General features: G+C 43.3%; 12 protein-coding genes across 12 annotated transcripts; 8 read left to right on the top strand and 4 right to left on the bottom strand.

The window, feature by feature from the left end:
* Positions 1-59309: 59309 nt before the first annotated feature.
* tanc2b (tetratricopeptide repeat, ankyrin repeat and coiled-coil containing 2b) lies at positions 59310-128563 on the top strand (the record flags this gene model as incomplete). The annotated part of the gene is made up of 29 exons (XM_079237514.1): positions 59310-59616; positions 63441-63620; positions 85554-85670; positions 91221-91369; positions 94957-95128; positions 95783-96031; positions 101163-101294; positions 107333-107371; positions 108525-108806; positions 109005-109129; positions 110957-111188; positions 112180-112349; positions 112565-112843; positions 113676-113843; positions 114981-115141; positions 116059-116167; positions 116289-116411; positions 116822-117058; positions 117163-117372; positions 118198-118291; positions 120549-120682; positions 120900-121023; positions 121379-121554; positions 122795-122927; positions 123806-123835; positions 125148-125239; positions 125945-126091; positions 126215-126315; positions 126455-128563. 29 exons carry the CDS (start codon positions 59310-59312, stop codon positions 128520-128522), a joined length of 6540 nt encoding a protein of 2179 aa, XP_079093640.1. The 3' UTR covers positions 128523-128563.
* A 4076-nt stretch (positions 128564-132639) lies between these two features.
* g6pc3 (glucose-6-phosphatase catalytic subunit 3) lies at positions 132640-135163 on the bottom strand (the record flags this gene model as incomplete). The annotated part of the gene is made up of 6 exons (XM_079237515.1): positions 132640-132982; positions 133142-133283; positions 133599-133717; positions 133802-133892; positions 133972-134078; positions 134946-135163. The coding sequence occupies 6 exons, from the start codon at positions 135161-135163 to the stop codon at positions 132640-132642; spliced, it is 1020 nt and encodes a 339-aa protein (XP_079093641.1).
* Positions 135164-135545: 382 nt separating this feature from the next.
* On the top strand, positions 135546-141960 carry lsm12b (LSM12 homolog b). The gene is made up of 5 exons (XM_079214216.1): positions 135546-135693; positions 137663-137796; positions 138884-138993; positions 140127-140253; positions 141327-141960. Exons 1-5 carry the CDS (start codon positions 135567-135569, stop codon positions 141417-141419), a joined length of 591 nt encoding a protein of 196 aa, XP_079070342.1. The 5' UTR covers positions 135546-135566; the 3' UTR covers positions 141420-141960.
* Positions 141961-143070: 1110 nt separating this feature from the next.
* Positions 143071-145325, top strand: LOC306753384 (uncharacterized protein; the record flags this gene model as incomplete). Its single annotated transcript, XM_079237253.1, has 2 exons — positions 143071-143361; positions 144552-145325. The coding sequence occupies 2 exons, from the start codon at positions 143071-143073 to the stop codon at positions 145323-145325; spliced, it is 1065 nt and encodes a 354-aa protein (XP_079093379.1).
* Positions 145326-146310: 985 nt separating this feature from the next.
* Positions 146311-149393, bottom strand: tmem101 (transmembrane protein 101; the record flags this gene model as incomplete). The annotated part of the gene is made up of 4 exons (XM_079214338.1): positions 146311-147041; positions 147536-147682; positions 148271-148451; positions 149263-149393. 4 exons carry the CDS (start codon positions 149391-149393, stop codon positions 146733-146735), a joined length of 768 nt encoding a protein of 255 aa, XP_079070464.1. The 3' UTR covers positions 146311-146732.
* Positions 149394-152200: 2807 nt separating this feature from the next.
* gngt2b (guanine nucleotide binding protein (G protein), gamma transducing activity polypeptide 2b) lies at positions 152201-152610 on the top strand (the record flags this gene model as incomplete). The annotated part of the gene is made up of 2 exons (XM_079237254.1): positions 152201-152284; positions 152482-152610. 2 exons carry the CDS (start codon positions 152201-152203, stop codon positions 152608-152610), a joined length of 213 nt encoding a protein of 70 aa, XP_079093380.1.
* Positions 152611-155083: 2473 nt separating this feature from the next.
* Positions 155084-161997, top strand: LOC306753622 (inactive all-trans-retinol 13,14-reductase; the record flags this gene model as incomplete). Its single annotated transcript, XM_079237510.1, has 11 exons — positions 155084-155240; positions 156905-157087; positions 158037-158278; positions 158364-158559; positions 159621-159818; positions 159904-160023; positions 160114-160252; positions 160644-160753; positions 161010-161176; positions 161326-161485; positions 161828-161997. The coding sequence occupies 11 exons, from the start codon at positions 155084-155086 to the stop codon at positions 161995-161997; spliced, it is 1842 nt and encodes a 613-aa protein (XP_079093636.1).
* A 29921-nt stretch (positions 161998-191918) lies between these two features.
* Positions 191919-209552, top strand: col1a1b (collagen, type I, alpha 1b). Its single transcript, XM_079237293.1, has 51 exons — positions 191919-192117; positions 193707-193901; positions 194438-194463; positions 194641-194676; positions 195414-195506; positions 195940-196008; positions 196116-196160; positions 196305-196358; positions 196629-196682; positions 196846-196899; positions 196999-197052; positions 197159-197212; positions 197317-197361; positions 197483-197536; positions 197650-197694; positions 197857-197910; positions 198707-198805; positions 198911-198955; positions 199046-199144; positions 199455-199508; positions 199606-199713; positions 199985-200038; positions 200211-200309; positions 200431-200484; positions 200594-200692; positions 200912-200965; positions 201091-201144; positions 201233-201286; positions 201384-201437; positions 201548-201592; positions 201705-201803; positions 202666-202773; positions 203268-203375; positions 203590-203643; positions 203773-203826; positions 203920-204027; positions 204224-204277; positions 204396-204449; positions 204543-204704; positions 204818-204925; positions 205689-205796; positions 205906-205959; positions 206075-206182; positions 206277-206330; positions 206456-206563; positions 206685-206738; positions 206955-207062; positions 207152-207437; positions 207522-207712; positions 207841-208083; positions 208230-209552. Exons 1-51 carry the CDS (start codon positions 192036-192038, stop codon positions 208374-208376), a joined length of 4356 nt encoding a protein of 1451 aa, XP_079093419.1. The 5' UTR covers positions 191919-192035; the 3' UTR covers positions 208377-209552.
* On the bottom strand, positions 208988-215412 carry sgca (sarcoglycan, alpha; the record flags this gene model as incomplete). The annotated part of the gene is made up of 11 exons (XM_079237255.1): positions 208988-210720; positions 210825-210851; positions 210935-211114; positions 211901-211927; positions 212126-212334; positions 213203-213371; positions 213452-213650; positions 213737-213803; positions 214764-214915; positions 215004-215132; positions 215376-215412. 11 exons carry the CDS (start codon positions 215410-215412, stop codon positions 210714-210716), a joined length of 1203 nt encoding a protein of 400 aa, XP_079093381.1. The 3' UTR covers positions 208988-210713.
* Positions 215413-218815: 3403 nt separating this feature from the next.
* On the top strand, positions 218816-237043 carry LOC306733357 (neurabin-2-like; the record flags this gene model as incomplete). The annotated part of the gene is made up of 10 exons (XM_079214580.1): positions 218816-220240; positions 228273-228405; positions 230312-230432; positions 230730-230834; positions 232858-232990; positions 234437-234589; positions 234696-234749; positions 234840-235069; positions 235159-235255; positions 236869-237043. The coding sequence occupies 10 exons, from the start codon at positions 218816-218818 to the stop codon at positions 236917-236919; spliced, it is 2502 nt and encodes an 833-aa protein (XP_079070706.1). The 3' UTR covers positions 236920-237043.
* Positions 237044-238301: 1258 nt separating this feature from the next.
* On the bottom strand, positions 238302-241813 carry LOC306754174 (histone-lysine N-methyltransferase PRDM9-like; the record flags this gene model as incomplete). Its single annotated transcript, XM_079238093.1, has 5 exons — positions 238302-240603; positions 240698-240888; positions 240976-241411; positions 241525-241611; positions 241726-241813. The coding sequence occupies 5 exons, from the start codon at positions 241811-241813 to the stop codon at positions 238562-238564; spliced, it is 2844 nt and encodes a 947-aa protein (XP_079094219.1). The 3' UTR covers positions 238302-238561.
* fbxw10 (F-box and WD repeat domain containing 10) lies at positions 241812-255287 on the top strand (the record flags this gene model as incomplete). Its single annotated transcript, XM_079237256.1, has 15 exons — positions 241812-241897; positions 243430-243562; positions 249541-249598; positions 250562-251026; positions 251229-251390; positions 251783-251913; positions 252049-252156; positions 252255-252364; positions 252470-252673; positions 252760-252881; positions 253052-253206; positions 253301-253443; positions 254124-254282; positions 254375-254631; positions 254707-255287. 15 exons carry the CDS (start codon positions 241812-241814, stop codon positions 255285-255287), a joined length of 2874 nt encoding a protein of 957 aa, XP_079093382.1.
* Between the last annotated feature and the right edge of the window lie 33071 nt (positions 255288-288358).

A 288358-nucleotide genomic window follows, 5' to 3' on the forward strand; every position in this document is an offset into this window, starting at 1 on the left:
TATAATTTGCCAGGCGTTTCTGTGTCTGTGGAGCATAGTGGACACGTTGTTTTTAACGGCACAGCTGCTTCCAGCGGCTTTGTGTGCAGAAACAGGGTGTGACGACGAGTGTGGGAGAAGAAGACTTGAGACCTAGCATTGTTTTGAGTCTGGGCCAGCACCGTTTTCAATGATAGCCTTTGTATTAAGGAAACACCAAAACATATTCCAACAGCTGGAGTGGATACATATCCAACCTCAACCATCCATTTAGTAAGATGAGTTTCTCCAGATACAGAAAACAGAATTGAAATGCTAAAATGCACGTTTGTATTTATCAGCTCAACACTTTATTTCTGATTAGAAAGTAACAATTGTTATCATTAATCCACAAAGTTCAATGGTCTAACTACATATTAAACAGATTGCCAGTATTTCTCCAATTTATATCATGAACTGAATCACTGAGTTTTTATTTTTTTAAGTATCCGGCTTTACACACTTTCCAGTGACATTTGTCGATATTTTGTGACAATTTATTCTATTTCATACTAAAATCAGTAAATAACATAATCCACATATTATCATAACAAAATCGTCAAATTTTTTAAGACATTCTTATTCAATTTGTGTCATTTGAATAGAAGATGGAAATGCAAATACTGATTTGTCAGCTTTTGTAGAATTTGCTCTTCAGTGCATTCAAATGTGTGTAGCTGCTTTAGCTTTAAAGCACAAACAAGTATTCTAAAAACGAGTAAAACTAAATAGATGCTTGAATAGAAGCACTATTACGCTGTGCTTTATTAAACATACTGAATTCATTGCCCGCGAGCAACACATTTTGATCAAACGAACCAGATCTGAGTAAAGTGGCCCTCTGTCAGTCTGGAGGCCGGTAACGCTACGTGGCTCAGTGCGCGGGCTATTTTTAAGAACTATTGTGTTTCTCTCAGGCCACCATGGTTTTACTCAAGCATGTACATTTCAAAGAGAACTGCAGATCACAGAGATGCACTCAGTTTTCTCAGTTCAACCGAATGTTAGATTACTAACCACGGTGCTTGCAGCTGCATGGTGGTTTCTTTTCATTATTTTTTTTTTTGCAAGTGAAAAGTCTCCATTGTAGCTTTCCTGTGGGATCTGTCGTATTGTGCTGTACTTAGTGGCACTTAGTGTGAATGCATTTTGTCTAAAGTTCCCGTATTTCTGTCTAAATGCAGGATATTCAGTATGAGATTCGCTTCAACATGCATTAAAACCTTTTTTTAAGGTCAGATCAGTTTTCTCTGATATTAAAAGATTAAAAGCGTCGTTGATGGAGTTCATACGCGAGCGGCACCAGGGTTTACTTTGGTTAGTGTGTGGCTTTTCTTCAGCAGTGGTTTGCTTTGAAAGGTATAGGGGGAGTGGTCAACCGCTTAGCCTGCAGCCACCAAAATACGACCTTGTTCAGGCACGAGAGTTCATTGTGTTAGTCGGGACATGAAGTCCCCTCTGAGTCCGGCTAAAAATACTCCGTACCATCTCTGCCCCCAAACTGCACACCGAGGGGCAAGAATAAAGAAGGGCTGCACGCATTTCTCTGCAAATACGAAGAACTTACTGAGCTCATAACTCTGTGGCAGTTTGGTTCTCCCGTGCAAAAGGGCAGCTTGTATTGTGCATCATCTTTTAAATATAAACTGTACCCTCTTTATCTACGGCACCTTTGCTTGGACCTCACCCATCTCCAACTACTGCCCTCATCTGTCCACAGACATTTAAACAGTTTGCTAAAGTACTCAACACCTCCTCTGTGGTAGTTCCCGCTACAGTAGGCGTCTCCATATTTGGACACTTTCTCTCTTGAGTGACTCCGCTTTATCGGACTCACCTTTTGAACTTTTTCTCAAACTGAGTTGCAGAAATGACTCTTTTACAGAAACATGCACAGACAGCTCGGTCTGTTCTCGCCCAAAGCGGATTCATCCGCTTCAACATCCAAGTGTCTGTTCTTGTGACGCCCAGAAATATTTTAAAGTACCACATTTTAAAAGTGGTCATTTTGCAGAATGGCTCCTTATAGTATCACTGGATTATAATTAGCAATGCAATAGTGTGTCACTCATGTTGAAGCTGTTACATTTTAATTTTTGCTTAGTCCATGCAACTAAATTGGTTAGTCGATGAATATTTTATATTGATAATCTGAATCATAAAAATGATCTATAGCTGTCATATAAATGTAGTGGAGTAAAAAGTGCAATATTAGCTTCCAAAATATAGAAGTATAAAATGTAAATACTAAGTCAATCAGAATCAGCTTTAATGGCCATGTGCGTTTACATATACATGGAATTTGACTCTGGTTTCTTCGTACTTATACACAATATACAATAAACGAGATAAATATAAAAAAAGACATTAAAGACAACAGTAGTCAGTGCAGTCAAGTGCAGATGGAGGTGTCTGATTAATTGTTCATCAGAGTGACAAAGTACCTCAAACTAGTTCTCAAGAGCAGTACTGTATGTTACGTGCAACCTCCGATTAGTGATGTAAGTTCCATCCATTAACTGTTTCGCTCTCCCTCTTTACCGCCCATGGCCTTATGTTCTTCTCAATAAATTATCGTTGAACAATGTGTTTTCCGCAGCCGAAGGAGGCATGACTAACACAAAGAGCGGCCAGCCTTCGCTCAAGGTCGGGGTCAGCCAGCTTCACAGCGGGCGACAGGAAGCCAGAGGGGACTGCCATCTCTAAAAAGCCTAATGAGCCTCTAATTGATATCCAGCTGAAAACCCCACAGAGTGTTAATGCCAGGTCCGAGGAAGCTGTGCGATGCTCAGTCTTAATTTAGCCCAGAAGACATGGGAGGCCCTGAAGCATTCATTTTTAACACAGTCTAGTGGCGGTAACGACGGCGCACAGGGTCAGTCGGTGAAACGGTTTATTTGATGTCAAAGCAGGAGAGAAATTAAACCTGATCTTTTATTTCCATGTTCTTCTTTTGGTCAGTTGCCTCCACGCAGACGCCGTTATGTTTTCAGCTTGTCCCGTCCATCTGTTACCGTCCCCGTCCGTTAGATTTTGGCGGTCAAAGGTCAAAGGTCACCGTGACCCCAACGTCCACCCCCATTTCGAGTGATATCTCAGAAACGCCTCGAGCAAGATGTTTTCAAATCTGACACAAACATCCACTTAGACTTCATTAACTAATTCAGAATTTGGTGGTCAAAGGTCACCGTGACCTCACAAAGCAGGTTTTGGGCCATAACTCAAGAATTCATAATTCTAATCATGATTAATTTCCCACAAATGGAGTAATGACATGACCAAAAATGTCTTCATAGCAATATTATTATTAATAATGGTATTGGTGCTTTCACAAGATATTTATTTTTGATAAATAATCATCAGTAATGTGGATATAATGGCTGAGTGGGTAAAGGCAGATGATAGAACAGCAAGTTTAGAAAATGACATCAACAACATTTACTGTAATGCAGCCTTTAAAACCCGGACAACACAATACAATATCCAAAAGATGATGTATAGTCTTTTATCACGATAATGTCATAATATTGATATATTGTCCAGCCCCAACACACATGGATGTAAACTGCAACATGACTGGTTGAAGTCTAGTTCTACCTCCTGTCGCTGTATCTTTGGGATCTATAGACGTAAAGAGAATAAGAGAAAATCACATTTCACTTGAAGTCGTGCTCTGCAGCCGCAGCATGAAGGGCTGAGTAGTATTCCCACCCTTTGATGAGATGTAACTGCTGTTAGAGATGGATTTTAAGAAAGGGGCTAATCTTAAGGAATGCTTTAAACCAGCTCCCTAACCATATCCCATTCTCCACGCTTTGAAGGCTCCAGCCCCTCTGCCAGGGCGGCTCTCGCACTGTAAAGGCCTACATGTCTTGATCAACACTGAATGAGCTCAAGCTGAAAATAGCAGACTGCAGACTTTCTCCAACCGGCAGATGGCGCGTGTGTTTTGTTAGCATTGTTTAAAGTCGATCCTCGTTAATAACGGGAAAACGGCTCCGACGCGGCGGCATTCGATCCCGACGCTTAAAGCTCAGACGCTGCTCAAATGTTCAGTTTCATTTATTATGCAGAGTTTTTGCTGCATCAGAGATTTACGAGGCGTCAACTTTCATCCCGCCTCCAGCTTTCGCCAAAACTCCTTGACGGGTTTCATCGCGCAAACAAGCGTTGTCGCACTTGGTGCATTTCTGTCGTTTGGTGAATGCAATTGCAGTTTACACCGACGTGTTGGAGCGGTATCGTCATCACCGGGAGCAAAAGCAAACTTATTTGATGAAGCAGCAAAAAATAAAGAAAGAAAACAAAGCTCCACGTCCCTGCATTCTGCACTAAGAAAATAATTCCCTATTTTTTTTCTTCTATCAACTTTTCCCCCCACTTTATCGAAGTACAAAATTTCAAACAGCCATGGTAAAACTCAATATTTGTTCATTATAATAGCGGACATGACTCCCACATACAGGCTACTACTGCTAAAAGCAAACAATTTTAATTCGGAAGTAAAATAAGCAAAATAAGGAGGATTACATAAAAGGTACATTTATTTTTGTCTTATTCTTCTAGGAGTCTCGATTCTTGTGTACATTTTTTTTTGCCATCAGAATTAAGACATTTAACATATCAGTATTGTGATATGTTTAAAAAACAATATTATGTGGACAAGAAGAATATTAGATGAACATTTGAAATCCAGGAATTCACTTTATAGACACCCTGTTATGAAGAAATATTTGACGTTGTATAAGAAGTATAAGCAGGTGTTGGAGGTGGTTGTTGGAGCTGTCGCTCTGTTTATAACGTGACCTCAAGCCTTTGCGTTTCTCTCCAATCACGGCAACATTAGCAACATGCTTTAATGAGACCAGGTCTCAGCTGCACCTTTTGGACCCAAGGATGAAAGGGCACCTGTGCTTAAAGGATGCTGAAGCAGGTGGTGGGGAGAAAAAAATAAAAAGAGTGTTGCGTTGGTTTTGGGGGTAAAGGCCAGACTGTCACATTGGAAATTACATTTCGGTGGTGGAAGAGTAATGGGACGAGCAGCTCAGCAGTACTTGCACGTCCATTTTCGGGAAAATGTCTTGTGTGCGCTGATGAGCAGACCTGTGCTGTGGCTAATGGACTAATGGGCACTGTCACCTCAGCAAGAGTCATTTCCAATATGCTGAACAGGTGAAAAAGTGAACTCCGCACTTGCGTTACGCCGCCTGCAGAGCAAGAGCGAGGAGCCGCTGAACGCGACGCAAAGCGCTCATGTCATCATCATCATCATTATTTGTATGTTTTAGATTAGATATTACTTTATTTGACTGAGAGAACAAAAAGGAGTTTAGCATCCAACTAGGGCAGTGAAGTGCAGAGCAATGTGTTGTGTATGTATGTATGTATGTGTGTGTGTATGTATGTATGTATGTATGTATGTATATATATATATATATATATATATATATATATATATATATATATATATATATATATATATATATATATATATATATATATATATATATATATATATATACAGGACAGATATAAGAACAATAATGGCAATTGTGTTGTTGAACTATGTATATTATCAGAGATCGTCTGTTACAGTCAATTTAACAATTATAGCGCACAGTTCACACTGAAAATTGAATTGTGATGGAGAATACTTTTAAGTAAAACAATGAGCAAAAACTAGATTTTTGGAAATGTTTTGGAACCGACAGATATTCAAATAAATATTAAATCTTGACACGATGAATGAATTGGATACAAACATTTTCAGAATATACATTCAGAATATAGATGACACATCATGATATATATTTATATACATATATATCTCGTGTATATAATCAACATCTCCCATCCTCTGTCTGTTTTACTTTACAGAACAGTATCTTCATGAAGGAGATTATTAAATAGTGTTTATTTTTTAATAAATAAAGATATTGATTTTCATTCTCATTCATCTACACTACACAGTTAAAGGAGACACCTTATTAGCCACAAATGTATCTCTGCCGGCTCTCCTGATATCCTCTCTTGGCCAATGCAACTTCAATTAATTGCTGATGACAATGGTCGGTGATTTTTCTTTCCTTTTTTTGTTGTGTAAGTAATTGGTCCGCAGTGCCATGTGTTTTATTTCCCAGACCTTTTTTGGCAAACCCGCAAAAAATATGGCCAGGGGAGAACTCGACCTCGACACCTCGCTCTGAGCGGAGAGTCTGGCCTAAGCAGCCAATTTGTCTGAGAAACCATTTCTCAAACTGGCAGAAAGAGTCCGAGACAGAGGAGGGGTTTCTTCATGATGTGAAAAAAAAGGGCAAACATGGACTGCTAGCCTTTACACAGAGGCATTTGTATTACATAAGAGCTTAACCACTCTTGGCCTCTGAGAAGACGATGAGACGGGGAAGCTAAATGCCATATTTATCAGTGAAATGGCGACTTAGAGTGTTCATCGCATAATTTTTTTTGATCTTATTTCTGGCCTTTTCAGTTAATAATACAGAACCCCAGTGGACAAAGAGGAATAATGTCACGTGGTTGAGATTTTAGATGGTCGTTGTTTTCTTTCTCCACATTGTGCACCAGATTTAGTTTCAGCCGTCCGTATCGCGGTAAAGCAGGCGAGCTGCACGGGGAAGCGTTCGGCCCTCGCTTCTCCTCTAATCATCGTCCGCTGGGCGGACAGCTGCCCGGCCTTTGTGACCCTTCTGGCTTCCAGTGACAAGGGGAGTCGACCTTGGAGCCATTTGTGCACGTCTTTCTGTTTTTAACTCCAAACCGTGAGCTTTATCTTCTCTATTTAGAAGCAAACCATGAATAAAAAGTTGCATTACAAAGTGTTTTTATACACATTTCACAAACATTTTAATCACTTTAAATAAAAAATAAAAAATCTGCCAAATGTTGCTCCCGAGCAAGGCTTCCCAGAAGCCATTTAAATTTAAATTCACCCTCAAAAGCCCCGAACGAAACACATTTCTTCCAATGACGGAGATATGACTTCTTACAGTTCCTTATTAATATTGCTGTAACTTCTTTAGACGCCCCATTGGTCGGCTCAGCTTGATTAATGTGTTGGCAAGTCGGTGTGAAATTCAGATTAAGTCGTATAACGTGTTCCCCACAGAGAGAAATGTGCAAACTAATTATGAAATGAAAAATAGTATAAAGTCCATGTGACACCCTTGGGGGAAGTTGATTATTGCGTTGCTGTTTTTGTTCAGTTTTGTGCAGAAATGACATTATGCGTCCTTTCAGACTCTGTCTCGGCTCGCCTTTTATGAATATGAGCAAATCTGCTGCATCGACACTTGAGGATGTTTGAGGGTTGGAGCAAGGACTCTTGGAGCTTGAATGAATTCCTTGAATTACACTGGGAGAGTTTTATTTAGGTGTTTGTGTGTTCAAAGGATTACTTCACCGACAAAATGACCATTTGTTTATCAGTTACTCGCCACGAGTCACCTTGAATTCTTGAAGAAAACCCTTTTCCGCATGCGTACACGGTTCACTGAGAACCCTGAAAAAGGAGTAAATCCTTGATGAAGTGAAGTAGAACAACAGCAAAACTACATAATTTAAGTCTCATTTATCAGTTTTTTATTATACACTCACTACCTCCTGAATGCATGCATCTTCGCCCAAATCCTACTATCTGAAAACACTTCAGCCGCTGGAGGAACTGTTTTAAAATCGTAACATTTTAATAAAAATGCTCAGTTGTTGCCATGTTGAGAGCCATATGGTTTCAACCCCTCTGCTTTGACTATCGTATTTAGAACATTTTAATGGCCACGTGTCTATAATTGCTTGAAAACTTATGTTTCTGTGTGCAAATGCTCATAAATTCAGTGGAAATAAAAAAAAAACGTAACATTTTACCGTAAAAGTCAGGTTACGAGCCGACACTACATTCGGTCAGTGTCCCCGTTAGCTTCCCGCTGTAGCCAGCTGGGGCTCCTGCTAGCGCTCCGCTACTTCCCCGCTAACTTCCGCTAGCGCTCCGCTAACTTCCGCTTGCGCTCCGCTAACTTCCGCTAACTTCCGCTAGCGCTCCGCTAGTGCTCCACTAACTTCCGCTAGCGCTCCGCTAGCTCCCCGACAACCACCGAAGGTAGCGGGACCAGGCCCGGCTCGACACCCGACCAGAGGGGACGCGGGGAGCTAGCAGCAGCAGCGCTAGCTAGCTAAAAAAATCCAATCAATGAATTTCACTGTATCTTTATCTCAAAATCCAATCATCTTTTCTTTCCGTGAAACGAGATGAAGTTATGTGAGCCAGTAATTGTTGATGACGAGGGAGATAAGTGAGTGAGACTTAGCCCTCTTGCCCGCTGTATAGCAGTCCACTAAAATGCAAAGGTTGATTGAAATCCTTCTTGTAACTGTTCACCGCTCAAATATTCTGTTTCACCGTCAAACATGTCGCATTACAGAAGCTGAAGGCGCTCTAACTCCCGTTTCACTGGGACTTTTGATGAAGCAACCAAACAAGAAATATTTTCATCTCCCACACAGAAATGTCACCCCCCCTCTCCCCCCTTCTCCCTCTTACGAGAACTATGACATAATGACACATTGGGTCAGAGTGTTTATGGAGCTGCGTGGCTCTCCATCACAACTCTGAATGGCAGCACTTTATGTCAGATCCTCCCACCGCAGAGGGTGACAACTGTCTGCTGTCTCCCCGTCGCCAAACCCCAAACCCGCCACCTTGTTGCTCCCCCCAAACGGCGTTGTTTGCATCGCCAGCCGCTGTTTGTGTTCCCCGTTGGAAAAAAATCATCGACGGTAAACGGAGCGAGCGGTGACAGGCCGCTGCATCGACTCGCCACGCCGCTGAGCCGGATGTCAAATTGCATCTGCTGCTTCTGCTGCGTGTCAATACAAGGCTCTTTTAGTCCGCTGCTCGCTTTTTTGAGTTACATTTTTATTCTTTTTTTGCGTGTCACCTTTTGTAGAGAGCTGTTGGGTGTCCTCACTGGAGAGGGATCGGGACTGCGGTTCAGTCCAGCGAAATGTAGCGCCTCACTGCCCTCGAAGCCGGATTTGGAGACCTGCCTGCTGTCTGCTCATGGTGAGTCACCTCTCAAGTTTCATGCCACTTGAACCGGCGACTGTAGCCGGGACCTTTTTTTTCACCTATTGATGCATCGCGCCAAGGTCATCATGGGAAGATAACAATAGATTCATTGTCAACCTTGTCTTTTTGCAAGTGGGCCACGGGAAAGAATACATTTACATTCTTTAACATTCTTTTCCAGAAAGGGATTCAGTGAAAGCCCATTTGTTATTTGTGAGGTTATTCTGGTGCATGCACGGGTAAACATGCAGGACCTTTTTGTTTGTTTCTATGTATGTTTACTTCTCTTTTCTTTTTTTTTAACCACTGAAATTCAAACAGTAGTTTTGTCCGTCTTGGAATTTAATCTTGCATTTTAGGAGGACATTTCTGGGCCTTATACTTGTTTTAAATATGTCATATAAAACAAGTTCTGCCAAAGCGGCAGTGCCTTAAACCTGCATTCTTTCTAATGGCCACCAGTGGGCAACTCCTTTGGTTGTATAGAAGTCGATGAGAAAATGACTTCTCTCTTGATTTATTCCCTCAGTAAACATTGTAAACATGAGTTTATGTCTCAATCTCTAGTTTCAAGTCTTCTTCACTACAGCATGATGTTCATTTGGAGTCAAACAGACCATAAAGCAGGGGATGCTTTAGGGCGGGGCTACAAGGCGATTGACAGGTTGTTACCAAGGCGTTGTGCAGTGTGGGAGTGGTCTGTGTTTTTGTCTCGCAACTTTAAACCATTCACAGAGTGAACATTTTGGTCGCCTAAAAATGACGTATTCAGCGCTCCATTGTACTTAACGCTCATGTCACTTCAGGTTGCAAAAAAACAAGATGGCGACGGGCAAAATGTTTGGCCTCAAAAGAGCAGTCGACAAACCAATGGGCGACACCACGTCTGTGGTTCCGGCGTATTCATATCTCATCACTTGTTTACGTTACTGGATGTAATTAAACCAAAGAAACTGTTGTTAGCATGATGGGCAAGAAATAACTTTTTCCAATTTTTTTCTAATTAATTTAAGCTCAACCTTTTTATTGTTCAAGATGATTACGATTTTAAAAGAGAACTTTTTTTTGGAACAGGTCAGCTCGTGTCCTGACAAGCTTCTAACTGCTCAACCTTGGAGAAAGTGACCTCCTACACACACACACACACCTAATAATAGAAAAGCATCTTTATGGGAGAGGAGGCTTTGTGCTGCAGAATAACTCGGCCATTTGTCCGGTAAAATCTTTCGTCAGAAAATAAATTCATGTTGCCCGTTTCAATTGACATTGTGAATTTTCACAATATGTGCGGTGTGGAGGTGCTGTCGTCTCTTCAAGAAGCTGTCAGTCAGAAAAAGTCTTATTCTTAAGTCCCGAGTACTGATCGATGTGCCGGCTCGGGGCCATATGTAATTACTCTTTGACTGGCCAGCCATGAAATTGTTGTTTGGCTCTGAAATGGATCCAAAGTCATTTTATAAGAAGTTTTTTTAGAGCAGTGTTTCCCAAACTTCTTTTCTGGAGACCTACTTTAAAAACTACTGCATTTAATATGCTATGTATTGAGACTTACTGAATATTTTTCGAGCATACAAAGTAGTACTGTACCCTGGGTATTGTTGAATAACTGCTTTTAGAGCGAGGGGCCTTCTGGTGCAGAAAAGAATATGACCTTGGCTGCACCGGGAGTTGGACAGATAAGTTCCTTGGCCAGCAAATACGGTAACGAGAGTGACCTCTGCAGTCTCCTCCGCACACATTGGGGCCTGTAGTCTGTTTGTGTGTCTGAAGATGAACAACTTCTGTCAGCTGCTAAAGGGACCGTGGAGCTCGCAGGCTGCAGAGAGGTATGCGGAGTGACAGTCGCTGGCTCACGAATGCAGCTGTGGCCCGTGAGATGCGTGCCGCCAAATGGAGTGGAAGAGTAGTCCCATTAAACCCTGTCTCTCCTCTGAGAAGGAGGCTAACAGCTCTGAACGCTGGCCTCTCGCTCCCCGGCAGAAAGTGCTGACACTATTATTATTTTTTTTTGTCTGACTAAAACGCCTTCTGACCGCATGACACTGGCTCTTTTCTTCCTCTGGGATTCCACCGCCGCAAAGCCGGCGCTACACAAAAGAGACACAGTGTGCGAATGCTGCTTCGGAGGTGGCATAAATTATAATCATACCATAAACTGCCGCAAAAGGTCTGCATTAGTCACATTTCAGAGGGCGAGGAAGGAATCTTCTTTGTTTGAGCAGTTAATTGGGTTTATATGTGCAAAAGCTTTCGTTTTTTCCCTCATCTCTTACACATAAAACATCCTGGGAAGCAAATTAATTTAGTCCTGCAAGCCCCTCTGTCGAGCTTTAGCTCGCTATGCAGCTTCACATGCACGGCATGTTCCTCGACATCTATTCAAAGATGCTCAAAATCTGTGATTCGCAAGTTGTCCTGGACCAGAGAACGGCTGCCTTGTCCCTGTTGGCGTGCAGCGTGGACGCGTCGGCTCGTGACTGACGGGGCACGGCTCCTGTGTTGGTCGCTGCTGAAGAGATGAAACGTGACAGTGTCTCCAGGCACTTTAAGCACTAGACTTCTGTTTTTTTTTTCTCCATAGAGGAGCCGTCGATGCTAATTCCTACATGCCTCGTGTTCCTGTTACGGTAAAACTGCTGCATTTATTTCTTCTCAAAGCTTTCTTCCGATAGCATAGGCTTTGACCAATCAGACGCTCCAGGCTGTAAATCTCCGCTGGGTGCTGGAGGGCACGATGATGAAAGAGTGATCAGCGTTGTCGAGTTGTTGAAGGGGATCTGAAGAAGACGGTTGCTCCCCAGCAGGGGTGTGTGGGTGGCGAGCTACAGCCCACAGCTACTGAAGGGGAGCTGTGTCAAATCTGACACACTGAAACCCACAAACGCCAACACTGACAGCCAGTTGTGACGAAAAACCAATTTACCAGGCAGGAGGAATTCTGTTTGAGTTGTGGGGGAGCTGTCCTCCTTTTGCTTGATCTGGTTGCTTTAGTTTGTTATACTCATCCATGTATGGTGGTAGGTAGGATGGTTCCTGTTAGGACTTGTGGTCACAAATCAGAGATTTAGAGCAAGATGAAAGAGTTTATTTTAGCTGGAGTAGCTGGAATGTACAAGGACCATAATGCAGGTAGGATGCATATTCTTCTGAAGCACAGAAGCCGCAATATTGGATCTCTGAGTGGCCCGTTTGTTTTTACGATAGATGGATAAAGGACTGAGGAATGCTTGAGAACCTTTTCGAGCCGCTCTGATTGTCAACAAGGCGTGTGCGGTGTAGTGTTGTCGAATGTAAAACACTCAGACAGACCTACACGTGTAGCACATAAAACGCTCCCCCACAGAGACCCTGCAGTTCCCGGCAGGGCGATACCTCCGGCTTAGTCATGCATTCCAGCGAACACGGTTGTGTTCTTGTCACTGCACTCCAGTCTGAATGATCCGGTAGCATCTCAACCTCCACAGGAAGTAAGTAGTGGCTGGTGACAGTATGATGTTTTTCTGGGCAATGTGATCTCATCCCTAGGCAGCAATCATTAAACTGTAGCGGCTTGCAGTAGACCACAAAACACTTAATAACACTTCAATCACTTTGGCCACTTTAATTACTTTCAACTGGTGCAATATAAATACATTTAAACACTTTTATTCCGTCTGTATATATAATATTGCTATTGTGGAATATTGTTCTTCTTTACTGTTTTTATTACTGTTTTTACTGTTTATATTACTTGACTTTTATTTTACTATGTGTCTCTTGTGTGCACTGCTGCTGTAATCCTGCAATTTCCCCACTGCGGGACTAATAAAGGATTATCTTATTTTAAGGTTGGTTTCATAAGGGACACTCATGCCGCTCCACTGATTTAATAGTTCTGCTTAGTGTTGTCACTATGAAAGTTATGGCTTTGATACCCTTCCTAAATATCTTGATACCAATTCTGAAACGATTCCACGGCAAATACACATCAGGAAAAGTAATGGAAGTTTTTTGTTAGTAAACTATGGAAAACTATGTTTCCAACCAGATATTACTTCTTAAACAGCGTTTCACAGTGTTTCTTTGTTTTGGTAAAACAGCGCCACCATTCGCGCATCAGAAATGGTTCAGGTGGAGAGTGGTACTGCAGCCCAAGAGACGGCGAAAAAGCTTCCAAAAACAAAACCCCACAAAAAAGATGATTAATTCAGATGAAGTTCTATGAGAAATTGAGGTGTAAAAAGCTGCTAAAATCAGAAAAAACACACCACAGTAACTAAAGACAGCACTGTGTGGTGTTTGTAGAGAGAGTCACTGTCACTGACTTCCCTTTCCGTCCATTTCACGTTACTAAGAAACACGGAAAAGTAATTATTTAGCACTTTGGTGGCTTATGCGTTTGCCAGATTACGGGATATGTTTAGACAGATTCAGGAAAAAAAGGTGAATCTAATTTTAACCGTCCATTTGCTCTGTAATTAGAGCCGCGTTGTTATTGTCTGCTCAGAGCAGCACTGTGCAGGCGGCGAGAGGTTCATGGCCTGCTTCATCTTCATATTGGCTTCATTTGATGACTCCATCCTTCATGTTGGGGCTCGATAATCCAAGGACCCGCAGTTTATATTTTTGACCGCTTGCGTTGGTATCAAGACGCCGATGGCTACTGCCCAAGCTTCCTAATTTGACGCCCTGGGAGTGAACCCAGCCAGCACAACTAATCAACCAACTGGGTTTTTGTTTTACTCACTATGCCGCTGGTTTAAAAATAAATACTCTGCAGAGCTTTCTGGCTTGTCTGCTCAACGCTAGCAGCTAGTCTAATTGTCATTTAGAGGCTCAGTGGCTTGAGATGGGAGGCTGAGAATCGCTCTTTCGCTGGGAAATATTATAATATATTTATATATATATTATGTTGTACATGAAAGGCCTTTGAGAGGCTTTTTATTCTGCCGCTTGTCATATGAGGAGCTTTCTTTATGTTTGTCTTGTCAGTAGTTATGTTTTTTTTTTTTCAAGTGGAGAAGGCTATTGTGTAAATGGATCCAGAATTGTCATTTGGAGATGTTTGCAGACCGACATACAGTAATCAGGAACTTTGCCATTGCTAATGATGAAAACGGGGGAGAGAATATATCCAGCAGGCTTCAATTGTCCGACGTGAAGCCACCTGAAGAATAACACTCCCTGACTTCCACAGGATGCCATTCAGGCTCCAGCACAGGAAATGAAAGGCGCGGAAATCAGTGGGTGCTAATGCATGCGGTTTGAGAAATAACACGGCGTGAACGGCATGAAAGAAGCGAATCTGCAATGTAGTTTAGACGGAGCCGCACTCCAATTTCCTTCACACACTTTTCCCGTTTCACTTTCATGAATAATAATTGTGTGTGAGTGAGAGAAAGATATGGCTGCAAAATTGTTGTGAATACATTTTCATTCTGTCGAGATTGGGACTTTTATTCCCCCACTCTACTCCAGGAGCCCCACCTCCAATGTGTTTTGTGTTTGGAGGTAATGCAACGAGACCACGGCAGCTTGTCTCTTGTAAATGGACTTTGTCGAGGTTGTTTGGTGGGACCCAAGTCTTCGTAAACTCCTGCAGCAATTTGCAAACTATTAAGACACAGTTTCTTGATCTCCATCACGGTATTTATCATAATTAACGTGTGCAAGGGATTGTAAGTCCGCCGCAGACTCGGAGGCAAACAGAGACATCCAGCTATCATCTGGGCTTCTTTTAAAGTGACGCTCCTCTGGGACCTTGTATGCACAGGTTTGTTCAAAAGCATCTCCTCCCCTCTCATCTCTGCCAGCCGTCATTGACAGCTGCTCCCCGCTAACAGCTGCCTCCCCCTCCCCCAGAATCTAATGCGCTCAAAAAACTAAAAGAGTTGCCTGCAAGCATGCTTCGTGGGAGAGGTAATTACTTTGTAAAGCCACAGTGAGTTTGTGGGTGGTCCCTGGTTAAGGGCTTCATTTTCATTATCAATTAATCTGCCAATTATTTGCTAGATTAATCGTTTTGTTTGTAAAACGTTGATGACTTGTTCAATTAGCTTGTTATGTCCAACTAATGGCAAAACACCCTGAAAGATATCAAGAAAACTATCCAAAAAATTATAATATATACAAATAAAGTTCAAGAAAATCATCAAATCTTCATCATTGATAAGCTTTAACTCGGTAATTGACTATCAAAACTGATTAATTATCCATCGGTTGACTAATTGATTAATCATTTTAGCTCTAGTCAGGTTCACAAGGGGTAGATTGACCTTTCAGTTCCTTACAGGTCATTACAGGTTGTTGTTTTTAAACAAAAAAAACGACAAACACACATAAATGATCGCCTGATGATGATAAAATGATTTGGTTCAGTGGATGAAGATTGACTTGAGTCCAGACTTCCGTGACATTCACCTCAGTGACACACGTGACTTCTGAAGCCACCCACATACACGGCAGACATACATGTGGCGGCCGCTGCCAATTACTGTGTGAACGGAGAACCTGGCAGGGGTCCATTAGGAGGCCGTTCTTTCCTGGGCAGCCGGCCTCTTCAAAGCTCGGTAATGAAACCAGACCACGAGCCGACAACAGAACTTAACTTGTTGTTTAAAAAAAAAAGTTTTTAGTTGGTGTGATTGAGATTACATGATCACTTTCTATTCTGAGACTCGTTTCAAAGACATGATTGGTGATTTGTGGAAAAGGGAAATGTAAAAACAATACCATATGAGTTTGTTTTTACAGGTGCTTTGTTCCATATTCAGAGCATTACTATAGCAGCAAACAACTATACATATAGAACACATTTAAACGTATTTATGATCATGGGTTTTGGTTCCTGCTGATCAGTGAAACCAAAACAGATCGAAGTATCACCTGCAGTATAAACTCCACTGGCTAAGATCAGCAGCTCATGACTCTCATGAATTAAACATGCACGCTTTTGGCTATTTCCCCTTTCTATTTCCATCCAGTTTCCACAATCCCTCCCCACGGTCCCTCTGTTTTTGCGCTATTTACTCTCCGTGTAGATAGTGAGCGTAAGGCGGACTCGTTCCATCTCAAGAGGGCAATAACACCTTTTTCCTTTTGCTGACGCTGGTGAGGCTCGGCTCAGCTTACTAATGTGGGCGATCGGACGGCCCGACGAACGGCAGAACTCATCTGAAGCCGTGTGACCTTCAGCGAAGCGAGGCAAAGGACTGGAGGTGACCCCGCATGTTTCCATCCGTCTCCGCAACCCCTCGGCTGATGAGGTTCTTCAACTGAACGGAAACTCGCCGCTTAATCATTCTCTATCTGATCGACGGGTGCACATGCGTGAGGACTCTCGTATGCACACGCGTACGGACACGTGCCTCCTTGAAGACGCACGGCGACTGCTGTTCTGCAGACGTCATCACCCGGGAGAGGATGTAGTGTTCCTGCGAGGAATACGTTTAACATCGTTTAAGTGAAATGACTAAGGCCTATAGACAGAATGAAGGTGACCTTTCTCGTACGTGTAGCTCATTAATATTCGAAATAGAGCCTCATCAGCCCAACACTCTGGATTACTCATAATAATAACATGAGACAAATAATTGCAATGGGACATGAAAACAAAGTAATTTGATGAAATAACTTGATAAGTATCTTTCAATTAAACGGCGTTGCTGTTGAAGTGAAAACGGCATTGGATGAGTGCCAACATCAGTATGAGAGACTTCTAATCATCTTCACGCATTCCTTTTTCCAAATTTCTTCAAAGCCAAGCTCCTGGTACGATGCGAGTGTGGGAAGGAACTACCGCTCCATCACTCTGTGCCAGAGCCGCGTGATTGACACGTGCCGCTACGGTGGCAGGGATCTAACAAGACATTTATTGGTGGTCATCAAATCGCCATCAGAGGTCAGCGGCCAGCTAACGCGCTAATTGGGTCTCCGTTTCCCGCGGTGCTGTCTGCGCTTTCAATCAAACGTCAGTCCGGGCCTGACAGCAATCTGGTGGTGGGCTGAACTGGAAGAGCAAGTAATTTAAGATGTTTTCTCCCGACTCCCGCCCACGCTGCCTCCTTTCCTTTTATACCGTCTTCTCAGATACAGATATTCATAGTCACAAATAGCAACCCTGAAGGTATCATTGCCCTTGTGAGGCACTCTAATGTGATCTTTTCTTTGTAATATTGTATCGCTGGCTCAGGAATTAATAGTGAGTCTGGATGAAAAAAATGAAAAGTACGTTTTTAGAGCTGGAGAAACTTGTCAAAAAGCACTTAACATTTATAACGACAAAGTTGGTTGTAGACCGAATCCTTTTTTCCTTCCACAAGCAAAGCTGTAAAAAAAACCAGTACACTGCAGTAGAACTGCAAAAAAAGCAGTACACTCAGAAATAAAGGTGCTAACTAGAGCTATATAGGGTTTTTCGGACAAAAAAGGAAACCCCTTCTTGGTTCCACACAGGACCTCTACAGAGGGTTCTACCTAGAATCCAACATAAGGGGTTATACCTCCAACCATATTTTAAAGGGGCCCTGCAGACAACCCCTTCTTTCGTGTACTGGTTCCACCCAGAACCCTCTGGAGGTTCTATCTAGAACCTTTTTTTCGCCTTTTAAGGGGGCTAACAAGAATCCGCCATGGGGGTTCTATCGAGAACCATTTTGTATTCCAACGGAACCCTTTTATATCCCAGAGGTTTCATATAGAACCCAACCAGGGGGTTCAATCGAGAAAATGTTTATTTTCTCATCAGCGAACCCACCCAAGGGATTTCATCTAGAACCCTAAAGGGCTGGGTCTGATGTGGTGCTGTGTAAGCCACAAAAATCACAGTTCACAATCCTGTGTTGTGGGCGATCCCTTGGGCTTGAGCTTTCAACACTCCTTGAAGATTTATTTCTTCTAAAAAGGGTTCTTTGTATAGAAAAGGGTTCTTCTTAGCACTCGTAGTCTTACAAAGATGCCTTGAAAAGACCCTTTCTTTAAAAATAGCATTCGTTAGAAGCAAATGGTTGTGAGTGGAGCCTGTGCCCTTTTCGGAAGAACCTGTTTGGGCTCTTATTTCTAAGAGAGAAGGAGAAAACATTCACCTGTCAGCGCTTCATTTTACCTGAAGTCGTTTGCAGGCTGAAGGCACACACGTCTCCCGTAGAAACTGTCTGTGGACGAGATGAAAAGAGATGTGCTGCTAATTCACGGTGGACAATGAAGTTCTTCAGAGTGAACGTGAACACGGTGATGGTACATGGTAATACAGGACTGAACCAATGCATAATTTATGGGGGAACAGATTCATCTCTTTTCTCAGTCAGGTCGCCTCTGCTCCAGTGAAACCACGTTTTATAGCCGTGCGCATGTAATTCACACACTTATTTCCCCAGACATGAGCAGAACCGAGGCAGTTGTCAACAATCACTTTTGACAATTGGAGCGTTTTTTTAAATTTATTTACGAGGCCCATTTGAGGGCAGAAACTCATTTGCTCAGCACCAAATGCCATTAGAGGTGCCCCTTTGCCATACCTAAGCCACTCCGTCTCTTCCTGGCTTTCTCTCTGGCTGTACCGTATTGATCTGTTCTGTTCTTGTCCTGCGGTGTTGAAACCATACCCGCCCTCTGAACGTCTGATGACTCTCTACCTTTGGGGTATGCTCTGTACACGGACTCCTTGTGGGCTCGCTTGACGTCACCGGCGCTATCTGTGGATGTCATAAATAGAAAGCATCAACTCGTGACCTCTTTGAGAAGAAATTTGACCCTCGTCGTCAGAGATAACTATTTCAGTTTATTTTGTATTACACAGCAGTCAATGGAGAATTGAATACCTAGAGAAAGAGACGAGATCCAGATGTGAGACTAATGGGGACAACTATTTTCTTAATTGGTCCAGTATTGAGCGAGAACGCTGCAGACGACAGCCACTAAATGAGCTGCGACGTGATGTACGTCCACTCATTGTGTTTGTTTTTCGTCCGACAACATTATGGAAAGGACCCTACAGAGGTATAAAACCTTTTTCTATACCTTTTGCTTAAATCTGATCTGCATAGTGGCCGCCGTCCCTCAATACTGGACCAATATGTTGTTTCCTTGACTTACTTGGACACAAAAACATGGGAAAAAGGGCTCCAGGTTAGAAATGCTGAAATTACCCTTCAACAAAACAGATAATGTAGATGTCATTTTAGAAATGCCGGCATTGAATTAATTCAGATTTTTTACAAAACGGACATATCTACATTTTTGTCTGAAGAACCCTGACGTGTGCTAGTGACCAGCAACAGTTAACTAAAATCTTTGCTTGCCATAATATCATGGCTGACCTTTTCACTAACTAGGTTTTACTGTTACACCATATGCATAAGTTGTTGTCAATGATTGTCTGGTTGCATTGCTGCAGTGCAACATAAAAAGAAAATACTTCATTTGCAGCAGCAATGCAAGTTTAAGCTTTGACTTGTGGTCTGCAATTCATTTCAGCTGCTAATGCCTGTGCAGAGGGTTAAATATTGTCTTTGCTCTAGCGCTCTTTTAAGTTGGTTTAAGTTCATTTCAGATGAGGACTTTTGTGGATTCATGGAGGAAACCAAACCAGGAGTCCCCACCCCATGGCTTTATTTCCACTTAGAAGCCATGCTAAGCCTATCAACCACTCAGCTGCACTTGATACACAATACCCCCAGGCAAAGAAGTCCAACGCTCTATCTGGCTCTGCTGCTCAGAGATACAAAGTCACTACAAGCCCTCGACAGGCCTCTGGCTGAGTGTTGTGTGGTCAAGCATTTTAAGGAAATGAACCAAACTGGGACGCACACATGGACATGAAATATGAGCAAATGGGAGCTTGTGCTAGTTGGTTATTCAGTGCGTCCCTTGAAGTGGTCAAATCAACCCGTCTGGATTTCATCTGAGGGCTAAGTTACGTGAGGCAGGCGGAACCGACGGCGCAGAGGGAAGGAGTGGCCGTTACAATTCTGTGTGAAAGCAGCTTCAGGCTGGCGCTGGATCCGTGTGACCGCTGAGCCGGGACGAGATGTGTGGGGATGTTACGAGAAGTTATCACAGCCATGCCATGCTTCAGTGTAGAGGGAAGAAAACGTTATTCACATCTCTTTGACTCTCTATTGTTTTTTGTTTTGTTTTTTACACTGAATGTAAGGATGTTTAACAAAATGTTCTTGGTTCATTATAAGAGATTGTCTTTCTCCTTTTTATCCCCAATTTGTAGAGTCATCTTCCCCTGGAAATACCTTAAACAACATATTATCAAAGGCTTTAAATTGTAGGGTTGTTAATTATTTTTTCAAAAACATTTTTGAAAAAAATGCAATCACGGAATCAAATGCCCAGACAAAAAATGAAGAATCGGTGGCGGTCACAGGACTGTAATAACTCCATCCAATCATTTAATTTGGCGCGAATGGAAAGATTGGACTGGAGCCTCACAGCTGTGAGTACTAACAATAACCATGTTGGTCGTTAACGTTCAATCATGATCATTTTGGGCAGTGGTTTCGGGAGGCCTAAAGGGACGACGGGCTGTCAGTGCAATTTTTTGGAGCTAGTGCCGCCTGCGACTTTTATTGGAAACAAATTGGCAGCATTGGGCGGGGTTTGTCGGGTGAATAATTTAAAAGTTCTAGCTAATTTCCAACCCTGCCTTTTTTAAAACTGAATTTTGAAGGCAAGAATATGAGACGATAAAACAGGATCCAGTAGAAAGTCAGATATTGTGTTTTAGTTTTGCATATTATAAAGGAAGATTTCAGCTAATTAGAGGCCCCGGAAGTTCTTGAGCCGTGGGGCAGATGCCCGCTTTTGACTTGTTGGGGCTCCAGCCTTAATGCAAAAAAAAGCCAATTATCTTTAAATAAACACAATCAAGAGATACAGAAAACACAAATAAATAGTCCAGGGCCTCTGCAGTGTTGCCCTTTTCTGTTAATTAAATGAGGAACCCTTTTTTTGTTGCTCAATTAAATGTAACTTCATAGAAATTGTCATTTATTTAACCCTGTGACCCTGTTGTCTCATGGAGTGCGATTACAGCGAATAAAATGTGAGGCAGCATCTACCAAATGTCACCGGCAGTGCACAAGAAGAGTGAGGTCACTCCTCAAGTGGAGGCGAACAGGAGAGACGCTGCAGGCATTTTTAATTCAAAGAATTTCCGCACCTGCTCGGAGACACCGGCTGATTTTTAAATGCCTCCGTCTCAAAGCAAATGTGCGCCTCTGCCGACGTTGATTACCCGCGGTTAGTGGCCTTCTGCAGAATGACCTTCCCTCCTCATGTCACGACTCTATTTGCCCCTCTAAGCTGCCTGTCAAACGCCGACCCATTCTTCTTCCTGGAGCTCTGCTCTATTTGTTTGAACCGGATCGGGGAGCGAGAGGCATACCAATGGCAGCCCCTCGAGGAGGATTTATGCAAAACAACATTTTTTTTTTCTCCCCCGTGTGTTCCACAGACCCGATGATGGGCATGTCCGTGTCATATGTCGACAACGGAGATGAAGGGCTATTATTTAGATTAGGTTTTAGATTCATCGTTTTTTATTAATACCACTCCTGGCACCTCTGCTCGGACTGTCAATGCAGATGGTGCAGAAGCACTTCCAAATGGCCAGCAGGTGTAGCAGTGAGGTCTCTGCATGAAGAGGATGCAGGAGGAGGGAGTGGAAGGGAAGCAGCAGTCAGTGGGATTAATGGAACTGTCTTACTAAACCATCCTCCTCCCTGGGCAATATTTAACAGCGTTTGACCTTTCACATCATCGTCATCCAGCTCCATTTGTTGTTTAAATGGTAATCTTATACGTGTTAACTCGGTTAATGCTCCATCAGTAGAAGAGTCCCAATACTTCACTCCTCCTCCACTGTGTGTCTCTTTCTACCGGCTCTGGTGCAAAGCTGGGAGAGGTTTTACTACTGCTCATCCATGCACTGTGTTGTTGCTGCTATTGTTCACAGCAGCGACCAAACCGGAGCGAGGGAGCGTTAAAGCAGCACATTCACAACACATTAAAATCAGAGCTTGGCTGCTGTTGTCATTTTGGTGCCTGCAGGGGGGTGGAGAAAAAAAAAAGAACCATTAATCACTGACAAATGCCGACATATGCGGTGTCTGCCATTGAGGAGATTATGAAGAAGACGTGCAACTGAACTTTAACAGAAAGGAAAAAAAAAAACTGTGGACACACAGCTCTGGGAGAGTGAATAGGTTTTGTTTATTTAGATAATTTATTTCCCGCCTCAATTTGGCCGCACCTGCATTCACGGCTCTCAGTATTTCATCCCATTATTTGGTCTTGCCCAGACATTTACTAAAACAAACAGGGGGGAATAAAAGGCAATGAATCATGCCCTCCTTCATTTGGCTCTCTTTGACTCTGATGAAGGTTGACACGCTATTTCAGTCGCTTCCTTTGAGTAGATTTGAACGAGAGGTTGAGACGGGTCTAAGCTGGTTTAAACTGGGCATAGATTTGGTCACAATTTGTGCCAGTTGGCCTGTATAGGAGGACTTCTGTTTCCCTACAGGGAGACGACACAACCGAAGCACATCATCCATCCCTTGGCTACATGTGGGCCGTGTTAGAGAAGAAACACATCAAGCCCAACTTGAGCCGTGTGGACTAATGAAGGGCATACCTACGTTAAAGTGGTGGCCTTTTAACTTCGACGCACCAAAAAAGCAGTGTTCACTCGCATAGCAAAGAGATTGAAATATTGTTTGTGCAAGTCTTGTTTTCAAGTGCTCTTGTGACGAACGTCGTCTTTGCTCTTTAGCATTGGACTCTCAAAGCTTGAGGTCGCAGATGGCGCGCTGACACCAGGTCTAAATAACAGCTCATGTGTCAACGGAGAGCACACGAGTACCTGCTGTTAGGTTTGGGTGTTCACAGCCGTAGACTTCAAATCCCCCATCTTAAAGTTGTGTCGTGGGGCGCTTCTAAACGAAATACTAAACATTCAGCAGTTTAAATCAGATAAATTCCCGATTACGGGACTATTTTGGAAACTGTAGCACGACAAATAGAACTTAATACGACTCTGATTGGCTTTTTTCCATAGCAAAGGTGCGTGAGGCTCATGGGTATTGCACTATTTTAGAGCCATGAAACAAAGTTTTTAATAGGTTAAGCTGAAACAGCCATAACATAAACCCACAATATCATTTATCGGTGCTCATTATGAAATTCAGAGCATGACAGTTGTCTCCACACGGCTCCCAACATGATGATGGCTGAGCCGGCGGCTAGCAGCTAACAGCGCTAACAGTATACAACCTTAAATTATCCTCATTTGCTTCTCATTTGAATATTAAGGATACAGACCAACACTTTTAACTTTAATACTATTTTAAGTTCTATATTTCACAATAGGGGTCTTACTCATAGTTGATATCAAAATGCCAAATCAAACACACTTATTTTTGGTTGAAAAACATTTCCATTCTTTGGACAAATAAAGCTTTTATACTTAAATATGTGACGATACTTTGAAGCCGGATTTGAACACATCTTATGCTCCACGTAGATCTAGTAATAGAAAGCCGAGGAGCTTTTAGACAACAATCTTGGCCACCCTGGGATCCAAAACTGTCACACCTGTGACTGATCGTCCCCACGCATGCGGTGCATCGTGATACAGACATCACCGCCTTCCCCCTGCAAAGCAATGAGCGCAGGGGCATTCATCTAGATTTATAAATAATCTATCGCGGGGCAGGAGCGAAACTTTGTTACCAGCCAGCTTAAGTGGTTTCTGCATCGCCCTGTGCAGCTCTCACCTTGCCAGCCGGGCCCTGACACTTCCCCTTATTGATATCAGTGTGATTTATGGAGCTCTGCTCCCCCGGCCATCCTCAAACTGGAGATGGGCGTGTGATTTATCCCCGTCTGATGCGGCAAGGCGTGAGGGCGGAGGCTCCGATTTTTTTAATCTTTTTTTGTGTATCTGTTTTTTTTTCCAGGAAGAATATTTGTATGTATTAAGAGATAAAGCAGGATTTTTGTAGTTTTTTTAATGAGCAACTCCATTTGCCTCCATCTCCTCACTTCCCTCTTCCTCCATGAAAGCGAACACAGAACAAGTGCATAGAAACAAGTGGAGGAAATCAATGGCTCGTGGATGACTCGGCTTCAATTATACTGCCGTTTCAAGATAAATATTCTCTAACTATGCTTCGTCTGGCTCTGTTCTTATTTGATTACGGTCTGACATTCATGCTTTCCAGACTCGTTGCCGGATTCAAATATAATTGCTCTCAGAAACGTGCGTCCCTCAGGGCAGAGTCCATTTGTCGCTCTCAAACTGTTGATGCTTCATTGTGCTGAGGGATTTTCACTCTTGCGACGACAATATTGAGCTGTATTTCTTCCTGCGGTGAATCATAATGACCCTTTTAAAGACGGATTGTTATTATATCTTTTATGAAAACTTAGATTTTACTCACAAATGTCCCTAGTCATTCACCTCCCTTTATATTTTAATGGTGGGAGCTCTGAAATTGCACCCGTTGAAATAACACAATTTTCCTCTATTTCGGGTTTAAAAACCTCCCTCTGCTGTAACATCTGTGTTGTAGGTAATCGCAGTAAGAGCGCTCCCCTGGGAGACCCTCCTCGCTAATTCCATGACTGTGTCTGTGTGGCTTCCTCTCAGATGTTTTTTATTTATTATTTTAAGGCCACGAGTAACACGAGATAAATCCTATTGGCCGCCCTGCAACACTGGCCCCTGCCATGGCAAGCCCCATTAAAGGATACTTTATTGATTGTAAATAAGCTTTGTAATTAATGGAGGGTCACGTCGGCTCTCGGTCCAGGCTCAGACTCAGAGGGGCACGCCTGCTGCCAGCGGGGTTTCTTTTATGTTTAAAAATGTAGATGGAGCTTAGTGATTAAAAGTTTAATTCATTCTACAGGAGGGTCACAGCATGAAGGAGACCTAAGATAATCCTCTCTTATTTGCTTCATAATACCATGACCAAGCAATTCTTTTTTAAGGACTAAAGCTAGGTGATGGAGTGGAAGGTTTAAAGCATTTTACGCCAGTTTTCTGTCATATGTATATTTTAGACTTATTTTAAATGTTAATTCAGACTTTGCGAAGCTTACATATAGCTAACATTTTTAATTTCATATCTCGATAATGATGATCACAATATAGTGTTCTGGTAATTCAATAAATAGATATGTATGTATGAGATAACCACATGGGAAAGCCTATTTTTTGCATACTCCTTTGTAAAAAATTAAAAGTATTGAGTATTTTGTTTTCTTTAATTAAGAACTTTGGTGCTAAATGAACAGTTTCAGCTTAGAGAGAGAGGAAAATGTACAGCTCAAAGTGCTTTAACAGCCTACAGGAGCAATGTAGGCTTAAATGAGCCCGAGGACACGTTGATATGTCTCCCTATTTATTTATTACTTCTATGCAATATATTAGTTGCATTGGTCACAGTAAATACATCTTCTTTTGTATTCTGTATTATTAATATTATTATTATTATTATTACTGTTAGATGTATGTGTATGCACTGTCAGGACTGCTACTTAATGTGTTTGTACTTAATGCAATAACAATGAAAGATTTCTATTTTCTATTCTAGTCTGTACATGCACACAATTATGCAAAGTAATCAGATGAAGACATTAGTTTGTATTTAACTGCACTAAGTTGCTCCCATAAGCAGAATCACTCATTTGAGTTAGTATATGCTTGTTGTTAATAATCTAGACGACGTAAATGTGCAGTATCTGGATGATTGATTTAATTGCGATAACGATTCCGTTGAAAAGCCATAAATCGTCATATTGAATCGTCGCTCCCAGTTCCTGCTTACAACTGTACTGTGCATGCGTCTCATATTTCATCAGAACAAACAAGTGCGCCGCTTCCGGGCCGATGAAAGCGTCTCATCCCGCCGGGGGCCGGTGAATGTGCCTTTAAGTGTTTTTTAACACACCGGAGGAGCATCATTGCCCGAGCTGTGGAAGAAGCCCGAGATGGTGCTGCATCCGCTTACGCACATCATCCGCGAGAGCGTGCTGCTTTCTTGGCATTCCCCTTCACAAAGGCCGGTACACGGGGTCAGAGCGAGTGGGAATGAGAGCTGTGTGTGCTCACACCCTCGGATGAAGCGTCGCTCGTGTAGCGGGTGCATTCCTGAGCCCGTCTCTCTCTCTCTCCGTGGCGACCGGTCTGCATCACTTGCCTACTCAGTATCCTGTCCTCTAAGATTTCATACATCGATCGCCTCCTCAAGAAACAGACAGCGATATCCCTCCTTATGTTCTGCTCTTGCAGTCGCTAAGCTGCTGCAGCCCGAGCCCTAGTTAGCTCACCGCAAGCAGATTTATCGTGGCTCGGGTTTGAAAGCCCTCCGTATTTCATCCCCAGTCCTCTCAGCTGCTCTGACATGCAGCTACAATATGCACTTACTGAGTCAGGACTTTGTTTGTTGAGATTATGATTTAGTATTATAATCACAGAATGCCTTCTGGCCTGTGCGCTAACCAAACCGGACCTAATAAGCTGCTCCCCGCTCATATTTTATGCTGAGGTGAAGTTGCGGTGACTCGCGCGGATTCTCGCTCAGCTGCCCCCGTCTCTGGAGACGATGCACGCCGAGATCTGACCCCGTTGTCACCTTACACCCCGCTACCGCTGTCTACACCTTGTCATGGGACGGCATGTGACTCATACCAATGGATCGGTTCCAGACGGAGGGAAGGGCTTCGACATGAGAAAACTAGCAAAAGGAAATCTACTAAGTTGGTAATGAACGGTGTGAAAATGGCTCCCGATCAATAAGCTCGGATTGTAAAGACATATTGGACCGTTCCAGGCAGCCCACACACACACACACACACACACACACGATGACGTATCGCCGCTCATGCACCACGACGAACTAGCACTGCATGATGTGACTAATGCTCTTCATCCGGCCCTCCTGCAGGCGTGAGCATCACTGGAGTCGCCGTATCATGACGCAGCCGTAATGACACTCTGAACTCGTCCTTTCCCGCGGCCGATCTAGGCGAAGTTGACCGTGGCACCTTTTTTTTTTAAATTCTGCGTCAGCCGACATTTACACTCAAGAAGATTTGCAATGGTGACGCAGAAAATATTAGGATATCATGAGTATGAGGTAGTTAAGAGACTGCCTCAGTCTTACATTGGTACAGAAGTCTAATCTATGCGGTGGTTCAACACCCATTTATACGGACAGATCTAGAGACACGGGGGCAACCTGGCCGAGGTTGTAGGCAGCTGGTCTGCATCCTCTTGATTGTGGGGAGGGACGTCTCGGCGTTGGGGTGCGATCTCACACGGGGGGGCCACACGTTGTACTTTAGATACATGCAAAAACAATTGTTTGTAACATGGGAATACAGGTGGAAAGGAACCTTTTTGGGATTTGCAGACCTTTTTGTTAATGAGAAACCCTGATGCCGCTTTCTTCTTTTCATTATGAAACATTGAATGTTGTGCCCTTTCTGGCACTATTCACACATTCACACAAGCTAAATTCGAGATGTGTTTTGAGGGAATATTTGCCTGAAGCTTCAGTTAACTCGCTTGCCAAGACAATCGTATCAGCTGCTGATACGACGTTTATAATCGACAGCCCCGTGGGATCCTCTTCTCTTTACTGCACCGGAGAATAGCTGCCGCATCAGACGCCAAAGTTAGAGGGAAAGATGTCCGCCTTTCCTCTCGGACCCACTGATTCACATCGGGGCTCATTTTTGATTTACTGTAGGGGAACCTGTCACAGTAGCAAATGAGGTCAAACATATTAAAACTTGCTGTCAGCGATGCCTCTAAATCAGAGGAGATGAGACATGTTTTTATGAGCTGTGGAATTATTAGCCCCCCCCGATACAAACTGAACCAGATACATCAAACGTTAAAACACTATAAAAATGCCATAACCTCCATTTGAATCGGCCTTGATCGGCGCCGCTATTGACCGGGGGAGAGCAATGATACCGGCTGTCAACACGTGTCACGTGTCATAAGAGGACGGCCATATTGTCTTCCCAGAGAGTTGTTTTCTGACGCAAAGTACAAAAACACACTGCTGTTCTTTCGTCATGTATTTGTCTTGTTTGGCCGCGATCGCATTGCACTGTGCAACCCTGTTGTTGCATAATACAATATATACAATACATTATCCTTCAAACAATCACATTAGACATGAGGATCCTGTGCACACAATGGGAATGAGTCAATTCTGCTTTTTGTTTCTTGTAATGCAAAAACAGAATACTTAAGTGTCACCACTCTGCTTCTCTCAAAACACAAAACAGCTGGATTTCTCCAGAAACGCCTCCGAGTCAATCTGTGGCTCGGGCTGGTCTCTTTTTGGCAGCTACAGTGGCTCCCCCTCAATTTCCACCTGGCATATTGTTGTTGACTTGAGACTTACTGTGAACAACTTCACTCTACAAGAGGACGGAGGATAGATCGACAGCATATACTTTAAAAAGGAAAACTTCACACATCATTACATCAATCACTCACCCCATGTGACTTTGAGAAAGTAGATGTTCTCCCATGCTCCTATTGAAGAATCAAAAAACAGAGAAAAGTCTGAATGAATTCAAGTAAACTACATCAAAACAAAGCTCTCATGCAGTATAATCCAATTCTCATTTATCCAGTCGTATGATCGCTGCTTCACAAACGCATGCTTCTTCAGCAGAGTTTTACTATTTAAAACACTTTTGCATCAACAGTCTCTGCGAGCAGGCTACACGTACGTGTGAGCCAAAATGTAAATTGTAAAAATGTACTTCCATTCATCAAGAACGGTCTCAGTTTTTCTTTGATACTTGCCGAAGAGGCGCGCAAGTAAAACAAAGTATTCTTCAAGATTGCAAGGTAACACTGGGGTGAGTGAATTATTACTTAAAAAAAAATGCGAGTCAAAGGTTCAATTTGAATTTAATTATCGAGTGTTTTAGGCCTTCCCCTACAGCTGTTGTCTAGAGATACCATTAGTCCATTTGGGCTTAAATTTAAGCGAGATTACACCTCCAAAAACACTCTCAGAAATAAAAAGGAAAGAATTCATAAATAAATCAGTCAAGCAAAAGATGGATTTGGCGTGGCTCAGTTTCATCCCACCTGACTATAAACATCATGTGTTGTCTCGTTGTCATTGCCTTGTCCCCAGTGCGCCCCTCAGTGTCTGCAGCCTTTTAGACCCTCCCTGACGGTCTGGGGGGGATTGTGAAAAACATTAGTTAAGCAGGGTTGGGGGGAGGCAGTGGGCTTTTTGAGAGCTTTTCCATGTCTTCCTCTTTGAGTTTTTTTTCTTAATTGTTTGGGTCCAAAGCTGGCTTCTCAGCTGGAGTTTGTCTGTGGGGCTCTGCTGAGTCACTCCCACCTAATGGGGAACATCTGCTGCCATGCTTTTTACTACTCACAGCAGAGCTATCTGTTCCTGTATGATGGAGGGAGGGATGGAGGGAGGGATGGAGGAATTAGCGGGATAGAACAAGCTGCGGGCAAGAAATGAAGTCAATGTTATTGTTTAAGTTGGGCTTATTGTAGCTCCTTATTTGTTCTGAAACATCATCCTCCTTACTTTTATGATACATATCAAATATGACATTGTCCTTCGAAAGGCAAAGCACATTTTCTTCCGCACTTTATTTGCACAAATGAATGTTTTTGCAGTCTACGTTTATTTATCATAAGCTGCCGATGTAATGTCACCCGCTACAGAGAGAGACGTCGGCTATGTAGCTTTAAGCTAGTCGGCATGTGTATCTGTATGATAACCCTGGATGGATGAAGAGAAATGGATATGCTGTCGGAGGCGGGTTCGGTTCAGTCCGGGCTCATTCACAAAATAATTCTGTGTTTGGCTAATAGTGCATTTTACAACTTTTAGGATCTAATTATTTAAATAGGGGCTATTTTAAGTGTTTATACTGAGAATTAAGTTTACCTAAACACATTTTTGGTTGTTTTCCCAATGTAAGTCAATGGGGAAAAGCCTTTTGGGGCCCCGTGGCATCACTTGACGAACATTGTAGTTCCACCATTTGGCCACCACGTAAAATGAGCTCTTTATGGGGCTTTTATAATGAACTGATTTTGTTATTTTTCTTCAGACCCTCAACTTTTTCCTCTTGTCCCAGTACGAATAGTAAAATAGTCGTACAGCTTTGGTATGAGCGTTACATTTCTCACTTTTAACTCTATTCACCAGCAGTATTGGCAACATATTTTTAAGCCAATATTTGTAAAACAACACAATACATTGACATTCATAGCTTTTCTGATACCAGTCCTGCTTCATATCAGAATGCAATAATTAATTCACGAGTAATAGGATGTGGCGGTAAAAGCACTGTGTAGTTTTATTGTGTTGCTCTGATTTCTCCAACGATGCCTTCAGCTGCTGAATTATATCGTCAACAATGTCTGTTCTCACAGGAATATTCATGTTTATTGTCCCCTCTTTCTTCCAACAGATTGTTCTGTAGTCTGGCCCAGGGCATCTGCTGCAGTCATGTTTCGGAACAGCTTGAAGATGTTGCTGACGGGAGGGAAGGCCAACCGCAAGAGTCGCAGCAGCGGTGAGTCTGTCTTCTGACGCCGCATCATCCTGTCAGCGCACAGACGGTGTTCGCTACTTCTGTGGGTGTATTTTAGGAAGCAGGGACACGCGGCTCAGAAGTGGAAATGTATTTTGGTTCTTAAAGAGCAATCTATGACTGCTGAGGACCCTTTTTTCTGCCTAAAATAGATCCAAACCAACTGCTTCGATAGCTTCACCTCCTGGTGTGAGAATCTAAAATCTTCCACTTCATGTCGTACTGTAAAGAGTTTTGTTTCCATCAGTTGCTTTCCTGATTGTGAAGCCTTGCTCCGACGTGACCAGCTCACCCAAACTCTCCTCCCATCACATCCAGTCGCTCTGCAGCACCTGCTTAATGTAGGTTTCACTGTTTTGTCGCTGGAGGTTTGTTTCGCTACGCGATTCTTGCCTCCTTCATCTAACATATAGGAACCCTACTGTTTAACGATCGCGTTTCCTTTGCTGTGCCATCAAAGCTGTAATAAAGGCACAGCTTTAATCTTCCTCGCAAAGCAAACTCAACAGTTCCTGCAGCTGTTTCACAGTAAAAGCTCCCCAGCAGAGCAACAACTTTTCCGCAGCTCGGGTGAGCCTCAAGTTTTCAAGGTCAAGCTATGCATTGGGGTTTTTGTGGTGTTAAAACATGGCTCTATCATGCATAACAGGGGGCGGGTATCCGGCCTAATGCTCAGGTCACCTGGAGGCCTCGACAAGTCGTTAAAGGCTCACAAATCAGAGCATATCTTTAATTGAGGGATTGCTTCCACCTGGCTCTCAACATGGCGGCCAGCTCACAGAAAAGCATGCTAACAGCGCTAACATTTGCGTCAATGCCTGAAGCTGCTCAGTCCTTTTAGCAGACGCATAGCAAACACTGTCATTACTATTCATCAACTCGTAAAGCATTTATTTTTGTGAGAATATGAAATAACTCAAAGTATGAACTATCCTCTACTTGTTTTTTCTGGCCAATGGTTGATGCACTTTCTTTTTCCCGTAAATTGAGCCTTTTGTTTTACTGGCAGACAGGACTGTTTCGTGAAAGCGAGGCTTTCAAGAAACAAATCTAATCACTGACGGTGTCATCATCCTACAGCCATTACATCCTGCGATCAACATTTACTTCATAATGATAAGTTGTAGCAACATTTTAATGTAATCGGTTAATCCAGCCATTCATTTTCTGCCACTTATTTGGGTCCAGATTCATCGATTTTATTACGAGGAATTGTTGTTATATACAGCTGCGAACTACCGACAACAAATGTATACAAATGTCAATACAATCTACTACTTAATGAATAATAGTCTGCCTTATTTCCCTACTGCTTTTCAATCATTCTTTGATATAATCTCGATGATCAAGGGTTAAATTGAACTTCATGTGGCATTAAAAAGGTCTTTCATCCAGTGCAGGAACGGCCAAAGCAAAGCTCTTTTTCTGTGTGGTTCACAGGCCGACCTTTTAGTCCCGTTTCCTCCACAGTCAGGTGAAATAACACAGTGGCCATGTCGCTCTGAGGTCCTTGGCGAAACCACACGAAAAGCTCTTGTTCCTACACGTGCATTACTGTCACTCAAGCCTTATAAAGCCCTCACTTAGAGGAACGGGGCCGTGGATGTGGTAGATGCTCCCAGCCAAAAACAACAGGAGTGATCATGTTGTTCCATTGCAGTTGCTCTTATCCTAATCGAATAAGTTTCGGGTTATTGCCGAAGCGACGGAAAACACACCACTACTCTCTTAACTGTCTCCACAAAATAGGATCTTTATTATGGTAGGAGAATGTGATATCTGAGGGCTTTCGTCCTGCCGCCAACTCAATTTGCACAGATGAATTAATTTAGTAAAGCTTCAAATATCCCACAACTTTTTTTCTTTTTTTTGGCAATGGTTTTGGAGGCTTTTGCTGTGATGTATTGATGCAGAGGATTCAACCATATAGCCCGCTGAATGTGTTATTATTATTAGATTACTTGTTTTTAAAAAGATGTTTTTGCTGGTTGTCATATGACAAATTTTTAAAGCGATCGTTTTTTGTGGCAACGGTTTCGAGTATAAGATGCTTAATAGCTGCACCTTTCCAAATACCCAGTTTTTTAGTAAGTAATTAATTTCTTCTCGACTTCAGGAAGCCAGGTCTCATTTCAGGACAACAACAAAACCCTCATTTGACATTTAACTTCCTGGTTGTAATCGATCATACTTGATTTAAAAAGCTTTTTTGTTCAAGGCTGTTGTTATCCATTCGCTGCTTGTTGAATAAAACTTGCTGCTCTAAAGGTTTAGGGTTAAAGATAATACAGTATTGTAATCGTCAGTGAAATCCCTTTTTTCCCTGCTCTTCAGGTGATTCACATAAACGCAGTACACATTGCGTCTGTGTATTCATCCTCTTACATTGTTCTGTCCTTCCCGTCAAGGCTGAAGTGAACTAAACCTGCCTCCTCCTCTGCCGTCATTATGTTTGTGTGTTTGTGTGTGAAGTGGAGAGCAGACCGAGCGGCGGCGCGTGACTGGAGTACCCTCCGGTGTTTTGATATCCGTCGCTGTCACTTTGCCGGGAATTCGCTCCTCCCGGCAGACGAGCGCTGATCTTACAATCTGGCTCCTCCGCTGAAACATCTGCATCCGGCAGTTTCCTGCAGTTTGCAGAACGCAGAGGACGTTTAAGACACAATTTAAATGTATCAGTTACGCATACGGAGATTTTCTCTTAGCTGCTCTACAAGGACATAGGACTGGTTTGAGCATCCCTGACTTATCAGCTTATGACAGACAGGGAGCGCTAGTAAGCTACATCCTGCTGCTGCGGCCGTGGGAGGAGGAGCACTTGGCTCAAAGAGACGACAAAAAAAATAATAACTGTGGATGCGCCGGCTGCAGAAATGGGTCTTTTGGTTCAAGTGTGAGATTGCGTGATAAGCTGAGCGTCCTCTGCGCGTTTGATGCAGCTTCAAGTGAGCGTCCGGCTTCAGGAACGCTCGAGATCTGAAGGGTGGAACACACCCTCTAATCTGCAGACAACAGACGAGCCAGCTGTCCCTTGATCTGCACCGGAGACGCTGTGTGCGAGCCCCGAGTTACTAAGCTGGAATGAATGGCGTTTTTTTAATTGAATAACACAGATTAGCTGCTCCGATTGCAATGATGCTGTGTAAATCTCTATTGTGACACACTCGGGGAACAGGCTGTTATCTGCTGGATCTACATTGTGCACACTGTTTTGTCCTCATACTGCTATTTATAAAGATATAATACTCAAATATAATAGCCCACTAGGACGCTGCTTCACTACTTTATCCTTTCGGGGCACATTCTCGCACCTGTGGCTTGTTTTATTTGTCACCATTGTTGCCTTTTCAGCTCTCCTCTGGTTTGTTATCAGACTTTTTTTGATTTTTTTTTTATAACCAAAAGCATTACGCCACGCGGAGCGAGTGCTGATTGGTTGGTCAGTTTATGCCGACTGTCGAATGAAAATCAAATTATCATTAGTTTTATTTATCCCCGGGATGAAGGAGTGTCCTCAGACACTGTCAGAATTCGTCCAGTCAGTCTGGATCTTGCCACCATTCCTCTCACTCCAACCACTTCGGCATTAATCAGACGCCTTCTTAAATCTGAAGTGAATGTTCACTCGAGAGCACGCGTGAATAATCTCACACCCTGAGACTCTGAATAGTTTAAGCAAAAAGGACAAATGTCTTGCAGTGTTTCTGTATCTGTTGAGTCTTTTTATTAAGACGCTGATCAGACTAGTGTACTGTATGTATTTAAGGCTGTCTTTGTGGCAGAGAGGCCCCCTGTTACTGTTGCCAGCGGCAGTTTCATTTAAGTACAGCCGCCTGGAAAGCCCAAAAAAAAGTGAGTGAGAAGGTCTCGGATGTGACATTGCGCCTCCATAGTTTTCTCGTCGAAAATGGAGCAGAGTGGAGGCGTTTTGTTTTTATTTTTGTGATGCAACGGGTGAAATTCTGACTGCCTTGTCCTTCTTGCCCCCATGAAGTGGGTCTAGACTTGAAACAAAGTCAACAGCCTGACACTGCAATTACAGTTCATGGCAGTGGCTGATTGGAAAATGAGAAATGGGGTTGAAAGGTCGGGGTGTCTGGACCGGGAGTTGTTGCATGACTAATAAGCTCTGAGAGCGATGGGCTTGAGCGTGACAGCTGTGCAGACGAGGTGTAGCTCGCACACATTCGCACGTGCTCACACCGGGAGTTAAAATTCTTCTATTCTCTCACCTGAAAAGAGACTAGCAGCAAGTCGTGTGGGTTATACGGCGCCTTGTGTTTCACTTAGAAGAGGATTGTAGACATGGATGTCGTGTGTCATCAATAGTGGCCAACTGACAGAAAAGGAACAAGGAGGATGTTACGACACCAGAAATGTAGTCAATGACAACATTAATCAAAGTCCATTACTTCTAATGCTAATTTATTATTAACCCCCGATGAGTTGCCGCAAGTTTTTCAACAAAAACTAAATCTTACAAGATGATATTTTGAATATTTTGAACATATTGTAATGACCCTTGGTCAGGAAAGCTACGAGACGTTGTCTTGTTTATTGTGTCATTTATTACGGGACACTACACAGGCTGCACTGTGGGCCGCAGCCGACGCCAACACAACAGTACACACCGTGGAAACCTCTTAACATGCTCCACACTCTGCTCCGCACACAACAACATCCCACCTCACTCACTCTGCCAATCACAGGCGACCCCAAGTGTCCCACCCACTCTCATAGGTAGCCACGATGATTGACAGGCCACACAGCTCATGAGACCTTCACTGACCCTCTGAACACAGTGATTGCAATAACTGATCTTCAACAACTTCTTCCTGTAAACAATAACACTTATAGCATAACAGGTTCACATTACATGTCCCTCAGTCCGTTACAATATTGTTAAAATCACGTCGCTACTATCACGGAGTCCTGTTTTTTTTTTTTTATAGTCTGCACTTGAGGTCAAACGGCAGCTTTTTTACACCGATCCAATTGAACCAAACTAAATAGAAAATCCCACTGGAGTTTGATTGAATTGGACCAAAGTGAGGTGTGAAAGCAACCATGGCTTCTGTTCAGAATTATCAGTTTCATTTACTAGCGAGATGGACGGTTGACGGGTCCAAACTGGCTCCTGTGGATTGGGGAAGGAACTCTTGTCCACCTGTTCTAGCTCTGCGACAGGAGAAAGATGCTAGCTAGTTCGGTAGAAGCATTCATTAAGAAATGGATAAACTAACTTCATTTTTTTCTCCATTTCCCATAAAGGGGGGTGGGGGGAGTCTGTTATCGTAAAATGCCGGTACACGGCGTTTTAATTTCCTCCACGTTTCCTCCCTTCAGCGAGACGAGGAACGAGTCTGACAGGCAGCAGGTGCTTGACAGGAATCAAATCGGTCCCTCTTATCACGACACTCTAATTGATGGCTCGTTTCCCACAGTGGTGGAGAAATCTAATTAGAGATCATCAGATCAGCAAACACGCTTTGAGCTCTAAGGCACGAGGAGTGACACAACAGCCAGACACGATGCCGAGTAATTATCGTCAATCCTAAAAACCGCAGATAAGCCCATCTGCAGCGGGCGAATCTCGCGAAGCCATAGATTTATTTTCCACAAATGTTACTTTAAGATTGGGATGAGACTTTGCACGAGTTGATTTCAAGCACACTGGCCAATATTAAGCTTGCCGAGGAGGTGATGTTCTCCTCTTGGTTTTTCCAGCAGGATTACCGCTGACGTAAATTTTCACTCAACATGTTTGAAGCATGTGCCGAGGAAGAAGCCATTAAATTATGCATCATCCTCCACTGATGGAAACGACCTTGGCGAAGGGCTGCGCTCTCTCCGAGTGCCCTTCTGGTTTTATTTATCTGTTCCCTTCACATGGCGAGGGTTGATCCGGTTGAGCGTAACCGGCGCTGCTGCTTTCTGGTATTTTCAAAATGATTTAATAATGTGATAAACTTGCAGTTGGATACAAGGTGAAATGTTAAACATGCCTAAAGCTGTTCATAATAGAGACAGGTTTTTTTTCGTCTTCTAAATAAACTGGATGGGTTATTGAAAAGAAATACATTAATTTAAAGCCAAATAATTGCTATATTTGAGTAATTCTTTAAAAAAACAATTAGCCAGGGATTAAAACAACTTTTAGGTTCCCTTTCTATGGAAAGTCTAATATTAAACTCTCACTCTCTAGACCCCAAAGTCAACAGTTATATCCAGACTTGCACCTGTTATTGAGTTCATCTTATGCTTATGTATTCATGACTGATTTCATCTGTTCGTTCGTCGGCGTGCTGTAAAATCTAACGAATGCAGCGGAGGGACATGTATATGCAGATGTTCCACATTTACATATATATTGCTACTACTTGCATACAAAGCAAGCCGTGGAATATCCAGTGAACATCAGTGACTGTGCATAGAAATGAATCATTCCACCTATCGGAGAGATGAATGAGGCTACAGGAGCAGCAGCGGCTTAATGTGAGCTGATTCTGGCTGATCTCCACAGAGCGACAGATTGGCACCTACTGCTCCACAGAATGTCCTCTTCCGTCCTGTATTAATGAGCCCAGGGGAGGGGAGGGGGGGAAATGCATGAATGGAGGGATTTCAGCGTAAAAGGTTTTTAAAAGTCCTGCAGAGGGATATCATATTCAAGCATTCATTTTTTTCCTCATTCACTGCAGACGTTTACCCAAATAACAGATTATTTAAAAGTTCTTTTCATTTGGACATTGGCGGAAATAATTGATGCTCTAATGCAGGGTTACAACTAGCGATTACTTTCTTTTTCATTTGATCTGCCTCAAAAGGAAGCAGCACATTGAATAAGCTAATATCAGAGAGGGGGGTTAGATAGATACCTTATTCATCCCCAGGGGGAACTTTGTTTGTGACAGCAGCAAGAGGAGACATACAAATATAAAGTATGAAAAATACTCAATATATACAATACAATTAAATAGCAGAGCATATTCAATCTAAGAAAATGTAATAATAAAGAAAGTGCAAGAAAGCAAAGTATATGAAGTGTATATACTTTAAATAGAAGTATGTACAGTGACTAAGTAAACGACAAAACACATTAGTAAACGCATTACTTAAACAATATATCATATTTCATAATAGTTGCAGATACATTTTCCGTCATTGCTTGACTTGATTTGCTCTCCGCTCAGGTTTGTTTGTATCATTCTTTTGTTGTCGAGCATAATTAATCTGTAAACTCCTCTTTATCTCCGCACTGGGCATCAGAAATCTTAATTCCCCTTTTAAACGTGAACATTAGGACGCCGTGTAAACACAGACTGTAGACGGGCGAAGCAGACAATGGATCAGTGAATCAATATGGCGCACAGCTGTCGAGAGGAGCCGTGACCTTTGGTTACTAAGGACAGCAGCCTGACGTCGGCAACCTCTTTGAGCTTCGCTGCAATGTGTCGCTTAGCTTTCTTCCTTCAGCTGTTGACATTTATTTCTGGGGTGCCTTTAATGTGTTGGTGACTAAGCGACGGTGCAGCACCAGGAGCCGTCTAAGTAAAGTTTTTACATTGATGAATGCACGAGCATCATCCGTTTCCCTCATCAGAGCTCCACAGATGAATTCATCCGCAGTTGATCTCTCTCCTCCCGGAGGACCGTCGTCTGTATTCTCCTCCTCTCTCTTGAAACCTTATTTGCGCCATGGACCGGTTTGGTGTCAGAAAATATTTTCACTGACCGGCCTTCAAGGTGAGGGGGATAAATATGACCAAATAAAATGATACCACCGGCATGAAAACAAATATAAAGTACATACAAAATACAACCCACCATTACGCTGATTTATCGCCATATTATGCAGAGCGGGCGCGTGAGAATCACCTGTAGCGATAAATCAATATTTTAATTAGGACTCCTGATATTGTCTTTTAAATACAGCTTTCTTTTTCTTGGAAGTCGTACGCTCCTCTTCTTCTTCTTCTTCTTCTTCTTCTGCTTCTGCTTCTTCTGCTTCTGCCTCCCCATTTGGCCTTTTCCCCTTTCCGAAGACTGTTTTCTTTTAAAACTTTTTTTTGCTACTTTTTGGGGTACACTATCACGTGACTGAGACAAACGCACAGACTTTCATAATAAAACATCTTTTCGGACGGCGATAATAAATCCAATACTTTTTTCATTCATTCTTTCTATGCGGCCCGGTATGAAAGGACCAACGGACCGGTACCGGTCCGCAGCCCGACGGTTGGAGACCACTGTCTTAGACAACTCCAGAGTGCAGTCGGTCTGCAACATTTTTTTTTTCCAAGAGTGCTGCCATGAAGGGCCACGAGGTACGAAGACCTCGTCATCCTCCTCGCTGAAATAAACACAGAGGAACGGGAGAAGTTGCTCCCGGCGGCGGTGTCACAGTCAATATAACGAGTGGGCGACGCGGCTCCCCGGGAAGAAGCCGCCGACCTCATCGGCGGGCCACCTGTGGCTTAGTCACCTGGTAGCCGTGGCAACAAGGCTGTAGCGAAAAATGAAAGTGCGCTGAAGGTCAGAGACTGTTCAGACGGGCTGCGGCGGGCCTGAGAGACGACTTGACCGGAGTGTCGGCGCTGGCACTCTGCTATCTCGCGGAGTGTGGGAGGCACTTACAGGGGCCGTCATTACGGTTCAGTGGGGCCACTTGACGCGCAGACCGCCCTTGTCAAAGCCACCCATGGGCCTCGAGTGAAATGCCTCCTTTGAGTCCTGCAGGGTCAAGAATGTGACGGCCCCGAAAAACCTCTTCTGCCATCCTTTCTGAGAGTCGTATTTTAGGCCCAGGAGATGTGGCTGAAATCAATATCGTGGTATTAAAGAGTAATTTAACTCTGATAGGGTTAGAGTCACTTTGTTATACTTTAAATTGATAATGTTGCTGGACTACAGTGTTCACTGAAGCAGCAGTTCTTTTAAAATTTAGAGCAATGGACCCTTCGCTAAACCCCGCTGCTGCGCCATCAATCCATCACAGCTACGTTATCATGAAGCCCACACTGTCACTAACTACACTCCCGTAATAGATATCTCATTTTTGGAAAAAGCTATTTCAGAGAGAAGCAGACCGAAGCCGACAATGTGTGTTTGAAGGAAACATCCGGGATGTCAAACAGATCCAGCTAGCCGACCAGATCAACAACTGCTTCCGTACCCGAAAGGCATTCCTGGCAATCGGCTAGGCTAAAAAAACAACCAAGCCATTTTGCAAGCCTTTTGCAAGCCTTTGATACGGAAGCCAAGTATCGATCTTTTTTTTACAGCTGCTGCACGGCGCACAGGACAAAGTCCGCGAAACGGCGCTGGTCAAAGACGTTAACTCAAGCAACCGTGTTAGCTGGTGACTTCCGGCCGAAAGTCACCAGTTAACACGGCCGCCTGTTAATCCGTAACACCGTCACCGCGACGCAGTTCCTGGAATAATAGTAATAGTAATATTATGAACCCAGACACGACGGCGTTTGATGCTCCGACCTCTTTGGGATTTCCACAACAAGTATAACGCAGAAATAGTAGTTATTTTCATGGTGGACGGCAGAAATGGAAACTCTTTGCGCGCCGATAAACCACAGAGATAAGCCCCGCCCCCTCTCTGGCGCGTCCAGCTCGAATGACGCGACTATGCAGACTGTAACACAAGCAGTTCAGTTTGTCAGCTGCAACGTTTATGAAAGTGTTGGTCAGATTGTCTGCTTGACAGTCACATTTTGCTGCAATGAAAAATTCTTGAAGTGAGATGAACAGACTGAAAACGTTATCTATCTTCTTACATACAATATGTTGACAAAGTTTTCCTTTGGGGACAATTTGCGGTGAAAAAAAGGGAATATAATCGCAATACTCAATATATCGTGATAGTATCGAATCGGGACCCAAGTATCGTGATAAAATCGAATCCTCTGGTGATTCCCACCCCTATGAGATTATGGCCGCCATCTTAACTGTAAGGCAGCGAGAGGACTCTTCTTTGTTTGGGTGCACTTTTCTAGTGAAGAAAGAAAAGGTAGTCGTGTACAGCTGTCAAATATCTTTATTCGTGTCTTTTCTCTGTTCTATATCGTTTATATCGTAAGTTTTATATCTGTAGGTTTCAAACTGTTTGTTGGACAAGACAACAAATTTAAAGACGTAACCTTGGGCTCTGGCAATGTGTTGGTTGGCCTTTTCCACAATGGTTTGACATTTTTATAGACTAAAATATTAACTGGTTGATTATGATATGAGTCTAGAGATGAAACGACAATGAAAACAATTATTAGTTGCAGCCCGAGGTAATAATTTTCACACTCTTCACACTCAAAGAGCCAAATCGTGATGAATTAAAAGGTGTTCAGTGGAATTGAAACATGGCGACTGAAGGCTGTCGCATCTGAATCCCATCATTTTTATAAAAACATTCAGTTTGACGTCTTCACGCGTCGGCATCTTGCATCTGAAGAGTCACAGCAGGAAAAGCACCGGCGTAAATGATACCAAATTAACGCTGAATTCCATTTCCATCGTTCACTGGGACACTTGTTGATGTCGTTCTGCTTTTCCTGAAGCGTTCATTTTGGCAGCTATTTTAGATTTAGTCTTAATCTTTATATAGGAAATGCTCATTTGTTTCAGTCGGCGACCCAAAACGTCGACAAAAAGTAATTGCATTTTTATCACATTTTTGTTTAGTTTGTATTTGGTTCTCTCTTCATTTTTTGGGTTATTATTTCACATTTCGTCATACTTTTTGTTCATGCAATTAACACGGTGACGATGCAATTAACACTATGATGAATCAAAATGTCTGCTGTGAAAAAAAACTAACTAATTTGTCATCTGTACATGCAGTACTTTGATAAAAGCTTTCAAGACATACAGGTATTGTTAAAAAAAGAATAAAAGAAAACCCCCCTGGAAAAAAACCCAATACTGTCAAGTGCATTCTTTTCTGTAATAGCACGTACTCACTGCTGTCGATTGTACTCAGCTGCACGCTGTTCCTTTCTGTAACAATCACAGTGAAGCACATCCTCTTGTGCTTTTTAGCTGCTACAGCACACTCCGATGTGTGAAAGATGGCGTGAATCATGCCTCGGTTTGTCGAGCCATCAGTCCGCCTCCTGCGTTCAGCAGTTTCTGGTTTGATTGCTGTCATAAATCTGTATGAAGGGCCTGATGCGTGTCTGGGATCGGAACAGTTCGCGTAAGACTCGACCCGTCAGCCATCAGACTGCCCACAGCGGGGCTCCTGAATATCACATCGGCAGGTGGTTTCCGACGACTCTTTTTTCCACAATGTTCTAAGTAATTTATCTCGCTTTTGTGGCAGCACTGTGACATTTTAAATGGAGGCCGGCTGCCTCTCTCCCATGCGGCTCCTTTGTGAAGAGGGACGCGGCGTTCCAGTTCTACCAGTAGGGAGTGGGCAGCACTATGCGTGGGTTTAAGAAGCGTCAGGTCTAACCTCTCCTCCGCTCTCTGATCACAACGTCAATAGTGGGAAGTCTCACTCCTGTCTCGATGCGTCCCGAACCTCTCGCTCGACTCACTTCCCCGCTGTCCCTCTTTGGCCTTTTCCTCTTCATCATTTCCTCTCGGTACATTTCCTTACGGTCTTTCAAGCTGGATCCAGGCAGGAAGTCCGTAAATCGCAATGTGAGAGGTGCGCGTGCTGCAATCCCTCCATCTGATAATTTATCCTGGATCTGAGTCAGCGCTTTACTCTGTGTTCATGTTGACAGCTTGATTAAAGGGGAGGCGTGGCGGATATTCAGCAGTTGGTGTTACTGTGACCTAGATATGGTGTTTTTTCTTAGGTGGTGACTGAGCAGAGATAATGCCGGCAGTTTGGTCCATGGTCATGGAAAGCGATAGGCCTTGAACATGCGAACACTGTCGAGACCATTCAGCGTCTTACTGGAGCAGGACCCACATTGTCTTATCTGTGGCTATTTTTAAATTGCTGACTGTTCAATTTAGGGCTGCTTTATCAACACATCTCTGGATTAGTGTTTTGAATAATTGAAAAGAGCTTGTTAAGAGCTAGTGTTGTCCATCACAATTATAACGAGGTCCCCTTCAAATGTCTTTCCTTGTCCTGAAGATATTCAGCAACAAGGCAATAGACAGTTTCTCTTTTGGTCAAGCTGCAGAATTAACAAATGTGGTCTCTTTAACTGGCGAGATCAATGCTTTCCGACTTAAAAGTTCACCTCCTAGAGCTTGACAAGTAACTGATTACGTGTAATATGAACGGGTCGTCTCGGTGGTTGTCTAAGTGACAAACCCACAGAAAATGATCAGCGAACGCGTCCGTTCTGGTGAGCTTTTTAGCATCTTTCAGCTAGTGGGTTTGGTTTTACGGCCCGATACTGTTGTGTTTTGGTTCATTCGGGCCGCTGTTTACACCGGCGAACAAAGCGTAGCACTTAGCAGCTAACGAGCCAGATATTTCCCCCGGAGAGTCGGTGGAGACCAAAAGGAGAGCGATATTTGTACTTAGACGAACGCTAACGTTGCTCCACGTGATGAATAAATAGGCAACTTCTTGCTAACGCGTTCGCCATATAAACTTTGTGTTTACAGCTTATTTCCACTGCCCCAAGGTAGCAAAAAGAAGATGGTTCAAGCAGCGCGATATTCGCAGTTTCTTTGCGATCCAGGAGTCCAATTATCACGAGTTGAAGAAGAAAGAGCGATCATGGTTGGAGATCACTGGCTTTGAAAGAGTTAAGTCATTCTGTCCTGGCTGAAAGAAGAGAGAGAGGAGGAGGAAGAGGAGGAGGAGGAAGAGGAAGAAGAGGAAGAGGGAGAGGGAGAGTTATTGCTGCCAGAGAGTGAGAGGAGGGGGATGTGGGGAGGAAGAGAGCGATAGAGAGGGGTGTGTGTGTGTGTGTGTGTGTGTGTGTGTGTGTGTGTGCGCGGCTCAGTGAGTGTATGCGTACTGACACCTGGCGCTCGCCCTCCCTCGCTGCTCACATTGTGGAGAGCTCTCTGCCTGTCTGGGTCATTCTTTACCTCTCTCTTCCCTTATATTCCCCTCCCTCTATCTTTCATCCTCTTTTCTTTTTTCTTTTTTTTTTTTATCCCCGAGTTGTTGTTTTTTCCCCTCCTCTCCGGGCCCCTACGATCTCCTCCTTTTGTTTAGGATCTCCCTCACTATGGTGCAGGATTTTTATTGCCCGGGCAGACGCGGCACTCGACTGACAAAGGTGAGCCGGATGAATCTGGGCGGGTGGATGGATGGATGGATGGATGGATGGATGGATGGATGGATGGATGGATGGATGGGTGGGTGCAGATGTGGAAGTATCTGCATGTGAATGTAGGGAGTGGTGGAAACCGGCTTTGGAAAGAGACTCTATTCATCAAGCTTCACCAGTTAATTGTCTTCTCCGGATTTGTTTTACGCCTTTTTTTTTTTCATAGTGCAAGTCTGAGCAGCTCTACTGTGTAGGCGTCTCAATGTGTATTTTATTTTCAAAGGTGGAGGGTTTCAAGTATAGAGCACCGTTGACTGTCTACGTTTTTTTTCCACTGGTGTCAGCAGCACGTGTCAAACCCACTCTGATTTGTTTGCTCTGTTGTGGCTGCTGTGCTCAGTGTCACCTTGACCCAGGTAGTAGCGGGCTCATCTGCGCCACACCTGTGTGTGTATGTGTGTGTGTGTGTGTGTGTGTGTGTGTGTGCGTGTGTGTGTGTGTGTGTGTGTGTGTGTGTGTGTGCAGACAGTCAGACTATAAGAGAAGCAGAGACGCCATGGTGTGTGACAGATTGCTATAAGAAAAAGGAAATTGTGTGACGGACTGAAATAAAAGACTCCACTCTGTTCTTCAGGTAACATCAGTCGCTCTTTTTGTCTTCCAAGTTTATTAATAGCGACAAGTATCTCTGCTTGCTGATTGGTTTCCACAAAATAATGTCACTGTTTTTTTATTTTCTCCATGTAACTCTAGATCTTCGTGTCAAACCTTAATTCCTTAATCAGATTTAAATCAGATTGTATTTATTTTGTGTGCGGCTTCTGTTTGCATCACGTTTTAAATGTGAGAACTTTGGCTCCAAATATTCAGAGCTATATGATTTATATTCTGCAAATCAAGCTATCAGGAAAGTATTTGCTTTGGTTTTGTACCGACACTCAGATTTTGTTCTGCAAATAGAATCAAACTAAAAAACTCTAAATGCTCCTTGAACTTGTCACCAAACACTTCATCACAATCATAGTCTTACTTTCTTGTTCTTTCAATCAGATATTTCTCGATTTCAAACCTAATGTTGTAACGGATGTCTCTACTTCTCTTCATTTCTTAGTTCAACTCATAGCTGTTATTATGACGTTGTACACATTGAGTTAATTGCTGAGCTGAGAAGACAGTAGCACCTCTAAAAAGAAGTCAGAAGTGGCAAAAATCACAAGTAGTGAGACAATCCGACAAAGAATTTTCCAAGTTAACCAAATAACTGTATTTAAAGTTTATGCTGGAAATGAGCTAAACTCAAATGATGTAAGTAACTCCTCATTGCACAGGAATAAAGGAACATTCAGATTAGTTTCCTTATCGACTAATCTGATGATCGTTTTATCAATTAATCAATTAATCGTTGTAAAATGTAAACTGTTGGAAAATAGTGACAAATACGAATACAACAACCCAAAACAAGAAAAAGAGCAAATCAAATATCCAGATAGTAAATCTTCGATGAATCATGTCAGCGCTACTGATTAATGTTTACAGCTGACTTTTGCGTGATAATTTCACCCATATTTTCATCAAATATTTGGCGTTTTCTTTGGGATTTTTCACCGCCGGCCATTTCCCCTGAAGCTTAATGAGCCTATTAATACATTTCATAATAATATATATATTTTTTAAAGGCATGAATTCTTCTGACGTTCGCGAAGAAATAACTAAAGCGCCGCCTGAAACCCTCTTGAGGTGTTCTTGAATGCCACACTGTGTATTTAGTTGTGAGCTTATGGTTCGCGTGACATGAAGAGAGATCAGGTGTCTATTGAAGGTTTCTCTATAGATGCCTGCTCACTTCTCATCTGCTTCCTCTGTCGCTGTTGTTCCTTCTCTCTCCCCCTCACTCTGTCATCACTTCACTTACTGTAACTCTCTCTCTCTCTCTCTCTCTCCCCCACCCACTCAGATATTTCTGTAGAACAAAAGGAGGAGAGAGGGAGATAAAACGGTCGAGCGGGGACGGCTTAATGTTCCAGCCTTACGTGGGCTAATGAGTCCTCGCCGCTCCGTCCTCCTCCTTCTCATCCACATCATCTCATGACCAAACTTGTCCTCCTCCCTCCTTCCTTTCAGGATCTCCCTCCTCCAGAGTCGGTTCCCCATTCCTCTCCGTCTCCTCCGTTCATCACGGCCGCTTCCTCCTCCTCTTCCTCCTCCGTCTGTCCTCATCAATCCTTATTCACGCTAACGTTTTCATCGCGGCGTCACAGCTTCTCGTTGCATCCGTCCGACTGTTCCTCATTTCTTTTCATTCCTCCCGGAGTGGTTGTTTTTTTTGCCGACACCCCCGCATCTTCCTTTATTTGGTCAAGTCCCACTCATTCCACCCCTTCATCATCCATTTATTCTCGTTATTACAGGTGCTAACCATTGGCCATCGCTCAGCCTTTTCTTCTTTTCCGACGTCAAATCCTTTCCATCTCTATTCATCCTTCTTCATTTATCCATCTTTTCTCCTCTCCTCCACCCAAAATCCTGCATAAACAAAACGTCCCGCTTGAATTGTGCGTTCGGCCGTGAGAAATATGAAACAACATGAACCATTTAAATGTTTTATGCCAAGCAGGACTTGTCAGCCCTTCTTTTTCTTCAGCGGCGTCCTGTTGTGTTTTGCCAGTCGGGTGAAACCGGGCTTTCATTGTGCCTCTTGATGTGGATGGGCTCATTATTGCCGCTCAACGCCGTGTGCCTTTGAATGGCAGGAAGTGCCCCTGCTAGCCGGAGCATACTGAGGGATATTGTGTCGCTTTACACCGCATGATGAACGCAGCACAACACGAGGTTGCGTAAGGGAGCGAGCGGCGTCGGTTCAATCCGCAAAAAGCGAGGCGTGGACGGAAAACCCTCGGCAGCTGTGTGTCCAAATGCGTCCCGCCGCCTGTCTTCGTTGGAAGGCAGTTAACGCGCCATCTCTGAATTTTGAGCCCACAGTCTGTCTATGTCTGTACTCGTCTGTCTCACTGTCTGGTGCCCCTCTCCCCTCTCCTCCTCCTCCTCTCTAGTCTGTGGCAGCCATGTTTTTCACTCTGTCGCTGTGACTCCTACTGACAGAGGAAGTAGATTTCTCAGGCCTCCGGATGAATCCATGAGCTTCGACAGGTCCGGTGATCGTGCCACACGTATGAAGACACGTGCGCCGCCACAGGTGCATCCCCCACCAGAGCGTAAATCCGTCGCTGACTGACAGAAAACTAATCGCGTATACAAATTTGATAATCAATTAGTCGGATGGTTTGTCAATGTTCACTGACTCCAGCTTCTAAAAATGCTTTAATCTGTTTTGTGTCATTATACGTTTAATATCTTTGGGGTTTTGGACTGCTGGGGAGACGAAACCTTTTTTTTTATATATATATATGTTGGGATCTGGGAAGATTTCCTAGACTAAACAATTGATCTACCTTAATTGATCTACCTGGTCAACAACAGATCATTAATAGATGGAGCTTAAACAGTCAATTAACGGAGTTATCAAGCGAGAGAAACTTACTCGGAGTGCAAATTATAATGATAATCTTTCAGTCACCTTTCAAACAAAACATTCATCAGCTTCTTAAATACTGTATGAAACTTATTTTCAGTTTTTATCTCATTACAAGTTGGATATCTTTGTGTTTTAGACTGTTGCTTTGCAGATGTCACCTCGAGTTTGAAGAAAACTGTCTTATGTATTCTGACGTTTTATAGACAGACAATCAAACAATTGATTCAAACAAAAATCTTTAGTTTCAGCCTTGCATTCATATCCAACTCATCCCACCATCATTTTAATTATCAGCTGCACCCGATAAACATAAGGTGCTAAAAGAATCCGATGTCTTCAGCTCGCTGCAGGAATTGTGGTTTCATGTTGTGATTGTTTTGCCCTTTTGCTGGGCGTGGTTTTCAGAGTGTGACGCGTTGGTCTTTGTCTCTATCGATGGTAACAATGGTACTTTGACTTGTATTCGCGTCGCATGCAATTCACCCGTTCGCACATGCACACATCTGATTGGACGACAGAGCTACACAATATGAGGCAGAATAAAGTGCCCATCTGAAGGCTGCACATGAAAAATTGATGTAAGACCTCCTCAATGGAGACTGAAAAACAATACACACACACACACACTGACCCATATTCTGGAGATTGTGACATTGTTTGCACCACTTTTTGTTACATCTTTAGGTGAAAACAAAATGCGTCGTCTGAAATGTAAAATTCTCCTTGTTCAGTTGGACATCAGTTAGGAGGAGAGGTTGTTGCATACAAGCTGTACACTATTCTAAATACATACTCGCCGTATTATAGGCTGTAGCTGTCATGTTAATGATGAAAGACATCCAGCCACATACTGTAGCCTACTTTCTCCCCCGCCATGTGTAAGTGTTGGTGTCTGCTGTGGCGCTGCAGACTCTACAATCCCCCAGTCTATTTTATATTTAATGTGTATTTCATTATTCAGGCCTGCTTGTTTGGAGTTGTAGCTCCATTGCAATTGAGATGGTGTGTGTGTGTGTATAATATATATATGTGTGTGTGGCTTTCTCTCTCTCTCTTATCGTCACAATGACACTGAGAACGGAGTGAATTATTGCACTGCTGTAGGCAAGTAAAGGATAAGAATAACATGAGAGGTCGCAGTAGCAAGGGCAGTCTCTGTCTTTCTATTTCACCTCTTTCCGTCTGTTACTATGGCCACCTCTCTTTCTCTTCCTCTCTCTCTCTCTCTCTCTCTCTCTCTCTCTGAATGCCTAATTGCTGGACGCTTTGCGCTCTGATTGGAACGAGGAGAAAAAACAAAATGACACTTGTCTCCATTGCCGCGGGGCTTTTTTTCCTTTCCAGCACCCTTTTTTTTTACGCTTTTGTTTTTTGTGCTTGTGGCTATTTTGGAGACACTGTACGCTGCGCTTTTAAAACGCGTTTGGCATTTAGCTGGTTGTTCCACAAGGAGATGTTCACGATGCAGCCCGAATAAAAGGGTACCGAGCATTAAATCATTCTAGAAATAGATAAACGAGTCATTCTGATATTTTGGAGCAGCTTTTGTGTTTGTTGTTATTCTCTTTCTTCCTTTTCTCCCCTTTGTGGCTCTATTGTGCAGTACTCCTCAATTAGGTGGAATTCTTTCAAAAACATTACTCATTTCAGAGTCGTCGCTCTTCAAAACGAATATCAGCAAATGGACACTCCACAGAATGATTTACATTAGTCATACGGCCGGCAGGCAGTCTGTGAAAAGTTAAATTAACTTCTGTCTGAACCGGCGAGAGAGGATTTTGTCCGCAAATGTGGCTTCGTAAACTAATCTACTGCCTGGAGTTGTGTCGTTGACACTGAACACAGCGCTGCCCTTCGCTGTTGTTTGTCTGAATTTCTAAATTTAGCTTTAGAAATTCGAAATTCGAAATCTAATTTTCGTCTTTATGAAAGGAAGAGGTAAACAGGGAAAATAATTGTTGCCGCTGGCATCGTTACAGAAAGCAAACTAATGCATAACTTTGCAGAAAGTAATGGCTGCAAACAGAATAGCAGTGGCAGTGTGTACCCATCGTATTCAATGGTTTCAGCATAACAAAACAGCCTTCAAATATTTTTGCTTTTATTGGGTTTTATTATGGTAATTTTCACCAACACAACATATAAAGATCAAACTCCACAAAACACGGATAGAAATGAATAAATCAAAACAGGCAGGTAACAAAACAGACTCTTTTTAATATCAGTTTTGTCCCTAAAAAAGAAACAATCTTAGCAATATGATCCCATTCTGAACATATTTTAAATTGACGAACTTTCCCGCACAAGGGAAAAACCCAAAGGCGTTCCCATAATGCATTCTGTTTACCGTATCCAACACATACTGTCTTAATTGGACCCATTTTATTGGGTCTGGTTGGGGTGTAATAACATATTTTGAGTGTGAGAAAACATCCTTGAATGATCTTCGAAGAATGAGCTCGTCATCAGTGGAGCTGGCAAAGACGAGATTAGGGCGCGGTACAAACCTCTCGCTCCATATTTCAGGTTTTGTCGTGAGGCTTACAAATCCTCGCAGTACGGAGAGGGCCCTGAGCAACGGGAAGAAGGATCAAATATTCCTCCTTAAGCTGCGGTACGGTAGCAGCACAGCCTGTCATTCACCGAGGCAGCGATTTAAAAGGCAGTCAATATCTTCCACCGTAATGAACAAGCAGGAGCTCCTTTTTTCCTCTTCTTTCCTCCTCTCCGCCTCCCCTTTGTGAATTCATCAGGTTCCCAACCTTTCCTCATTAAACACTCTTCGTCGGTGCAGAGAGAGACATCTGCAACCTTAGCAGGAGTCGCACGCGCTCCTCCTCTCGCCGTCGACAGCCGGAGGTCAAAGGCAACCCGGAGGTGGCGCTCCGCTGTGTGCTGCGGACGGAGACGTGCACATTAACTGGGAAACACAAATACTGTGTACTCGACAGCAGACGTAGCGGGACCGTGTTGGTCCACATGTATGTGGTCCCACAACGTCAGCCTCTTTCTACTTCATTTACCACTTAGTTAATGATCCTAAGCCTGTCAAACTTCCATTTATGTAGTTATTTACCGCTCTAAATCACCGGCAGAAGATTGTGTATTTGTTCTCTATGTGCGAGGGGTTGCGTCTGTCTGTCTGTCTGTCTGTCTGTCTGTCTGTCTGTCTGTCTGTCTGTCCACGGTGAATCTCTCATTCTACTGGACCGGTCTCTTTTATATTATTTATGCGCTTCATGACGTGTGTGTGTTCAAGGACCTTTCGTGGTCGCAGTGATTCACACTTTTCCACTGCCGATGACGAATTGTTCCCCTCTTGATTCTCACGCCTACGGAAAGACAATTGCACGTATGTACATGTAACTTAAACTTTAAACTTCATTTTATTTGTCATATCATTATTATTTTTTACATAAATACATGAAATAGGTCGAACTATCGCGTAGCAAATGGCACACTGAGCCGAGCGCTGACTGTAACAGCTCGCTTCTGTAGGAGAGCTAGTTAGCTAACAGCTAACCGGGTTAATCCAGCTAATGCAGTTGTGTTTTGAGTTTGTATTGTTCGTTGGTTTGTCAGCAGGATTACGGGAAAAATACTTCCACGATGTTCATGAAACTTGTTGGAAGGGTTGTTGCATATGATGTTAAATGCATATGGGTTTTTGAGTGTTTGGAGTGTTTTCGAATAAAAGAAGAAATTGGAAGACATAACCATTGGCTCTAAGAGATTGTGTTGAGAAACGTGTGTATTTCTTGTCATTTAAACGACTAAACGATTGATCTTAACTTATTAATGTTCAAAGAGGGGCCGACACCAAAGAGACGTTAGTAGTATGGAGAAACCATACGAGAGGGGAGAAACGAGGAGGGAGGTGGCGCAGGTGGGACGTCTGCTCATCACTTCTTTTGTGGTGTGTGTGTGTGTGTGTGTGTGTGTGTGTGTGTGTGTGTGTGTGTGTGTGTGTGTGTGTGTGTGATTGTGTGATTGTCGGGGATTAAAAATGGATAGAAACAAAGTCATCCCTCTTCACTGGATCGCCTGGAGGCAGACCAGGAGCCATACCAGCTTTTTGTTTCTCCCACTGAGTCTCAAGGCAGTCAAAGCAAAAATCCCTTATAACGCTTACATTTCCGTTTGGTTATTTTTTGCTGCCTGCATTTCACTTGTGATGTAACCCCAGTGGTGTGTCAGACTGAAGGTAGGAGATGCTTTTTTTTTTTTTTTCCAGACTCTTCTCCACTAGCTTTTATTTGTATTCCTTTTCTTTTTTTTCAAATGAAGCCCACCCACTCAGTGCTGCGACACAGCTTTTCTCAGCTTCGGATGGCAGTGTAGGAGTCAGGGCACATCACTCTTTTTCTCTCTCTCGCGCACACACACATTCTCTACTCCTCCCTACTTCCTCCATCATAACACCTCCATCCATCCAGGACACTGCTGAGTTGTGGTGCTGTCGGCCAGAGCCTGACGCACTCAGCTGCTCACATGTGCGTCACCTCTCTGGCCCGGCGCCACCATCATGCTGCTCGGCTGTCCTCCACATATACCTCGGTGGCCGGGGTCACGGGCTCTGGGCCTTTCTGGAGAGTGGGAGGGAGAAGAAGTGTTATTTCAAGCCAAGGAAACACTTTTTATTGAGTCATGTTTGGGTCAGGTACACAACCATACAGGTATATCTTATATATCAGTTAAAAACCTTGGAGGTATTTTTATTTGTTATACTGTTTTTGAGGTCAGTACCAATATTGATGTTTGATATGTTGGCCAATATTTCTTTTTCTTTTTTTACATATAAGAAATAGATGCCACATGTAAGAAATACTTACACATATTCTTGATTAGGATGCCTGCATATATATGTACATTTGTCTATCTGTAATCTAAAAAGCAAATATCGGCCAATATATATATCATATCTCTTTATTCAATGTAAATTACTCTATTATGTCACTACATATCGTTGATACATTTCCTTTCTGTAATTTGAACATCTTGACACAAAATATATATATATATATATATTTTTTTTTTATTACAGTGCATGCATAAACAACAAAAACAAGGAAAAAATAGATATTAAGATATATATATATATATATATATATATATATATATATATATATATATATATAAGCCACTACTGCTGCTACGGTTTTATGTATAATACTAATAAACATCCTCACAAAACTTGATCTGTTTAATATTTCATCGATAGTCACCTACCACCTGAATTTAAAGAAGACCCATCGATTTTTCCCAAAACTTTTCATTGTATTTATTTTATGAATATATTATTTTAAAGTTTCAGAGAATAATTAATTTCTCTCATATATTTCAAAGACAAAGTTAAAGATTCAACTGTGTTCACCCATTGATTGGCTACAATGAAATGTCTTGTTTATTTTGCTTTTATTGCAGTTTATATCAAGTGACTTGTTATGAATAAAGAAATCAGAAATCATCTTTAAAAAACACCCTTATGGGCGCAAGATATCTGACATTTTCCAAGAACAAGTAATTGTATATTGGGAGTTTTATGGCTTAATCTCGATGGACTTTTTTTTTAACACAGATCTCATATTAAGATCTTAAACCTTGACTTACAATATTGAAACCTTTAAACTAGCCAACGTAAACCCGCCAGTCAAACCCTGGAAGCATGTTGTGTAATGTAGGTCGTATTACAGCTCGGAATAACGTGCGGTTAAAACAAAGGAGCAGCAACAGCAGTAGTACGAGCTAAAAAAAGACCTGCGCTGGGATTTGTCATTGCCACTGGATAATCAACAGTTATGTAAGAACAGGACAAACAGAGGGAGATACCCCTGAAGTGCTTTGGGCATGACTGGGATATTTCTTCTTTTATTGCATCCGCAGTCGCTTGGCAAATTAGAAGAGGCTCTCGGCCCGTAAACCAACACAGAAAGAACAAATGAGCCTACACAACAAAGATTCATCTCAATTGTTTTTGCAGTGTTATATTATCTTAAATACTCTCTGTTTACGCTGTGACTCGGGTGTTTTTGCCTCTTTAAATAGGTATTTTGCCCACATTATTGGTATAGAGCGTGTACCGGCTCGGCTTATAGGACTTATATTGAGGACTCGAGCAAAATAAGCCAAAACGTATAAACCGCACCATATGGTTGTGTGTGTTGGCTGTTTCGTGAGCACATTTTTTAATCCCATGCGCAGGTGTGCCATGAAATCTTGTCATTTCACAAATATGGAGCGCTGACCATGGTGCATTATGTTTGTATTTGCTGGAAATCTCGTGGCTCTTGGGAGAAAATATCATTAAAATCCATCCTATCGAATACTTTACTATCATTCCCCGGCTTGTCCTGTCTATAGTGCTCTTAATTGAAACTAAGCATTCTTTGATTTAAGTGGTGTTCAGCGCACTCACTCCTAATAAACAGACTTGAGTAAAAAGGAAAATCCGTCCAAACAAGTCCAGGTCGTTGTGCTTTAAATTCATTTTATTTCCGTGTATGATTAAACTGTTCCGCAGGCAGTGGGCACTAGAAAACATTCACAAGTGTCTGCTTCCCACACAGTACATCAGTTCCTTTGCTCTCCTGCTGGCTGGCTGTTGTTTTTTTTCTTCTCTCGCTTGTAAAAGAGTAGGATACACACATTTTAAATCAAAGCTGAAATGAGCATTGTCCTAAACGCACATTAACAGCTCGTGAAACTGCCAGCTCTGCTGCCCTCCCGCCTCCCTCCCTCGGTCTCCTTCCTGCTATTCCACTCAGCACACCTGCATTACGCTCTCCCCACAGACTCGTAACATCTACGGTCCATAACGGTGTGGTCCCTCTCCGGGGATCCCTCTAACTGGTGCAGTTGGTCCTCCCCTCAAAGCAGCTTTAGCTTGAGAGTCGACACGATTATCTTTTGTTCAATCTCAGCCTCTCGCCTCCTTCCACACGAGCACGAAACCGTCTTGGTCGAACCACGTGAGAGGCTTTACTGTTGTGTTTCCTGCTGGTTTCAGGTGTTTGGCAATATTTAAATCAAAATGTGATTATACTTGTGGAGGTGATCAATCTACACAGTCTTGATGAAGCAGCAGATTTTTCACCGTTTAACTTTAATTGTGGTACATTTGGTCATTCATATTTAACGTTATGAAGTAATACCCTTTCAAAACAGAGGTCCAACTTTGTTAAATGTTATATCTGCAGGTATAAATTGATCCATAATTTGTCAATATAATTGTTCAGAAGATGCAAATGAAAGTGCAGATAAACTGTTTAAGAACATAAGAAGTGTGTGTGTGTGTGAGAGATATACAGTACATAATGTGTGTGTGCTGTGGTTTTGGATGAAAGTGGTTCCCTATTATTTTACATTGAAAGGATGTCAGAACCTGCCACTTCCTGTGGTGGACCAGTGCTGAGGCACTTGACCAAGCTCTTCGTGTGTGTGTGTGTGTGTGTGTGTCAGCGTACACTGAGGCGGATGCTAATAAAGATGTACTCCAACTTTACAACTGAACAGATGTCTGCGCTCCCGTGCGGCTCGCTGCGGCCTTGTGACTCATGAGGATGCTCCACTTTGTTGAGAATCTGATTGAATGCAACATTAATGAGCGTCAACGCAGAGGAGCACGGTGTGTTCGCCTGAGACCAAACTCAAGCGCACACCGCACACATTCTTTGAGGATTAATTGATAGTTTGGTGATTGTCAGTGCTGCCACCTTGGGCTTGTGATCACAATTTTTTCATTGTTTTCTGATCTGTTTTTTTCTCTCTGAATGAATGGTCAATGATTTAATCAAAGTCGTCATTAGACGGAGCCCTTCTGCACACGTAAACGTCATGCTGAAAGGCACGGTCGTATCCCAGCAGCCTCTTCTCTCGTGTCGGAGTAGAAAGTTGCCGTTTGGCTGCAGCGATCGTTGCTCTCTCCAGGAGTCAGCGCTGATTCACTCCTTGGCATTTACCTTTTCCAATTTCAAACTTTTCTTTTTAAATCAATCTCTATTTTGGTAAATTGCCCGAGACCGTACATCTGCTCACACACAACAACTCCATGTGATGTATGGCACGCACGCTCGTTTTATTTGTGTGTGGGCTACCGTGTGCTGAATAAATGTCAGCGTGTTTTATTATCCTGGCTCGCACATGATCCCTCTGTTTCTACATCAGATTTATAGGGATTTGAGATAGTTTAACATTTAGCTCTCTTGAGAATGACAACGTATAATAGGATTCCAGGATAATGCAGAGGATGGTATGCACTTCATTTGAAATGTGTCATTTATTGCACCAAACATGGACATTTATTTATTGTTCTGTCACGCTGTAAAAGTATGCAAAAAAGGATTTCTGTGCCCAGGTGTAGTGCATTCAAAAGAAACCGTGACAAAACAGAACAAAGTCATTGAAGAAAGTGAGAATCACTTTCTTTCTAGCCTGGAATATTATTTTGATGAATGGTGATAGAAAGCTGCTGTGACATGGAGCACAGTTTAATTAGGCGTCTTAGTTTGCTTTCTGGTGGGATCTCCTGGGATTGACAACAAGTTGGCAACACAGCAACATTAGGGCTTTACGGAGGCAATCAGCAAAGGTAAGAAATAAAGTACCTGAACTTTACACAAAAGCCCTTCGCTGCCACTGAGTGAAGTCATTGAGCCGAAGGATATAATTCTCCTCCTAATATCCGGGATGTGTCTCAGGTACATAGCAATCTTTTTCCCTTCCCGTCGTGGGCTCCTTTTTTTTTTTTAAGAAAAAAGACGGGCATCGATTGCACTCTGGTGCGAGGTTATTGGTTCGTTTTGAGTGCGACGCGATCGATCAGTCACGGAAAAAGGAACCGAGTCCGTTTCAAATCGTGATTTGGTCCATCTGCTCTCCTCTCGATTAGTTATGCTGAGTTATTTCCGGACATCCAGCGTAAAGATCAAAACCCTGAATGATGACTTCGCTTTCTGTCTCTTCGTCTTTTATACCAAAGGTGATCACACAAAAGAGCACGATTTATAGTAATCACCCTGAGATGGTACCTTGGGAACAGTAGCCTCATTTTAGAGCGGAGGTCACATTGAACACTGTGAACGCCGGCAGGTTCTTTAAAGTCAGTCTGAACGGTAATGATAGCGGAGTCCTCCGCCATGCTCCACGGGATCACTTTCAGATGTCACGCTGACTTCTCCCCGTAATGACTCTTTGTCCAAGTGCGAAATTGGCTTGCTCCTTTGACATCCTAACACGCCACCGCGGCGTTGCGACCCCAACAGAGCGAGCGCGTCGTTCTTCCTTTGGTTTCAGAGATGGTCTTTTAGCTTCAGAGAGAGCAACGCTTTGATTTTACAGCTGAATAGGATGTGGTTATTGTCTGTTTGGGACTCTGACTCTGATACTGAGATACTTCTCACGTCGGTGTCGACCGAGCGGTTGACGGATGTTCTCCAAGGAACTAGAATGATGTCCACTGTTTGTCTCCGAGGTCGGAAAAGAAAACACGTCTCTGTCTCCTGTCAACCACTGGTCCTCCCCTTTCATGTTCCCTCGCTTAATAGGCCATTGATCCGTGCGGCAGGACATTGTAGCGTGATCACTGGTAACAAGAGAGCAATCTGTACTGAAGAAAAGAAGCTTTCAGTGCAGAATGAAAGAGGTACAAAGATGTGTTTGCCAAGCCTCTAAAGAAATGGTAGCGGAGAAAAGAAAGAAAGGAGAAAAAAAGGTAGCGCCACATTGATGCTCAGTTCCAATGTAGACTAGATCGAAGGTTTAACGTAGCCTTGTCACGTAATGGCTGCAATTTAACTGAACCGGAATAAAGGTAGTTTGACCGCATGTGTCACAAGCAGAAGTACTGTACGTCCATGTATCCATTACACGCATTGTCCTCCGCTCGTTTAAATTATTAACGCCTCGAATGTGACATTTCGAGCGACTGGACTCGTCTGAGGAGAAAGGAGCTGCTCAAAACGTCACCTGAGGTGTTAATCAGATCCGCTGCAGGAGCGTAGCAAGTGTGCAAAATCAGTAACCGTGTACCGCGTAGCTTTCTCCGCTCGCAGCATCACACTCCTCATACGCGCACGCCGCGTGTTGTCATGGCGTGTGTGTGTGTGTGTGTGTGTGTGTGTGTGTGTGTGTGTGTGTAAGCGTCACTTGTAGCTGTGGCGCATCGTTATTTTCAAAGGCCGTATTGATTTTCACGCCATTGATTTTACTCGATGATACGGCTCATCAGGCAGATGTGGTGAGAAGCTATTTTTGGTGGGTTTGTAGGCAAGAAATGTAGGCTTTGGCAGCAGGGTATGGGTTTTTTTTGTGAGTGAGTGAGGGAAAAGAATACACTTCACTAGACATGTCAATGAAGGTGTTTGGATATATATACCTATATATTTTGCGCAAGAATATAAATAGAGGGATGCTGCAGGGATGATGTTTTTTCTAGGCCAACAGGAAGTTCTCATCTCACGAGTTTACTGATGGACCATTTGATTTTGGATTATTGCAGAAAATAAGCTCTGTGGCAAACAAAAGTTTATGACATTTATATGTTTTGTTCAGCAAGATAATCTTCACAAATAAACGCCACTTAATCGCCAGAAGTATAAAGCTAACGTTAGACATGACTAGTTGACAGTAGTTTATTTTCATTTAGCTACTTGTTAGCAACCACCTTTTTAAAGACGCGTAGGAGCTTCAAAATTCACAATTTGTGGCATTTATGGACACATTTTAAATCGTAGATACACCGCCTCTCGAATGTGAGACTGTCACGTGTGTGCGTGAGTGATTTGAAGTCGGATGATGCCGGTTAAACATGGAGAAAGACAACATTAAGTGAACCTTCAGCTACGCCTGGAAAATGTAAATTCCAGCACTCGTGGCTCACCCAAGACATTTGCAAAGACTGGCTCCATATGGTCGCTCACACTCGATTCATGACTCAAACTATAGAGGAAGTCCTGGAATGTGATGTTTAAGAAGTTGTGGAAACCCTGTAAATGGTTTGGAATTGCTGAAATGTTCTCCAAATCACTCCCAAATTACATGTTTTGATTTGCGATTTCCACATTCCTGTGTGAACACTGTAAATCCTCTGCTAGAGGACTCCCCTCCACAATCAGTGTCAATCTCAAGTCGGCCCAGTTCTCACACGATCACGTCCCACGGCTTATTCTATCCGTCCATCGACAGGCTTGATCTGTCCACCAGCGGGTCTCTCTAGCCTGCTGCGTGGCTACCGGCTCACAGTGTGTGGATCTGCGATGGGAGAGATACAACTTGAGTATTTGTTTGGGTTTTCTGGGCTGACGGTGAGCTCTGTGATTGGAACACAATCGGATGAAACGCCTGCATGCTTTTCTCCTCAACAATCTTTCATCAATCCACAGACAGAAAATAAGAAAAAAGAATCAGACTTCATTGCAGTTCGGGGTTTTATTAATAGCTCACTTAATTCCAGTGGGACGTATTTATTCTGAGCATAAATCATTTGTTTCCTCCTCCGCTGGCCTGTCGTGCTTTACAGTAGATCCATCCGCACTCGAACAGGATTATGAAACAATCCCCCGGTGACACTGCCCAGTGATGCCGCCCGCCCACCCGCCCTCCTCATCTCAGCTCCGTCCACTGTGGCTAATTCTGCCTGCCTGCTCCCTTGGGCGTAATTGATCCTCATATCATTAACCAAGTGCGGATCTGTGCCGGGAAACGCCCATTGGTTTGCAGCTAGTCCGCGCTCATTGAACCATGGAGCCCAGTGAGGTCTGTGATCGTGGCTCAAACGCACAGGGCTCTCTGCACGCAACAGTGGCTGTGATGTAGACGTTTTTGTTTGTTTTATCTGCATGAGCAGGCCCTCGAGATAGAGGCTTGTTTAATCTTAACCATGGGGAGGCGGAAGGCGTGGAGCTTGGCGGCGCGGTCCCCCTTCGCCACCATAGGGGGCCGCTTAGGCCCCAGGAGGAAGGGCGTGGAGGGCCTGTGCATGAGCAGCTTGCTGGGGGTGCTGCGCTCCCACACTTGGCTGATCGGAGACGAGGAGGTGGCCCTGCTGCTGGCCTCCTCGCCACGCCACCGCCGAGCTCACTCCTTGTCTTTGTCTTTCTGCTCCTCCTCTGCAGATGGCGGGAACGAGGACTACGCAGACCCCCGCTCGCCCGGTCTAGACTCTCACCTGAGCCACGTTGGCCAAGGTAAGCAAACATACTGCATGTCGAGAAGGAGGAAAGTTACCTCACAGATTCATGGCACATAGCTTATCCTTGAAAAGGGCCTCTGAGCCCACCAGCGGGTCCTCTCTTCTACCGCCTATATGATGGAGCTGAGCGGCTCCCAGGCGGGGATGTGTACTATTATGTGAGTGAATGACATGCCGAGTTGCTGAGAAACAGTGTGCAAGCTTTTTCCCCACCTTTTACCTTCTCATTTCCTGCAACACTTCTCTCTTGGCGGCCTTTTTCCAAGCCTCAATTTCTTCCCCCTTAATGTTTCCACAGCAGAAACCCACAGAGGCCCCTGTTCAGCAAGTTGTATTTTATTTGACTTCATAGCTAAAAACTTTACGACTGCTGGGAGTCAAATTTACAGGGGAGAACTGAATGAATGATATGTAATTCGTACTATAAATTCGAGTTGCTTCGGGGGGAAAGAGGCTGTACACAACGATAGAGGTTTATCAACAAGGGGAAGGTGCTTGGCAGGAAATGTTTAGGGCAATTATAATTTTATGTTTTATTTTTTTCTGTCCTCGTGAATGTTTTGAGCCGAACACCTCGACGAGTAGGTGTTTGTGTTTATTTCGAGGCATGGAGTGGCCCTTAAAGATGTCTCTCCTCACAGTTTAAAATTAAACACCATCATTTCCCTCTCAACGCTTTTGTTCTCTGGATTTTCACCACTAAAGTGTGGCTTTTCCTCCCTCTCCGCCCGCCATCTTTTGCCTAAAATCACACCTTTTGGAGTTAGTGCTGAGTATTATAGGCATGGTTTCATAATCTCGCAGTAGCAAAAGTAAATCTAAAAAATAAAAACAACTAGATTCCTCCAGTCTACATTTGTAATTGCTTAAATTGCATACAATCATGTCAAAACTAGCTTAGTGCATTTAAGTGACGTTAAACTGATCACAATTCCTTCTCTAAAATCTCATTAAAAATGTCCTTCAAACAACTGTATTTATTCAAACTACATTTTACCACATTACATTTAAACACATCATAATAACGTTATAATTTTCCTTTGCCCAATATTTTAGTGAATGAAGCTTGAACGCATAATAATGAAACTCAATGGGACCTCCAGTAGCGTTAGCTGTTAGCTCCGTTATTTAGCCGAGCCGGACTCTGCTGCCCACCGCTAGAAGCTAACAGCCAGGAGCTAACAGCCAGGAGCTAACAGCCAGGAGCTGGAAGCTAACAGCCGGAAGCTAACAGCCGGGAGCTAACAGCCGGGAGCTAACAGCCGGGAGCTAACAGCCGGGAGCTAACAGCTATGAGCTAACGTTAACTAGCTCCTCCTGCTGATTTCAATAAAGATTTGTTGTTCAATTCTGAGCACCGTTGCGAAGCGGCAGTGCAAATCCTCCTGGAGACACTGTGGACGAGGGGGTAAATGGAGGAGGAGTTTCTCGAGTAATCGCTTCAGAACATTGTTTTTATTTATACTTCAACATATCCTACTTTACCTGAAACTGAAGGATTGTGCACCATTTAATGGTAACTTTAAGATAGTTTTTCACTTAAGATGTTACCAATTTCTTCAGCAGCTTCATGGTGGAATAATTGATTTATGCTTGTATAATTGTGTGTTTCCATTCAATATTGGAATGCATTTGAATTGAGCAATAATCACTACCAGAACACCAAGTCCCCCCGGTTGGTATTCACACCAGGCTCTGCATACACAGGGAGAATTTCCATGCTTGGGGATGTAACCGCTGCTCTGGCGGTTGTTTTTGCTGTGTGTGTGTGTGTGTGTGTGTGTGTGTGTGTGTGTTAGTGTTAGTGTTATTTCTATACTATATCTGCATTACAACAGCCGATGTGACCCCCATCCTAACCGTCACACGGACTTCCTCTGGGACTTGTCACGGATTAGTGTGCGATAATGGCTAACAGTGGCGGCTGCTGGCGGACGCGAGACTGTCGCTTGACCAGTTTTTTTTTTTTCACAGCTCTGTCTGCAGGGACGTGAGCCAGAGCTGATTCACAAAATGGATGTTGTGTTTACGGACAGCTGGCAGGGTTTTGCGCACTGGGGAGTGTGTGTCTGTGTGTGTGTGAACTAAAAAGTAGAAGAAGAAGAAGAAAATGAAAGAGGAAATAAATTGCCCCAAAAGTTCTCATAATTTGTGGTTTTTGGAGGAACAGAGGAAAAAGAGGTGGGTGAGTGATGGAGAGTGGTGGTTTGGGCTCCGTCTGTAATTACTGCTCATTGTGAGAGCTTTTTGTTGTTGTTGTAAGTAATATGCTCTGCCATGAATCATGACTGCCCTTTTTTTTCTTCTTTTTTTTTGGCATAGAAACACATATAATATGGTTAGATTATGCTACAATTGTGGGATATTGTGTTGCTCTGGGGCTGGCAGAGGTCAGGCGGGCTGCCGTGTATTACAGTGAACGTAAACAGCACGTGTTGCCTTCAGGGCTGTTCTCTCTTCTGGGTCACGCCAATCTTGTTCCACTCGATACTGGTGCTGCGATCCAGGGACCCGGCTGAGGTGCTGACAGAGTGCTCGTACGTGCGTCGTACACTTTCTACATGTGCGGGGACGAATATAAACAGGATGAGATTTGAATGCAGTCCAACACAGTGCAGTACACACTGAGACGGACTGAACATTGTCTTTGTTTTGATGATCAATAAGTTGTTTGTCATCTGCCGCTATTAATTGTTTTGTCGTTAGAAAATGTCTAAAATACACATTTTAGTCTTTATTTTACAACTTTGTTTATTTGCATCTGTAGTTTTCTCTTCACCTGTAAGACAACGCATGATTGTCATAATATAAGAATTCATCTGAGGTAGTTTCATGGTGATATCTTGTAGTTAAACATTTTTAATCTATTCATCTGTAGAGTCTTTAAGATGTATGTATGTAATTATAAAACATATCTTCAAAGCGTGAGCCAGGAATCTCCAATTCCGTATCACTCCAAACCTTCCAGGTTCATTCCTCTCTTTATTCTGACGTTTTTTACTGAGGGGCTAGTTAATATATTTCTATTTATAGCCGGATTTATACAACATTTTATTCCTGAAAACATGGTAAAAAATGCAAAAATGGTTTGTTTTTCAGTTAGTTTTATGGCTGTTGACAGTATTATCTGTTTAATGGAGTGATACAAAGACCTATGACTCTTAATGTGTCTACAATTTTGTATGCTAATGAGCACAAATTTCATATTAAGATCGTGGCTCATTTGCATATTTAATCGTAGGTCATTAATCATTAGGAAACTAAAAATAATAAAAAGTAAATAAAAGTTTCTTGGTGCAATCTATTAGTTAACCCTGTTCACCTTTTGTCTCCCTTTTAACTGTCAAACTGTAGATTTGTCTGTTGCTGAAAAATAAACACAGCCTTGGGAAATGGAATTTTTCTTGCTCATTTCTCATGTGTTTTGTGAGATCTAAATGACAAATAACCGATCAATTAATTGAGAAAATATATACTCGGCAAGGCAATTGATAATGGAAAGAATTGTTAGGTGAAGCCCAAAACATAAAATATGTTGTCAGGATTGTCAGAGAGGACTTGTCATTGTCATGTGTTTCTGTCATTACATTGAGCAGAATATCATTCAATAGAAACTGAAATCATGTCCATTCATTAATTCCTCCACAGACTCAGTGTCATTTAAGAAATGTTGTATCAGTTTCAGTTATATACTATCTCCTTGCATTCTTTGCAGAATCTGACTCCAAACATTATTAGCAGCTCATCCGATGTAATGCACACGGAGATAAGCGTCTCATTCTGTTGTTTATTCTTTCTCCTCCCACTCCCACCCTGCAGGTGGCAGCATAGACAGCGACTGTGCCTTTGAAGGAGACTACGGCGTGCCCCCGCTCTCCATCACCGAGGGCATGCAGCACATTCGCATAATGGAGGGCGTGTCGCGCTCGCTGCCCTCCTCCCCGCTGCTCACCCACCAGACCATCAGTGTCAGGCTGCAGCCCTTGAAGAAGCTCACAGGTAAACGGCACTGGCAGCAAAGTTGGAGACACACACACACAAACCCACACACACACACACAGCTGGCAGAGCTGGTCTTGCACTCACACTCTTTCTTGTGGCTGTCCTCCCCCATGGACTCATTGTGCTCACTCAGCCTCCCTTAACCCTTCCCCGTAGCCGTTGTCGGCAGAGCAATCCCGCTCGGTGAAATAAAACAAACATCACGAGACAAAGTGAAGAGGAGTGGGTTTGTCCTCTGACCCTGACGGTTGCCGATAATCGGTAATCACTTACCGCATTACTCAACCACTCGCCCTCTGGCACCGCGGCAAACGTTGCAATTTCCAACTCTTGTAATGACCAAAGTCCTGACGGGCTGCGAGCCGCCGCGGCCTCTTCATCTCTCTAATCGCTTCCCCTCCACACTCATCCCCTGACATTCAGGGAATGTGGGGAAACTCCCCTAGTCCTCCTCCTCCGTCTCCCCCATTAACTGGGTTCTGAGTCTGTGCCATGTTCCCTCTGCGTTTATTATACAAGCGGAGGGGGCTTTGTGGTTTGGTACACAGGGGCAGCGTGACATCACTGCCGGTGTAAGAAAAATGAGCAATTAAATATTGACATTGCAGCTTCAACCCAATATCGGTGCGGCCCCCACATAGGAGTGGGAGTGGAGGACTTGATTTCAGGAGTCACCACTAGGGTGCACCAGCCTCTCAGCTACTTTAGGTCATTAGTCGTTTCTGATATGTAGGGAGGCATCACACAGAAGGATGTATGCTCTCTCCCAGAGAAGCACAAACACATAAACTGATTTTCTTTATTTTTTTACCTGGGGTGCTCTGTGTGGGTGACGGGACTCAGCAGTTTGGGAGATCACTTTTGTTTTTCTTTCTCTCTGCTGTTCGAGGAGCCACCTTTGCTCCATGTGTTTTTCTTCCAACTTCCTGTTTCCCTGGCAGCCTAATTTGATGTTTACACTTTCATCTGCTTGAATCAAAGTGAATTTTTTAGATCGGGATGTGAATCCCGATGTGTGTGTATATGTGCGTGATCAAGAGCAGCTTGATTGATGACATCTCATTTGTACTCTTCTTACCTCGCGGAGGGAGAGGTCGGCTTGCAGCGTTGTGACACGTGTCGTCACTCGGCTTGTGATGTCAGTCAGGAGCGGCTGGTTGTGAAGGCTGTTCAGATTTGTGTCAGCTGATTATTCGCTGCATTTGACCTTGATTTGTTTTGCTTTTGCAGCCTTTTATAAAGGTTCTACCTGGAACCCTTACAGTGGGTTCTACCTAGAAACCAACACAGAGGCTTATGCCCAGAACCATCTCTGAAAGGTTCTACAGAGAACCCTTCCTGGGTGCGATGGTTCCCTTCAGAAACCTTTTTGAATGTTCTATCCAGAACCTTTCCATCTTCTACGGGTTCTACAAGAACCCACCCAGGGGGGCTATACCCAGAAAACTTTTATCTTTTTATATTCCATGGGCTTCATATAAACCCAACCAGGGGGACAAACCAGGAACCCTTTAATATTCCAGGGGTTTCATCTAGAACCCTAAAGGGCCGGCCAATAACAATCATGGCTCTCGATCACATATTTTGGGCGGGTGTTGACTGGATTGTGGGCGTTCCTTTTTAACACTGATCCTTTCGACAATCATTGAAGAACTCTTTCTTTAAAAAAAAAAAGGGTCCTCAGGATGAAAATGGTTCTTACTGGAACTCTTACAAATAACCCTTGGGAAAAACCCTTTCTTAAAAAAAGAAACCCCAGCCCATCAGGCAGAACCTGTTTTGAACCCTAATGAACCAGAATGAGACTGAAGTCTGTCCATCACAGAACGTGATTGGCCCTCCTACACAGCGTGTTCTTCTTCCTTTAAGTCCTCAAAGACCCGTGTCTCCTCTCAAGTGGCGTTGGAGAGCCAGATCGTAGCAGGTCGCAACCACCCCGGCTTTCTCGCCCTTTAATTAATTCAACTCAGCGCCACTTCCTGCGCAGCTTGACAGTACCCTGCGTGTGTGTGCATGTGTGTGTGCTGGCGTCAGAGCCCCTCCCATGCCAGAGATAGAAGAGGTGAGAGAAAGAGAGGTGGCAGATAGACGAGTGCAACAGGGAGCAAACGGCAGCACTTTGATCCACTTCAGCCCCCATTGCCCCCCCTGGTGGCCTCCACCAACCGCGGCCCCCCTGTGCCAGAGTGTTTGTGTTGGTGAGGACTTCAGTTATTCAACCTCAAGGCTCTGATAGAATGAAAGCGCCACGAAAAGCTCTGACCTTTTTAGAGAGTCATTGAGTTTCTGATTTAATCCCCTCTGCCTGCATGAAGACTCTCAAGGGGGCCCTCGGACGCTCGAGGGGTCAACTTGTGAAACGCATTGGCGAGTGAGGCGGGAGCCGTATACTGCACTGTGTCATCGCAGTGGACTCATTTTGGGGTTATTTGTAGGTGGGATGACCACCTACTGTGAAACCAGATGCACTGTTTTACAGTTTATCGAAAAGGTCAGAAGAAGAAGGCAGGCTTTATTGGTCCGTCGAGGGGAAATTAAATGTATTAAATTAAAAGTAAGAAGACAGGACACTGTCTGATACAATATTGATACATAACAATATACTTTCACATAAACGCATAATATAAGCAAACACTTTACAAGATACTAAAACAGTTAAAAAGATCAACTTTATCCTCTTAACGTTCTGCTGTCGCACGGGCGCACATTTCAACTATACACTGTACATTCCGTTGTACACTGTAAATCTATTGATAGTTCGGTATGAGTGCCATATGTTTCTGGAAACCTACGATTCTTGTGATTCCAGCTGTCCACTCCGTTTCAAGATCAGACCACCACAGCAGCTACAATCAATACTTTTGTCAGACAACAACAAACAAACAAGCGATTTGAAAATCAAGACGACTCACTGATGCCTTCTATTGATCCATAAATCCATAATATTCCAACAAAAACGGCGTTGTTACGTCGTAAAGGTCCAATAAAAATAAATCCCATAAAAGATTTAGTCCAAAACACGTGATTACATCCATAAATATCCACCAACTGGCGTTGCATTATTCCATTGCAGCTGAAAGTTATGACCGAAAGTAGCGTTGTTTTTAGCAGAAAGTTATGTTTGCATGGGAGCACAGCTACAAACTCGCTATCAAAATGTCCGCTGAAATCTAACGTTTACAATGAGACCCCACTTGAACCAATAGCTTCATGTCCTGACTGACAAGCTGCATTACCCAACCAGAAGCTACGTTGAAGTTTAGGCTCAGCCTCTATTTTCTTACGTGGCTCACGTCTGTTGCGTCGTACAGGTCAGATGACAGGCGTTTCGGACAGCCAATGAAATTGCCTAAACAAAGATAGGCGGGAAGAGGGGGGGCAAATAATCCCAACAGCCTTCAATTTGATGAGAAGAGACAGCTGCTGTAGAGCTTCAGTCTGAAGTGTAAATTAGCATAAAAATGCATTTATACTTCATTTTCTCTGTGTCAGCAATACTGGTAGTACATATGAATAGTACCTATATAACTTTGCAAGACTATAAGCCTTTTTAATAGGTATATAGTATATATATATATCAGGAATATTTTCAGTCTCAAAATGAAAAAACGCCTAGACATTTCATTAGAAAAACATGTGAAAAATATTCATTTTCTGTGATATTGTTATCAACTTTTTACTTAGACTAGAAAAGGCTTCAGGCTATTGTTCAATTGTGTTTTCCAGTCCATAAGTCCCATTTATAGTCATCTACAGGCATCTATTTACAAAGAAATGTTCAGACGGAAATAAAAACCTTATACTTTAGTGTGTTCAAACTCATATAACTCAGTGTCAGCAGCACTTAAAGTGTTTCTGACTATTGAGGGAAAAAAGCTTCAGATTGTTACCTTTCAAAAGAGACCAAGACCATGCATTTACTTCACATAGTTCAAGTACAGCTTGCAATTTACTTTGGGTATACCTGGATAGGCGTTTTTCGTCAAATTTTACAGGAATGTTAAGAGGTTATTATCAAATTAGAAAGTAACAGAATTCTTAACAATGAAAATTATTTATATACAAATTATTTAAAAAACAAAGCTACATATGATAGTCAGGTCCATTTGCCCTTACGATGTGGTTTAAAGTTCCAGGAAAAGCTATTGAGTTTGAGTAAATGCTTTTATTAGTAGTATCAAAATTATCTGCTGATGTATTGCTCAGACTTTAATACTTCCAAGACTTCATTCATGAAAGCTGAAGTCACTTTTAATCCAACTGGACTAACAATAACATTTATATACTTTTAATAACCTCCTGGGGAAAGAGTCTTTTAATCCCCTCTGCGTTCCAGAGAGGTCAGACTGCAGTCAGCCAGAGTTTCTCTGTTTAAAGTGCACTTTAACCATTGGTGGAAAATTACTTTCACTCAAATACTGTACAACTTTGAGGTGCTTTAGCTGAGTATTTAAATTGTATTCCACGTTCTACTACATCTCAGAGAGAATATTGTATTGTTTTACTCCACTGTATTGGTTTAAGAGGTATAGTTACTTTCCAAATTAAGATTTTTCAAACTCATCATATTATAAAATGTGATCCATTTGACTCTAAATGGACCATCATTTACTAAATGAACATCATGTTGTATTGAAAAATACTTGAAATTAGAGTCGTTTTTTCTCATAGACTTCTATACAACCAGAGGAGTCGCCCCCTGGTAGTAAGTAGAGGGAATGCAGCTTTAACACATGAAGCATAGACTTCTATACAACCAGAGGAGTCAGTTGAGAGAATACAAGTTTAAGACACCTCTGCATTGGCTTCTCTTTTGAATGTTGTGTTTACAAATGGTAACAAACAAATCCTGCACAGCATGCCGGTAAATATTGTGATTTTTACACAATTGCAATTTCTCAATGGAAATGTTCCATTTTTCCAAACGCTGATATAATGACTCCCGCCTGCTGTGCGCTCATTAAAACATATGTTCTTCTCAGCAGAGCATGTTTCAGATATGCAACATTCCTCCACCGTCATGCATTTTTGACAACCCCCACCTCCCACTGCCGTGTTTACATTCTCTGTTTTTAGTCTGCTGTTATCTAAGACTATGAGTGGCCATGATTGCTCATTCTCACGGCGATATCTCCGTGGATGATTGTTGTGAGTTGTAATCACTGATTGCTCGTTTGTTCCTTAATAAACACCTCACTCGAGTATCAGGCTCGCCGAGACCTCGCCCCGGCTGATTGATTGGCCCCGATCCACTCCGAAACATTTAAAGGGTATTATTTCAACATCTTTCCCCAGATTACACTGCTTTGCCCTAATTAATGGCAGCAATCAATACAATTACTCTCTCCCCATGGATCGCCACATAACAGTGGGAAATTGCATTTGGCCTTAAAACCTGAGAATCTACTTGATTTAATTATACCAGCTATTTTTTTTTCTCCCACTCGTGCTGCACTTATCACAGTAAGTAATATGAGTATATGAAATCTATTGTGTCTGTGGCGCTCACAGTAGTGGAGAGCGGTATGTGAATAAGTGGCGCTGCACTACAGCGAGCTAGCTTCTAAATGGTCGCACGCAGAATGATGCTCGGCGGCGATGTGGACGATCAGGATTAACAAGGCACAGTGTGCAGAACTGCTTAGTCAGGTTTTGCAGCTCATTGTGTGGGAGCTCTTAAGGGATCCACTTTTAAAACGGCCTTTTTCTGGGCCTGTGTCGTTGTTTGTGCCCAAATGAAGATGACAGGATCACTTGTTGGCTTATTTCTTGCACAGATACAATGGACTATAATAAGATTTGTATTCCGTCTTAAACTCCACAGCTGAAACTCGCGCTCTGGCAAATTATTTTGGGATCAAAAGGAGGCATCTGGGAATGTATGGATATTATATCAATATGTGGGAAAAGGAAGGTAAAACTATAAGCGTTTTTTTATGTTTCCGGTTGTCTGTACGTCCGTCCGTTTGTCTGTCCGGTCCACGATATCTCAAGAACGCTGGAGGGAACTCCTTAAAATTTGGACTCAATGATGACCTGATTAGAATTTGGTGGACAAACGTCTTTGTGACCTCCCCAACATTTTCGTTTTGCCATAACTCAAGAACTCATATATGTTAATTATGGCAATTAAACACAATGTCTAACACAGGATACAAATGATGAGAGGAGGACATTTTGTAGCGACACGGATGTAAACTGCAACTTTAATGCTGAACGGGAGACGTACAATTTGTTTATACAAAATCTAACATTCACTAGTTTCAGCTTCTGAATGTGTGGGTAAAGTGTGAAGGTTTGCTTCTTTATTTAGTCTTGTGTGATCACGTGGTCTTCAGGAGGAGATGGAGTTCCCCCAGTTGTCATGGAATTGCAGATTTCGTCTATTTCTTCTCAGCACTTTAAGGATTAGCACCTACGTAAAAGTGCAGATGTATTGTAAGCAAAATATATCAAAGGTAAAAGTATTCATGATAAGGAATCACCCCATTAAATTGAGATATATTAGTATATCTATTACTGGTTTCTTATGTTTGATGCATTGAATTAGCAGCATTTATATCCTGCAGCTGCTTTTAACTGCTTAAAATGCTTTTGGGTATTTTAATTCATAACGATGCACGATTCATTTGTAAAATCTTTAAAACCAGGTGAGGGCTCCGTTGCCAACTAAACTGCTTAAAAGATTAAACATCAACACAACGCAAACACCCAACAGTCTCTACGTCATGTAAACAAAGACATGCGTCTGTCCTGCATGTTTCATAAGAGCATGTATGAGTGGATTTCCTGGTTTCTGGACATCTTAATGTGAAACGTGGACTTTTCCTTCAAGTCCTCCATCACAAACCTGCAGCCACACCTCGTGATGCATCTCATCCTCTCGCTGTATTTTTGAGAGGAGGTCTGACATTTGGGACAACCGGCGTTTTTACGCACCGCCCCCGGCATCCTCGACACATTTTCGACATGAACGCCGACATTTGGAGCTCTCCTCAATCTCCTCAATCTCCTCACACATTAAGGAAATCGTTCTTCAATTATTGTCATTATCTCTCGCTGTGACGGTCCCAGCCTTCGCGGACCCTCCAAATAATTTGTTCCACTGAAAGGAAATGTGACATTTTTTCAGCTCCGCTGTCACAGGTGAAAAATAAAGAGTGGAAGGTTAAGTAAAGGAAGGAGTAATTGAAATGGCAGCATGTTGCCCACTGGAGGAGCTCTAACGAACCAGATGGATTAAGTGCTGTGACAGAAACTCTTGTCGTTCTGTCGTATCGTAGCATATCTACCTACCCTTTCTTCATTAAGCGCAAACATCAGTTCTTTTACCGTCACGTGTCAATCCTGAAGTTACTTGAGGGAATTCATTCATATCCGTTTCTGTCATTTGTTTCAGTTTATTAAGTTCTGCTGACATGATTGTTAAAGGCTGGCGCAGAAGGGGAAAAACAAAGAGCTGTTACATTGCAAGAGTTTCTAAAAGAAAACTCCACTCTTTTTATATCTGATGAGGAGAAAATCAGATATACAATACCTCGATAGTGATGTTGCCACAATATCGTGAGGTTGACTGATGGTGTTTTCACAAAGTATTTAATCAGTGAGATTTTAGATAATGGTCGGCAATGTGGCTATAATGATTAAGTGGGTAAAATAACTGGAAAGTTTGGAACATTACATCACAAATTCTGCCAGGAAAATAAGTCACTCATATCACTAAATCAATATAATATTGATATGTTGTCACGCTCTTGTATCTGTAAAGTAAATATGAAGCGACAAACTGTAGCCAGTTAGCTTAGCTTAGCATCTAAACAGGAAATAGGAAGGAGGAAATGGCTAACCTGGCTTTGTCCAATGCCGACAAGCACCTCTTATATCTGTCTATATGCAGATTAAACAAACAAGAAAAACTGTAACATGGTTAATAGTGAGTTATTGAGGTGAGGTAGATTTTGTTTAAATGTTGGACAGAGCCAGGCGAGCTGTTTCCAGTCTGTGTGCTAAGCTAAGCTAACTGGCTGCCGGCTGGAGCCTTTATATTTTAAAGATATTCTCTAAAATCCTCTTAGTGAGCAGAATTCTAGATCCCTTTTTGTTCAAATTAAATTGGGTATACTGTAATTACTGTAGTAATGGTTCAGTTAATACTTGACAAATGGATTAAGACTGTAAAGAAATGTCACAATGTTTAATTAAAGAAAAATATTGTAGATGGACCAAAAGGATCCAAGAAATCCACACTGTTCAAATGTAATAAAAAATATATTTATTTAGTTTTTTTATTAACAATAAACACGAGTTAGCAACAAAGTCTAAATGCGTCCTAATACTTCTGTTTCTCACACACACACTTACGCAACCTCACTTTAATCATCACAGTGTCTTCCAGTTGAAGCCAGGCATGTGATCAACCACCCCCACTTGTCACATCTCACAGGAATATGTTGCATCTTGTTGACAATATGCAACGAGCCTACAATAGGCATCACTTGTAAATCATTCTTTTTTTCCCCCGGAAATAAACAATCACTGATTATCCAGAGGTTGACCTGTTACTGTAGCCCTGTTACCGTTGGACATGTCACACTGGGGAAATAAGTGTGACTGTAGGAGATGAATAACAGACACTTAGAAAACAGCGGGTTTACCGCCTGACGGATATGAACCCGCAACAAAAGCAATACACAGTAAACTCTCGGGCCTGGGGCTTGAACCCTTTACATCGCCGTAAAAACATGGCTGCAGCTGTACAAATACAGTTTGAAGGGTAAAACAAGGACACGCAGGGGAGGCCTGAGCCCGAGAGGAAAAGGCCGTATTAAAACCCTTGTTCCTATCAAGTAGTACCTCTCGTTTATGTTTTTCTTCTCTTGGGATCTCATGTGTCCCCAAAGCTGCGTCCACGCACGGCAAAAGAAAAACTGTGTCCCTTTAATAACACCCTCCCTCCTTTCCCTCCCTCAATACCCACCCTTTTTTCCTCCCCCTCCTTTTTTTTTGCGCTCTGCGGTTGCCATGACAACAGCAGCACTGCACCATTCATCTGTTGGAGACCTGGAGCTCCTGTTCCTATAGTGAGAGTGCGCGCCTCTCACATCTATACATAACACGCTAAGCGCTAATGCGGGGCTCCTTCGCGGCAAAAAAAAAAAAAAAAAATCCCAGGGAGCCGTTTTTGATACTGTGAATTTTTCTTTTTGTCATCTTCTGCGAAGGTTTTTCGGTCACCTGTCACCTGCGACTCCCATCATAAAAGGTGTCACCTCTGTGTCCCCCAGTGACACAGTGACTGCTGCGCTCTCTTCCTTCCTCCTTCCCTCTTCCTCCCTCCCCCTTTTCCTCTCGCCTCCTCCTCTCGCTCCGCCCGTCGGCGCCACATCTCTCGCCCCAGCTCTGTATCATTTACTGCGACTGAACCGAGCGGGCAGCATCAGCACTGAAACCTGTGGAGATTTCCTCCGTTAGGAAACAAGAGGGGAGAGAGAGAGAGAGAGAGAGCTTCCGTTTCTTCCGCATTCATCCTCTCCTGCTCGGCTGCAGGTGTTTTTTTCTTCTATTTCTTCTTCTTTTTCCTTTTCTCCCCCCGTGGTTTTCTCTTTTTCTTTTCCGGCTTATTTTTGATGAACTGGTCATCACTCAGGGAGGAAGGACTGCTCGTGTCGCTGCAGGAGGAGGGAGAGGGAGGGGAACTGGTGCCGTACTCCAGCCTTCAGGAATGCCAGATCTGGTTTGAGAATGGTGAGCGCCGCCACACCCTCTTGTTTGCTTGTTTCATTCCTCCTCCTGCGCCCGCAAAAACCCGTCCATCCCCCAATCACCCACCCACCCCTCTTCACCTGCTGCTCCACCTTTGCCTCGGCCCGGGTCTGTCTTGCGCCCACAGCTGCTTGGGAGCTGGCTGGTGTCAGGGCCGCTGGTTCGAATGCAGACATCGGGGCTGAGGAGGAGGAGGAGGAGCGCAGGAAAGTGATTTCTCTCCGTGATGCATTTGTCAAAGGGGGCTGCACTCTAATGACAACGTAGGTTCGAGGACCTGTGAATCAACCAGAGTGAGATAAGTGTTTTTTTTTTTTCCGTGGCGAGCTGCTCGGTTTCATGCGTCAGCGTGGGTGAGCATTCAATTGTCTTTGAGTGTGTGTGTGTGTGTGTGTGTCTGTTGGACTATGCGTGTCTAAGCACAAGCTGTGGGCGGCTAATGGTGCTTGTTCTTGTTGTTGTGTGTCTCACTTTTGCTGCCAGAGCACAGCGTCACATGTAGCGAAAGCAGTTGCGTACATGGGTACATGAAGTTGGTGGGGAATAGTTCGCCCTCCCGGCTTGTTGTTGTGTACCAGCGTCATGTGCCGGTGGGGGGAAGTGGTTCCTCCTTCCAGTTCCAGTGCTGCAGGCCGCCCGCCCCCCTACCTGATCCCCCGGGGGACTGCTAGCTGATGTGTGAACAGAACAAAATGTCTCAATAACAATGTCTGCCAGCAAAAACGCAAGCACCTCATCAGCAGCTGCTATTGCCGGTCTCAGGTGAATGTTTTTTGATGAGGCGCCCAGTTTTCACACCACTTAGTATCGACACCCGGAGAGCGCTTTGATGAGCTTACTTTGTCAGCTGTCACTCAGGATGCGCCGGGCACGCAACGACGCTAAGAACTTCAATTTCCGGGAGCGGATGAATGGCCACGTTGAGAGTTGTCCAAGGTGGGAAGAGCGTTTCCTTTGCTTTTAAAGATCCCACGCGGGGTTATTTGAATCTGATGGAGCAGCGGGAATGAGCTCTCATCCACGGTGATGTACAGCATCCCTTCATGGTTATGACACGAGGATTTCTGTGTTATTTCTCCCCATCTTTAGACGCTTCAGCTGACGAGGATCATTGTCTGGCAAGAAGTTGTTATTCAAAGAGACCGTGAAGAGAGCAATTCAACCGGCACAGAAATATAAAGCCTTGTTTAACACTGGTATAGAATATAAACGCTGCACATTGTGAGAATATCTAGTGTAAGCGTGTGCCACGATGTAGCTTGATGTGCCTGTCATAGTGTGTTTCCTCAGGTTGTTCTCATCCCTGTTTCCTCAGGTACGTCATATGTTCTCACATGTACTCGCAGAAAAAAGTCGGTTAAACCCAGCTCTCGTGTCGCCGGGCTCCTCAGCTGATGTGCCCCACTTTCCTGAAAACCAGCCAAATTAAGCCTCCCATCCTCTGCAGTGGATCAGAGTGATATTGATTTATATAATTGCTCAATTTTTCTGCCATGCCACCTCTTGAACGTGTGTCAGACAAATGGCTTGTGAGCCTCAGACAAGTTATGAAATAAATATGACAGACTGCCTAAAAGCCAACCTACCTTTCAGTTTTTTAGAAATGGAGCTCTAGCTGGACTAATATTCAATGCGCTGACTATTACTGTGATGTTAATTTGCTAACCAGTGGATTATACGCTGTATTCTCCGGTTTGTGACATTATAGCGTCTGGATTTCTGATGCAGCTGGAGGCCTTTTCCACCACTCAATCTTGATTACAAGCAGCCGGCTGAGTGGCCCTATTGGCGGGCGTGGGTTGAGGGGGTGGGGGGTGGTATAAATCAAGCGTTGGACACCACTGTCCTTTAAAATCCCCTCGCTTTGTTTGTCGGTTTAAAAGGTTAGAAGATGAATTTAAATTGTGGGGAGCTAGTCGGAGGGTGTCGCGTCATGTTCTGCCACAGAGCGCTGCAGGAACGAGTCCTAAAACTACGTACTCATCTCAAAGTCTGTGGTTAAGAGACCTTTATCGAGTCAGGAAACACCTCTCTTGAATTTTGAAGCTTTTACGTGTCTTAAAAAAGACGATTGCTAACAAGTGAGCTAAAGGAAACGCTGACTCGTCCACTTTCAGCTTAGTGGAGATGGCGAGAAGTCATGCAATCGTCGTATAGTTTAAACTATATCATTGCTTTTTCTTTTCCACAATAATCCAAAATCTCATTGGCTTTCTGTCGAGGGGAGCCAGTGCGATGCTAATTTACAGGTTGGCCTAGAAAAGTGCGTCATCCCTGCAGCGCTCAGTTGTCTCCGGGCAATCAGGTGACCCAGCATCTCTCGCCTTTTCCACCATGAATGTCTCCTAATTCTGTGTCCTTTACAGACACTTCTCAAATGTGAAGAAGTTGGATAAGAAGTTGGATGAGTCATCGAGAGAGCCAGTGTTGCCAACTCTGTAACAACTCCCTGGGATCTAGAATTACAATCTTTTATTGTGATGCCAGAGGACACAGCTAGTGCCGCCATTAGCAAAATGAAGTCGTGCTCTTGATCCCCCTCCGACCAGGCTCTTTAAAATCAGCTTCCAGAGTCTACGCCAGGTAACAACCTGCAATTAGAAATCTTACCCCAAAGCTGTCTAAACAGCCACCGCATGCCCTCTGCTCAAGAAATGCAACCCAGACAGTGCCGACCTTAGCAATTACAGGCCCATCTGTAATCTCTCTTTCTTAAAAAACTTCTGAAGGAAACGGTTTTTAATCGTGCAACTTGCCTTCTAAATGAAGGCGCATTACAAAAGTTTCAGATTAGAGGTTATCAAGCAAAAAAATAATAATTACTGTAATGATAATAGTGACATTGTGTCGTGAACTGAATATTAAAATTTACTTGACATCACAAGAATGTAATTCTGTGAATTTGCTTATAAATCCGTCCTTTAGATTCAAAGCTTTCCAAAATCTTTTTTGATCAACATTGGGGGAGATCTGTTAAAACCTTTTGGGCTTTGGCTTTTTATGCTGTTTTGTTGATGTTCTTTTTTGTGTACAAATCAATACAGGAACTGATCATCATTGTTGGTGCTGACAAAGTGGCTGTTTTAGTGTTTGAAACCCTTAATAATGACAATTTGAATGACTTGAGAAATGGGTGAGTGTCTTTCTACTGAAGATGGCGTTCCTCAAGGAACCGTCCTTGGTCCTTTTCTGTTTTCTTTATACATGATCCCACTCGGTTGTTATTTACTGCTGTCAGGGGATCCCAGTGCTCTGAGCACATCAATGCATGGAGGTGAAACGACTTTAAAATGAGAAAAACAAGAAGAAAAAAACATCTTTTTTCTTGAATGGACACAGCAGAGTGGGATGAGTTTTAATATATTTAGCTGTCTGGCCAAAGAGATTAAAACGCATACAGAATTCAGAATGATTTTAATCTTAATTCCCAAGATATCTTAGGAGCAAAGCTGAATACCTTTTCCTGTGGCTAGAATCTTAACAAATACTTAAAGCAGAGATCATAATACCTCACTGCTTATGGCGCTACGCAGCTCTTTTACATGTTTTGTAAAGCTTTAAATTACCTGAAACCTCCTTTATATCAAATATCAACAGACACTGAAGTCCTTCATTGTCTTCTTTCTTAGACATTCCCATTTTTTCAGACTGCCTTTTGTGAAATACCTCGCCTCTTGATCTGAGAATGGCAAACTTGCTCTGTATTTTTATTTATTTTTAAATATTAAGTCCTATTATTAGTATTCTGAGTCTTAATCTTTCAGGCCTTTTGGATTTTTCTCCTTTGGTTTTGCTCTTTAATTCCCAGTGTTTAAAGCATTTATATTAACATATTTAGCTGTTTTATTGAGACAAGACATGGCATTGTTACTGATAGTTTTATTTAGCAAAAGGCTCCACCTTTGCATGAGAGCTGCTTTACAAATGACATTACTATGTCTCGCTTACAGTGTACTGCTTGCTTACATTTGGCTTTATCTGTATATTTAGCAGTACCTTCTGGGGAAAAAAAGCTGTGGAGTAGAACAGAGAAACCCGCAGTGTGCTAAAAATAGCGATACTAATGATTTGCTTACAAAACAGAGCAGTGGGTTACGTATACCACCTCACTGCTTTCTGCGAATGCTGCCGGTGGAGAGCTGAGCAAACAATTTCTCTGTGAGACACACACACAGGGGCCTAAAGAAGTGTGTTACTGTGTGTGTGTGTGTGTCCATGCGTATCCAAATCCTTACAGGCCGCTGCACAGGACTGCACAATGACACCGGCCTCAGCATTACCATTCAACTCTTGCCTGTCTGCTGTTAACGTATTTGCTCAGTCATGGCGGGATTACATGGGAGCAACAATTGATTACAGCTTCTGTCAGACGGGAAATCATCCAGCTCGTCCCACTTTTCTCAATGGCGAGGGCGTGGCCCTTTTTAAATTGAGTGCAGCCGACGGGTTATAAATATCCCTGGGTAAAAAGGCTGCTCTCAATCTGGGACGGAGGTCAAGGCAGCCGTGCTATTATTAGGCCTCTGTATCAAGTGGTGTCCTTGACAATTATGTTTGTCTGGCTTTCTTAAAGTTGTATCGTATTTCAACTTTACAGCCTGCTGATCAGGAGAGCAGGCCTCCCGGGACTACCGCTGAGCTATGGGAAAGGTTTACGGTCCATTATTGAAATTCCCAAAAGAGAAACTAAAAAGTTGTTGAAAGAGATGCACATAGATATAAATATATATCATAAGTAGCTATAAAGTTACCATAATGTACAGTATAAGCGCTGTTTTACACAAGGACTAGCTGATATCAGACAATCAGCTTTTAGTAAATGCCGTCGTTCAGTCTCTGTCAAGTTTATACTTCGTTGCCTTTACCAAAGACTCGATGATTGAGGGTTGATTGCTCACAACGGAAAGAGTTTTCTTTGCACCTACGTGTTACCGGAGCGCTCTCGCAGCAATTTAACTGTATCATAAATTATATTTATATAACCACAATAGCAGAAAATCAGACATATGCCAGCGTGATGTTCCTCTTTTATTTTGATATGCTACAACAATGCATTGCAAAAGAAAAAGAGATAGACTGAACATGGCACACAATTCATCGTCCCATAATTGAATATTTTTTCAATTATGGGACACGTTGAAGGGCAATCGTGTCATATCGCCCTGGTCCGTCACGGTCACACTTCTGTGTGTCACCCCGCCACTAAAGAAGAGAAACCATAAGGAAGTTGACGGCGGCCGAACCGCTCGGCGGTAACAATGGCCGCGATGTCTCAGCAGCTGAGTCATGGAGGCCGAGTCCTTCAGGAATGAAGGGTTTGCTCACGAGAGTGGACAGCTGCACAGAAAGCCTGCAGTATGGACGCCAGTACGTATATGTACACAACAGGGATTTAGAGCAGAGATGAAACGATGCAAAGAAGGCTGCTCAGAGCAAATAAGACACACTTGATTATATGGCCTTACAAACAATGAAAATCAGACACAAATAGTAGTAATATGCCTTAGGCTACCCTGACAATAACAGTATAGAAATAGAAACTCTGCTTTTAAGGAGGATGGTTTTGTCAGATAAGAAAAAAGCCGCGTCATGTTTGGTCATTTGATTTCGGGCTTAACCTAATATCAGACTGTGTGAGGATTACTAACTATGTCCACTCTGTCGAGGTATTTTCACTTTCCAGATGGCTGCACACGGATTCATGTTTTGCGAGAAATCAATGTAATTTTGGATGAACGGTGCAGAATACCTTCAAGAAAATCTCCTCCTGCATAGATTAATGTCCTCCTTTGTTGATGTGGTTTCGATGTCACTTTGGTTTTGTGCCATCGGTCTAATCCAGGCCCCCAAATAAGGTTATGTGAAACGTTGAATTAAGAGTTTTTGGGGGGGTTGGAAGAGCTCGGCTAATGAGCGTTCTTAGAAATTCAGCCCCTCCCTCCGCCCTCTTTAAAATTCCGCCTGTGCCTCACCTTGCTCTGCTAATCCTCCCAAGGTTGAAATGATAGATATGTGTGTGTGTGAGTGTGTGTGTGTGTATGCGTGGCTGTGTGTGTGTGCTCAGCAGACAGACTTTGCACACATGAAGCATATAAAAGAGGGAGAGGCCGTCTGGCTAATGGACTTGCACTTGCTGCCTCTGCTTCGAAGCCGTGACTGAACAGCGCAGCAACATCTGGTCTGCATTATATTGTTCAACAAGTCAACAAGAGTAACGCACAAAATCACCCGTGAGCCAGATTACGATACGCACACTGGGAACGAGCCTCTGGGCCATACGTTAAGACTGGTAAAATTAAAGTGAAACAGCACGTCTGAAGATCCGCGTTAATTATCAGCCGCATCTGTGGTTTTTCTATAATGTATTAAAAGAGTACTCCACCGATTTATTTTAAAATGCGACCGGAAGTAAAAGAACATCCTGGTATTTTTGGCACACTGCATCCGACATAATTATACATAATGGGACGTACAAAATATTTGTTCTGGCATACTGTATAGTACGGTAGTATGGGCGTTGGAATACACAGATTGTCTTTTTTTCTTCTTCAAAATCTGGGAATTACATTATCCACAATGCAACGGGACCACCGATTGTTTGGTCTGAGATTTGTTTGGCCTCTCGTGCATACTTTTTATGCTGTTTTGTTAGTGTTCTTTTTCGTGTGCAAATCAATACAGGAACTGATAATCATTGTGGCTGTCTTAGTGTTTGAAACCCTTAATAATGACAATTTTAATGACTTGAGAAATGCGTGCGTGTCTTTATACTGAAGATGGCGTTCCTCAAGGAACTGTCCTTGGTCCTTTTCTGTTTTCTTTATACATGATCCCACTCAGTAGCATGATGTTATTTTCTACTGTCAGGGGATCCCAGTGCTCTGAGCACATCAATGCATGGAGGTGAAACGATTTAAAAAATGAGTAGGACACCGTAGAGTGAGATGAGTTTCAATATATTTAGCTGTCTCACCAAACAGATTAAAACGCATGAAGAATGATGATTTTAATCGTAATCCCCCATCTTAAAATATGATACATGTATGTTTGTGAAGAGTTGAGTCGAATGTAAAGCATAACAGCATTTTATATATTAGCCACATCACAATAAATATGAAGATATCCTTAAAAAGGATGTGATATTGATTGAAAAACGTCACTCAGGCTATACCTGAAGAATAAACCTATGTCAAAGAAGCCCAGCTGACGGTACTCAGCCGCGGCACAAAGGACCAGAGCATCAGTCGCTGCAGCTTGTATATGTTGAAAGCCGAGTTCCTTGAATGGAGGCGAGGAGGGAAGACCGAACCGATACAAAGACGCTGTTTGAATACATTTTTAGAGCAAACGTATTGGGACCTTGAAGCTTTTCGCGTCGGTGTAAACATCCTCCTCCCTCCCCTGCGTTCAACACCACCTCAGACGAAGGTGGACAAGACCGGTCGTTTCCCCGTGCTCTTGCTGTTGCCATAGTGACCAGGGCCGCATGCGCTGTTTCTGTAAAAGCTGCGCTTTGGTTGCAGACAGCCGGGCGACGCATGTCATCAACGCGCGCGTGTGCGTGGGCGTCTGAGGTCGTATGAAGCTGAGACGGCGGTTCAGACACAGAAACGTCACCTTTGACTGGCGAAGGAGAAACTGTGCATCGCTTTGTTAGAGCCGCTAATTCATATTCAGATCTCGTCATTATGTTTCTGTAAAGCGCAGGTTTGCGTCCACGGGGGAACCGTCGGTCGCGTTGGAAAGAAGCGCTCCCTCTTTCATAAGCACAGCACCCTTGCGCACGTGATTTTTTTTTTTAAGTCACAATATTGACTCGCTTGCTCTCTCGCTTATGATTTCACCAAAGGCTGTGTGTACACGCCAACTACCTTGGGAATAGAGATCAGCTTCCTTTTTAAAAATGTTCAAACTGTCCATTGTCGCCGATCTCTCTCTCTCTCTCTGCCTCCCCCCACCACCCTCCCTGTTCTCCCTCTAATCTCACATGTACACTTGAATACATGCACACATGCATATTCATATTCACACCCTTGCATCCAGAGCATGTTGCAAATAATCCATTTCACAGCCACGTGCATCTGCACGCACGCACTAGAGATATTTATTCATAAGCTCATTAGAGGAGTGGATTTGCCTGCTGCCATCCATCACGGTGTCACCCATCCTCAGCCTGGCACCCACTGACAACAGAGCTGCAGGAGAGGAGTCCCTGGGATTTAGTCTCCTGGAGCCGCCGCTGTAGAGGGGATTTACTCCGATAGACACAGTCTCACTTCGCCATTTTATAGAGGTGAGATCAGGGAGACAAAAAACAAACAAAAGGAACGATAATCTCCCTTTCACCCTAGTTTCATCCAGAAACTGATATTCTAGGGTGGGAAATGCGTTGAGTCACTTTGCATAGTCATTGTCAACTGGTGTTCAGCACCAGGCCGGCTTTGTTAAAAGATTTTAAATGTGAAAACTGTTGCCGTGCACGGTGTGATTTCTTTATTTTGTTTGCGGATGCTCTTGCAGGCGCAGCGTCACGTGAAAGCTCGGGGCGCCACAGTCTCCTTGTAGCTCGTAACAAGCTAGTGCAAGCTGTTGCAAGCTTGTCACTGCGGGTGCAAGAGCGGCTTATCAGAGTTAAAGGCAGGACTGTGGTTTGAAAGGGAAAGCGTGTGTTGTTGTAATTTTGGGTTCTTTTTGCACGAGCGAACGAGCGCGTATTGCGTATTAACGATGAGAACTTTGCCCGAGAAGAAAGGGAAAAGCAACAGGGTAGAGAACCATTGTACAAAATGTGTAAAAAAGTATGTTTTTTGAAGTATCCTAGTACTTTTTTGTATGTGGTAAAACTATTTTTCTTTTTTTTTCTGAAGGTCAAACGTTCTTTAATTCCTTTGTGCAGAAAGTCTTGTTTCATTGTGGATTCGTCAGCGTCTTCAAATGACTGACACTAACTCTGAAAGAAGGGGGATGCTTTGAAAGTCAAATTAGGAGAAAAAACGATATAAAAAGTCTGATATACAATGTTTGACACATGTATACGGTACCATATATTGGCCTGCTGAAACCTTATGAATGAAAAAGATAAATTCATTAAATAATGATGTTCATTTTTCACATTGCACATTGTTTTGAAATGACTTTTTTTTTTTTTTTAGACATTTTGAAATGACTTTAAATAAAAAAATAAAAACATAGTAAGGAAAATGAACTCTTGCCAAAAATATACAACAAGTAATTAAAAAACAAAACAGTAGTTTGTCAGGCAGAATGATGAAGTGTCGGAGTTTCTTTCGTGGCAGCTGATCCAGGCCAGAATAACTCCGTCCCTTCGTCCTCCTGGCCGTCAGCTGTAGTTTCTCACTGTGGCATCTGTGCTGGCTCACTTCCTAGACGTGGTCAATTAGCAGTTCCTCTCCAGACCATACCAACACAGTGTTCGCACTCCGTGTGTGGCAAGCGGGCGCATCTACTTTACACACACACACACACACACACACACACACACACACACACACACTCGGTAGCTCTGAAGGAGTTCTTTATTTTCGCCGCCAAGGATATTTAGTTTTTGTTTGTTTGACTGAGTGAGCAGAATATCTTGTTTTTTTTCATTAGCGTCACTGCTTGTTGTAAAATAAGTAAAATGTCTCCAGGCTACTGGATTAATTCCCATTAAATTTCTGCCACATGTGTCCCCATCAGGATGATATGCAACCACATAAATGATCCCTTCACTTTGAACGTAGCGCCATCATCAACGCTTATGTTTGTCCTGTACTTTTGGTTTGTGCCCAAATACCTGCACAGCTAATTACATAGCCGTCAGCTGTACGTTTCCGTTTGATGCTAGTTGGAAAATGCTAACATGCTTGTTTTACTTGAGCAATTTAGCTCAGAGCACCGCTGTGCCGACTGTAAGCGTGGCTCTGTCTCAGTGTCATTCAGATAAAGTGAAGGATTACATGCTCCCTCATGGCTCCAGAAATCCTACCACTGATATATATTATAAAGCCCTTTAAACCCTATTAGATTATCGGCATTGGAAGAGAAGTCACTGTCACTAAGCACGAGGCAGAGCTGTCTTTGATATGACATTTTGAAGGCAATGGGGTTGAAGTCAGTGGACAGTGATGGAATCTGCTTTTGTGCAGATTCATAAGGATGGATGTGTAGTTTTCAACCAGTTTCACTGCAAGAAAAATGATTAAAATGGTCATATGCAAACAGGTACATAGATTCAACCTCATCCTAAGCATTTAGGAGCCGTTCAACATTACAGTAGTTTATCAGTGTATTGGAAAAAGTACTTCTGTATCTGCTGCTCATACATCTACATTAAATTAACTCTTTTAAACTCTAATACAGTGCATGGCCTCAGTGCCCATTTAAAATAGTATGATGATGTACATCTGCAAATAAGTAAAGTTTGAACAGGTAGAAATGACCAAATATTGGTTTGGGCCGTTAAGTAAAATAATAAGTAAAATAACATTATTTTTTTAATCTTTTCTTTCTTTTTCTTTTTCTTTTTGTTGTCTGTCTTATGCATATTTCATTTTATGTTTGTAATTTTGTAAAATGTTAATATTATATAGCTGGAGGCTTCAAATAAGCCCAGTTGTCCTTTTGCCTCTTCCTGCACTGTGATATTAATTTATCTATGTTTGTTTATTTTGTAATTTTATTGTTGGAATTGTGCAAGTATATAAGTATAATAATAAGTATAATATAATAATATGTAATAATATAAATAAAAAACTAATGTAAATAATAATAATGTAAAAAACAGAACAGGCAGAAATGGTAACATGTTGGTTTCTGTGCTTAGAGGTTAAGAAAAGGATAATTCCACTAAATTTAGACGACAGCTATAGTGTTTATACTAGGATGAGTAATGTACATGCAGTGGCCACACACACGCACATATGCAGTACTGGCATTCGCTGTAACAGAAGCCCCAGACAAAAGTGGAGTGGAGCTTGTTGCCTGAACATATGTTTCAGCTGCCCGGTACTTCCTGCTCGCCTCCCTCTGGTTCACCGTATAGCTTCTGGTGATGTGCACTCACCCACAGTAGGAAGACTTCACAGTCGCAGCATACAGTGACACAGTACATCATCTATTTTAAACCCTCATTTAACCAGATTAACCAATTGAGAACAAATGATGCTCAGATCACTGCCCACACAAGTACAAGAAGAAGAAAACATAACAAATTCACTCTATTTAGTTGAAATTAGCCGAATTCCTTTGCGCACTCGGGGGTTGTGTCCGACTCGATAAGCGTAGCCGTCATTCGAGTCAGAGAAAAGACGGTTGGATATCCCGAAACCGGCTGGATGTGAGTAAAGCTTTGGAGGTCACACCATGTCTGCTGTAAACTGCTGTGCTGTACGTTTCCCAGCCATTCAATGAATCTTACACTCAAGTGTTCACTCTCACAAAGACTCCCCTGAGCGGTGAGTCCGTGTCCCGGTCGCCCTCAAACTTATGCACCCGTGATGCCAGAAGCCGGTTTGGGCAGCAGCGCTTACGGTTCCCCGCACCGTGACCAAGAACCCAGAAAAAGATCGTGTCACAACCACCACCCCCGGCTTTTCAGCGCTCTCTTTCTCTCTCTCTCTCGTCGAAGGGACTCGTTTGATGTCTCAGACTTCGTGCTCGAGTCGAGGCGAGAGAACATTCCAAAAATGGATCTCATTTGCATTCTTGGTGTGATTATGACGCCGGACAAACAGACACAACAATTTCTTTCTCTCTTTTTTTTTTTTTTTTACACAATCCGTCTTTTCAGCTGAAAGGTCCATGAAATGAAAGGCCTCTACAGAAGAAGTGTGGTGATAATTTCCACATTTCAGTGGCCGGTTGAGGTTCCGATGGCCCACGCTGCTTGTTTACTTTAGCTTTATTCGACCCAAGGGAAACACAAAGCCGCCTCAGAAAGCCTTCAGGATGTTTCAGTCATGTTATCAGTGTGCTGCCTCAAATTCATAAGCTCTCTATCTTTCTCCCTCTCTGTCCTGTCCCTGTCACTCCTCTCTTTCTTGTCTTCTTCCATCTCCCTGATCTGTGTATATATGTGTGTGTGTGTGTGTTTCTCTCTGTGTGTGTGTGTGTGTGTGCATGTCGTCCTCTCCTTTCTCTATATGTGTGTGCGCTCTCTGCTCCCAGCCCCTCTGCGGAAAGCAAAGTTTGTGGAGAGCCCTCGCATTCCACAATCAGAGCTTGGCTCCCCTACACACACCTCCACCACTGCCAAGAATCCAGACCTGGACACATACTGCCCTGGTAAGTTATTGGCCAGCTCATCCCTCATTTCGGTCGTGTTACTTTTCTGCATGTTGGTTCCTGTCTTCCTGAATGCGGTAGAGAGAGAGATTCAGAGATATCGGGAGAGTTTTTTTTTTACGAAAAACATTGCAAAAGGTCGTTAATGGAATAGCTTCATCCTCCTCCCTCTCCTCGCTGTCGCTTTAATCCTCCCTCGCTGCTCCCTCACTCTTGTTTAGGTGCCTCCGCTGCTTTTCTGTTAACTTTGCAGTCGGCTGTTGCTCTGTAATCCTGTGGACAGTCCAGCTTTCCTCCTGCCCTCTCTACTAGTACTCTCCCCCGCGTCGCTCCCCTCCTCCTCGCCGCGGTACAGCAGGTCACTCGAGGACAGTTGCTCTGCTGAGATTCGATTCTGGTATATCTGCTTTCTCATCTCGCCGCTCCTCTTCCCTGTGGCCACTGAGAAGTGCAAGCATTAGCTTCCTGACCTGTCTTGTTGGCTCGACCTCCGGTGGCTGTAAGGACTTCTCGGCAGAGCGGGACGATGCCGCAGCACCTCGGGGCCGGATAAAGACGTGCGAGCGGTAGCGATGGGAGGTCTCGGGACTTTACATTTGTAAACTTAGAGAGGAAAAAATGGTCGAAAGAGTGCTTCCAGCCTTTTCCGTCTGCCAGCCTCTTCTGCTGAGCCTCTGCTCAATGGGAGCTTTAAGTAGGTACTAGAATATACTAGTATTTATTTGTATATACGTCTAAATAGTGTGTTCGGTAAGACCCTTTAGCTCTAGTACCTGGCTCGCTGTTGAAAAAAACTGTCGTGCCTGGCTTTATTTTGCATCACACCTGTGAAATGGACTGTGAAATAAGCGATCAGCTGGGATGAGCTGCTAAGAGCCACTGCAGATGTGACATTTCAGGGCTGAGATGGTAATCTCTCCGGCACCGCTGAGGCAGGAAAACCGTTGATTGCAACAAGGAATTCTCTGTCTGTGCAATAACAACTCGAGCTGGAGAGGAACCAGGAGGGATGAGATGAGTTTTCCGGGGTGAGGACTCGCGCCGTCCTCAGGTGGACAGATGGACATCTGAGCTCTTAACAAGGGCGATGACTTAAACATCTGATCGCACGCCAGTCGGCACTCTGCCGCCAACATCCGGGAGCACGTCAGGTGCTGGCTGTTTTTTTTTTTTTTTAACGGCCCACAAAGAGATTTGCGGTCTCTTAAATTTGGTTTGTGAATATCTTTGTGGGACGGCTTGTAAAGTTCACCACAAGCCGTCCTCCTTATATCATCAGAGTGAAAGCTTTTTATAATGATGTAAGAGCTCAAACTCCTGACAGGAACTTCCCGGACTAGTTGTGGGCGCATACGGATAAAATCCTCTTATCATGGTGTATCATAGTATTCATATGGAGTTGCCTTTGAGTTGAGTTAAAGTCCAAATGAAAGCATGCTTAGTCATCCTTTTCTGCAGTTCGTTTAAATATGAAGAAAGAAGCCACTACCGGGGCGTGTCTGTGCTTGATTGACAGCAGTTTGCAGGCGTAAGCAGCGGTATTGAGGCGTTAGGACCACATCAACATCCAAACAGACCAAAGGGACATTTTCAGGGTTTTTACATGCTGTTTAATGTGCGATTTCATTGGTCGAATTGGAAACAATGTCTCCATCTACGCAGACGAAATATATGCGAATATGTGAACTGCAGCGGGCAAAAAACATGGAATTTAAGGTCATGGATTTGGGGAGCTCTGAGTGCCATACAGAACGAAATGGTAATATAACCATGATATCAATCAAATGTATTAAACACAACACGCCATGAATATAAAAGATAAGCAAAAGACAAGGCCAGAGGTGTATTAAGAAAGTTAAATAAACTAAATGAGCAAGCAATAATTACAAAGGAAAAGCTAAAGACAAAATGTGTTCAAGACAGGTTTGTAAAGTGTTGTGGAAAAACAATGGAGATACTGTTCATGAAATAACTAGATGTGTATTTTGGTTATTCTAGAAAATTAGACACTTTATTCAAATACACATCCAATACAAAGCAGTCCTGCTCATTGTAAATGCACTCAGGATACAAACCATGTAGTAAATGTGTGATGATGGTCTAATGGTGTATACGTGTACTGTATATCATCGACTACCCCGGCATGCTGGTCGTGCCTTCATGTATAAAACCTCAATTTCTGTGGCATAGATATGATCACGCAGGAATGTGAAATTCATTCCTCCGATCTCTCGATTAGCTTTCCAGCCTTTGATGTGTTTTCCGGTGCGCGCCCATCTGTACGTGTGCGCTCACCGGTACTGGTGTTTTCTGAAATAGGTGTGAATCTACCTGCTTACCGTCGCCTTCCGCTTGTCAACAGCTCTTGTGTGAGTTCATTTTCACCTCTCACATACAGATGCGCCACCTCTTCTCTGAGCCTCCCATCTATTTTACCTTTTCTATAAATAAGCGCGGGTTGTTGCTTTTGGGGATTCTAGTCGTCGTTTGTAAATTTGTATGTGCTCTCTGTGGACCTGCTGAAGGGAAAAGGTAAAGTGGCCAGGTGTAGGTGAAATAAGAGCCGCCCCGCCACATGGTATGTGCCATCTCACCTGCAGCCCCGGACCTATTAATACCGTCCGGTCCCCCGGCCTGCAGCACTCCCTCCCTCCCTCCCTCCCTCCCTCCCTCCCTGCCTCCCTCTCTCCCTCCCTCATGTGCGCGAGGGCAGATCTGTGGACGACCGGGGAGAAACAGATGCGCTCGCACAGAAACAAATTCCTGGCTGTGCACAAAGATAGTTGCCATGGCAACCATCTGTCTCCTTTCGCAGCTCAGGAATCCAATGGTAGAGGGGTGTGTGTGTGTGTGTGTGTGTGTTGGTAGGGGATGATTTAGAAAAATAAGAAATGTGTTTTATGCCGTTTTTTTTCTTTCTTCCCATCTTAAAGTTTTTTCATTAAAAAACATGATGACAAGCGAATTATCCTCTTTTTTTCGGCGGGCGTTATGTTAGTGATGCCGCCACGTAGCTTTGAAGCGATCTCTGTGTTTTTTGTCTTCAGTGGCGTCCGTGAGATGTACTGCGTGTGATTGTCATATCGTGTATTTTAAGAACAAAAAGCGCTATAAATGGAAAGAAATGAAAAACATACCACCGCCACACAATATGGCAACGCACATTTCCCCTTTGATAGGAGCTCGTTAGCATTGGAAACGGATGTTTTTTTAACCTTTTTAAATTGTATTTGACAGCCTGTGATAGTAGCTGGGTCTGAGCGGTACGTTTAAATACATCGTAGGGTTGTTTTTGGAGTGTGTGTGGCGTTTAAGGACACAACAGGTTTGCCTATGTTTAGCTCAGGGGAGTCACTGTGACCTCCAGCGTCCAGATTAGAGAGTTTTCTCCCACATACATTTCTTTTTTCGTAAAAAAAGCACAGACTGCTCGCCCCTTGCACAGGGTTGTCCAACAGCTGGCTGGCGCTCGTACGGCGCTGAGAAGGGAAACGGAAAGAAAGGAACTCAACAGATATGGTACAGGCAGACGGAGGGAGAGAAGGGAACAAAGAGATGAGTGAAAAGGACGCAGACAGACACTCGCACAGAGGCGGAAAGAGATCACGGTCACGGCCGCAAACCCCCCAGGAGCAGTTGACTAATCAGTGATAATGTATTCACTGCTTGCTGCTCCCAGTCTGTCAAGTGGGGAGACTTCACTGCCTCCATGCCCAGACAACACACACACACACACACCCCTATATATATTTATACATAAAGGGCCAGTGGATAGATGTTCGTGCTTTTGTTCACCCGCAGTTTTTCCTCCCTCGAATGGCCGCACGTCTCATCCATCCCCTGCGATATTACCTTCCGGGCGGCGGAACAGTGATACCATTTACCTACATCTTCTCCATTCTTCCTCCAGGGATGCTCTAGGATTTAGTGACCTTGGAGGCCTCCCTCGTGAACGTATCCTGCTCCATATATCCAGCCGCTTCACTAAGCCACTGTATCCATCTCATCACGGCTCGCACGTAATTAGCTGCTTTGGACCTAATGCGCGCTGTGATTACCTCATTATTGATTTTTTTTTTTTTTAAATTTTTATTGAGGCTCGGTAACACTTTCTTACTTTCTCAAAGGGACTTGGAGTCAATCCAATGAGGATCCTGACAGTGGCCTGCCTGTGCGTGCAGCCCAGGCTTTAGATCGCCCTGTCCGTCTGTGAGTCTTTAAACGGATGAGAGAGAGAGAGAGAGAGAGAGAGGCAGGCCACATGCTTTTAGACAAGCTGTCTGTCTTCAGAGAGGTGGTGCGGCCGCTGGGACTTTCTAATGGTCGTCAGTCAGGACTTTGTGTCGCTTCCTGCCAGTCTGGTCCGACCTGCCCGGCAGGAAAACGAGCCAGAGAGAGAGAGCGGGAGATAGAGAGAGAGAGAGAGAGAGAGAGAGAGAGAGAGAGAGAGAGAAAGAGAGAGAACCGGCCCTGCCGCTCTGTCTGCTGTTTATTTAAACACCGGCTATCTCGTGCTGCCGGCTTCAATGTCATTAATGTCTCGGCCAATTCTCAGACCAGTTCATCCAATTATCCACTAGTCACCCTGCTGGTTGTGAATAAAAAAAGAGTGAGTAATTAGTGAAAGCTTGAGCTCCGAGAGTGACACTCTTGGTGAATGAAGTGAAACTGATATAGTTAGGCACCCCGAGGACATGATAGCCAGGTGTTATTAAAAAAAAACATGACACCACCAGTGAGGGCTTGTTATGGGTGGAGAGTAACCAGGTAATAGGGCGGCATGGTGAGGTCATTTATTTAGTTGGTTCCTCCTCCAAAGATGACAACTGAAATCCCTCTGTGTGTGTGTGTGTGTGTGTGTGTGTGTGTGTGTGTGTGTGTGTTTGTGGTTTGTGATCATCTGATCTTCACACAAGCTCACCCTGCTGTTTTCTTTCCTCTCTTCAGAGCGAGGAGTCTCTGTAAACAGGATAAAGAGGTGGATACACACCCACTTTGTCTTTAAAAAACACACACAGTCTCTCTCTCTCTCTCTCTCTCTCTCTCTCTCTCTCACACACACACACATACGTGCAGGTGAAGGGCGTATCTCATTACGTCACACGAGCTGCCGTGGTGATGAGCGGTGCGGAAGGAGCTGCCGTATGAGGAGTGCTTTTTTCTTTTTGTTCTAAATGAGCGTGAAAGGATTCTGAAGGGATTTTGGGTTCGTGTTTTTTTAAAACTTTATGTAAAGAAGACGGTGGAATGTGCCTTTTAATGCTCAGCTCTTGAGTTACGGGGAAACAACTCAGGTGAGGGTGTTTCACGTCGTTGCCCTGAGCGCAGGTGCTGGGTGCTCTGTATCCGGGTCTGTTGATGCAAAGCGAGCGGAGCAGATACTCGCTGTGTGTCTCCGGGCAAAGAGGTGGCGGACAAGCAGGTTTTTTTGGTGGGGGTGAAAACAAGCTGCTGTTCTTTTCCTCCCCACCACTGACACACATGTGTTCTCTCTCTCTCCCTCTCTCCCTCTCCCCTCCTCCACCTTCTCTCCTCTCTCTGCCTCTGCAGGGGAGTCAAGCCATGAGCTGGGCCCCCCTCCGTCGGTGGACGAGGCAGCCAACACATTGATGACGCGCCTGGGTTTCCTTCTGGGAGACAAAGTGAGCGAGGGGCCCGCCGGTACCCAGTACAGCATGGAGGAACCCGAGGCGAGACAGGTACTGGCCTCACCCTTTTTTTTTATCTCACAATCACACCTGTTTTGAGGACGCTACTGAGAGACTCTTTTTGTCTGTTATCTTGTTTCAAGAAGCGTCACTTTTGTAGACAAAACCCTCCAGACTTCAGGCTTGAGACGAACAATTGGCGCCAACAAGCGCGCTTTACTTTCTACATCCCCTCATGTTATTGTTATGGTTTATCCTTATCAATTTGCCTCGGTGTGTCTGTGATTCTGACACGTTTCTATCTGCTTTGGATCTCGAACAAACACCCAGTCGTCTGATTCGATCCGTTTTGACGTTTATCTTCATCATATCTGTGTTTGCGCTCGGTTTTGACAGATCTTTGGCTGTCAGGGTTGCCGGATCAAAAGACAGATTCAGAATGCATCAGAGCCTCTCCATCAAGCGTCAGATATCTCCCCGCCTAATTGCGTTTTTTTATATATTATTTCCCACCATGCCTTTTAAACGTCACCCTATTAAAAGCGAGTTTCTTGAGTTGCGGCAGGTTCAAGGTTTTGTCTCCCGCACCACAACCTTTCAATTTGTGAATTTGGCAGTTGTGCAACAAACAGCTCTTGGCACAACGGGCCCGCTCTAAGCTCTGCAGCAGATGCCCTGGTTTCTCTACCTAAACCTGATTTGACAGGTATGAATTTCCCAAACCGACGGGAGAAAACAGTGGCGGCAGAAAGAAAGGGAGTCAAAATAACAGGGGGGGGGGAGAACCTGTTGCTGAGGCGTTCAAAGCCGGCATAGGTATGAGTTTGCACTAAAGCAGTGTGGATAAGCGATTAGACTGATGGACTGCCTGTGCTCGACGCGAGCGCCGCTGTAGCAGTGGGGGTGTATAAATTGAGAGAGCTTTATTCAAGCGGCTCTTTTTTAGAGACGTGACTCACACCAGCTGCATCGTGCACACAGTACTATCTTATTAATTTAGATATCTGCCCCGAACTCTCCGGATTGTTTGATTCATTAGCCGACAAAAAAAGATGAAGGGGGAAATGAAAAATGACAAAGATCGCCTTGAGACGACATCTATCAGCGGATTAGAGAGAGTGGGCTTTTGTTGGGACTTTCCTAATGTGAATGGGATTTGCTGTCTTTCAATGGAGAGCAGACGTTTCAGTTATCTGTTCGAGTCACAAGTGTAATCTGGATATTTTCAGGATGCCGCAAACTCACCCGTGATGCTGAAAGTCTGTCGCAACCAATTTGTTCACCATTTTTATACTCTAGTTAATTAACAAGGAAGCCAGGCAGATAGCAACCTGCTTTGAATAAAAATTCAGTCCGCTTTAGATGAGGGTTATCTTTGCTTTTTTTTTTTTTTTTTGAGTAAAACACCAATCCACCATTTTCCATTTGACATGGTTGACTTCCTACAATAGCTGGTGTCTCTGCTGCGAGACCTCAACAGCTGACGGAACAAGGTGACCTTAACTCGCGGGGAGTGCGGTTAATTGCCCGAGCTCCCTGAATAGACGCAGCGCTCCGAGTTCAATCCGATCCTCGTGCGACGTTTGAGGTCAGGTCCTTCGCGGGGCGCGGCTCGTTAGCCCAGCAGTTAGCCCTGTGGTGCCGCTGCGTGCTTTGTGCACGTTTGGTCTGCTTCGGGGTCAAGCTCCTGCAAAACGCGACACTCCCCATCCGCGGCGATAGCCGAAGGCCGACGGTGTCCGAAAGATTGCCTCGATCTGTCACTCACAAACGCTCAGCGGAGGCCATGCGCTGTTATGGGCAGCGTGTGGACCAGTTTACAGACCTCACAATCTTATAAAGGCAAGTTTGTTCTTTCAGAGAGGCGTTAATTCAACTAAATGGTTATTGGTTGGCGGTTTTCTATTATTCTTCCCCTCTTATTTTCCTAAAAGGAGCGGGAAAACCTCAGACCTAGTCAATATAATACAGTCCAATTTAAATTAACGCATCTCTGACAGTGAACACAATTGTCTTGCAAAGGTATAATTTCTGGCTCAGGTGTTTTGTAGTGGATTGAAATAATGAATTCATCTTAAAAATAACGGTGAATGGACTGCATTTATGTGGCAGTTGTTATACTAAAGCATTTTACATTAACACACACACATAATTGCCATTTTTTTATATGTGGACCCGAGGATCAAACCACCGGCTCTACGATCAATTGACCTACCTGATCTATCTTCTGAGCCACAGCCTGAGAAGCCTGTCATCGGATAACTGACGTTTCGGTCGATAATGAAAATAATTGTTAGTTGCAGCCTCACTCCCGGGTGTATGCGTGCGTGGGCGTGTGTATTAGCTTAGCGTGTCCCTTCAGTCTTCCTCCCGCAGATTAAACTAGACTAGATTTAGCCCGTTCACCCCGGCGTTGGTCTGAACTCATCAGCAGCCCCGTGAAGCAGAGCCCTCCGTGTGTTTCGCCTCTCTGATACACAAAGTAATCGCTTGGCAACTGTTTTTTCTCTTGCGCCTCTGCACTTCCGTGGACGCTGCATGCGTGCATTTCGGTGTGGATGTTTGTGTGCGAGTGTGCGTCTGTGGGTGTTTGCAGATTAAAGGCAGCAGAGTGTTGTTTTTGCCCACCACCCCCCTTCTCCTGTCTCCTAATTTGAGCCGACAGAGTAGAGGGGCACGTCAGGTTGCCAAAACAATGCCAGGACTTGGTAGAATATATATATATATATATATATATATATATATATATATATATATATATATATATATATATATATTCTACCAAGTCCAAGTTGGCAACCTGACAATATATATATATGTGTATGTATATATATATATATATATATATATATATATATATATATATATATATTGAGGGCTTTATTTCAGTTTAAGCACCTTTTTTTTTTTTTTACTCTAATAGGAAAATATGCTTGAAAATGGGTAAAAAACGTTCTCTCTGTCCAAATAATAGTAGTCATTTGAAGTTAAATACACTTAGTGAAGAACTACAGTACACAGCCTCACATGTGCCTTGGGACTGTGCTGAATCTGATTTTGGAAAAGCCACTCCCTTTTTCTTTTTTCTTTTTTAAAGGGTAAATTGCTGTTTTCCTGCATTTAAAATGTTGCAGTTTAAATCCCTTATGCGTGGATTAAACTCTCCAATGTGTGTTTGTTTTGTGCCATACAGTAGCCGTGTTGTAAGGTACATTTGTGAAGTGATTTTAGGGTGTTAGAGGTGCTATTTATTAACATTATTGGAGAAAATATATTTTATTTGTGTGTGTGTGTAAATACACTGTTTTGGTGTTTAGTGTTGGGTGTGTCTAATTTGTGATTTGTGAAGCTCTCTAAAAGCTACAAATTAGTATTTGTTATAATTATTATTTGTGTGTTTTTGTATGCGTGTGGGAGAGAAAATCCTTTGAAGGACTGACTACATGAAGCAGCAGGAGGGCTAAGCTTTTAAGAAACGCAATATTGAAGTGACATTTTGCTCTGAATAAGACTCGGATTATCAAAAGTTCAAACATTGTACTTTGACTTTCATAGCTGTGTGTTCTGATTGAGTTATTGGAATCAAACAAAGCTGTTAAACAAAGCTTTTCGTGTGTGTGTGTGTGTGTGTTTGCCAGGGCCAGAACCAGAGGATCAGCCCGTGCTCCACCCTGACCAGCAGCACTGCCTCCCCCCCTGCAGGCAGCCCCTGCTCCACCCTCCCCCCTGCCATGCTTGGCCAGGCCGGCAACTACGGCTCCGTCACCAGTCCCACCTCAACCCTGGAGAGCAGGGACAGCGGGATAATAGGTGAGATCCGCACACACATCCACAAAGAATGACAAAGTCCTCAAGAAGGGATTTCTCTCTGAACAATCACAACAACCACCTTGGATGTATCGTGGAGAAATCTTTGAATTGTTTTGATTTCAAGCAGATAAAGTAAAGCTAGAAACCAAATGTCTGTAAAACATGGGATTTAGCACACACAAAAAAAGGCACAGAAGTAGTCAACTGTACCTGCTCAGACGGGAAGCTCCAAAGTCTGGTTTACCGGGAAGTTATGTCTTGTCACAGTCAGTGGGAACATGCCTGAGGTTATAGCTCCTCGTCTCCATTGAACCTCAAGATGTCGTAATCTGAATGCTTTTTCCCGAACCGCAAATCATACCTGACTGCAGCCGAACGGTGCGGTCAGCTTCCAGTCAAACTGCAGTCATGTTAAGACGCCGCCACAGGAATACAATCCAGGTGACAGGAAACTGTGGCATTCTTGCATTGTTAGAAATAAAGCAGGTGAGTCTGAAGCGCTGATGTCAAAGGGAGTGTTTACTCACAACAATGGAGAACAGCTGCAGTGTGATGAGGAACTCGACGGTAAATAAGTGGGGAAGCTGACGGGGGAGGTTGCATGCAGGGCGGCGTGACGTATGGGGCGCTGACGACCACGTTGTTCTGTTGCAGCCACGCTGACCAGCTACTCGGAGAACATGGAGCGAGGCGGCAAGTACGGCGAGGGCTCCCGGGGGAACCTGAAACTGTGGCAGTCCCAGAAATCAGGCATGGACTCGTTCCTGTACAGGGTGGATGAAAACATGACCGCCTCCACCTACAGCCTCAACAAAATCCCCGAGCGCAACCTGGAGAGCATGTCCTCCCACTCTGCCCACTCCATCCCTCTGTACCTCATGCCCCGCCCCAACTCTGTGGCCGGTGAGTCCCTTCCTCTTTTCCCCCTCTCTCTTCTCCTATGAAAGTCAGAAATAAGGTTATTTACAAGTGCATGTGCGGTGCGGTGGACCAATTCTGTAAAGGTACTCTGGCAAAATTGGATTGCGCTGCTGCTTCTGAGTCCCTTTTTCTATATTTCTGACTCCTCTAGTGCTCCCTCTTCACTCTTTTCAAGCTTCCTTTCCTCGCTTGTTTCCTCCCGAGATGAGCTGTGATCCTTTCCTTCTACTTTTTTTTTGTCCATTTGTGTGAATCCTGTTCCCACGAATGTCAGGATGGTCTGTGTGACATTTAGCTTCATTTTTTTGTTACCAAAATGAAGCTAGAATTTTCTCAGCTAACAAAGAAATACTACTTTAAAGAATCCTTTTAAGGAGAGGTCACGCCCTTTCTGGTGGATCACGATGTGACCTTATATTCAGAAAGAAGTATGCGCGGTAGTCGACGGCGAGAGACAAATATTGTTTTTGTCTCTCGCCGTCGACTACCATGCATGTCTTTTCTGAAATAACAGAATGGGGGGGAGGGACTTTTCCCCTCTATTAGCAGCTCTATTATGCAACAGATTTTTGCCATAATTATCACATACTTTAGTCAATTATTGGGATGTCAGCCAGCAAATTCAGGAGCAAAAGATTACATCTGCTCATATGGCCAGGTATGCTGTGAACAAAACAGATCCCAAAGCTCCAGCCCATATTTCTCCTGAATATCTGGGATGAAGCAGCTTACGCTTTCAATCTGTTGTAACTTTTAGAACATGGTTTAATTATCGAGGGAGAAAACAACGATTGTTCTCAAATTTCAAAGGGGTTTTATGTTGAAATTTTAGGGGGTATAGCTGCAAATCTGCAGTGGTGTTTTCTCTCGCAACCCTGCGGTGTGGATCGAAAACCACGGAAAACAAAAAACATCTTCAGAAGGAGAACATACTGCGGCGGGGAGAATATCACATAAGAAAAGCAGACATTTGTGTTGCTGTCAGAGGTCTCATTGATGTGTGTTTCTCATTGCAGGCTCCCAAAAATGTAAATGAGTAAAAACATCAGTTTCATAACACTGGGGCCGATTAGGCAGATTCCTAATGGGCCCTGATTGTGTTATTGTTCTCATCGTGAGAGGAGGCTGCTGCAGACGATGAGCCCCGCCATGCACTTCACCCGCTCCTCGCTGGCGAGAAAGTGTGCTGCGCACGTACGGCGGACATATATCTCACTAAACACCGTGATGTGCTCGTCGCCGCGGCTACGACCCCTCTCTTTATGCCGGTCATGTTCCGCTGTTTGACACCGCCGTCTGGCAGCGCCGCGATTTAGAGATTCACCCTCGATCTCATCTCCGCCCTGCAATACCCAGACCTTCAAAAGGAGCCGGAGGCCAACTATAAAGACGTACTATAAGCCGCAGATGATGCAAAAAAATAAAAAGAGAGATTGAGAGAGAGATGCAGCGAGAAGAAGAAAAGGCATTATGTTTATAAATGAATTTGTTATGAACAGGAATCCTGTGTTGGGAAGATGGATTCATGTGGAAGAGGAGTGAAAGCAGAGTTTCATAATCTCTCTTGCTCTCTCTCTCTCTCCCTCTCCCTCTTCCTCTCACTCTCTTCCTCCACAAAGAGTTATTAGATGATGTAGGGATGGAAGGCTGAGGATTGGCTGGGCTCACACAGCAGTGGAACATCAAAGCCCAAGGCATTAACCGTTTCTATCCCCCAGAGTGACAGAGAGAGACTGACTTTGATGTGTGTGTGTGTGTGTGTGTGTGTGTGTGAGTGTGGGGAGAGGGAGAGAGATACGGAGCGAGAGCAGAAGGCGACTGGGGAGGAAGACGAGGAGGGAGGTGGCTCCTCTATTACCTAATGAAGGCAGTGCGTTGGTAGAGCTGAGGATGGATATGGAGGAAGGAGTAACCAAGACAGAGTATTCCTGTTGCTCTGCTGCTCGTTTGAGACCATTTATAAATTAGCTCATCAGAAATGTAATTTGTTTTTTTGAGTTTACATTCAGTGAAGAATTGTAAGTAAGGAATCCATTACTATTTTCTCATTACTAAATCCTTAAATGAGAGTAAAGTTGTGTGATCCACATGAGGCAAGGTCAAAAAAAGACACTGTCCCCGAGTACCAAGGCCCTCTTTCTCCGCTCCGCTTTCACACGCGTGATGTTGTTTTCCGTACCTCCAGTCCAGTTGCATCAGTCCCTCCATAGTATCCGTGTGGAGGCACAAATCTCAGACATCTCAAAACCTCGGCAAATACAAAGTGGGCTGTATATAGTCATTTGGATGAACTGACCCTTTAAAAATGCCTTGTTGGAGAATCTATATAATTGCCTTGTTGGATTCCTACTCATGCACAAACGAAAGAGGCATAAAAGACACTGTGAGATTATTCAGCGAACTCCTTCTACAGTCTCTAAATTCACTAAATTAAGATAACCACTGAACCGAGAGATAACATTTCTCAATTTGGTGGGCGGACAAGTGTCATTGATTTCCCCCCGATCATCCCACCTCTGCTTACATACTCTGTATAACACCCGGAAATATAGTTGTTTAAGTAGCAGGACCTCCATTATTTATCGTCACAAGTCATCTCTCGGGGAGATGAGAGGAGAATGGCGAGGCGTTTAGAGCACCAGCAGCCGCCCCCGATCTGAGATGACTCGTCGGCTCCCCGGCTGATACTGTGACTGGCTCTGGACGGCAGCCCAGCTCGCCTTTTTGAGTGTGTGTGCGTGTGCATGCATGCGTTCACGCTCATCAGTCGCTCTTTGAAACAGGAAGTGTCTGATGTGGCTGTCGTCGAGCTGAGGGCCGCACAGTTAGACTCGTTCCCAGTCTCCCTCTTCCATGCTGTTTTTTTTTTTTGTTTGTTGCCGTTGCCTCTTTATTTCCTTTCACTATGTGTGCAGTCTTAGCGCATTGACTCAGGAACTGTGAATGCGATCCCCAGCAGCCTGCTGCATTGCAGATAGAGGTGATGAGCACACAGATTTGATTCCTCACATTCAAACACAGTTGAAAGAGAGAGAAATAAGGAGCCTTTCCAACCCTGTGGCCTTGAGTCATTCCTCCTTGGTTTAGCAGCAGATTAATGCTTCCACTGTCTCCGCTTTTAGCTCCGTTGGATGCCCGGCACCCACATTCCCATCAGGGCCAAGCCTCCAGCATTCCCAGCTGCCATTTTCCCTCCATTTTGGGAAACCCATGTGGCTCATTTTTTGCATCTATGGTGACTCGCCCACGCTCAGGACTTCACTGAGCTTTACTCCAGAGGCACAGAAACCACTCTTTAAATCAGGGACAGGATCAGAGGTGCTGGTGAGAGGTGGCGGGCTCAGAGACCTGCCACATTACTGCCGGATTACTGTGGCTTGCTTTGTGGAGAGACTGGAGTAAGAGACAGAAGATGACAGTCACACTTTTAATTTGACTTGGCATGTCAGGACTGCAGAGTATTTCAGGTATAGTTAAAAAAAAAAAAATACATTCCCAGCTCTGATCAGATGAAACCATGTTATTAGTCCGTTTTATCGCTCATGGTAACGTTGTACTCACCAAGTTAATTGCTGATTCCAGATGGGATAAGAAACACAAGCAGTCAGATTGAGCAGACGGGTTTTGATGAATCTGACTATTTTTGGATGTTTGCATAAAACTGTCCATTGAAAACAACAATCACAGTTCAGAGACCAATTTATTAAGGATTATTACGACATTAGGTGCACTCGGTTTAAGTAGTTTAACTTGTTTACAACCTGTTAATTTCATTATTTGACACACTTTCCTATTTGACTTTTTAATCTTCCCAAGTCTTATAATTGATATTTTTTTTCCAATTATAATTAACAGGAATTACTTCCAAAGTCGGAGCGTATTGAGGGACTGCCTCCATAACGGCTCACAACATGGCGACGGCTGGGCCTGCTGCTACCAGCTAGCAGCGCTAACGTCCTAGCAGCGCTAAGGCTGCAAACAACGCTGACGGCTAGCAGCGCTAAGGCTGCAAACAGCGCTAACGGTCTAGCGGCGCTAACGTCCAAGCAGCGCTAACGTTCTAGCAGCGCTAAGGCTGCAAACAGCGCTAACGGTCTAGCAGCGCTAACGTGCAAGAAGCTAACAGTGCAAACAACAGCAACAGTGCTGACGGAGGTAACAGTGCAGAGCAGCTAGCTATGAGGGAGAGCGACTTCCTTCTCTGCTCAGGCGGTCATTGCTCCGCTATACATCTTCACATCTACAATAGTTGTTTGCTGCTCTATTAATGCACTGAATATTGAATTTAGCACCTTTTTTAAAGGTCCCCAGAAAAATGTTTCTCAGAGATTTCCCAAACAACTAGTTTGTGGTTAATTTAATATTCTGTCCTCGATCACCGTCTCTGCAGCTTTTCCATTATCTCTGCATTCGAAGGGTTTATTCGAACCAGATTTCCTGTCGGAGCATGTGTTGGCTTATTTTAAAGAGACAAACAATCTGCTCCGTCCATGACGTCACATTAATGTAATGACCCATCAACCTTCGTCTCCCGGAATTCATCGTTGCGAGTTTCTTCTCCCGCCTCTTCACTGGGGTTCAGGTGCGGCGGAGAATCAAGTCCGCTGCTCTCTCGCGCCGGCGGCGTCTTATCTCGTTTAACATTCACTGATTCCGAGCGTCGGCCCCCAAAGACACGGCACGGTGCGAAACAATCAGCAGCCGGCGTCAGACGGCGTTCACTCCATGAATAAGACATTTGTCTGCTGAGCTAATTAATCCTGAGAGGGGCCTGATGGCATCTGTCTCCCTGCCGCGTGACTGACACCGAGAGGAAGGAGTTTTAGGACAGAACCGTGGAGGGCCGGCTCGCTCTTCCCTGTAGGAGTTACACGTCTGAGAGCGGGAGATGTGTGTGTGTGTGTATATATATATATATATATATATATATATATATATATATATATATATATATATATATATATATATATATATATATATATATATTAAGGGTTTGATTGTGTGCCTCTCAGTGTTCTGACGATAGTATCTTTTTTCTTTCCCCTCTTCCTCTAAAACCTCCTGCTCTCTCTCTCTCTCTCTTTTTCACACACACTCGCTCACACAACTACAGCTACTAGTTCAGCCCACCTGGAGGACCTGGCGTACCTGGATGAGCAGAGACACACTCCGTTGCGCACGTCGCTGCGCATGCCCAGACAGAGCACCACCTGCGGGCCGGGTCGCTCCGGGCAGGACCTGAGAGGTAAGCAAGAGATGAAGACAGCACACACACACACAACACACACACTCTCAACTGAAACCTCCGCTGATGACGCCCCAAATTAGGATTTAAAATGCACACCAGAAGCTGAGATACTGCACTGTAAGTGTAAGACCTTACGTATGTCCATATGTGCAGGCGACAAAGTCGAAGCATTGAACTTAGAAGTTGATTACGAGCTAGTTATTTTTGAAAAGTGACATTTTTCAAATGGAGACGTCTGCATGCCTGGTTGTGGTGGACTCTGCAGATTGTGTGTGTGTGTGAGTTTGTGTGTGTGCGAGAGAGATGTGAGGGGTGCATAAAGAGCGTTTTGTCAGGTTGTGTCACCACTAAGCTAAAAATCTGTCTGTGCTTAACATTGACAGTCAGCGTGCCAAGTCTAGCGACGCACAGCAAATCTCCTCAGCCTTCTCCCCAAATGGCCACGTGTCACAACATTATGTGTCCCCTCGCCCTTCTTCCTCAGTCACTTAGTCGGTAATGAGCACCGTAATGGCAGCCCTCTGCCACCCGAGCGAACACAAATATGCGTCCCCGTGTGTTTTAAACACCTGTTAAGACCCCACTTAGCGGAGAGTGCGCTCGACTGAGCCGCGATGTGATTCGCTCCTGCCTGAGGCAGATGGCCGCAGACAGATGCGGGGTGAAAGAGTGTCGGAAAAGAGAGAGGTAGAGAGAGAGAGAAAGGAAGGTAAAGAAAAAGGTGAGCTCCTCTGAATGTCTCACTGTTAATGCCAGAGCCACTTGTTTCAGCCCTCCTCCTCTCAGGGCAACCAAGTGTGTTTACAAGCCAACCGACTGCGTCCTAGCATGCGCTCTGCCTCCTCGGATCAGTGTCAGAGCCTCCCTGAGTGCACCGCTCCTGCAGTTTCACCGGGAGAGGCAGAGAGAGAGCGAGGCGGAAGGGAGACACGGCGGGAAGGCCAGCCGCTTGGAGAACACAGGTTTAGTTTTTTTCCTGTAGATCACATGAGGGCAAAGTCCTCATGATCTGATGATAAATACTATGATAAAAAAAGCTTAAAGGGTCAATGTTTGGCTGACCTTTTGCCTTCTCAAGCCACCCAATCAAAACACATAGATATGTATCTAATAGTGAAAGCACAGTGGAAAACGCTTACAGTGATCAAGGTCACAGTGATTAACCGCCGACACAAACAAAAAGCTTTGGATCGTTCCATAGTAACAAAGTGTTCCCCTTACGGTGTTCATTTTGGGGCCCTTTCATAAATGACAACTTATGGAAATACAAATTGTATATTTTGCCCTGTGGTAACCCGTTTGCTTCTGGCTGGCTAGCTGAGACTGGAGCTGCATGCACATCGAAATCATGACAGGAAAAATAAATGAAATTCTCTCTCACTGAAAAAATGCGGTCTCCTCGGAGCTCATGACAAACTGCCAAAAAAAAAACGAGCCAACACAGGCTACCTAGTGCCGTCTACTCAAACAAGGAGGAAACAGTCGTGGCAACAAGTGATGGAGACAGAAATGCGGGTAAAACACCTGTGGTTGAGACCACGTTTGAAACAGCTGTCCTGCATTTCGAAACGGTCCATAACATCCCATAAACAAGGGACGCCGTCGGTTTTATTACCCTTTATAAACGTGTAATGCATAAATAAATGAAGGGAAGGTGATAAATTTGTCCCGGACGGACGGGATCGCCGTGAACTTTCCTTCAGTCCTGATCTCCAAGACATTTATGGTAAATTAGCTTACTTTTATATGGCGCCTCTCTCGTCTTCTGACCACTCAAAGCGCTTTACAGTCCATGTAAACACACACACACACACACACACACACACACACTGATGGCAGAGGTTGCCATGCATGCTGCGACCTGCCCATCAGGACCTAAACTAAACTAAACACACCGACAGCAAAGCCCTCGGGTTCGGTATGTTGCCCAGAGACACTTCAACACTTGGGATGGGAGGAGCCTAGCGGGAAGTCGTCCCGCTCGACCTCTGAGCCACAGATCGATTTTAAATAGAAATGTAGCTCGTTCTACCTGCGTGTACAACATCCGTAGCCTCGTGCCTCACAAAGCGCACACGTTTTAACACGTGATGCGTCACAGAGAGAGGCTCGGTGGTTGTTGTGCTTCAGACACAGCTGAATGCGGTTAGTTATGTGTTGGTCAGGTGGTTAACCAGCTGACGGATGCAGCTCTCTCTCTCTCTCTCTCTCTCTCTCTCTCTCTCTCTCTCTCTCTCTCTCTCTCTCTCTCTCTCTCTCTCTCTCTCCTGTCGTTTTTTGTTAGCTTCTTTTGATGCCGAGCGGCCATCGGGGGCCCGAGCTGTGCTGCTGTTTTGAGGAGAGTGAGTCAGACTGTAATGGACCTTCTTGTGCTCCTGCCTGCCTACCTCTAAGATTTACCACCCACCTTATCTATTCACCGCAAACTCACTCGCATAACTGTACACCGCACACACATCTCCCTCGTTTATCTTCACTCTGACTCTCTCTCTTTGTCTTTGTCTTTGTCGCTCTCTGGTTTTATTACTCCATATATATATATATATATATATATATATATATATATACTCACTGGCTGTGGATGCAACTTAAATAAAAAAGTCTTGGAAATTCAGGCTAGCACTGTAATTGATCAGACATTTAAAGGGTAAAGCTGTTTATGTTGCTCCTCCTCAACAAATCCCATGAAAGCACCAACAGCAAAACATTGTCTGAGGCTATCCAGAAGCTTGACGCAGAGGATCCCTCTGTGCCACAGACCTCCATTGTTGTTGATGAACACAATGGAGTTTATTTTGAGTCAATCCCACATACAACATCCGGTCGCTGTAAATACACACTCGAGCTCCAAGTGTGTATTAATCCACAGCTAAAAAATAGTCCCATCAAATGCATTTATTCGTGTTTGAGTAAAGTTTGTGGGAAACTACAATGCCCAGCTGATTCAGGAGGTGACTGAGGCTAAAGAAAGCATTGACTAAGATATTGTTGTGGTCTTTTAATGGGAAAAATACAGATTAATGTTCAGTTGAAAGAAACGGTTGCAGATCCACATTAGTTTGATTAAAGTGACTCTTTAAAGTTCACATTTATTTACAGAAAACACAGACTATTGCTGATTTAGTCAAGTGAGTCAGATGACTAGTCTGGATTTGACAACAGTGCACACGTTTGCAACACGTCAACTGCCAACTTTTGGATGATTATCTGGCCTCTATCTGCTGTTTTGCTTTTTGTCGGACACCAGCGCCTTAATCTGTCGTCTGCAATCTGATAAATGCATTTTAATATTAAACTATCTTTAATTCTAGATGCGACATTTAATTCAAGTCTGTTATTTTGAGGGCTTTACATCTTACGTAACATACTGACATACTTGTTTCCTTGTTGCGTGGCTGCAAGACGTGAAGTTAAGTCAGTAAACGGTTTGTGTTAAATGCCTCCATAAGGAAGATTAGAAGTCATTTCCCAAAAGAAAAAAAAAACACATTACCCATAAACTCGTCCAGGTTTATTTTGCTTGCTCCGACTCCGCAAATTACATAAGATTCATTTTTTTCTCTAACAGAAATTATGTAAGAACCTGTCGGTGTTGCATTAGCTGTAGCTCTACATCCACTGTTGCAGGAAATACCTGGAATTTAAACTGGTTGTCAAACAGACAGCAAACTGACTCCCACATCAGCCATAAGAGAAGTCACCTGACCGAAGATGACCCTCCGCAGATCGTCTCAACTGCTGTTCTTCCTCTTCCTCCTCCCCATCATCCCCTCTCTTCCTCCACCTCTGTGCCTCCTCTCCTCTCCTCCCCTCCTCCCGCCTCCCTCCTTCTCAAGGCTGCTCAGCCACCGTGAGTCATCATCACCTGGTGAATAATTAAAACGTCTGAGACTCTCGCTCCGTCTGGCCATCGAGGGGTTGGTGGTAGACGAGGGGCGGTGGAGTGATACCTCTCTTTATGTCGCCTGAGGGTTATGAGCAACTGCCATCCATCCATCTTCCTCCCTCTCTCTCTCTCTCTCTCTCTCTCTTCCTCTCACACACACTTTTGCTTTCACCATCCTGGAAAAACATCTCCCTCAGCCCCGCGTTCACAACACGGTTGCCATGTTTCAGTGGAAGACCCGACCCAGCGGAGCAGTAGTGGCTGCACGACTTAGCGCGCACAAAGCGGTGTAATCGTTACTGCCGTTTGGAGGATGGCGGCCGATATTGCGAGGGTGTGTTTAGCAATTCCACGAGGACGGAAGGAGCTTTACAGGCCCGTTTGGCATTCACTCTCTCCCGCAACCCCATGATAATTGGATTAGCAAGCACTTAAAACAGAGCAGCAGTGGGTATTTAGCCTCTTACTTCAGTGGCCTTCGGTATTATAAATGGCAGCATTGGGTAGTTTTTGCATTTCCCATCACTTGTGTTGCATCAGGACCATTCTGACTCCCGACTGGAAGAATATTACATCAGTTTGTGAGTTATAGACGGAACAGAGTGGTCGCCTTCTGTCTCTTTATGTCTCTCTGACCGTATGTGTGTGTTGAGTTTGCACTAAAATAATCTAACGGGGGAATATGGATGAAATGTCTTTTATTACATTGGGCTGCAGCTGGCACAGAGCTCAGTGCAGTAAAATGCAGAGCTGGCCATGCAAGTCAGTATGAAAACAAGCTTCACCCACTCCCAGGTCTTCCTGTTTGTACTTTTTGCTGATTGCATATAAGTACAAACATCCTTTTAGCGGGATCATCACGTTTCTTTTCACTCTGCGGTGATAATTAGCATTCCTGAAGAAGAAGAAGAAGAAGAAGAAAGCATTTGGAGTGCTGTATGGTCAAAGGAAGCGTAAAGCGCAATATCATCTCATTATGTGATGAAGCCTTGCTCCTTATCAGCACACTGGAGTCGTTTACAGAAGACATGCAGCTCTAATGCAACCCCTCCCCTCCCTTCCTTCCTTTCCTGCCCTCTGATGTATTTTGCAGCGCTGTACCTGCACACAGTATAGAGATTTCTGCCGACACAATAACACAATAAATCCTGCGCGCTCTCACCATCGCATCCGACCAGTGTGTAATGCATGATGCATATTTCCCACAGCTCTGACTCCCAGTGTGCTGCAGAGGGTGAAAAGAGCTACTGCCCTGGCTGTCAGCTGATCAGCAGTTATTTCATGGAAAACGCGAGGAGAATCAGAGATGAAGTCAAATGATCTGGAAAAGCCTGGAAAATTATTTACATTATATTTTTACCCTTCAGGGTTTGAGGGCTAAGTTCCGTCTCGGGGTCATGTTGGCGTTCAAATGGTAGATTATAATAGTTATGTGTGTCTCGTCACATGATGTCACGTCAAGGTTACAACTTTAGTGGAATAATGAAAGCTCCTTTGTCCTTCAAATGCCAATATTAGCCCCTGGTAGCTGAGAGTGTGTAGCTCTGTTATTAGAGATGATTTCATAGATAGGTTATTGAAAAGGTCCTGGGAAATGATCTCTAGAAAAGAGCGGGAACCCCGTAAAGGAACCAGAAGAAATACTTCAGTGTAAATCCGACTATACAGTTTGTCTGATGCTTTCTGTAACAGCTCCAAATTTGGGATTTCTCCTGTCCTGAGGTACTTTCTGTTGAGATGTGTCTACCTTTAGCAGCCTGTAGTTCACACACAGCAGTGTGTGGAGTTGAGGTTGGAGTTCCCCATCCGAAGGGTCGAATTACTACCAGAACTGTGTTCAGTTCTTTATTTTTAATGGAGATTGATTGATCTTGCACGGCGCGATGGAACCAATTAGATTCTCCCCAAAGAGCCAACCGTCTCCAACCTCCCCTCCAGACCAGCTCGGGAATACGCTCGATGTAATTCAAAGGATTTCAATTAGTAATCGACCCCGGTGTGTAGGTTCCCCATATTTCTGACATGATGTGCTGATGCTGTTGTCTGCTTCCTTTTTTTTTTTTTGTCTTCATATTGAGCTACACACTGTTGCCAGTTCCCATTCCTGTCCTCACTGTCTCTCTTCTCTTCTGCTTGCTCTTCGTCACAGCTTCCGCTAATAACACCCATGCCTGGCAATCCCAGTCACGTAAGTTTCTTTAATTTGAATTTGTTGTATCAGGCGGCAGGTTCTGCTCGCGGCCGCAAAGCTTGCTGGCCAGTGCTTCACAAGTCAAAGCTGCACACACACACACACACACACACACATACACTCTTGCCAGCAGAGCATTTGGATTATTAACGCACAACTCACATTCTCAATCAGGCGTAATTAGCGGATGCTGATGCACCATTTAAAGAAACGACACACCAAGATAGAAGAGAGCATGTTTATACTCTGAAATCGAGTTTTAAAAAGACGGCACCCGGGAGATGACACCCAGAAGCAGCCGAACTGAATTTTACACTGAATTCATCACACGGCTTCAGAAGCTCGTACCAAATTCATTTTGGCCTCATTAGTCTTTAATGGTCCATATGTTGGGCTGAAAAGATGTGCAACCTCTGGAGGACTTGAGTTTAATGAATCCCCCATGTGAGTAAAATCAACAGTCGGCTGTTAAAGTAGTCGATCCCTTTTTATGCAAAAAAATGAGCTCAAAGCAAACAAATCTGAATCTTAAAAGTGATCCCCTTTGAGTTCTTAAGCTACATTTTCTTGCTCTCAACATGAACGATTATTCCTATTTTTTCTTTAGTTTAAAGTGAGATTAAAGTAAAATCGTTTTATTTCCCAAATTTAACCTCCAGAGCACATTTTACACCTGGCCCATTCTTCCATAATGTCTTTAAAGGACTGAAGAGCGCCGTTTGTCACACAATCATATTTCTTTCACGTAGGAATCACTGACCCATAAGTATATATTTAATCTCAGAAGGAGCACTTTCCACGAGGTTATTCACTTTTTTTCTGTAATGTCAACCGTTAATGTTAAATTAAATTTAAAAAATATTTGTAACCTTAAAATCTACATAAACACATTTTCTTTTGTATATGAGAACTACATGTACTACTACTGCATACACATGTTTATGCATAGATATGTTGGTGTTTGTGTGTTCGCAGTCATATGTTGTTAATCATATACCAAATGTATGCACCAAAGTATTACTATCACGTTAATATTGGGGCTTTTTAGACACAGTAACTCGCCCGATATCATATTTTACTGCAAGAAAGGGGGAAGACCCTTGATTGTAAAACGTTATACCTCTAATTCTTAATTTCCTTGACCCTCCAGTGCGTTTTGCACCCTATCGGCCTCAAGACATCGCCCTCAAGCCTCTGCTGTTCGAGGTGCCCAGCATCACCATGGACTCCGTCTTCACGGGCCGCGAGTGGCTCTTCCAGGAGATCGACGCCCACCTCAACAGCCCCAACGCCAGCACCAACCGCGGCGTGGCGGTGGTGGGCAACATCGGCTTCGGCAAGACCGCCATCGTGTCCCGCCTGGTGGCGCTCAGCTGCCACGGCACCCGCATGAGACAGATCGCCTCCGACAGCCCGCAGGCCTCGCCCAAACGTAGGCGTCCGCTCATTCCTTCATGTGATTAGAGTGCTTTTATGTACCCGTGAAGACTGGAAACCGATTAAGATTCTTTCCTGGAATGTTCGTATTGTATATAAATGTCTGATAGTCTCGCTTCGACCTTTTTATTTTGAGAGCAAGCGGTGCGAAAAGATGGCATGAATGTCTCACACGGTGCTGTCTTGTGTCCAGATGGAGAGGGGCTCCCTCTCACTCAGCCTCAGCCCACGCACGGCACCCTGGGAGGAGGCAGCTGTCCCGGGACCCCCGAGATGAGGCGACGTCAGGAGGAAGCCATGAGGAGGCTGGCGTCTCAGGTACCAGATACACCTGCGACCGTGCACTCTCATTTCAGCCTCTGATTCACAGACAAAAACAAAAAAGACATTTGTTTTCAAGTACCTAAACACTCCGATGTGGTCGGTGTTTATTTTATCTTCTCCTCCTCCCACGGGCTTCTTTTACAGATGCATACGATCTATTTATCAGCCATTTGCTCCAAATATACCTGCGCTTGTAGTGATTTCAGTATGCAATTTCCAGCTTTCAATTGATGGTTGTGTATTACGAAGAAGATAAGTGCACAAGCCTGAGCCTCTTATAAATATGTCTACCTCCCGACACCTCCATTTCTCTTTTTTTGCTTTCACAGCTGTGCGAAATGAAAAAATATAGATTTAATTGCCAAAATGTTATATCAAAGAAAACTAATTTGCATTCTACTGTATTGTCAGTTCTTCCTCTCATATTTTCGTTATCAAAGTGTAAAACTGCACACATGATTGTGAAGAGGAAACATTGCTGAATAGTATATTTTATTGTGTTTGTGGTTAAGCGTGACATTTCCAGCCCTCTGTCCGTCGGTAATTGGAAGAAAAAATATTATAAATGGCTTCTTTTAATGTCTTAATTTTTCAATTAGCGACAACAGAGGTGGCAGGTTAGCCACTGATTCGCTCTTTTGAAAACGCGTTTCCAAAGTACGAGCGCGGACACGGCTCCTAAGCTTTCATGGACTCACGCAGAGTTCGCTCCCCGAGGTGGTCGACTTCAAATTAACCGCAGATAAGCTGGAACTTAGTTTTTTATTTCTCTCTCTCTTCTTTGTGTTAAATGTTGACTTTTTTTTAAAGCACCGTAACTGGAGAGTTTACCTTTTTAACTTGAGACGCGTGAAGCCGCCTCTCTTTCCCGCTCTTCTTCCCGTCTGCTGTCGCACCTCGGTCCCGCTCCCATGCTGCTCAGCCATCTGCATCCCCGGTCCCAGCCTGATGCATTATGCAGATGTGTTTAAAAAAGAAAAAGCAACTTTGCCAGGGAGCCTTATGAAATATTTATACCTGCAGAAAGCCATTTCCCAGCCAAGCTATTAGATCTTGTTAACTCTGTGCATTAATAATGGAGCTCACTCCCCCTTTTCACCCCTTTTGTTTTAAAGACCTTTATCCCATTGTGTCCAAAAATTAGCATTTCATTTTGATTGGTCTTTCTCTTCTTCTTTGTTTTATCTTCTTTTCCTCACTGCCCTCTGATTGCTGCCTTTTGAACAAGTCAAACTCTTTGTGACGTCTCAGTCACCATTGTTTTGTGGACTGAGCTCGCGGGACACTCACCTGCCTCTCGACCGTCCTCTGACGCCGCCGCGTCTCCGCACAAAGACGCATTCATTCATGTAATTAATCATAACCGTGTTTCAAGTGCACGGCTGTGAAAGCCCGACAGTTTAACACTTGACTCCTCCGTGCCGCAGTCATCTAACACATGAGCGTGCACGAGTTGACTCCGAGTCAGTCCCTCTTGGCAGCCGGAAGGCGATGAATTATGAATATAAAACCGTACAGCGAAACGAGAAGTATTATGTTTCATTATACTGCAATCATCCACCATGAAGTTGACTCAATCCCAAATGAGTTGTCGCTGTATAGTAGACGTTGGGAAACAGTCTGTGAGCTCTGGGAGAAACGTTATTTCTGAAAGTGTTGTCACCTGACTCCCACTCCCACCCGACACTGATCCTCAGTTTGTTGCAATACCCAAAGGTTGGTCATGGTTCGGATTACCAGAAGAGCACTGGAAGCGTTCACCCTTTTTTTTTTTTTTATGTTTCTCTGAGTGATCTTCTCCCAACTCTCTGTCGCCCCCAGGTGGTGGCGTACCACTACTGCCAGGCAGATAACGCCTACACCTGCCTGGTGCCGGAGTTCGTGCACAACGTGGCGGCTCTGCTGTGCCGCTCGCCGCACCTCGTCGCCTACAGGGAGCAGCTGCTGAGGGAGCCGCACCTCCAGAGCATCCTGAGTCTGCGCTCCTGCGTGCAGGACCCCCTGGCCTCCTTCAGGAGGGGGGTGCTGGAGCCCCTGGACGCGCTTTACAAAGGTGAAAGCACAAAGTCTTCGTCCTCGAAAAGGGATTTCAATTTCACCTTTCCCAAATTCAAATGGGTTCGGAGCGACTTGTGCCCCAACACACAGGGATCAGAACAGTCACGGGATATATTTATTGTAGAAAACAAGTATAATGCTGTGTACACAAATTATAAGATAAGATATGCAGTGTAGACTTTATTCCATGGCCTGACTTTTCAACAAAAAAGTTGAAAAGGAAAAATATTCTCATGCAATTAATCTGTGTGAAGTAAATATTTAATTTCATGAAGACAATTTATATATTTGTACAAAAAAAAGTTGTATTTGTATCGATTTTTTTATCATTTAACAATACAATACATAATACATTATTGTATAGCTCTACTCTTCAGTTTATTTGCTCTCTTGGACAAATATCGTCACATTCTTCATGATAAACTGGATTGTGTGAATTATTTTAATAATTTTTCTCACATTCAAATGCAGTGCTTTTGGCAATTTGTAATTTGATGCCTCTTCAGACCCCAGCATTCAATCTATTGTTTGACTCGAATCCCTGGTGCGTGATATTAGATGCATCTTGTGCACGTTGTGTTCAATATAATCAAGATCAAAGTTGTTAATCTCGATGCTGGAGCTGATTTTTCTTTCTTTTTTTTAAAGCTCACAATTTATCAGACCAAACAAAGCTTCTCAGGAGAGATTGTTCCACGCTTTCATTTTAAATAGAGACAAAAACCCAATATGTGATGATTAGTTTTTAAATGAAATTTGACATTGTGGCGTAGCTTGAAGGTCGAACTCACTCGCTGTTTCCAAGCTTCTGCTGAGGAAGGCCATTCAATGTGATTAAAAGCTCTGGAAACATCAAGCACATTTGATTTATTTTTTGTTAATCTGTTGCTTACAAGTTTACGAATGAACCTCCAAGCATGAGATTGTGTTTCATCACCATCATTTGTATACAAATGTATTTTTTTATGTGCGCCGTTCTCTTTCAGAGAGGAAGATCAACTCTGAGGAGGACCTCATCATCCTCATAGACGGTTTGAACGAGGCAGAGTTCCACAAGCCGGACTACGGAGACACCATTGTGTCCTTCCTCAGCAAAACCATCAACAAGTTCCCTCCCTGGCTCAAACTGGTGGTGACGGTCAGAACCACGTTGCAGGTAAAGAGACAGTCAGTCATTCAGGAGTTTTATTCTCCAGCTCTTTGTATCTGCCGCTTCATATTGAATCTAATGTAAAAACAATATTTTTTATTTTATTTATTCATGAGGAATACATACATATAGACTAGTTATTCATTGCATTTTACACTTTATTTTTGACCATTTTTTTAAATGAACAATTTAAATTTGACTGAACGCTTGTGACCGTTTAGGAGATCACCAGCGCGCTGCCGTTCCACCGCATCTCTCTGGACGGCCTGGAGGAGAACGACGCCATAGACCAGGACCTGCAGGGCTACATCCTGCACCGCATCCACAGCAGCCCGGAGATCCAGAACAACATCTCGCTCAACGGCAAGATGGACAACACCACCTTCGGCAAACTCAGTGCCCACCTCAAGGCCCTGAGCCAGGGCTCCTACCTGTACCTCAAGCTCACCTTTGACCTCATCGAGAAGGGCTACCTTGTGCTGAAAAGCTCCAGCTATAAGGTACGGAGTTGCTGCAATGCATAGTTCATTTGGGAATTGAGGTGCTAGATTTCCGCAATTCACGCTGGAAATTGTCTTTCACAGATTCTTAACTCACATATTTCACTTTCACATATTTTAATACTCAGTGTGACTTACATTTTTTCCGACGAGCATTATATCTCTCTGTCCATGCAGAATTCGTGTCCATAAATCTGCTAAGAAATCCTCGGACAAACGCACTCTTTATAACTCCAGGACTTGTCTGCAGAAGTTTTCTTTCTTATCAAAGTACTAATATTGGTCTACGCTGCAGACAGGAACTTCTGGTGGCTAACCAGGCATACTTTAAATAAAGCCAATTTGCCGAAATGTAAAAAAACATCAGAGCATTTCTCACTGCATCCATAGCAACAGGGAAGAGATGAAGCTTTGAAAAAGCCCATTTCTCTAAATCAAATATCCTGATGCTCGTGATTGCTTAAGGCAACACTGGAATGGCAATTTTTATTTACCTGCACCCTGACATGCTTTGTGTAAAAGTAGTTTCATAAAATCTTCTTGTCGACAGTCGGGAACCGAACATCTTTTTTTTGTTTTTATAAATAATGCAGCTGCATTGTTTAAGTGTGCATTTCATAATGAAATATTTTATCTCGCACCTCCAGCTTCATTGAATTTTCATGTATTCAGAAGTGCTTCCAGACTCCATTAAAAAAAAAAGAATTCACATTCTCCCCCGACCACACGAAGACGCGGCGTACAAACACGATGCATTATTCATGTTCTGTCGAGCGGCGGCAAACGAAAAATCAGCGTTGCGATTGAGATTCTCCGCCCCGCTCCTTCTCAGGTGGTTCCAGTCAACCTGGCGGAGGTGTACCTGCTGCAGTGCAACATGCGCTTCCCCACGCAGTCGTCGTTCGAGCGGGCGCTCCCTCTGCTCAACGTGGCCGTGGCCTCGCTCCACCCGCTGAACGACGAGCAGATCTACCAGGCCATCAACTCCGGTTCGCTGCAGGTAACGATCCTAAAAACGCACAAGACCGCCGACCTTGAGACGGTTGAATGTCTCACTGGCCTTTTCAATTGATTTGATTTATTAAAAATTGGCCCGCCGATGTGATCACATTATGTATTATATGTTTTCCCAAAGTACAAGCTAAATTAAAATTTCAAAAATTGTGTGAAAAGACTTTAGATTAGATATTCCTTTTGCAGGATTACAGCAGCAAACGGGTAAAGTGCACACAAGAGACATAGTCAATAAACAAGTGATATAACTAAACAGTAAAACGGTTGTTAAAACAGTAAAGAATGCACAATAACAATATTATGTTATTGCAAAGTCATCTCTTGCTAGTCTTTGGTTATACTAAAATAAATGAATAGATTCAAATCAAATGTTATAGCCTGTAGTAAATGTTTTCTAGCATAGCCAGGTATTCCTAAAGGCCTTCAAAACGTGCTTTTTTAATCAGCTTCTTTCTTTGAACACACTATTTCCAAACTATAAACAGTTTTACTTGTTTTGCGTTAGATTTCAATATTCATTTATTTTTTTCTAAACATTTCCAGCTGGAAGAAAATGGTGACGTCACCAATCAGACTTTAGCAATATTTGACTCAAAATATAATTACATTATTTTGTTATTGTCATTCACATTAGGCCAATTATCTTAGTCAGTTAATAAATACAACCGTAATATATTTATGTATTTATTTGATTGTTGCTTATTTAGTGACATCAATTACACAATATGTATTTTGCTTCTTTGTTATATTTGAATGAAAAATAATAATACATAAACCTTGACTAAATAAATAATGAATATAAATGAATTCATATTATGTAAAAAAAATCCTGGAAGACAAAAATGCAATATTGGCCTTCAGCCTGCTATCAAGATGGAATGAAGAAGATTTACATAATTATAATTAAATCAGTGACAGGGTCAACGTGCACATCAAGTTTATCTTTGGGAGTTTGAATATGAGATAAAATCTAACTTAATACCGAGGGAAATTGTTCAATACAAATATCAAACATCCCATCCACAGTTATACAAATACAAATAATGAACTAAGTTGTTCCCTGCTTATGAATAAAATCTAAATTAAATGACAAATGACATTGAAACGACCTCTGTGGCTGCAGGGCACGCTGGACTGGGAGGATTTCACACAACGACTGGACAACCTGTCGGTCTTCCTGGTGAAGAGGAGGGACGGCACCCGGATGTTTGTTCACCCCTCCTTCAGGGAGTGGCTGATCTGGAGAGAGGAAGGAGAAAAGACAAAGTTCCTCTGTGATCCGAGGTGAAATAATCTTAATCTGTGAGGAAGTCCTGAGCGTTTAGAAACGAGGTTTATGCTCAAACTCAAACACAGCAGCTCTTTAATACCTTGCTTAAAGGGATAGTTTGGGTTCTTTTCCATAGTCGGTGTATTTCCAGACAGGAGCAAAGCAATGTACTGCAGCAAAACATATTTTAAACACCTACAAAAAATATATGTATATTAGTTTAAGTGTGCACTATATTCAGAATATTTTCACTTCTTTACCTTGCTGTTAGAAAGCCCTTTCCACTGGTAACTGAAGCCGTGACATCCATTCACACTTTCTTTAGACTCCTATAACAAAAACTGTAATTTGACCTCGCAGAACGCACAAGTTGCTGGTCGACCGCTGCCTCCCTTGGTTGGTTAGTTTATGCTCTTGTGCGGATTTGGTGAATCCGAACTAACCATTTGAAACGCCAAAGTCACACAATAGCACAAGCTAACGAAGCGTTCGAGTCGGCAGTGTAATATTACTGTTTTTGTCAAAGGAGTCTAGTGGCTTTGAAGAGAGTAGAGAGGATGCCGGGGCTACAAACGAAGGGGACGTAAAAAAAAAAAAAAAGGACATTAAAACCATCAAATCTCAGAAAGAGGAAGCAAAGTTTTTAATTTTTACAATCGGAGGATTGATTGAATTATTGGTTGTAGATATTTTGTTCATCTACTGCTGCACAACAACCTCAGCTGTTATCCAGTAGAACTAACAGGATTCACATTAAAATGATAACAACTTTTAAGTCGATCAGTTATGTGTGATTATAAATGTCTCCGTCAGTCGCAGGTAGATTATGTGTATCTAGCAGAGGAGGTGTTGGAACATTGTATTCCCTCAGTGGTGATAATGACCCGATGAGTCTGAATATTGAAGGACTCCGTGTTCGTCCTCTCTGCAGGAGCGGTCACACCCTGCTGGCCTTCTGGTTCTCTCGGCAGGAGAACAAGCTGAACAGACAGCAGACTATTGAGCTGGGCCATCACATCCTCAAAGCACATATCTTCAAGGTATGCCGTTATTTGTCTGCACACACATCTATACAGCCACACGCACACCCACCCACACACAGCTGTGGTCTGGCTCCCGAGTAATGAATATTTACAATCCATCTCTCTCTCTCTCTTCAAGGGTCTCAGCAAGAAAGTCGGAGTTTCCTCATCCGTCTTGCAAGGCCTGTGGGTATCCTACAGCACAGAGGGCCTCTCCGCTGCACTTTCTTCACTCCGAAACCTCTACACACCCAACATCAAGGTACAGGCGCTGACGGAGCGGAGAGGAGTCTTACTTACAGAATATGTCCTGGTACCAAATCAAGACTACTTCTCGAATTACGTTTCGTCCAAAAAGTCCTCTCTCTGCGCCGTGTTGAGTTACTTTTCGGAGGCGTTACGTTTTTGGGGTGTCGTTTCCACTTGTCCGTACTTTCGTCCGTCCCACTCTCAACGCAGGAACAACGTGAGGGAATTTCCTCACAAACGTCCACTTGGACTAGAGGGATGATGGGCTGTTTAGAATTTGGTGGTCAAAGGTCACGTTTTTGGCCATAACTCAAGACTTCATGGGACACAAACGTCTTAATCGGATAATAATAATGAAGCGATGACATTTTGCTTGATGGATACATACAACCACGGGAAGTAAATTTGTTTTTCTCTATCCAGGTGAGCCGGCTGCTGATGCTGGGCGGAGCCAATGTGAACTATCGCACGGAGGTGCTGAACAACGCCCCCGTCCTGTGTGTCCACTCCCACTTGGGCTACATGGACATGGTGGGTCTGCTGCTGGAGTACGGCGCCGCGGTCGACTCTCCGTCCGAGAGCGGCCTCACGCCGCTGGGCTACGCCGCCGCCGGCGGACACATGGCCATCGTGATGGCGCTCTGCCGCAGGAGAGCGAAGGTTTGTGTGGGAAGAGTGTGATCAAGGCTACGATAAAATGTGTTTCGTGATCCGAGACCTTCTTTGTAACTTGCATCCCTGATCGTCATCATCCGTGTTCACAGGTGGACCACCTGGATAAGAACGGCCAGTGCGCTCTGGTTCACGCGGCCCTCAGGGGCCACATGGAGGTGGTGAAGTTCCTCATCCAGTGCGACTGGGGCCTGGGGCCACAGCAGCAGCAGTCTCCACAAACCCAGCAGCAGGCGGCCTTCACCAAGAGCCACGCGGTCCAGCAGGCCCTCATCGCTGCCGCCAGCATGGGATACACAGAGGTACTGCAGGGAGGGAGGAGGCTGATGGGAGGGGGGGAGGTGTTATGATTATCAGGCCCTCCAGGGTCTTTAACTCCACTCATATTGATAATTTTAGCTTTTTTGTTTTAACGGTTTGAGGTGCATGGTTTTAAAGCTGAAAAAAAGTTATAAAAATGCTAAATTTCATTCATTTGTAACACATTCTGTAGCTGTGAGCGCCACATTCTCACTCCTATGTTGTCAGTTAACTATATATTTAGTAAAAACATTAAATCATATCTTCTCATTTGAGCTTACATTGCAGTGTATCAGCCATTTGTAATACTAGAACAGCCGCCAAAGCCTCGTTCACAGGAAGAAAGCGAGGATGCAAGAAGACTCAAGACAGCGCTGAAATGTTGATGATGATTAGTGTGTGAGCTGAAGGCAAGCAAACAACGTCTGTCGCACGGGACGCAGACTCGTTTCTGCAGCTCCTTCAACAGTTTTTACACTATATCAACATGTATGTAATTCAGCTCATTGCCGTGACGTGTGGGGTTGCTTTTCTTAGTGATTCTGTACATATTGCATTCAGGGAGGAGAGAGACATGAAAAAGGGATTATCCTCATGTGCTCAACCAAACTTGGGCTCTAAAAAAGGCGAAAGTGTGTTCCTACAGCTGATTGGCTGAGGTCTGGTTGTCATTTAAAATGATCCTGTTTGATCAATTTACGCTTAATTAGTTCTATTCAAGCGGTTTCATGTTCATGTTTCTAGTATGTTTATCTGAGTCTGTTTAAAGTCAACTTGGATCTTTAATCTCTGTCATCTCAAATCTTGACACCCCCCCCCCCCATCAGATTGTGTCCTACCTGCTGGATCTGCCGGAGAAAGATGAAGAGGAGGTGGAGCGGGCTCAGATCAATAACTTTGACACCTTGTGGGGGGAGACAGGTGAGAATACCTCCTTTACACCACCCCTGACTCTGAATGCTTAATGGTTTGTGTGTGTAGCGGACCGTCCGGATTAATTGCACAGTTTAACCATCATCGTGTGAAATAGTTTTCTGGCGACACTAAATCGGGGATCAGGAGGTCGTCTCACGCTTTCTAGGAGCCGAGCGCTGCTTCATTGCGACATCCGCTAACGTGAGGAGCTTCCATTCAGTTACATTATGATGCGTTCAGGTTCTATTCAGTGAAAGTGAGACTTAAGCGAAGGTAAATTATAACATTGTCATGATGTGTTCAAATGTAATCTTGTAAAATATTGTTTCGGTGAGAAACTAGAATCTAAATACAGTTATGGCCTGTTATTACCACCTTATTATCATCTTTAAAAAGTCAGTGTTGTCTTTTTTTATCAATACAAATTGTGTCCTCATCATTTGGATTATGGAAATATCCACCATAGATGACTATTGCAAAGTAAAAAGATGACGTTTATCATTTCTGACGGTTTACACTGACTTTGGGGCAGCTGGAAGTCTTGTATGCCAGCTGCTGTGACAAAACCGCGACAAAAACGATCCGCAAAGGTCGACGTGGCTCAACGGCGATCGTGGCGTCTCAAAATGTTACATTTGCGAGAGAAAAATCTTTGCAGATCCGTTTTGTGATCCGTTTCCCCCCCTGGTTCATTTGTATGTAAACACTCTGGACAAAATGTGAAAAATAAACATACAATACATAGAATTAATCCTCTGAAGGAGTGTCTTGTGAGAGTTTTTTTTTCACGAGGCGAGGCAGAGCGCTGCAGTGCGGATATGAGAGACGTTCCTGTGTGTCTGCTTGCTGCTGCTGCTGCTGCTGCTGCATGATGCTGATGGCGGTGCAGTGGTGTCATTGGAGCACAGACGGGGCTGGGCTCACTCACAGGGTGGGGGGTGGGGGGGCGAGCGTGCCTCAGGGTGCTGAGAAATGACTCGTCCTGTCCTGTGGCTGGGCGTTGAGAAATGTGATGCATCACTGTGTCCCAAAGCTAAATGAAAACTCGTCGTAAAGGCTGCGTCTCGCTGTCAGTTGAAGACGGGGACTTGAACTCACTCAGCCGTGGTTTGATTGTTTATAGGGGATCAGAGGGATAACGGTTGTTCTGGAAGATGATTTTTAATCCACGTGTTACGGGATAGGTCAACTGAAAGTACATTATTCTTCAACAGCCAGAGGCAGATTGTGCGTGTACCGATATACTCACTGAACTGTGGATATCAAAGTGTTCTTCCAGCAGAGAATTAAAAGGTTGAAACTGATAAATCGGCTGATTTTATCTCATTGCAGATTTGTCAGTGTTTATGTCGGCCGATAAGTAACAAACGACCGAAGAGCACTGAAGAGTTGACTTTGCAACCATAACATGTCTCGCGAAATAAGTCTCTTGCTCTTAATTACTATAATTATCCTTCACTTTTAAAGAGCCACCTTTTTTAAGGTTTTGCATTTTAGTTTGCTTTGCTCTGATGTGCTTTACTTTCGGCTTTTAGTTTATGTGGTCTGTTTTATTGGGTGCTATATAAATGAAGTTTATTGTTATCAGTATATAGTTATAAAAAAGAATCAAAGAGATCCGTAGTGTTTGTTTATATTATCCCAGTGTGATTAAAATATTTAATGCTAGCGCCGTGTATATCGTTAGCAGATGTTTTTCAACTCTCAAATATCGATATTGGTTTTGGCCTCAAAGTCCAGACAAGCAAGTCTGAAAGGTCTTGAAAAGAAAAAATGATCCCAGAAATGTTCTCCCATAGAGCACATATTTTTCTATCAGCAACAATTAATATAAATATCAATATATGAACCTTTTATCATCCGTATCTGCAGCTCCCGTTGGCTTCACGAAGCTCGACAGCTCATTGTTTCGCTGTCCGACCCTGAACTTCACTGTCTCTGTTCAGTTTCACTGCTCTCATGATGTTGTTTTCAAGGCGAAGCGGCTCTCAGAGCGGTTCACTGTTCACTGTTCACCACCTGACCCAGTGAGCGACTCCCGCTGGTGAACACAGAGAAGCATTGAGCTGCTGTGAGGCCAGATGTTTACCTCAGGAGCTGGTGGTCTAGACCAATATTTAACTTTTAGCATTCATCAAATAGACACAAACATGACTCCAAATGAATAATAACGTTGCTCTGTGACTGATGCCGTACCCTGCTTGTCCTCATCTCACCCCGGACGGTGTGTGTGTGTGTTTGTGTGTGTGTTTGTGCGTTCCAGCTCTGACCGCAGCCTCCGGTCGGGGGAAGCTGGAGGTTTGCCGCCTGCTGCTGGAGCAGGGGGCGGCCGTGGCCCAGCCCAACAGACGAGGCATCGTCCCGCTGTTCAGCGCCGTCCGACAGGGACACTGGCAGGTCAGTTAGTGTCCCCTCATTTAAAACATGCTCTGTTCATGTAGTTGTTCTCCAAGACTAAACTTTGCTGACTCCAAAAGGCAGTAAAAATGCAGCAATTGTGATACCAAACTCGTATTTTTAGCAATTTCCTTTTGATTTGATAAGCAATGGTTCTAAGAACGACACCCAGTTGCGGTTATCATCCTGACGTGGGTGCTGTATTTGGGTGTTTTAGATCGTAGACCTCCTCCTCACGCATGGAGCCGATGTCAACCTGGCTGACAAGCAGGGCCGTACTCCTCTCATGATGGCCGCCTCAGAGGGACACCTGGGGACGGTTGAGTTTCTACTGGCTCAAGGTGAAGAAACCTGGGTTTAGAACCATAAAGTACAATTAGAACCTCGTAAACACAAATAGATACATACATAAATACATGGGAAGATTTTCTATACGGCATATATGCATATGTGAGCTGAGAATACAAAAATATTTGGTGTATTTTCTTTACTCATACTTGTGTTTACCCCGTAGGCCACTGCACTAATAGAAAAGAGTGTAATTACAGTTTGTGTAAATTGTGTTTACAATAATTACAGCCAAATTAAATCAGCGGCAGATAAAAAAGCCATCAAAATGCATTAAGCCGTTAGTTAGGAAACAAAGTCTGAGTGAAAGCAGTAGCCGTCTCTTACTGCTGCCACTTCTCCTCCCAGGAGCCTCTCTGTCTCTGATGGATAAGGAGGGTCTGACCGCCCTCAGCTGGGCCTGTCTGAAAGGACATTTAACCGTCGTCCGCTGCCTGGTGGAGAGCGGCGCCGCCACCGACCACGCGGACAAGAACGGACGCACGCCCCTCGACCTGGCCGCCTTCTACGGAGACTCGGAAGTGGTGAGAGTCCCGATCCACCGATGAAAAAGGGTCTGGGTATCGAACCTCTTTGGAAAAAACCCCTCCGCTCAGAAATGTGTTGTTGTTACTCCATTTGAATGTTTGAAGTTTGATTCACGTTCACCTGCTGAAAGTGACTTTTAAGACAAAACATATTTATAAAGTAGACGTTGGATTTTTCCATGAAAGCGAATAGTATATGTCATTTTTTTGAAAGTTTAACAAGAGTGTCTTTATATGTCTAAACATATTTTTGGAGGAAATCCTTAATTATTGTGTGATATTGACTGAAATATGTCCGCAGGACCAAAAGCCTTGAGGAGCTTTCTCTCTCTCTCAGATTCTGAGATTACTTTTGATCAAACAGTGTCTTGTTTCAGTCAAATTGTTTCAGATTAGTTTATTTAGTTCTTGTATGGTTGCTTGTGTTTAGACGTTTGGCTTCTTTTGTTGTGTAAAATAAATACTTATTTTTTATTTCAAAATGTTCAATCTGAAGCCCCTTGAAGTGCACCATCTAATTTTCAACACAAATATAGAAATTAATTAATATTGAAAGAATTAGTTGGCCGATCGACCGCTCATCCAATTTATTTTTTTAAACGTTTTCCAGCTTCAGCATCTCAAATTACGGTCTAATTATCAGTATCATGGAAAACAAAAAAAAACCCCAAAGGTTTTGGAAAAGTCATGGAAATGTGTTATATTCATGTGTTCATGACGTTAATTTACGCTGAGTTTGAAATAATTAATATGCTTTTAAAAGAAAGACGCACAAAATACGCAGGCATACGTACAGGCATCTATATAAATGTGTATTCTTTTAATCACACTATTTTCTCTCATTCATTTGTGTCATTTAAGGTTTACTGTATGCTTTGTATTCTCATTGTTAGTTTAAATACTACATTTTCTCACTTTTTCATGTTTACACTGAGATTTCACAAAATGTTTGGTCATGGAAATTTGGTTTAAAGTCATGGAAAAATCTGGGAAATCCATTGGTCAAAATGTGTATGAGGCCTGATCTTAGACTTATATGATAATACCTTTAAAACCTTTTGGTTTTTGACTGCTGGTTGGACAAAACAAGGCACCTAAAGGCACCGCTTTGGCTGTTAGACTTTCTCCAGTGATCATACATGAGTCGGGTTAGAGCCCTCTGTACCCGACAAAGAGCTAAATGTATTAACATATTCTTTATAAAGCTATGCTCAAAACATCTCTCTCTCCCCCTCAGGTCCAGTTCTTGGTTGACCACGGGGCCATGATAGAGCATGTAGACTACAGCGGGATGCGACCCCTCGACAGGGCGGTGGGCTGCAGAAACACGTCGGTGGTGGTCGCCCTGCTCAAGAAAGGAGCCAAGATAGGTAAGAGCGGGTCGACGGTAAAGAGCCCAACACTGAGCTCACAGAGCTCCTCTTCTAAATGCAGCGTCGCCGTCCTCACAAAAAGGTCATTTGCGACACGAGATGCAATCTGAGATTGTATTTTGGGGGGAAAAGGTCACGCATTGGAGTTCAGGCATGAGCTGCATGAAAAGCCACGGAGGGAGACTCCAAAGATGAAAACACACTTTAAAGTACACACCTCCTTGTCTTAAAGAGCACTGGAGCATTTTACTGCTATAAGCCATGGATTCAGGTTTGTGTCTCCATGTAGCTTTAACCACTTCCTGCTACTGTATGTCAACCCGCCCTCCCACACCACCACCCACACTCCCACTGCTGCTATTTACGGCTCTGATGTGCGTTTCTTTTTATTGTACTACTGTTGCCGCTGTGTTGTTTTGCTCTCTGTCTCTCTCTCTTTCTCTGTTTGTCTCTATCACTCACGCTATCTCCCTGCTTCTCTCTCAATCACATCCTCTGTCTCTCTGTCTCTCTCGATTGCTCCGCGGTAGCTCAGAGACAGGTTGTTATTAGCGCTCGCGATGTTTCTTTTCCTTTGTTATTTTTTCTCCTTTTTGCCGAGGCACTTACCTTCCGCTTCTCACTGCTGCTTTTTTTGTGTTCCTTTTCTCACTTCTCCTCCTCCTCCACCACCACTTCCATCACCTCTCTTTTTCTTTCACCTTCTCGCTGTTTCTATCGCTCTGCCCTCCCACTTACACTCCTTCCCTTGCTCTTGATCTCCTTCCTTCCTTCCTATCTTCCTTCCTTCCTCCTCCTCCTTCTCCCTTCCTCTCCCCTTCACCCAATACCCACCCACTCTTGCCCCCATCCCCCGCCTCTCTCTCCGGCCCCAGGATGTCAGACGCTGCCCAGTCGGCCCCGAGGTAAAGCCAAGGCTGTCGACTTCTCACCCCACCAGGCATTTTGACAGCTCTATCTCCTCTCTCTGTGTTGTCTGTGTCGCCCTAAGTGTCGGCAGGCCAGCTTAGCTTCTCAAAACTGACAAATAATAACATGCAAAGGTATTAGCACTGACAGCGATGCAGTCGGGATTGCCTAGAGGTAGATGCTAACATTAATGACAGCATGCCCGGCCTCCGGCCTGTGACGTCGTACCGAGGTGTTGACCTTCCATCCCACAGATGCATGACGGAAGCCCTCAGTAACTCCCGCGTGGTCGTTATCTCTCGCGGAGATTGCATGTATTTGTAATTCCTCTGTACCACCACCGCCGCCACAGACTGAGGGGACAAACCAGCGTGCTGTGCATCGTTCATCTTCCAGACGTTTCCTCAGTGTCAGCTAGGCCAGTAAGCAGCATTCCTACCCTCACCAGCAGCAGCAGCAGCACCAGCAGCAGCAGCAGCAGCAGCTCAGAGGACAGCTAACGCCTGCAGAGCTCCGTTATATCCCTCCTGCTTGCCTCTTTTGTTGATCGCACCTGCCCTGTGTCTCCTTGTGCAAGATCCCCTGTCCTCTCCATCCCTGTGGTGTCGTGTACATGTGTCGAGGATTGCTGTTGCGCAGATGCAGAAAAGACACATCAGTTTCAGCAGTCTGCAGGGATTAAGTGCCTCTTTTTTTTCCTCTCGTTTTTTTTTTAAATACACAACACAAAGTTTTCCTCTGCTCTCATGCTGGTCTTGATCACGTCCCTGAATCAGTCAGTAGTACAACGATTTACTGTGCATCTGCAGAAAACGTATCTCATTAGAAAAGACATGACAGCGATTTTTTTTTTTGTACTTTACATCTACTCTGCCTGGGCCAAAACTGATTTGCAGATAATTGCTACAGTTAATTTTAATCAGGCATTTGAAAACAATTCAAAATGTGCTCTTTCCGCACTCCAATTAGGCAAATTCGACCCCCAGCAGGGTTACGGAAAAACACTTTGAATTATTGGCAAACCGTATTTGACCCGGGTCTGATGTCCTTCAGCGAGGTCACAGTGTTCTGGAAGAGTCAGAGCAGATTTTTATAATCTTTTCTCTGCAGTGGATTGCCTGTCTTTTCTCCTCCATTTTGACTGTTGTCCTCATCCCTGTTATTATTGTTGTGTGTAGTGTGACTCCCAGTCGCTCCTTCCCAGTCGCTCCTTCCCTCTTCCTCCTCCTCCTCCTCCTCCTCTGCTTATTGCTGTGTGTCTCTCTCACTGTGTTTCTGTTTTCATCTGCTCCTTCCTGTGTTACCCAGGTCCTGCCACATGGGCCATGGCCACCTCCAAACCCGACATCATGATCATCTTACTCAGCAAACTCATCGAGGAGGGGGACAGCTACTACAAGGTCAGAGAACCGGAGCTCGGATATCCTTATTTTATTCTATTTGCACACACATAAGACTTCATGAAATCCAACTAATGAAAAAGTAGAAATGTGGCTTATACAACACAAGGTGAAAAAAGATTAAGCTAACATCATTTAGAAACATGAGCTGAAAATCTAACTTATAAATAGATAATACAATAAAAACCAATACATTTATATTTAAGATTTTAATATTTCAGATGAAAATTAAAAATATATATATATATATAAAAGATTAAGATAACAACAAATATATAACACCGCCATATCAATGAAAGCAAGGTCAACATAAATCAGTTAAATACTTTGTACATAAAATATGAAAATAACATGCCTATTCAATACATTACTTATACTACTTTTATGTTACTCTTTTATTACTGATTGTATTTCTTATTGTTATGAGCAATATAGACTTTGGTCAACGTCATTGACATAAATGAGATTTTTACGTATACATATTTTTCTTCTCACCGTGTGGACAAGGTAGAAATTCTATTTTTTTGTGTATATCTGTATTGTAATAGTGCAACCAAATATATACATACAGTGAAAACAAGAATATCTTCTCTGAGCACAAATGAGGAATAAATGTTTTGAAAAATGTATCTTCATGTTCGTCTACAGATTAGCGTTAATTATTTCACTGTGAAGTAACTAACAGTCTTTCTGTTTGTCCGGCAGAAGGGGAAGGTGAAGGAGGCGGCGCAGCGTTACCAGTACGCCCTCAAAAAGTTTCCACGCGAAGGCTTCAGCGACGACCTCAAGACATTCAGGGAACTCAAAGTATCGCTCTTCCTCAACCTGTCCCGATGTCGGAGGAAAATGAACGTACGTTTTAGGGATTTACTAAAGCAGATTTATCTTTGAGACGTTTCTCATATTTAAACCACATCAGACAGCAAATGGCAATAACACTTCAGCCTATATTTTCATTTTGTTTAATCTCTCCAGGACTTTGGGATGGCTGAGGAATTTGCTACAAAGGCACTCGAACTGAAACCAAAATCGTATGAAGCATACTATGCCAGAGCGCGCGCCAAGCGTAGCAGCAGGTACGCTCCTTTTATCCACATTGTTTCTGCAGCTACAGTCTCCACTCATATTCGTGCACATGCATCGTGATTCCCAATATGCTCCTCCAAACCGCTCTGGACGTCTCCCCAGGACTAACCGCTGTTCTCCTATTTCCAGACAATTTCCTGAAGCCTTAGAGGACCTGAATGAAGCCATGCAGCAGTGCCCCAACAACCGAGAGATCCTGCGGCTGCTCCAGAGGGTGGAGGAGGAATATCACCAGCTCAGCCTGGAGGAGCACCAGCAGCAGGACCTGGAGCTGGAGCCTCCGCCCTCCCCTCCTCCTACGCCTCCCCCAGAAGACGAGGAGTCCCTGTCCCTGTCCCTGTCCATGCCTCTTCCCCCTCCCCCAGAGCCCCGTTTGGAGGACATGGAGCCCGTCCAGGACCTGTTTGAGGACGAGGACTACCTGGAGCAGGAGCTGGAGGCCATGTCCGCGTGTCTGCCTCCGCCCGAGTCTCTCAGCAATCCGTCCAGCCTCCCCATCATTCAGAGCCCACCGCTCTCCCCAACACATCCAGATCAGATCTACTTAACTGGAGGTTCTCCCATGGGCCAGCCGTACGAATATCACCCCACCTCCTCCTCCATGTCCTCTCCGACCCGCGGGTCATACCAGCCCACGTCGCCCTCCCTTTCCCCGACACATCAGAACCACTATCGCCACAGCCCGCCTCACACCTCCCCGGTGCACCACTCGTCCTACGCCTTCAGCCCGCCTTCTATGTGTCCCGGGGGTCAGGGGATGGATCACCAGAGCCCACCGCCTTCCCCTTTACGCCGGGCTGCTCAGTACAGAGCCAGTCCGCCGGTAGAGAGCGTTTGCCTGTACAGGTCCCAGTCGGGGTCGCCTGTCCGCTGCCAGACAGAGCAGCTCCCCGGCCGACCCAAATCTCCCCTCTCCAAGATGAGCAGCCAGCGGTCGTTCCAGCTGAGCTCTCAGCCCTCACTGTCCTCCCAGCACCACCAAGCCCAAGGCCTTCGTCTTCAGCCTTCTATAGCCCAGATAGTCCGCACAAACCAGCCCAGCAATGTGATGGGCAACAGCCTCTACGCTGGCCAGATGGGCCACTCCATGGGCGGTCGCTACCAGGGGGGTTCAGTGGACGTTGAGAGCCGGCTGGTGTACCAGCCTTCCCTGGATGGACGGTCCATGCCCCAGGTCCAGGGGAGCCTCAGCTCCGGGGCCCTCTGTCAGCACGGCGGCCGAGGAGGGGTTATGGAGTCGGGCCTGTTGAAGGACGAGCTACCCCAGCGCCCCTCCTCTGCCTACCGCGCCAGCAGCGGGGGTCCGGGGGGCATCCGCTACAGCCAGACGCCTCAGATAAGCCGTAGCCAGTCGGCCGCCTACTACCCGGTCTCTGAACACGTGCTGGAGCGAGCCAATGCCATGCCCCCTTGCCAGCTGGGCTCTCCTGAGATCCCGCATATGGTGAGGCGCCCCGTCAGTGCCAATACTACCGAGCTGAAGCAGCACGTGCCCACCCCGAGGCCTCTCATCCATTCTCAGAGCGTCGGCCTTCGATTCTCCCCCTCCAGCAACAACATCTCGACCGGATCCACCTCGAATCTAGCGCCGGGTTTCAGGCCGTCCTCTTCCATCCAGCAGATGGAGATACCCCTGCAAGTCTCTTATGAGCGCGCCTGCGACGACATCTCCCCCATCTCTCCCTCCCAGGGCGGCGGCGGCCTGTACCCGGGCGAGAGCACCCGCTCCCGGAACACACCCTTCATGGGCATCATCGACAAGACGGCGCGGACTCATCAGTACCTGCCCTCGCGGTCCAGGGGCATGACGTCCATGGACTCTGCCATCAGCCCCACTTCGCCTGGCCAGCTGGTCCAGCAAGGCTCCACCTACAGTCCCCCCGCCTCGCTGGGCAACATCGCCTACTACAACAAGACCAACAACGCCCAAAATGGACACCTGTTGGAGGAGGACTACTACAGCCAGACCCAGCCCCCCTCGCTCGGCAAGCTGGCCAACGGCTCCCGCGGCAGCGGGGACATCTTGGAGCGGGTCAGCCAGGTGCCCACCTACCCGGACGTGAAGGTGGCGAGGACTCTGCCCGTGGCACAGGCCTACCAGGACAACATGTACCGCCAGCTCTCGCGCGACTCCCGGACCCAAGGCCCCACCTCCCCCATCAAACCAAAGAGACCATTTGTGGAGTCAAATGTGTGATGGTCTGTCTGTGATTGATTGATTGATTGATTGGTTGGTTGGTTGGTTGGTTGGTTGATTGGTTGGACTGGGCTTGTTAGTGGGAAGTGAGAGGAGAAAAATATTTAGCTCAACAGCAGATGCTGCTGACCCTTGTGTATGTGACATGGACGAACTCATCTTACAGAACTCACCGGGAGACGGAGAGAGAAAACCCCCCACACACACACACACACACACACTTAGGGTAGTAGACATTATCCAAAAAACATTTCATTATCATATTCTGCACACAGGTGGGATAACAGGAGGGTCCCAAGGTCTGATCTCATACAGAATCAAAGACCACCTTCCAAAATGTTGCGCGGCACAAAGTTCCCACACGTGAACACAACAGCGGACGGCACTGTAGGAGCGAAAGTACTAATCATCGGACTCTAACTTGTGGACTCTGTATCCATCTTCTGTTCTTTCAAAGTGTGCTCTTAACCAAGGTTGCTAGTAGGCTCTATTCTATGTAATACAATATTATATGTTCAATACTGTACATTGCTCAGAAAATACAAAATGGCTCAACAACTCAGTACTTAGAGAAAAACAATATTTATAATTAAGTTATATATTGTACATAGAAAGGAAACATAGTTTGCGGTTGAATTGTTTTCCGTTAACCTTGCCTTTGTGTCCCACTGCTAGTCACATGGATGTGGAAAACCCAGCAGGGTCAGGAGGGAGGGGCAACGACCAACTTTGAGTGATATAATTACCTCTATTGTGGCACAATAATAAAGATTTTGTTGTGATTTAATGCAAGAAAATGCTTTCTCTGCTGCAATACGTCCTCGATGATCTGAAGGCCGCACCTGAAGTATTTTCTTTGTTGATTAATCTACAGATTATTACTTTTTCTGTTTAATGTCAGAAAAAAGTCAAATATCTCCAGTAAAATCCAACGGTGGTTTTGGATTTAAACCCCACCATTTGAAGATGTCATGTCTTCAAATGGTGGGTTTTTAATCCAAAACCACAAAGACATTTAGTTAAAGATGTATAACAGAGCCTTTTAATATCCCGTCAATCAAATTGCTTAGCAAAAGGTTTATAGACACGTAAGGGGATTAAAATATTCACCAGAGTAGCACAAAGTGCATGTATGTACCGTTGAAAGGCTTTAAAAATCCAAAAATTGCATACTTTTTTTGCTTTGCCTCATTTCTGAGGTAAAAATTCAGACTTTCCACATCATTGTTTCTGTATTACAGACCTCAGTGTCGAGGCTGCAAACTCTGACGTTTTCTGACATATTGGACCAGCTCCCCGTCGCTAAACTGCTTTGAATGCGTGCTCAATCATCTGCTTACATAAACAGGCAAAGCATCAGCTACTGTAGTTTTGTACGAGCTCGTACGATTGCTTTCTAACTTGTTTTGAGGACAGATTGCTGTATTTGGCATTGAGTGCAATAAATTAGTTTCAAGCTTAAATCTTTGACTCCAGGAATTAAAAAAATCAATGAACGATGCGGGTCAAATGCTGAATAGGGTGCATATCAAAGTTGGCCTTTGTCCCTCCTCGGGAGGGAGGGAGAGAGAGGGAGGGAGAGGGAGAGAGAGAGAGAGAGAGGTTAACATGGATAGTGCTCAGCGATTACAAGCAAGCAAATGCATACACGACCACTGTTACAGACGTTTTCCTCCCTTTCTCCTGCATTATTCTGTGTCGTTTCTTTTTACCCACAATGCATTTTTATTCCGCCACTTCTGCACTAAAAATGCCTGTTAAGTTCTTAACTAAGGGTGCACTTTATGTATTTTACTTACTTTGTTGTTCTGATTGTTGAATTTGGAGGAAGTGGGTGTGTGTGATCAGGCAGACCGCTGACCAGTGATACCAGACTATCATAGACACTATTATTATTATTATTATTGTTATATGATTTACAAAGCAGTGATGAATGACAATATGAAGAGGAAACAATGTTTTTAAACTGGTGAAGATGTATAGACTTTCTAGCACAAGTTGTATATACTGACTCAGATATTCCACGGGTTTGTTAGTGCAGCAAGTCTGTTTCAGGAGGCCGATCATATTTAAGTATTCCACATCTTGAGAATAAAGTATATACATTAAAGTCCTCTATCTCGAAATCAGCCAGTCTAATCCACTGGCCTTGCACACATCTTGAAATTTAGTCAAATCTACTGCAACAATGAAAGTATGACTGAGGTTTCAGTGCCCTTAAACTCCATATTTGGAGTTTGGGTGGTAGAGAAAGTGGAATAGTGAGAATATAGTTATTTGTATATGTGGGAAAAGTTATGGACCATTTGTCTGTAACATTTTATTTTGGTTTCTCCGATTCAGAATATCGAAAGAGGGACAGTTCATTCTCAGTTTCACCTGCTACCGGAGAGATGCCCTACTTATCTTTACAGAAATGAAGATATAAAATGTATTATACTTAATTTAAGAAGACTTCTACGTTGAGGATATTCAAGGGTGTATGGTTTTAAGCTGTCTATGTATATTAGTTTGCTGTAAATAGTCTGATGCATGTTCTATTCTTTCCATGAGCTCAAGCAGAAACATGTATAGCGGTGTTCTGACCCTGGTGTGTGATACAACATTGGGATCACGATAAGGAGACTGCTATCCCTGAACTATCCTTATCATTTTCCTTCAACCTCGCCAGACAAAAAGCAAAAGGTTCTTTTATTTTATTTTGACGTATTTGCTTGCTGAGCAGAGTTCTCTTGTCTGTAAATGTGAGCTTTCAGATCGCTGTGATAAAAAGTTTAATTAAAAACAATAAAAAAGAATGTGTTTTTATCTCATGATAACTGATTGTAATCTGTACAGTCAAACCTATGTATTGGAGAAAAAAAAAGAACATATTTATAAATGGTTACCAACTGAAACACGCCCTGCATGTCAGTCATTTATTTTTAAGAGTACTTTTATATAACATACACATGTCATTTTATTATTTGGGATTATTTGTGGTCCACGAAACAACATATAACACCAGTGTTGCAACAGTAACCTGCACAACATGATGCAATACCACTCCCAAAAACATTGCATATTGTAAAGCTATGAATGGTGAAATGAATGGCGTTGCATTGGATTTTATTGTGTAATTTACATCGTCCTCTACCTGTTGACCTAAACAAAGTTTTTGCCCCAGTTTGCTCAAAACCTAGTCTATTTTTGCAAAATGTTATTTCATGCTGATTTGCTCAAAATGTAACTCCGCCCATTTTTCACATCAAAGTCTGTTTGCAGGTGTTGCGTCTCCAGGGAATCTACTTTGCTGAGTGATGTCACTTGAGTCAGCGTTGGTTGTGGCTGGAGACCGCAAGATTGAAAATGAAAATAAAATCTGGTTGGTGGAGTTAGAAGAAGTGACTTCACCAGACCTCTGTGACCGCTCCTCATCTCTGCTGCAGGTTGAGTTGCATTGTGGGTAATATAGGTGCCATGTTTTTGACTCTCCGTTTCCAGAGTACAATGCTAACTCGGTGGAGAGCTGGTTTGACCTTTCCTGGTTCACGTGAACAATTACGGTACTATGAAATTCTGGCAGTCCAGAAAGTCTCAATGAATCCCTCGACTGTCTTGAACACTTGAACTCACTTTATGAACGATGTTTCAGTCCTCAGCCCTTTATTGAGAACATATTTTCCATCTGATTTCATCAATCTTTTACCTGATGGAAGTCTGAGGGCTGAAACTTCATTAATAAAGTGAACACACGGTGTTTTTTCCCCCCCACAACCTTTCTCTGGTAACATTCAAATGCTAGACCCTGTCACATATGGTTTTCAAATCATGCATCATGTTTTTTTAATGCACTTTTCCCACCAAAAATATACCGTAGTATAAACCCTCATTATTATTATTATTATTGCAGTATTTAGATTGACTGCAAAGGTAAAAAAAAAATACAATCCCAACACTTAAGGCCCATGTAATGTAATCTCAACAAACAAAAAAATGACACTTTCCAGCCGAATTGTACGAGAACAAAACTACAGCCTTAACACACCCATGAAATACCTAGAATATACATTTCAAAGTGCAGAAACTCAGGAGGGACGCTTTTGTCCTTGGCGAGGTGAAAGACAGAAAATGGTTTCTAGTCCTTCCTCTTTTTGTGCGTGAACAGGTGAACCAGTCCAGGCACCAGCACCATGACAATCTGAGGCACCATGACAAACTTGACGAAGAACAGCCCGTAGAAGAGTCCCGGTGGTCGGATCGGGAGCGGCAGACGATTGACGTGGTACAGCCCCATGGACGAGATGGCCAGAGACAAAGCCCGAGGAGCCCAAGGCATAGACCATCCGCCAGGCTTCCAGTACTGGGCCATCCCCAAACCCAGGAGGGCCCCGCAGTCTCGAGTCAGAGAGGAGAACGGGGCCGTATCCAGACGAATCCACTCCCCACGGCTGCACCATTTCTTGGCCAAAGCAATAGACCTGTGGGAGAAAATATATATATATATATATATCAAGTCTGGGCAGGTTAAATTTACTTCACCTCACAGAGCTTATTATGCACTGAATAGACTCATTAATACACACAAATAAGAATATATAGACTCACTAATACACATAAATAAAGTTAAAAAGGCTAACCAGGAGAGGTTGATCCCCAGCCGCTGCAGGCCGGCGTGCAGCAGCACAGTGCCGAGCAGCAGACCGGTGCTGAGGCTGAAGAAAAACAGCAGGGAGCGACCGTCCGGTACTCTGCGGCTCAGAACGACCCCGAGAATGAAACCTGTCAAAAAGCAAGTCCATCAGAGGAAATTTGTGAATGAAAAATAGACTATGTGCTTTCTTAAACTACATAGAAATCTCCATGATATATCCTGTGAGAGAAAATATTTTTTTATTCTTTATACGTTTATATTCGCTGAGTGTAGATTGCTGGTTTTCTGGTGATTTTGGATTCCTATGATTTTTGCATCGGTGTGAAGAAGTTCTTAAATTCAACGGATTAGCCAAAAACTGTGCGGTTCTTTTACCTAGTTGTGATTTTCCTGCCCTGCAAACACTCCCATGTTTTAGCTTGTGCATGAAACTGCATTCAGACCTGTGATGGAGCCAGCGACGACCTGGTGAGGGAAGTGTGCGAGGATGAAGATCCTGGAGAGTCCGACTGTCAACAGCATCACCAAGTAGAACAGGTAGGGAGCAGCTGATAACATCACACTGGAGCCACACAGAAAGAGAGTCATTAAACAATAGCTATGAGATTCTCCAATATATACATTTATTTATTTCAAATGGGCCTACCTGCGAGTACGGGAGTAGAGGAATGACCCCAGTGAGGACACCACGACCCACCAGACTGCTGCAGTCACCATCGCATGTCCCGACGGACTGCCTGAGAGACAGACGGCGGCGTTAGAGCTCCGACTGTGCTGTGAATTAAGCGTATCGATATGTCTTTAAGGGTTCCTCACCTGGTCCGGTTTCACAGGTGGCGGAAAACTGGTGAACGTTGGGTTGCTTGTTGACAAACATACGCGATTCACCTATCCACCAGTATGGCCTTTCTCCAAACAGTATCCTGGGAAGATTTAAGTAATAAATAAGAAACAATAACGTACATCTGTCCATTTCCCCCTCCTCCACCAGAGTGTATAACAACATTCCCAAAGGTAGTCTTTGTATCTCAACTGTTTCCTTACACCTCAAATGTATCTGTACTCTCTGGTATGTGAATTATGCATTAAACCCTGCACACCCTCACCTTTGATATAGGAAAAATAGAAAAAAAATCTACACCTACCTCTAGGAATTCTAAACTTATAATATCCCCAAACTTTGTTGCCTTTATGCCATATTTAATTCAAAGATTTAATTATTTCGTGGTGGATAAAAATATAAAAAATGTCATCACAACTCTTAATTCTCTTTTTGTTTTAACAATGCCTACCACATTCATCATGTGGGTCCCTGGATCCATCTGTGTTGTGATAAATTATCAATGTCAGTCAATCAATAATTTTTTTTGAGGAAATGACTCTACTCTACATTACTAGTTAACTACTACACGGCACTGTATATAAACGGTTCCGCTTGTATCCGTTTCACGTCGGACAGTACACACCGCCGGACTGCGTTTCCTTTCCAGAAGCTGCAAATATATATATATATATATATATATATATATATATATATATATATATATATATATATATATATATATATATATATATATATATATATATATATATATATTCTAACTTAATTGTTACGAATAAAAACCTGAATAATAAAACACTACAGTTGCTTTTGTATCTCACTAACATCGACTCATCTGAATGTCAACATCACGTTAAACGTCACGCTAACATGTTATTAAAGAGAGTAAAAGCTACACGTTAATAACGTGTTTAAAACCTGTTGGTTAAAGTACTTCTTTCCGCCTTACCATTTAAACACCAAGTTTAGCCACTCCGATACGGCTGCTATCCAAAGCACCGCGATTCCAGCTCGTTTGCTGAAGAAGTATGTGAAAGGGAAGACGAGCAGAAAGGCTGCTTTAGGATCTCCAATATGAGTGACAACCAGCCACATTGCTTCATGGCTTATCGTCCTCTGCTGCAGACGTTCAGCAATCCAGATGCCTTGGGTGTGAACGTCCTCCATGCCTGCGTCCTCACCCCAAACATATGCTGGATATTGAAAAATAACGCAATCCTGATTATTCAGTTCGTCAGGAAGTGCTGCAGCAATGCCCGCAGTACCGTCATCTATCCGGTAGGGGGAGCCCTTTGACTGAAGAGTGGTTGAATCATGTTGAATGGGAGACAAAGCCACAGCTTTATACTTCGATAAATTTAATTATATTTACACGTTATGGACAATTAAAGTGCTTGGTGTACGATTTAGTGATAAAACAATATGTCACATAGATTACATTGTGAATATAGTTCGTCGTATTATAATAAATGACCACGACGCGACGTACGTGGACACGCCCAGCTTTCTTCTCCATACGACATCGCGTAGTTTTACGTAAGGCAGGCGCTCCGGTTTCCTGGCGGAGAAGATGGCGGCTCCTGGACCGGGGGAGTATTTCAGCGTCGGGAGCCATGTCTCTTGCCTCACCTGCTTGGGCCAACGTCTGCAAGGAGAAGTGGTCGCCTTCGACTACCAGTCGAAGATGTTAACTCTGAGTATCCTTTGTTTGTTTCGAGCCGCGGGGCGGCTTGCTGGCCTGCCTGGCTGCAAGGGCCTGTAAGGGTAACCGAAAATGTGTCAAATAGTGATCCGCGCAGGCGTAATTGGTGCTAGCCGAGTTGTACATCTTTGTCCGTTTTAAATATGTTCCTCCGGGAGGTCGTCGCCGATCCTCGGTGTATCTGTTGGGAAGACACCGTAGATGTGACCGGGGTCATCCCCGCGGCTTCACGTAACACGCTGGGAAGAGCATGTGTTGTGAATCCACTCATTGTATTGCCAGTCCTCAACATGGATCACTATCTGGCAACGGACCCCTAGTAAGGCATCATGGCTGTTTGCTCTCAACAGGCACAAACCGTTGCTAGTTAGCGAGCTAACTGACATTCGGCGTACCTCGCGCTCCGGCTCGCACGCACACCCCGTTCGCCTCGCGTATAGTCTGCGATGTCGGGTTTTTATTTTTTATTTTTGAACACTAAAGGTTTTTATTTTCCATCGGCAGCGACGAACGGACGCCCGAGTTTCCCCTTCCACGCTACAATGAAGTTGCAGTTGGCTCAGCTAACGTGCTAACTGTCGGTCAACCGCCGCTACTGGCTCAATTAATGGTATTAGCATTCCCGAGCTTATCAGCTGGGCTTTCCCCCTTCACACACACGTCTCATCCGAGCCAGGCGACATTGTTTATTAGTGGGTGAATTGTCCCACATATTTTAGCTCAACAAAATTCCAGTGTCGCCGGGTGTCGCATGGGTTCATCAACCACCAACGTTAGCTTCCTGATGAGCATGCCTACACCCATTCATAGGTGTGTGTGTGTGATGTAAATTAGTGTGTGTGATGTAAATTATTTAGGTGGCATCCTGGATCAGCTCATGACTTGTATGCATTTTTGTGTTCTGGTTTCGTTGCCGAGCTGTGGGGCGAAACGCCAACATGAATGGAGTTGATACAGAGCCGAGGTTTGACAGTTGGCATCACGGGCCTTTTGGTTTGTTTGACACTTCGGAGGCTTCCAACATAAACTGAATTAATATCTCAGTCAAATGTGTTTTTTCAGCGAAGCCATCTGAGTCAGAAAAACCTTGAAATTTACATATTTATAGGGCTTAGATGTAATCTTATTATGGAGCTCAGAATGAAACTAAAATCAGACCTCTATTGAAAGCAATTTAACTTTACAACTTATGTCACTGTGATAACGAGTCAAATTATGTCCTGAAATGTGTATTTTTTTTTATTATTATTGGATCAAAAGGCCCAACAAATTATAATTAAAGAGCACTTTGAAAAGTGATGCAATATCTCGTAAACCTGACTAAAATATGTGGAAAGCCGGCTGTGCATCACTCTTGACGAGCAGTTCCTGTATTACTGACGGAGCTGGTGGTGTCGATTCCTCGAGGCCTTCGTCTGTCAAGATATCTGAAAACCACAGATCTGTATGACGGTACATGTGCAACAGTCTTCTGTTACATTGTACAACTCCGTGTACTTATATATTTCTGTATATACGTTTTTTTTCACTCATAAATGTCCAAATTTGACTACAAACCAGTGCGCTTAAAGATCAAGGTGCCATATCTTGAGTTGATATATTATTAATCTGGCATTTTATAAAAGAAGTCAAGCTGTCATTGTTCAATTGGCACAAAAGACAATTCATTTAGTTGGCTTTTCAGCAAAGAAAGTCACTTTTGCATTAGCTGTCTGTTATTTTATGGTCTTTCTTACAATTCTTCATTCATTCTTCTATGATGACTATAGGTGGCAGCACTGCCTTTGCCTCTGTAACTGGCACTACCTCTCAGTGTTAGCCGGCCAGTGTTCTCTGCATCATAAGCTCCTCTGTGCATCTCAACTGATGATGTTCAGGTTCACGAGGGGTCGGATCTTAATGTTCATTCTGTGTTGCTATGTGTCGTCATAAAGTTGTGTGCCTTGACTTTAGTTCTTTCCCAGAATGTGCTTCCTCCAGCGGCAAGCCAAACCTCAACGACGTCATCCTGATCAACTTAGCCTATGTTTCTGATGTGGACATAATTAATGACCGCACCGAGACTCCACCCCCACTAGCATCACTGAATGTTAGCAAGGTACGTGTGTGTGTGTGTGTGTGTGTGTGTGTGTGTGTGTGTGTGTGTGTGTGTGTGTGTGTGTGTGTGTGTGTGTGTGTGTGTGTGTGTGTGTGTGTGTGTGCGTGCGTGCGTGCGTGCGTGTGCGCGCGCGCGCGCCAGGCAATAAGTATCAGTGTGTCAGAGACGAATAAATCAGAAGCTACATACTATAAGTGAATGTGAGGTTGCACGTGAAAACGAATGAAACTGAAAGCTCATCATTTGCACTGAGCTGTGACTCAATTTACTGGCTGGATCCCTAAAATGTGTGGCCCAAGCAGGCGGGTCCATCACAGGATCTGTCGGCCTCAAATTACCAAATTAAATGATGCATTCAGGGGATTTTTGTAAACTTTTGAAAGTACAAAAATGTCGAAGTCCGTCACTTGGCCAGCCAGCAAAGTTTGTGTTTGTAATTTCTCACGTGAGCACATGATGTACAACTTGTAGATGTATAACATAACATCTAGGTGAGTAGTACGTAGTATACCTGATAATATGATGTAGTTACTTAATACTTCCTGATTTAATGAGTTCATGAAGTTCAGTGAAGGCACATTAACATAATTTACCTTCCACTATGGTATAATAAGGCTGGGAAAGTGTTTGCCGTTTACTGCCTAGTCGGCTTAAGATTACCTATTTGGTTTAGCAATGTGAACTCCTGAGAAGCCTGCCTTTTTATGAATTGGTACACAACATTAGAAGAAAAGACAACCAATATTTTTTTATTGAAGAAATGAATGTGTTTTAGTCTAAATTACACCCCTATGTATTCAAGGAGTTTACTACATGAGTAAAGCTTTGCAAAGCTCTGATCCCTGTGTTTCTACATGAGAATAATGATGTAGGTAAAAGTATATTGTTGAACCCAATGACAGCGATCACTTCGTCACAATTATGCTGCAATTGGATTTAGAAAATGGTAGAGTCTCCCCTGTGGAGCAAAAGATTGTGAGCTAGATTTCCTTGAGTCCTTAACTAAAACATAGCGGGAGATGCATTTAAATGTTAATGTCAAAGCTGTTAAATGATGTTAATAACGTCTTTTGTTCTCCCTTTGCAGCTTGCCAATCGAGCACGGACAGAAAAGGAGGACAAGCTGTCCCAAGCCTATGCAATCAGTGCTGGGGTTTCTGTGGAGGGCCAACAGCTATTCCAGACTATTCACAAAACGTAAGCACTTCATCCTGTTGATCAGTCGCTGATCAGTGAAGATCAAAAGCATCAGCACATGTGTCAGACAGTATAGATAGTTGAGTGTGTTGTTAAGATGAAATGGTGCTGATATTAAGTACTTTATGCCATCTGTAATTGGCTTACTTCACCTTAAAGCTACCTGAACCCGTCACACACAGATTTAATTTCTGATAGAGACGTGATATCTTCTCTGAAAGGGACCAAAGGGCTTAAACTGACTGCAGTGATTATGGGGCGCCATGTGATCGGGAGCCTGTTAGACCTGGGTTCAGAGTCGGGTCATCCCAAGACTATAACAAAGTCATAACAAAAAGATATGTCAAAGAAAACTCAAAAGTAGCTAATGAAATATTTGTGTAGGTGGGAATGAAAATGCATTTACTCTAAGAAGTCTTGTCTACTTTCCTGATATTTGACCTTGAACATTTTTGTTCATTTTGAAGCGGATCTCCAGCTGCTAATAGTTCTTTACTTAACCGCTCCTCTGCCACTTCTAACTAAATATCTCCCCACTTCCCGGATTAGTCCATTTGTGATTTGTGTGCAGAATGTAAAGACTTATCAGAGTCGGTAGAAACACGACCTTTAACTCACCCGGTTTGTTTTCTGTCGTCCAGCTAGAAAGTCACATTTATCACACAACTTGACCAACAGAATTAATGTTTTGGCTGACAAGAGCTGATTCCAGACAGGTTTAAATAAAATATATTTTTGGCCCTACTTTGTGGGGCGGATGGAACTTTATTGCAGTACTTAGGCTGTTATTAAATGAGTCTTAATTCTTTATGAGGTCATAATCTTTCTACTACTCGCAATCATTCTTGTAGTCAGTCGGATATTTAAGGGTCGTGTGACCAAATGTCTGAATAGGAAGCTTAACTATTCCAGATGGTTTCACTTTAAAGTCTCATGATGCATTTCCTGATTGCTTAATTTGAGCCATATTCATCAATATCATCTCATTAGTGCATTCTGCTTTAGCTGAGGAAATGGAGAGGTAAATATAAGGAAACCCGATATGACGATCACTTCCTGCCATGTCACATTTGTTTGCTTCAACGAAGCCTTTTTTCAGCAGCAGATAGGATGATGTTTGCTTCTCTTTGCAGCATCAAAGACTGTAAATGGCAGGAGAAGAACATTATTGTGATGGACGACGTCGTTATCTCGCCACCTTACCAGGTTGAGAACTGCAAAGGCAAAGAGGGAAGCGCTTTAAGTCATGTACGCAAAATAGTAAGTATGCTATTTATACCTCTACAATATTTCACACACTGTACACGACTCTAGCCAGACAGCCATCTAAAACATTAAAATGCACCTTTCATGTCACTGCTTCAATAATAACAATAAGAAGCCGAAGAAGAAGTTAAGAAACCATTTGGCTGCATAGTTAGTCGATTTACTTTTATAATGTAATCATCTTTATTTCAAAGGGACAATGTACAGTTCATAAGTACTTAAAGTACATTTTTTTGATTTACATTCTTTTACTAAATTAAGATGAATGCAGGACTTTTACTTGGAACAGTGTTTTAGAAAATTTTGTATGGTGTTATACTTTTACTTCAGTAAAAGATTGTGGTATTTCCTCACCACTGGTATTAATTGATGACACTGGATCTTTCCTGATCCTCTGCGTCCTCTCTCCTCATTTAGCTTTTTAAAACGAAGCAAATTGACGGCTAAATAAATCCTTTTATAACGTTTTCGGACGCTACACACAGCTGCGACATAGTATGGTGTTTAATTAGACCGGACCTTCAACATAGAGACTAGCCATATTCCTGCTCCGCACACACAAATGCGGTTCTGCGAGTGCGATCCTGTGACAAGCTCCAGTTAGACTTCTGGTGGCTAATTATGTTAGAAAAGGCCTGTTTTGTCCCTGCCAACACTTAAAGGCCATGAAAAGGTTAACAAATTCACCTCAGCAGCTGTTTGGCTGTGAAGCTTCAATGTCATATCTGCTGCTGCCTGCCCTCAATTTAACTGAATCTCAACTATCCAACGAGCACTGGCGCCTGCAGAAGCTCCATTAATACCCACTACGACTGTCACGATATCCGATGTTCACTCCACCACCATTGTGGCCAAAAGAATTCACAATATTTTGACAACGTTAAGTGTATCAACATATTATTATAAATATCACGGTTATCGTCCCGCCGTGTGCAAGTTACAAGTCAAAATTTGAACTTTACAGTCCGCTTCACTGTCTGAGACGTGTTTTTTTTTGTTTTTTTTAGGGTAGGCTTTTCACAAAATTGGTGTCAGTTTTTTAAAATATTGTGGTTTCGTTCTTGCAGGTTGAGAAACATTTTAGAGACGTGGAAAGTCAGAAGTCCATGCAACGTTCACAAGCACAGCAAACACAGAAGGACTCCACTTTATCTTCTTGAGTTGGCGGCGCGGGTCGACCGGGGAAGGCGACGCGGGTGGTTTTGTTCCCACTGCCAGACTAAGTCGGCATTCCTTGTCCTCAGTCCGAGACCACAAGGAGGAGCGCTGAGGGCCCTGGATCCAGAAGATCAAAATACCATTAAATGAAAAAGACAAAAAAGAAAGAAGAAAGATTAAATCTTAAATTAGACTTTATAAAGAATAATTTAAACATGAACCATAAAGCAACCATAGTTTTCCTTAACTAACTTGTCTCATTCTGCCCCTCCTTCCTCCTCATTCTCATCCTCCTCTTCCTCCCCCTCCTCCTGTCCCCGAAGCCTTTTCTTTTTCCGCCCTCCTTCCTTTGCCTTCAGTTCCATTTCAAAAAGAGAAAACTAGAGCAGTCAGAAAGGCTTGTTAGCTTTATTTTCTGTCATTGTTTCCTTTTTTGCTGTATCCATGTTCTACTGTCTGTATTTTCTGTATTTTAAACAAAATGTGACTTGAAACGCCACACTTTAAGGACATTTTCTAAAATAAAAGTAACAAAAATTCTGACTGTAATACAGTATTTTTCAACAACTTTTTGAAGGACTCTTTTAAAAAAAAAAACTGATTTCAAGTGAAGCATTCTGAAAATATTTATTTCAGTGCGGCATCTTAAGGGTAAAATGTTCCGCTTGGCATGTTTGTGGTCTTCGGGGTGATGGAGCTGCCACCGTGACCACATCTTTTAACGGATGAGGTTTTCATGCACAACGCTCGGGTTTCTTCTCAGGCCCGAGTGGGACGCCTCCACGTCGTCACAGGGAACTGAAGCCACCGCTGGAACCAATGATTTATTAAGTGTCTTAATCCTCTGGCTTAATAGCTGCTTGATGATATTTACTGCTTTCAATCTTTATCTAAATGTCGAGTTTACAAGGTTGACATACTACTGCTGTTGGAGCTTGTTTTTTTGTGGCCAATACTTCCTAAAAACTGATTTCTATGCTTTTGGGTGGAATTACAGGTAGATTTCAGGTCTGCTGGTGTGGTTTGATGGTTGATTGTTCACTGGTAACTCGAGTTATAGTAAATCTGATGGATTATTCAATAATCTTCAGATTATTTTCTTAACTGGTTTATTCTGTACAAATAGTTAATAGTACTTTAAAATGTCTCTAACCTTCAAAATATTCAGTATTTCTGTAGTGAAAACATGCAAATATTCACATTTTTAGGGGCTGTTCCAGAAAATCTTGCTGACAATTTCTAAAGCAATTGATCCATCATTAGGATGATATCAATGCTGTGATCATCTTTGCCTCATGATCAAATGAAAAGATAATACAACTTGTTTTACATTATGAATGGCGCTCGATTGCCTCACCAGCATGTATGTAGTGTGGTGACATCAAGACAAACTGCTTCCATTTAAAAAAAACACACAAACCGCATCATGCATCCTAATAGCGTAGCAGATGTAAATCCTTACTTTAGGAAAGGATCCAAAACGGACCAGGTTTGCTCCCCAGATATGGGTACGTTTCGTGATTATCCGTTTAAGCCCATAATCCCTCTCTAATCAGGAATATATCCGATGTCTGGTCATAGAATTTAGTGAAATGACATCAATATCAGGTTGTTTTGGTAGGAAGAAGATAAGTCATCATATCTAAACACAAGATGCCCGCCGGCGGCTGCACAATGCTCGCCGCAATGCTTCTGCTGCCTCTTCCTCCTCTCTACGCGGCCAAGAGGTGCCCCAGCCGCTGCCTGTGCTACGAGTCCTCCGACCTGGTGGACTGCCGGTCTCGAGGTCTGGTCCGGGTCCCTCCCAGGGTCCCCCACGGCATCTGGCTGCTGGACCTGAATGGGAACAAGCTGACCGAGGTGCACAGAGGATCCTTCGTGGGTTTGTGGTCCCTGAAGATCCTCCTGATGTCCAACAACAGCATCCAGACTCTGCAGCCGCAGGTACCGGCAATAGGAACCGTGCATTTAATCTGATTCTGCTCTTCATCCTGCAAGCATTACTACATGTCAGACCGTTACAGATAGTTGAGTGTGTTAAGATACATTGGTGCTGATATTCAAGTACTTTATGCCATCTGTAATTGGCTTACTTCACCTTAAGGCTACTAGAAGTCTGGGCTACTTTCCTGATATTTGACCTTGAACATTTTTGCTCATTTTGAAGCGGATCTGCAGCTGCTAGTACTTCTTTACTTAACCTCTCCTCCTCTGCCACTAATAACTAGATATCTCCCCACTTCCTGGATTAGTCCATTTGTGTTTTGGGGTGATTCGTGTGCAGAATGTAAAGAGTTATCAGAGGCCTTTAACTCACCTGGTTTGCTTTCTGTTAATCCAGCTAGAAAGTTGACTAACAAAATGAATGTTAGAATATATCATTGTTCAACAGGTTGACCCGTTTAAATGAAACACATTTTTACCTTGTTAGAGGCCAGTGGTGGAACCCAGTTTTCTGTATACTTAGGTAATAGTAATTTAAAAACTACTGAAGCAAGAATAGAATGATATCAGTGGCAGATACATTTACTTAAATTCCAACAATAAAAGCAGTCACAATACAAAAATAGTGTTGCATTATCTATTTCATGATTTATATTCAGTTATTATTGGTTCATTACATGGTTCATGTGTAACCAGCAACACATTGCCAGCGTGAGGGGGTGAAATTAATATATACTTATACTACTTTGTATACTAAAATTTGAATCGATAAGAAATAAAACATTTTAGATTTAAGTTAAATTGATATTTATTTGAAATCTTGACATTCAAAAAAATTAAGTTAAGCTATAAACTGCAAAAATAAAATATGTTGTATTATCTAGTAAGCATTGATTATTTGTGTAATCATGAATTAAGACGTGTTGACTACTAAATGTCAAAGTAGTACAAAAAAAAGATGACACCAAAGATCTGTCATTTACGAAAAAGTTAAACCGAGATGTTAATGTTATAATTTCTTTGATGAATGACTGAAGCATTTATTGTGATTAATTGTTCAGCTCTACTGTGAATTAGAAAGTACAATAAGCATAAAGCAGTACACAATAAGTCCTCAAAGTACCTCAAAACGGTACTAGAATAAATCACGTGGTTGCATTTCACTGTTTTTCTCTATTTCTGCCTCTCAGTGTCTGTCCTCTCTGCGGTTCCTGGAGAGGCTGGACCTGAGTTCTAACCGGCTGCTGCGGCTCCCCATGGACTTCTCTCAGAGTCTGTCCTCCCTGCAGGAGCTGCAGCTGGACCACAACCTGCTGCAGCTCCTGGACTCCGCGTCCCTGAGGGGTTTGGGACACCTGAGGAAACTGGACCTCAGTCACAACCGCATCCGGGCGGTGGACGTCGCGGCTTTCAGCGGCCTGTCTCGCCTGAGCCTCCTCGACCTGTCGGGGAACCGGCTGACGGAGCTCGGGGACGGCGTGCTGAGCCGCCAGCAGCTGCTGGAGGTGCTGCTGCTCGGCCACAACAACATCTCGTGCATCGAGACGCGCGCTCTCGCGCCTCTGCGGAGTCTGAGGCTGTTCGGGCTGCAGGGGAACCAGCTGGAGCACATCCGGTTCAAGACCTTCCTGAAGCTGCAGACCACCTCCACCCACCTGCAGCTGTCCGTCAACCCCTGGACCTGTGACTGCGAGCTGCAGCGCGTCTTCAGCAAGATCCGAGACATGCGGCGCCTGCACGTGGACGACTACCAGGACCTCAGGTGCCGCGCGCCTGCCCGGCAGGCCGGCAGACTGCTGGCGGCGCTGGACAGCCAGCTGTGCATCGCCGAGACGGCGTCGGTGCTCGTCATCACCATCACCGTGATGCTGGCGGTGGTCGGGACCCTGGTCAAGGCGGAGCGCGACCGCAGCAAGAACAAGCAGACAGCAGGGGACGCGGAGTCGGAGACACCGGAGCAGTGACGCGTTTTTATGAATGACCAGGAGTCGACCACACGATGTCATGTTTCATTCAGCCCACATGGTCTGTGGCTTCAGTTTTATGTTTAGATCCCCTTCAAAGCACAAGAGAATGAAATGAGTGACGAACCCAAAACAAGTTTATTACAGTGTAATATATGTAAACACAATCTTGTTCTCTATAATAGAATCACACAGCAGACTTGAGCTTCAGGAGGAGGATGTCTTGTAGAAGTTTCCTCTTAACACGATCGAGACCTGAGGCCTAAACAAAGCTAAAAAATAAATAAAGTCATACTATAGTATGGTTAGGTACAACATTTAATAGGATAGAATGTCTTAGAAAGTGTGTTATAGTATGCCATCAAATCTAAAAAACATTTCATAACTTAATACAAAACATAGATTTATACATACATACATGTATGTATACAGTAAAAATAAAAGATAACATAGTTTGCCATTAGTTTTTATATGACCATCCTTCTCAGAGTGTGCAATAAAAACAACCTAATAATAAGTAATGTCCAAGAACGTCACACAAAGTATGCTGTAAAAGATTTTATAAAAGTCTTATATGCCATACTATATAAATAGTTTCAGCTTCACAGCTAACTGATGAATTTGAGCCAAATGCGTCCGTCGTAACTTACGGAAAAATGACTCGATAAATTAAAACCTCAGTCTGTCGGTGTTTGGCGTTCTGTACATGACCACAGATAACAGTCGTATGCATCTAGTGGTGGGAATGCCACCATGTATATATCTGACCACTTGCTAATGTTATTTACCAGTCACTGATCAGGAAAGTCATTGTGATCTTTGGTGGTCAATGCCGTGCACAGCTAGAGAAGCTACTGCACTCCGCTGTACTTCCATTGCCAACCTGCTTGCACTCACTTATGTACGTTATCAAAGTTCAAACTGTAAATGGTCTTTATATTGAGAGAAATTCACATGAATGCATTGAGCCCATTACCAAATGTACTTCCCTTTATTTGCAAATTATTTAAACCACATACTGTGCAACATTATACCATTTAAGACAGATTTTTGGAGTAGCCGGTACATTCTCTGTAGACAAACGCTACCAATACTCAACGTTAGCGTCATGTTTCAGAGCATCACAGATACAAAAATGTAATAATGAATCCGAATAAATTAAATTGCGAGAAAAGGAAGCTTGTGTTTTTTAGTTTTTTTCTTGCAAAAGCAAAAAAAGATACCAACTGGTGCGCAAAGACAATCGGCGCCGCTTACATCCAACAGTCTCAAGCCGGGAGTGTTTGAATCCTGAGGGGTCACTGAGCGACGGCAGCTTCGAGTACAAAGTCAGGCTCTGAGGCCGACGACCGCATCCTGCGCAGACACCTCGGTCTGTGAAATTCGCCCCGTGGGAGCCCGAAGGGTTCAACCGTCAGTGGCCAGGATCAGCACGGCGCCAAAGATGCCCACGTTGTGTCCGATCAGCTTCATCTGGTTCCAGAACTCCACCTTGCGAGTGTGGTGCCAGTAGCCCAGGTTGCCGTCGATGAGCAGGATCACCAGCGGCAGGGCGGTGGCCAGGATCTGCGCCGCCAGGCGGACGTAGTAGCCGGAGAGGAAGGCCAGAGCCAGCACCCCAAACAGCAGCTGCAGCAGGATCAGAGTGATCTCTCCGCCCACGATGTGGTTCAGATAGGCCTGCTGGTCCTCTTTGCTGTGCTGGAGGGAGTACACCTAGTGGGGGGGAGAGGTACTGCGTTATACAAAATGACATTGGAAACAGTTTGTACAGTCTGTTTTATAAAAAAATATTATAGGTTAATACATGTTTGCAGAAATACAGTACCTGATGTCATATTTTCATTAATATAGATATTATCTGTTTTGTACATATTGATCTCAAGTAGGTCCTTCTCCATGTCATGATCGCAAGAAGATGGACAGTGAATCTAAACTAAAAGGCCTTTACATTTTGCTTGTTAAGAAAATGGGTGCAACTCGTAATCATTATCCATTTTTCTGACAATTGCTTTCTTGATTAGGAATTTAATCTATAAAATTTTAGAAGCCCAAATCTGGCGGCAGATCTCTGGCATATTTTCTTAACAAAAAGCATTTAATGACTATTTGGATCAGCGCTCCTGGTCAGACACTAGTGTGAAGTGTCAGCGAGTTAGTCCACATGCAAATAAGAAGCAATATGTAAATAAAACTGCCGTGGGTCTTACCATGCAGATGAGATAAACGCCCAGGAAAACTTGTCCTGTGGACTGCAGGGATCTGCTGCGAGGTTTCTGCCTGTACATCTCCCCCGCCCCGCTGGCCAGAATCAGAAAGCCTCCAATAATGGCCAGCGCTCTGGAATACATCCGTACCTGCAGCGCAACAAGGTTCAGGCTGTAATAACCTAAAACAAGCTTCCGCTACAATGTCAATCTAAAACAACACCAGTGACCACATTTATAGAGTTATAGCCTGGTTCTTCTTACATTCACAACTGGACTATAATTGAATATTACAACTAGACTAAATTATATTTCTAGAGCAGCAACAATTTGCCAAATTTTAAGATTCATGGCAAATTAAGCTCAACAGTTCAGACAGTTTTTGTTTTAGCTTGTGTAGCCGAGGGTTATGCAGCACTTATACTTAACAAAGGGATTAAAATGATTACTATGGGGCTCCATAGTCTGAATCAAAATTGTTCAGACTGATCAGATATCGGCCACAGTTAGTGCATTTCTAGAATTGTAGATTACAAACTGAGCACATGATCAAAATACAGGAGCACAAAAGCATCTTAATTTAGGAAAGACCCGCCAGGGGACAAATGGAAACATAATCCACGAATCCCATTATTTAAATATACCCGAGTATTGTTATCAGAAGGCAGCACACAGGTAACTTACTGAACATTGGCTTCTTTTTTTTCTATCAACTGTAAACCACAGAAGGTGACTCACCTTAAGCCAGTCCCCGTAGTACACCTGTCCTCCAACATACGCTGCGTAAGTGCTGAGGGCCAGTTGTACGGCCGCGGCCATCGCAAACCACCTCCTCTTCACCCCGAAGGACATGAAGCTGGCGCAGAGCACTGCAGCCCCCATGTCCACGTACAGGTACGGCACATGGATGTCTGGCTTCCTGGAGATGACAATGAAGGAAAATTAGTTTATGTAATTCATAGTTACTGCTTTATTATTAATCTATATGTTTTGCCTCACAACTAGTTGGATGTGCATCTATAGTTTATTGTGAGTTGCAGAGAAGTTGAAATGTTTCTGCAGCAACGGCTGCAACTACTAATACTGTACTTTGTGAGCGATTCATCCATCAACTGTTGTTGTGGTCACTCACTTAGTCTGACAAATACATTAACAATTAGACAAAGTTTTCATTCATCTTTTTTTAAATAATTGTATGAATAAAATGATTTGTGAGATTAGTTTTTTGCCTTTGGAAAAAAAAAACTATTCACATTCATGCATTGAAGTAAAAATACCCAATTATTAACCAACACAAATACAAATTATTTACTTATTGTAAGCGTACCATTTCAGCACAACACCAACTAAAACACTCTTGCTTCAGAGAGGCATCTACTTTAACAGAGGAAAAATAACCCAAAAGAAAGAGGCAACCAGGTGTGACAAAGGGTGGAGACACTTTCCTTAAACAGTAAATTACAGGATAATTCAGAGGGGTGTGGTTGTCTAAATGTAAAGACCAACCCACCAGCCTCAAACAATAATACATCAAAGTCACTATTAACATCACCAACAGAAGAGAAAATTACAGACTGGTAGTCTGAAAATTACAGACTAGGCTAAATACAACACGTGATTTTAATTTAAACAACTCCATATGGGTTAAAACCCTGCTTGAGGAAATACAACCCCGGTTAGCTCGCTGCCATTAGCCGTTTCCCGCGGCTCTGTTAGCTCACTCTTCTCACCTTTTTGAGTCCGCTCGCTCAGCAAACAGCATCAACATACTGAAGCAGTTCCAAAACCCGAACCGGGTCAAAATAAACGCTCCCAACTGGCTGAGAAACCTTAAAGTCTGCTTCCTGCTGGGAGCCGCCATTGCTGCTGCTGCGAGCTTATCTGGCAACGACTGGTCAGTCAAAACGACTTCCGACCGAAAATACACGAACACATGTCAAAATAAAAGCACATGGCGTTCATGTGTATAGAACGTGGCTTAAATTCACACGCGGATGCTCTTATTTTGAAAATAGCTTCCGTTTACGTGCAAACACGTCCTCCTATTGGCTGATGGAACCGAGTGGACGGGACAGTTTCGTTCACCGGTGCCAGAGCCGTATAAAGACAGAGTCGCGTTAAAGGAAGTTCAAACTGCTTGATTGTGACGTGATCCACGTAGTTTAGGTAGTTCTAGGAAGTACTTTACGGACAATTTGCATGCGTAGATATTGGTAGAAAACACTTCTTATCTACAGTATATGGTACAACCAGAGAGACTATATTGCAAATGTAGCTAATTATTGACTTTATATAGTGACTGTGTTGTTGTAAACATTATTGTCGCTGCTAGAAATTCTTTAGTTATATCCAAATTATAAACAACATCTAATCCTGTTCCTAATTCTTTGTTTTTCACATCTATATATGTTATTAAAAGCAATAAGTTAGTCACGTATCCCCAGACATGCTTGGAAAGAGAGGGGTGAGTGGAAGGTATGTTGTTGCTTTGCAACCTCACCACTAGATGCCCCTACATCTCACACACAGTTCCTTTAATGATTAATCACATTTAAAGCCACAATGATAGTAATTCAAAATATGGAACTGAAATAGGACAGCAAAATGGGGGAGGGGAGTATTTCATCAGGTGAGCACAGTGCTGTTGATCCACAGTGACGTGCCTCGCGCTAATCTTTAGTAGATGAGACTAACCCAGATCCTGGAAATGGCTTATTGTGAGTCCTGCTGAAGGTTTAGTTCAGGATCAGTAGCTTGGCATGTCTCAAATGAAATGTCAGTTGGAGGTGAGTAGCACAGAGTAGTTTCACACGGCAAGAACTGTTTTCTTCTTCTTCCTTTAGATTCCGAAAAGTTAGTTTGAATGACATAACTTTCACTGGATCTGTGATTGTTCTGTTTGTACAAGCCTTGTTTAATCCCAACTAGCCTCCATCCACCCATTAACTACACCTGTTTATTCTGTGTAGGGTCACAGAGGGCTAGATGCTGCAGCCAATCCCTGGTTACATTAAGTGAGAGGTCGGGTTAGGTGTGCTAACATGTAATGTACAATAGAAGGACTACATCTTACATGTATGGTACTTTAAAAGAGCAAAACAATGCCAGTCCCAATTTTCATTAGGGATCACCAAACTGCCCACAAACAATCACAGGAAATTTAAAACATGCTCGGTGTATAATAATGCAAACATTACTAAAGAAACATATATGGATTTTCCCACCAAGCCCTGGATTTACTAAATGTGTCTTTAAAGACACATTTAGTAAAAATGTATAGATTTCTCAAAAATGTCGACTGTAGCCGTACGTGTCCATAATTTGTTCATGAGAATGACGTCGCACCTGATTGGATGGACTGCTAGATTACAGTATATAATCAAATCAGTGGTGTGGACGTGGCCTCCTTCCTTTTAGCACAAGGCCCAGTGCTCATGCTGTATAAACACAATGAACTCTTATCCTCGTTAAAGCCAAGTCAAATGCATGGGTGAGCTACTGATATGATATTTAAAGAATCAGTGAGAAGTAATTGAGAAGCAAAACAGTTTAAATCCAAGTTTATAATTGCCCAACAGGACCAGAAAAACAGCAATGAGCAACATTAGCAAAATATATATATTTAAAAAATGAAATGAGAAAATAAAAGAAAAAAAGATATATTCATAGTTTTTATATTGGTAACATTATTCGCCATGCCATAGTACAACTATATTGTTTAATTACACTGGGTCTACAACTAATCAGTCTATCATTTACTGTAGTTTAACAGTTTGACGTAAGTATCCTGTCGCCTCTTAAACCCAGAGATGCTCAAAAGTAATATATTGCACCTCCAAGTCAAGTCTCAAGTGTGTGCCACTAAAGTGTAACTTTGAGTCCCAGTATTAGACTAATAAATGTAAATAAGTGCTCCCATAATACAAGGACACTTATCAGAGAAGCCCATTAGGAATACATACAAACTAAAAAGAATGCTGGTCTCTTTCAATGGAAAGAGGAGGCCAGACCACTGAGAGCCATAACTTTCCATAAATCAAAAAACTGAATGCTAGAAAGCATATTGTTAACATGTTCCTCAGCGGAGAAATAAGGAAGCAGATATTTCTGAGATCACAGCATTGATTTGTGATCTGCTTTGGACCAATAATTAGCATTTCCCTGTTCTCCTTAATTTAAAAAGGGGTGAATTTGGTGACATCCATGTAGAGTTAATAACAGATGACGTGAAGTTCACACATGTCCCACTTTCTCCAGCTCACCTGCCGATCCATCAGGATCCCTTACCTTCCTCCTTCCTGTTCAGAGGTTACGGCTCCTGATTGTTTAATCCCATCAGGGGGGATTTGTGACATCAGGTCCAATCCTTTGCCGAGCTCTCCCAAAAGCCAGCAGCAGGGATCAGCAGGGATGAAGAGCAGCGGGACAGCAGGGATCCGTCAGTGTGAAGAAGCAACCGGACTACAGGGAGACACATACAGTCGATGAGCTCTTAGGAGCCAACACAGTTCTCACATTTTTGGGGATCCCACCATTCAACAGGTAACGATTTGAGATGTTTGACTATGATTTACATGCATTTTGTCAAATGATTTGAATAGAATAACCTAAAGAAACTATATTTTCTTGATTTTAACATTTTGCTCTTGATTTCCTCTTACAGTCAGGATGGCTCGGGATATGTCAGATAAGGAAATCTTGAAAATGGAGCTGGAACAGTTGAAGAAGGAAGTTAGCACACCTAGGACACCAGTAAGTAAATGACCTCTTTCAACAAAAACACACATTTTCTTGCCATTGATTGTTAGGAATCTGTCCAATATCATCAACAGCTTTCATATTTAAACAATGTGGGAAACAAAATGCCTAATGAATTGGTAGCATGCACGTTTTAAATCTCCAAAAGACAATCAGCTTACATTTGTCTCCATCTTTCCTCTCAACAACAGCTGGCTGCCAACTGTGTAGAGACGGTCTCTTTCGTCGAGGGGCTGTTTGCAAACGATCCGCTGATAAAGGGCGTTTCGGACGACAAGAACCCCTACAAGGGAGACAAGGGAGGCTGCACAGTGACATAGCACAGAGACACGCAGGGAGCGAGAGCCGGTTACATCGCTGTTTTCACCCCTGTAGATGTCTTGTGGATAAAATGTACGGTAGTAAGACAACTGAGATCTGTAAAGGTTATTGCTACCAGGAGAGAGACCCCTTTTCCATCACTGGATTACTGTATGTACCTGTTGATATGAAAATGTTTCTTGGCCAGTTTGTAATTAAATGCAAATAGCTGTACAAAGCTTTGACCTGACCTGGCTGCTTTTTTCTTCTTCTCTAATGCTATTTATATTAAGGTATCTCACTTTTATTGCACTCCTACTGCACTTTCATCTCACTGTATCATATTGGTTAATGTTAAATAATTTCAACATGACACTCGTCAAAGCAGGGCAAAGTCACAGGAGTCATGCAGCTCCTGCTTAAGTCTAATTCTTAATAGGATTTTGGTCACACTGGCGACACAGCTGCTTCCTGTATCAACGTCTTTAAGCTTATTCCATTTCAAGCTCTCCATCCAATTAGTGTCATTTTCAATCTCGGCAAAGCAACAAAATACGCAGCATTTCGTCAAAACTTGCCAAACAAGTATCGGTTTGATTGTAGCTTTTGTAATGTGACGGTTTAATTTTTCGAAATGAAAGATTACACAGAAAACAAACATGCTGCATTAAAGTGGTTTCTGTCGAATGACGCTAGGCCGCACATATCAGCACCTTTGCACAACCGTTTCCAAGATTGTAGTAACCTTTTTATGGCCACTTATCGTTTGGAGGATATCAGTGATATATCAGTATTTTACTTCATTGTCAAAACAACCTCTAAACTTTAAACTCCCCGCTTCAGGATGTCGTAGCACTGGAGCTGGTGAGCAACAGATTACATGTCTTCAATGGAGGAATTCTGATTTGAAATCCGTCATAATATGTAATGAAATTGTAAATATTCAATTAAGAAAATTTAATCTCTTTCCATGCTTGTGAGAAAATATAGACAAGCAAAATAGTGCACTTCTTAATAAAGGGAAACTCCACCGGTTACGCCCATTGACAGGTCTAAGGGAGTACACTACTGCATTATGGGAAATACAAGTTGTAGAGGCCTTTTGTGGATCCCTGGAGTCAGCATGGTGTTTTCAGTTCGTAAAGGTATTATAACATTCTGATCGCCTACAAATGTCTGATTCAGTGCTCCGTTGTGCTTAGCTCCACCCTTTTGTTCCACTTAGTTGCAAAAAAACAAGATGGCGACGGCAAAAATGCCAAACTCAAGGCTTCAAAACCGCCATGCTGACAACGTCCAATCCTTATGCACAGTCTGTGGTTTTCTCGAGGAAGAGGAAGGTGTCTTTGGTTCTGTTGCATCTATTTTGATCCTTTAACAAAATAAAACTACATCCACCTTGAGTCTGACAATGTTATAAAGTTAAATCTGCAAAGTAACCGTTTACATACCCAATGACACATGCTATACATAACACTGATCACATAACATAACAGATTAAACCAATCCAATATGTCCTACGTTTATGCCTAAATATAATCTATTTAGCAAAATATAAACATTCTCAAATAAAAAAGGAATCGTACGGTCTATGAATTTGTTGAGGTTCAGGATATCTAAAGACCAGGATCTGGAAATCTAAAAAGAACTGTGTGTTTTTCTTCTTCTTTTTTTCTGTTTGAATTTCAAATAAAGTGAGGCCAACGTAACAGCTTGTTGCTTTGGTTCACGTTATCGCCGGCTTCAGTCTAAATCTATCTCTTCAGGTTGAGTAAAAAAGTCCATGCATGACACGACAGTGCATGAAAACTGTGTTATTACATATGGTGAACACAGGGGAACGTCTCAAATTATTGCTTCTTTAAAAAATAAATCTACAGCCTAATGCTTCCCCAAGGACACCAACTCTATCTTTATTGAACCTAAAATTATAAAGTCAGTGATTTCACTCAGCTGCACTGTTGTAAAGATATAAAGTGACCTGTGTAAAGTCTAGGGTGACTTGTAATCTTAATTGTCTTATCAGATAAGAGCAATTGTGGATGTTTCCTACAAACTCTTTGAAATGACTGGATAAACATTACAACACACAGGAGGAAATAACCCTCCGATCAGAAGTGTTTTGCAGATTCATTACGCAATATACATTTATGGAACACGTTTTTGATTTGATTTTGAAAGTGAAATAAATGAGGTACACTAAGAAAAGTGCCTATTATTTGCTTTTTGTCGTGCACCAAATGAGTGTTCAGCAATGACTCTTTGTCTGAAACAGCTGTGTGATAGACGGCACGTCTACTGTGATCTGTGCACTGTCATCCAAGGAAAATGTGTCTTTGACCTTCTTATCTTCATTGCGTGTGTCTCCAGAACTTTGTCCCTCGCCGTGCATAAAAGAAGCCTCTCAGGAGAAGGGTGTGCAGAGTAAAAACTCAAACCTCTCACTGCAGCTGTGAACACGCAAACAGAAACAGTGATTTCAGAGTCTCCACGATGTGGCTCTTGGTTGTCTTGGTGTGGTTGGGGATTTGGGCCGCCGGCACGTACTGGTACCTGTTTGGGAAGCCGAGCCCTTTCTCCCTGGAGTCAGTGAGGCCGCCTGCACCTCGAGAGTTTGATCAGAAGAAGCGGGACAAAGTCATCAAGCAAGGTAAAATGATTGCAGTGAAGTTGATCTTATAACAGGTGAAGGGAAACTACGCCCATTTTCAATTGTCAATCATATTGCTCACCATGATCAACTCAACATGATCTACCTAATCCAAAAAACTAAAACTTGTATTTGTGATGCCTTCAAGTGTAAAGTGTGAACTGCTCCTTAGACAATGAATTGGGAAATATGACACTGAGTACATTTCTGTTTAGCAACTGAGAACACAGCAATAGAATAAAACTCAATTTGGACAAAAAAAAACAACTAAAAGAAAAACTAAATTGGTCTCCAGACTTTATACTCGATGACATTTTTAAGTTTGAGACTTACTTCTCTAGTTTCTGGCTTTGAGAGAGAGAGAGAGAGAGAGAGAGAGAGAGAGAGACTATAGCTCATGCACTTTAGGCAATGGAAATAAAATACAATAAAAATATTCCCGCTCACGCTCTCCATCCGTTCCCCTCCGCTACTAGCGTGTATATTGGGGGGATACACAATCAAAAACCAATGCAGATGAGGTTAATTCAGTGGTGGGCCGTCAGGGCCTGCAAAGCCTTCTCTGCTGGCCTAAACAGAATCACAAAGTTATAGCTATTTTATCATTTAATGCTGTTAAACAGCTGATCAATTCTAGACTATGACTCACTGAAAATCCATGGCCACTGGGTTAATTACACCACCTTCCAGCACCGTTCCCTGAACCACGCCCCCTCTGCAGCTGAGCCTAACCACGCCCCCCCTGCAGCTGAGCCTAACCACGCCCCCTCTGCAGCTGAGCCTAACCACGCCCATGAGCTGCGTGGGCACACATATGAACAAGATAAACTACATTCAATGTTTAAAGCGTTATATTAAAATGTTATGGTATGACTTGACAGTAAACTCCTGGTACAATGACCATAGAAAACATGTGAAATGTAGTCAAAAAAATGTAAATGACAACTACATAAGCAAAATATGATCTGTTTTAATTCCATTGGAGAAATAAAAATGATCCACTTACATGTTGATATGGGTTTTTAAACTTTTTATATGCCAACAATTTTGAAAAAAAGAGAACTTATCAATCTAAATAATGAAAAATGTATTTGTGAAATTACAATGAGTGTACTGATAATTAAAATACAATATGATAATCTAGTGCTTCTGTGAGAGAATTCATATTTCAGCAGAAATCACTGATGTGTTTACAATCTCCGCTGTCACAGAAATCAACCAATCATCTTATTATAGAACATGTTATAATTTATAATAGTTCAAAAGATCTAAAAAGTTTAAAAAAAAGAACAATGAGTTACAATTAGTTTACTGCTGTGGTGCTGATACAGCCATATAAGGACTAAATGGTTTTCTGTGTCACAACTCAGAGTTTAGTATAATTGTTTTTCACCTATGGGCTTTATCTTAATTAGATTATGGACCGGCAGATTGTGTTCGCCGCCTAATCTACCGTTTATTACCAAGAGGAGAACACAGATACAGAAATTAGATCAGTGTTTATGGCCGGACAGATGTGCAGCACAACCTTCAGACTGCATTATGCAACCCAATTATGCATGCCGCTTCAGCACAATAACCTTTACGACACATCTGTATTCGACCGGTCTGAACTGGAAAGATACAATGTTACCATGTTTGTTTGTTTGTATGTTTCCGTCCAGGCTTTAACCTTGACAAAGTGCCCCAGAACCTGGACGTCATCGTCATCGGGAGCGGCATCGGAGGCCTCACAGCCGGAGCCACACTGGCCAAGGCGGGCAAGAAGGTCCTGGTGCTGGAGCAGCACGACCAGGCGGGAGGCTGCTGCCACACCTACGTGGAGAAAGGCTTCGAGTTTGATGTTGGTAAGACTGCAAAATACTGTTTGGTTGAAACTCTAACATGGTATGTAATATGTATTCACAACGGTGCATCATGTCACTGTATGCATTTATTTTCTTCTGATCGTTAAGATGAAAATGCATTTAAAAAAAGGGTTTCTTAGCTGGTGTTGTAAACAATAACATTCAATACAATCTAAGTCTGATTGATGAGAATAATAGGCTTTCTTGAATATATGTGATTGATTGATAATTTAATAAAATGTCAGAAAATAGACAAAACTCTAGGTTTCATATAGTCGAGTTTTTAAAGAATGTTTAAACGAATCCAGAGCTGACCAAAGTGTTGCAATGTACAATATAAAGTGAACAGCACAACAATAGTGAAATAAAATAAAAACCTTAAAGAAAAGCAGCAAAACAACAATAAATTGCAGTGAAAAAATACAAGAAAAAATCATAACTTACAACAAATCCGACGCAGAAACAGAAGTAATATGATTTATGTATCCAATAAAACAATATTAAAATCACCAAGAGCACCCAAAGAAACATTGAAAACATGAGTTTTGTCTGTAAATAGTCAATGGAGCCCAATGTGACACCTTCAGATTATTTGTCTAACCAAAGTCAAAAAGAAACTAACTGTCACCTATGATGAAGAAAATAAAGTCTAATTGAGGCACTTCAATCAAAGAAAAAAAAAATAACTTTGTTTCTTTACACACTTAAAACAGAGTCTATAAAGACAGCAAAGACATATTTATATTTACTATTTTAAGAGGAACTTTGGGGATTGAGACATTTTTGGAGCGAGCAAATGCCACCATATAAAGGCACTTTGGCTTTTGGCTCCCAATCTAAGCACAAATGCTATAAATGTGAACAACAATGCTCGTGGGTGTTTGGATAAGACCCCCATGGTGTGACTGGAATAACACAATGTTCTCGTGTCCCGGTCCTCCTTCACCAGGCCTCCACTACATCGGTCAGGTCCACGAGAACAGTCTGCTGCGCATCGCCTTCGACCAGATCTCCGAGGGCCAGCTGGAGTTCCAGGAGCTCAAACAACACTTCGACACCATCCACATCGGCCTGGGCGACGAGAAACGAGAGTACACAATCTTCTCCGGCAAAACCGAGATGAAAGCCCATCTGATGAAGCAATTCCCCGACGACACAGAGGCCATCGAGGCATTCTTCAAAATCATGAAGGTGCCGTTTTGCTTCTGGACACATATTTCAACGTGTCATCTGTCCAAAAAACTATGAGTCACAAACATCCTCCGTGTCCCAACAGATCTCCGCCAAGAAGACTCACTACCTGGCCACTCTGAAGCTGATCCCGCAGTGGGTTTCTTTGTTCCTGCTGAAGTCCGGCATCGGGAACCTCGTCACCCCGGTCTTCCGCCTCACTGGCACGTGTGCAACGGACTTGGTGAACACGCTGACCAGCAACAAGGACCTCCACGTCATCTTTTCTTATCTTTTCTATGGTGGGTTCTCAGAGATAAGTTAAAACATTAGTAAAAAGCACATCAGCTGTCAGGCACAAACTTTATTTATCTCATGCATGCTTCAACTCAAAATGAATCTCAAAAGCATCTGCAAATTTTAGTCCTGCTGTTGAACCCCACAGCCCCCATTTCTGGGGGTTGTGGGGTCTTCCTCACTCCCAATGTGAGGAAGACCATGTGACATAGCAAAGAAAACGGCACAGCATGGGCTTAGAAGAGCATATGAGTCAATTGTACATGTTTAAAACACAATTCAACCATAAATATTAACATAAACTGTAAGTATGACTTGAGAGGACTCAAACGGGACACGAGAGAACCCCCAAGTTATGGAAATATGAATTTTCACATTGCTAGCTTGATGCTACACACGATTAGCTCACCTTTCTGGAACGCTTACGACCTACAGAAGCCGTCAATCCCTTGCCAGACAACGCCTCAGCAAGATATCACCACATTACAATTTTTTTCCAGCCAAAAAACTTAAATATGACTTACTTTTTGACCTGTAAATGCACGCCCGTTTCCGCATAAGGTTCTCTGTTGTGAAACGGGAGGCGTTCAAGGTCCAGGAACAAAGTCAGGGCATTTGGAATCTCAGCGGATCTAACACTACGGTTCACAAAATTTGCACTAAATGAATTACTAAAAATATTTAACTTCACTTAATCAAAGTCAAGCTTTGCAGAGATACTGTTAACATATAGTGCTATTTTATAGTAGTATCATCAACCAATAAGCAAGTAACACATATACAGTCTGACATGTGTTTTCTATATATTATACCTTTTGAAATTATTCAATTAGCCCTTGTGGTTGAGGAGATATTCTGTATTTATTTAGTGTGGGATTGCAAACCATTCGCAATTTAAAAAAAAACATGGATGGGGTTGTCTATGACATTATGACTTATACAATACATAACTGAATGAGTGGATTTATAACTGGATGGCGGTCCCAGTTGGGCACAAGATGAGGATGTTATTTAAATAAATATACCACAAAGTAATAGCTAATGCTTTGCTCCTGTGTACATGCAGGCGTGCCTCCAAAGGACTCCAGTGTTCTGATCAATGCCCTCCTGATTCATCACTACAAACGAGGCGCCTTCTACCCTAAAGGTGGTGGCAGTGAGATCGCCTTCCACATCATCCGCACCATTCAGAAACATGGAGGAAACTGCCTGGTCAGAGCTCCCGTCACCCAGATCCTGGTGAATGAAAAGGGAGCTGCTTACGGTGAGAATAATGATTCCAGCTCCATTTGTTTTACCTGTTAATTAAACCGAGGAGACGAAGACTGACTTTGTGTGCCACCTGACAGGTGTGAAGGTGAGGAAAGGTCAGGAGGAAGTGGAGGTTCATGCACCTGTGGTTGTTTCAAACTGTGGCGTCTTCACCACCTTCCAGAAACTTCTTCCCCCTGAGATTCACCTCAAGCCAGGTGATCAACAGCTCCCTTATTACCCAAATAGTATATGATAAAATAAGGACGGCTTTTATAACTGATCATGGGAACTTCCCCATATTGTAGATATTCAGGAACGACTGGACATGATGAAACATGGCAGAGGATCCTTCTTGGTCTTCTCTGGTTTTGATGGGACTGAAGAGGAGTTGGGTCTGGAGTCCACCAACTTCTGGCTGTTCAAAAACAACGATATGGACAAGTCGTAAGTCTGCAGAGTACAGATCCCAATGAACACTGATATTCCAACACAAGGGGGCGCTGTTGTATAAGAAGTAGGAATGAAATAAACTCAGAGGCCAAACCAGCTTCTCAGTGTAGGTTTCCTCCAGCAACATGACCACATTTATGATTTGTTTTGCTTGTGGGTCAGCTTATGTATATTCAAAATACTGTACATTATTGCACGTGGCTTATTTACATTATTTATTTATTTTCACTTTTTTGTCCTCTAGTCAGGTTTCAGCTCCAAGATTTAAACATCATACTCACTTATTTATTGCATGGCCACACTGCTGATCAAAGCAGCCCGGACCTGATTTATAAATTATGTCATTAAATTATGTCATTTTGTTGTTGTTGTTGTTGTTCTTTAGGATGGAGGACTTCTTTGCATTGAGCAAAGAGGAAGCACCGGATAACATTCCCATGATGTTCATCACAATGCCATCTGCCAAAGACCCAGAAGCCAAAATAAGACACCCTGGTACTAAAATCCACTACTTTCTCTACTGTTGAAAATAACAGTGACGGGAAATTATGTCCAAACGAAAGAAAGCTAAGTGTGCTAATATTAAAGTGAAAGAGACCATTTGTAAAGATGCACTGCTAGAAAGTCTAACGAATTGGATATGATCTCATATATAAAATAAACTGAATTGAATCTCCTACTAAATACCACATCTGAATGTGCATACAGATTAGGTGTGATGTCTTTTTGATTGTTTGCTCCACGTTCACAGGTAAATCTTGCATGACCATACTCACGATGATGAAGTATGAATGGTTTGAGGAATGGAAGGACACTACAGTGCGCAAACGGGGCGACGAATACCACAACTACAAAATGAGATTTGCTAATAACCTCTTTGACTGGGCCTGCACGTTGTTCCCTAAAATCAAAGACAAGGTAGGACATGCACATATGCATAGTCTTTGTTGCCTGCACATGTATATTTACCTGATCTAAAACATCAAAGATATATATTTATAGCTGTGTTAAGAGTTCTTTCATACTGCGTGGCCTGCATTGTCATACTTGTGCGACTCGTTTTTCAGTTGGTTTTCCAGGACGTGGCGACCCCGCTGACCAACATGCACTACCTGGGTTCCCAGCGTGGAGCCATGTACTCTGCTGAGCACAACCTTGATCGTTTCCAAGCCGAGAATGTGGCGAGGAACAGGTGCAACACCCCCGTCAAAAACCTCTACATCTCCGGTATGAAATGTTATAAACCCTGTACGACAAAAAAAAGAAAGACAAGTCAGTCAATTGTTTGTGTTTTGTGATTGAGTGAAGTTTTCACGGGCACAGAAATGTCTCAACATGCACTAAGATTGACTCTTTGATGCTTTGAAATGTTGAGTTTCACAACAAACTACCCAGTTTTTTGCTGGATCCTTTACCGCTATACGGTTGAAACGTTAAGATAATTGGAAGGAAGTCACAAAGCAGAAGGAATTAAACATTATCTAGAAGGGGAACCCAGACAATAATCTGAATCCAGACTAGATAGCCTTGTCTCATCCAGCATGGTGCTCTTGTGTGTGTCTGTTCCAGGTCAAGACGTGTTCAGCTGTGGGATAGCAGGCGCCCTGCATGGCGGACTCCTCTGCGCCTCTGCGGTGTTGGATCACATCGTCTACATTGACTTGCTCCTCCTCAAGAAGAAGCTGAAGAGGAGGAAAGCCAGCGAGTTGGCCCAGCTGGCTCAGAAGAAACTGCAGTGAGAGCGCTCTCTACTTCCCCTGCAGGACTGTAGCGAAACTGCACCGACCAGGTGCAAAAGGACCCTTGAATGCTGTGGGAAGCTGAAAGGAAAGCACCAGCACTGAGCCCCCGATTATTGTATATAATAATATTATCATAAAGTCCACACATACTAACTCCAATCCAGAATAATCATGTGTTCCAGGTGGAGCCTTCAGTCTGGCGATCTAGTCCAGCGTACTCGATTAAACTAGCATCATAAAGTACACACAGCTGGTAAAAAGTCTGTATTTCTGCATTATTTTTTTAAACATTTAGCTGGTTACTCACTATTTATCTGAGGGCTGCAACTAGCTCTCACATTGTGTTTGAGGGTGTTGCCTTCGCCAGACTTGATATGGAAGTACGACATGCTAAAGAGTTATTGGAGCAGTGGAGCCAGTGATATATACGGACTGTGTTCATAGTAGATCAAACTAAATGTGACGTCAAATTCAGAATGCAGTGCGTTCTAACTGCATGTTACTTGGATGCGAGAAAGGTACACGAGATCAGTAAGAATTTAAAAGTATGTAACGAGAGTTTTCTGGACATCTCAAAATGCTTTGCGGCTCTACAGAATGTCCGAAGGCGGACGGTTTCAATAATTAAGCGCTGAGTAAAATATGTTTTTTACAATTGATGAGTGAGTGATGTAAAAGTCAGGGTGGGAAATGTATTTTAGACAATATTTTAACTGTATTTGTTGGAATTCCCTTTACACACCCACAGCAATCGATGTAACAAATCCTTTTCCAATCGTTTCATTCAACTTTAATGAAATGATCAGCCTCTCTGCCCCTGCACTCATTGAGCGATATGTCGTCTTCAACAAGTTGCTAACTTGACATTTGTGAGCACTAACAACCATGTTCGTTGTTTATGTTCGTAATGATAATTTGGGGGGAGTGGCTTTGGAGGGCGGTTGAACGGACGGACCGTCAGTGTTGCAGACTTTGTGACTTTCTTGCTGGATAGAGCGTCTTTTGGAGCGAGTGCTGAAAGCTACTTTCATTGGAAAAGTTGTCAACACTGGGCTGCATCTTCTCCATAGTTCCTCAAGATTACCAACCCTGCTTTTAATAAACTGTATGACCTTTGTTAAAAAAAAAAGTTATATATATATATATATATATATATATATATATATATATATATATATATATATATATATATACACATTTTATTTGTGTTTATTGGCTAATAAACAATAAACAAAAATACAATTCGAAAAAAATCACAATAAAAATAGTTATTATATATAAATTAACATTTTTACATATTAATTTTCCCATTTTATGGGAAATGGTTTGTTTAATTGTAAGAAATGTCAACAAATGCTCAATCATTAGTACAATTGCAACTGCTTTGATTACAACATATATTTCTAATATCTGTTTTTGTGATCTATTATGTATTTTCTAATGCCTGTTTTTGTGATCTATGTACATAGAGTTTATTTTTCTTGATATCGTTTTACTGTCACATCATACATTTGTATTTTTTGTTGTGCATGTTAAATAAACTTGATAAACCAAATGACAAATTCACACACACAAAACATTACACTTTTAATGTGCTTAAAACTGGGAAAGTTACAGAAAGATTATAGAAGATTGTGAAATACTGGGGGAAAAAATTGAAATTAAGATAATTTCATAATCACTCTGAAAACAACATCGACTAGAAGCTTTAATATGTCGATTTGATCATGCGATTAAATCATGAATCAATCCAGAATCATCAGGTATGATGGTGATTATCTTTGCTAATTATTTATATGTCACTTGACTGGTGACCTGGGACTGTAAGCCCCCTCTGGGTTTCTCAGTTCCCACCTATGTTGTTCTGACCTCTCTCATAACCCAAGTGTTGTTTGGCTAACTGCTGAAATCAAACATACGGGGGAAACCCCAGACTTCCTGCACTAAGTGAACATTTCCTCAGTAAGCGGAGGGCATATTGGCTGACAACCTGTGGTCTGCAGGAGACGACCGGGGGGATCCGAGGAGAAGAATGCCTCGTCTGTCCAGCCGGCCGCTGGGATGCCAGTGCCTCTCTCGCTCTGTTAACCTCCATCCCTCTGCTGTGAAAACCCAGGGAAAGCTGTGAGTTGCTACTGCTACGCATTCCCCTCCCCTCAGTACTTGTGAATAAAAAAGAAACGAGGAAGAAAATGGTAGGGAGAGGAGTTAATTACTGTATGTTGAGTTTGCCTGGCTGGAAGTTCAGAAGGCCGTAAACGTATAATTACCGTGGCATGATACTTCACCAGAAATAAATCTACATCAGACTCTTGCTTTCCTATGCTGTGCTGCGACGGACTCACAGAGCTATAAACATACCTACCTGCCTTTTGAGCTCTGAAATAAAGTGAGCCCACCCTCTTTTAGCCACGCTAGTGCTGCGGCTCGATGTGGACAATGTGGACTGGTTGGTTCGTCCACCACTTTGGTCCTGACTGAAATATCTCAACATCCATTGAATGGATTGTCATGACATTCAAGGTCCTCAGAGGATAAATCCTATAGTGACTTTGCTGAGCAACTGACTTTTCCTTTGGCGTCAACATGAGGGGAACATTTTAGTGAAACGTCTCACCAACTATTGGATGGATTATAATGACCTTTGGTATGCACATTGGAATTGGACTTTATTTTTTACCTTTACCATTTTGGAGTTGCGTGTGACTTGATAACCTCCTCGTTCTGTCAAATAAATTAAACTAAAACTACTAATGAAGCCTGTAATTGTCACTTTAACCCCTTTATATAGAATGTCTCATCAAAAGTTTGGAAAATGTCGGAGTAAAAAATGTAGCCTCTTTCCAACTAGACAAAAAAACCTCCAACATCTGGCTTTTGTCTTAAGGGGGAACGGTTTTAATCGGCTTATATTCCAGGGATAAATGACTCTGCAGTAGTCACAGGTATTTATTGGCTCCCGCTTCGATCAGCAGCGTTGGGAACCTGACACCCGGGTGGACACGATCATTTTTGCACCTTTTGTGTGATGCTATGTGACTAGCATTGATGTGAATATATCGCAAAAATCTATAAAGATTTGGAAAATTTGGAAAGTAACAAAAGGTTTTTTGATGGTCATGGCAGAAAGTAAGCACAGAGACACTGAAATGGAAATGTGACCAGAAAGTCCAGTATTTTACGTTATAGAAAAGCTAGAATGGGCAGATCTGAGGAGGAGGAATTTAAAGTTCTTCTTGACCAGGACAAGCACCACCTCCACACCCCCTTCCTCTTTTCTTTCCTCTCGCAGGCGTCTCCCACATGTTTAGACATGCTATTACATCAAGAGAGGCCCAGAGGGTCGGATCTCAAAAACAGCAGTCCACTCTTTCCACTGTCTCGGCCGCTCTGTCCGACACTTTCTGTGCAGCACACTTTCAAATGAAACGAATACATTTCAGAGGCTGTAGTCCTAATCCAACAACGCTCACACATTTATTCACAAAGAGCAAAACTGTAAACTCGCAAGCACTGCAGCGACAGGATTGGCACGGGCAGTATTCGCGTATATCTAGGCTCTCGTCTCTGTGTTTTCAGCCAGCATTTCCCTCTTTTCCAGATGTTGAGCTCCTCCCTGCTGGCCTGCCGCAGACTCCCACAGCTTGAACCCGGCCAACAACCACAGCTGCTACCAATCTGAGGGCTCGCATAAGAAACTTTCAAGACGACCCAGATGAGAGGAAGACCCAGTCTGAAGATAGCACCCCGGATCAGACTGGGCTTAAAGGCATGGGCAGGTGATACAAAAACACCCCACTTTTTTAAAGGGTCACTCCTAGTTTAACTACTAACATTAGCAACTTCTACTTCTATTTATGATGATGTATTTTGACAAACATGGGGGTTTACAGCCTAAGTCTTCACAGGAAAGAATAAAACAAAAAAAGATTTCTTCATTTCTGTTTCTGTGGATGAAACCAAATTAGACTGAAGTTATTTTCCTACAGAGCTCTTCTCCGATGTCGGAGGAAAGCTGCTGCTCGAGGCCAACTTTCTGTTGAGCTAAATGGAAAATACAAGGAAAATGGCATCTTCCCCAAATCTCCCTCTCGCCTAAAAAGAATCTTTCTAGAATCTGAAACACTGCGTGTCATATCTGATAGTAACTTCAATATTTCAGGGTTTTAGCAACTTAAACTTGCAATAACTTGATCCAGCAGTTACAGAGCAACATAATCATTCATTTGGAGATGAATCAAAGCCAAATATTCACTCTCTTTGAGCTCAATGCTCTCTACCATCTCCTGATGGAAATAGGAGGCTCTTTAGCGGCTAATTGCTCAACTAGCTTCACCAGCTAATTGATAACTTTGTCTGACTAATGTTTGGTGTTGAGCAAGAAGCGTACAGTCAGTTTTTTTTAGCTTTTCTACAGAAACCGCTGCCTGATTCTGTTGATAAGATATGTCCTGAGAGCAGTGAGAGAGAACCAAAACAGTAAAGTTGTCGGCCAAAAAAGACGAGCTGAAACTCACTATAACGCTTAGTAAAGCTGCAGATTCAAGTGATAATTCTGTCGGTCACTATATGAGTGACCCCTTTCACATCCTCAGCTGACTTGATACATTGTTATAACCAAAATATCACTCGTAGCCACAGCAGAGGATCATCGATAATGGAAATAATCGTTGGCTGCAGTCGTACTTTCAATGTCACAAAATTTCAGGAAGCTGAAATCATCAACATGCTATGTTGCCACACCCTCAAACCAGAGAAAGACGGTAATTTGAGCCGCTTATGCTTGTCTGATGATTGACAGCAGCCAGTAAATGCAAACAGCACTTTTCTCAAAAAGGCATCTTTCCCCCACAAAGTTGCACATCTTCAATGATTTGCATTCATCATGGCCACCTCGAAGAAGTCAATTAACTCCCTCACTTTGCCACGACTTCTTTATCTCTGCCAACTAAATGAGAAAGAAGGAATGTATCTTGGCGGGCCTCTACTTTCCCTTTTCAGCCCTTTGTAATACTTCCTGTGAGGCTGCTCTGCACATTTGATTGTAAATTATGAAGCATGTTGGCGTTTGGATGAGAGAGAGAGAGAGAGAGAGAGAGAGAGAGAGAGAGAGAGAGAGAGAGAGAAGGAGGCAGGAATATAGGGAGGCCCGGAGAAAGGAGAACCACGAATCACATCTCCGATGAGTCACAGTTAGTATTCGCTTGCCTGCTTCTTCCCTCAAGCTCCTGCTTCATGGTGAAGTATGAGAGAGAAAGTTCACCTCCACCTCTGCATCGGCTGACCTTTCACATCCAGGTCGTCTTTATTCATTAAAGACCCCAACAACAGCATGAAGGTCCCACTTCCAACGTCGGCGTGCAACAGCGTGACTGGGCGGGAGTCGTTGTTATGCAGAAAACAAAAGTAATCACCACCTGCTAAACCGCAAAGCCACAACACTCTATTATGAGATCATAGTTTACAGCGTTTCCGAGCTGCACTGAAGATTGCAATATCTGGCTTTAACCCCAGAAGATTGTTGCCACGTTATGGACAAGAAGTTGTGAAGGAGACGTGAATAATCTACTTTTAAGATACATTAAACTCATTAATGATCCCGTGTCTAAATCAAGGAGTCAGTCTCTTCACTCCTTCACACCCATCTGCACTATGTGACTACAGCTCCTCCTTCCAGCGGATGCTTCAGACAATATCCAGAGTCTCACATTTCAACCCCCCCCGGCCCACCTCCACTGAGTAATCCTCATCAGCCCGATGCATCCGCATTCGTCATCTCTGCTCTATCTGCTCTGTGTTTACACGGTGGGCCAGCTTGATGAAGTTGGGGTCGGTCTAAACGCTGGAGACAGTATGCGCTAGAGGGGGCTCTTCTGAGGGTGTGATCCCAGCAACTACTCACGAGGAGACGACTCCTCCACACATGGTTTGGATACAGGCAGCATACTGAAGGGTTTATGTGGCGTTTCTCCCTCATCCGAACCAGCGCTCTGAGGACAGAAGGAGTTAAATGACGTACAGACTTGGGACACACTTGTGATTTTGGATGCAATGCAAATAAACTTGACTTTTTTTTATTAGGTTTTATGCCTCAGCAGAAAAGAAGGCAACTTTTCTAGCTAAGATGCAGCTAAAAAACACGTAGGAAATCAGGTTTTAGAATTGATTAACATGAAAAAAAGGCTATTTTGTTAACTTTTCTAGATTTGCTTCAGCGCCCACTTTTACCACCTACTTGTCCAAAGTGTTTCACAGTTTGCCGAGACGCGCTCAGGTCTCCATCCTTACACACCGACTGTTTACCGTTCCGCTTTACACAGACACGAGAAACATTCGTCCAGAAGGTGGCCTCCTCCATGGATTCTAATGCCCTTTTAATGTTGCATTTAATATTTTATTCACATGTCAAAATGTGTTCAAACTGCCCCTGTGTTGACACATCCTCCTGTGATTGTTCGGGTTCATCACTCCAGGACAACTCAAGTTGCTACTGTGATCAAATCCACCAGTGCTAAATCCTCTGAGGTTGAGAGACAAACACAAGCATCTCCTCTCTAAGTGACCGCTTTGCTCTTCCATTGGGTGAGGCTGTTTTCTCTGACCTCCACTGACCGGGGACAAGGCCTCCCAGCAGGATGATCCCTGAGGGGTCGTACCTACGTGTTTTTACTTCTGCACTGAGGCCGTGAGGCCATGATGACCTCCCGGCTAGACGACATGTGAAGTCTTCCAGGTGGAAAACATCAAGAGCTATTGGTGCTGGTGCTCTTCCCTTCAGACATAATGTGAGATTCAATAAAATGAGAAAAGAATAAAGCTTTTTGTTACTGACGAGATGCTCCGCCTCATGATTCATCCTCTCTGGACTCAAACACAGAGTGTGATTACAGACGAGGACTTCACTGAGACCACAATGAGAGACTCCACCTTTTGCCTCCTAATCTTTTCCTACAAAGACAGCTGCACATCCGGGCCTTTATTTTTTGTGTCATTCATGCTAATGAGTGTCTATTTTTGTGCACCTATGACATTTGTCTTTATATTATCAGTGTCGTTTTTCCAACTGCTTTCCTGCTAGTTTTGACTGCTTTCAGACATCCATCCTCAGAACATTTTAACTGAGTCAGACTATCTGTAAAATCATATGCTAAGCTAATCAACAAATCCTCATATAACGCTTCCTTTGATATATTTTTTAATTATTCTTGTTTTTTGTGTGCGGAAACTACTTGATTAGTTTGGGCAACAACAGGAAAAGACGGTGGTTTGGTGAACTAAGAACAACTTTCACTCAGAAGACTGCTGATGGCGTCCTGTGTGAAACAGTTTCACACTGCAGTTTCTGAGTGGAAGTCTGGTGTTTTTTAACCCCACCATCCACCTTAGTCTTCTTCCTAAGTGGATTCTGTCGCTCTTTATACTTCCTGGTACACGATGATATGGATAACATACAAATTGATCATGTGGGATACATACAATGTACAGTGCATTGCTTTTCATAGGTATAGATGTGTACAGTGGGGCAAAAAAGTAAATAAATAAAAACTACATTTTGTATGTTAACTTAGTAAAACATATGAGAAGTGTGAAGCGCTCATGTTAAAGAGACGTAAAGCCAGTGGAAGTGGAATATATGCAGCTACAGGTCATATAAATGAGGTATACCTGACTAGTCGTGGCTTGTACTGCCCTGAAGGTACTGCAGCAAAACAAACTGAGATTGTAGGAATCACTTTCTCCCTCTCTCGTTACACACACACACACACACACACACACACACACACAAACAAATAATGAGGCTTATCTTTGCACAAACTAGCACAATGGGTGTGACAATAATTAATGATCGATAATAAGAATTTGTGGTGAAACAAGTCTTCTGATGAGAGTGAAGGTTCATTCATGAACTTGGGGAACTGAGAGCTTCAGAAAAAGTTATAAAGTGGACCATGAGTTGGGGATATTTTTTTTTAGGCTGTGTATTCGTAGGTTATTTCAGTAAACTTTCATATCTAACTACTTTCAGAACATTTCATCTATGTAAAAGCATTCTTTTTGATGAGCTCACACTTTGCCGTGTGAAATGTAGTTTTCTCAGACATTTAGTGGAGTTAAAGCATAAAGTTGCAAGAAATATATCTATAAAAAATGCAAGAGTAGGCTATTTAAGTAAAATGTACTCCGTTATTGTTCTGCTCCTGAATGAGACGATTGCAAATAAACTATAAAATGCACAGATTTTAAACTGAATTTACTAAATGTTGAAAGATAAAATTGGGCTCAGTCATGGACAAAGTAATCAACACTGATAGTTAAAAACATCTTTCTTATAGGTTATTTAGATTACTGGCAATAGTACAAATAAATAATTCCCTATACGTATAGTTTTACAGAAGAAACAATCTCACCTTAGTGCATGAAAGCCAGCATGCTTATTGCTTTACCATTTGCACGAGAAGTTTGTAAAAAGTTAAAATGGCTGCCTGGACTTTTGATCCGTCACCTTAATCTGGTTGGTGCTGGGTTCATCGCTCACAAGGTCATTTTCAAATCATTGTAAGTATTGTTGTCAGAGTGAAGATATAGTTAACATTGCAGATCATTTCCATAAGCAAACAGCACATATATGATGGCATTTTCTGACCAAAAAACCCTCCAGTCCTCTGGACCGACTGCTTCAGGACTTGTTTTCATTTTAAGGTTTGGTTTCCGAAGCCGAAGTCACAGTGCAGAGCTGAGCATAATGCAGTCAGCGGCGGTTAAGTGATTCCAGATGCTTTAAGAATTGAACTCATGTGCGAGGAGAGAACAAAAAGATGTTTCCCTTCCCCTCATGTATCCAAACTATTCTCTGTTGTCATCCTTTTGCTTTCTTTCCTGCTTTCACTCACACAATAAACGCACTGAGAGAACGTTACCTCTGTTTTGGGCAGGGGCATTTTTCTTTTTGAAGCTTTAATATCAGATTGCATGAATATAGAGGGGGAGGAAGAAGTTTGGAAGAAGAAAAGCAATCCTGGTTAAAATTGGGAGGAGTCAGAGCACCATGATCTTTTCTTAAATTTTACTGCTGTGAATCAAGACATCAAACAACGACACGAACACTCCTGAGAGCCAATGCTGCGTCCGTCCACTAGCATCAACACAAACAACCTCCATCAATTTGACAAATTGTGTGATTTAATGATGGCGTCTTTGTCTCACTGTGAAGAGAAAGTGCTCTGTGTGCGGGTGGGACTGGGCTGAGTTTAGCGGGGCGGGAGAGGGTGGAGCCCGACACGAGGCCTTCACTCCCACCTCGTGAACTCTCAGGAAGGGCGCCTCAGGGTGGCTATACTCTTTTAACTGGGTGCTTCTCTGCCTCCCACTGCTCGGAGATGTTTAAGGGGAAGCAAAGGGGGGGAATAAAGAACTTCAGCAATGCGCAAGACAGGTAGAGACAGGACACAAAGAGAGAGAGAGAGAGAGACAGAGGTGGAGATGTGGCAGGCTAAAAGAAGGAGAAACAGTCAAACCTTTGAGCCACTTCATGTCTGTTTTTTCTGTTTCTGCAGCGTCAAAAAGAGTGGATAAACACGGCACCGAGCCAACAGGTTATGTTAAACTACACGTGACTATTTCTATTGCAGATGATATAGAGGGAGCATGAGGCGATGGTGTCTTGTCGAGCGGCCGAGCTCCAGGAAAACTGTTCGCGGGAGGAATGCAGACTGTTGAGTGTCTTGACATGTTGAGGGAGAGGCAGTGGGGCTGAGAGGAGTCCGGAGCTGCAGGTTTACATCCTCCATACTCTCCATACCATCAACATGAGATTACGCCACCCGTGTCATTATAAACCTGTATCATTTAGATTATTTTTACGTTCAACATTTCAGGTTTTCAAGAAATGATGATTCGAAAAGAGGGGGATCCTGATAGGAAATGTTGTTGCAAAGCTTAACAAAAAACACCCAGGTGGCTCTGCAGCTTTAGTGCAGTCATTAGTCAGAGGGGTTTGAGGGGACAGGAAGCTGTGGATCCTGTCTTTAATGTGGCCACTGTCATTATCAGGTTAAGTATAACCATGAAACGTAATGAAAAGTCTAACGTGTGTGAAGGGATTCTGAAATTGGGAGGTGCCCACTGGATACCCCCGACCTTTCCTCTGACATACAAGCCAGGCGTCTCCTGTACGGGGCTGCTTGCTATATTTTAACATTATGTCCCGTCCTTTAATTTTTTTTTTCTTAATCTGCAGATTATATTCTGCCTTCCAATTCTTTCCTGAATGCGCTTTAACTGAGACTCACATCTGTTTTGGATGAACTCAGATATTTGGTGCTCTGCAGAGATGATTCACTTTTTTCAGCCATTGCCTCACAAAGAGTGTTTCCTTTATTAAAGAACGCCGCAATCACCATGCAGCGAAGAGCATATTTCATATATTAGAAATAAGGTCAGTTCTTCAATACGGATTCTTTGTCATCATATGCGTCAGAGGGGACTCTAAGTGCATCTTCATCCACCATCATCATGCAAGCTCATATTTTGTCCGATTGGGCTTCTCCTCCCGCCCCTTTTTCCCCCCTCTGTGGTCGATTCGTACTTTTTTTTTTTGTCTCTACACTGTTTTTGTTCCTCCTCTTTGCATCACCGCCAAGTATACTCCCTTTGTGGATGTGGCAGGCCTGGGAAATGAAAAGTTGATACTTCATGTCAGGCAAAGAAGAGCACCTCCTCTTCGTTCTTTCTTTCTTCTCTTTTTTTTTCTCATTCTTTTGCTTGCAAACGTGGACAGAAAGTTAAAAAAAGGAAAAGAAGATAATTTGGGAAGCTAACACAATGACAGAATGTTTGGTTTAACAAATGGAGGGTTTGGGTTAAGCAGGGATTTTTTTTGGGAGAAAAGCTGGAGGAAAGAGGGGGCTGATTTTGTGCCTTATGACCTAAACTTCATCTCACTGTTTGACTCTCTGGGGCCACAAGCAAAAGCTAATACTTGAAAAGTTATCAATACATTATTATATTTCCATCTACAGCACCAATGCAGGAAAAGGAGCAAAACTGTTATGGCATTAAAAACTTCAAACACGTAAACATGGCTGCTAATAAATGACAGATCAAGGTGCGTTTCAGGGCCAGTGAGCGAGCTCTCTGTGAGTTTCCATGATGTGATGTGGAGGGAGAGAGCAACCAGACATCTTGCCTTTCATTCCAAAGCACAGCTGAACACAAACCAGGGAGGGACAAGACTCTAATCTAAATATGGGCAACCGGCTGGAGCCAATCAGAGCCTGAGCATCCATTACCCCCCCTCCGCCTACTCCCAGCTCACCCTAAACCCTCTACCAGAGCTCATTGTAGTTAAACATGTGACGTGGAGACCTCAAAACCTGCTGTGTCTACTTACCATCTCCAACCCGTTTGGCTCAGGGTGTCTGTTCTTCTCTTCTTTATATCGTCCATGGTATTTATTTCCTCTGAGGCGCCTGTGCTACAGTATACAACAATGTCTGCAGATGGCTACCTCAGCATCCAGCACCGGTAACATCTAGAAACCTTGCAATGAAATAGTGTATTCACTTTTGCATCAACCAAAATCTTTGTCTGATTAATTATCAATATTTCCCATGCACAGAAAACTGTCACTTTTTGCAAAACAGACACAACTTAACAGCAAATCAGTCCGATTGCTCAGAAGAAACCGACTCCAAACTTTGTATTAAAGTCAAAACGTTGACAGCAGGGCGCTCCGCCTGAGCTGTGACGTGGACTCTCAACACAGATTGTGCACTTTCATGTGGGCCGGCCCGAGCGGAGCCAAATCTTGGTTAAATTCTTGCAGTGTGCATCTCGGCTTTAAGGTGTTGTCCAGCTGAATCGGGGCGCCCCTCCCCCCGAGTGGGAGCAGCTGCCATCGCCACATAAATTGCGTTCCCCCCGATCACCGACAGAAGGCGTTTAAACTTCACATGCTAAAATCTAGTTTGATACAGTTGTGAGGATCACTTCAAACTGTCAAGTGGTTGTTTTATACTGTTAATAAGCAGCATGCGATATACTTGGTTGTCAGGATGCAGTCACGTCAGCGTCTCATAAAGCTTAATTGCCATCTCTGCGCTGCACATATGGAGGTTTCCTGCAGGCTGGGGGTCACGGTTTACACAGTTCACGGCTTGACTGAGAACACAACGTCTCCTCCCGTTTGGTGCTACGTAAAACCTGCCGCCACATCGGTGGTACCCTTACCCCGCTACCCACCGTATGCTACCCATTAGCCGGGGGCAGGCAGGCTGCTTTATGGAGCCCTGCCACCGGGGAGCTTTATCTTGGTTTAGCTTAATCTGCTGCGTAACCAGCAAAAAAGCCCAGCGGCAACAATGAAGTAGTAAAGACCCTAAACATTATAACGCTAGATTTAATGCCCCTCAGTTTACATTCCATCTCCTTTCGTTTACAAATCCTAAAGTCAGTGAACACCTACATTTAATTAAATTTTATTATTGTTCAATCTGCCAATTATTTTTCTTGATTAATTAATTTGTTGTTTGGCCTATCAAATATCAGAAAACAGTGGGGGGAAAAAGTCCTCGTTTTTCTAACTAAAAGTCCAAAACCCCAAAATATTCAATGAACTATACTGTAAGCTTAGTTGACTATTGGCCGTCTTTTAACAAAAAATAACTCTTTACCTCTTTTTGCCTTCATAAGTTGGCACAGAAATAAGTTTAAAGTGAATGTACTATTTTTTTTTATCTATGTTCTTCTCGTTTTTGTATATTGTTTGGACCCAATTTTGTTTTTAATCTCCAAACAATAACTAACTACTAGATAAAGTGATGATGTTGTCACACTTCGTCTGCCAGCCTTGTTTAAAGCCGCTATAATCCATTTTTTTAATGAACAGTGGTTAAAACGAGTATTTGAAACTCACCAAGAATTATTACTTGACTCTGCAGTCCTCTCGGCTACAATGCGTTTTAGCATCTTAGCTCATTGTTTTGGTTTTCTGGCTTTACAGAAAACCAGAAAGGTTCAGTCTGAGCAGACTTGGAGCAGCTGTTTGCAATGAAGAAGCTCTGAAAACCAACTGAACGCTACCCGCCCAGCACTCAAAGGCAGATGAACTAAATTAGCAACTAGCTTGTTAACATAGTTGAGCATTTAGCAGCTGAAGAGCCAGATATTTACCAGGGGAGTTGGTGGAGACCAAAGCAGAGCTGAAAGGAACGCTGATGTGACACCATACCGGTTAAACAGTAAGTAGCACTTGTTTACATCATAGATACAGTATAAGAATAGTTGTGCAACAATGATGAATGAGGTCACACTTTTCCATATAAATTTTCCACGATCATAAAACGTGAATGTAGCCCTACTGTACATTTTGCAAGGGCCCAAAACTGGTTTCTGGCTCCCAATTAAATAACAGAAGCACCTAGAGGCGCTTTAAAACACCCAGGGGTGCCGATTCCAAAACACCTCCAAGGAAGAGCCCCTTTATCTTTTTATTTAGTAAATAATGAGGGCGGCAAAAGAATTGCTTTTAAATGCGGACTTGCTTCCGCGAGGTCCCTCGCATATTAATCTCAACTTACTCTAATAAACGTTTGCATAAAAGCGTCTTTTTTTTTCCTTCACACAAACAGAAGTTTGTCTTTGATGTGGCGTTACGATGGCACGGTTCCCAAATACATTTTTATGATGAAAGATAACAGATGTGACCTGTTTAAAAGACGCAGATGCAACAATAATTTCATAAAACAATGTACAACCCACCTTGAATATTGCAGTCAGTCTTCACTGAGGAGGATTTCCAGCAAGACACTTGTTTTAGTCTGAACATTGATCGCACACATTTGGCTGCTGAAGAGACGATGTTCGCTCAGGCGGCAGCACCAGCATCCAAAACCATCTGCTTTTGTCACTCTTGGGCCAATAAACATATCTAACTAGGATGTGACTGGAAAATAAATTAGCCAGAGGTCAGTGAAGAGATGCAGCGCTTGAAGAATTTCTAAGGGGAATTTCTATACCTGCGTTACACATCTCTCGTCTGAGATGAACAAAAACTAGAACTGTGAAGAACTAGATGAAGATTCCAATGATTATAAACAACAACTATGAGTTGGGGATTCGTAGCTCCAAGTAGGATCTTGCTAAGATCTCTCTTTAGGCGGCTCCCCTTAGTTAGGAGCATTGAGGATTTAGGGGTGTTTCTGCTTCTTTCAGTCAATGACATTAAAGGCTCGGTCACACCAGAAAGTAGCACAACAAAATTCAAACATTTTGTGAGATATGTGATCCTATAAGCTTGTTGACATAGCGGCTATACTCACAGGGCAAGTTGGTGAAGCGCTAACTACTACGATGCTATCTAAATGCTAAACATGCAAGTACTGTAGTCTCTTACATTAGCTGTCAGGTAGCAAGCTACGCTAGCTTGGTCACTAACGAGACAATAAATGCACACAGTGTTTAATTGGTAGCATCGACCTGCACCTGCAAAAATGAAATTGAACAGTCTCAGACTTGTTTTACGTCTTTTTTTGCAACACATTCACTTTACTCTGGTTTAGGAAACGAACATGGTTTGGGTTAAAATAAGTATGTTTGTTACGTAACGGGAAATAAGTTAATGTGCTGAGTCTTGGTTTCACACAGGACATGAACACCTGTCTCTTGGGGGAAAGTGCTGTGGTTATGGACCCGGATTACAGTGATTCTATTGGGATTTATTGACTTTGCTGCAAAATGACAGCTGGTGTGACTGGGTCAAAAAGTCAACAGTTTGCTTCCTTTTCCAGATATCAGGGTTTTGTCATTCAACATACCTGAGTAAACATCTTTATAGGGATTAGAGTTTGTAGTCCAGGAAACTGCCTCCAGATGAGCGTTTGTTGCCCAAGGAGCTGAGCTGTTATTAAAAAATGTGAATGCTACTGTGGACTGAAACTCCAGCTCTCACAAAATGGCTGCACTTAAACTCCTCCCAAGTTTTCTACATTTATACTGTCATTCAAATCCTTTTATAAATAATGGCCACATCAGACAGACGATGCAGTGCAGTCGCTGTGTCTCTTTCCCTCCACCTCTCCCGGCAGTCTTTCTCCTGACTCTTTGTCTGTCTATCTCTGTCTTACCACCCTTTCTTTCTCCCTCTCTTGACTCATCCAGGCAGAAGACCAGGAATAATAGGAGACAGGAAAGAAAACTCCACAGCAGCTGACTGCATGGGGCCAAGAACCAAACCCAGTGTCCTTTTCTCCATTCTGTAACCCTCTAATTTAGCACTTATTTTAGGACGAGGGTTTACTGAGCTCAAGTCTGCAGTCCAATGCCAAAAGCCTGGGACTCAGTCACTGAGATATTCAGTCACTGCCCTCTCCACTCACCAGAACATAAGGGGTTTCACTGCACTTTATTTCAAGTTAGATGTTCAATCTGAAGGTAGGATGAAAGAATATGGAAACTTTTCTGACGAAGCATAATAAGACTCAAATACTTAATAGCCTTCAATCACCCCACCAAGGGTTTCGGGGGCAATTGAATAAGTTAAGAGGTCAAAGCTCCAGCAACAGTTGTTGTATATAGAACAACCTGTTTCGGTGTGTTACCAGTTTTGACCAGAGACCTTTTTCATGCACGTTTAAAGTAAAGTTGTACCAGAAAACCCCACCCCAACAGATGAATGACTAGAAATGAATTCTACTCATGACAGCGAGACAGAATATATACCTACCACCTGAGAAGCAGACAATGTCAGGAAACTGAGGTGTCAAAGAGGAGTTTTTTTGTCTTTATATCTTTATATGGCTTTTTAACAGCTGCAGTTAAATGCAGAATTTCAAGAGGCAACGCAGCCTGGAGAATCTATATGCAGATCACCTGGTTTCAAAGCTACCCAGGTGTCCATGCAACATAACTGTTTGTGCAGGTGCATAGAACGGAGGGGCAAAACAATTACAGTTCTTGGTTTTAATGACAGCGCAGGGCTCCAGTGGGGATGGCCCCATGACTTACTGTCACTGAGGATGAATCATGGGAGGAAGCAACACATTAAAACTTTACATTGACTATGGCACCAAGCTGATTTTCTTTAGTGCTTTTGATATAGAATCATCAAGTGAACATAAGTAGTACCTGGATTTGTTTCTTCCGTGAAAACTTGCTGCCTGATTACATGCTGGCTACATAGGGCAAGTCCATTAGGGAGCAAAGTTTGCATTATATTTCACAACTATTCGCGTTTTAGCGACGCTAAATGCCCGGCCGCCATTTTGGTCCAGCCTGAAATACTTCAACAACAATCAGATACATTTTACTGACATTTTGAACTGACATTCAAGGTCCCCGGAGGAGAGCTTCTTATGAGTTTGGTAATCCCCTGACCAAGGTTGAAACACCGTATTTTACTTTGAGTAAAATCAGAATAAAGAAAAAAAGATGGATCTGCATTGACATTCATGTCAATCTCACATACTTTGGTGATCTCCCCCAATTCCACCTCTAATGCCAACGTGAGGTTAACATTTTTGGCTTTTCGTGAAATGTCTTGCTAACTATTAGATGGATTTAATTTGTCCAATACTTTGGTTTACACATCTTTTTCGACTACACCTTGAATAAGGAAGGTAGCGCCGTAGTAGCACTTTAGCAGCACTTAAATGGCATTTACTGATAGTAATTTGTGGAAATTGTACTTTTGGGATTCCTGTTGTTCTGAGTTTGCACTCACGGTTGAATTGCACTTATTGTAAGTCGCTTTGGATAAAAGCGTCAGCTAAATGAAATGTAATGTAATGTTTATGACCAAACACCTACAAAACTAACCATAAATTTCAGCTGCACTGATTGGCACTCCAATTATCAAATGTTAGCATGCTAACACGCTAAACTAAGATTGTGAGCATGGTATACATGCCTGCTTAACATCAGCACATTATTATGGGGATGTTAGCATGCTAACAGTAGCATCAAGCAAAAGCATGCTTGCAGAGCCTTGCTTTTGCCATGGCCCTCTTGCCCTGCACCCACTTACAATGCTCCAAATACTGTAAATTACAAAAAATCTTAAGATCTTTTGCATAAGTAGGCTACAAACAAAACACACACCCCTCAAACCCCACCACCGCTATCCACCATACTTCCTCTCACATCTGAAAGCTGTTAGCCCTGCATTTTCAGGGTGACACAGGAGGCAAGCATAACTCTTAACTCCTCCTCCTCCTCCTCCTCCTCCTATTCCTCCTATTCCTCCTCCAGCAGCAGCGGTGGTTTCTGAACATGTGGCTGGCACCAGGATACCTCGTCATGCATGAAATTTCTTCTCCTACGGCCTGCATGATAGAATCTCAACATGGCAAACAATGCATGCTGTGGCAGAAAGACACTAATTCCACAATAACAGTCAGGAAAAGTCGGAGACCAAACTTTTTATTTGAACTCGGTGAGAGGAAAATAACTTAAACTGACAGCACTGATCTAGGAAGACCTAAATATTATCTCTTCTGCATCTCATTTATTCAGCAAGTTGTCTATTTGATACAGAAAGATTACTAAAATTTCCTGAAGAGAAAAGAAGTACAGCTTACTCTCTCCAATCAATGTATCTTCATTTCCTTTGCTGTAAAACACAGAGGGACACTGCAACAAGATAGGCCAGGATGACTTGTACTACTGCAAGCAATTACACACTATCAAAAAAGGAAGGCACGGCAAAAGGAAGGAAAACCCGCTATCAGCATGTCTGATCAGAATATGTTTACTTGACTGAAAGAAATGGCATTCCCAAAGCCTGGGCTGAGACTAAAATCATCAACAAAGCTTCACCATATGAGCAAAATGTAAAACCCTGTGGCGCAGCTTTTGATGGAGATTTCCGAGGACAGGAGAGAAGACAGCAACTGTTTGTTTACTCAAAGATCCTCGTGCAAAGCGAGGAGAAACTCAAAAAGAATGGGGGAAAGCATTTAACGTGGCAACATTACTCACATCCTCCCCATGAAAAGAGGAGGTGAAAATAAAGGAGAGAGAAGGGTAAGAGGACGACGGTGGCTGTGGCCGTTTAAATGGCTCAAATCGTATACACTCCCTCTGCTAAACGATGGGTTAAGAGAAGTCCTTTTGCCCATGCTGGATGTAAGGGGAGGGAGAACAGACCACACTGCATTCTTTTCTATTGAGGTCACTTTTTTTCTTCTCAACTGCTCAAAAGTACTCAGCAAACTTCGGGCCGGACTGCAAGCTCGATCTAATGGAGCACTGAGGGATCTACTGCACATGCTCAGAAGGGACATTACCGACTGGAGCTTCTTCTTTCCAAAAACAGAAAGTATCTCCCCAAAAGCAAAGAGTGGAGTAATTAATTAAAATAAGAACCAACTCCAACCATCCATCGTCTTCTCAGACTGTGAGGGGGATGAATGGGTGAAATTATGTTTATTGTTGAGTAACTTTAAAGTGTTTTCCTCCCAACTTGAGCCTGCAAACCTGTGGATGCCTTTCTTATGTGTCAGCATGCAGTTGGTATGCTGAGCAGTGAAATCATAGATATCTCAGGGATCAACCGAATATAGCATTGAACCTGATGGCTGCTTATTATTATTACATTTTACATACATTACATACAGCCATGTGAATAGACAATGATTCAAAAAAGACTTATTCAACAAGGATCTATCTATCTATCTATCTATCTATCTATCTATCTATCTATCTATCTATCTATCTATCTATCTATCTATCTATCTATCTATCTATTTATCTATCCAAAATGATGATATACAAGTAAAATATAAACAGGGACCTGGTCAGAATCCAACAAGACAAGTCCTCAAAGCTTAATGACAACATATAATCTTTATTATTATTGTGTCTTCAAAGATTATTAAGAAATGGTTCATGCAAGTGTTTTCTGATCTGCTGTATTTAAGACTGTTAGGTTTCGGGTGTAAGGGTCAAAAGAAATCAATGTCTTTATGTGTTCTTGACAAGTGTTTGTGTGAATTAAGACCGGTATGTCTCAGATGTAAAGGTGGAATTAGAGTCACACACCTCGTTGTGACTCTAATGAGGGAGAACATTGTTTGTACCCCATTATCTACTGTCAAAGCACATATTCAAAAAACATGCTAAAAACAATGCCTGTTGAAAGATTAGAACTTAATTTTGGGTTTTGGGAGAAATCAATAAGACTTTAAGAAGCTAATATGAAGATAATTAGTAATGTGATTACCTTCCTCAGTGAGTAATGTGACTCTCACACAAATCAAACAAACAAACACACAGAGTGTCGTTTACCTCAGGACACCATTCCTGTGGTTTCCTGCTTGGTCCTCTACGAGTCCCGGCCAGGGAGGCATCTTTTCATCCTTCACTGCCGTGCTGATGTGATGTCAAGCTCTGGGACCTGGGGGCCTTGAGAAAACAGCATGGGTAGAACGTGAAGAGAGGCTAGATGTTGCCCTTCACTGAAAAAAAAGAAAGTAGTTGCCATAAGGTTTCACTGATTCACAGCCTTGTAAAAGGATGAGCCATGTGTTCCACTCTCACAGCATTCAAGACATGCACTGTTTAGGGTAAACACGGAGATATTAAGGACGTATTTGGTTGGTATTGTACTGTACTATCATGTTATGTGTGATAAAGTGTTTATGAATCTGGTTGAGGCTCACAGCATTTCTTTTCCTCCATATGATTAAACTTAGACATCACATGTGGTGCACAGATGAGTCGTACTGGTCTGACTCCTCAAGAGCGAGGTGCTGCAAAGAGACATTATGGATTTTGACCATTTGAGATCACATGACACAAAACAATGTTATGGTGTGAGGGGCCAACAAAAGGTAAATTATGGAGAAAGGAAGACTTAAACACCCATATATGAAACATGATGTTGACTAAACCCAACCAGGTTCAGTCTTTTAACTTTTACTTAAAAAATGCACACAGATAAAGTTGATATTGCCCTTCTCATCTAGCTCTCTGTATCAAGTGTATCTTGAGTGTTTCTTAATAATAACAATAAAGCCATGTCTGAACTACTCAGAGCTTTTACTTAAGTAAAATAAGGTAAAATAAAGCTCCATTTAACCCAGTGGTTCTCAAACTTTTTCTGTCACGCCCCACTTTGGAGGAAGAAAAGATGTCGGGCCCCAACAAAATTGTAACAAAATGGTTCAACTTTTTGTGACTCCTCCCTCTGTGCTTTTTCAAATAATAGAATAAAGAAAATTGCAATCCCTTTCAAGTAAACCAGATCGCTCCATCAGACCAAAACTAATAACACCTGCAATCACTTTGTTAGATCAATGCAAATAAAGTTCTATGTGTGCAAAAAATAACTAATATCTGGCAAAAAAAAATACTTATTGTGGCTCCAAATAACCTGTTTTGCACTGAATGTATTTTCACGACAATAACAATAACGTTCAACCTGTGCAAAACAGAATGAGTGCAGATGTGTGAGCCATCAAGTTGTATCAGTATTAGTGGCTGCAGAGCTGCTTTCCTCTGCAAATATTTTTTAAACGGAGTTGTAGATCTGATACGGCCTCTCTTAATTAATGCTCAATGTTGAGCTGAGATCTATATTCTGTGCAGAAGTTGCAATACAAAGTGGGAAAAATGCAACAATACCACAGTGTAAGAATACTCCATTACAACTAGAAGTAATGTATTCAAATTCAGAATCAAAATACACTATAATACTACAATTAAATGTTATCATTACTTTTTTATTTTTTATCCAGAGATATAATATCCCCTAATGTGCATCACTGATGTGTTAGCTGGTGAAGCTGGGGCTAATTATACTCTGTACACAGCTGGTTATCATTATCTTTAATAAACATCAATCATAATTTATGATTGATGTATTTTTGTGTTAATAATCAGAATCTTCAAAGTTGTGAAAATAAATGTAGTGTGTAAAGAAGTATACTTTTGTAAAATGTAGTGAAGTAAAAAGTAGCCTATTATAGAAGCATTCAAGTAAAGTAAAGGTAACGTCACTTCAGTAACGATAAATGTAGTGGACTTTTTTATAAAGACATAAAACTGATAATAAGTGGAAACTACCAAATAAGAACATTACACATTTTAACGGGTATAAAAAACTGTCTTTTTTAACATGTTTTTTCGTGATATTTTGCAACAGGCTAAGATACAAACACGGTTCGCTACCTATGAAGTAAAACATTAAATACTAATGATACTGACTTATATCTTTTACTTTTTAGTACACAATTGGAAGTTTCTGAACTAAAGGCGCAGATGAGGTGCAAAGATCTGAACGGCATTAATCAGGTTATTAGTGCCTTCATGTTGTGCGAAAACAAAACACAGCTCACAAAAGTGTGATCATTTAAAGTTGTATTTGTCATGTGTCTAGGAGATTAAAGTTTCATGGTGGTTGGGGTGAGTTACATTTCTTTCATGTTTTCTACTACTTTCAACAAATATAGATAACCACAAGTCACACTTTGGGGTAATACAAGGTATTAAGACATTCCTGTGCTTAAAAATGTGCCTAGAATGTCGTTGTCTCAGCAGTGTAGAAACTAGGACATTGTTCATTTTCGTTTTTCTGTGGCTGAGGGGAGAGTATGAGTCATCCGACAGATGTGATTTTTTTTCCCTACATACTTACAGGCTTGCCTATTTCCATCTCAAGTCTCCCTCAGTTTGAGGTTACCTGCTGTCTTTTCAGCCTCTCTATTGGTTGGTTCTGGGAATAATGGAGCTTCAATAAGGATGCTAAAAATCCCACTTTTTTTTTTAAAAACCTTTTTGAAAACTACATTTCTTCTTCTGCTTGCTAATATTCGTCTTTTTCCCTTTTGTCCTTTTTTTGTTTCCTCTCTTGCGCTCAGCTGCACCTCCTACTTTCCCCCGTTCTCCTTCCATGTGAGCATCTGAGTAGGCCGCACTATTTATGAGTGCTTGCAGAGGGGCGGCAGGCGGCCGGAGTAACGACATTTCCAGACGGGATCTCTGAGCTCATTTCCCCCCAATCATTCCTTCGCAAACACACTTTGTGACAGAGGCAGACTCTCGCCTCACATCGTGGTTCTTAGTCACTATTTATAAGTTCAAAGTGTACATATGGGGGTGCTGAGGAGAAATCAAAGAGATGTTGCGTATCTAAGAAATGTACAAAAACATAGCAGGTATTTTAAAGATGACTACAAAAGAAGGTGAGCATTCTTTAACAAGTGGCGGATCCTAACGCATCTAAATCCTTTATTGTGCGCACTGAGGCAAAAGAGTAAACTGTAGGGATAAAAGGACAGGGCAGCGTCGTTAAAGCAATGACTAACTTTCCCAGATGTTGGGAAAGACCAGCATCGAACCACCCTGACGAGACTGCAGGTCAACTGGAAACTACATTCAGGGAGAAACAGGAAGAAGACATCAAATCCTCACTTTAGCTGCATTTCTCTTCAAAAGGCATCAGCGAACACGCCAGTCAGAGGTCAGAGGTGAAAGCAGAAGTCGATCTGGATGTATGCATCTTATTTAGAGACAAACACATAGATGACATTTGTATCACTTTTTCCGTTTATTTTTATTTCATGTGCCTCCCATCCAGAATAGAATATTCCATCCCAACGTGATTGTGGTTCCTCCCTTCTCTCTGCACTGTAGCACGCACCGTTTGAGCTATTGTGGCAGTGAAATATGACACCCTCTTTGGTTTTTGTCTTGTGGCCTCCGATGGTGCGCTGACACGTAGATAAGCAACATAAATGTCTTCAGACGGGAAGGGGACCCTTTCCTATGATTCTCCATGATAATATAATCAGTAACAGTCATGTGTTCTGGAGCGTGTGCACACCATCTTTGCACATATTTTGCAGCAATCTCAAAAGGATAAAGATTTTGCTTTTGAACATAACACTGCAGAAATGAAAACTGTGCTCCAAAGGGTTTACTTTATGAGATACTAAGAGCAGTCCTTCAGATAAACTTCTCATATGCTCTTTCTTTCTCTTTCTCTCTTTGCCTTTCCCTGTTTTTAGTGCCACGCTTGCCAGCAGCTTGCACATTATCTGCAGTGAGGGAAGGATCCAGTCATATTTTCCATCCACTCTCTGTGTCTGACTGGATGTCTGCGCTGGTGGGAGAAAAAGAGAGCAGGCAGGGAGAAAAAGAGGGAGGGATGGAGAGCTGGAGTTTGGATGGGGGCTGGGGCCGTGGAGAAATCCAGATGCAGAGACGAGAAGAAAACCAGACCAAGAAATAGAGAAAAGGGCCAGCTGAAGTTTGTGAGAGAAAAAACTGCCAACAGATAGCCGTGAAGCACATCAAGTCCTGAAAAAGTTTAAAACCATGTGGGTACAATAAGCTGCAATCTCATTTATTTGATCAAAAGATAGACATTTAACACAAAGCTGTCATAGGCCAGTGGAGGACGTGGTACCATGATGATGGCTTTGGGTTTTTAGATCTGAGCACCCCACCATTTTCTCTCACGCCTCACAGGGGAGGCGACGTGTCACGATGGGCGGAGCTCACGAGAGGCTGGATCTGTTATTCAACTGAGCTCCAGTTTCAAAAACAGTTCAAATAGTTTGGCATACATTAACCCCTTTAAGACATTGGTAACTTTACAGTGAGACTTTTTTTACGCCATCTAATCATGATGATAAATGCAAATGGTCGTCAGGTTTAAAAAACTATTTTGTGTACATTTACGGGACTAGGTCAAGTGTAAATGTTATCAAAAGTCAAATAACTATTTTTGCTAGTGTCCGACACAAGTGATGCACATCATTCAATAATCCTAATACTATAGCTACTATTGCTAGTAACAATGCTATTGATAAAATAAAGTAATAACAAAAAAACAGATAGCATGCAGCTCATATTTCATTAAATAATCTTAACCTTGAGTTAAAAGAATAGCTTGACATTTTGAGAAATTAACTTATTATTTTTCTTTTCAATAGTGAGAGGTAAAGACTGTGGCTTTAGCTTAGCATTAAGACTGAAAAAACATTTGTTACATGAATGAAATTCTCAACGTAAATAAGTCAACATTGACTTTTGGTTTGACACGGGACATAAACGGCGGTCTCCTGGGTGAAAGTCCTGTGCTTGTTAGACCCAGCCATCCACCTCCTCCTTACGCAGACGTTGTCGCTCTTTGTGCGACTGTACTAACCCTGACTTCTGGAGCGTTTACTTGAGAGCCCGGTGAGTTTCTTACAGATGCTAAAGGGTCGCTTCCTTGTGCCGATCTGAGAGGAAAAGTATATTTCCTAAAATGTCAAACTATACTACATGATGGTTGAAAATTACAGGAAAGCTTTTGCTTCAAGATTTAAAAAAAATCAAGATACTGGTTCCATGAATGAACATCTAATATTAAGTCCGGCTTAACCTCTGGTGATTCATTGACTACATACATCTATTCTATTCAGTAGCTTTAATTCCTACCGCCCATTGCCTGCTAGTGCAGAAAATGACTGTCTTGGATGTAAATGACTACTGTTGTAGTGGTGAGAGTGGTACTCAGCCAGCAAGCACCAAACCCAGCCTGCAGACTAAAAAGACAAAAGTCAAAGATGATTGCAGTTCACTACTTGAAGTAACAGTAAGAAGTGGGCTGAAGCATTCACCCTGTAATTGGGGATCTACCCATAACGCCGCGTGGATGTCTCTTTCTTTTTTTTCGACTGATGCTACTGCTTTGAATGAACTTGCAGAGTCTGCCAGCCAGGGCTGGAAGGTTTATTTTCACTGAGGCGACTGGTGTAGTCACACTAGTTATTTGCTCGTCTGTACACGTACACGGCAGACTCGTCCTGACTGTGAATGAGTATCTCTGCTGGAGACCTGACATTGACTTATGTCAGGCTTTATTAAATGAGCTTTAGTAGTGTCATTACTATTTATCTATTTTTGAAGATTTCCCTGTGAGGACAATAAAGTAAATCGTATTGTATCCTATCCTATCGTTTCATCACATTTTAACGACGAGGCGACCAGGACACCTCCACGTTCAGAAGTGGATGTAAGGATCTATGTTTTAACGCCGACAGTTGAAAATCCTTGTAGCAGGTCATCTATGATCTCACCCACCAACATCCATCCTTACAAATCGATTGAGCAAACAACCATCATGCATTGCACAGACAAGGAAAGGAAGAATTCCTGATATAGTAATACCAGAAAATTAGGTTTTCGATCCAATACCAAGTGCCAGAATCACCAATATTCTTATTGATGATTTTTTTTATGACCATGACCCCATGGCTTAAGGGCAAAGGCGGCAACCACGGTGGTTTGAATCCAGATGCATCTCTCCCTTGTTTCCTGTCATCTTTCTACTGCTGCTAAAATAAGTGTTTTAAGTGACAGATGAGCCATGCCATGATTGATGAGGTGAATGAATCATTAATCTATACGTCTGAATACATTTTCACAATCAACAACCAACAATGTCTGTATTTTATTATATTTACCATATACTATTGCTATCATTTCTTAAAACACAATGCAGTTTATTGTGGTAAATAACACATGTTTACTGTGAGAATGCACAAATGCACAAAGAAGAGTGTTAATGTTCTTAAACTCAAAACAAGAACTGCTATATTAATAATTTATGTATCTATCCATCGACCACGATGAGTCAAAAACAGACTTTGGTGCATTGAAATGTGAAATGTTTCACAAAACATGTAGCATTCACTCAGCTGTCTTTGAATAAGACTAAATTGTCTTGACAACATAAACGTTCCCTTCAGTATGATATCCGTCCACTTAGCTTCCAGAATCTCTTTTAGTTTGTTCCTTGTTTGTTGTACTTAACAAAACGTTTCACAACTTGGGGAATATACATTTCAGGAGGTAATTCTGTTTAGAAACAAAATTAATACATTTTTCCATGACAACTTACTAAGAATGCACATGATCATTTTAGAAAACTGATAATTATTTCAGTTTGGTAACAGCCATTTAGAATTTAAGGATATACTGTACAGTGACGGATTTTATTCGCAATACTGTACAATTTTCCTCATCATACCCTGTAATCTGTCTGAAGCAGGTGGGCTCACGATGGGCTTTTTGGTAAACAATGCATGAAAAAACAGTAATTGAAAATCATCAAACTAAAAACCATCATAATGGCCTGGAACAAAGGTTTAACAGCAAGTAGGTGGCCTCATTGTGGAGGGCAGATGAGACAGTGACTTAATGGAGACATTACAGTTTAAAACAAAGCACAAAAACAATGAATGCCCCAGGGCACCTTCAATAAGGAGGAGGAAAATGAGCCTGCAGGCAGTAAGTGATAGAAAGAAGTGAGAGAGGGAGACAGAGAGGGTTTGGCTTTGTTAGAGTTTGGAGCAGCAGAGATCTACAAGTAGAAACACGTGGACAAGGCCAGGCAGATGCTACGTGTTGCTGGCTACAGCTCAGAGGCTTGCTGGGGAATGCACAGTTTGGGCCTTTTTCAGTTACTGTGCTATAGCGCAGCCTCGTATTAATGCTGCATGTAAACCTACTTGTGAGAAGATGCCCGCCTCAAAATGATTCCCTCGAATAAAGTCATCCAATTTGAGTCCCTAAACCGCTTCAGGGCGGGACATGCTTCAAATAAGAGCTGTATGAGTCGCTCTATTCGCATTAATAGGATGAAAATCATGAAATCTCTGGTTCTGTGACTATAAAGACACCTTTTCCTACAACCTCTTACATCTCACGCTCATTTTCTTCCACAAGCAAAGCTTGGTGTCTCTGATTCAATCATTTTGCACTCCTCCTCAAAGACTGTCTGACAATAGTGGATCTCTAGCGATTACCTACAATGCCAATGCTGAAAGTTGTAGATTGTTTCTCTTGGCTGAAGAACCTGACAGAGATTTCTTTGCTAAAATATGCTAAATATCTTGTCCTCCAGTTAGAAAGCATGCAGCTCAGTGAGGATACAGTGGTGCCGTAGGACATTTGAATGCAGCTGAAATGCCATAAACTCATTCTGAGCGCTTCCACCCAAAAACCACCAGCCTGAACTCTGAGAGACTCGCCACAAAAAAATACATTATACATTGCAGAAAATTACCAGTTCTATTTAAACACTGTCACTGTGAGCCCTCGGCTTCCTTTCTCTCGTGGAAAGTCACTGAGAAAGTACTGCTGAAAAGACTGGTTCATCTCGCGATCAAACCAAATTCATTATCGCGCCGATGTTGTTTTAAAGCTAAAATAACAGATAGAGCACACAGGCACACGTCTTATCAAATGGGTTTCCTCTCAGACCAACAACATGACTCGAAACAGGACTTCCCTATTTTCATTTCATTCAAAACACCCTGAAACCTGTGATAACTGTGTCAAGTTAATAGTTCCCCCTGCACTCATCCTTTTTTTTTCCTTGCACAAAAAAAGTCATTTAAATGGGTGTGTCTTATTTTGAAAGTGCACTTGTGGCAGTATAAATCACTTTATTGTTGCATTATGCTTGTGCTGCAACCAGTGTCTTCAAACTTTTTTTAAAGTGTGCTCCTTTAATACAAAATGGTCAACAAAAAAAATATTTGAAAGGAAGGATAGAGGATACTGAAGAAGAGCTACACTTGTAAAAGTCGCCTATTTTTATATCACAATGTATTCATACATAAAGGGGTTTTTTGTTGCTCCTGCAGTATTTTATTTAACTTCATTAGAACATGCATAGCATCATCATCACACTCAAGAAAGGTGGTGAAAGTCTCCTGCAGCCTGCAATGGATAGACAGAGTGTACAACTTTGCAGAAAATAGGAAGGAAAAAATGTAAAGATTCACTGAAATGGAGATTGACAGCTGTCTGTCTTTGTGGCCGGTGGTTGAGGAGAGACGCGACTTTAGTAAATTCAACAAAAAATCGACAACCACATAAAGATCCTCAGAAACTATTAATTTTCCCCGCAGCTGATCCATAACAAGCCAACATCAGCATTTGCTTTATCTGTGTGTTTTTGAATATGGTGTACAGTTTTTCGATCATTTAGTCATTAATTTTACTCAATGTTAGTCTGATGATTTCATAATAGCGAGACGGTTACGTAGCAACATTAGCTAGTGTGGCGCTAGAATGTAGCTAGTACCCTCCATGTACTATCGTTGTTGATTTTAATGTTTTACATTGCATTTCTTTCCTTGTTTCAGTATATTGTCTTCCAGATAGTTTTTGTTTAGTCTTTGTCAGTTATGACCATTTCATACATTTTCTGCTATCGTCATTTTGATTGTTTATCTAGATTACATGAAGTAGCCTAGCTAGTAGGCTAGCTAACTGCTTCCATAAACGTCTGGGTGTGCTGTCTGGACATATTTTGGAATATTTTGTGGAACTCAATCACAAGTCATGATCATTTGGGGAAACTTACTTCTACTCATTATGATGATTTCACGCCAGCGGGACAATTATGTAGCAACGTTAGCTAGAATGTAGCTAGCTAGAATGTTATATCTACTGCTTGTGTTATTTTCCATTGAATCATTACCTTTTCTCAAAATAAATACAAGGTCTATTTCAGAATTACAAAATCCCACTGAACCTTTGTGCTTTACAGACAACATAAAAGGCTATTGCATGATTTGATGAGTACACTAATGGATCATCAGTCGAACATGCATTTGTGCCTGAAGTAAATGTCCGCAGCTAAAACCCGGACAGGTTCTTTGCATTGAATGTCAGAAAAAGAAGACAACATCAGAAAGTAAATGAAAGGTCAACCCGGGCCATACTGCAGTTGTAGAAGCTGCAACGTGTCCACACTGTAACCAGACTGCTTTGTGGATCTGCCAAATTCTCTTCTCTCTCTCTTTCTCTCTCTCTCTCTCTCTCTCTCTCTCTCTCTCTCTCTCTCTCTCTCCCTCCCTCCCTCCCTCCCTGACTCTAACATCATGGCCATGCCTCTTTTGGAATGGGTCGATTTTTTTTTACAGTTTGTTGTACATGCTTTAAAACTCATTTTGGATTCTGGATTACTTACTTAAATAAAACAAAGATTAAAGCACCATTGTTGGCTGACATTTTATTTCTTTGCAGGAGTAAGTGGGAGAGAAAGGGGTCAAATGCCTAATAATGAAGGATACATGTTAACATTTCATATAGGTAACACCTGTAACTGGATAGGGCTACAATGTGAGTGTGTGTGTGTGTGAAGTTATATTTAATCATTTATACATTTGACTTGCAGGTGCTTGATACTCAGAAGGTGGATATGTCCAGAATATAAATAAATAAATAAAAAACACTTTTCAGTTTGTTTGTAATACCTAATAACATGTGCATAAATGGCAGAAGCACTTAATTACTTCAAATTATCTTGGCAATATTACAGTGTCCATCTGGTTTGCTCTCCGTGCGTAAATTGCGCACGGAAGACATCATTCTGAACCCATTCCTTCCTCTTTAAAGAAACCACTGAGCCCAAGTTATCGTTACATTTAAGACATTTAAATAAAATAACTTCCTGTTCAACTGAAATCAATCCAGTCCTCAGCTGTTCAGCATATCCTTGATAAATTGGGGCCTGATGATTAAGGCTAAACTGAAGATGGTCTAAATGAAACCATTCAGCGTCCAGACGATAGACAATCAGCTCAGCGACACACTGTATCAGGTTAAAGACTGAAAAGACAAAACACCCTAAAAAAAGCCCCAATTAGGAAAGTCCATGGTGAAGCAGAAGATGACAAAAACACGTCTGAACGGTGGCGAGCCGGCGCGTAAATGTTGCCTGTCCTCATCGTCCACGTTTGAGCTGAAACGTGAACTTGTTTGACATGTTTGGAGACGGCCCCCTCTCTCTGATGAAGGAGGGACTCTGTGACTTGAACATGTACAAGTTATCTGGTGCGCACGAGACCTCCCCCAAAAAGTTTAGGCATATAAAAGCCAAGCTAACTCATTTGTTTAGGCAGTAGGGAGTTTCTGCTAGGGTCTGGATTTGGAGTTACACACACCGGACCCTATCCTGTATGAGTGGTGTCTGAGGAGAAAAAAGGATTCCCCCTTCTATCTCAAAGAATTTGCATGTCTAATATTTAGACATGTTCAGCTTTGTGGATATTCGGTTAGCGCTGTTGCTGAGCGCAACAGTGCTTTTGGCGAGAGGTCAAGGAGAGGATGATAGTAAGTATCCTTTTCAAACATTGCTTTGAGTTGTTTTTGGGGACTGTGGCAGCCTCGGGATGTTGGAGAGCCCGCAAAGGATGCTGAGCAGTTTGCTGGAACTGAACGTCCTCCCGTGCGCATGAGATTGTGAGATGTGTGTTGCACAGTGAGGCGTTTTGGTGTTTTTTGTGTGTTTATGGTTGGGGGGGGATAACTGGAATCGAATAGGAGCTTGTATAAGGTTTTCTCTATTGTTTGCTGCTCTCACTGACGTGCAGATACACGCTCCCCTCAAACCTTGAGGGGAGCAGCTGCACTTTCTCTGATGCACAGTGACAGGACATGAAGTTCAAAGAGAGTTGAAGCAAAGCACGAGCATAAAACAAATTAGAAAATGGAAAATCCATTTGAGAAAGTCTTAATTACATTTAGTCTGTAGAGTAGTTTTTGCGATTTTGAGCAAAATCGCATCCCAGGTCACAAAGATGTCTGCAGACTTTTTAGCACTTGGATTTTTTTCTCAGTAGTTTTAACATCAATGCATTTAAAAAGTGAGCAACGTTTTTAGGGGGACCAACCCTGCTTAAGTGGAGACTTTTGAGATGTTTTACTGTTAAACTTGTGCACAGAAGCTTCATACGAATGTCAAACTGACTCAAACAACATCATTATCCAGTTTGTTTTAAACTTGGTTTGGTTAGTTGGGGGAAAAAAAGACAATGGAAAAATCGCCTAAGCCTGACGTCGACAGTGAAAAAAAGTCTAGACGTCAATTAATCACCAGGCAGAAAGAAGGGTGCGGAAGATCTCGTTTTGGAGGTGAACAGCGCCGCTCAGTGGCCAACACGGGAACTGCGCATCCATCCTCCAAACCACGGTCCTCCAACCTCCAGAGGCCCAACCACACATCCGCCAGCCTGAAAAGTGATTAGGCCCAGTGCAACTTTCCACTCAAAGTTTTTGAGTAGAAAGTCTTGAGAAATGTCTGCTCAGAAATGTTGTATTGTGACTTTTGCTATATTAGTCCTGTTGCATGATAAGAACCTCTTACCGGGCCCAAATAACTTCAACCTCCTGTTTATGGACACTGGTGTTATAATATACACCTGCTGATAATCACTCACTAAACATCAGATTTATTTTTTATTTCAAAAGACTCATTAAAAGCGTGTTTCTGTGACTTTTTCCGCATCTTGATGAAGTCATAATCCAGATAAAATGACACGTTGAAGAACGGAAAGAAAGGAACGGAATGTAAGAAGAAAAAAAAGTCTGAGTGCCAGAAACCAGACCTGATTACCTTCCAGTTTCAAAACTGAAAGAACAAACACGTCTACATGGGGAAATTCATACATAACCATTTTTACTGAATATTATGTTGCTTTGCAGACAGAATCTGGTGTCTGATCTGAGCCTAGTGGCCACTTCTGGTTCCCATGCACACCTGTGCAGGTGTAGCCAAGTCTCACCTAAACCTGACCACACATTGTACACAATTCAGTTTACTGATGCCAAACCTAATTCATCAGAGATAATATCATGATGTTCGCTCTCTTTTTTTGGGATGTTTCTTCTTACAAAAATTCACCATGTCTTTCTCCTCTCAGGCACATTTGGCAGCTGCACATTAGACGGACAGTTGTACAACGACAAGGATGTATGGAAACCAGAGCCCTGCCAGATCTGCGTCTGCGACAGCGGAACCGTCATGTGCGACGAGGTGATCTGCGAGGACACATCCGACTGCGCCGATCCCATCATCCCAGACGGAGAGTGCTGCCCTATCTGCCCCGACCTCGATGGTACTTCACCTTCATCCTCCCCTCACCAATTCTGTGGTTTAATTAGCTTTGTGGCGCCACCTAGTGCCTCCCACCTCACCTCTGACCACCCATGGACTCGAGGCCTTAAGCCTGCCTGCTCTCCTGAGGATTTTCAGAAGAGAATCGCGTTGGATTTACCTTTTGTTCGTTTCATTTTCAATATGCATTCTTTTAACTGAGGATTTCGACCTGCTCTTTTGGGGGAAGTCTTGCACCGTTTATGTAATTTCCCAACGTGCCTTCCTGTGCGGTGACGCTGCAGGGTGCAGCAAACGTCACGTCTCCCAAAACAACATTCACATCATATATCTTAACTCCTTTTCCACGACAGAAAACATTAAGAATCCAATAAAAATGTAATTCTATAAAAATGCTGTAATCAGCCCCGACTCCCTGCCTGGATCTGCTACTTAAACATTTAACATTATTTTGTAAATGCCCAAAGTTCTGAATGTGTCTCTTCTAAATGTTCAAGAGGTGTTGACGTTTTTTCTTTTTCTTCGTTGCTTCTGTAGGACCCCAGGTTCCAGGAGAGATTGAGGTACTTAGCCCTTTAAAAATAATATGTGTGATTATAATACATGTCTCTCTTTGGCGATGCTGGCATGGCCTGGCTAAGTTAGTCAGTTCACCTGCTGGTATTCTAGATGCTGCACTTTTTAAAGTCTGGATGAAACATTGCATTGTGGCTTATCCCCATTTCTCTGTCTGTCCGTAGCCAGAAACAGGAGCTGTTGGCCCCAAGGGAGACAAGGTAGGTTCACTCACTACTCTCCTTTTTATAATAACTATTGCATATATTTCCCGTAAGGACAAAAATAAATATTAATTTTCTTGAGTATGATTATTTTCATTCACAAATGCAGACTGACAATGTGTCCCTGCTGTGCTGTTTTTTTGGGGAATATGGACTTATTCAGTACAAATCATGCATTGTTGCTGCAATTTGGTTTATTTTTAGAAGATTTTTTAAGATTTTTAGGCACAGTATTTTCTTCGTTTTACGTTTAATTAATCGTGATTGATGAAAAGGAACACAGTTGTGTTATGTCTTTGATGAGCTGATTGACTCCATACAAACTCATCTAAATAATGTTCAGGCTGCTATGACCTAATTGTTCTTGATGACCTTTAATAATTAGGTCACAAGGTCAACAGGTCATCAAAGGTTGAAAGGTCAACAGGAATTGATTGATTACTATTGAATAACATTTATGATAATTGGGGAAAACACAACTTGTAATTGAACACATTTTCAGCCTTTTTGCAAACGTGCGTGGTCCAAAAGCACATTGCCACGTTTTCACTCAGTACAGCAAGTGGAAATTACAGATATATGCAGTGTAACAGCGTAATTTGTTAATATAAATCATCATTTCATTATTTCAAAGAAAAGACTAGTCGACTTTGATTGGGTTATAATCATGTCTGCATTGAAAGAATTAAAATTAAAACTAGTGAAGAATATTGCTAACCTTACTTTCTCTGCAGGGTCCCGCTGGTCCTCCTGGCAACGATGGCCTGGATGGACAGCCTGGTTTCCCCGGCCCAGCCGGCCCCCCTGGCCCCCCTGGCCTTGGCGGAGTAAGTACCTCCATGTCCCGACATCCAGGAAGTCTCGGATTGCGTTTTAGAAAGAAATTATCCTTTATTACAGATGACTCGACTCAGTTTACAAACAAGATAAAACCATTAAAACCATCCTAAAAGCATGGTTCTGGAGAGAAGAAACTAGGGATTTTTATTTCAGCACCGGGTGTGCAGACAGCTCCCTGAGCCTCAGGTTTTAGATCTGGGGGGAAAATGCAGAATATCTCGGGTCGATTTGACCAGTTTATGAAACACGAAGCGTTTACAACATTTTACCTCTATATGTGATCAACAGGAACAAATATATTGCTCCTCTGCTTAGATAGAAACATTTACACTGTAGCATGTGATTCACTGACCTTTCAGGTGCTACATTAACTCTTGAAGCTCAGTGACTAATCTCACTCTTTATCTTCTCCCGGTACAGAACTTCTCTCCTCAGATGAGCTACACCGACCACTCCAAATCCAGCGGTCCAGGTCAGCCTGGCCCAATGGTATGAAGGCGTTGCTCTTTCTCAGTCTACCTCTATTGCTAAAGCTCCTGTTTGGGGCTAAATATGAAAGAGAATCTAATGGATTTTTGTCTCATCTTCATCAACAGGGTCCCGCGGGTCCTCGTGGTCCTTCTGGAGCCCCTGGATCCTCTGTAAGTATTCCCTTATTCTCATTTTGACAATAATCTTTCCTCAACATTTCAACAAAAGATTTAAACCGGGCTACTCACCACAGATATGAATGCATAAACATTAAAGACGACATTGTGCTAAATATCTGTTGTTCTTGTCATCAGGGTCCTCAGGGTTTCAATGGCCCCCCTGGTGAGCCCGGTGAGCCCGGAGCCTCTGTGAGTATACCAAAAGTTCTACTAAATAAACAATGTTTCTCCTTATTTGTGATGAAACCCAGAAATCTGCATGATTCCAATTTCATTTTATGTATTGGTTTTGAAAACATGTTACTTCCTGTGTTCTACTTCCTGTTGTAATCACCGACACACACCATGTTGTAAATGCCCCCTCTTCTTTCCCTTCAATGATAGTGAATATTAACACATTTACAATGCACATATATATTAAATTGGCTGCAAATCCATATTTTTATTGTTGTTTTTTAGGGTGCCATGGGTCCTCGTGGTGCCAGTGGTCCCGTTGGAAAGAACGGAGATAATGTAAGTGATTTATTGATTATTTTTATCCCTGTAAACCGAAGGAGAGATATTGAATTGTTCCTTCTGACACAGCACCGTTTTCCATGTTGCTCTGAATATCTTACTGTGTGATTCATGAACTGCCTGAAGGATACTTACTAACCTCTCTGTGTGTCTTCAACAGGGTGAGGCCGGCAAACCTGGTCGCCTCGGTGAGCGTGGAGCCGCTGGCCCTCAGGTGAGTGATGCCCATTGAGGGCAACGGTCGGGAGACGGTCAGCCGGTATCATGCCTCTGGGACTTAGTTATTAACTCACCTCTTGATTTCCTCCTGCAGGGAGCTCGTGGATTCCCAGGAACCCCCGGCCTCCCCGGCATCAAGGGACACAGAGTGAGTTTGGACGAGCATTGATTACAAAAAATATATAAAAAATCGAAGTTTTCAACTGCTGATGTTGTCATGAGCGGTGACCGACCCTGATTGATCTTGTGCACAGGGATTCAGCGGTCTGGATGGATCTAAGGGAGACGCTGGACCCGCTGGACCCAAGGTAGGATTGCAGGATGTGCTGTGAAGCACATATAAGCCGGAATTTCAACATAAATTGAACCAAAACTTCACTCTGAACCAAATCCCTTCTGCATTTGTCTACAGGGAGAGTCTGGTTCATCTGGTGATAACGGTATCCCCGGCGCCATGGTACGTTTTTGTCTCATCTCAGTCATTTTATTGACACGTACATCACACTGATTCATATCGAGAAAAGGGAATAACAATGCCGAGCTAATATTGTCCTATTTTTTTCTGGGGTCTTCTCTAGGGTGCTCGTGGTATTCCCGGTGAGAGAGGTCGCCCAGGACCTCCCGGCGCTTCTGTAAGCGCTGCCATTCCTCTCGTGCTAATAAGACATATGTGATTTGAGTCCATACTTTGATACAAATATGAGTCCTGCAAACCACTTCAATCTGGTCTCCTCTTCCTCTGCAGGGTGCTCGTGGTAATGATGGCAACACTGGCGCTGCTGGACCCCCTGTAAGTATTACTTTTGGGAACGTATATCACATGTAACATTGTGTGGTGACATCATTTCCCAAAGCTAAAATGAAGGGTTTTGATGCTACGTAATTAGCATTCCATCAGATTTACAATTGTCTTGGTGGATGTTTCGCTAACTTCTCTATTTTTATTGTTCAGGGATCTACTGGACCTGCCGGTTCCCCTGGATTCCCCGGTGGTGCTGGTGCTAAAGTAAGTCTCCCAATACATTTTTCATACGCAATAAATCAGTTTGTTTTTATTGTATCGATTGGGTTTCTTGTTTCATATGTTTGTCTTGCTTTTATTGGGCCTTCTGTTGTTATATCGCCTCTCCTTTGTCTGTCAAAGCACGACGTAAACTCTTTTTTTCCAAGGTGCTTATGAATAAAGTCATTAAAGTTATTATTATTTGACCACATTTGGGGACATTAACAGTCAGAACAAGCCCCTGTCCCTCTACTTCTGGCTGGTAGTCGATGCTGAAACTTTTCCAATGCCGATTCCACATGTAACGGATCAATTCTCTCCACTTTACGCCATCAACCATGAAGTCAGCATGGCGTAAAACAGAAAAAAAGTTATAATTGCGTCTCCAAGGTGAACACTGTAGCCACCAGATGGCATGAGCAGACCCCTAATAGCAGCCTCCTGCTGCTGCATCCCTCCTCTCTATTATATATCCTGTAACTCACCCCCACGCAGGGGTTATTTTCAGAAACCGGGCTATACATACATGCAATGAGCCAAAGTGCAAGCTGTATTATTTCGACTGTAAGACTGTAAATGTATTTCCCACGAGTATCAATAAACTCGGACGACATACCACAGTTTTACAGACTATTACCGCATCTTTACAATGTAATGTAATGGTATATTTAATCTAAACAAGTTTGGTGTTGACGTGCCAAGACGGAATATTTTGTTTATGATTTATAATTGATTGTATTTAGAAAACGTACGATATTTCGGTTGCCGGTTTCTGAGACGTTGTTGCTTCCCTCCACAGGGAGAGACCGGTGTTGCAGGAGGCCGTGGAAACGAGGGACCCCAAGGAGCCCGTGGTGAGGCTGGTAACCCAGGACCCTCTGGAGCCGCTGGACCTGCTGTGAGTCGAGACCGGACTTAACGATGTCAAATCCTTTTCACATGAGCGAGGACAAATGAAAAAATTGAAATGCAATCCGGTGCTAAACACTTCCTCTCTCAACAGGGTGCCCCCGGATCCGATGGCTCCGCTGGAGCTAAGGGTTCTCCTGTAAGTATATCATAACCCACACATCACGCTGATGCCGCTTGAATCCTGCTACGTGAAGCGTTCTGACACCCCGACTCTCCGACCCCACAGGGTTCTTCCGGTATTGCTGGCGCTCCTGGTCTCCCCGGCACTCGCGGTCCTAGTGGATCTCAGGGATCTGTTGGTGCTCTTGGTCCCAAGGGTAACAATGTGAGTAGTGCTGAAATGAGTTGTGTGAAATCTATTTTCCTCTCATAACCACTGTATGAGATTATTTCAAGGTCTCCCATAATACTGATGCGAACAATATTTTATATATATTTTAGAAACACCGTCATAGTATAAAGAACACAGCGCCATGTGTATAAAATCACGTATTTAGAATCGATACATAATTGCAATACATATATTACGCAATACTCTAATATTGGTATCAACCCACATTCTCCTTCAATGTAACAGAGACTTAACAGCCAACATTAAATGTGTGTGTGTGTTTTTTGTGTGTGTGTGTACACAGGGTGATCATGGACTCCCTGGACCTAAGGGAGAGCCTGGTACCAAGGGAGAGCCTGTAAGTTTCCCAATTCATTAATTATCCATTCTGTGTGATTGTATTTCTTTGGGAATAAGTGTTTTCTAATTACCTTTATCTATAAAAACATTTCCAGGGCCCCGCTGGAATTCAGGGACTTCCTGGCAACTCTGGTGAGGAAGGCAAGAGAGGAGGACGTGGAGAGCCCGGCGGCGGTGGACCCCGTGGACCCACTGGAGAGCGCGTACGTTCCTTCTTCTTTCACATGAACCTCTGTTGGACACCATTAGGACATCGAGAAGAACAACACACTTGTATCATGTTACCACGAGGAGCAGCCGTGATGTCACATCTCCCCATCACTTGTATTACAATAATGCTACTCATGCTAATCAATGTTCTTAGAAAGCCTTCTCCACATTTACAGTACGCTAAATTCCCAGGGGGATTCACGACTCGAAGTTTGAGCATTTACACCACAGTCACTGACATGGTTGGCGTCTCTGTTCCTTCAGGGTGGACCTGGTGCTCGTGGTTTCCCCGGTGCTGATGGAACTGCTGGCGGCAAGGTGAGCATCTTACCAATGAGTTGTCAAACGTGGTTCTCACGTCAGAAAACCATCACAGGACACAAGCAGATATTTAAGTGTTAAGGAAATGAATCCTTCCAGTTAACCGGAAGTCATTTAGCTCATGAACTTCAACCACTTCCCCTGACTCTCGTCCCCACTTGTCTGACAGGGAGCCCCTGGTGAGCGTGGTGCCACTGGAGCAGTTGGAGCTCAGGGAGCCACCGGTGAGGCCGGAATCGCCGGTACTCCTGGTGCACCTGGATCCAAGGTGAGCTCGGCAACATATCTCCTTCTGTTGAGCTCTCTTTAATCTCACGGCGCCATGGAATACACTCACCACGTGACTGTTGTTCGTCTTCATACTCACCGGATGGCCTTTCTCTCCACAGGGTGTGACTGGTAGCCCTGGAAGCTCCGGACCTGATGGAAAAGCCGGACCTTCTGTAAGTACCGAAGTAGCTGAGCATGCACCCAATGCAACGAAGAAGAACTGCAGCTTGTAAACAAGCCATTCCATCATGGTCTCTGAGAATCTCTTCTGGTGATCTTTAGGGTGCCACTGGACAAGATGGACGTGCCGGACCCGCTGGATCTACTGGAACCAGAGGACAGCCCGGAGTTATGGGATTCCCCGGACCCAAGGGAGTCAATGTGAGTTAACGGCCGCACTCATTTTGTTTGGAAAACGCAAAAGTAGATCTTTCTCAGAAGGTGCATTTGAGAGGATCCAGTCATATACATACCAGGCAGTTGTAGAATATGAGACCGCGATCAATAATATCTATTTTTGTGTTCAGGTTTAAGAGGAAATACTGATGCAAAATCCCTTTTACGGCAGATGTAAGTGTGAACTTTGCTCTTTTTTGAAAGGGTGAATCTGGCAAGCCTGGCGAGAGAGGTCCCGGTGGTCCTACTGGTCCCGTTGTAAGTACTAACTATACAAATTCAATTCTACCAGTGTTAACAATGTTTTCTATCGAAATGAAAGTGCCAAAAAATTGCACTAAAAACAGTCAATAATTGTTTTTTGGTCATGCTTTTGTTCACAGGGCGCTGCTGGCAAAGACGGTGACGTCGGTGCTCCCGGATCTTCCGGTGTCGCTGTATGTATCTCGTTAAACTGAATTCAAACCATAAGCATGAAAGTGTCACCGGGTTTCTCATCACTGGGTTCGCTCCTTCCTTTTTCAGGGACCTAACGGAGAGAAGGGAGAGCAGGGACCCGCTGGCCCCAACGGATTCCAGGTAGGTCCTGAGAGCGCTGCCTTTTCGTTTTTGTTGAAGTCCCTCTGAGCCGTTGCCACTTGCTTAACCCTGACATCTACCTCTCCTCCTTGTGCAGGGCCTCCCTGGACCCCAAGGTGCTACTGGTGAGACTGGCAAGCCTGGTGAGCAGGTGAGAGTCACACTGCCATGCACTATGTATTTCAGTTACCTGTCGTTTTTTGCTTTCTCACGGGAGATTCCTTCATTAAACTTTTTTCCTCCTCTCCTTCTTTTGTTCAGGGCGGCCCTGGAGAAGCTGGACCCTCTGGCCCATCTGGATCAAGAGTGAGTTCATCCTACATTTCAGAAACAAAGCGTTGTCCTCATCCATGGTGAACACTGTTCCTCGGGTCTGATATTGGTCATGACCCTTGTGTTCCTTCTTCTTCTTCCTTAGGGAGACAGAGGTAACCCCGGTGAGCGCGGTATCAACGGCATCGGTGGCCCAACTGGAAGCCGTGGTGCTCCTGGACCTAGCGGTAATGATGGAGCCAAGGTAGGTTAAAAAAAAAAAATGAAAAAAGAAAGAAAAAAGCCCTCTTGAAGGTGAAAAAGTTCACAAACAGTTCTTGAAATAAAAAATAATCTAATGTCAGTAACAATGTCAATTATCAACAAGTGTACAAATACCAATATATAACAGGCAAGTCATTTTTCATTTTGTGCCGAAAAAATACCCCCTTTTCTTGAAAAACACCCAATATGTCATACAACAAGTAATACACAACATATGAATGAATCACGATATAAGACAGCTATCCAGCATTACAACACTGGATAAAACATTCATCACACTCCAGGGAGCAAAGGTCATCAAAATCTAAACTTTTAGTCAAATATTTATCTGCTGTACCACCTCCTTATTTTCATATTTAATGAGGAAATATGTGTGAAGCCATTACAGTGGACCACCAGTACTAATATCAATTATTGTGCAATATTTTACACTAATTCAGATGTGCTGGAAGTTCATTGATCAGTGATGTGATCCGGTGTATGCCGGCTTCAGGATATGAAACACTTCACATATCCATATTCATACACATCTAGCATGGCCAAATGAAACCACTGACATGACTTTTCTTTTCTTTGATATTGCTAATCACACATGTGCACTTTCATGTCCTCATATATATACATTTGAAGGGCAGGTTTTCTGTTTTTCATCCCACACTTACTAACATCCATGAGTTGCAACCATGAATAGCAGCTTTACTTTTGAGGAACCGACATGAAACCGTGTGCTCACATAACATTGTTGTCCACTGTGTATTTCACATTTCAGTGGGTGGTTCACCTGCAGCTGATTGAATATGATCAATAGATGATAATGTGTGTTTTTCTGTGTGTGTGTGCAGGGAGAGCCCGGTGCTGCTGGTGCCCCCGGTGGTCAAGGATCCCCCGGTATGCAGGGAATGCCCGGTGAGCGTGGATCTAGTGGTCTGCCCGGTGCCAAGGGAGAGAGAGTAAGTATCACACCCGTCCTGTATGTCTATTGTGTCTATATGTTTATTATGACACCAAGCAAACTGTTTGATTCACCGGTCATTGTAGTATTTACAGAGCTTAAGGGAGAGAAAACAACCCATTGTGTTAAATCACCTGAAAGGCCATTGTATTCAGATATTTAGTGGATGTTTCGGGTTAGAATTACCCTAAAGATGGGTTATTATGGGTGAACACGTGGCACAATGCTTTTTTATAAACTTAAAAGCAAGAATCAACCACACCTTAAATGTCCACATTTTGTGAGACAGGAAGGGAGACCAAAGTAATGATGCAAATATGAGAAAATAAAATACTTTTTGCAGCAGTCAGGCTGTACAATGTCTGTGATAATTAGTCAAAAGTTAAGCAAGTGAAGAATTGTCTGAATTGATCAACCGAATCAAATTGAGTGACACAATTGGGTTCTTTAACCTGAATCCGGATGTGAGTTTAACAAACGTTCTCTCTTCAGGGTGATGGTGGAGGCAAGGGAGGTGAGGGCGCCGCCGGCAAAGATGGTGGGCGTGGTATGACCGGTGCTATCGGAGTCCCTGGACCCCATGGTGCTCAGGGTGAGAAGGTGAGACCAGGTTTTAACCTCCACATATCAGTTATCCAGGTGCATGGTCTTTGTTCGCATGTGTTTATCGACATTAAATGGAGTCACATCTTTCAGAAATGTCCGTCCACTTTTTAAATTTGGCTTATTGGCATAATGTTTCTGTGGAAAGACTCCAGATATACAAGTTTAGGATGACTGTTGACCTGTCCGTCTTCTCCACGTCTGGTTTTAGGGTGAGTTGGGAGCCGTTGGAGTTGCTGGACCCACCGGTCCTCGTGGTTCCCCTGTGAGTACCCTTGATCAAGGACTAGGAAACAAACCTTTTTACTGGATTGACATTGACAGGCACAATGTGATGACAGGTGTTGTAAATGTAGATGCAATCATGACCTAAATGTCTCCATTACTTTAACAGGGCGAGCGTGGAGAGGCCGGACCTTCCGGACCTGCTGGATTCGCTGGATCTCCTGTAAGAATCTCACACGTTATATTTTAAATGGATATCTGGACACATGGAAGCACGTCGTGTTGAACTGTTTCTTCTCTTGCCCTCCAACCTCAGGGTGCTGATGGTCAGCCTGGTGCCAAGGGAGAGTCTGGTGACTCTGGACCCAAGGGAGAGGCTGGTGCTTCTGGACCCGGCGGACCTGTTGGAGGCTCTGGCCCTCAGGTAAGCCCACGTGCCACGCAAATGCATTCTATCAATGAAATCATGGAAAACACAAGCCAGTGTGACAACTTCTTAAATTTTACTTTAATAAATCAGTACTTTTATTTCATTATACATGCGTTTTATGAATTATTTTCATATGATTATGTGTATTCCCATATTGTAAAATAACTTCCTGATTGTTTTTTATCAACAGGGACCTGCTGGCCCCTCTGGACCTAAAGGTGCCCGTGGTGGTGCTGGACCCCCTGTGAGTATCCCATCAAACATGCAGGATTTTGTAGGATTAGATGCCACAGTAATGATGATGATGCTGAAATCAAGGATGCTGTTTCAAGCTGCCATCTTTGTTGTCTCTCTGTGTGTAGGGTGCTACTGGTTTCCCTGGACCTGCCGGCAGAGTTGGACCCCCTGGCCCTCCTGTAAGTTTCACCTAGTCTACATAACCAGCAGTAATACCTGTGCTGTTTGTACATCCCCCATTAACTCACCTGAATCCTCTCCGTATCTCTCAGGGATCTGCTGGAGCCCCCGGAGCCGTTGGACCCGTCGGCAAAGACGGAGCAAGAGGAGGCCGCGGTGAGACTGGCCCCGCTGGTCGCCCTGGTGAGATTGGCGCTGCTGGACCCGCAGGAATCGCCGGAGAGAAGGGATCTGTTGGCTCTGACGGAGCTCCTGTGAGTTATAATTATGCAATAGATGGTCTGTCATCTTAAGCTTCAAATGTCCCACAGTGGTTTGTTTTGTATAATGCACCTGCTGACTGAGCGCTGTGTGTCCTTCTCTGCAGGGTACCGCAGGTAGCCCTGGACCCCAAGGTATTTCTGGACAGCGTGGTATTGTGGGTCTCCCTGGACAGCGTGGAGAGCGTGGTTTCCCTGGCCTGGGTGGACCCAGTGTAAGTATTCCCCTTGATCCCATAGACACTCAACAACTGAGCCAAAACAGACTGATAACATCAGACTATATGAGTCAAAAAGAAAGAAACCTGCATTCTTTCTACTGGCCATCAGGGGGCGACTCTTCTGGTTACAAAAAGAAGTCTGATTGTACAGAAGTCTATTAGAAAATGACTTATTTATTCCCTCAGTAAACATTGTAAACATGAGTTTATGTCTCAATCTCTAGTTTGAAGTCTTCTTCAATACAGCATGATGTTCATTTAGTAAATGATGGTCCATTTAGAGTCTAGTAGACCATAAAGCAGGGTATGCTTTAGGGCGGGGCTACAAGGTGATTGACAGGTCAGAGGTTTTTGTCTTGACACTTTAACCCTTTCATAGTGTTTTGTAACACTTTTGGGCTCCTTAAAATGTCTTATTTAGCTTTGGGTTGCACTTAGCTCCGCCCTCTCGCATCACTTCTGGTTGCGAATAAACAAAGATGGCGACAGTCAAAACATTTTGAAAATGGCTTCAAAACCGTAGTCCACAAACCAATGGGTGATGTCATTGTGACTTCTTATTTACAGTCTATGTTTAACCTTTTTTTTGGTTTCCGATCAAGCCCTATTCACCAAAACTTCTCTATTTCTGAACTGTCTCTCAAACGAAATCACACACATTTAAGTCATTCAATGAGATCCTCTTTTAAAAAGCAATGTAATCATTTTCCCTTTGCTGAGCTTCTCCTGAAAAATGGCCTCTCTTGTTCCTCTTCAGGGTGAGCCTGGAAAGCAGGGATCCTTTGGACCTGTTGGAAGCCGTGGACCCCCCGGACCTGCTGGACCCCCTGGACTGTCCGGTCCTTCCGGAGAGACTGGTCGCGAGGTACGGGACCTGTAGAGTACTTGGACAGCTGGGTCTCTCACATTTCTAATGCATTCAGTGGCTAACGATGCTGTTTTGATGGTTGACCGTCCTCGCTGCTCTTCCACAGGGATCTACCGGTCACGATGGCGCCCCTGGTCGCGATGGAGCATCTGGCCCCAAGGTAACCCTCCTCCTCTGGATCCATCATTCCCAACCTTCAGTACAGCATCGCTTCCCAATAGCAACTAGCTTTTCGCTGCTTTCGCGTTGTCTCACTGGAGATTTGCCCCCTATAGGGAGACCGTGGAGAGAATGGTATGTCCGGACCCCCTGGACCCCCTGGTGCTCCTGGAGCCCCCGGATCTGCCGGCCCATCTGGCAAGTCTGGTGACCGTGGAGAGTCTGTAAGTCCTCTTCCTGCTTCTCTGGAAATATGTGACAAAAGTGCAGATAACTTTTCATTTGATGAGATTTGTTTTCACCCTCTCTTCATTTCAGGGTACCGCTGGCAATGTCGGTCCTGCTGGCCCTGCTGGTGTCCGTGGTCCCGCTGTACGTTTGTTTCATCATCACATAACAATGCATCCACAACATAAATACGCATAATATTTGAGATATTGCTACAGTCTTGTGTCTTGATCAGTTGAGCTTGTTGACCTCCTGTTGTTGTCATTCAGGGCCCTGCTGGTGCCAAGGGAGACAGAGGAGAGTCCGGTGAGGCTGGAGAGAGAGGACACAAGGGACACAGAGGATTCACTGGAATGCAGGGTCTGCCCGGCACATCTGTGAGTAAAACATTTACTTATTCATTTTTAAGTGGTAGAGTAGCGAACAATCTCAAGTTATCTCACTTCACAATGTAAACTGTCTTTCTTAAATGCGTAATATTTCATATTCACTCTCTAGGGTGGCTCTGGAGAGAGAGGACCTGCTGGCAACTCCGGACCCGCTGGACCCAGAGTAAGTACTTTTTATTTATTGACTCATTTTATCCATACAATATAAAGTAACAAGAGAACATGCCATCACATGCGCATCATATATAAATCCAAAAGCAGAATTTTGACCTGAGAAAACAAACAAACAGACAAAATATGAAGAATAAGAACATAACAGAGTGAGCATGAATTGTTTTTTTCCCCCTCATTAAGTGATCATGTTGCTTTTGCTCCACAGGGACCTTCTGGATCTAATGGCTCCCCTGGTAAGGATGGCATGAACGGTATGCCCGGACCCATCGGACCCCCTGGACCCCGTGGTCGCAATGGAGAGATGGGACCTTCCGTACGTTGCACTAGGATCTTTGTTTTGAGCAGCTACTTGTACATTCAGACACTTCTGCAGTTTGTAAACCTCTTGTGTCACCAAAACAGGGACCTCCCGGCACCCCCGGACCCGCTGGACCCCCTGGACCTCCCGGCGGTGGATTCAACTTCGCCAGCCAGCCCCTGCAGGAGAAGGCACCCGATCCCCTCCGTGGAAGCCACCAGTACCGCGCCGACGAGCCCAACATGATTCGCGATCGCGACATGGAGGTCGACACCACCCTCAAGACCCTGACTCGTAATGTCGAGACCATCCGCAGCCCCGACGGTACCCAGAAGAGCCCAGTCCGCATGTGCCGTGACCTGAAGATGGCCCACCCTGAGTTGAAGAGCGGTGAGCGCAGATCAGAGCCTCGGTGCAGCTTTTTAGAGGGAGATGAGGATGAGATTTAAACCGTTTTATGTTCCTCTGTTGCAGACCTGTACTGGGTTGACCCCAACCAGGGCTCCTCTCTGGATGCCATCAAGGTCCACTGCAACATGGAGACTGGCGAGACTTGCGTCTACCCCAGCGACTCCAGCGTCCCCATGAAGAACTGGTACCTCAGCAAGAACATCAGAGAGAAGAAGAACGTCTGGTTCAGCGAGTCCATGACCGGTGGATTCCAGGTAAGAAGTCAAAGAGAAAACTTTCCCGCACAAAAAAAGAAAAGCTCCTTAAAGCTGTTTAATATGTGCCATTGACAATCCAATGACAGTAAAAACATGTGCACCCTTCACCTCCCTCCACCACGCAGTTCCAGTATGGCAGCGAGGGCGCCGATGTCGAGGACGTCAGCATCCAGATGACCTTCATGCGCCTGATGTCCAACCAGGCCTCTCAGAACATGACATACCACTGCAAGAACAGCATCGCCTACATGGACTCCGCCACCGGCAACCTGAAGAAGGCCGTGCTCCTCCAGGGATCCAACGACGTCGAGATCAGAGCCGAGGGCAACAGCCGCTTCACATACAGCGTCAGCGAGGATGGCTGCACGGTGAGTTAAAACAAATATATATTTTGTACACTTTTCTAAAGAGAAACGAGAGACGCAGTTTCTTCTGCAGTTTCTTCTGCAGTTTCTTCAGCAGTTTCTTCAGCGGTTTCTGACCTTTATCTCCTTTTTTTTCTTCCTCTCCGCAGTCACACACTGGCTCATGGGGCAAGACAGTCATCGACTACAAGACATCAAAAACATCCCGCCTGCCCATCATTGACATTGCTCCTATGGATGTTGGTGCACCTGATCAGGAATTTGGCGTCGAAGTTGGCCCCGTTTGCTTCTTGTAAAAAGAACGAAATATGGACATGACATTGTTGTTTTTTTTCTAGCAGTCATCTCTAAATCTTTTTTCTATGCATTCAAAACTCATTCGGCTGCCATTGGTCCACATGCTTAAAACCACTCTACGGAAGACGATGTTTGTGTTTTTACAATCAAGTTTTTGGGACTGCTACTTCAACCAAAACCAACCACAAGGACACTTTAAAAAGAATCTTTTGTTTCCACTGGCAACAAGAAAATAATATATATGCTTGTGTAAAATTTCCCCCTGGAGATTGAGAAAAAAAAAAAGCTCCACACACAATGAAACACAGGTCACTTTTGCCATTTTTCTACCGCTGCGGAAGGACATTGAAAACAACAAGTGATGTGTACCATTTTTCTGGTGTTAAATAAATTGTAAAAAGTGTGAAAGTGTCTTCTTGTTCTACATTCTTGAGAGAGAGAGAAAAAGAAAAGAAAAGAAAACACCTGAACATTGCTCAGACACCAGCAAAAAAAAGAGAGCCCAAAACAAAGAGGCTCACCTCCATTGCAATATGTAGATGGATACCTCATCACAAGAAGTCGCAACCTTTTTTTTTCTTAAACGAAAAGGGAATTTTTTACACAAGTCTATTGTGGGGAAATCCAAAACATTCAATGGTGCTATTACCATTTCAAAGAGGTCCAGTTATTGGTGTTTGACGGTGAAACTCACCGTCATACTGTAATTATTGCCACTAATGCCTGCAGAACCTTTGGTGCTACTAAATTGACTCATTGTCTTGTTGTCTATGCAGGGCAATTGTTTTCTTCTTAAGTGTTCTGAAAAGGTGATCACTGCAGATGTAACGCATGCCATCATGTCTTTGTACATAAAAGCAAGTGACTCTGGTTCAATATCATTTCCCTGCACATTTGTTCAGTGTTGATCCCTCTGTCTGTTTGCTCCCCTTGTGGAAAAACTCCTCTTCACTAAAACCCCAAAAAGAAAAAAGAAACAGCACACATCTCCCACCCTGTTGTTAATGTTGTTTGTTGATGTCTTTCGCGAAGGGTTTCTTAAAAAAGAATTTGAAGCGGACCCACTTTCATGGTTTAAAACAGAGATTCTGTACTTATTTTGTACATGTATAATACATTGAGATGTTTTTAATTATTTTGGGTGCTGAAATAAAGCATGTGAAGTGGTCTACTCAGTGGCTGAGTTTTCACTGTCCTCTTTTGCAACTGTTGTGAAACTGAAATCAGGTGTTAGGAGAGGTAGTCCTCAGCTGCATTGCACATGTTCAGAGAGAGAGAGAGAGAGAGAGAGAGAGAGAGAGAGAGAGAGAGAGAGAGAGGGAGAGAGAGAGAGAGAGAGAGCAGAAGGCTATGCACCATACATTGGAATAAAGATGAAGTTCAAATAGGCTTCAGGAATCAACCGTTCCACAATAGTTGCACTGAGAACATTTCTATTAAGCAGCAGTGAAAACAAAGCCAATATCCAATAATCCAACCTGGCTTTTCTGTATCAATACACACACAATTGTTACTTTTTTTATTAAATCGGCCTATAAGTTCCTTTAGAAATCAGAGCTAGCACTGTATACAATGCAGCAATAATCAATCATTCATCAAACATGCAGTTTTAATGTCACTTTTTCCCCACAATCACTTTAAAATGGAGAACTGGATCTGCATGAGAATGAAGTTTGTTCACAGACCAAACTGATAACAAGAGAGGAGATGTGTGTCTGACCTCAAACCTCCCAGATCAGAGATCAGATGAAGATACACTGGCGACCCCTGGTGGAGGTCGAGTGCAACAACAGACAAATACAATGGAAATTCAACACAATCAAAAGGATCAGAAAACTGGTTTGACTTGTTCAGGTTTGACTTTGAGCCTCAGGCAACAGCTAAATACTAAATAAGACCCTCTGATTGAAACATCTTTCTTTTAATCATAAGTGATATAAAGAGAATGTGAAGACGATAGAGCAGTTCTAGATTAAAATGAATGATAAATTGTGTCATGGGCAAAAGCTTAGCTTTCCTGCTTTTACAATGAGGCTGCATTCATTTGTAATATTTCACCTCTGCTTTAAACCAAGAGATGGGCTACATGTGGCGCCTGCATTTAGAAACCTTTGACATTTTAGGCTTTGCTGACAACAACAATGAAGACTGTGGCTTTTAATATGTTTTTATTAGTATAGAAAGATGGGGTAATATGGAAAATTATAAACGGCAAATAACCATTTGACAAACTACACTCTTATTTTATTCTAACGGCACCAAAAGAAGAGAAAAGAACATCATCTCTCACTGCAAATATCGAACCACAAGTAATGGCTCTTCATCCGTCGCCGTTCTCATTTCCTGCAAAAACAAACAATGTGTTGAGTCTGTGTTCCTGGAATCATCCATAATAATAATTTTTAAAAAGCACAAATTACAGAGCAGGACGAATGCAGCGGCTTTACCTGGGCAATGTGTCGCTGTATGGATCACTGAGAAAAAAGAAGAATTAAAAAAGAAGTTATTTAACAGTACTGATAATCATTTATGAAATTGATTATCTGACGATCCTCACTGCTGGGCCAGGATGAGGGGGATCCTGGGGCTGTCCGACTGCAGCGGTGGAGCTCTGTCTCCGGTCCGGCAGTTGAACATGGGCAGCGTGGACAGCGGCGGAGGAGCGGCGCGCTCTGCAGCCATGCTCCTCAGCTCGTCGGTGTTCCCGTGGATCGTGTGGTGGTGGTACAGCTGAATACTGCAGCAAACACAGCATCACAAGACGAATTGAATCACAACCAAAAAATGCTTCAAAACTTCTTGGTTAGGTTTTGAAAAAAAAATGGGAACGTGTATTTTGGGGGACATGGCTGCAACATCCATGACTTGTGTTTATCCATTTGTTTATATATTGTTCTATACACATTCAGATGGTCTGAAAGTGATAAAATAAGAGAAAACAAAGTCAGTGAGGAAGTTACTTAATAACTAATATGAAGTGGTGGAAGTAGAGTTTAGTATACCACGCTGTGAAAGTAGTAAAAGTCAGCAAAATGTATTTAAAGTGTGAAAAGTAAAAGTATTGATTGTGCAGTAAAACGTTCTAGATGCTGCATTAATGTGTGTGTTGCATTTGAACTCTAACTTTATATCCTGTTGGTTGGTTTAATCAATAGCAATGCACTATTATTATATAAGATCCTCAGATATTTGTAGCGTCGCTGTCCTGTGAGAACCAAATATATCCAAAAAGTCACTTTCATGAGCCCCGAAGCCATCCTTTTATCTTTGGGACGATGCATTTTGCAGCTGATCCAAGAGGCTTTTCACTGAGTTTATTTTGGCTGAAGAAGTCGTAGGATTTGCTCATCATGTAGAGGAGCAGAGAAACTTGGTTATTCACAGGACAGGAAAAGGAAGGAACTGAGATATAGTAAGCTGCATAAAACGGGGATACTAAGTGAAGTACAAGTACCTCAAGATGTCCCTTAAGTACAGTACTTGGAAACAGCATCAATCAGAGAACAGCGAACAATGTACTTACTGATTTGTTTTTGCATTCCTCTTCCCACTACGAATAAAAAGAAAAGAATAAAGTGTCACCTCCGTGTCACAGTTCATCAGGATCAATCAAAAGCTTTTGCTTAAAGGGCCAGTTCACCCACACAACATCCTCCCGACGCCTACTGGCGTAAGCGGGGGAAGTGGTTTTGTGTTGCCGAACTGACCCTTTAATTCATTAGTCAGTAGATTCAAGATGGATGCGTACACTCCCTCCCGTCTGCCAAACATGATGTAGGCCAGCAGCACACAGAGGATGATGGCGAGGATCAGAGGCACGATCACCGTCACGATGTAGTCTGGGAAGAAGTCTCTGCTCGGGGGAGACTCGGGAGGGTCGAAGTCTCCGCCGTCCTCCAGGATCCCCGAACCCACCGCGGGAGCAGGTGGAGCCGGCTCCCGCTTCGTCAGATCAAACTGCGGGGAAGGAGAAGGTCAAAGGTCAAGCGATTGCTGTTGGGATACGTTGTACACTATTAATCGTTTAAACTATATGGACACATGTAAAGGCCATGTGGTTGGGGTTGTGAGTGGGCGTGTTTTGCTTAATTATGTTTCCTTATTTTTATCATTTTTTTACTTTTTTAATGACGTCAACTTTTAAAGACCAAACAATTAATCAATTATATAAATCACCACTTGTTGCAGCCCAACTTACAGTTCAGGTCTCTTCCAGTGGGCCTCAAGATACATTGAGAGATAATTAACAGGATGATGAAAATAACAAATAAAATATGCACAGAATTATTCTCTCTATAATTTACTTTTTTTTGTGGAATACTGAAGCGATTTAAATCTTCAGGCCTTTAAAAACGCAAAATAAATAAATAAGACAATCACAAAATTGTATTTGTTGATTTTAAACATTTTACCGGCGTCACAAGTTGACACATCTTTGAGTTGCTTATTTTTCTCTCATAAACTGTGGGGAAAAAAAATCAATATTTAATTTGCAATTTGATAAAGCAGAGACAAGCAAAATTAAAAAATATCAGGTTAGTCAACTTTCCCCATCGTGGGATGAATTAAGGACAATCTAAGTGTATCTTAATTAAATGTCAAAATAGATGGAAGATTAATGGACTTTCCCTTCTAAAGAGGTGAAAGCATCAAGTATTTCACAAAAGAAAAGAAGAAAAAAGGGAAAAAATAAGTTATTGTCAAGTCTTATCCTCTAAATATTCTTGTCAAGAAACATCAGAAATAATACTCTGACATTTAAAGAGAATGTGCATGTAAACACTGCTTTGCTCATTCAGATAATCGTATATTTCCATTGCCTCACCAGCTCCGTCTTGCACCAGGTGATGCAGTTGCTGGGGATGTTGCAGAAGTTGCAGCCCCCCGGGATCTTGACCTTGTCTCCCACCGTGCACTGCTTTTGATGCTCCGTTGTCGTCACCCTCATGAGACAATCGGAGAAATACTGCTCCGACCCCACCTTCACGTACACACTGACAACAAAATCAGACGTCCATGAACCTGCCGTTACTCCAGAGTTTAAACTCCCAGCATCTCACATGACCTTGTTTACCCTTCATAGTGTCCCGCGAGAGGGAGGGGCACCCTGCCGCCTCGGTCGAGGGCGTTGGTGATATTGACGATGTCCAAGGCCTCCGTGTCCCAAAGCTTCTGTAAATCCTGCTTTATCTCATCCTGAACAGAAGAGGGCAGCACCTTCTCAATCTCCCGCAGCTTGAGGAAGAACTCTGCTTGATAGGGCAGCATCTTCTCTGTGAGTGACAGCGGGGAGGTTACTGTTGCACACGCCCGAATTTATCGACACGTGCATGTGCGATATGATCTAAATCGAGCATACCGGCGGTGGCTTTGATCACCAGTATGTGTCTGGCCGTTTCATAGCTCCGTTTGTTGATGGCGTAGATCTGTCAGAAGAAGAAAGGGAGCTCATCACATCATGGTTTTCATACAATTTCATTTTGTTTATGATGTTTGAGCCATGAAACAATATATTTTATTGTTCTTTCCGTCAACCCACCGTGTCTACTACTGCATTAGTCTTCCTACATTTCCCACAATGCCTTCTTGAGCCTGTCTTCATACACTGAGCATGTTTGATTTCCAGTGACATGACTTTATCTATATACATACTTGCTGAGAAAACTTGGTATGAGGCTTTATGTCTGTATAAGACCCATTTTGAGGTATTAATATTATTCAGTGATGTATACTACTGCACATACTTGTACTGACAAAGGCAGAATGTACATGTACATAGACTGTGTTATAGTTGTATTTTGTTTACATGTTTGCTGTATTTGCATGTATAAATTGATGAAATGATATATTTCATAACCTATAACTGGTCTGCAAAAATATTTTGAGTGATTTGTACATTTTAATAGACACTTATGATTAGCTTTATACTTTATAAAGAAGAAGAAGAAGAGTATCTCATGGGTCAAAGTCAGACTCCAGAGGGAAGAGAAAGACTGGAGGAGTGTTTCAAACCCAGAAGTGGAGCTGTAATCTGAGGTTACATCCCAAATGTAACATGTTTTCCAGCTATAATACATTCTGTTTCATTAAGATAAAAGTGCAACTTATCTCTTCTTCAAAGACGTCTTTCTTCCTGAATGTTTGATGCTGGTTCAAAAATGACAGCGTCAGAGAAAACCCTAAAGACCTTTTCTCTTGAGGGTCTGACAGCAGGACCTGACATTCACCACCGAAGCGTCAGAAAGCTGCACAGTCATCAGATTTGTCTGATTTGTTTGGCCCATTATCAAAAGGCACAGAGCAATGTACGAATATCTCTCTCTCTATATATATAGAGCCAAATGTCACGTGCAGCATGCTGACAGTGCTTCATGATCACTTCATACCTCGATTGTACTTTTCCCTGGAGACGTCGGCGTGCCGTACAGGAAGCCGTTGTCATACGGATGCCTCTGGGTGAAGCGCAGCCACTCTGGGAGGTCTGGAAACTTCTGCCAATTGCACTTAAAAGTCATGGGGTCATCGTACAAGCGCCCAGCTTTATAAAGAGGGGAAAAGAGACATCATGAAAAATAAATAAAGTATATTTCTTGTAAACTTATAATGACAGAATAAATGATTCTCACCGTAGAGTTTTGACAACGGCTCAAAGTCATTCTGGAAAGTCTCTCTCAGCAGCTCGTATGTGAAGAACTTCCCCACAGGAATGGTGACTTTGATCTCTGCACTGGCCTCAAACAAACTGGCCGCACAAACTGTGTTAAAGTGTAAAAAAACACACACATACACAAAAAAGAAGATATATCCGAATTGTCAAACAAAACCTTAAATGTGACGTTAAAATATGACAACACACAACCTCTGATGTTGAAGTCTTGGAGTTAAAGTCATACAATCCTTAGACTCAAATGTTAATAACACCAGACCTGGTATTGAAAACAGGCTTTCCAGAGTTGTTGTTAGACACAAAGTCAAACATTTTTAGGAATAAAACTCGCCTGTGAGAATGAAGACCCAGCTCCGGCAGCCTGCCATCTTGTTTTGGCCTTTGATTGACAGGGCCAAGCGGAGAGGGGCTCGGTCACAGCTAGAGACATGTCAGAGCTATTTATACCTCGCTCACCTCATAACATCCGGAGGGGCGTCTGTGAATGTGTGAGCGTGGGATAAATAAAGATATACAATCACATACTGAGGTACTTTAGAGGCATGGTATTTGTTTAATGTCTTAAGAAACTACGTAAGTATAGTGTTGAGGTACTTTACTTGAGTATTTCCATCTTCCGCTACTTTATACTTCTACTCTGCAACACATTCAGAGGGAAATGTGGCACCTTTTACCCAAATAAATTCATCTGATGGCTTCAGTTTTTAGATTAAACTTTGTAGATTCAGGGACTGTTCTGCCACATGAGTACTTATATATACTTTTATATATATATACATATATATATATATATATATATATATATATATATATATATATATATATATATATATATACATATACATACACTTCTTACTTCTTCCACCACTAGCATATAGTAATCTCTACATATAGTTATATATGTAATTTAAATATAACTTCTTCTACCACTGGCTTGAAGTAATCTATACATATACATGTATATATATATATATATATATATATATATATATATATATATATATATATATATATACATGTATATATAAAACGTAATAACTATATAACTTTAAAAATGTTAGAACTGAAGTGTTATAACATTTTTATACATAACAGTTCTCCCTCCACTGGCCTGTAGTAATCCATACATACAAGTTATGCTGTATATATATATATATATATATATATATATATATATATATATATACAGCATAACTTCTTCCATCACGGCCCTATAGTAATCTATACATATATTTATATATAATATATATAACTTCTTTGTCCACTGGCCTGTAGTAATCTATACATTGGTATATATATATATATATATATATATATATATATATATATATATATATATATATATATATATATATATATATATATATATATATATATAAAGCGTTTTCCACTATTGGCCTGTAGTAATGTATACATTTATAATCAATAATGCAGGTGAGGAAATTTCTGGTTGTTTTCAACTTTTTCTTAAACTGTTATTCCATGTTACTTCTCATTTTAAATAAAGATTGTGGGAACATTAAATATGATTTATAGATCCCTCGTATGCAGGGAAATTGAAGTGTGCAGTAAAATAATGGAAGTACAGATGTGAAAACTAACCGTAACTTCATTAATTTATGTATTTATTAAATTTGAGCTGTTTTATATGTTGTCTTAATAAAATACTTATACGGCACAGGAGATATTAACTACATGCAAGAACATCCAGGCACAAAACATCACGGCTAAGTGACAAAATCAGGAAATTGCAATATATGATTTTAACAGATTGCAGAATTAAGTGTTTGTGTTATGAACCAGGGGGAAAAACTGTTTCTAAATCTATTTATTATATTATAATATACTATTTATTATATTATGGACTGACTCCAGACCAGGGCAGATACTCACCAACACTTTTCCTGTGAAAGCTAGCTAGGTGTCACTACTGCCTTCCTGAAAAGTGATGCACATCCTGTTTGACAGCACTTCCGTCTTTTCAGGCAACACTCCTGCAGTTGTGTCCTTCAGACTAGACCTCCAACTGCTGTGAGATGAAGTAGACAACGTGATGAAAGACAACGTGGAAGGACAGTTGTGACATTACAGCTCTCATGTTGTTCTCAGTGTGTGAAACAGCAGCAGCAATGTGTCGTGGCCTTGCACATAAATCAGCCCCCATACCCCCAAAATGAATAAATCTGAAAGCGAGATGGCGTGGGAAGATTCAAAACCCAAAAGGGAAACGCTTTGTCTTCCCTCAGTGATAATGTTTAGTGTATCTTTCAGCACAGATGCAGAATGCAGGAAGCTACAATGTGTCCTGCAAAATGTGTCATTGGCCACGGAGGTTTGACGTGACTGAGGACTGACTGGGTCCTAAAGCCAGTCGTGTTATCTGACAGCCACCTTGTTAAATGTAATAATAATGTGTATGTGTCAGAAGACGTTTCAAGGGCTGCTGGGTTATGAACCATGCTATGAGTTAGTCCCATCAATTTCTCGGAACAGAGTTTTTATAGGTTTTTTATTATTTGTTTATGTGTGTAGAATTACGCTTGCTATCATATGACATGAAGAAGTATTGCTGTTGTTGGGTGTTTTACAATATCCATATGGGCAATCATTTTACTTTTATTTGACCATATAGCTACACATCAACATTTGAACCATTGAGCTGTTTCAATTTGAACCATCTGACCTTAGTTAACCTACACATTCACTTTGACTTATTGCAACCATTATTTGTTATTACTAACTAACATAATACAACTGTTTATTCTTCTTAGACAAAGTTACTTCACCTGCTTTGTCTACCACTTTTAGTTCATGTTTTTAGCTGTTATTCCTTCATTTTTAGTTGTTTCAACCATGTATTCACCACTTTTAGTTCATGTTTTGAACACAAGTTACGTTACTACGACTAACTGTTTTACTTCTGTTTGCTTGCTAACTCGTTTCCAGGTGCGCTCAATTTACACATATGGTTCATATTGTGTTTATTAAATCGTAATTTCTACTATTTTTCTCCATTAGTTATTAAACTAGGCCTACATTCATATTTCCATGTAACAGTTACCCACTTTACTTCTATTGATTTAGTAAATGTCATATGTAAGAAGTGAAACAATAGCCTTCCCATCACTCACTCCAACACATTATGGTTAATACACTTCTAATAAGCATCGAAAATTAGGATTATATGCAGTAAATCGCCCAGAACAGACGGCCATGCTCTTCCACTCACACACACAAACACACGCTACAGAAAATAACGGGCACTAGGACCCAGCGGCTCCCTCCTCCATGCACCAGCACTCTGCCGCTGCGAGAGGAGAACCAGAAATCTGCAGCTCACAGAGTGAAGAGATCAAAATGATGCTGCCTGTAAAAAGGGATTAAACGTAAGCAATCTGTCGTCAGCTGCGGTAAACCCACGGCTCATTGCCGTTCTACTTTTCTGTGCAAATCATTTTATTTTTTTTGAAATGACTAATGCAATTATCCGTGTGGGTTAAGGGGCTTTTTGCATTGTAGTAACTGCACGGCAGCTAATGACAGATGCATCGTGCTTCACTTTCTCCGTTGCATTGGACGGTGGGTTGCAGCGGCTGCACGCAGGCCTTTAATACGATCTGTTGTTTTTGTTTCTCCCCATCTGCCGGTCTAGTCTGGGCGCCACCTCGCTCGGATCGGCTGCCGGTTGGAGAGGACCGATTTTGGCACCGGGTCGTTGTAGAAAAAGGAGACATGCCGTCGCTGAGCATCCGTTGCGACGCTTGACTGACCATGATGAAGACCGAATCCACATCCAAGAGCACCGGCTCTGGCTCCACGCTCAGGAGCCCATCCCCGCACCGGAACGCGTACGAAGCGGGGATGCAGGCCCTGAAGCCCGTCAGAGACAACGCCGCCAACGGGGGCCTGCAGGACGGCCCCCGGGGCCGCAGGTACGGCTCCAACGTGCACCGTATCAAGAACATGTTCCAGCAGATGCAGACCACGTCCCCGGCGGATGCGGAGGGAGAGGAATGCGCCAGGAACCCCGAGAAATCGGTGCGCCTCTCCCTCCCCAGAGCCGGGAGCCTGAACGAGAACGTGGACCACAGCGCGTTGCTGAAGCTGGGATCCACCGTCTCCGAGCGCGTGAGCAAATTCGACATCACCAAACCGGAGAACGGGCACCCGCGGGCCTCGTCGCCCAGCTACTCCAAGCTGCAGGAGACCCGCCGCATCTTCGAGCAGCAGCAGGAGGAGAGGCAGCAGCAGCAGGATGAGGAGGAGAGGCAGCAGGAGGAGATACAGCAGCAGGAGGAGGAGGAGAGGCAGGAGGAGGAGGAGAGGCAGCAGCAGCAGCAGCACGAGAAGCTGGCCACCACCAGGGTCCTGCTGAAGACCGACAAGGCCTCGGGCTTCCAGGACGGCAGGTTGGACGTGATGGCTCGCTTCAACGGCAGCACGGAGTCCCTGGACAGCCTGGACGCCAGCGAGGCCGTGTCCCCGACGGTCAGCCAGCTCAGCGCCGTGTTTGAGCGGGCGGCCGAGCTCCGGAACAACCTCCACCGCCTCTCCTCCACCCCGCCGCTGCCCTCCCGGGGGGTCAGCGCCAAGGTGGGTGTGTTGAACTCCAAAATAATCACAAAGAGGGTTTGTGCCTTTGCAGCGGGCAACCCGGAGGAAGATATGAGCAATCAGGTGGGCCTGGAGGGGCCTCCAAGGGGCCCCAGGGGCAGGATGGCCACTCCATCTGAAAGCTTTAACGGGGGCCAAAGCCCTCCGGATACCGAACTGTACGGCACGGCAGGAGAGCCACACGAGCAGCGGGAAAAGACGGTGTCCGACGCAGGTGTCGAGGTCAAACCTGAGGAACACTTTGGGGCCAAGGGGCCCGACAGCACAACACTGCAAGGTGACATCCGCATCTCTGTGGAGAACGGAGACGCCGCTGCCCAGAAGCAGAGCTCTCCAAAGGGTGGCGGGATGGACGAAGGAGACCGGACTCTCAGAGAGGACCAGTCGGGGCGCGACTCTGTGGATATCAGTGCCTACAGCGCGGTGGGGGAGGACTTTGGAGGAAGCCAGGTGGACGAGGAGGAAGAGGAGGTCGATGACAGCTACGAGGCCGAGTCCAGCTGTGCGGAGATCTCCGGGTTGCCTGTGGAGGAGGACCCGCCTCCTTCCAGGAAGATCCGCTTCAGCACAGAGGCCATCAAGGTGAGGAAGAACTCATGGAGTTCATATTAAACCGTAGCTAGTACACCCAGAGCTTTGTCCAATTAGACTGAGGTGCTGATTTGCGATCATGTCCATATTGTGGTATGTGTTGCGAGGCGAGTTCATTTTGACCTTAAAGCTTATCTACCGCGGTACAGACACAGTCAGCACCAGTGTCAGCTGTTTTAATGAACTCACTCTGCCTCTGCCCGTGTCAGAAGGATGCTGACATTTTAATTTCACCCTGTTTCAACACGGGGCTTTGCACACACATCCCTCCCACGGTAGCCAGTTGCTAATGGACGGTCCTGCATTCCTACTGTGCAGCTGACACGGGCCCCCAAAAGGATCTGCGATGTAGATACTGATCTGAAACGCAGAGGGAGCCGCTTCTGTAAATAATTGCTGGGGGGAGGAGGAGGAGGAACAAAGAGGCCTGGATAATTAGTCCTGTTTTTAGAGAAGTGGACACTCTGCTGCTGCGGTGGCCAATGAAAGGTCGGCGGACAGTCTATGGGGAGCTGGGTGAGGAATGGAGTGTTTGTGTGTGTGTGAGAAAGAGGGAGGACGTGAGAAAAGGAACACTCTTGGATCAGTGAGATGAGAGAGGAGGAGGAAGAGGAGGAGGAGGAGGAGGTAGAGTTGATTTAAAGTGTCTCTGTGTCTGGGGGTTGTGTAATGATCTGGAGAGGAGCATCAGATATCCTCAGTCTCGCTGCTGCTCTGCCTCGAGGTCTGAGGCGTTCAGAGACTCTGCCAGCCGAAGTGGGCACGGAGGCTGCACATCACACACATTCCCTCACGCACAAAGCCATTTCAGTGACGAAGGGCTCCTGTGCCATATCATGAGCAGTCAAGTCCAAAGTTGCTCTTGCTCTCTTGTCATGGATGCACATTGGGGGGCAGCGCCGAGTCACTCAGGCTTGATCTTTCAATATTATTTATAGGTTCTGTTGTTTTTTTACACAAACTTTTAACGTCAACACTTTTTGCAACAATCCTCATATGTGTCTCTTGGGTCAAGAGAGAGCTGTAGACTTTAAATAAGGAGTTCAACATTTTAATATATATGCTTATTTGTTTCCTTGCCAGAAGATTGAGACAAGTGTATTGTAATTATGAAGCTACAGCCAAAAGCCGGCTAGCTTAGCTTAGCACAATGGCTGGAAACAGGGGGAAACAGCTAGCCTGGCCTCGTCCAAAGGGAAGAAGATCTGTCAGTGTCTCTAACCGTCGAGGTGCATTTCCTTGAACTGGTCCGTTTTAATATCTAACTAGCTAAAATGATAGTTATGGTAAAGTGGTTCCACTGTGCGGCAAATGGTGGTGGCAACGCAAGGAATGTATGAAGGCTGAGGGGGAGAAACAGATGTAAACAAGGATATACACGCTACAGGTTAGAACATATTTAAAAAAAGTCAGCTTTGGCCTCAAGGACACAAACAATGTTCACATTTTAAATAATTACTCTCCCTCTAAATAATATCAGTATTTTAAACTGGTATTAAGAAAAATAAGAAGCGTAGCCTATGATGTATTTATATGCAGTAATTTCTATTAATGTGTTTGTGGTAATTATACACATCTACTGTATATGTAGGAGGCCAATATTAGGCTCCGATATCCACCCAACCTGGATGGAAGCAAACTGTTTCTGCCATGTCGAAAAATCCCATGATATGATCCCATATAAATTAGGCCTGCACTCAGTACGTCCATCCCACAGTTGTAAAGCAGGAAGAAAGGGACAAAAGCAGACGTCTATCACATTATTTTATCCTCATGAGATCAACGATGGATAGCAGGAGGAAGCATTATATGCAGCGTTTTTAAAGAAGTCACAACTCGTGAGCTTTGATAAAAAAAAAAACAAAGGCTGAATTTGGTTGCGTCCCTGCAGCCATCATCGGAGAATAACCTCCTACTGAGTCCTTTCACACTGTATGAGTGTGGCCTTTGTTATGGAGATGGATGCAGGGGTGGATGAGAGTTGAGGAGGGAGGGAGGGTGTCGAGGTCAAATGGGAGGGGCGTTATTATGCTGCTCAAATGTCATGTAACGGCCAGGCCTCGAAATCCACAGTGTCAGTTGGTTTCTCTTCCAAACAGGAAGTGCCCATTTTTAGCACATATTTCTCCTCGGTGCAACAATTCAGCTTTCGGCCATAATGTTGTGGTGATGGCGGTTGGACGTCTGGACGCGTGCTTTTTTTTTCTTTGTCCCCGTTTTACACCACACAGTCCTGTCTGTCTGTCTGTCTGTCTGTCTGTCTGTCTCTGTCCTCTGGCGGAAAAAATAGCAGTTCTGCTGCTTTGGGTATAGAGTTCACACTCGAGCCTTTGTTTTGCTCCTCCTGACACTCTTTCTCTCGCTCCCTCTTTTCTCCCTTTCGCTCTTTGTCACCAGTCTCCTACTGTTAGTAAAAATAGCAGCATTGTTGTCGTCACAGACCTGCCTCGCTTTTCAGGGCTGCGTCGTCCTTGTTCGAACACAGGGAGCTGCCTCAATATGTCTGATCTATTCGGTTTCGCTCGTTTGTTTTTAGCTTCGTTCTGTATCAGTCGATATCAATACCAGTAGTTCATGATGTAGCCTACTGTGATTTTTTTAAAATGATTTATCCTATTGTTGGAGCAAAGCTTTAAAAAAAAGAAAGAAAAAGAAGAAGCGTAAAATAAGATAATCTCCACTGGATTTGTGCTGTGTGGCCTCCAAACCAGAATAATCAGATTTACTTTTCATGCTCCAGAATCACCTAGCCTACTCTTACTCTTTCGTATTTTTTAAATCTCCCATCACACACTCACACACACTTTCCCGTGGATTTCTGCTGCCTACGCAAGTCCTCCCAGCCTGCTCCAAGAACACCTTTGATTTGGTTTCGCACTGTATCATTAACACAAACAAACTGTTCTCATATTATAATAAACCGAGAGTGTTGGATTTGACAAACACAGGAGGAGGAATTGCATTTTTTTAATCTGCTGCCACAAAATTGCAAAAATGGAGAGCGCCCCAAAACGCAACCTATGGCGGTTTGTGTTTACCGCTGCGGTCAGACCAGGAGGGATTGCCCAGGGAGAGTTAATACATCACCACATGTCAAGTTATCCTCAAACTGTCGACTACTTAGACTGCAGTATTTCATACGGGGCATTACTCACAACCAGGAGGGGTGAGAGACCAGGTCCCTCTGCCCCACCTCTCGGCCCTGCAGGGGTGGTGGGTGGCACCTCGCTCCGGTTACTCGCTCATGTTGTCTCAGTGCGCTTTTGTCTTTTCCAACCTGTCAAGCTAAAAAACAAAAACAGTTTGGATGCATCTTACTGACGTCTTTCAAGATAAGGCTGATATAAAAAAAACACACTCTGTCTGTGACACTTCAGCCCATTTGTTCCTATTGGAGATGTAAGTCTTTCAAATATATAGTTTTATAATAAAAATAATTAAAAAAAGACTATATTATTCCCTTTAACAGCTGGGCCTGTAGTTTGTGGCAAACGTTACTCAAGCTTGAGTAAATATTGCATTTGTTTTGGGCTCAAAATAAACTGCAGCATCTGCTTTCAGCGTAATGAAGGAGGTCACCTGGTGTGGCTCACTCATGATTGTTTTTGATTTTTTTGGGACAATACCGGATAAGAGATGAACTAGAAACTATAAGGCTTTGGTTCTTTGTACATTTTTCAATGGATTTGGTGACAATAGGAAAAATACAGGACATCATCATCCCGATCCTTTAAAATGACAGCAACACAAGAAAAAAGTAAAAGGGGAAAGAATACAAACACATATGCTAAATAGATTGTATTGTATTAAATACAAAACAAATATATATCTTTTGATTTTCTAGATCTGAGTACATAGATTGTGACTGTGCGAAGCAAAATAGCATGTAAATATACAAGATATTAAGTCTAGAAAAATATATAGAATACAGTTAAATAAATCAAATACTTTATTAGGGCTGTACGGGGACTCACTGCACTCAAACTAGATGTAACTAATTGTTTATGTGTATATGCATGCAGATAAATTATAATAATAATGTAACTAATATGAAATGATCAACATAATGTTGTGTAGTTGCTGTTCCCTCGGTGCTACTCGGTCCCCCGTCGCTGGCTTTATTCTCGTGCTGCCGTGTTTCTCCTCGGGGTCAGCGAGCGCTAAGCCTAAACACGACTGCTGACCACCGGCTGGCCTGCCAAAAACAGGCTCTGGTGCCATGCAACCGTTGCCATGACAAACCTACGATATCCATTTCATTGGCTGGAGGAGAGTCGTCCTCGGGGACCACATCCTTATTTTCTGTCTGCGTGTTGCACATCTGGGATCTGGATTAACCCTCAATTTAAGGAGGATTTAGAGGCAATTACCTGCCACTTCTGGACTTATTTAACCTTCGGCGGGTTGGGAGAGCACTTCATAATGGTGTAATTAAACTGTTAAGTGGAAAAGTGCTGTTTCTGGTCTGCATATGCTTAACTTTGACAGCTTCATAAAGCGTCCCGCAAGCATTCTGACCCCGAGAAAAGGGAATAATTGCACCAACGAGGCACCATATCTGACGTTGTGAATGCTAATCGTGTTTAAGGTAGAAATGGAGAGTGGCAGCCAAACATGGTTGACATAATAGCCGGAGCACTGTGAGTAATACGAATGATGGAAAGTCGGCTGCTACAGAATGTGGAGAGACGGAGTGGAAACGCACTATTTCTGTTGCGTAAAAAAAAAACAACGGCACCGCCTCCACACATCCCATTGGCTGAATCCAAAATTAGACCTGTTTTTGGAGAGTGAAGAGGGAAAGAAGTTGACATGCTGCTGCGGGCAGCGGGGGAAGGGGAGGGCACTGACTCCAGTAGTTAAAACCACCACAGTGTTGCCCAATCGCATGGCAGCCAGAGGGCCGTCGAGATGTAACCACACAGCAGGAGAGCCTCCGGAGCAGCTCTGTCATTTAGCCACGTCTCTGTCCCGACATTGACAAAATGGGAGCTGTGACTGGTTATTTTTACTCCTTTGCAGTCCCAAGTGGGTGCTCTGGACAGACACAAACACACGCTGGTGAGCTAACTGCCCACAGAGCTTTTGTAGGACATCCCAGGCGGCTGATAGCGGAGGGAGGGAGGGAGTTTCCTGGCCATCTGTTAGCTTCTCTGACCTACTATCTGCCACAACTGGAACGGCGTCCTCCTCCAGCACCGCCCACCCACCCCCCATCACCCTGCCTTTAATCCCAATGTTTGTCTTCCAAAGATAGCCACCTCATCTACTACTCTGCCTACTTGGGTGAGGTCGGGCTGAGCGGTTGCGTCGTGTAGGATCTTCATCGTCTGTCATGCCCGTGTGTGGGATCCCGGCTCAGACGAGAGGAAGGGAAGTGAAAGAGTGAATTCAGTATCCGAGAGGGTGTTTTTGTTGTTTTCCCAGTGCCACGTTAAACGCTGCTGAACCTTCGTGTGTGATCTTCCTTCGCATCGTGGCCGTAAAATGAGGGCACCACAAGCCACCAGCTGGGGCCTCTTGATCCCTAAAGTCAAGGGGTGAAGCAGGGCCACGTGACAGCGTCACAATGGGCACGCAGGCTTGGACTGCACTGTTGTTGTTTTACGTCCTGTTTACTTAGGATGCAAACAGTGTATTTTGTGTGTCTGTAATCCACATTCTGCTAATCCCTCTAAATACGAAGGTAACCTAGATCAAAAGCCGGTAGACTTCAGCGCTGCTCCCGCGCTATCTGTCATCTGCAGTGTGGTTGGGTTCAATTTGATTCACTTAGTACATAGTGTACCTAATTATATTTCGCATGATAGATACATCACATTTGTTCTGTTTAATTGTTCAGTCTGTAAAATGTAAAAAATAAAAATAGATTAAATGCTCATCATTTTACAGATCCCTCAAATTGCTTGTTTCGTCAGATCAACAGTTGATCAATAAATACATAAATAATAATTCCTATCAGTTAAAACGTCTAAATACGGCATTGAGAGCATATCCATGATTCAGAGTCTGGGCAACACCACAAAAGGGAAAAAGTCTCTTTCCAAAAATGGAAAACTGGTCCTTTTTATTTTTCTTCTTCGTCTGTACACTAATCAATCAACTGATTAAAGGATTAAAAAGAAAATCTTTGTTTATTTAATGTGACAAAATCCCTGCATTAAAAGAATGCTTTAGAATAAAGAATCCCAGATAAACTTTAAAGCAGCGTGTAATCTTCATCACATTTTAAACCGCTTTCTTATGAGTAGGTGAGGCTTTAAAGGAGGAGGAGAAGCCTGTACAGTATTCAATGAGGCATGAAAATGCAAGGATCCTGAACACATCTGAGAGAGGAGGTTGCTGCTTACATTTTCAAAGGCGCTGTCACAACTGACAGGCTCTTTACTGTGGGGTTTCCAGGGAGACGGGGCCCATGCGACTGAAGGGTTAGCATCGAAGCTACGGGCCGCTAACTTTGCAACACAGATGGACAAACTAAACAGCTGAGGGAGAGAGAGAGAAGTGAGAGAAAGTAAACAAAGACTCAAGAAGAAGAAGAAGAAGACACAAAAAACAAACGTGTTGAAATGTCGCCTCGCAGGAAGCGAATGATTGTGAGGAGAAAAGTTGAGAATGGAGTTAGAATAAATTAAAGAATGTGTGAAGAGAGAAGGTCCGGCACTGAACTAGTGCGGCTAGTGGAGCATGCAGCGTGGCGCATGCATAATCGTCTTGGAAGACTCTGTGTGTGTGTGTGTGTGTGTGTGTGTGTGTGTGTGTGTGAGCAGCAGCTGCAGAAGGCCTCCATTAGCATGCTGGATGTGGTTATGTAAACTGTCATGCTGGTGGCCCAGAGTGAATGTGTGGAAACAGAGGCCTCTGTCTTATTGAGAGCAACTTCAGCGGTTGTGATCGATTGTGTTTGATACGCATTACCGCTGTAAAAACGCTACAGCTCGGGGGGCCTCACGGCTATCTCAGTTGAAGTGGTCGATACTTTTGAATTGCATTATGTGCGCATTTACACCGGCGGTCAGTTTTTTTTATTTTTTACTAAAACCATGTATCCAGCTTGTCTGTGTCAGCTGCATACAAGCTACAAGCTCTGAGCGCCTGGTGATGATATCTAGAGTATTATAGCATTTCTTCACCCGGCCCCCGTTATTATCATATCAATCTTTCCATTTTTATCAGCGTAAAAGGGTACATATTACAGGCACTAAACTGAAAAAAATGATTAAATATACGAACAAATATTCTGAAAGGAACACTGCAGTTTAGTTTGCTGTGGATTTGGTTTTGATCACACATGGTGAACCCACAATCAGCACTCTCTTTACACCTGTTGAAACACACGGGCACACAAGTGATTACACATGTACCACGCTCCCCAGGGTGCACAGGAAGTGGTGTGTTTTCTGTTTTCGTTAGCAGTTACTATATTTGGAGCGCATGCTAGAAGAACTATGTAGAAGCACAAAACGGTGATAAGCCACAATGGCGGTAAAGAAAAAGAAGCGTCATCTCTCCAGTCTGCAAGTAGCAGAAACTCTCAGGAGCCTCTGGGCTCACACTGACTGACCTTTAGACAGACAAGCAACACCGCAGAGAGGATCCGTTATCACCAGAGAGGGGACTCATTTGAAGGAATAGTTTGACATCTTGTATGCTGAATATAAAGCGACAGCCAGGATACAGTTAGCTTAGCTTAGCACAAAGACTGAAACGCTAGCCAGCTTCTGTCCAAACCACAAATTGTTGCTTTCACACTTAAGTTTCTGAACAGATGACACGTGTTAATCAACAACCTTCTTAGGTTGTGTTAGGTTGTGTTTTAAACCTTTGGACAGAGGCTAGCTGTTTCCCTCCACTGGCAGTCTTTGTGCTAAGCTAAGCTAACCGTCCCATCGTCGTAGCTTCATATTTGACAGATACGAGAGTGGTATTATTCTTCTCATCTAACTCTCTGCAAATAAAACAACAAAACTGCCTTCCACAGTCTTGAGCAAAGACATTTAAGTGTCTCTGTTTCCCCTTCCAGGTGTTTGCCACCTACCCCAACGAGGACTACGACCGGCGCAATGAAGACGTGGATCCCATGGCGGCGTCTGCAGAGTACGAGCTGGAGAAGAGGGTGGAGAGGCTGGACCTGTTCCCCGTGGAGCTGGAGAAAGGTACAGAACATTACCGAGTTGTCCTTTCTCATTGTGCACGGTATTTGAAGAATTCAAAGCATTTATTTCAACCCGCTTGGGGCACCGGGTGGGTGGCTTGCATAAAATTGGGAGCAAAATTGAGAACAAGAAATCCCACATTCACAGAAAGGTATTTGAGAATGAATTTTTGTTTTTTCCCACCGGACAGTTTAATCTCGGCTTTCTGTCTCTCTTTGAAGGCAAATGAAAAAGAAAAAAATACCACATTCTTTATTACTTATGTAAAAAGGCCTTCAGTGCCCATCAACTGCTTTCTGCCAACATCCCTGTTTCCCCCAGAGAGCCACACTTCCCTCAACATCCCTTTAACATTATAGTGCATTAATTTATTTATAGACCACTATATTTAGAATTGTGTATGGGGCAGGTAACACAGGATACCATATGTGACCATGTTCTAAATGATCTGCTGTCTATATTATAAAACTATATGAATCCCAAAGGAGATTAGTCAAAGATTACAAAAGAAGTGGAAATTTGTTTACCTCAGGCAGGAAATCTGGGTGTTATCCCTTATGTAACTTTCACAACTTTTACATACAAAGAGGTTAACTGAAAAAGTGTTTTTATGATTTATAAAATCCCAAGGATGCAAAGAAGCGTGTGCAGGCTTTTTATTTGTATTTTTACAAATATAAATCCATTAAAGCAACATGCACATTGCTGCTCCCAGTTCTTTTTTTATGTGCAAAGAAAACATCTCACATCCCTCCTGATCCTTGTATAGCCTCCAGTTGGTCTCAAGGCTGATTTAAGATCCTGCTAATACTTCAGAAATCCTTTCATGGACTTGCTCTTGACTCTGTGGCTGATGTGCTGCAAAAAAATGCTGCATCATTTCCTGGTAGACCCTCCTTCTTATTCACAGACTATCTCTGCTCACTGTACCCAAAAAACAAACAGGCAAATACCTGCTGTGAAGCTGCATTCTGCAGTGTTTGTTGTGAAACAGATTCTCCCGCCAGATCTGAGAACAACACTTCTTAGCCTGGCTCATGGTTTAAAACGGCTGTGTACACTTATGCTTCATTATAAATTATAATTACGTTTTTAACCTACTTATTTTTTCTTGCATTTAAAGCTGTCTGCTCTTTTTTCCTTTTTTTTTTAGTCGTAACACTTTAAGCATTTCTAATCCTGTGGGATAAACAGATACTCGATGAAAGTCTATAGTAGGGCTTTTAGTCGTTTATTTCACTTATCGGTCGTTTTGGTCTTAGTTGACTTTTTTTTGCTCAATGACTTATTCCAAGTAAATTATGAGCATCTCTGGTAAACACCAGCCTTAAAGTGCTGCTTTTCTGTGATTCTTTGTGGAGAAACTAAGTTTTACACATCTATTGATTAAATAAATTAGTCGACAGTTATTACAGTGTTAGTCAAGGACATTGTATTTCTACAAGATGAGTTAATTAAGATATTTCGACTTCGAGGATCGCTGAACGGCACCCGCTTTGTGTTATTCCGCTAATTGACAGCTGTTGGCAGTAGTGGGCAAATGCAGTAATGAGCCGACAAAGCAGTCACGGCGAGCGAGCAATCATGGATGTAAACAATACAATGTTTCATGAGGAAGGAAGTGCATTGTACCGGCCTCCAGGACACACACACACACACACACACAATGCATTTTGGTGAGTAACACTAAAAAGAGAAGAGCTCTGCTCTTTTGCTTACTTACTCATCCAAATTGATCCCGATCACAAGCGCGAGGACACGGACGTGGAATCAAAGACGCGCTTTCCCGCCCACGGAGAGTTGTAGCATGACGGCATAACACATCAAACTGACCCAAAGCTGTTAAACGTACATGACAGTGACAGCATGGTAACAGCTGTTGTGGTATTTCTACACTCTCCTTCAGACGGCGAGGGCCTGGGCATCAGTATCATCGGGATGGGTGCTGGGGCTGACATGGGCCTGGAGAAGCTGGGCATCTTTGTCAAGACAGTCACGGATGGAGGAGCAGCACACAAGGATACCAGGTATGTTAGTTCATGTTAAATTGGATTATCCTGATTATTCTTCTGTTAAAAGACACTAAAAAAAGACCTTTTTGCTTTTTAAACCATGTGTCAAACTGAGGCTAGTAGTTTTACCTCCAGGAGTGGACGCTTCATTGTCCCACTTGTCTCTCTGATTCCTGGCAACTCCAGATGGGTCTCGCTGCCAAGAGCGAGGGCTTATAAATGGAGTGTGGCTTGTGTGGGCTTCAGTGTTAAAAACGATGAGTGAAGTCCACACTGTGAGTCCTGAACGTCTCTCTTAACTGCCTTCCCCAGGATCCAGGTGAACGATCTGATTGTGGAGGTGGACGGGACCAGTTTGGTGGGAGTCACCCAGAACTTTGCCGCCTCCGTACTCAGGAACACCTTAGGAACTGTCAAGTAAGAGTTCTCCGAAATGTCCTGGTTTTATTACTGTTGCTTTGATGCGCTTTCATGCCGAGAAAAACTAATCATCCAGCACCAGTGTAGAGTTTGTGAGCCATACCACCACTCGATATCTTAACTAATATCATGCTATCTAACATACTTCATACGTCATTTAGTGCCGTCATTAGATTCAAATTGCTGTTGTTTTTTTGCCTAATAGCTAAAATACCTGAAAAACTTAAATGGAATATTTCTGATTTTTTTAATTTTTATTTGTGAGTGATCTTGTGGGTGTTTGTGTCTGTCCAGAGCACCCACTTGGGACTGTACGCTATATTTACAATATTTTCACTGCTTTACCTCGTCGTCAGGCAGCCCTCTCCGAATTGAAACTGAAGCCGTTACATCCATCCATGATCTCTTCAACGCCACAAGACTTTCCATTGACAAAGTCAGTCATTTTACCTCACAGAACAAGGACGTTTCTGGTTTACCGCTGCCACGGTTGGTTAGTTTTTGTGTGTAGTTGTGTGACTATGGTGAATGCAAACTAAGTCCATCAAACACCAAAGTCACACAACCTAACACAACCAAACTAACGGATCGAGGCAGCGGTAGACCCGCAACTCCTGTGTTCTGCGAGGAAAAATGACTGTTCTGTCAATGGAGTCTTCCGGCTTCAGCTCCTGTCAGAAAGGGCTGTCTGGTGGCGAATTAAAGCCTTAAGAATGTGCTAAATATAGCGTAATCTTAAACTTGTGAACAAGTTTTACCTGCTAAACGTCAACATGTTAGCATGCTAGCTATCTAGTTAGCTTATTTCTACCGTAGCCACCTAGCTTTGTGCCTCAGTGGTGACCAGGACATTCGTCTTGCTACACTCAGTTGCCCCCGCTCGCCGTGACAGCTGCATTCTTGCTTGAGGAGACGGTTTCCTCTTGATAAATACCCACCGCCAGTCTGGACTGACTTCTACCACATCCTGCTCATTCAGCTCAGCAGACTGCAGATTTATATCTCAGCTCTCCCGGGGTCGTGATTACACCCTTCAGTGTTGCGAGGCTCCTCTCTGAGACATCCTGAAAGAGGTTCCGAGAACCACGGTAAAAAACACTGTTATCAGGAACAAATACACTTGGCATCAGAAGTATAACTCTGAAATGCCAGCAGGATATTTGTAGCCGAGCTCTTTGGCGTTTTGGTGGAGCTGACGTGCCCCTTTTGTAATCTAAGCTCATTCATAATTCAGGGTTTGGTGGGCAGGGTGATTGTTAGTGTTGTGTGACTTGTGAAGATCAGAGACCTCCACATATAGCTCATACATTATGGATCTGCTGCAGTGATGGCGAAGGGCACGAGAGCTCAGACCTATTCATCAAAAAAAAACTAAAACCACGTCAGGCAGACAAATAGATAGGGGGCAGGAAGTGCGTTTGTGGGCATTTAATTAGCCGTTAGTGCCGCAGACATTTAAAAGGCTGCAGCGGCCGGTTTAATAACCGTCTGCAGCTTCGTCGTGATTTACTATGTTTTCATTCCCGTTCACTGGTTACACGGTAGCTGTAATTGAACGTAGACTTGTGAGCCTCAATCAGGAAACATATAGTGCCTATGATGAACTGTACACTGAGCTGAAGGAGAGGCAGGGTTTGATTTTAATCATAGAAGAGGCCAAATCCCACAGAGACAGCCTTTGTTCGGCTCCAAACAGGAAGACGCGTTCTGTCATCAGAGAGCCAGCACATTCCTGACCACATTAATACATTAAACTATACCAACTCCAGAGGTTTTATTGGATGTGAAAAAACACTTTCTTGGTCCGTTTAGAGCCGGTATTCGAGTGGACAAGAGTGAAAAAAAAAAATATATATAAATGTATTATTTAGCATGCACGTGCAGTATCATACCAAATCACACGAAGGGCTATTTCAGTTCAGCTGGCCACTTGGATTCATGATATTTTCATTGGATTCATGATATTTTCATTGGATTCATGATATTTTCATTGGATTCATGATATTTTTCCAAAACACAGGTTTGTGATCGGGCGAGAAAAGCCGGGAGAGCAGAGCGAGGTGGCCCAGCTCATCCAGCAGACCCTGGAGCAGGAGCGCTGGCAGAGGGAGATGATGGAGCAGCGCTACAACCAGTACATGGACGAGCAAGAGGTGAGGATTTTGTTCAGCAACCCTCTGACACGAGGAGAGCTGGTGTAGGCAGAAGTGAAGGTGCATGCACACTCGCACACATGCTACCATGTTCAACGCTCTTAAAATTGATTAAATAGCAGATTCAGGCTTCCTGTTTAAAAAATTCTTACAAGAGAATGGAAATACGAAACATGTCTCGTCAATAGGTAGAGAGGATCCATTCCGGCGTGTCTGCAGGTCCTTAAAAAGTCTCAAACTGTCTTAAATTCCACGTTAAGGTCATTATATAAACAGTTATTTCGCTCTTATTTTCAACATAAACATTTTATCAAATCTGTTTTTGTCAAAATGAGTCAAATGCTCCTGCAGCAGCGTCAACATATAACACACTTACTTGTCATATTTATCTGAAAAGGGAAATCGCCCCATTGCAAAATTGCTATGTGGAAGAAAGTAATGGCGCCTTGCTATCTAACCTAAAGACAACTGTTTCTACCTAAAACTGTTTGCTACCAAATGTGTAGCATGATGTTTACCTGCTATGCTTGTTTAAATATACAAAATAGGGGATTTGTCAGAAAATTTGTCTTCAATTTCATTCAAATCTGTCAAAACCTTCAAAATAACGCATGAAATGTAAACCTGTCTCTGCAATTCCCTGCTTTAGAGAATATATTCTGAATGCATTCACCAACATTTAAAGTCATCAAGTAATCAACAAAAACACCACAAAAGTGGAAGACATTTTCATCCTGTTCAGGCACAAAATACTTCCTTAAAAAAATGGATGTTTTGCTCCGCGTGTCCTTGGTTCCCCTTTAGGATTATGAACAGAAGTGACCGTCTCTGGTGTGACTGTGGTGTTGGTGCACCACTATTGTGTCCAGCTTGTCGTATCAGTCCGATCAAACGATAAGCTCAGCGCCGAAACGGGGTCAGATCAGGATGTCTCAAATGTGTTGCCCTCGGATGTCCATGTTAATCTCACGTGTCTCGTTTTTAGTTTTACGTACACAGAGCAAAAAGAACAAACCACGGGTGTAGTTTTATTATGACAACAGAGAGGAAGTTGCCACATTCATGCAGTGTGATGGCAGGTGGTTCTTGAAAAGCATTAGGTTGTATAATGGAAGGCAGTCTGCTTTTAGGAGCTCTACGCCATCTAGTGGTCATTTGGTGTCACAGCAAATACACATGTGTTTTTAAAGACGACACTAAATCACTATATAACTTTGTTTTCCTGTTTTATGTGATGTTTCATTCAAATATGTATCAATAAATGTGCACAAGTGTTAACTTTACCTCCTGCGAAAGAAAATCGTACTATTACAAACACGATGGATGTTTGAACAAATTACACAAAATTCAGCAGCCGAGATGCGACGTTGGCGAACCGGCCCTTTAAATGTAGCGTAGCTGTTTCTGCCCCGTTGAACGGGTTCCTAACCTGGACCTCCCCCGCAGGGCGGTGAATACGGCACAGACGAGGAAGAAGACGAGGATGAGGAGGTCAGTCCGGCGTATCCCAGCGCCATCGAGGTGTTCGACTTGGCGGAGAACGAGGACATGTCGCCCCTGGAGACGGACCCTGAGAAACTGGCACATAAATACAAAGAGGTGAGAAGTGAACTCCTTAATTGGAGCATTTTTCTGTCTAATCCCAGCTTGTTTCCTTTAGTGTGCCTGTTGGTAATTAAAACGGTCATCTCTCTTTGCTGTAAAGCTCCAAATAAAGCACGCTGTGACTCAAGCTGAGATCCAACAGCTGAAAAGAAAGGTAGGTTAAATGATCATGTTTAATAAGTACGTATCCTTTTGTAAGATGAAGCATTGACGTCTTCTTTTAAAACGTCGCCCGTCTCTCCAGCTGCACCACGCGGAGCAGGAGAAGCAGCGCTGGCGTATGGACAAGGCCCAGCTGGAGCAGACCCTGCAGGAGAACAAGGAGCGCATGGAGAAGCTGGAGGGCTACTGGATGGAGGCTCAGAGCCTGTGCCAGGCGGTGGACGAGCACCTGAAGGAGACGCAGTCGCAGTATCAGGCCCTGGAGCGCAAGTACAGCAAAGCCAAACGCCTGATCAAGGAGTACCAGCAGAAGTGAGGCCGCATTGCACACGGGCGCTCAAAGGGTTGATTCATTGATCACATCTGGGTTACACAGTCTGACACTCTGCGTCCGCCAACAGGGAGATCGAGTACCTGAAGAAGGAGACCCAGCGCTGTGCACAAGTTGGAGCTGAGGCCTCTCTTCTCAAAGAGGAGTCTGGGCAACTTCAGGAGCAGGTACGGGGGTGACCTTCATATCGGCATCATAAATAGCATCATATAGGCATCATATAGACATCATATAAGGCATAATATAGGCATCATATAGGCATCACATAGGCATCATATAAGGCATAATATAGGCATCACATAGGCATCATATAAGGCATAATATAGGCATCATATAGGCATCACATGAGGCATAATATAGGCATCATGTAGGCATCACATAAGGCATCATATATACATCATATAAGGCATGATATAGACATCATATAGGCATCATATAGGCATCATATATACATCATATAGGCATCATATAAGGCATCATATAAGGCATAATATAGACATCATATAGGCATCATATAGGCATCATATATACATCATATAGGCATCATATAAGGCATCATATAAGGCATAATATAGACATCATATAGGCATCATATAAGGCATAATATAGACATCATATAAGGCATCATATAAGGCATAATATAGGCATCATATAGGCATCATATAGGCATCATATAAGGCATCATATATACGTCATATAGGCATCATATAAGGCATCATATATACATCATATAGGCATCATATAAGGCATCATATAAGGCATCAGATAGACATCACATAGACATCATATAGGCATCAGATAGACATCATATAGGCATCACATAAGGCAGCAGTTGGTCCATTGTTTTTGACTGTACCGTCATTAAGGGTGGCCCGTTCCAGTTTGAGTTGCAAAGAAATGTTTAATTGCTTGGTTTGAGGCTGTGTTTACAGCATTTATGAGAACAATTTGGCTCAAAACTGCTGAGTCTTGTGGTCTTCATACAAACAAAAGAGAGAATTACAAAAAAAGAGACTCAGACTGGAGTCTGGATTTTAAATGTTTCTGTTTCACACCATTGCAGATCTGTACAGACTGTGGGAAAAATGTGAAAGAATGCAAACGTCTCAGTCTGTGTTGGACTTTTGCCTGCACTTTTGTGCAGAATGAGACATGATGAGTCATATACATGTACTGTATATGTATATATGTATATATATATATATATATAGTTGTGACAGATTTAGCGTCTAAACTAGCTCCGGTACATATCATCTTCTCATTGCATTCTCACATGGAGACGTGACACTTTGGCAGCATCAACATACCCAGCAATCACCATTAGAAATAAATAAATAATTTAATAGAATACCCTCAATGCACAGCCTTTTTCCACCAACTCTTACGCCATAGAAGAAGACAATCAAAGGGCAGTTTTTTATTTAATTTTTAAGGCACAGCTGGCCCACTTTATACAAACCAAACCATACATATTTATTTCAATGCAGTGAAACCTCAGGAGGACCATATTTAGTCAGAATGTTGCGTCCCGACGTGACTCACGCTGCAGCATATGGGGGATGATATTTTTAATGAAGTGTGTGTGTGTGTGTATATGTGTGTGTCTGTGTGGTTTGCCAACAATTTGAGGACACTTCACGTCATTTTATTATCAGACGAGGCATTTTCTGACCGATCAAACCATATTAATGTGTGTTGATTAAACGTGACTGCATCTCTCTCTCTCTTTCTCTCTCTCTCTCTCTCTCTCTCTCTCTCTCTCTCTCTCTCTGTCCTCCAGGTGGCTGACCTGGAGTGCCGGGTGGAGGAGCTGAAATCCGAACCTTTATAAAAATGAAAAGCCTTTTGTCCGCTGAAGCAGAGCTTCACTCGCCGAAGGAGAAGATGGTGTTATTGTTCCTGACCTGCAGGGTATTTCCTCGTTGCCACCTTGAGCTTGGTTTCCGGTCGCATACTGTATATGTGTCCTCCGGCTCCGTGTTTCAACCACTTAACCCTTTTAACCATGTTTTTCTGTTACCATTTATGGGATTGTGAAGAACGGTTTTATCATCACAAATACAGACTCTGTTGAGCTCTAGATGTACTGTTCCTTTTCAGTATTTAATCCCTTAATTTGTGGGTTTGTGACAGACCAGGCTGTTGCTTTTAATTGCCAAAAAAAAAATCCCTTTCTTTCTTTTGCCTCGTTTTGTGACCTTTTTTTTGTTTTTTTTTGTACAGATGTGATACTGTGTGGTTTAACAATCAGTTTGGTTTGTAAAATTTTTTAATATGTGTATAACATTTAACATAATATAAACTAATGAGATTGAGGGTTGTTGTATATTTTATGTGATGTAAATTGGATGGAGATTGCACTGAAGAAGACATCAACAAGGTGCTTCACTGGAACGGAGGAAGAAACTATGTTTTAAAGGCGTCTTCGAGATAGTAGAAACTGTAACCCAACCTTCTCACTTAACCTTGAGAACCACCTGCTGCCTACCTTTCAGAAGTGTTTGTGTATTTTTTACACACCAAAAGACTCATCAACGAGCGTCCAACCTCTCCGGTTTCAACCCCTTTGCTTCTTTCAAATAAAAAATAAAAATAAAAAAAAGGACCACAGAAACAAGCCTCCACACAACTGCTGTGCCACGGATGAAAAATGGATCTCTTCTCCCCTCCAAATGGATGTTGTCAAGGACTTGTGGAACTGGTATTAGTTAGGACTACTGATATAAGAAACATTACTGGACTGAGATTGTGAAAAGGAAGCCGTTACCAGCAGCAAAGATATTGATTTTTAAAAAGCTTGTGTCTCGAACCAGCAGCTGCACTGGACACCGCTGTGTGTAGCACATGGAATACACTGCCAGGCTCTCGCCTGTTTCAATTTACGCACAGTTTAAAATGAAATTGAGTCTACTTGTGTCAACTGTCATACCAGTATGTTTGTATAGTTCAGGTAAGACTGAAATATTTTAATTTTACTTGATATTTATAATATAGTCAAGGTGGAAATATGAGCTAACAAGGACAAACACTGACAAAAGCAATGTTCAGTAGACAGTTTTACTGTCATTTAAAAACTACAGAAACAAAATTAAGATTAATGAATTGAGAAAAAAAAAACAGGCATGGTTATGAGTATTTTCATAATATTAAGGCTTGTACAGTGCACATGCTTTGCATTGTATGTTTTGTGGAATAAATGGTCAACAGTGATGGTGAAGTTGGTGTTTTTCTTTTATTTCATTGAGACAATAACGATTTGACAAGAGCAAACTTCTTTTAGTTAATTGCAGTGACTTAAGTGTCACGCTTATTCTTAACATAAAAATCTAAACTTTTGGTTATGCAACGCTTTTCACTTTGAACAAACTTAAATTAAAAATAACAGCATGTACAGAACATTCAAAAGTGCTCCGCAACTCTGGAAAGTACTTCACATTTCATTTTAGTGCAATCTCGGCTCCTGGGCTGTGCGACTACAAGTGCATCTTCTGGTGGTGCCTCCTGAGATGATAGTTTCGGGAGAAGCTCTTGCCGCACTGGGTGCACTTGAACATCCTCTGTCCCAGGTGCAGCATCTGGTGGGCCTTGAGGCTCTGCGGGCGGCTGAAGCTCTTGCAGCACTCGGGGCAGCTGTAGGGCCGCACGCCCGTGTGCTTCCTCTCGTGCCGCTTCAGGTCGCCCGACTGCCGGAAGCTCTCCCCGCAGTGCGTGCACAGGTACGGCTTCTCCCCCGTGTGAGTCCTGAGGTGCACGTTGAGCTGGCCGGTGTACGAGAAGCTCTTTCCGCAGTGGGGGCAGGTGTACGGCTTCTCGCCCGTGTGCACGCGCTGGTGCTGCTTGAGGCCGTAGTGGTTGGTGAAGCCCTTCCCGCAGTCGGTGCACAAGTACAGCACCTTCACCTGCTGGAAGCACGTGTGAGATTTGAACGCTTTGCCGCTTGCGCAGCTCTTCCCGCAGTGCGGGCACACGTACGTTTTCCCCTCCTCCTCTTCTTCTTCTTCCTCCTCTTCTTCTTCCTCCTCCTCCACCTCCTGCAGCTGATCGGCGAGGCTGTCGGAGTCGCAGTGAGGCAGATACTCCCCCGGGTGGTGCCTCTTGACGTGTTTGATGAGGTAGCTCTTCATGGTGAAGGAGAACTGGCAGAAGGAGCACGGGAAAAGCTCCGACGTGCAGTGATACTTCATGCAAGTGTTGCTCTTCTGATGCTGCTTGAGGTTGCCCGACGTGGAGAAGACTTTGTCGCAGCGGTCGCAGCTGTAAGACTTGGCGTCCTCGTGCGCCACCTGCTCGTGTCTTTTCAGGAAGCCGGGCTTGCTGAAGGTCGCCTCGCACCGACCGCACTTGAGCTGCTTCGACGCGCACTTGTGGGCTTTGAGGTCGTCCGGGTTCCCGTAGATCCGCTTACAGCGATTGCATCTGAACCATTTGGGCTTCGCCGGCGCCTCGTCGCCAGAGCTCCTCGCGGGGCCGGTTAACGACTTCTCCCTTCGTTTTGGGGCGATGAGCTTGGTTATGGCCGAAATTTTGGACCCGGCTCCGAGTCGCTGAGGCCTCTGACGTTTTTGGACAGACTCAACCGTTTCAGCCACTGACATTTCGGGGCTGAAGTCCGGATCGCGGCTCCGATCGTCCTCTTGATTTTCCACCTCCTCCGCGTGGTGCTCCGTGATGTGCTGCTGAAGGGCGTCCACCGAGGCAAACGCCAGCGAACACTCGGCACAGCTAAAGGGCATGGTGGCAGGTTCCTCCGGGGCCTCTTTCACCTTCTTCACCCTCTTGCTTTGCTTCTGGTGGTGCCGCAGGTGCCGGGTCAGGTCGTTGTACTGGCCGAAGCACTTCTGGCACAGGGTGCAGACGTACGGGCGCAGCCTCTCGTGGACAGTCGCCTTGTGCTTTCTCAGGGTCGCCTCGTTTGTGAAGCTCCTGCCGCAGTCCGAACAACTGAGCTGGGAGGTTTCCGCCTCTCCAGCGGGACTGCTCTCGGTTTCCGCTACATCCATAGCTTCTTGTGCATTCTCGCTTTCACTCACGTCCTGTGTTTCCTCAGCGACAGCTGGATCTGCAGATATAAAGAGTTCGGATCTCGGCGTCAAGCTCTCCGCATCGGGAACGGCGTTCCCGTGCTTCCTGTGAACCAGCTGGTGTCGGATTAGGCCGGACGCCTGGCTGAAGCTCCGCCTGCACTGCGGGCAGCAGTAGGGACGCTTGTTCGAGTGGACGCACAGCTTGTGCCTCCTGAGGTGAGGGATTTGCTTGAAAGTCTTCCCGCAATCGTCGCACGTCTTGGACTCGACGGGGTCAACGGAAAACACCACCAGGGAGGTCGCAGGGAGAGCCGAGTCCGCGTCGGAAGCGGGATCTCCGGCTTGCGCCGCCTCGGCAGCCGGCGCCGCACTGCCCCCTTCAGGCTGCACGTGGAAGCGCTCTGTGTGCCGCTGGAGGAAGGACTCCGTCGTGAAGGACAGCTGGCAGTGAGAGCACGGGAAGATCTGAGACGTCGCAGTTGCGTTACTCTCTACAATTTGGGAAGAGAACAAAATAATCATAACCAGGTTTTTTGAAATGAACGTTATTTTTGTGTCGAGGGAAACTTGGGTAGTAAAAGGTACCTGTTGCATTCAACCTCATAACCCACACCTGGCTCCAAGCGTCACTGAACCGGGCCAGAAATTTGGCGCTGGGCCACACCATGAGCTCGTCTCCCGGGTGTATGGCGCGACAGCAATGAAAGAGGATGCTGCCTTTGTACTGGACCGCCAGCAGGTTGGTCTCCTCTTTGTTACGAGCACAGTTCACGTACCTGCGTGAGAAGAGAGAAGAAAATCGGAGTACTTTTATAAAAAAAAAAATTCTGAGGCTGAAAAAGAAACTGAATTCAATACATTACCTCATCCAGTTGGAGTGAGATTCTCTGGCTGCATCAATGTACTCATATTCATCTTTTTCTTTGTAAATCTGCAGGGTATTTTTGACAGAATATGCACATTTTAACAATGAATAACCACTGTAAGAAGTATTTAGAGAGGTCACATCCAATTTCACCTCCCAGGAGAAGTCGCTCGCCATGGCGTCTTCCCTCGTGGTCGCGTCCCCCTCGTATGGTCCAAAATGCATTCCTGGAGACACCGTCGGCCCGTGATTTATGACCCCAACGCCGGCGTTGGGAACGCTGGATCTGCCCACCATCAGGCCGTAGGGCAGCGTGAGGAGGGCCCTCTGGGGGAGACCCGTGCTGGCCGGAAAGTCAAGGATGAAAGACGGGCCGACGGCAACGGTGGCAGGATCGCTCTGGTCCTGGAAGAGAGTCAGACACTCCTCACAATCTGGAAAACAAAAAGGGAACACGGCAGTTTAACTTTATGCTATTTAACTTTCATTAAAAGGAATAAAAACAAACATTAATGCAGCAGAGGAGGAAAGAGGGTCTCTTGCTTACAGAAGTCAGCCTCGGGGTTATCTCCATGTCCCACGGTGTCCAGCAACTTCTGGATTGGCGTTTCTGCTGCCTCTAAAACAGGCATCACTAAACAAAACAACAACAACAACAACAACAAAAAAGGCACCAATTAGATACAACGTATACATGAAAACAAGTCACATCACCAGTGTAAATGTAGCACTAGTAAACGTCTCATACCTGCAGGGCTGTTGCTTATGCACTCCTCTGTTATCACGACCTCCTCGGTGGTCTCGACCCACTCCACCCCGGTGCTCTTGCCCGACATGAGTGCAGATTCTGGGGTTGAGTCGATGGGAACTAGCGCTCCTGAAGACACATTACTCCACGGAGCGCTGGCTAATAACGCAGCGTTAGCACGGCGGGCTAAAAGATAGCAGCTGCTGTGCGGCTCTCGTGCATTATATAACACAAAGCAATTGCTTTTCTAAATGCAGACTTTCTGTTTTAGACGAAACGTGTGTTCCTGCTCGAGCCACAGCGGCTGTACTCCTCCGTATGTTTTGCTCCGTGGAGATCTGGTTTTAGTGCCTCGGACTGGACCTGAAACCAAACTATCCTGAGACTGACGCAGTTTTTCACCCGGAAGCAAATCAATCCCACTTTCAGCATAAAGGTCGACATTGACGTCCTTCTGTTGTTCTTTTCCAAATAAAAAGTACTCACTTAGCTAACTTGAAATGACCTTAGATGTCTTTCATCTACTAAATTCGCTAAAGAGTCACATTTAAACATTTGACACTGGCTTTATTTTGGTGAAATTTATGACACATGCTATCAACTGAGTAGTTCTAGTCTGTGGTCGCCTCTAATTATAACGGCGCCGCTGGTGTAGTGGTATCATGCAAGATTCCCATTCTTGCGACCCGGGTTCGATTCCCGGGCGGCGCACGTGTTTTCCTTCCATCAGACACTTATTATAAAAGTATTTAGTTGTGATGTTAAATTGAGACAAATTTACTCTTTTTTTCTTCTGCTGGATATATTCACAAAATACACGTTGTGTATATATTTACTGATGCAAACGTGTATTACACTATATTATATTATTAGAACATACTACACTTTACCAGATTACATTTGACTTTCATTGTTATATTGCTGTACTATACTATACTATATATGTTTGTTTTATTATATTATCAGGGCTCTCAAGTTTTTAAGACAGGTAAGAGTGACATATCCTCTCCCCCCCCATACATTATTCCCTGAAAAAGGCAAAAGTTATGATAAATTAATATAGCGAGATAGCAAATGTATGTTTTAAAATGGCTTGAGCCAAACACTCATAATGATATTAAATAGAGAAAAATGCATGCAACTCTTGGCACTGGGGGAAGAAGTGTCAAATGTTGCACACAATTATCTTCACAAGCTTTTAACTGCATCCCACCATCTTAAACAGCAGTTTGTTCAGTTACGGGGAAGATGTGAGGTCACGGTGACAGATTGTATGAAAGAATGTCTTATTTGGTGTTTTGCATGAAAGACAAGATGGCGACAACCCGAATGCAAAACTTGAGGCTTCATAGAGTCTATGATAAGTTCATCCTTGAGTCCAGGGGGACATTTGTGCCAAATTTGAAGAATCCCCCCCTCGAGGCTTTCTGGAGATGCTGTGTTCACGAGAATAGACCGGATAATTCGGAGAATTCTTTGTTATTTTAAAGTTTTAAACATCACCATCTCCCAGTAAGTTGCAGTACTTACAGAGTTTTTTTCTTCTTTTATTAAACATTTATTTAATAATTACAATTTCATAAATTGACAGTAGCAAACAGCAAAATACATTTGTTACTCCAACAAGTCCTTAAAATGGCGGCGTGCCAGCGGCTGCCTGTCACAGTAGCTGCCTGTATGTTTTTTATTTTATTTTGAGCTAAGGAGAGTCCAGCGCAACCTGAAGGTGAAGCTCAGGGAGGGCAAGGACTCCTACAGGAGGAAGCTGGAGGCCAAACTCCAGAAGAACAACATGAGGGAGGTGTGGACCGGAATGAAGCAGATTACTGGCGTCAAGGTGGGAGGGAGACAGTCAGGGGGCTCCCTGGAGAGGGCCAACGAGCTAAACTGTTTCTTCAATAGGTTTAGTTCACAGCCCTCATCCGTCTCCTCCACTCACCACACCTCCCCCCCTCCCCTTCTCTCCCCCCCCCCCTCTGCTGAGCTGCACAAACACTGAGCCCTCAACATCCAATGGCTATTCCACTGAGCCCTCAACAACAACAATAACAATGGGCTCTTCCACCCTCCCCCCCTCTCTGTGATGACTGACCAGGTGAGAAGACAGCTGGAGAAACTCCACCAAGGCAAAGCTGAAGGACCTGATGGAATCAGCCCCAGGGTCCTAAAGACCTGCGCCACCCAGCTGTCTGGTGTCCTGCAGCACCTCTACAACTGAGCCTGAGGCAGGAGGAGGTCCGGTGCTGTAGAAGACGTCGTGCCTGGTCCCTGTCCCAAAGAAGTCGATTCCATCCGTCCTCAACCGACCGGTTGCCCTCACCTCCCATGTGATGAAGGTGCTGGAGAGGCTGGTCTTGGCCCACCTCCGACTGCAGGTGAAATCGTCGCTGGACCCTCTGCAATTTTCCTGAGGAAGCTTCGATCCTTCAATGTGTGCAGCAAGATGCTGGAGATGTTCTAGCAGTCGGTTGTGGCCAGCGCCCTGTACTTCTCCATAGTCTGCTGGGGAAGCAGCATTGGAGCCGGTGACACCAACAGACTTAACAAGCTAGTAAAGAAGGCCGGCTCCATCATCGGCTGCAAGCAGGAGTTTCTGGAACAGGTGGTGGAGAGGAGGACTCTTTCTGAGTGTGCGTTGCCGTCTCTTCCTCTGGCTCCCTCACGCCCCCAGCCTCCTCACGTAAGATGGGCTTGTTTGTTGTTCTTTTAGTAGAACAAAACTGGGAATATTACGAAAAGACTTAGAAGGGAAGGATAAAGATTTAAAAAGCCAGAAGGTCAAAGTCAAAGACTTAAACTAAATAGAGAAACATAAGAAATGTTTAATGTTGTGGGAAAAATAAGTTGAATGTATGGATAGAAGGCAAGCGGCTAAGGAATTGACATATTTTAAAAACCTCAATATCTGAGGAAAAAGATCCAAAATGCTTTAAAACCACATCACCCATTTGCTCTTCCTGTCATGTATCCGAGAACTTACAGGTGCTGGGGACCCTCCCGTCCGCACATGTATCGTCCTCCACAACAACCACCGCCACCGGCTCGTCCGCAAGACCAACATCACCATAACACCTGTCTACACAAAGACACGCCGAGGAAGCAGCGCAAGCAATGGCAGCAGAGGATCTAAGAGCTAATTAGCTCTCTGATGTGGTGACAGCCAGGCGTTTCCCATCATGCACTGGGCCACGCAGTCGTCGGAAAGCAACGGCTGACTCTGAAATCAACGGCGACTTGATCTCGTGAGAGTATCGTTGACCACGTGTGCATGACGTCAGAGCAAGTCGGGAGCAAGTCGGACACAAATCTAACCGGCATGCATTGCGCGCCGATCGCCGCCGATCGATTCTGCGCAGAACTGGCTCATCTCGAACGAGCCTTATGGAAGCGAGCAAACATTTCAGAGGCGTTACGGCTAGGACAGCTTCTCATTGACGGATGAAACGAGAATCTTCGGGCGCACAAAAGTGCGCCCTAGCCAATGACATTGTTTCTTATTGCAACGTGGTTGGACTATTCGTCGAATTAGAGACCTTTATCATTCCCTCACAGCCCATATAGCTCCCACGTAGCTACGAGAGCAACACTAGCAGAGGCTTTGATTGTGTTAGTATGGCGACTGAAAACTCTGTGGTATCTCTACGCGAAACACCTTTCAACCGACGGTCAGGTGTTGACAAGAAGAGGCTGAAAGAGTTGGGACCCGAACGTCTGGATTCAAAAATTCAGCAGCAAAGCACTGACCGCGGGAGGACGTACACCCGGAGCTTCTCCTCAAGCCGATATGCTAACCGGAGCTCGTTAGCTGGATGCTAAGTGTGGAGCTCAGTGGCTCTGAGCAGCCGAGGAAGCGCCGGGCAGATGAGCTTGGAAGGATTGCTGCAGGAGTGTCAAAATCAGCAGATGCCTGTGTTTAGAGTGTGTGTGTGTGTTAGCTCCAGGCTAGCGCATCAAGGTGGCTCCTGGCCTTGTGTCTGTTGATGAGCCATCAAGACACACAAAACATAGTTTTTTGTCAACTCTGATTGTTGGCTTTTGTCTGTAGTAGGAAGCCTGTTTGTAGTAGATATTTCCCCACTTATCTGTCTGTCTCTCTATATATTTATCTGTAGGTTTGTGACACCATACTTGGACACACTAGGGAACGCTTTGCCTTCAAAGACCACCTCACCAGTGCCACCTTACTGCAGGGCCCCCAGTTTAAATGTCTTTACAAGTAGTGGGGCCTACTCTGTCAAACACCCAATGTAAAATGTGAGTCCATGTTAATTGAATGGGGAGAGGAGATCGCTCTCCCTAGTGGCGCAGAACAGCCCGGCTGCTGAGGACACCCCTCTGGTTGAGGTAGTATGGCACGGTTCAATTACCCAGGCCAGTCTATTCAGGCAGGTGTGGGGCAGACAGCTGGAACCAATCAAGGACAGTACAGTGGCTGCAGTGATTTAACGCTGCAGCCTCACAGAGACACCTCCACCCTTGTCTCTGAGTGGAGTTTGCATATTCTCCCTGTGTTCGCATGGGTTTACTCCTGGTACTCAGGTTTCCTCCCACATAATCAAAAAACACTAATTGGACACTAATATTCCAATTAGTCCTATTCATGATGGGTCTACTACAGGTTCTCCCCTTGAATGAATAATAAAAAAAATTAAAAGTAAATCTATGTTTCCTTCTCTCTTATTAAATATATAGAGTATTAATACAATTGTATGACATGACCTCCAAAAATGTACACACTAATTTCCAATTAGTCCTATTCATGATGGGTGTACTCCTGGTGACCAGGTTTCCCCTCAAATGAATGAATAAAAAATCAAATCAAATCTATGTTCCCTTCTCTCTTAAATATATAGAGTATTAATACAATTGTATGACATGATGGTGACTTCAAAAAAGAAGTACTGGAATCTGTTTAAGTTGTGATTTTCATAAAATGATCAATGTTATAAAATAAGTATTTTAGGTTAACGACAGGAGCTCGTTCTGTAATCAATGATGTTCGACAGTAAGAAACATAGGACCTTCACTACTGACGCGTTTATGGATATCTTTTATATTCACATTATTTACCGGTTTTATAATTGAATCATTAACAGAGTTGTAAACTAATTGAACATGTTTTTTTTGTGAATGTGAACCACTGGATACATGAAGCTAATAATAATTAGTATTAATATGATAGAGACCTGTCAATCACAGTAATCCCCGCCCCTAAAGCATACTCTGCATTATGGTCTGTTTGACTCTAAATGGACCATAATTTACTAAATGAACTTCATGCTGTATTGAAGAAGACTTAAAACTAGAGATTGAGACGTTGGACAATCCCAATGTCCCCTAAACCCTCAAACCCTGAACCCTCAGGGACTCACTGACGTCAGCTGCTGAGTGGTTGAGTGTGAGAGTCTGTGAGGGCTTGATGGTGTAAATATGAATGGGACAGTACTTTGCTGCAACACATCACGTGACTACATAACCAAATATTGTGTACAATTGTGTATTTATTTTACACTTTTTATTCACTGATTTGAACGTCTTCCTCACGAGATGAGAAGTCATTTTAAATGATCTGTTTACTCGTGTTGTCAAAACGAAATGTTTGATGAATGTAAAAAAATATTATAAATATAATTTCTGCTTGCATTCCTCTGATTAAATGTATTTTATCGGGCTAAACGCCCACGTGTCTCTTTGTTTACCTTTTTTTTTTACGTCTCCATTCTTCCTTTTGGAACTACGTGTTTAACATAACATTGCTATGAACTGTGGGTAATTCCCTTATGCAAAGTCGGCATCTATAATAATGATTAATTGCGTTATTTCTACCATGCTTGGAAGCAACATTTCAATCTATCTTAATGTGTTGCATTTTTATTTCAAAGTAGTTGACTGAATGCGTTCAAATGAAGCTTAGCATAAAGGGAGAAACAGCAGCCTGGTTCCATCTCAGGTCTGAAAACACCGCTGAAGCTCACTTTTCAACACGTTGTGTCTAGTTTGTTTCATCTGGACACAAACAGAAATGTAAAAAGTTCACTTGGTGGTTTCAGCCTGAACTCACCACAGTTCTGATCCCATCCATTTGTACTATCACATCACAACTGGGTCTTTTTGGGGTAAAATCAGATTTGCATTCAGCAAAGAACGACCATCTTTGTACAAGAAAATAATTATTTCTACACAACAGGAACACCAGACAATATGATGTACAATACTAAACTTAAAAGCAGAGATTCAGTTACAAGTTACTAAAGTCCTCAGGCTGTTTAAAGCTGTTAGAGTAAGTTACTGTAATACATTTCACATCTCCACCACTAATGTCATTCAATACATGCAAATAAAGCAGTTTGTATCTTTTTGAAATCTCAACAAGACTTCTTTTCCCGTTCCAAAAATAACCACACAAATCAACTGAATGTTGAATCCAAACGGAGCAGATTTACTTTTAGAAAACTGCAAACATTTCCTTCGCAATGCAAATTAAAAACATATAAAACAAATAAACTATTTACATTATTTACACAATTGGACAATTGGATTTGGATTTAAACTGTAAAAATACACAAACCAAATTGTCCATTTACTTGCACACGTCCATCAGGAAGTCACTGTGCATCGTGCCACAGCTGGTAGCAGTTCTTTTTGGAGTTGGAGCAGAGAGGAGCATTACACTTCCTGTAGATCACGGATGTCTTCACCCTGGGCATTCCAGCATCAAGGCACCTCTTGCAATGCTTCCTAACCTGTGTTTCCTCGCTGCCGATATACACGGGCATGCAGGTGGTGGAGGGTGGGGCAAACTCCAGCATCTCCTTGGCCAACTGCTCCCTGAAGGCCTTGTGGGTGAAGGGCTTGGTCTGGGTGGGGTCCTGCCTCAACGTGAACAGCTGTGCAAAAGATAACTGTTCACGGCGCCGATGTCCACAAAGTGTGCGCCAAACAGCATCCCGTCGTGCGCGTATTTATGTATACGATATCAGACAGCAGGCCTAGGTAAAAAATACACGGCCCGCCACTGAATTGCGATACTCAATATCTGCCTTTACGTTGTATGTGCTCGGCCAATTATATTATGCTTTCTTATAATTTACCATTCTTTATCCATGTAAAGTTGCTTTTGCCTGTATTCTTCTCAACATGTCACTTTGTGGTTTCCTGTATTGTTGTGCTGGTGCCTCATCTTTTTTGGGATTGTCAGTTCTCCAAAATGTTATGGAAAAATGTCCCACAATGTATTAGCAATGTTTTGTACAAAGATGTTATATTATTTAATGAACATGTTATATTTGGATTTGTTAGCTATGACAGAAAATTTGAGGAAAAGACAAATCATGAATGTATTAATCATCTTTGCTAAATTTTATATTCACAAATGTAAATTTACAAACCAAAAACCTATTTTTTCGTGTTTTTTACAAAGAATTTGAATTATGTATAAAAACTCTGAAAGGCTGTTCCAAAAAAAAGGCCATGAGAACTGTAGTTCATGCGTTGCCAGTAATATATGTTTGTAATTACACAATCGTGCTTAGTTTCCTCTTTTTTATTTAATTGTATGCCTTGTCTTTTTTTTCTTCCCCTCTGCAGTTGCCCCTGACTTGTTGAATTAACGATGTATTTTGCCATTTGCTACTGTCAATTTATGAAATTGTACTTGTGCAAATTATTGAATAAATGTTTAATAAAGAAGAAGAAGAAAAAAAAGTACTGCAACTTACTGGGAGATGGTGATGTTTAAAACTTTAAAATAACAAAGAATTCTCCTCTGTAGAAATCATTGTTTGTACCGAGTTCACTTGTACATTTCCTGCGTAGATCATCATGGACAACGGACCGGCCCATCGCAACGGGAACGCTGCTCAGTGGCAGAAAGGTGAGAAAACTATAGAGAGCCGTTTAACGGTGAAAGCTCATTTTTATGCCTCCACGACTGTCATGGCCGGAGGCGTCCGGTCTATTCTCGTGAACACAGTATCTCCAGAACGCCTCGGGGGGGATTCTTCAAATTTGGCCCAAATGTCCCCCTGGACTGAACATTATTTTCCACCCATGTCTCTACACATCTTGGATAGTCTTTGTAAAACTGCAGTAACTCTGGCTGCCCAGCAGATGTCGCCATTTTGACTTGTAAAACAGTAAATAAGTTCCAGCACGACTGCTTCATGGTGATTTGAGGCTTTATTTCTTCCACCAACAACTAACTCTTGGTCTTCATCCGCTCTCGTGCAGCTGGAGAGGCGCTGGGCGACGTGTTCGAGGTGTCCAGCATCAGACGAGAGGACTACGCCTTCCACAAGGGAAAGTCTGAGTACGAGGACATTCATATACATACATAGACATACTACCTATTTTATCCACTACTACACAGTACTGCACTACTCTATATTATGTCACACTGTGATACTGTAGTACATTAGTCTGGTGCACTGTTTACAAATATACCAGACTTGCTGACTCGCTTCAATTAATCAGACCATTATCTTAACTTTGTCTTTAATGGCTCATGTATAGTTTCCACTTTTACTTATTTCCTTATTCTAGTATTTACATAATGTTTTGTCCATAACATATTCTAGCTAACTCATATTCTAGCTAACTCCACCACAAAGGCCTCCTATGCCGTTTGGCGAGAGCAGGACAAAGGAGGCTACCTGGAGCATCCAACCTGTTGCCTGGCAACGCGCTGAATGAAGTTGTCCAAAGAAACAAAAAAGCAAAAAAAACAACAACTGTTGCCTCGCGACCACGCAGCCAAACATAGAGCAGAACAAGACCCCACGCAGCGTGGAAATGAAGCCAGCAGGTACATTTAGTACAAGTGTGTCGTACCGTGAAGCGGCGGAGGGTTGCGCCGACATGTGCGGGATGTGCCCAACGTGCGCCTTTGCGCCGACGCCACCGGCCTCCACCCGGTGTTTGTGGAAGGTGTCGGATGACTTCAAGAGGAGCTTCGTGTTGGAGCTGCTGTTGCGCTGCAGGAACACCCGAGTGCTCGAGGGCATCCACGGCGTGCTGGCTGTGGCCACCTCGGGGACTTTGTTCACCTACGTCCGGTCACGGAGCCCCACTTCCCCGCGGGACTACCCGCGCCGCCGCGGCGCAGACCGGCCGCTGGACGAGAAACCAGTCGGCCTGGACGTGAAGGGAATCTGGCGCTGGTTCCACAGCAGCCCCCACTGGATACAATCACGTTATCTGTGCCGTCTGTTTTCCCTCTGCGACTGCGAGCTCTTACGCATGGTGGCGAATTTAACCAGCGTGCTCCTGGTCAGACAAAAACGAGGGTTTCTGCAATTTAAAGGTACAAAACAACACAAATGACTCTTGCACTGCAATTCACCGTTTCCACCGCTAGATGCCAGCAAAGGACACAGACAGTTTCACCGCTGCCCGTTCAAGAGATGGCTTTTCATTTATGGAGTGATTAAATGAAACCAGATCTTTGCTCAATCACACTTTGCATTGCTTATTTTCATTATTAAAACGTGTAATTATATGCACAGTGAGTCATGGCAATACCAGTCAGCATGACGAGAGCAGTGATGAAGACTCGGAGGACCCTGCTCTTATGGTGATGCCCGGATCCTCCAAATCTGTGTCTGGAGTGAGCCGGCACCGAGACTTCATAGGCTGCCTACCGGTGGATCTGTCAAAGAGGATATTAGGTAAGGCAACACACATGCAGGCGGCCATATTCAAATTATTGATGTATTTTAATTAGTTTGAATGATTTCTGGTATGTTAATTTTTACGGTGTAAATGAATTTAATAATGTGCACTTCTTTAGCGCTTCAGGATGCTGACACACACACACACACACACACACACACACACACACACACACACACACACACACACACACACACGAGAACATTGAACATGAAAAGGCCCTGCCATGCAACCGATTGTCTGTAAGAAATGACGTGCAAAAGTGATGACAAGTAACTTAACGTTTTTTTTTCTTTCGATAGATGTCTGTAAACTTGTACTGTTATTAATATTGTCTCGACATGCAGACATTATGTTGCTGCTACAACCTGCTGTCTTCTTCTTCCAGGTCTGTTAGATGAGAACACGTTGAGATGCTGCCTGAAGGTTTGCCAATGCTGGAAGCGTCTTGCAAAGGAAACCTTGGAGGAAATCAAGTTCAGGAGGATTTTTCGGAAACAAAATAAGGCAATGATGAAGGTGGATGTTTAAACTATTTAATTTAAGGATCGCTGTATCTTTTGGTGACAGCAAGCATGGCACAATTTTTTTCCCCTGTGAAATGATTTTAAATGTCATAATCAGTCATTCTTTCTTCGTTTCTTCCTGTTCTAGAAATGCAAAAGTTTGAATAAAGTCAATCCTACTTATGCCAACATCGTCGAAGTCCCCGTACCCGTGAAGGAGGATGAGAACGTGGATGTTCACCCTGAAGTCCGAAAGGTCAACGAATCAACATCGCAGCTCTGTGAGGTCCATTATTTTGTGTCATAAACCGTTTGTAAATCAGTGGGTTATCTCTTATGGTTTTTGTTTCACAGGTCAAGAAGCCATTTGAAGCCGCTTACGCCAAAATCAAAACCAAGACGGTGCCAATGGAAGAGCGAAATGTTTATTGTTGTGCGTATTTCACCACAGTGCTGCTTGACATGTGAGTGATGTTCAATTTCCCTTTTGTTTCATCCACAAATCTGCACATCGGAGGTAAAATAAAAAACACGACTGATGTCGTAAAGTTTGTTTTTGGGTTCGACAGAGAGGACCAATATCGGGTGGTGGACTACAGAGGTGGACCGCTTATGGCGACGGGCTCCAAGGACCGCGTGGCGCGTCTGTTCCACGTGGCGTCAGAGACAAAGGCCGTGTCGGCGCTGAGCGGCCATGACGGCGGCATCCGGGCCGTGCTGCTCTGCGAGGACAGAGGCCTGCTGATGACAGCGGGCCACGATGCGAGTATCAGGTGAGGAGGAGGAGGAGGAGGAGGAGGAGGAGGATTTTACCTTGTGACTGGGTGGGCGTTAACTTGCCGTTCCATCACACCTGTAGGTGTTGGGGTCTGAAGACTGACAGGTGTGAGATGGTGCTGCACGGTCACATTGGCACTGTCAACTGCCTGGATGTCCACGCTGATAGGCTGGTCTCAGGAGCTAAAGACTGCAAGGTCAAAGGTCAGCAGATTTGAAGCGATGCAAGAAGAAAGTTTACTGAGTTATCTGCAGAAACATCCATTCCTTTGTATCCAAGAATATTGTTTTCATTTATCAAGTGGAGTCACAGACAATCTTTTTTAATAATAAGGAGAATAATCTCTATGTTTTAATGTTTAAATCATCACCAGTGTGGAGTCTGCACACAGGGAAGGAGTTTGAGCATTTTCAGTTCCAGCACCTCAGTTCGGTCCAGTGTGTGAGGATCAACACGAGCACGGTGTACAGCGGCTGCGGCCGGGGCCTCGTCAGAGTTTGGGACATGGAGAACGCGTCGCTGCTCCGGGTGAGAATACGAGTCATCTGCGGAGAACAATACAGACACATTTAAACGGGATGTCATCGAGAATTGATAACATCTTTTGTTTTGTCCCCTGAAGGAGATCGACGCCCACCAGAGCTCAGTGAAGTGCCTGTTTGTCGACCAAAGGCACTTTTTATCCGGCGACTCCAGCGGTAAGGTCATGGCCTGGAGCGTCAGCTGTGACGCTGAAGACTGCCTCATGACCTTCAAGCACCCGAAGTAAGCAGGAAGCTTTTGCAGATACTCTGATCAAATACTTTTTCTTATACAGTTGTTACATTTAAATGTATTTTCTCTCAAATCTATGATTTTTTTTTTTTTTTTTTTTTTACCTCAGAGAATACAAGAGTTGTTTTTCTTTTAAATTTGTGAGTTTTTCTTTGTAAATTTAAATATTTAATCTCAGAAAGTCAAGTCTTTACTATGGAAGCCCGCAAGTAAAAGAAAACAATTATGAGATAAAAAGTCATAATTATGAGATAGAAAGTCAAAATTATGAGATACAAAGTCGAAATTATTAGATAGATCTCTTAATTTCGACTTTCTATCTCATAATTTTCGACTTATTATCTCAAACTTATTATCTCATAGTTTTTTTCTTTTATTGTCGGTAATGGGTTTCCATACTTTTCCTTCTAAAATGACAACTTTAATTGTGTAAATTTGCAGGCTTTTTTCTCGAAATATGACCTCTTTTCTCAGGCTCCGTAGTTTTTTTTTGTATATATGCCCAGAAAGTTACTTTAACAATTTATTTTAACTAACTGCGTCAGTGTATTGTCTGTATATGTTTTTGTCGCCTTTTCCTCTCTCATTGGCTGTTCCCTGACAGTGTAAGACCATTAGTAACGAATACAAACATACTGTTCTAATATCCATAAATGTTGACTTTCCTGCAGGGAGGTCAAATCTCTGACTCTTCTTTACCTCCGTGTCATTACCGGCTGTGAAGATGGAAAGATTCGCATTTTTAATTTCCTCACCGGAGTTTGTCTAAGAGACATCACGGCAGAGGCTGAAACCATCCGAATACTGTCTCTGCACTTCCATGACGACCGGTGAGTCACATGCACGTTCATTTTATTGTAAAATCTTCACTCGTGTGGTGTTTAGAAGTTCAAATACATTTCTTTCTACGGCCGTCCTTCAGAATAATAGTGAACACGAAGTCCAGTGTGAAGCTCTACCAGTTTGCCAAAGTGTTCTGGGATTACATGAAGCCGCCGCAGGGAGGTGCGGCGGCTCGGGGCGGTTCGGCTCCCGAGAAATCGCCCAGAAAGCTTCCCATCGGCTCCGCCGGGGCCGATCACAGCCAAAAGATGCACAACTATAACAGGAAACCAGAGGGAGCTGAGCCGCTCTACCACACCCGCTTCCTGTCTGCCTCCACTGCATGCGGAGCACAAGGTAAGCATGCTCAAACCATGTGTCGGAGATAGTGGAAATATGTGTTATGATCAGCTGTTAACTTTCCCTTCATAGCCAGGGAGAGCTGTGAGACTCCTAAACGGTCGCTGATGCTGAGCGAGAAGGCGACGAGTGAGCGGATGAAGAGAAGGGGCCTTCATCACCCCCTGACACGCGACTCCATCCTCCTCAGGGTCAACGCCATCCAGAAGGCGCTGTGCATGGACGAAGCCGGCGTCAACATGGAGCGCAACGCCGGGCTGCGAGACTCCTGGGGCCCTCGCTCATCCCAGGAGCCTCTGCACCTCCAGAACCAGCAGACCCGGATGCGGAGCGCACGTGATGTCCATCCCACGAGGGCCAAGACCTGCGGTCCAATTTTGAAGAGAGCCGGAGGTCAAAATGGGACAAAGGCGATCCGAGGGAGAGACGTGTGCACCGCCCCCGCCGACGCGACCCGGAGGTCGATACCGGATCCGGAACCGGCCGCGAAAACTGGCAGCAGCTTGCCCAGGATCAGCCCAGTGGGTCCGTTTAGAGAGCATGGAGAAGTCAGGCGACTCACAGTGGAAGATTGTTGGGTCAAGAGGGATCTCACCCAGGACTGTGAGCAAAAACTGTCCAAGGGGAATAAGAAGCAGGGGAAAACCTTGTGAGGAAGGTCACATTTATTCTAATTTTATGACATAATGTGTCAGCTCTCCATGGCTCAGTGGGGGACCCGGAGATTTTTTGTTTCTCCAAGGAGCCATATCTTTAAATGTGGTGTTTCATCAAATCTCCACTAGAGGTCACTATTGTATCATCTTGATGGTGGCTGGACCATGGATTATTTTACAGTAGTTTTCAGTATGTTATTTTTAATTTAGTTGATGTTAATAAAAGGAGAAGCACACAGTTTCAGAGTCTTTTACATTTTCTAGGTAGTTTGCATCTATAGTGTAATGAAACTTTTAAAACAAAAAGTAGTATTTTCAAATTTTTCTCTTTTTTAACTCTACAAAAATCCTTCTTCAAGATTCCAACCGTTATAATAATCCGTGCCGAACACTTCGCATCTGCTGTTTGTGAGTGTTTACGTATATTCTCATTCACCAATTTTCTTTCAGTTAATGCATCATCCTGAAAAACACTCAAACTTCACCAATCAAGCAACAACAAATCTTTGTGGATTTTTTTTTTTAAAATACGTTCGCTGTACTTCAAACAAGATGAGTGAAGTCATCAGAGTGAGCCAAGTTGGTCCCATCCAGAGAGACGCTTCACCCTGCCACCTGCCCTGTAGCCCCGCTGCCTCGAGGGCATCATTAGGGGCGAGGAGGTTGAAGATCAGGGAGAAGGTCCTCTGCTTTTGACAGCAGCAGCACAACAGCTGGGCACCCGTGAACAACAAAGGCTTATGAGGAGAACCGACCGGCTAAGACGTCCCACTTTGGAGAAGCTCTTCTTTCAGGAGCGTTCTGCTGCTAATTAATTTGCTCTGCGGAAAAAATAATAATGCCGTCTCCCCCCTTTTTATTTTCCTCCCTCCTAAAGTGTGACGTAGGCAGACAATGCAATCCCTTCCTGCCACCCCGAGCTCGGCTTAGCTTCGTCACGCAGCACAGCTCCCCCATTGTTTCATCAGGTAGGGAGTCGCTTGTCCGGGACCGGCAGAGCCGCGGAAGGGGGGGGTCATAGCGAGCGTGAAATCAAAGCAAAGTTCGAAAAGGGAAAGTGTTCATGGAGGAATGCTCTTAGACCTTCTGCTCCCTGGAGCAGGCCCACGGGTTGGCTGTGGAGAAGGAGGGTACAGGTTTATTTATGCATGAGGAGAAGCTAGAACGAAATGACGGTTTACCCTCTCGCTGTGAAAGAAGGTGTTTAAGGGGACTCCGTATGACCCGGCTGACCTTTTGGCCCACAGCCATCTCCATCTCCAAAGGCGCGTATTTGCATCATAGTTCGTTTGTCAAATTTATTTGATAATTTGTGTCACGCTGTGTCAGCAGCATGCTTTGAACTCGTAACTCCATTTTGAATCCTCTTTCCAGACCAGGTCAGTCCAGGCCGGTCATGGTCGAGAAAGTGATTAACCAAATCATGATCTGCATTTTATTTTGTATTCTTGTAATCACATTTGCATGTCACTCAGACGGGTGGCTGACTTGCCCCGGAGCGGTCCACATATGACACCGTTACCAGGTTTAACGATGCAAAAGCTCAACGGATATGCAAATCATTCTCACGGGGACTTTTAATTTTTTGGACATTGTAATGTTGTGTAAAGTGACTTTGAGTACTAAGAAAAGCGCAATATAAATTAAATGCATTACTATTATTATTATTAAATCTCACCTGTGTGACAAAAAAAAAACTACTCTGGACATTTGTTCTGTGTCCTGGAGACTGCTGGAGCGCCGAAGCTAACACCGATCCGGTGGATAACTCCTAAGGCCCCGCCGGAGCGGTGACATCAACACATGGGAGCGACGACAAGCGCCTTGAACTTACAGCACAGTTCTTTGAACGCCGTTCTCCAAACAACCCCTGTTTCGAATTCGGTAACCAGATCCATATGCCTTTCTGACCTCATTTGCAGATAGAGATCATAAGCGAAAGGGGATACGGCCAGAACGAAAGGGAGGCAATTAACGGGAACACCATTACCGAGATACGGGGCTGATTAACGTCCACGGCCAGCCTTGCCAAATAGATAAGAAGGAATCTGATTGCTCATTGATTGGATCGCGGCGGGGGCCTCTGCGGCGGAGCAGGTTTCTTGTTTAGCGGAGTTGGACCGCGCTGCGTTCAAGGGCCCCCCTGATTGGGCCAAAAAGAGAGCGGAGCGAAACCGCTGTGACCACACATCAGGAGGATGATCAAAGAGGCGACCGCTGGCTCCTCGTGTACACGACTAAACCGCCCCTCCGACAGACGAGTGTGCTAAGTTGTTGCTCACAGATGGCTCAGTGCTAACACGTGTCAAAAATGTGCTGCAGAGGTGACACCTGAATTAGCCGAGGCGGATGCTAAACGCTTCGCTCCACACAAAGAGCCCTTGTGACCGTAACGGCACCGAACGATCTTTTTTTTTCTTTTTTTTTCCCAATCGCTCTTGATTTTGTTTGTGCTTATTTCATTAAGTTGAAACTCTTTCTTTATCGTTATGAATTGACCGATTGTACCGCGAGACCATCTGTTTTAGCGGCGCGACATCTGGAACGTGGTTTGATAATTGCAAAGAGATTATTGGTCTATCTGCAAGAGCTGTTCCGCACAAAAGACACATACAAAAACAAACAAAAACAAAATCAAACACACCGGTGCCTTAACACCAGAGGCTATGGCAAATATTACAATTAATGTTGGATCTGATCTTGTAGTGCGTGGCCTCTGGGGGGGGCACTAGACCTGTTCATGGACCCGTTCAGTGACTAATCCTGAATGGTTTACCCAATCATCGGTGGTTCAAAGCCTGCTCGTGTGTTTTTTTTTTTTTACAAATTTTATAAAGAAGGTGTCGAGCTTTATCTTTGTGACCTCACAATTATTAGACATTTCTTAAAATCACACTTTATATCAGCGCAATGAAATGCTTGTGAAAGTAATAAGAGCACATGTTCAATGCAGTCTGAAAACTACTTTAATGACTGGCTTTACAATCCATTCGAATGTGGTATTTATTAGATTTTCATGGCATGTCAGTGTGAATGTGCTTCAGTGCGTCACTATTAAACAAGAGAGAAGGGTGTCATGGATTGACCTGTCGTCTCAATGGGCCCCAGTCTTCACAGAGCGGCCCCAGACACATGCAGGCGACAGCGTTAAGTGTCATAATTTCACTATTTTCTCAGACATAAATACGGAGACGTACGAGTCAAAGGTCGGCTGCATAAAACTTCCCTATTTAGAGGTCAGTAGACGCTATATCGTCTGAAGGGGGGGCGGCACCTTGGAACAAGAAGGCAATTCACGGGCGAATAGTTACGGCAAAACGACATCTGACTCTACTTCCTGCCGCAGAGCGAACAGAAAATGAATTGTAACACTGGACTACAAAGGCCTGCATGCACCACAGAAGAAGAACAAAACACTGAAGTGAGCCCAGAGCTGCAGAGGACAATTACAGGCCTCTTGTTGGATGGATTTCTAATGTAGTTCACCGAAGAAACTATTTTTTTTTAACAATAATCTTTGTCACCTACAGTAAATGGTTACTGGCAACATCCACCAATACCACGAGGGTTCCTATCTGAAGATAAGCAGCACACCGACAGTGTTGGGGAGAGTTTCGTGACGGCTAATGGACATCTTTATCTGGGCTCTTCCTCATAGTTTGAGCACTTAATCACAGTCCGACTAACTATTTAGCAGCTCGCTCACGTCGAGTACAGATGTTTACTCTCCTCTGGATCCAGATACCGCCGGAGCTCTCACTGTCACCTGATAAGAAGGCGCCCCGTCGGTTGTGAGCCAAGCAACTGCACTATGCATGCCCACAAAATCTCACTTTTACAGCTGGGTTTTGACACTGAAATGGGTCCAGGTGCATTTTTTTTTTAAATTTTTGGGGAAAAGTGAGTCATCCCGTTTGCATTAATCAAGTAACTGCAGTGTGGGGTGAACTGCTGCCCTTTGCGTGATAATCCTGATGGATGTGGCGCACTTTAGTCTCCCCTCGGGAGGTTATCGCTCCATTTCTTCAAACTTTCTACCTCACATTATTGCTTCAAACTTAATCCCCAGAATATTCAAAGACAACTCAGTCAACTTCTGAAAGCGTTCGTTGCTATTTAGCCTGCAGCTGGATCGACCGTCTTTCTTTAACCCCGCCCCTATAACAGTCACAACAAATACCACTTTCCAGACACGATAACTCGACTGCTGTTTGTACAGTAAATACTCGGTGGGATCCTCTCTCTCTCCTCGCTTGACCCCGGCCCACGAAGAGCCTTTTTTTGGGGCGCCGAGGAGAAGCAACGGGTGTCCTAGCTTAGATTTTTCACAGCTCAGCAGGTTCCCGCGCATGTTGATACAAGTGCTGGGAAATAACACACGGCCTGGTTGATTCATGCCATTTGTGTTTTTCATTTAGTTGTCATGTGTTTTAGGGGACGAGGGGATAAAACTGACCCATATTAGCAGCAGATGTTTTGGGTCACAGAGCGGATTGTCTGATGTGCTTTTTCCCAGGGGCCTCGTGTGGCGAGAGGAGCATCAGTCATGGACACCAGAGGGGTGGCTGCACGAGGAAGATGAGCGTCTTTGCAACCTGAAGGTGGTGGTTTGTTACTGGAGAGGAGCCAGTTTAAACTCCTGGACCAGTCGATAATCTGCTCGGGGGGAAACGGTCCCTTTAGCAGCAGCTGCCTCCGTGTGCAGACATTCGCGGATGCGACACGTTGCAGACCTCGAGCCGAAAACATCAACCGCCACTGGCTTTAATTCAAACTGATTTTCTGGTTTGTTTTTGTCACATTTGTCTTCACTTTACATTAAAGGGAACCACTGGGTTGGCCTCCGAACACACATCATCCACGTCATAAGAAACTATCTATTTCTTAAGGATAGTTGTGGTACGTGCTTTTTCACTATGTACCTTCTTCTACAGTACAGGAACGGCTACTGACAACAAGCCCTCACCTCCTGAGTCTCCTGCTGGTTATCCGATTTTGTATTGTTCCTTTGGAAAGAGCCGTTTCCCTATTTCTACTCATGCTAAGCAAAGCTAGCCAGCTGCTGGGCCCAGCTTCATATTTATCATCATGTATCTATCATCTAACGGTTGGCAAGAAACCAAAGAAGCATATACAAAATGTCTTTTTTTTTTATCAGTTGTCTCTCACTTAAACATTGCATGGGCCTAACGGGTCTTTCATACACATCTGTCTGGAAATGTCTGCCTCTGAGGGATAACTCTGACCTTCAAAAGGTTTACAATGCCTCAGATTCACATGAAAATATTCATAAATACGACCTGTTCTAGTGCCAAAGATGTGTCAGTGTCTGGATGAAACCACACACGTCTTACTGAACCCACCGCTGGCTTTGTAGAGCTCTCTCTCGCTCGCTATTGAAATGCACCTATATCTTCTGGTATTGTGATAGGTCTCTCCTCTCTCGGCATTCCACGACTCATCCATCCCACAGCCTCCCCCACTCTACAGCTGTTAAAACACCCCATATTATTCTCATAATTGTTTCAGTGTGTGGGCTGTTATTTTAATGTGCCAAGCTGGATGAGTCAGGAATCGAGAACTGCAAGTATTTTCTGACTACTGACATTCTTCTCTGACATTATTTTATATCACTTTCCCGAGTAGCTGCCTTATTATCAGGTGATTACCGTTTAATTTGGTGGTAAAAAACAATAAAAACCTGTCTTATAATGGACCCGCAGACATTCCGTTCGGGCCAATTGGAGGATACGGCTCCTCGTCACACGTTTAACATTTCTGTGATGTTTCTTCTACGCGTCCTTCCAATTGCAACAAGACACACTGGGATACATCTGTTTGGCCCCGGCCGACATCTCTGATATGCTTTTCATAAAGTGTGAATTGGATATGTGAGTTTACATGAACACAGGCAACGTTCCTGAAGAAATAATGACGTTTATTTTACAAGATGATTTGAATTAACAGGTTCTCAAGATACGCAACTTCTAAAGTATCAGAGGTTGTGGTGCAAGTTATTGCAAAAATATAGCAGTTTTGTTTAAAGATCTTTTTTTCTCTCTTCGGGCGAAATGTTTAAAAAATGTACATCTTACATCTTTAAAAAGGTGTTAACGTTACTTAATGATTAAATGAGAATTAGTGATTGAACCAGGAAACTCTTGGCCATTTCTTACAAATGTGTCTGCCAAACATTTTTTCTCTTTCCCCTCTCTCTAGACTCTGGAGAACCATGACTGTGTGAGTTTGGCTGCTTTCTCGCCCCGTCGGTGTTTTATGTAACCTCCCCTCTGTAAACTTTTAGTAATTACAGCCTATTATTTCTTTCAACCTCTGTTAACAGCTGCGAGGAAATTAATTTGGAGCCAATGTGAAAAAGAGGAGATAAAAAGCAGCGCAGATTCACGAGCGGCCGCTCTGGAGCCGCACAAGTCTGGAAATGTATGCGTTCTCATTCGGGACAGCTCTACAAGGTGAGATAAAGAATGTAACTGAGTCCCATGCAGCTGCAGCTCTTAACAGTTACGAGTGTTTAAAAGGTGCTCTGCCGAGGCGTTCGGGGTTAGCGCGCTGCTTTTCCTCAACAATAAAAGTGTAAAGTAAGAACGACGTCGCTGGAGTTGTCTTTCCCACACAATCTGCACATGGTGTCTCACAGTTTGCAGGGCACCATGAGGTGTGTGTTGGGTAAGACTGTCTCCAAGTCACAGCTCCTCTCAGGGGCTGTGAAATAGCAAAATGTCATGTTTAGTGGTTCCAATGGGACAGCAGGCTGGTGTATCTTATGCTGCTGTTATACGGCGTAAACAACATGCTGAATGCTGCAGACAGGTGGAGATAAAGAGAGCAGAGAATACACAAAGAATGAAAGGTATCAGTTGCAATCTTTTGGCCGATGAAATGGAAGTCGCTAAGTTCACTAAACTCTCTCCAAACACCAAGCCGCTGCATGTGTACACAAAGGAAACCTGACACCATGTGATAAGTTGGAAATGTCAGACCTCGCTTTTCTCTCTGCAAGTGTCTGCATTTTGTGTACCGAGTGTATTGATGTGGAGACATCAAAAAGACGTCTTTGCTGCACGCCTGAATCTGAGCCTCTCGAAGGCACTTCATGTGTTTTGAGTAAAGTAGATTCACTTAGAGGCCTCTCTCTCTGCCAGACAGCAGCGGAGAGGACCTGCCGGTGTCACGGGGGAAAGTGCTTTCCCCGAGCATTAATGAACGCAAAATGACCAAACAGAGCATCTTCAGGCAGCATACAATATGTATTTAGTTTAATTTAATTTAATGGAATTTTCTTAAACGTAATCTCAAACATCATTTTTATTATTATTTAATATATATTAACCAGGTATTAAGATTAAAAGATCTCTTTTCCATTAGGTCAAGAGAGCAGCAGTACAGTATTTCATACAAACACACATTTAAAACACATGACATTTAAAAAACATAAATGAATAATACAGTATCAACCACTTCAAAAAACACACACGTGCAACAGTTAAAAAAACAAAGTGACTTTCAAGTTCGAATTTGATTAAAACAATTATGTAAAATCGAGTAGGAAACTAAGGAAAACACATAATAACACAGTTATTTTTGATAGTTGTTATAGCTTTGTGGGGATTATAAAATATACCGTTAACTTTTGGGACTGCCATGGTCCATTGATGGTCAATACATCATTAAATATTTGTTGTGATATCTCCAAATAATAAGCATTTGAAAACAGCCTAAATACATTAAAAGTATTAACCCATTTGTAAGTGAATGCCATTGAGCTGCAATTGTCTGTTTAGACCCTGAAATAAAGTATTAAGTAATATTGACAAGTTTATCTTCTGATTAAATTGTCATCATGAGAAAACACATTTTAATAGTTTCGCATAAAAAATGAAGTGAAGACATTTTGAAATAATATGGTTGAAAAATTGCTGTGAAAACAACAGACAAACATAATGATCACTTTTACAGAAAAGCAATTCAAAGGACAATGTAGAGTCCTGTCATCCGGCGCATTAAACACAAAATGGAAATCTGCTTTTGTTCAGTTGATAAAACATTTGGTCTGTTTTTGACGGCCAAACAAATCTGAAGAACACTGCTGCGTGTTTGCATTGATGGATGCAAACTATTAACTCTAATGCAATTTTTTTACACCAACTTCTAGAAATCAATGTCAATTAATTCTTCTTCTATGAGTTCGAGTTAAGAGCCATTTCCCCATGTGTTCTTTACACTCATTGACCAGGATCAGCAGCACACTGTGACATCACAGCCTGGGTTGTGACTTCAAATGGTGGACGAGTTGGACGGACAACTTCAGTGCAGTAAATTGAATGTAAAATTGAATCTCTTTGAACCAAATTCACAATTAGAAGTTATACTATTCCAGCGTCAGCAACAGAAAACCAGATGTGTTTGCAGTCTTGAGAGTACAGCCCGTTCTTTGATTACACCATCCCATCTGATATATATATATATATTTTTTGTTCACAATTAACTATTTGAGTGCTTTTAAAATCCCAACACACACAACATTTTACGAGAAGTCTCATTAGCCTATCAAGAGTCTCACTTTTCTTTCGGCTCACGCACAAACACAAACGCTACGCACACAGTACAGGATATGGCACACATCAGAGAAGGCTCCTCCTTTTTACTAATCTGAAACGAAACCCAACCTCAAAGGGCAACAGTGGGACTTGGTGGAGACCAATGTTTTGAAAAAGGGGTGAGTCACACTCCAATCCATCGGAACTGCTCTCCATGGCTAATTAAAATAAACCAGTGGCCTGCAATCACGGATCCAGTTTGGCACGGCCCGTATAAACAGCCCCGCTGCCTTAAAAAGAGAACCCATGATTCTTAGGACCAAAACAGTGGCGCGCGTCCCAGCCCGGTTAGAGTGAGAGTGCCGGGCTGGACGACGGCACAAAGGCCACATCTGGGATCACTGTGTCGTGAAAAAACACTCCGGAGATGTGGAGATACCAGGCGCCTGGAGTATTACACCAAACATCCATGTGAATAATTCCACATTTGACTGGCTTCCACTCAGCTAAGTGTTTACCACTGAAAAGCGTCTTTCAAGTGGCGTGAAGACGTGACAGCGGATTTCTGGCAGTGCGCTCGATCCGTCCCGAACGAGCCCGCCGTCAACGTGACAGTAGGTGGAAACAAATCCCCCTCGTGATCCCATGTGAGGTTAAGCTTTCCCACATGTTCCGGGAACCGCTGGCATGGGCTGAACCATCGAACCTGAGATTTTGGGTGGTGATACTTCATACTGGCAAACGGATTGACTCGTCTCCTCCTGCTTCCACAGTGGGTCGAGAGTGCCATGAACCTAATTGTACGTCGTCTGGTTTTTATGGAAATGCACATGGATTACTGCTGACCCTTTGTGCTTCAGCTTATGCCTTTGTTGCATTAGGGGTGGGACGGATCACTAAACTCGGTTTTGGAGTCATGGATCGGGAGCAAATCTAACTTTCAGAGATGCTCCAGTCACGTTTTCTTTCTTTGAGCCATATTGGACGATACAGATTGTTTTCTTGTTGTCGCAGCTGGTACACAAGGTTCAAGATAACATTAAACAATTCTAAATGTTATCCTTTTACTTCGTTATTGTCATTTATAGTGGTTATCTAAATAAAACCTGCAAAGTCCAATGAGTAGGACTTCATAATTGACCTTCACCCAATATACATTTTTAATAAAGAGACTCCTCACAATGGAACTCAATGGAACCTCCATAGGCTAGCCGTTAGCTCAGATGCTGCTAATGTTACAAGCCCCTCCTCCCTGACGATTTCCACACGGATTTGTCGTTCACAATGTTGCACTAACAGTCGAAGCATTAAAGACGATTGAATCCTGATAACGTCTGATTGCAATCGGCAGTCAAACATATTTGCACATATTCATATAAGCAGAGAATATAGACTGAAAGGAGAACACATATATTTAAGGACTCTTCCAGACACGGCATTGGCTCGTTCTCAACCTTCGCGGCTCCACTTGCTGTTCTTGGTCTCAGCCTTATTGAACTAACTCTGCATACCTGGCTCTCACCCTCCTCATCCTCTGCAACAATAACACGACTGTGCCAGGAAGTTCCTGTTCTCAGCGTTCAGGCGCTGCCAATGTTGCGGGAAAAAACAAGGCGAGGCCTCAGATTCTCTTCACGTAGGGCGACGTGATGTTTGCGGTTTTCGTTTGTTATGAGAAGGAAGAGTGCCACATCCACTTCGCGCTCCACTGTCAACACGGCGCTCTTTCCCTCAAGAGCCTCGCCGGCAGGATGTCAGGTTTGAAGAAGACTGTTTATCAGTTTGGCGTGCCGCACACGCCGCTCAGCGTCCACATCGTGACCTCGCTGGGAGCCAAGAGAAAGGAAACTCAGGGTTTTTTATTTTTATTTTTTTAAGCTCTCATCATTTTAAATGTATTTTGCCATTGCCCATGGCGTTTCATCATCCGCGTGGTTCAAACACGCAGGCGAAGAATAACACACATCAGATATACAAGGCCGGGGTGAAGGATAGGAATCACTTATCATGCCCATTCTGATATGTAAACAATCCGCTGTAGGTCAGTGGTGCTGTTACAGCACTTATAAACATGCTTCGGATGATGAAAAAGGTGCTAACAGCATCAACAGAGGCATAAAGAGCACAAGAGTCTCTGCAGAGGGCAGGTCATGGGTCATGCACTCGCTCATGCGCTGTGAGATAAAGAATACGACGGCCCGTGAAGCTTTAAAGAGCTCATAAATGCACTAAAAGTGGTTGGTCTTTGGGTCCATGTGTTGACGATGCAGGACGCCGGTCGCCAAAACTGTTCTGTCACGGAGCCGTCAGTCTATTTGACTTCATGTTTATTTGTAAAAAAGTCAGTGAACCGGAGACGAACTGAAAGGCAATGATGTTGAAGTATTTTCCTTGGTCTGGACCACATGAGCTAAAACTACAAGCCAGAAACGCACATTTTTAACGAGAGATGGTCCGATCTGGAGAAGGCAAAGCCGGATTTCTCCAGCTGGTGGGACGAGTAAGTGTGTTTGACATACATTCCTTGCTACGGTCGCTATAAGATCACCTTTTTTTATTTTAATTTTTTCACATCACCTGGATCTGCAGGTCTAATATGACACAAGAATAATATCAACTGCCCACTTCCCAGCCTGCTCCGCTCCTTCAGAGATAGCCAGCGTACAAACACAACCTCAATCACTTTCTGGGGGAAACATCCCCTTAGGGGTGAAGCGAAGAGCAAAGCCAACCATAAAATCAACTGTATGAAAGGAAATGATATCTGCAGCCCCACAAAGTGGCGAACGGCCGCAACGATAAGGCAGCAAATGAAAAACGCAGATAGGTGCCATGGCTACGGCCCCTTTGATCGGCACAAACAAACAGCGGGAGCGGATACGGAGGAGGTTGAGAGCGACTGCCAATGAAATGATTTTCAAATGCACTTCTTCCTCCCTCGCGATGACAAACAGGGAGACGTGCTCCTCAAGCCGCCCTTTGTTGGCGTCGCCGTGAGTGGAGAGAATTGATAATGTGCACGTCTCACTATTCGGGGGAAATGTAAAAAAAGGAGGACGAGTCCGAGCCCAAGAGAGGCGAGAGATCCTGTTTCCAGCTGACTCACGTGGGATCCGAACCTATGAGCCGCGTGAGCGATGAGGAGGCAGACCTGGCACGCTCAGATGAAGACGATCACGAATGTGAAAACGCCAAAAAACAGGTCTTCAGTTTGGGTTTCTCCTCACAAGGTACTTTACATCTCTGTGGTTGCATAATTATTATTTCTATGTGGTGGGGTGTGCACTTTCAGATTTGGGGCCTCACACTCGGTGTCCTGGAGTTAAGAAGATTTTAGGAGTAAATATGAACCTTTGAAGTACAAACACAGTTCTGGGGGAAAAACCATGAAAGGGTCAGAGTTAATATAGTTTAATGTGTCTCACTGTGAGACATCGCTTGCTTATCGGATACCACCAGCTGACAAATAAATATGAAATCATCTCTTTTTGGGGGCGAGAAAGTTAGTTAAAAACAGTGAGTCAGAGTTTCAAAAAGCAATTTTTTGACTCTTTTGATTAGCATACTTGAAAAAAAACAATCAATCTGGTTTCTAATGAATGTTTCTCAATTATTGGAGGGAGGTTTTCACCTCTTGTGTCTTTGTTTACGAGTTACCTTCAAAGACAGCAGACACAATTGGATCAAATCCGATGGGCAGAAGGCCGTTGCCTAAACACATCAGCTAATTAGAGTAAGTGATGATCCAGATCCAGGATTCAATCCATTAAACAATCGTTTCAGATTTAATTATTTATTCCAATGTCATTCTCATAAAATCAGAACTGATGAAACAACAGCAAACAAACATAAACCTCTGCATGGGCTTATGCTCTCATTCAATGTTGCAGTGCGTTTCCAGAGCTTATAATGCTCCATTAAAGGCTCATTAGCATCTAAATACATGGTTCATATACAAATTACTTCTTGATTAAGAAATGTTTACGCTTCTCAACCGATTGTGTTTCAAATACATACTTGGTTAATGAGGTAAACATGCCAAAACAATAATAACAGATTTAGATGGTTATTCTGTGTTTCAATGTATCAGGTTCTAAGCTTCTGTTATTTTATTTTTGGTGGTGGGAAACTGTTTTGTTTGCATTTAAAAGAATAGCTTGACATTTTGAGTAATACGCTTTTCCCCCTATCTCGCTGAGAGTTAATGACAAGATCTAAATAGCAGCTCCAGCTGGGAGCCAGTTAGCTTAGCTTAGCATAAGGACTTGAAACAGCGGAAAAGCTCGTTAACGAACACATCACACAAAAACGTATCTTTTCCCCTCTGGTTTTTGTATTGATGAAACACACTTTTTAAAAGTACATTTGAAGTTTGAGTTTTGTGAATTAATAACTCTAAAATGTTATAGATGTAATTACCTTTGTGCATAACCAGGCTAACCCCCCTGTTTCCAGTGTGCATAAACTAAGCTACGCTAAGCTAATCAGCTCCTGGCTATTTAGAGTAGCAACATTTTCACACAACTCTCGGCAAGACGGCAAACAAGTGTATTTAATGAAACACATTTCAGTGACTTTTTGAGCCACCTGTGCACGATAAGAACACACGTGACCATATTTACTCTCCATCAGGATTCTGTGGCAGACCGAGCTTTTGAATGGGACCCTGTGTGCCTCTCCGGCCTTGAAACTAGATGCTCAGCAGTGGTCGAGGGTCTGTTTGCCGCCGTGTACCCCCACAAAGGTTTATCCCTCCACTTATCATTCCTTAGCCATCAGCAGCTCCACAGCGGAGCGACACCAGAGCCCTTTGCCTAATACAGTACACACACACACACACACACACACACGGTGATGACAACAACCGCTGATGAATAGGAGCTGCAGGCCGTGGAGATTAATGGACAACCAATTAGGACTGTAAGTCATGTCGGATGTGTTTGTTTTCCGAGTTGTCGTACCAATAACACAATCGGATTCTTTTCACATGCATTTTTCATAAAAAAAAATGGGAAAAATACCTCTGGTTGGTGTGGATACAGTACATTATCTTAGCAGCTCAGTCCAGAGCTACATATGCAAAAGGCGTGCGAGTCGAAGACATTTTGGGCAGCGCCTAAAAGCGAGACGTCAACATACACTTCTCTTCTCTGTCACTGTCTCTCTCTCTCTCTGTAAAAGTCTCAGCGAGCCTTTCAGACTCCTCACACGATGGCCGAGATCCAGAGGGACCGCTGTGACCATAAACTACCCCGGCTCAACTAAAAGGACAGATAACCCCGACTTTTTATAGCATGCAGAAAGTCCACTGACGAATTAAGAGCCGAGGAGATTCACGGGGAAGGGAACTTAACGTGGACTTTGTCTCGGCCACCTCATGCAGAGACAACGTGAGAATGAGGAGAGACAGACAGTTGGAAACAGATTTGTTTGGTGCTTGGATGTCGGGCACAAATTGAGTTGAGCTTGTTTAGTATTCAGCAGCTTGATAGGTGCTGAGCAGATTTGCTACACTCGTAATATTTCAATTTGTGAGCCTTATGGGGTAATTTCCAGGTGCGCCTGTAAAAAGTGCCTGTAAAAGTGTGAAAGTTGGCATTCCTACTAGCAAAAGGATCAAATAAATGCTTTTGTGAATAATGCTGAACAGACACACGTCACCGGCAGCGAGATTAACAAGGGAGAGTTTGAATTTGTTTCATGTTAGTTTCAGCTCGTACATGTGACGCAGCTTCTCAGGCCGCCGAGCAACTCCCAACATTGTGGGATCAAGCGTTTTCATAAAGGGGCGGAGCCGTAGTGTCACCGTCCAACATAAATTAAAACAAATGCATGCGTAAGAACAAAAGGGTACGCGCCGGGGTTTCTCTTTAGTCAGTTCTTTCCATGTTTTTAAAGGTCATCATTAAAAAATAAGAAGAGAAAAATACATTATTTATTATGAAAACATAATGAGCACCAGAGGAATTGTTTGGCGACTTGCCGTTTTTCCTCAAAGCCGATGGCAAGCAGTTTAGCATCACTGTCGGCCACGGGTTTGTTTGGCCACTTATTTACAATGGAAACCGCTGGAGGGCAAACTGTCTGCGCCGGGTGACAGAGAGAGGGGCGATGGGGTCACGGGGTCAACGCCCCGACACCATACAGGACCTAATGTGACTTCTCACTAATGATCTGTATACACTGAAACACACACATTTGTACTTTTGACATAATGTATTCCTTACCCTAACCCTGTCCTCAAACCCCTCAACTACATGGCTAAAACCTCATTTACCCAGTGGTGAGATGACTCCAATCTGCATTTACTCAAGTACTGTACTTGATAATGGTTTTAAGGTAGTTTTACATTAAAAAAAATCCTACTTACACTTTATCTTAGATATTTCAAGCACCTTAATCAATTGCAACATTAAAATATTGCTTTACATTAATGCATCAGTATGATCCAATATGACAGTATTATTTAGCGACAGAGGCCATTTTGCCTGCATAATGAGTACTTTTAAACTTATGACTGCAGGCTTTTATTATTTTTGCTTAGTAGCAGCCCTGTTTTACATTGTGATATTGTTACATTCACTTAAAGGTACAGTGGGTAGGATTTAGTGGCATCTCGCAGTAGACGGTAGCGACTGAGGTTACCGCGGTTTTGCACTTGAGCTAACGTAGCCGCCGTTCCACGAGAGTTTCACGAGAGTTTCACGTGCGTTTTCCGAGTGCTTCAGGTAACGTACAAACGCAAAAGGTCCTAGAGCCCCTGTTTGTTTGGTTTGTCTGTTCTGGGCTACTGTAGAAACATGGCGGTGCAACACGGCGAGGACCTGCCACTCCCTCCATGTAGATATAAAGAACACATTCTAAGCTAATAAAAACACAATCTTTTTAGTTTTAGGTTATTAAACTCGATATTATTCCATTCGTGCTTATAGATCCCCTGCAATCATTTACATTGGCCCTTTAAGTGAAATCATATATACAATCATTCTGCCACCTAAACCTAAACCTAAGATTTAAACCCTAAAACCACGTCTTGACCCCCAAACAGCCCGTGACGAAGTAAAGCCTCACCAGTTTTAAAAATACAGATTAAATTAAACACAAGTGAGCTGTGCGACTTTAAAATGTTGATATATGGGGGAAGAAGACGCCTCATTAAATCTTATGCTTGTCACACGGACGACTGACTCGTCATCACCCAACGCCCGTGCGGGTTGTGCAAATACCTCGCGACTCGAAAACGCCACGCGTCGCTGACATCTCACAATGGCTCATCATATTCATATTCATCAATATCAAGTAGATATCTGTGAAACTGCATCCGCGACCTCGGCCCAGGCCCGAAACACTGCGACAGCTGCGACCTGCATGGCAGATTCTGCCGGCTCACAAAGCTGTGAGACACAGAATACACCTGGCACCGAAGGCGGTTCGTAGGGAGGACCAGGCGTCTCCCTTCACAGCGGGACTGTCCCGGCATGGGAGATGAATGGCACTACTGGCCGGCCGGCCGGCGCTGGGTGCCGAAGACAAATGAGGGCAAAGCCCACCAATCAGAGACGAGACGCCCCCGCGGTCCACGGGGCGTTGGGGGAGTGAGTAATCTGCCGCGGGTTTGAATACATCACCAGGATTGACGTGAATGTAAATGGAGTCAAAGTGAAGAGATTGAGCTCTATATGGACTCCGGTGAGCTCATTGTGTACGTTCAACATGCCGTGGGAAGAAAAAAAAACACTATTATTATTGAAGGGAAATTGAAGAATTCAACAAGAATCGTCACGTAAAAAAAGTAAACAGGTTAGCAGTATTTTTTGTTCCTTGGATTTTCACGAACAACATGACACATGACATCTCAAAACAGAGCGTCCGCTCTACTCTCACAAACTTCTTCAAAGGCCTTATAAAAGCTCAGCTCACGGGCGCTTAGATGAGGACGAGTCTTTGCGAGAGTACGGCCACATCCCACTCTGTAATGATGTGTGTGTTCCCCGGGGACATTTATGGCTCTCCTTAATGGATCGTGGCCCGTTAAAGATTCCCAAACTGTTCCTCTTTACTGCCAAGCAGATTTGAAGTTTGGCACGGATAATTTTCTCTTGAGAGCGGTACGGTTTCAATTAAGTGCTGCGACCAGTTTCTAGTGCCTCCTAACCTCGGCATTTTTTTTTGTATTCTCCGTTTGTAAATTTAATTTTTACATTTGATGAGTAATAGAAATCCCCCCTTCTGCATTTACACAAAAAAATAGTCTCAATGGAATAATATTTAGTCTGCATTGATTTGGAAAATGCTCCTCGATCCACACCACATTACTCAAAATATCTTTCATGCAAACAAAGACCTGCTGTAATCGCTCACTCGCTCACTCGCTCACTCGCTCAAGGCCGAACGCCCACTTTACTGTCACAAGAACGCGCATGCATGCAAATACTGTACGTTATTACACATATACACAAGGAAAAACACACATATACAGCACACACACAGTGGCCAAAGGCCGTTCATCAGTTTGTTTATATCAATAATTTCACATAATTACAACTCTGTGTTGTCAGGGTCCGCGGAGTTGGAGAGTAAATGCTTGCTCTTGGCTCAGAGTTATTTTTCTCATTCCATGGAGGGGGGAAGTGAGAAATGAAGGGTTTATGAATAATGCCTCTTGCCTTTGGCGGAACAAGGACAAGATTAATCCCCCCCCCGCACAAACACCCAGGCCCTTTTTCTGATTAATTTCACATTTATAATTTAGTAATTGTAAGGCTTGGACAGTTGGATATACGGCTAATGAGATTTACACATGCTCCCTGGACCCGGGTCACGCTCAGCTGTTAGTGCTCTTTGCATTGTGCATTAGTGAGCGCGCCTTCATTCAACAATGTCTCTTTTCCGTGGGATTTCTTTTTTTTTCATTGCTAGCGGGGAACCATTTCAACAGCTACATGTTGAAATGGTACACGTGTAACCGTATCTTGGTAATATAATAAGCCAGCGTGTGGGATTCTTTCACCTCGTGAGTCTGTGTCATACCTCCTGCAGCAGAAGAGGGTTTGAATACCTTGCCAGGCCACGAGTCTTTACAAATGAGGGCCGAGCAAAAGAGCTGGAAGTATAGGGGTCCGGTAGCAAAGTGTTAGGAGATCAAATTAGAATCTATTTTTTCAATAGATTCGTCAAGAAAAGGGTCTGGTGATATTTTCTATTTTTCACATTGTTAACAAATTCCATGAAAAGATCTCAAACAACAATGAATTGATCTTACTAACAAGAATTGGCGTGTTCCTCTTTGCCATAGAGCTTTATCGGATTTCTTGGGCTGTTTTAGGAAATGACTAAGCATTTAAAAAAAAAAAAAAAAAAGGATGTCTATTGACCTGCTTTTAAAGACTAGACCACAAACAGGATTGAGATATGGATTTACACATTGTTGGTTTTGGTCTTTTCATGGGATTATTTCAAATAGAACAACACCAACCGTATATTCTCTATAAAAACGGTCCTTACAGATACAGTATGAGACTCTACTCAGTATTTCTTTAAGGGTCGTATTTCATGAATTATAGAGATGTGAAAGTTTCCCATTTCTCAGCATTCTCTCCATTGGAGAACTCAAAGGCGGTGATGTTGGTCCGAGTAGGTCACTTAAGGGTTAAACATACTACACATTGAAACTGTAACACTTTCTCAATTCAACTAGGGTTTACTCACCTTGAACGACGGATTTTAGCGGACATGAGGCGTCCATATTTGTTTAGTTTTCAGGGAGCCTTCGTGTTATTATGCACTAAGTTGGAAGATTGATGGGGGAAAAGTCTGCTCCCCAGTTCCCCGTCGCAATTATAACTTGGATGTTAACATCATAAACTTGTAATTACAGCAACTCTGATGATATGACATGAACGTGACGCAGCACAGTGCAACACTGTGTGCGAAGGGCTGCTTTTATTTCTCGCCTCTTTTTTAAATTGCTTGTTTAAACTTTAATCATGTTCAGTTCAACATCTACTGGACGTTCACAGTCAAACACTCACGGGCAAGAAAATAAAAAAAAACAAGGAACATGAAACTTCATCTCCCAATCAGAAAAAAAAAGACTCGCATGCCATCCATACATTTAAGTCAAGACAGCGAGTGTTGGAGCGCCGGCCTTTTTTGGCACTGATTAGTCCCACATTCTTGTCAAAGTAGACGTGTTTTTATTTTCATGCTCCAGCAGAAGACAGGGGAGCGAAGGGAGAGGCAGTTAAAACGACCATGACCAGAACCATACGCCGTAGCTGTGACTTTCATTGCCTCGCATATCATTTCAAAAACGTGTCCAAAAGAGCCCTCGTCTCTGGACACTTGAACCGATGGAGCGGGCTTTCATCTCCGACTCGGCCGAGCGACGCTGGCTGGTTCTGTCCGGCGGAATCTGGATCCCATTCCCCTCTCCGTCCCCTCACTGTGAATAATGCCTTTGTAGTCACTCCCTGCCCACCGCACACACACACCCTTCACGTCCAATATTTAATATGTACCAAGTGACAAGCCAAGGAAGTAACCAAGAATGTAGCACACTGGTTTTTGGCCTCCGAGAAGCAATATACAGGTCAAAGGATCGGACGCTTTTTCCGAGCTGCGACCCAACGTACAAGTGGATATATAGTGGACGTGTCTTTAATAGAGCACAATAACGTGAGGAATGTCATTGTCAAATTCACAAGACCGTAACAAGGAACTCGACTTTAACTATTACCCCAAAGGGACTCCGATAGCGCCAAAGTGCATTTTTTACCAGCAATAAGAAGGACGAAGCGACTGACGTACAAATAGAGTGTGAAACAGAAACGTGAAACGCATCCCCTCGCTTGCCGAAGCCGAAGCCTCTGTGCGGGCTTTACGGGTGAGCGGCGTTGATGGTGGCATCCTCCCATCTCACACGTCTGGTTCACGTAATGAAACGGGACATTAACTCTCCTGTTTCCAAAAGAGGGAACAGAGACGGCCTCGTAACTTGACTCAGAACAACTTGAAATGTCAGCGAAGGTTTCTCCTTGCCACAAAAAAACAAGATTAGAAACTACAATCGCTCCCAAAAGGACACACCTTTAAATACGAGGACTAAAAAGTTATTGTTTGTTTACAGCATTAATATTTGTTAAGCCGGCCTTTATTTGGAGCTGCACTGAAACAAGGAAGCAAGAACACCAAAAAACAATCCTTCACCGCACAGGCAGATGACGGTAAATAAGTTGAACCACAAAGTTTGTGCAATCATTTAAACACACACTTCTTTTCAGTTGTTTTCCTCTCCATAAAGAGCCAGTTGTGTTGGCTTGTTAACAACCCGTCTGATGGTCCGACTGCTCGCGTTCGTCGCCCTTCTCTTCCCGCAGTCTATTCCCACATCTCGGCAATTAACTCGGTGAGCACAATGTTATCAACGTGACGGCCAAAACTATAAAAGTGAGACCTTAGTTCTCATAAATCTGTGTGTGGAGTTTATGACGGTTGGACAGTGTGACTCAACTTGAGGAATCCGGGTTCGGACGGCGAAAGACCGAAGGATGAAGGGGAAAAAAGTCAGAGCTGAATATTGTTCGAAGATTTGCTTTCCAACAAATATTCAAGCTAAATTAAAAGGAAGACTGGGTTCAGGATCGCGTGGGCGTAACGCATGAGAAGCAGGCAGACCGAAGGAGACAGAGAGATTAGAACTTTTCCAGGAAAGCTAAATCATCATCGCTAACCCCGCTTACATCCGTAAACACATCTGTGGACATCGCGTTCCTGCTCTGGACCGGTCTGCACGAGAGAAGGAAATAAAAAAAAAAATGTAAAAGCCACCGCCACCACCACATTTGATGGTGAAGCACAGCATACGGTCAGGTTGAGTGGAAATGGCCGATGATAAAGCTTGTCCTCGTTGACTTCTTTTGTGACTCAGCCCCCCTCCCTCCCTCCCCACGCTGAATGAGAGCACATTTTTAGGAGTAAGACACATCATTAGCCCGGCGCGGGGATGGCTGAGCGCCACCGCATAGGACGAGGATACGTCGAGGCACGACGGACCACACATGTTGCTCCTGACCCGCGGTGCACAGCAACCCCCCCCCTTTTTTTTGTCTACACGTTTTCACTTCCCTCCTCATCTCCCAAAAAATGCCCTTCCCCAATGCCCTTTGCGGCAGACAAAAACTAATGGGATTCAGAGGACAACTGCAGCGGCGGCCGCGATAGGCAGAGATTTATACGGAGGGATGAGAGTGATGGAGTTGTCTACCGCGGATCCAGTCCCCCACATCTGTCCGGTTCTACTTGGCAGCACTTCTGAGCAATTCAGCTGGGAGAGAGATATGCAGGTGTTTTTGTTTTTTCCTTCTTCACACAAACAGATGCATCAAGCTAAGCCGAGCCAAGCGGCAGACGGACGGCAGTGTCAGATGCATGAAAGAGAAAAAAAATGTTTTGTTCGGGCCCAAGCTGTGCATTTTGGGAGAGAGACGCGATTTCAGCAGAGTGTTTAAACAGAGTGGCTGTTTTGCATTTTTTTGGCAAAACAACCCATCCTCTTTGTTTAGCCGTCACAGTGGAGCTGAGTCACCTGAAGCCCTTGGGGGAAAAAACAACTTTATTTCAGATGCATTGCATTTTGCATGATTGAAATACACAAACGTACTTCCTGAAAATACACTTCTTGTTCAACAGGTCCTGCCACCCTGTCAACACGTCTGAAACTGTCTGTCTTTTCAATGGCTGGGTTACAGTGGACCTGGACCTGGAGAGAAAGAGAGAGAGGAAGCAGGAAATGTTTACCAAAGCGGGGCGGCTTTGTACCCCATGGGAGATAATGGGCGGCGTGCAGAGAGGCAGGGGATGTTCCCCGGGCCATGTTCCACATCAGCACGTTGCACCGCATCCACTCTGTCTGCACAGGAAGCGGTCCCTTCCCGTCATCGCTCTGCGTCCCCTGACATTGTAATCGTTCAACAAACGGCCATCTGAATCAATCCCCTCTGTTTTAAATCCACAAAATGTAGCATTTAGTAGAGCTGCGGCACGGTAATGAGTTGCGAGAAAAAAGAGCGGTGTGTGACGTGACCAGCAATTGAATAATGTTATGCCACGAGGTGGACGAGACCGTAATGCACCAATAAAAGAGGTCGGGGGGGTCATTGTCGCCGGCCCCGTTTCACGGACGGAAACACGGACGCGTAATGAATCATGAATCCAGTTTGTATCCGGCAGATTACACCTCGACCTGATCTCGTTTATTCGCCTTGACAGAAACGAGGGCAATCCACACGCCGATCTCATCAGTGTTTCGGCAACAACGGGCAAATCCAATGAAGAAAAACAGCGACTGCGTCCCGGGCGGCTTGTGCACGTTTGCTTTGGAGACGGCGCTCTGGGAGAGATTGCATATTGGGAATCTCTATTAGCGGCGATCATAAATAAACACAGGTGATATCGATTCAGATTGTCATCAGGCTTGGCACACGGAAAGACGAGTAATAATAATAATAATAATAATGGCTGCTTCGCTGTCTAGTCTCTGCGGTGCATGTTTGGCGTACACACGATTATCTCTCTAAATCATTACTGGGTGATTTCTTTTCTGTCATTGGGGGTAATTTGATTTTCAAACTGTTGACAGTTTAATTGTTGAATGGCTTCGTACATTTACTGTCAGCCACATGCAGGTCTTGTCTAAACAAGGCTGTTGGGTAATTGCTCGAATGCCGCCTCGCTACCGCTCGCTGTTTTTCATGACCTAGATGTTAGAGATAGAACTGATTAATAGCACATCCTTTCTATCTCAAACGGCAGTAAAAGATTCAGCCCGGAGGCTCTTTACTGCATAACCAAGCTTTTAAATGAGTGATGTTGTGAGAACCAGTCTCACACATAAACAGTTTCTCAAGCGTTAGCTTTTTTGGGGGGGGGCTACAGTCCAGAAACACACACTTTCTAATAAACAATCTCTACCATGTGGCTTCACGAGAATATTTTGTCTTTTATGTTCTTCTCTCCTTATATACACAGGTTTGGACTTTGGATATTGGATATTTTCTAACACAGTTGTTCATCCTTTTTATTGTTGAGCCTCAGAAGTACCTTAAAGCTCCTAGGAGGAACTTTCATTTTGCGTGTGATTCTGGCCACACCAGAGTCTCTTTAGAAAACCTCTCATTTAACCACAGCAGGGTCTGACAGTCTTCCCTCTGCGATCCTGGTTCTGGTTCTCTCATGCCTCCCAATCAGCAAATCAGTTGGCGGAACTTTCAGTGATGATTTCGACAACTTTAACAAAGTAAAACCCAACAGTTTGACCCTGCTCTCGGTGTGACCGTCAACCGGGCAGACAGTCAACACACCCGACCCGTCTTGAAACATGGACCCTGTCTCGTTTACCATGCTTTGTGTGTTTAAACCGTGTCTTCACCACTCATATCTAATCAATAAAGAAGTACCTGAATTTCAGTCATATTGCAATGTCTACACACAAAATGTACAGACCTTGAGGAAAGCTGGATCCCTGAAACTCAAACACAAACTGGAAATCCCTAACTTTGTGATTCCAAGCCTAACAGATACAGTTAAGACTTGTCCCTTGAAGATTCTCCAAATAATGACTTGATATTGTTTTTTTCCTTAAAATAAAAAGTAGACATGCAGAATGATCACCTTCATTATAGGAACTCAGGGTATGACTCATCATTGACACCCTGTTTGCACTCAACAATGTATCACATGTTGCTACCAGAGATTTGAAAGCTATTGGCAGCGTTATGTTGACTAATGGTCACAGTCTCTATGCAAGAAGACAAAGAGAGCAGAGATTGTGCTTTATAGAAGAAGAAAAAAAAAAAAGGTTGTTGAAGGTACTCCATTTTAATTAGCACCCCAGAGTCCCTGAGCTGTAACAAAAAACTCACAGGAAGGTGGAAAATGATATTGTGCCTTTTACAGAGATAAGTGCTTTTCCAGTCTTTGCCTTGAACAAAAATAGGTTGTGTGTTGCTCCAGTTAATGTTTACCTGGCGGACGGCCACTGCTTTACTATGTTGTCTAGACGTAGGCATTTCAACACACATGTTTACAGCCTTTGACCCGTGCCTGCCCTTTCTCGGGGTTAACCACTCGAGCATAATGGACACATTCATTTGAAAGTTTTAGAGGTGTTTTATTTTTATGCCTCGACCTCTTTTTGAGCCCGATCATGGTTGACATGTTGGAACATTAGAGAGGGCAGTGTCGGTGCATCCTGATGCCAACACTGATGGTCCTCAACAAGGCGAGAGACGGACGCGTTGAGACGTGCCTCGCCACGGAGGGACGTCCGCCGTGATGTATGGCCCGGGTGGTGCATTGAAATTCGTCTGCCGGCGTCCTCCTGCCACAGACTGAGGAGGAGCGTGATGAATGCCCCTTCATGTCACGGACGTAAAGTGCTCCCATAGATTACTGCAACACATCGGACACCGCCTGACACAAATGTGTTTCGATGACGGCTCATCTTTCTTTCTCGCGTCTCTCTTTTTCTACTTCTTCCTTCCGTCCCTCAATATGCCAAGGACCTTTGGACAAACAGGTTAAAAATATCATCCAATCATAGTCTTGTTTGGAGAGAGACAAGATTGAGCGGGCGAGGCAGGAGATGGCGATGAATTCTTCAGAGGTGGGTTTTTGTAATTTTGAGCTCACCGGAAAGGACAGCCGGAGAGTAACGATCTGCCGCGGTACATAAAACACGTCGAACTCGCGTTAACAAATATGTCCCCCGCACCGGTCCTCGTCTCAACAGGATTCGGCAATCACGGCTCTTCCTCGCCACATCGAAAGCCAGAAGATGCATGTAGAGGCCATCTGACGGCAGCCGCCTACGTCTGGACTTGTCAGCACCGAATCGGAGCATTTGTTCACACTCATCGGCTGAGAATAAATAGATGCACTCCCTCTGATCTGATCTACCTAAGTATGGCACAACTCTTCTTCCCTCCCTCTGCTGCAAAACAGCCTTTACCACCGCATGACCTGGGGCCGCGGCTACCTCTGTGCAGCTGGAAGCCATTTAACCGGCATCAGGCATCAGGCTTGTGATGGAGTAACTAGGGTACCACAGGATCGTGACATTGGTCGACCCCGGATCACCCTGACCCGCCGAGACCTGACCGCGGCTTTTTAAACAATAAGCAACTCCGACACGGAGAGCAGAGGCTTTCAATCAAACTCAGGGTCGTGGAGTCACTGCAGCATCAGCAACGCTTTAGATTATAGCCTGCAAAGTATAGCGTAAAGTTTTTTTTGCATATGAAGTACCAAAAAAAAAGAAGACTTACTGTGTGTCTACTGGTAGGTAAAAGGGAATAAGGGAATGCGGTGAATAAGGGAGTAATACATTTGCATTTGGGGGTTTAGGGGTCTCTGAAATGAAGAATTCTGTTTTTAATTACCTGGTACAGACAGGGGACCAACAGGCTCATGAAAAGCTCATGTTGCGTTGCTCAGCAATCTCAATATATAGAAACCTTTCACATTATAATTTCCCATGGTAGTTATTTGTACAATTTAATAATAAATGATTATTAACATTATTGCAATAACTAACCCATTCCTCTAGTTTTTCCTCTATTTTTATGACCATACTTTGTGAATATTAAGTAAGTAATCATTTAAGAAATAAGATTAAGTGTATTTATCGAACCCAAGTCCCTCTTATGAGTAAAGTTGCTGAAGTCTTTCCACGCACTTGGATATGTAAATATTCATGGTTACCCCGGTTTATTCTAAATAATTACACTGTAATTTGCAGGCTTTAATCTGTATAACCGCACACTCAAAAGGCAGCATATGTGTATATAGGATACACGCTCATTGCTATTGTTAATTTCACAAAACGGGTAAACAAGCGGGTGATTGTGTGAAGAGAAAACGTCCAATATTTTCACACTGCAGCAGCGTGAGACGTGGCCCACCCAGCGTCGTCGGCCCCGGCCCAGAAACATATCAGCATGACAAAGCAGGAGGCTGAATTACAGCACACATCCTATTGCTGTTAATTACAGTGGGAGGAGGAGGTCTGTTCTAATTACAAAGAAGGGCTGACAAAGCCAACGCAGCCCGGAGAGAGAGGAGGGCGAGCGAGGCCTCCCTCCTCCTCCTCACTCTGTGGTTTTGGCTCTAATGAAGACCCGCTGACTTCTCCCCAACCTGCAGGCGTGCTCGGTGGCCCCTGGTGCTACCGTCCTTCCAGTAAGCCGGGAACACACTGCCCAATTTAAAGCCTCACTATAACCTCAGTTTAGCCATGGCAGCTGTTTTTTTTTTCTACTTTTTTCGAGGATGTGGTCTGAACTGTTGTGTGCAAAATGCATGCAGGGCGTGATGGACGATCAGGATTTTCTTTTGTTTTTGTATTGAGTCGTGTGCAGATGTTTACCATTAGATTACTCAGAGCTTTTTCATACGTGGAATCTGAACAAATGTCTGATGAACAATTAACCAGACTCTTCCACCTGCACTACTTTGACTGTTGTCTTTAATTGTATTTTTGTCTCTGTTGTTTTTAACGTCTTTTTTTTGTATATTGTGTGTGTATATAAGTACGAAGAGCAACGTGAAACCGGAGTCAAATTCCATATATGTGTAAACACACATGGGCAATAAAGCTGATCCTGAAATACATCTTAGTTTGTCTCTCCACCACTGCAATGTGCAAATGTCAATCATTAAATATGAGTTCTGCTTTTAGCTCTCGGTGAGGATTATTTCTGTCTACTTCCATCTTGACTTTATTTCAGATTGATAATAGCTCCTCCGACTAGAAATGCATGTTATTTTCCTCGGCTTATACTTTATTTCACAGCACATCCACCTGATGTTGTGATCATTCAGTAAAGGTTGAATTCAACTTCACATCTTTTGAGCGTGGAGGTTCATACTTGACCTTTGGAAACTGTATTAAACAGAATCATCAGGTATCTCTCAGAGCAGCATATTCATCAACACTGATGTGACAACATCTGACTAACAAGTGGGCATAAATAGGTGTTTTAAAAATACAAAATAAATAGTTTTTGAGGCAGAAGGGGGATTTGACACTAGAGCTCAAACGGCTGGTTGTTGCCGCGGGTAATGTACTTTGAGGATTAGACGAGCGGTGCAGCAGAACGTTTTTTATTTTTTTCTTCCATTTTGGCAGCTTCATTCTTTACCCTCGTCTCTCTCCTCTTCTCTCTGCATACTTTTCCCCTCTCTCCTTACACAGCACCTTTTTTTTTCCGCCGCCCCATCCATCCCTCTCTCTCTCAGTCTATCAGTGGGACATCGACGCTTTCCATCTTCAGAGTGGGAGCTTTCTGATAGGGGTTAATGGATCCCGGCAGGATGAAGCATTGTGTCCCGCTGTCGGAGATTGCCATTTGTTTTGTGTGCGATCAATGAGGAGATCCTGACTGGAGATGATGGTCTGATGTCTCACCATGAAACCATTACAAACCGTCACCGGGGAAACGCTTCACATCCCAGCGTCGACTCTGCCTTAATTTGACATTTTCTTGAGCAAAATATTTACATCCTTTGGGCCTAAAGCGGACCCATCGGAATTTTACGACACTTTTTATGTGTACGACAAATTGAAGTAAAACAACAACAGATGTTAATTTTATTCTTGGTGGATTTGATGATGCCATGAGTGGGATGGAATCCATATTCCTTAATGGTGTTTGCACCCTTGGGAACCTAATAAAGAATATTTCCCCACATCACAGTGCCTATAAGCGGACAACATTCGCTCACTGATGCACTCGATACCTGCAGTCATCCTGAATGTAATACCTTGGCCTGGAGGTTAGACAGCTGCATGACACCAAACACACTAATTAATTGCTTTTGTTGAAATGTTATATCCAGTTGTTAACATTCCCCTTCAGGGCGCTGGTCTGAATGTTTCAGCGAGCTTAACATTTAGCTTCAAAAGGGGAATTCTGGTGTTCTCAGCCTGATGTTATGGTCCCCAAGGGAGCTGCAGAGCTGAGTAGAGGTGTGAACCGCGATTTGATCACGAGCCACCAGTCAAAGACTCCAATGTACAACAATTCTCGATGCAACTTTCTATGTTACTGCATATGGCTCCTTTTTCTGAGAGCTTTTAAAATATAAAAAAATCTGCATCTTTTCAATATCAGTATGAGCGAAACCCACCTCAGTACTTAAACAAATACTTCTGCTCTTGGACATGATTATGGCCTTTAACACTGCATGAATTAGCCTTTTCTCACTCATAGCTCTTCAACCTTTGTCATATTACAGACATGAATTGGGTATTCTGCATTTAACCCACCTTTAGTAATTCAGGAGCAGTGGGCAGCCTCGTGAATCTTCAGGGTTTTGCTCAAGGAGACTTCGACATGCAAACTATGGGGAGACCAGGGATTGAACCGGCGACCTTGTGCTTTCATGAGCTACAGCCTCTTACTTGGTTTAAGTCACTGCATCTCTCTACAGTTGAATTTCCACTTGCATGCACGCTCTTTTCAGCCCAACGCTGTTGAAACAGAGCTGGAAATGAATCCAAAACTCAGGATGACGTTCGCTCGCTGCATCAATGCAGAATCGGTAACGTCACGCGTCTTAGAAACGAGAGATTTCTGCACCTATAGTTCTGTGATCATTCTCTGCGGGTTCATCCCTATGAGCTCCTCCTTTCCCAATACACATGGTCAATTGATACACTGTTAATACAGAGAATATTTATAAGCGCAGCTTTAAAGTAAGCAGGAATGATTCTGTTAAAGAGGTAGAAGTAAAGTACAGGTTTGTAAAATCTCTACAAAAGAGGTGGGGAGTAAAATGTTATGATAATAGTCATAATGGACAAACATATAAGAGGTTGACAAATCCAATAATTTCAATAGTTGGTTCCATCCCTGTGCGGCTAACTAGTTCTGTTTACCGCCTGTCAAATATGGAGATGCTTTTCTCTGTTTTACATCATATTAAACAGGATATATTTGGGTTTTGGATAATCAAAACCAGACATTTAAAGACATCACCTTGGACTTGGAGAAACCGGGATGGGCATTCTTCACTATTTTCTGACATTTTGCAGACCAAACGATGATTAATCTACAGAAAATAACCGTCAGATAGTTGCAGCGGCATTCCATGCATACAGATTCTTTCCTAATCCCAAGTGTAAATCAAATAATTGGCTCCTCAGATATCACATTTGCTCTGCGCTGCCAGCAGTTCCTCTCCAGACCTCCTTATAGACAGCTACTGGTTCCATATCTCTTCCAATGAGGTGGCCTCCTCCCACCTGTTCCCTTCCTCTACATGGCCTGGGCTCGGCCCAGCTGTCTGGCAGAGGCTGCAAAGTTATCAGGTCATGTGAGAACCGTGTCATACGAAGCGAAAATCAAAGAAACCGGGGCCTGTGCTCTTCGCTCCTCCGGGGTCCTCCTTGTGGGATTTGACACACCCCGGGACAGCCGGATTTCCTAAAGCCGCCGTGCAGAATCGGGATCCGCGTGGGGCATTGGAGTGGGGGATCGGAGCTCCTTCACTTTGTTTATTTTATTTAGCCTTGCGTCATCATCTCATGGATGGAAGAGGCTTGAGTTAAATTTGACGTGCATTGATGAGACGCCGCTTGTCTTCCCTCGCACGCAATCAGCTGTTCATACTCGATCAAACTTGCGAGGAATTTCTGCTACTGCTGTGCTCCTTACCTGCCATTTCCCCTCTAAAGCTTATAAAATTAGCCCCATTTATCACTTTAGAGCACTTCCTACTAGTTATGACGTTGGGCATGCTGCCATCACCTTGTAGAGCTCTGATTGAGTGTAACTGTTCTCTCACCTCAGCCTGCCCCTTGTTAGGTAAAGTGAATTTTACTAATGCCCGGCGTGGGCTAATGCCTTCTTTTACAAGCCTAATAAGAATAATGGCTCGTCATAAATTCTGAGTCATCCTGATCTTATGAGACAGCTTGTAAATGAGTAATGAATTATATCTCTGCTTCCTGAGCACTTACTGTACGACGGCGAAAGCACACTTTGAGAAGAAGGGCTGCGGGGTTCACGGGACTGTGTGTGTTTGAAATTCCCTGCAAATTAAAAAGTACAGCGAGTTCTTCCTTTTTTTTTGGCCCCCCAGTAGCACCATGGTGGGTGAAACACACACACACACACACACACACACACACACACACACACACACACACACACACACACACACACACACAAACCTCCTCTACTTACGCTATGTGGTGGATTTATTCTGCCAAGCGGCAGCGTGAAGCCAAATGTGAGGAATTGCAGAAAATAAATATTTTTGTAATCGTAAAGGCGTGCTGCTGCTTTCAGCGCAAGAGAAAGGGTCCAACGGAGGCTTGGTCAGCGGACCAAAGCCAAGTGGATTAAGGGCTCAGAGAAAACAGATGAATTATCTGATTGTACAGAAGTCATTGAACGCAACCCAAAGAGGACATCAATTTCTTTTCAATTAGCTGCTGGTGCTAATCTATATAATGTGACCGGAGGCGAGGGGTGTTTGTTTATCTGAAGCTGCATATTGGGGCAAAGTGAGTATAAATGAAGTTGTTGCAGTAATTGAGAAGTCATCTGATTTTCATACCAAACCCTTTGGAGTAATTTGTAACTGCACAGGAGGGAAGGCGCTGTTTGACATTTTCAGTAGTGGCAATTTCAGTGTGGCTAATGCTGAGAGTAGTTGTGTTGTTTAACTTGGCTGTCACTGTCTCCTCAAAATGGCAATAGTCCTAGACATGAAATATTAGGGCTCAACACCTACTTTTTCATTCATTGCGTCGGTGGACTGCTATGCCATCTGTGGCAGGCCGGAGGTGGGATTTGTCAGCGTTGCTTTAAAAGGTCTCGGTTTCACGAACGGCAGCACAGTCCAATTCAAATACAGCAACCAGCCTGGGTTTACCACTTTCTTTCACTGTCACCCATAATTTAGCATTGGCATGTGCTCTTAAATGTCAGGCGCAAAGATTTTAAAGTGAGTACAACATCCCAAAATAATTCCAGGGTAATTCCTCCACTCATCTCCCATTTTGTTGAGAAAACAGGTACGTGAGTGATATTCAGAAAGAAAAGCTACAAATCTCCCAGCAACGTGGAGCTAATGGGGAGATGTTGTGCTTGGTGGGCAACACGACGTATTGGCGGAGCAGAGCGCCGATGATCGACCGTGGCACCGCACTCTGGGCAACGGGAGGCGATAATGATTTCCTTGACATTCTCCCCAATTTGAGCTCATTTGAGCAAATCCAGCACTGCAGGGCAGGGCCAATGAAGTCTCCACCTCAGAGCAGAACCAGTAAAAAGGTTGTGTTATCCAAATAAAAGTCCTTTCTCCCCAGTGCAATGTGAAAATACCACATGGACACCATGTTGCCGTGTATGACAAAAGAAACTAATTTTATACTGTGCCAATGTCCACTCCACACACAAAAACTATCCCGACAGAAAATGTTTCCAAGGCTAATCGGCCCCCAAATTTGATGCTAATGCTAGCTGCTGTGGCTAGCCTCTTAGCTACATTACCATCTTCATCGTATCTCTACTGCTGATGTATGCTGCCCTCAGACTGGTTGTTGAGATAGTCGTTCCTGTGTTTCTCGTAATATATTGGTGTGAAGAAACCAAATTGAGCAGACGTTTCCCCATTTTGACAGCAAGCGACAGGAGTATTTCATCGATCATGCATATATTTTTCCACAAGTGGAAATCATCTGAAATTGAGGTCCGTTTGATTAGATTGCCCCGACAAAATCAGTGTGATTGAATTTGCAAATATTCAGGACAAAATTCCATGCATGGTGTGGTACGGCTTTAATAAAAGATGTTTTTGACTTACCAGTTGACTTTATTTGGTCATGTTCTGAGGTATTTGCCTGTGAGTTTTGAGCGATCACCCTGGTACAATGGAGGTGAATGGAATTGTGTCATTCGTGCTCAAATTGAGAAATTTCATGAAAAAAAATCAAGCTGCAGAACGATTTTCGTCCAAAGAAATAATCTTCATAAAAAGCTCCCAGCATGTTTCTGTGGATCATTCAGTATATCATTTATAATAAATGTTGCTGTTGATTCATTTTAAGAGAGAAATCTTAAGATTTTAAGAGGTTTAAGCAAGAAAGATGTAATTGCAAATGAAGTAACAATAATAAAAGTACTTTTTAATATAAAAGTGAAACCACTTGTGAAAACATACCTCACTGCTGGCCAAGAACCAAAGCACAGCCACTTTATACTTTCCCTGTTATAATTTCAACCCCAAAAAACGTGCATGGCACTGTCATTTTCTCAAAATCTCAGGGACAGATAACTCAGGTTCTGGGCAAATAAACTGCCTGCATGGTGACATGGCAAGAGGCAAGTGAAACAGAATTCAGTTATTTTTTTGTAATTCAGGTGAATTCAGATTAGTTTTATCTAATCTAATGAAAAAGACCAGCTTTCAGACACAAGTCTGCTAAACATTCAACAAATAATTCGGTCAACAAGTTCCTTTGCTGTTTGATGGGGAATTCCCACACAGGAGGGACGACGAGACAACAAAGGCCAACTCCTAACAGGCATGTAATGAAATCAAGGATCTCTTGGGCCCATCCAGCTCCAGTGCGACCCGTCCCTGGAGGTCTCGATAAGAGGCTAAGCTACCCTTCCATCCGTCCTCACAGTTCAGAGGGTAAACTAGCAGAGAAATCGGACACTGGCTCGCTGCGAGTTTGCAGTCTGTTCCGGGCTCTCGAGAGAAGAACAGGCGAGGGTTAAATTCAAGCCAATCTCCCCTAATGTTGAAGAGTGGCCTTTGATTGCCCCCACGTCCATGTGTAGTGTGCTGCTGAAGGGGAACCCGACACTGACGTTGTTATTGAAGTGCTGCAGGAGGGTCTGATAACGGGTCTCACCGCCACAGATCCAGTGGACGAGCTGCCTCTCTGCCCTTATAAAAGACAGTGGCAGGTGTGTGACAGATTTGGGCGTTAAAGGACGTTTGGGACCCCCCAGAGATGACAGACTCCTGGCCCGTCTCAAAGACTGATGAGGGTCCTGGTTGTTGGGGATGCCCGACCACTTCTAAGCCGCTGTCTTCCATGTGTGTGTGTGGTTTGAGATCCCCAAGCTTGGTCCGTATTTTTTTTAATCAAATCTTAAAATGTGATTTCATGGAAGAGATTCAGAATATAAATGATGTAACAAATCAATCTGGAAAACAAAATCCTCGACTCACTGACCCAATCCTAAGCGCTTAGAACTGGAGCTCCCCTCATTGGTGACTGGAGGATCAAACAGTTGACATAGAAAGACAGCAAAATCCACAAATGAGCACGTCGCAATAACTCTGTAGGAGTGTCACGATATGGCAACATCTGTGATATTAAAAAAATTAAATATTGATATCATGTTAATGATAAACATATGATAGCGCCTCTTGAGTCTTTTTGTAAAAAGTTATGGCTACAGACTCGCTCTCCGCTTCCCTACA

Source organism: Taurulus bubalis (genome assembly GCF_910589615.1).
Source record: "Taurulus bubalis genome assembly, chromosome: 2".
Classification (NCBI taxonomy): domain Eukaryota; kingdom Metazoa; phylum Chordata; class Actinopteri; order Perciformes; family Cottidae; genus Taurulus; species Taurulus bubalis.

Excerpts from the sequence above, each read along its gene's own strand:
- lsm12b (XM_079214216.1), top strand. The coding sequence starts at position 135,567 with ATGGCGGCTCCTGGACCGGGGGAGTATTTCAGCGTCGGGAGCCATGTC. Across the intron at positions 137,797-138,883 it reads CATCACTGAATGTTAGCAAG|CTTGCCAATCGAGCACGGAC; the intron begins GTACGTGTGTGT and ends CTCCCTTTGCAG. Across the intron at positions 140,254-141,326 it reads TAAGTCATGTACGCAAAATA|GTTGAGAAACATTTTAGAGA; the intron begins GTAAGTATGCTA and ends TCGTTCTTGCAG.
- col1a1b (XM_079237293.1), top strand. The coding sequence starts at position 192,036 with ATGTTCAGCTTTGTGGATATTCGGTTAGCGCTGTTGCTGAGCGCAACA. Across the intron at positions 196,009-196,115 it reads CAGGTCAGCCTGGCCCAATG|GGTCCCGCGGGTCCTCGTGG; the intron begins GTATGAAGGCGT and ends CTTCATCAACAG. Across the intron at positions 203,376-203,589 it reads ATGGTGCTCAGGGTGAGAAG|GGTGAGTTGGGAGCCGTTGG; the intron begins GTGAGACCAGGT and ends GTCTGGTTTTAG.